The following is a 288,358-nucleotide window of genomic DNA, read 5'->3' as shown; positions in this document are numbered from 1 at the left end:
AAAGGGAATGACTACAGTGCTAATTTGAAAATATCCTTATATTTAAATAATTTACTCAACAAATCTCATTCTATTTGTATTATAAAAGACTAATAAAAATATTTTTATATTTTCCTATTGATTAGTACTAGATATTAATATAATAATTAATATTCAAAATAACCTATAAAAAATCAATGACAACATTCTTACATGAGGGTATTTGAAATTTCAAAATCGTGTACAATAACTCATCTAATAGATACTAATATATATATATATATATATATATTCTCTATACGCCCTTTAAGTATGGACATTACAAAGACCTTTAAATAATTGTTTATATCAATATTATTATATTAATATATAAATAAAAGACAAAATAATCTACATATACAGAAAGTACCACCAATTATTGTTAAAATACATTATTTATAACATTTTGTGCAAGAAATTGAATGAATACTTTCAAAGGTACGAAGGTAATACTTAGATACAAACACAAACGAAGGTAACACTAAAAAATATATATATATATATTTGTAACAGAATTTCACTAAAGATCACGTCGCTAACGTAATTTCATCATTAATTCTGTCTCTAATATCATTAGTAACGGAAAAAGTGAATTTAATGACGAAAAAATCTCGTTACAAAAATGATATTTTCTTATAGTGTATAAGAGTTAGATACAAAAATTTATGACGGATATAATTAATACATAATTAAAAATATATTTATAAAAATAATTATAATATAATATAATATAAATAATTATAAATTAATATTAAGATAATTAATTAATTTATATTTGATTAAAAATTATAGATTATAAAATTTAAAATATAAATAAAATATGTAATTATTTAAAAAAAAGTGATATTGTTAGTATTTTTAACATATAAATTAATATATATAATTAAAAAATTAAAAAATTAAGTGTTTAAATTCTTTGAATACTATATCTCAATAATATATATAGAGTGTTCCATAGTTTATGATTGACATAAATTAATTTTATAAAAAAATTAAAAATTTTAAATATAAATAATAATATTTATTTATTAAATAAAGAAATAAAAAAAATTGAGTGAGTCCTACATGTTAAAAACTATAAATTTAATCAAAAAATTAATGGGCAAATTATATAAACCCCCTTGTGTTTTAGTAAAATGCACAAAACACCTGTGTTTTATTTATTGCGTAAAACTCCCTTGTATTAATGTAAAGTTTGCATTAAACACTCTCTTTGTCCAAAATTGATGTTCTGTTATAGATAAGGATCTAAATTACGCAAATTTTATATAAATAAAAAATATAAAATATGTTAAATAATTTTTTGAATAAAATAAATAAATAAATAATTAATTAATTCTTCATTTTATACTTTTTGAGGACAAATTATTATCTGATTTTTATAAAAATTGTAAAAATAAATTATTGATCAATTATTTATTTATTTATTTTATTTAAAAAAATTATTTAAAATATTTTACATTTTTTATTTTTATAAAATTTGTATAATTTAGATCTTTATTTAGAACTGAACATCAATTTTGAACAATTGAAGTGTTTCATACAAATTTTACATGAAGTGTTATATAATTTACCCAAAATTAATTTATATTTATCAAATATATTTAAAATTAATAAATTTATATATATATATATATATATATATATATAAACGAAGTGCCCCGTTCTTAAAATACTTTTGGACATACGGCAAATAGCAAATGCTACGGTTCCAAAGGTGTGTCCGAAAAGCATGTCCAAAGGGAGACTACTCTTTTTAAAACTACAAAACAAAGTTAAATCAGTTGACACTAGGCGACGGCTACAGCATTGAATTTAAAATTCAACAGTGTGCGAAATAGCATATTGTGTCCTACCGAATAACACATGGTGTTACCATGAACAACATACCGTATACGTTAATAGAATATAGATACAACACATCATATAGTCTCACACAATATATGTTATACTTGATTCTAGCACAAAATATACTCTCATATGACACACGATGTAATTATGAACAAACAACACATGTCTTTATTACATACAATATGTGTTATTTGTAATAAAAACATTTGCTATTTTTGTACTTTATGTGTGCTAATTAGCACCGTAACCTTCCCCGCACACTAGCTACCAAGCCATTTTCTTTGCTTGTGACATTATTCGAACTAATTATAAATTTTCTTGTCTACATAAGTTTAATTTTCTTGTCTACATAAGTTTTCTTCACTAGTTTTGGTCTTCTCTTAAAATAATAATTTAATCTTTTATTTGTTCATATGACCTTTCATAGTATTCATTATATTTTTCTCTTAAAACAATATACAACATTAAATAGGTATATTTTATTCAAATTTTTATTATTTCCATTACAATCAAAAGGACATGAATCAACTTCTGATCCCATCAAGTCAAGTCAGCACGTTGCTGATTTGACCGGATCAGCATATGTTATAAGATTCACGAGCATATATAACATATTTCAACATATTTATAATATAATATATATTATATTATAAGTCACCATATATTATCCTATAGCGCAACATATGTAGAGATATGTATAAATATATGTTGGCCACTCATATGATATATGCTGATCCAGTAAAATCAGCACCATAGTGACCCAATAAAAATATCAAAATAGCGCACATTTATCAGGGCGCTTATAGCGCGTGGCCACCGTTAAAAAACGACGCCACGTCATCCATCATCGCCTTCGCCTTGGTCGTGTTCGGAGCCAATAAATTGAACACGTGCCCTTCCCCTTTCACGTCGACAACTCTCGCGTCCCCTTTCCACCCGCTCGCTCTCAATTTTTTCACATAATACAATCCTCGAGCCCTTAGAACATCTTTTTCCGCAACATATACCAACACTCTCTTGCAACCGAGCTTTGAAAGATTCGGATCCAAGCCCGGGTTCGAATCCGGGTTGTCGAACCCGTTTGGCGAATTCGGGTACGCAACTAACCATATTTTCTTCATTAATTCAACCCTAAACTCATCTCCTCTCTCCCCAATTGGCTTATTCCCCCAAAAATGGGGGCAGTTCAAGAACATCCCTGCTATGGAAACCCGGCCCGTTTTATCCAGCCCGGCCCGAATAGCCATGTTGTGTGCAATATTGCCGCCCGCGCTATCCCCGCCAATGTAAACTTTATTAAAATCCACATGATCTCGCAGCCACGGCTCGGCCCGGCCCCCTTTGCCGAAGGCCCATTCGAGGGCCCGCCACGAATCGTCATACCCGATCGGGAGCGGATTCTCGGGGGCTAATCGGTAATTTACCGAGACAACGACAATATTGGCTTCGCGGGCGACGGAGCTGAGGTAGTTGTGGTACGTCGGGGAAAATGCGGACTCAGTGACAAATGCGCCGCCGTGGAAGTAGACTAGAAGGGGCAGCTTCTTGCCGCCTGCCGCGGCGGTTTCCGGCAGGAACAGCCTGGCGGCGATGTTGCGGCGCGGATCGATACGAATGTCCTTCGATCGGACTCCGGCAGCAGCCGCCGGATTGGGCGACGGCGGGACGACGGCGGTGCCGAGTAATCTGCTAACTGTACCGTTTTTGTAGACGATTATGAAGGGAGAAACATCGTACAATATGTCCGAGAAGTTGATTTGAGCGGCTGAGATTACAGAAATGAGGTGAAGAAAAGCAAATTGAAGAAATTTGTGACGAAGCATTTTGGTTAATTTGTTTGAAGGTTTTTTTTTTTTATTTAGTAAAATGTCACAAAACATGATGTGTATGTGTATCTATATGTATATATATATATATATTGAATAATAGTCTATTATTATCTAGTGACCTATTCATATATTTTTGGGATTATGATGTGGATTATAAAGTATATTGTCTATATTATTAATATACTTTCCATGTTATTAATATACTTTCCATACAATAATGTATTTTTTGGATTTTGGAAGAAATTAAGAGATTGTATTTTAATGTGCTTTGATTACTATGCTCGTTTGATTCAAATAATACTTATTTATACAACGGGGATATAAAAAAATAATATATTTGTAACGAAAATTTTGTGTAAAGTTCACGTAGCTAACGTAGTTCATTTCTAATTATGTCTCCAAGGTTATTAGAAACAAAAAAAGTGAACTTAGCGTGAAAATAATTTGTTATAAAATAGTTATTTTCTTGTAGTGAAATATAATATATTATTATTTCAGCGCAATAAGTAAATTATACGGTACAGTATAATTATATAATTCACTTTCTTGTGGTGAAATATAAATTGTTTCAAGTTAGTGTGGTAACTTATCAACTCAGCACCCTAACAGGCGTTGTTTTATTGGTCGTTGGAAATATGTAAGATTATTTTTATTATATAGGAATGAGATACGAAAATAGTAAAATTAATATTTTTGGTTGGGCGGAGAAAATATATATAGCACAGTGAGTTCCTCCCAGTATCTATAATTTTTTTTTTTGTCAATTTTACTAATTTTTAGATAAAATAATTATATTAATTAATTAATATAATAATAATAATAATTATTATTATTATTATTATATAGCACATGATTGTGGTTTTGCCATATATATATTTTCTTGTTTTTTTAAAAAAAAATTTTAGTCAATATAATTAATTATGTTACATACTCATTCAAATTGAATTTTCAATTAATATAACATTAATCATCATAATTAATAATTGGTTATATTATTATTGTTACTATTATTATCAATAAAATTATATTGACAAGAATAGAAATATATATATATAGCACATCAATGTGGGTCCGTCGTGTATATATATATATATATATATTTTCTAAAGTTTTCTATTTTTTAGTCAATTACTCAAAGTGAATTACAATGAACCTTCCAATTAATATAATCCTAATTATTATAATGAATAATTGTATTATTATTATTATTATTATTATATAAAACAAATTGATATGGTTCCTACATCTAATATTTTTATCATTTTTTTAATTTTATATATAATTAAATTATTTCATATTAATTACATATTTGTAATAAAGTTATAGTTAACACAATATAAGAATATTTCAATATATTTTACTTTTTTTTTTTTTTTTTTTTTCAGGTTTATAGTTTTAGATTGTAAGAATTGGTGATGGTATTATAAAGAATGAATGTTTAATTTGTGTTTGTTGTATTTTGTTTATTTTCATTGTTATGAATATATGGTGTATATTATATATTATATTTATAGATAATATTTCTAAAAACATCATATTTTTAATAAACACTTACAAATATTTTTTTCAATTTCAAAATATATATTTTCAATGTCGCATATGGGTGTGTTTGGTGGCAATTTCAAACTAAAATAAATATTATTCATGCTATGCAATTTTTACTAAAAATTCATTATTTTATCTTATAAAATATTAAATTAAAATATTATTTAAATAAAAATTTAAATTTAACATCTGATTTCCAATTAATTTCAAACTACAATATGAATTATTTATTATTTATTTTTCACGTAAAAGTATTTATATGAAAACAAAAATTATTACAAGTTATGATTAGGAAGAACTATCAACAATAATATGTTTATTTGAATCATATAAATATAAAATTTCAAAAATGAAAATTTTATATACACATAACTATAATATACTACTTCCTCCTTCAAAAAATGAGGTCAAACTTTTAGCCATTGATTTTAATATAAGTTTATATTTTTGAATATTTTTTACTTTTTATAATAACAAGAATATAAATAAATAGTATGATTTTTTATTAAATAAAAAAATAAGAATATTTTTAAGAAACTGAACACATTTAAGAGACGTGAGAGTTTTAAAATTTATAATAGTACTTCATATAGTCTCAGCCTTTAGATCATGTCCAACCCACTGCATAAAGGGGAGGGCTTCAACCCACCCCCAAATTCCCCCCTCCTCTCATTTTTTTTTTTTTTTTGCAGAAATCCACAGTGTTGGTATTTTTCGGTGTATTGTGTAATTTTTATTTTTTAGTAGATGATATATAATTTTATATTTTAAAAAGTTATATGTAATTTTATTTTTTTTAAAAAATAATGTATTATTTTATTTTTTAAAAGTGATATAATTTTAGTTTTTGAAAAGTAATATATAATTTTATTTTTTAAATTGATGTATAATTTTACTGTTTGAAAAGTGATATAATTTTTATTTTTTAAAAAGTGATATGTAATTTTATTTTTTAAATTAATTTTTAATTTTACTTTGTAAAAAGTTATGTTTAATTTTTATTTGTAATAGTTATTAATTATAAATGTTAATTTTTATATATGTAATTTTTAAATAATTTATAAATTATATGTGTATGGATCTAATGTAAAAATAAGTTAAAGTTATGGTGTAATTTGTAAATATAAAAAGTTATATAAAATAATATAAAAGAGGAATATATAGGGAATATACTTTTTAGAGTAAAAATTAAAGTTTACGGTTGAAGTAAAATTACTGTAGATCAATTGCATTTTTACCGTAGCAACTGGGGTGGAGTATTAAAATATATCAACTCGTAATATATTATCTAATATTGTGCTACGTGTCATCATATATATGCAAATAATTAAGCAATGTACCAAATGCAATTATATATATATATATATGCTCGTATGCAAGTTGACATAATTAATTAAATGTAATTAATTAAAGAATTGTTTATATGTATAAACGTGCACACATGTACCACTACAATAAAATATCATTTTTGTAACGAAATTTTTTTCTTCCTAAATCCATTTTTTCCGTTACTAATAAAATTAGAGACGGAATTAAGGATAGAATTACGTTAGCTACGTGAATTTTAGCGATAGAATTCCGTTACAAATATACTATTTTTTTAGTAGTGTACACGTATTTAAAAAACTTCGACCATGATCCAGATCCATTTGCACGATGAGGGACAATATTGTTTAGTTGACTTTTATGATTGCTTAGTTTATTGTGGCTGTTACGTTAATCAAGAAAATTTAACATTCCAAAAAATAAAAAATCGGGAGGCTCGAATTTGATAATAGAATTTTCTAAACAAGTAAAACAAAAAATAAAATGACGAATAAATAAAAGAGAATCCAAGACATATTTTAAATTTTGTTTGATATAATCTATTGAAGATGCCTTAAATTGTGGTATCAGAACTTCAAAAAACTTGTTTTTTTGCAAGTTTGATTACTTAGAATCTTGTTTGTTTTTTTCGGAAAAAAATGTGTTCTTATTTTGTAGAAACGTTTCGGTTTTAGTGTAAATAAGCTATTGTTGTTATAAATCGAGTGAATCAGGCTCTGTTTAGGTTAAAGTTATGCGGATCGTAGAAAAAACCTTAAGTTTTGTGATTTTCTCTCTTAGATCTATTTGGTTCATTATTTTTCTTCCCTTACACACGCTTTTAATTCCGAAAATGCAAGGTTTGTCCATACACTTTCTCGAGTGAGCCGTAGCATTCACAATGGCGACTTTCGAACTAGCGAAAATCCAATTAGTTGTCCGAAATGGATTTTTCAAAGGACAACAAATTGTATGTCCAAACATTTGGACATATGTTTTAATGAGATAGCATAATAATTGGTAATATTTGTATTTTTAATTAAAAAAAAAAATAGAAAAAGTAATTTATTTTTGTTGCAAAAAAAAATAACAATAATTTTTTTATAACAATCAACAAAATTAGCAAGTAGGTCAGGCCCTAAGGTTGGACTAGAGGAGCGTTCGCCCAAGGTCTATTGTAAATAAGTTTCATATTAATATATATATATATATATATGACTAAATTGCACAAAATCCACCCATGGTTTCATGAAATTGCACCAAATCCCCCATATTTCTAAAACTGCATCAAAATCTCTCGTGGTTTCGTAAACTTTATGTCTAACCCCCTCAATGGTCCTTATTTAACGGTATTTGACCTAATTGCGCTCAAACTGCGAATAAATTTTAGAATCTCAATTTATAAACCCCTAAAATTACAAATATATTTATTTTTTTATATTTACCCTAAAAAAAAATAGTAAATATACTAAAAAATAGTTATTTTTCTTTTTAAAAGTTTATTTTTACTATTTTTTTAGGCTAAATATATAAAAAAATAAATATATTTGTAATTTAGGGGTTTAAAAATTGAGATTCTAAAATTTATTCGTAGTTTGAGCGCATTTAGGTCAAATACCGTTAAATAATGACTGCTGAGGGGATTAGACGCAAAGTTTATAAAACCACGAGGGAATTTGATGCAGAAGTACGGGGGATTTGGTGCAATTTCTAGGTGGATTTTGTGCAATTTAGCCTATATATATTAATATAAAATTTTTATAAATAAGATCCATTTTAAATTTTATAGAAGAAGTCAATATAATAACTTATGAAACACAATTTTCATTATTAACAATTAAAACTATAAAATTCCAACACTAATTATGATCAAGGAAGAGTAAAGAATAGAACACTTCTCTTTTTAATTTGTAATTTAATTTTTTACACTATTTTAAAAAGAAATCAATTTACTTTTTCTCTCGAATTCATTTTCGAATTTAATATTCTAATTTTGTCCCAATATTTATGGAATATGAATTGTATATATGAAAATAAGGGTGTCATATGATTACATCATACATAATTAATGCATCAAGATTTGTTACCTAAAGTCGGGTCCAATGAAGGGTTGACAGATAAAATACGAGTGAGAATATGATGAATGTCCTTGATAGTGAGAGTAACTGAGGCAATTGGTGCACGCTAGTAGCGGCACTTGTGGTAGTGAAGGAGCTGGATTTAGAAGACTTATTATTCCGCTTAGGACAGTTCTGAATCATGTGACCCCTATGAGGACAATAACGACACTCAATCATAGGACAATGAGTATAAAGATGATCGCCATCCGAGCAACGGCAACACTTGTCAAACTGAGGTAGCCGAGCATCCGTGCGAATATCTCTGTGAAGGTAGTTCTGTGAAAGAACAATTAGAGGCAAGGGCATCCTTGTGAGCATAAGTGGATGAGCAAATAACTAGAGCCAAATAAAAAGTAGGAGCCTTAAGCATCTTAAAACGAGTGTCTTCAATAGAATATCCTTCATGGCTGTCTCCAATGATGATAATGATGATAACCGGATAGACTCATATTCTGGACTAAGTTTTATTAACAGTACTTCCAATAATCCCAGGCTTTCATTGCAGTGTCCATGCAACGGAGTTGAATCTAAATAGATTTGGAGAAGGTATTTTGAATCCAATTTAAAATAACGTGTCTTTTTGTTGAATATTATCCCACATTGCTAAATGTGTGGGATCTCCTCTAGTATATAACGGTGAAGGGCCATTCCACCTATCACCAATTGGTTTTAGATTGGATGTCCGGATCCCTTCTTAACATGGTATCAGAGCCATGGTGCCCGTATTGGGTTTGGATCCTGTATGGATTTTCGAGATTATCATCTCGAGGGGGGAGTGTTGAATATTATCCCACATTGCTAAATGCGTGGGATCTCCTCTAGTATATAAGGGTGAAGGGCACTCCATCTATCACTGATATAATATTTTCAATATAAATTTGATTTTTATAATAATATATAAAAATTAAATTTTGAGGAATGGTAAATTTTTGTAAAGTTTATCAAAAGAACACACCTTAATTGTAATTCAATGCCGTTAGATACATACAAACTAACTTTTTGTTTTCATTCTTTATTTTATCTTTCCTTTCAAGTCTATTGCTGAATTTTTATTTGTATTATTATATGCAAGCAGAACGAAATGTCTAAACGCTAATATACACAGCTTATCATTATGTTTACCTACGGAAATTACTCTTATCCATTTTTACACACATTGTGTTTTGTTTTTGCTGTTGTCCAAAGCATACAACTGTCCTAACTATGGATGGCATCATTTGCTTATGCATTTCTATATATGATGTTGTATTTAATTTGAGTAAGATATATTAATAAGTATCATTTAATTGGTCTCACTTTATTGATTTTTATATAAATTTAATTTTAAAATAAGATAATAAAAAATTTGAGTAATAAATAAATTTGAATTTACATTACAAAAAAAATAATAATATATTTGTAACAGAATTCCGTCCCTAATGTTCACGTAGCTAACGTAATTTTATTCTTAATTCCATCTCTAATGTCATTAGTAACGGAAAAAGTAAATTTATAGACAAAAAAAAATTTGTTACAAAAATTATTTTTTCTTGTAGTGTTATAATTATTCAATTTAAGTACATATTAAAATTGGTTATAATTTTCTGACATTCAACAAAATCTACAAATTTCAAAATAAATATTAAGCAATAATAAATTGATCATAGCTTTCCACAACAAATATTCAAAATAATGTCTAATTATATATATTTCTTATTTTGTAAAAAATCATCCACCCATGCACACACACGAAAAACCAGTTATTATTTAACTGTAAAATTCATGGGCTTTAAAAAAATAATAAAATTTGAAATAAATCCAAAAACAAAAAAACACCTGGAGAACATTAGGTGTTAATACTACCCAATTTCATTTTTTGTTCAAGTTTTGGACAGAAATGGAAAAAAAGGTTGTTCTAGAGTGTCCTAGACCTTCTCCCTCCCGCTCTCTCCTCACACAAAAAAGCCTTTGAAGAATGGTAGTTCAAATCAACATTTTGTCAAAGGAAGATATGCTGCAAGTGTAGCAAGTGTAGAGAGGTATATGTATGCATATATATATATATATGTTTATGTGTATCTATCTAACTTTCAATGTGTCATGGATGAACTTTTTCGAGCTTCGTCACTTTTTTTTTTTTTTTTCCGAATCTGAATGATTCATCTTTGTTGTGTAGCTTAATATCTTGCCGTTATTTGGTAGCTTGTGTTCTTCATATTTGACCAATCTAAACAGGTACACAGATCTGTTCTTTTTTATTTTGTCTCTAGATTTCCACAAATTAAAACTAGCGTTTAAAAAGATGTAATCCTTATTTATTTGCTTATATATATATATATATATATGAAAAAAAACTTATTTTCCTTTACTTGATATTATTTTCTTTTTTTTTCCTAAGTTTTTCTTTTTTGTTTTTGTTTTTTCACTATGTGATATTTTGGCAAATTAGTTTTTACACTTCTTCCAACATAACTGAATTTACTTCTAAAACAATCATCAAACTCTTGGTCGCACTTGGTCAATTATTGTGAATTATTTAAATGCACGCTTTTAATTTTATTAAAGTTCCCATTGAATAGAATCTTTTATATTATATGCTACATACGATATCTTTGTCTACCAACGGGTAATCAAGTTTATTAGAGACTGGAGATTGAGGACATGATTCTCGGAGAGATGGTCTAGCATGCAAAGACAAAAGGTATATTTTAAAAGATCATCCACCAGCCGAAGAAAGCCGACTTGATCAAGTCCTTGGGCATCAAAGGTTGAGGATATTCCCGAAAGTATTAAGGTACGTCTTGAATGAATTGGAAATAACACATTGAATTGATTGATTCATTTTTGTTTGTGAGTTGTTTGGTTGATTTGCGAAAAGAAACATAATGTGAATGGTTGTATAGTTCCTAAAGAAGTTTGAAAATTTTCATATATATTTTTTTCCACGGAAAAAATAGAATAGGGTGGATTATAGTTCATTTAGATTTCTTATGAATATAGTTTTTAGTTTGAGATTGCAATATTGCATACATATACATAAAATTGTATAGGTGTATGATAAGTTCGGAAATTTTCATTTATTCCGACAATTGGTAATTCAACATTGCTCTAGGTTTACACTAATTAATGTGTGTAATTGGATAGATTATAGGTATATTAAAATTGTAAGGATATTCTCGTAGGATTTTAATAGTTATCATTTACATCTATGACTGAAGGTTTGCAAAACCAATTTTCATGGACTATAGGAAATTTCACAACTAATTAAATAATGTCCTGATGGATTTATATATTGTTGAATACAATGCATATAGTTTCGAGTTGTAAGTATGTATATGAGGATTGTGAAGGAACACACAATGTACTCAGGCCTACTTGATATTCAGTCAAAAAAAAAATCATAAAACGTTATCAAAGAAACAACAAAAAAAAAAAAAAAAAAAAAAAAACGAAATCATGAATAACCATAAAGAGAGGAAGTGCCGGGAATAATGACAAAATAACATGTGCTTATTCCGAAATCGAATCTTTGAAGCAATGATGTGAATTTATTTATAATCTCCAAACACTCCCCCGTTTCCTTCCAAATGGTTTTAGTAAGGGCTGTGATCACCATTTTTTGAGTAGATTTGCTCAAAAAAGAATAAATCAATCTCAATGATATTTTTTTATTATTATAAATAGAGGAAAAACTGATTGTAAAATCAACAAATTATTATTGTCTGCCAAGTTCCATAATAAATTTTTTACTACAATTATTTTGAATAGTTTTATGTTTTGGTAAAAATAATATTGGCCCATGCACAGACACCAAAAAAAAAAAAAAAAAAACAGTGTTTATTTAATTAAGATGGGCTTTTACCTATAATAAAATTATCAATAAAACCAAAAACCAAAAAATACCAGGAGAAGAATCGGTCATTTCTACGACCCAATTTCATGTTTGGTCAATTTTTGGACAATCATCGAAAAGACTGTTCTAGATTTCCTCCCTCTCACTCTCTCGGTCTCACACAGAAAACCCTTTCGGGAGGCGTTGTTCAACTCGACAGTTTGCCGAAGGAAGGTTTGCAGCAAGTGTCGACAGGTATGTACCTTATTCTGAAAGTAGAATAAATTTTTGTAGAAATACTGATTTATATGATTTTGACTAAATACATACGTCCACCCCAGTGGCCGAAAATATTTCATTAATCAAAGGGAAGTTCTAAATATAGTTTGTTCCCAACGAACTAACAAACGACGAAACAATTAAACAATCAAATTGTCATAAGTATGAAATATTACAACGAAATAGTAACAAAACGATAACAAATAATTGGGAACACTACAGAAAGAACAAATAAATCTAGCAACAATAAGATAGATGATGATTTGCATCGAGCAACAATTCACCAAAAAATATCTTTACAGCAACAACCAACATGCAACATCCCATAACTTTATTATTTGCGTGCTATCCTTAGGCTTTGTGTGCACAAACAAGACAGGACTGGTGCTGTCTTGGCTGCTCTCGTCATCCATCTTTATGAAATAACTATGCCTGTCCTTCCAAGAAAATATTCAGCGACAAAGGAGGAAGGGAATAGCTTTAGAAAACATTAGTGTTCACTTCTACTTAAGGATAAGAAACAGAGATACTGACAGACCGTTGGGTCGGAGCCGAGTCCGACGAGCTCGCTGGCCCTCAAGCAGCGGATCAAGCCTTCTAAATCTTCGTCTACTCTGAATCCCACCATAGGCTTCTTCGACTTGCATCTATAAATCACCGACCGCGCTTTACACAGTTTCTTCTCGATTTCCCCTAATTCACCCCTTTCGGAAGCGCACAGCGCCCTCTCCCCCAACACAGAGTATCCGCCAAGCACCGCCATGTCCTCGCACCGCCATGTCCTCGAGCGTCAGAGTAGCTTCTCCCCAGGGGAAAACGAAGGAGTTGGTAGTCTCGCACCATTTTTCAAGGAAACCGAAGAGAAGATCCTTGTTTCGGTGTATGGAGATTGTGGAGCTCATTATAGCGGAATGAGAAGCGGTTGCCAGCAAGTTTTCCTGCTTTATGGCAATGATCTTTACAGCAAGTTTTCCTGCTTTATGGCAATGATCTTTACAGCCGCAACACTTTCCTGGTAAATAGATTTAGCAATATCAAACCAGGCATCAATCGAAAAAACAAAATTTACAAATTCATAAGAAACCTCTATGAACTACAAATCACCATATTCCGTTTCTTCTGTGGAAAAAGAATGAAAAAAATTTGAAACTCTTTTCGGAAATAATATAATCCATCACAAAACACTACAAGAAAAAATCATTTTTGTAACAAAACTTTTTTGTCTCTAAATCTACTTTTTCCGTTACTAATGACATAAGAGACGGAATTAGTAATGGAATTACGTTAGCTACGTGAACTTTAGGGACGGAATTCCGTTACAAATATATTATTTTTTTGTAGTGAAATAATATGCAGTGAGAGCTAAAGAGAGTGAGAGAGGGAGCATGTATATTGAAAAACAAAAGTATTGTACTTGTACTTACTACATATTGAGTAGAGGAATCCAAGGTTTGTTAATGTTGAAGCATTGGGATACCATAATCAACCCAAATCAAATGATTGGAAAGCGAGACAAGCCACAAGAAACCAATATAGCTTTTACACAAATTTGTTATTGTTGGTCCCAAATTCGTTCAAAAATCAAGCCGCAACCAATTAAAAGCACAACGAAAAACGAAAAGCAAATAAATACAACACCAACATACTCCCAAATAGATTTTTCCAAAGACAGTTCATGAACAGATCAGACAACACACGCACACTCTGTGAACTAAAAAATAAAACACACGAAATTGTTAACCCAGTTCGGTCGTAAAAGACCTACATCTGGGGGGTTCCAACCCAGGCATGACTTCACTAAATCGAAAACAAGTTAAGCTTATACGGAGCTGTGTTCTACTCCCTCAAGAATTGCTATTTGCAAATCATTTCTATGCAACACCATTCAACAAGATTATGTAACCAACTAAATTCACTCATAATCTATCTTCTCAACAAATCACAATACAACACTAGGTTGTTACAACATATTGCCTTTTTTTCTCCATGGACGGGAACAGCCATATCTTTAATATGGGCCTGGAAAAATAAAAAATAAATCGCATTAGGGCCTTCTTGGATTTTGGACCTGCACTCTGGAATCCAATCAGCCCTTGCACTTTCTTAGTACACAAATCTAGAAATATCAAACCAGCCATCAATCGAAAAACAAAATTTTAAAATTCATAAGAAACCTATATGAACTACAATCCACATTTTATTTATGTCGTGGAAAAAGAATGAAAAAAATTAAAAATTCTTTCAGAAACAATATATCCCATTGCAGAAATAATATATAGTGTGAGAGAGTGAGAGAAAACATGTATGTAGAAAAATAGAAGTACTTTACTTACTACATATTGAGGAGAGTAGTCCTTGTTTTATTTATGTTGAAACATTGGGATATCATCCTTAGGCTTTGTATCAACAAACAAGACGGGACTGCTGCTTTCTTGGCTGCTCTCGTCCACCATCTTTATGAAATAACCATGCCTGTCGGACAGTCCATCCAATAAAATATTCAGTGACGGAGGAGGAAGGGAATAGCTTCAGCAAACATTAGTGTTCATTTCTACTTAACGACAAGAGCTAAACAGACACACCTTCGGTTGCCAGCAACTTTCCCTGCTTTATCGCAACTTTCCCTGCTTTATCGCAACGATCACTGTTTTTTCAGCTGCATCACTTTCCTGGTACACAGAGTTAGCAATATCAAACCAACCATCCATCGAAAAACAAAATTTTAAAACTCATAAGAAACCTATATGAACTACAATCCACCAATTTTATTTTTTTTTTCTGCCGTGGAAAAAAAATTAAAAAATTCAAAACTTCTTTCGAAAACAATATAACCCATTATAGTGCGAGAGAGAGTGAGAGAGGGAGCATGTATATTGAAAAACAGAAGTATTGTACTTGTACTTAGTACGTATTAAGGAGAGGAGTCCTTTGTTAATATACTTCGCCTTTGTGCCCACAAACAAGACGGGACTGGGTGCTGTCTTGGCTGCTCTTGCCCACAGTCTTCATGAAATAACTATGCCTGTACATCCAAGAAAATATTCAGCGACAGAGGAGGAAGGGGATAGCTTCAAGAAAACATTAGTGTTCACTTCTACTTACGGATAAAAAACAGAAAATCAGACCGACCATCAGGTGTCTGCAGTTAGCTCTAGATGACAGGCAGTTGCCAGCAAGTTTCTCTCCTTTATCACAAGGATCACTGTCCTTTCAGCCGCATCACTTTCCTGGTACACAGATTTAGCAATATCAAACCAACCATCCGTCGAAAAAGAAAATTTTAAAACTCATAAGAAACCTATATGATCTACAATCCACCATCTTTTGTTTCTGCCGTGGAAAAAATAATATATAGTGCGAGAGAGAGTGAGAGAGGGAGCATGTATAAAGAAAAACAGAAGTATTGTACTTGTACTTACTACATATTGAGGAGAGGAGTCCTTGTCATGTTAATTTTGAGATATTGGGATATCATCCTTAGGCTTGGTGTCCACAAACAAGATGGGACTGCTGCTGTCTTGGCTGCTCTCATTTCATGAAATAACTATGCCTGTCGGACAGTCCATCCAAGAAAAAATTCAGAGATGAGGAGGAAGAAAAATTAGTGTTTGCTTCGACTGAAGGATAAGAAACAGAGAAAGAGACAAACCATTGGGTGCCTGCAGTCAGTTCCCATCAGGATTCCCTACTTTATCACGATTCAGCTGCAGCATTCATAAGAAAAACAAAATTTTAAAATTCAAAAGAAAATAAACAAAAAATAAATTCCAAGCTTCTTTCACATTCTATTTCTTCCAGAAAATTACCAAACAATTCACAAACAAGAATGAATCAATCAACTCAATTTGTTTGTTCAAAAACAATTTCACTCAAGCCGTACCTTAATACTTTCGGGAGCATTCTCAACCTCTGAGGCCTAAGGATTGGATCAAGTCTGTGGTTTTTGGCTGGTGGATGATCTTTTCAAACATGTCTTTTGTCATTCCGTGCTTGACCATCGCCTCAAGAATCTTGTCCTCAATCTCCGACATCGGCTGCTTTGAGATATCTTTCTCATTTGAAGAAGAGCAAAACACTAATTCGGATAGCCACTCTTTCTCAGCTTGCCGGCAATATTTGTCCGCCTCAGTCGTGCCAGCAGTCATAAGATGGTAGGTATGGACAAATTTGTTTTGCCCAATCCTATAAGCTCGACAGATCGCCTGCTGCTGGACAGAAGGATTCCAGAGAGTCCAGCAGAATCACCCTGGAAGCCCCAACCAGACTAATGCCCTCAGAGCAGCACTTCGTCGACGCCAGCATGATCTTGGAATCATTTTCTGGATCGTTGAATGCGTTGATGACATTCTGGCGTTGCTTCTTCTCTAGCTTTCCTTCCAGCCTCAGAATTTCCTTCCCCGCATTCCACTGGAAGGTCGCGGTCAGATGCTCTTCAATCAGGTCCAAGGGCGGAAGGTACTGGCTGAAGATGAGCACTTTTTCCTTCAGCGTCATACTGAGGCGGACAAACTCGATGATGAATTTTGTTTTGACTCCTTCGTTGGGATTGAGCTTCGATGCCTCAGCTGCTTGCATATCAATTCCATCAGTTGGCACTTGCGACTTGCATCGTTGGATAAGGTAAGGATGAACAGAAACCAAAGAAAATCCAAAATCTGAACTCTTAATTGTTTTCCTTAGTCGTTCCTCTTCCAACCAGTCGATCAGATTCTTTTGCAATCCAGTCGATTTCAAGAGGACAACACAGTCTCTTAATCCGGGAAGACTCTTTTGCAGGATAGAACCTTTGTGCACATGCACAAACGGCGCCATTGAGACTTTAAGCCTCTCCACTGCACGGTTGATGGATTCCGGAAGCAAAACAGGCCTAGATCTCCTTCGTTTCCTATCTGAATGCAGAATCTCAGTGAATGTCGGGTCCTGCATAGCTGCTTCTGCCACTGTAGGCCTTACGATCTTCAGTGAGTTGAACAGCTCTCTAAAGTTGTTCTGGAAAAGAGTCCCAGACAATATAACACGCTTTTCAGTCTTGAGCTGAACCAGTGCAGTCCAAATTTTACTCCGGCGGTTGCGAGGAGTATGGCCTTCATCAAGAATCACAAGTCGAGGCATCTCAAGAAGTATCGACCCCAGAACTTCGAAGTTCTTTTCAACACCTGACCTCTGCCCCTCTTCGCCTGCATCTGCTTCCACGTTTTTCTGTGCCGTCAGTTTCTCAAACAGACTGTAGCTAATCCCCAAAAGGCTTCCCCCTCTCTTCCATGAATATATTTTGACCATCCGGATTGCCTCCATGTCCCTGCTTCTGATACTCGTTCCTTGAAATAGATGATCAGCAGCCGCCATCTCGTCACCGATAATTGTCAGATTGTTCAGGTTGTGGAAATTAAACCCGGAATTCCACTTCCTGAACTCCCCTTCCCAGTTCTGAAGCAATCCAGCCGGGGCGATGATCATCGGCAGACAGTTTGGATACATCTTTAGATATGTCTCGAGGAATATGATCATGAGACGTGTCTTTCCTGTCCCTGGGGCATGAGAAATGATGCATCCACCCACTCCAGCTAGATTTGAGCTCTTTAAATCGGCAATATCGGTACTGCCTGCCAAGTTCCTCCAGAGGAACTCAAATCCTTCTTGCTGGTGTTCGTACATACTTTCCCGCACACCAGCCTTGATGCTCCACACTGAGCCGCTAGTCCAGCTGCTTATATCCGCTGCATCAGCTTCTGGGAGATTAACGGCGCTAAGATCCAGACCCTTCCCTTTCTCCTGCTTCTTCTTTCCGGAAGCATTACGAGATTTGATCGCCTGCGAAAGAAAGAAGAAGAAGTGGTATAAATAAGGGTAGCTGCACAAATTTTAAATCAACTTAAAATTGCACTGACCTACATTCAGATAACAGATTAGTATAGAATTAGGGAGGGTGGATAAATTATAGGAACACTTTTGATGTTCTCAATAGTTGGATGATTTTCTGATTTCAATTATTTAAAGAAGAAATTGATATGTACTCAACCACGGAGGAATTACATCCTTCGGTTGAATCGCCACATGCTGACAGTAGATACAAAACCATCCTCGATCGTCTTCTAATATCAACTCATGCAGCCCTCGAGCACATCTACGCTCCTGAGTCTCTTCCTCCTCCTCATTGTCTACTCGAACAACCTGCCGGCCATTAATTGATCATTAATTATCATATCGCATTCTGAATAATTATAATAAAAGTTCCGATTTAGTTCTCAATCCATGTCAAATCAGTTCTTGTCTATTGTTTGGATATAGAATTATTCTACACAAGTGCTGGAAGTGATTTACTTACCTCACGGCTGGCAGTCGTTCCAATTTCCTCAACAGCACAGCTAAAGTTGAACTCTTCAAACAAGTCTTCCATCTCCTCCGCCCACTCAGCTTGTCTCTGTCCCTCTTCTGTGAGTGGCACGACATCGTCCTCAAACCGAAACTTCTTTGGAAGAGGAGGGTAGCCTTCAGCTGCATCTGCCGCCCCACTCCCTTCACCGGTATGCATTGATCTAGACGGTTGTCCGAGAATAGATTCCTTCAGGATTTTGGAGATGTCAAATCTTTTAGGCTTCAGGTTCTTCGCTTTAGCCCCCGTCATAAACTTTGTCATCTCCTTAAGCCAATACGGCATATCTTCTCCATCCCCGCCACTTTTGCAAATCCGTGTAGCTTTCGCGCTCTGGGCATTTGAGGCTGAGACTTGGTGCGCTCCTGCCTTCATTGTTCGGTCATCATCATCGCACCCACCCTCCTCTGCTTTCTCTTCCTCTGAGGAGTGTTCACTGCCATCTTTCTTTTCGGCGTTCCATTGCAGCGCTGCCCTGAAGCCTTCACTGGCGCGCTATCCTTTTCAGTTTCACTTCTTTTCTGATTCTGTCGTTTTTGCTTCCTCCTCAGAGTAAAGTCTTGGTCATCCTCCTCATCCATGAAGTTCCCAATTTCATCGCCAGACAAATAACTCAACTCATATGACTGGCATTTATTGGTCCTACTTAGAGATCGAATCCAACCTCCAATGCCAGAAGAACTGTCACCATGTACCGGAATGCCATCATCGGCATTTCCTCCGCAGACAGTATCCCACAAATCCTCATTCAAATCAGTCACTTCTTTCCCCTTCTCTATGGGAGCCATTGTTCTGGAGGGGGTGTCGGCAATGCCCCCATCGGAGTGGTCCTCTAGTTCAGGGACCGTCAATTTAGGCCCAAATAATGCAGCATAAATATCTGCTTGATTCCTCCGATGCTTCATACAGGACAGGTCTTGGTTCCTGTCAGTGCATCCTTCAGTTTGAGCTGTTTGAAGCTCTTCATCGACCTGCAGGCCATGAAAGTTCAATTTGAGTATCGAATAAAAGATTAGGAATGCATATTTAGTGAAGAAATTGTTCATAAAAGGCATTCAATATCTAATTGTGTGAATTAATTGAATCATTGAACTCATTTTCTAAACTTTGTTAATCTTTTAGCACCTTATGGTCAAAAGAAATGTGTCTTTCGTCACGTCTTTGGACTTTGTCAGTGCTCAATGAACCAGCCCTTCCGTCGTCCATATTGGTCATTGACGGAGATGGCAATTCCCTTCTCTTATCCATTGATTGATGATTATTCTACATAACAATGAGGTATAGATGGTTAAACATAGTAAAATGCTTCCAAAAAAAAAAAGAAAAAAAGACACCAGCCATATTACTACAAGTCATAAGATATCACAATAATTCATAGTTACTATAAAGTAGCAATAAATCCGCACTTCTCAGAAACCGTGAAAAAATTAAATGGACATTTGGATCTTTAATTTCCTTTAGACTGCATAGACTGCATTCAATATGTTAGAGTGCCTAATTTACCCCTTACTTATTGCTTCTAACAACATGATGATATACATAAAACTTATTCGAAAAACTTATAGGCTCCAATCCCAAAAAATTATACTACATAACGAAAGACAAACATCCAACTATAAGCGTGTCTATTATATAATATGTAAGAAAGATAAAGTCCTTCCAAAGCAAGATAACATTCCATAAGTGAAGAATATGTAAATATCTAATATGTGTATATATCACATAGAAGAGATAGAGTTTATCTGGGAAAAAAATCTAATTATATATTTATTATTGTATGACATTTATAAAAAAAAATATGTATAATAATAATAATAATAATAATAATACTTCAATTATAGAAAGCAAGATAAGTCAGAATATAAGGATACATGTTAGAACATTCACTTTGAAACCCTTAAAAAAACAAATGCTTCATTTACACTATTTTAAGAAACTGTAAATAAAAATAAATATAAAATACAAACAAGCCTAGTGTTCATCTATCAAATAATCAAGTAGTTTGTTATGTTTAACAAAATTTGTAACTATATAAAATTAATATGTAAATACCAATAGCCTATTCTCTTTCTATATAAGCAAGCTCCCTCCGGAAACATAGATGCAATGTTTGGAGACAATAGAGTATTAGTAAATTTCATACATAGCAATGGAAAAAACTTCAAAATCACTTATGACTTTCGATGAAAAAGCTTCAAGGATTTTTCCCTTATTCTTATTTTCAATATTTCATATTATGTTTGTTTTATCATATTCCTACACACGGGACATTTATGTGAAAATTTAAGATAATGAAGCATATCCCAGTTACTTACATATCCAAAACATGGTTGTGAAAAATTAATGAACACGTGTAATTGAACATTTACACTTTACTAAGAATCTAAGTTAACAAATGTTTATAGTACATCAAATAATAAAATACTATTAAACTATGTAATATTTAATCAAACATTTGTTAAAACATTGAGTAGGTGTGGAAAAAGAAAACAAAATATGAAAGTTAAGTCAGACGTAACTCCAACAACACAATAAAAATCTACTCAATGCATAGGATTAAGATCAAGGAGATACTTACGTGGCTAAAAGTTATTTTCTTTTAAAACTATATATTCCCAGAGTGAAAAAAAAGCGCAAAGAGGTCAACATACCACAATGTGCAAAAGTAAAATTTTCACTTGATGACATCAATAAAAACAAATAAATAAACTTGACGACCAACTACCAGACAAAAAGATCGTATACGTAGAATATACATGATTTTGATAGGAACTTTAATAAAAATAAATGAGTGCATTTGAATAACTAACAAGGCAAACCTACGTGAACCAAGTGCGACTAAGAAAGACGTCGGGGAATCAATCAATCAATAGCGTAAGTATCGTAATGGTAAAAATCAAATTTGATAATTGTTTTAGAAATAAATTTAGTTATGTTGATCGAAGAGTGAAACTAACTTCCAAAACATCACATATTGAAAAAAAATATAATAATATAATATTAACGAAAATAAAAAAAAACTTTGAAAAAAAAGAGAAAATAATATTAGGTAAAGGAAGATGAGTTTTTTATATATATAAAAAAATAAATGAATAAGCATTTCATTTTTTGAAATCCTAGTTTTAATTCTGAAAATCTAAGAAATTAAATAAAGAAGATCACATATGTATACCTGCTTAGATTATCCAAATCAAACAAGAAGAGCACGATTCCACCAAATATCTGCAAGAAATTGAGTTAGAAAACTACGATGAATAAATTAATCATTCATTCAGCTAAAGAAAAAAAGGAGACGAAGCTAGTAAAATTACATCCATGATCATGTTGAGAAATAAACTTGATCTAAAAAATAAAAGTGGGAGGATTATAGTAATTCATTGTCTAAAATAAATAAATAAATTACAAAAATGTAACCCCATGCAAGAAATTAGCCTATATCATGTCATTAGTTTGGAGTTGTCTAAGAGACATTCATGGCTAAACATTAGCTCTAGGAAAAAATCTTGTTTGCATTGGTTTAGGAGAAATTGTGTTAATTTACCTTTCTTAGCCTTTTCTTTTGTGTATAAATAGGCTTTGTAATTTCTTTTTTAATCATCAATCAAAATATCTTCTTCTCTTCTCTCCTACAAAGAGTTTTGTGTTCTTAGTTCTCTTTGTGTTCTTCCTCTTTTCTTCCAACAGACCACTTGAAAGGTAGATACATGTGAATATATATATACATATATACATACCTTTCAGCACCGGCTGCAATCTTTCTTTTGACAAATTGTTGATTTGAAGGAGGGCTCCTAAAAGGTTTTCCGGTGAGAATAAGAGAGTGGAAGGGAGAGGGGCTAAGATGAAGAAAGTGTTTCAATTTTGTCCAAAACATGACCAAAAACGAAATTGGGTCGTAATCAATGAATTTGGTGGTGGGTTTATTCTGGAGATCAAAGTTTTTGGGGGTGAAAAAGTGTTTGGAGAGGAAGGTAAGGGTTAAGAAATGTCTTGCTGGTTTCGCCTGCTTAGGAAGGATGCTCGGGTTCAGGTTCAGGTTCCTCTTCGATTTTACCTATGTTTGATGGCTCTTGTCGATGAAATTTGCGTTTTCTGTTTGGTTTTTCGATCGAGTGTGTCTTGATGTGCAGACAGTAGGAAGCCAAAGTCGAATGCAAGTAAAAGAGGTAACTGATATTGTAGCGGAATCTTCTCCAGGTGTTTCTCATTTTTGTTTTTGCTATTAGTATTTGTGGCAGTCTGCATAATATATTAGTATTTGTGGCAGTCATGCTTTGCTATTTCTTCTTTTAGTATTTGCTAATATATTCTTAATCATGTAACATTTATGTGAAGAATTAATGATCATGTGAAAATCGAATATTTACATTAGAGTACCTCAAATGGTTATAGAAACATTGAGCAGGTGTTGAAAAAAAAAATATAAAGGTTAAGTCTATCATAACTTCACACTATATGATCATTATATAAATGCAACATGTCAAAATTAAGTGCTCACTTGCTGAAATCAATAAGGCTAGCAGAGAAAGATCTTATGCAATATAATGAAAGCGTCTTTGTTGAGTCTATTTGATAAGAACTTCAATAACAATAAATGTGTCCATTTAAATAACTTACCAAAATGGTACCAGGTGCGACAAACGGAAGACAATCGAATCAGTCTAGGGGATCAATCAATAGCGTGAGGAATGTAAGAACAATCTCACTTGGTAGATAATTCAAGAAATCTGTCATTGTAATATTATATACATTGCAAAAGTAGTCAACATCAACATCTTGTAAGAAATATTGAAATGACTATTGGATAATCTGGAATAAAAATTCTGAGAATGTAGTAGCATGACAAACAAATAAAAGAGATACAAAACATTGATAAAAGGCTGCAATACAAACAATAATGTGGCCTAGTAAAGTGCCTATAGGCTATAAATTTTGTATATATCTAAACAATAGTAATTTTGATGGTGCTATATACCGTTTATTTTAATATTTGTGGCAGCCATGCTTTGCTATTTTTTTTTTCTAGTATTCTCTAATTATATTCTAAATCATGTAACATTCATGTGAAGAATTAGTGATCATGCGAAAATCGAATATTTACACTAGAGTACGTCAAATGGTTATAGAAACATTGAGTAGGTGTTGAAAAAAAAAAATGTAAAGTTTAAGTCCACCGTAACTTCACACTATATGATAATTACATATGTGCAACACGTCAAAACTAAGTGCTCACTTGCTGAAATCAATAAGGCTAGCAGACAAGAAGATCGTATGTAACATATAATGATCAATTGCCTTTGTTTTGTCTTTTTTATAAGAACTTCAATAACAATAAATGTGTGCATTTAAATAACTCACCAAAATGGTATCAGGTGCCACTAACGGAAGATATTCGAATCAGTCTAGGCGATCAATCAATAGCGAAAGGATTGTAAGAACGATCTCCGTTGGTAGGTAATTCAAAAAATCGGCCATTGTTATATTATATGCATTGAAAAAGTAGCCAAACGTCAACATCTTGTAAGAAAGATTGAAATGACTATTGGATAATATAATATGAAATAAAAATTCTGAGAATGTAGTAGCATGACATATAAAAAATAAAAATAAATATAAAAACCAATAAAAAACTTTGATAAAAGGCTGGGATACAGACAATAATGGAGCCTATAAGTGTAAATAGATGTTATTGAAATGAATGCCCAAATTTCATACCACAAGGGACTTGTTTGGAGAGAAAACCCTTGTTTTGTTCATGGAAATTATTGATCTTTATTATCTGTTGTACCCCTTAGTATATTACAGTCAAAATCAAAATTAAAGAACTTTGAAAAGAAAGAGAAAATAATATGAATTACAAGAGGAGAGTTTTCTTTCAAATAAAATAAAATAAGATTTCATCTAGTGAAACCCTAGTTATAATTTGTGGAAATCTAAAACTCAAAGAAATGGATACATATCTGTAATATTTGCTTAAATTAATCAAATCAAACAAGAAGAACTAGGGGCGACCAAGAATCTGCAAGAAATTAAGCTACAAAGCAAAGATTTTTTAATCATTCAGAAGAATGGAGATGTAACTCTGGCTCCAAAACAACTTGAAAGGTCAATGGATACACAAAAATACATACATACCTCTGAGTCTGTTCGTGAAATTCAGGTGGATTCGGGGAAATTTCGCTAGGGAGAGAAGGAGAGGGAGAGGGAGAAGAAGAGGGAGAGACTTCCGACAAGAAAATGCGAGTGTGTTTTTTTGGATTTGGAGAGGGAGAAAAGATGACGAAAAGAGAAAAGTCGGATTAATGGTATATTCTTCAGGTGTTTTCTGCTTTGGTTTTGTTTGTAATTTTTATTTTTATTTTTTATTTTTTTAAGCCAATTAATATTATTGTAATGAACAACCTTTTTTTACCATTCCAAATATGATGAATAGTGGAACCCTAAACTAACCCTTGGATATCTATAAGAAGTAAAGTATCGTGATGCATTTAATTTACCATAATTAATTACATTTAAATTCCTGATAACAGTCATAATCAATCCAAACCAAATAACTCCAAATGAAAGACAAACAGAAGAAATCAATAACTCTAAACCAATTTATGATGATCTTAGTTGCACAAATGACAAGCCAGAAGAAATAAAAAGCTCTAAACCAATTTATGATGATCTTAATTGTTCAAATACTATAAATCTGTCATCTAAAAGTAAGTTACAATATTATAACGACATTACTTAAAGGGTTTGACATAAAACAATACATTCACAGGTAGAAGTATTAAAAGTTCCACTAATCAAATGGGCATTCTAAATACAGTATGTTCCGATGAAATAAACCAACAAATAACCAAGTTGACCAACAATCCAATTGTCTTCAATGTGACATATGAACAAAAAGAAATGACCAACGCAATAGTGACAAAATAATAAAGAATACTACAACAAGAATAAACATATCTAGAAGGAGCCAGATAGAACATGATTTGTGACTAGCAACAAACCCATCAAACAACAGCAGACTATAATACAGCTACCGCATCTTTGCATCTTTACACCCTTTTGGATTTACACCCTTAACTGGGCTTAATTTGAAGCCAAATAACATAATTGTATTGTGAATATATATATATATATATAAAGCATCTCCAAGGTTGGAAGTGCATTAATAACCTTAATTCAATCAAACACAATAAGAAAACCAACCTCTGTGTGTCACATTGTCTGTGGTGCAAAAGGGTGAGTTGATTTCTTAAGACGGAACTTCATGTGACTTCTTTAAGATTAAGATTTTTCATACTTTCTATTGTGGAGATTATAAAAAAAAAATAAAACTTATGGTCTTTAGAAACCTTACTCAACAAATGAGATATTAGACTTCCAACCAAATGAGAGAAACTGAACCTAATGTCGCTTACACTCGACTAGATAGATACTTTACTTGTTGGGTATGATAGATAGTAGAAGAACTTGCAGAAGAAAATATTACGTGCTGTTTTTGGATAAGTTCTTTTTTCACTCACCATGAAGTAAGGATTACATCCATATGTATAACCAAGAGACTTTCTAGACAACTCCATAGGACTCTTGATCTTCGTGCCATTACTTCAGGGTATAATTATTGGCAATTACTAGAACTTAAAGTTCATATTAACTATCCTGAAAGTTACAAATTATTGTTTCAACACCGTCTCTTAATTTGTAATTTTCAAATGTTGTTTGTGCTTCTCCATCTTCTCCGCACCAAGGGGTTTGGTGAGAATATCAGCCGGTTGCTCACTTGAATTGATGAATTCAATGTTTGTTTCCCCTTTCGCCACAAGGGCTCGAATGAAGTGATGACGTAGTTCAATGTGTTTTGAGCGAGCATGAAACACGGGATTCTTTGTTAGTGAAATAGCCGACTTGTTGTCACAGAAGATTGTCGTTGCACCTTTTTGCTTAAATTGCAAATCTTCCAGCATTCTCCTAAGCCACACTCCTTCACAAGCCGCTTCAGTAATAGCAGAGTACTCGGCTTCGGTAGATGATAGTGCTACTGTTCTTTGCTTCCTTGAACGCCAAGATATTGGTGATTTCCCAAGACAAAATATATATCCTGTGGTACTCTTTCTATCATCAATCGAGCCAGCCCAATCGCTATCAACATAGCCAACCAAATTGCAATCGTTTTCTTTTCCATATAGAATTCCGAGCTTCCTGGTTCCTTGAAGATAACGCAGAATTCTTTTTGCTGCTGCAAAATGATTTTTTCTTGGATCATTCATGTACCTGGACACCACACTAACTGAAAAAGCAATGTCTGGCCTCGTGTGAGTTAAATAAATGAGAGATCCCACTAAACTTCGAAAGAGAGAAACATCCACTTTTTCCGAGTCATTTAACTGCTGGAGTTTTTCATTTGTTGCCATAGGCGTGGACATGGGTTTGCAAGTAGCCATGTGGAATCTCTTCAAAATATCATCAACGTATTTTTCTTGTGATAGAAAAATTTTTCCTTCGCTTTGCCTTACTTGCATTCCCAAAAAATACTTCATTGTCCCCAAATCCGTCATCTCAAATTCCATCTTCATCTTCTGCCTAAAACTCTCCAGCAATGATTCGTTAGTTCCGTAATAAATCAAATCATCAACATATAAACAAACGACAAGAAAATCACCCCCTTCTTTCTTGATGTATAGTGAGGGCTCATTTGGACTTTTCTGAAAACTGCAGCTTGCAAAGTAGCTGTCAATTTTGTTGTTCCAGGCTCGCGGAGCTTGCTTTAGCCCATATAAAGCCTTTCGAAGTCGGTAGACTTTCTCCTCGCTCTTTTTCACGACAAATCCTTCAGGCTGCTCTACATAAACCTCTTCCTCCAATTCTCCATTTAAGAAAGCGGACTTCACATCAAATTGATAGATTTTCAATCCATAATGGGCTGCAATTGCTATAACAGTGCGAATGGTCTCCATTCTCGCCACCGGAGCAAATGTTTCATTGAAGTCGACGCCGGGCTGTTGCGAGTACCCTTTTGCAACAAGACGTGCCTTATGTTTCTGCACTGAACCATCCTCATTAAACTTTGTTTTGTAGATCCACTTCAGCCCAACAACATCCTTCCCTTCCGGTAAATTGACAAGTTCCCACGTTCGGTTCTTTTTAATCATATCAATTTCTTCGTTCATTGCTTGTACCCAGAATTTTTCTTTTGCAGCTTCTTGAAAGTTCTGTGGTTCATGACAGAAAAATGCAAAATTGCATGAGGAGTATATGTCCTGCAAAGGTCGTACCTTCAGAATTGGATTTTCTGAATCCGGTTCTTCATCATTTGGATTTGGTTGAGCCGAAGTTGGACTGGCAGGAGCATTCTCGCACTGAGTTGTGCGCTCATTCTGTAATCGCAATGGTTCTGTAAACTGGCCAGGCTGATTTGATGGCTGTTCATAATCTGAATCATTCTTGATCTTCCAATCCCATGCTCCACTTTCATCGAATATGACATCTCTAGAAACAGTCAGCCGATTTTCCTTTGGATCGAAAAGTCTGTACCCCTTGCTTTCATCACTGTAACCAATGAAAATATATTTCTCACCCTTCTTGTCGAACTTCTCACGTTTCTGAGCTGGTACATGAGCAAAGGCTATGCTTCCAAATATCTTCAAATGATCGACCACCGGCTTTCTCTTATTCCACGCCTCGAACGGAGTCTTGTTTGGCTGTTGAAACAATAATTTGTAACTTTCAGGATAGTTAATATGAACTTTAAGTTCTAGTAATTGCCAATAATTATACCCTGAAGTAATGGCACGAAGATCAAGAGTCCTATGGAGTTGTCTAGAAAGTCTCTTGGTTATACATATGGATGTAATCCTTACTTCATGGTGAGTGAAAAAAGAACTTATCCAAAAACAGCACGTAATATTTTCTTCTGCAAGTTCTTCTACTATCTATCATACCCAACAAATTTTGTATCAGAGCTTGAAAACAATGTCCAGTTCTGTTCCTACCATGTTTAAATATTCCCCGAGTGAGGTTCCAATCTTTGAAGGCGATCATTACAATTATTGGAGTAGTGAAATGCAAGATTTCTTCATTTCACATGACCTTTGGGATATTGTTGCAGATGGATTTGAAGAACCACCTGTAGAAGGTGCATCTGCAGCCTGGACTAACGCTCAGCAAAAACAATACAAAGAAAATAAGAAAAAGGATTGCACTGCACTTCGCTACATCAAGCAAGGAGTGGGTAAGACAATTTATCCACGGATTTTCAATAAAAAGAAGGCAAAAGATGCATGGGACGTGTTGAAGGAGGAGTTTCATGGCAATGATAGAGTTATCTCTATTCGCCTTCAATCTCTATGGAGGGACTTCGACAACTTGGCGATGAAAGAGAGTGAACATGTGAGTAAATTTTTTACAAGAGCTGTTGACATTGTCAATCACATTGAAAGTCTTGGAGACACCATCCAAAGCAAGAAGGTAATCGAGAAGATTCTCAGAAGTTTACCTCCTAAATTCGACCATTGTGTTGCTGCCATAGAGGAATCCAAAGATTTGTCTGTGATGTCACTTCATGAGTTGATGAGCTCGCTTCGGGCTCACGAACAAAGGATTGAAAGAGCTCAAAATCAGTCCCTTGAGCAGGCCTTTCAATCGAAGACTTTTGTTTCAACATTACTGGTGTTAGTACTGCAGTATGAGGATCAACTTCCTATGCAATGTGTTACAAGAAAGGATGTAGAAGAGAGTAGTTGTAACTTTGTACTTGCTGATGTTTTAATCATTTAAACCTGGCAATAGTAAATCTGATGATAGGTTTTGTTGTTTATACTTTTTGGAATGGATTCCCCCGTATATAGGTTTGATACGGAACTTGGCCAACGAACTTTGTGTATTTTTTTGGTTTTTAATCGGCACTTGACCAGCCAAAGGTCTATACTATCTTAGACGCACTCACTCAGCATAACCATGGAACAATCGCTCAGTTCATAGTTGTGCAAATCCATTATGGGTTCATTTTTCCCCTTACATTAGACTAGGAGTTGGCCTCTTAATAATATTCCACAATTCTATTATTTTCCAACAATGTTCGTACTGCTGGTTTTGTATACATCTATCACTTTTACATGTTGCTGAACTTAAAGAAAAATAATCATTGAAGGAAGAAAATATATCCAATAGCTATCCCCGTCGCCCACCAAGAAGCTGCCGCCGTCGCCTGGAGCACCTCGGAATTTAGATTTGTGACGTAGATCTAGGCCTGCTTTGCTTCCGGAATCCATCAACTGTGCAGTGGAGAGGCTTAAAGTCTCAATGTCGTCCGTTTGTGCATGTGCACAAAGGTTCTATCCTGCAAAAGAGTCTTCCCAGATTTAGAGACTGTGTGGTCCTCTTGAAATCGACTGGATTGCAAAGGAAACTGATCGACAGGTTGGAAGGGGAACGATTAAGGAAAACAATTAAGAGTGCAGATTTTGGATTTTCTTTGGTATCTGTTCATCCGTACCTTTTCCAGCGATGCAAGTCGCAAATGCCAACTAATGGAATTGATATGCAAGCAGTCGAGGCATCGAAGCTCAATCCCCGCGAAGGAGTCAAAACAAAATTCATCATCGAGTTTGTCCGCCTCAGTATGACGCTGAACAAGAAAGTGCTCATCTTCAGCCAGTACCTTCCCCCCTTGGACCTGATCGAAGAGCATCTGACCGCGACCTTCCAGTGGAAAGCCGGAAAGGAAATTCTGAGGCTGGAAGGAAAGCTAGAGAAGAAGCAATGCCAGAATGTCATCAACGCATTCAACGATCCAGAAAATGATTCCAAGATCATGCTGGCATCGACAAAGTGCTGCTCTGAGGGCATTAGTCTGGTTGGGGCTTCCAGAGTCATTCTGCTGGACGTTCTCTGGAATCCTTCTGTCCAGCAGCAGGCAATCTGTCGAGCTTATAGGATCAGGCAAAACAAGTTTGTCCATACCTACTATCTAATGACTGCTGGCAAGACTGAGGTGGACATATATTGCCGGCAAGCTGAGAAAGAGCGGCTATCCGAATTAGTATTTTGCTCTTCTTCAAATGAGAAAGATATCTCAAAGCAGCCGATGGCGGACATTGAGGACAAGATTCTTGAGGCGATGGTCAAGCACGGAATGACAAAAGACATATTTGAGCTCGCAAGAGTGTGCGTGTGTTGTTTGATCTATTCATGAACTGTCTTTGGCAAAATCTATCTGGGAGTATGTTGGTGTAGTGTTTATTTGCTGTTCGTATTTGTTGTGCTTTTAATTGGTTGCGGCTTGATTTTTGAACGAATTTGGGGCCAACAATAACAAATTTATGATGGTTTGTTATGTTTTTCAATATACATGCTCCCTCTCTCACTCTCTTTAGGTCTCACTACATATTATTTTTGTGATGGATTATATTGTTTCCGAAAAAAGTTTCAAATTTTTTTCATTCTTTTTCCATAGAAGAAACAAAATATGGTGATTTGTAGTTCATAAAGGTTTCTTATGAATTTGTAAATTTTTTTTTTCAACTGATAGCTGGTTTGATATTGCTAAATCTGTATACCAGAAAAGTTTTGTGGCTGTAAAGATCATTGCGATAAAGCAGGAAAACTTGCTGGCAACCGCTTCTCATTCCGCTATAATGAGCTCCACAATTACCATACACCAAAACAAGGATCTCCTTTTTGGTTTCCTTGAAAAATGGTGCGAGACTACCAACTCCTTCGTTTTCCCCTGGGGAAAAACTACTCTGACGCTCGAGGACATGACGGTGCTCGGCGGATACTCTGTGTTGGGGGAGAGGGCGCTGCGCGCTTCTGAAAGGGGCGAATTAGGGGAAATTGAGAAGAAACTGCGCAAATCGCGGTCGGTGATTTCTAGATGCTGAATATTTTCTTGGATGGACAGGCATAGTCTTTTCACGAAGATGGAGGACGAGAGCAGCCAAGACAGCACCAGTCCTGTCTTGTTTGTGCACACAAAGCCTAAGGATAGCACGCAAATAATAAAGTTATGGGATGTTGCATGTTGGTTGTTGCTGTAAAGATATTTTTTGGTGAATTGTTGCTCGATGCAAATCATCATCTATCTTGTTGTTGCTAGATTTATTTGTTCTTTCTGTAGTGTTCCCAGTTATTTGTTATCGTTTTGTTATTATTTCGTTGTAATATTTCATACTTATGACAATTTGATTGTTTAATTGTTTCGTCGTTTGTTAGTTCGTTGGGAACAAACTATATTTAGAACTTCCCTTTGATTAATGAAATATTTTTGGCGACTGGGGTGGACGTATGTATTTAGTCAAAATCATATAAATCACATTTCTATAAAAAATTATTCTACTTTCATAATAAGGTTATATAGTATTTTCGGTCTTAAAATTCATAAAAAATTTGTATAAGAGCTATTGATTTCATCCAGCTTCTCTGGCATTCGGTTCATTTGATTTGGGTTGATTATGATTGTTACAATGAAGTTAAATAAAACAAGAATTTATTATTATTATTTTTATTTTTTTTTTGATAATGTGGAAACTCACAACTGCTACTCGAATGTGTACTCTTGGTAAACTTTCGGCCAAACTTAATAACCTGCAAACTAGGTTTGACAATGCAAGTCACACCAGGCGAACGATGTGTGACAAGCCCAACAAAAATGAGTTTTATTATGATGGATTAAGATGCATGCATGTTTCATTTGAATACCAATTAGGTAAGTTATACTAAATAAGTCATCAATTACAATATTACACTAACTTATAATAGCTTGCAGTACAATTGTAATAGCTTAAGATGCATTAATAACCACATTATAATTTTGTATCAAAGGATAGTGAGTGAGTTAGTCACATTTTGTAGTATGTATATATATATGTATATATATTTTTTTTTTATTGCTATTATGTCATTAGTTTGGTTCTTTAGCCTGTTTAGTTCCAATTATCTAGTCAATTTAATGCATCTAATAAGATTTTGATCATGAATATTCGTGGAGTTTGACTTCTTTTTTTTTTTTTTTTTTTTCACTTACAATTGGAGATGTTTATCTATTGATTTATCCCCTCTATGTTATCCGAGTTACTTATTGAGTCCATATAATTGGAGCTTCAAAAATAATAATTATTGTTTTTTAAGCTCCAATGCATATGGACTCAATAAGACACTTCATCATTTTAATGCTACATGTGCTCTTCCTATCATGTTGTTGGCAATCACGGTTTTTCTTTTTCTTTTTCCATTAATATCGTCAAGTAAACATTTGTTTTCAACATGTTTCATTTTTGTTGACCTCTTTGTGCTTATAAAGTCTCTGGATGAATATTTTTAAGAATCAAATAGTTTGGTAAAAAAAAATGAAATAAATTTCTCGTATCTATGGTCAATTATCACTCTTAACTTTTAATTTTTTTCTTTTAATTTTTACCCTGACAAAATATATCTCACAAGTATCACTTTTTCATGATTTTTGTCTCTAGCCGCATGTGAAGTTCACCACGGATACAATCTCACGTGCACGGAGTGGAATTGTTCTACAGTGGAGGACGAAAATCACGAAAATGCGAGACTTTCATGATGACAATTAAAAGAAAAGATTGATAATTGCTTGGCATTACACCCATTTTTAAACGCAAAATTACACGAGACTTGCACAATTAATATGAGATGACCAAACAAACCAACCAATAATATTTTATTGTCAATCAAAGATCATTTTGGGCCCAAAAATCCCTAGACGTTAAATAAATATAAATGAATTTTTAGACAAGAAATTGAATAAAATTCGCAAGATTCATCCGAAACAAGCATACAAGCCATTCAATGAAATTTTTTGTTAGTCCGAAGTTGTTTAGAGTCCAAAACTACCAGCTACCAGACAAAAAGATCGAATGAAGCATATAAATCATTCTATTTGATGGGAACTTTAATAAAATAAACATTTGCATTTTATAAATAACTCAAACTCAAAATTACGGAGGAAGTGCGACCAAGAGCAAACGTTGGGAATTATTGGGTATAGAGGATCAATCAATATTGTAATTAAATATCTTTAGAGAAGAACTCAAATTTAGCGATTGTTTAAGAAATAAATTTAGTTATATTGGTAGAAGTGTAAAAACTAATTTGTAAAAAGATCACATGCTAACCCTAGTTTTGATTTGTGGAAATCTACATATTAAAGAAATAAGAACCGACCTGTGTATCTGTTTAATCACCAAAACTGAACAAGAAGAACACAATTAGACTAAATATCTGCAAGAAATTGACCTACAAAACAATAGTACCATTCTTTTAGATTCAGAGAAAAAATAAGGCGTGGCTCGATAAAGTGCCTCCATAACTACTTGAAATGTAGTTAGATACACAAAAACATATATATACATACCTCTAAACTTGCTGCATGAGGAGAGCGAGAGGAGAGTGAAAGAGTTCCTTTTTGTTACGGAAAATTTTGTAACAAAAAGTTATTATCATGACAAAGGACAATAATATAGGTTTTTCTTGTAATGGATAATTTTGTTACAAAAATTGAATTAAATCGTTATAAATAAATTTAGCACATGCTTAATAGGCGTTGATTATCAATTTTTTTGTTACAGAGACTTTTTGTTACTCGATATTTTGTAGCAGTCAAAATTTGTTACAAAATCGATACAAAAGGCTTATTGTGTCGATAAATGAGCATTTGTATCGGATTTTCTACCGTTATAAATGGTCAAATATCGGGTTGTGAGTATGGCTCGGCAGCTGAATATATATAATTTTAGTAATTTTATGATTTAATAATATAAATTAGGGTAGATAGATACAGATGAACACACATATATATATATATATACATGTACATACCTGTCGACACTTGCTGCAAATCTTCCTTCGGCAAACTGTCGAGTTGAACAACGCCTCCCGAAAGGGTTTTCTGTGTGAGACCGAGAGAGTGAGAGGGAGAAAATCTAGAACAGTCTTTTCGATGATTGTCCAAAAATTGACCAAACAAGAAATTGGGTCGTAGAAATGCGGATTCTTCTACTGGTGTTTTTTGGTTTTCAGCTATTGACAATTTTATTATTAGTAAAAGCCCATCATGATGTTCATTTCATACAGTTAAATAAACACTGGGCTTTTTGTGGGTCTGTGCATAGGCCAATATTTTTTTTTACCAAAAATAAATTATTTAAAATAATTGTTGTAAAAAATTTATTATGGAACTTGGCAGAAAAGTAAATAATTTGTTGGTTTTACAATCAGTTTTTCCTCGTTTTATAATAATATATATATATATATCTTTGAGATTGATTTATTCTTTTTTTCAGCAAATCTACTCCAAAAAAAAATGATGATCACAACTCTTACTAAAACCATTTGGAAGGAAATGGGGAGTGTTTGGAGATTATAAATAAACTCACATCATTGCTTCAAAGATTCGAAATAGTTTTAAAAAAGGAAAAAATTATTTATTTTTATAAAATACTATTTAAACCAGAATTCGAAATAAAACCAAAATACTAAAGTTAGACAACTAACAACAACAACAATATTGATACGAACATAGCACATGAAATATTCATAAAATCCGGTTATAAACAAGACCTATATTTGAGGTACCAACTTAGATCATTCCATTATGAGAGCACCACATAAACTCCAAATCAAAATCACAAATTCAAGTCATTTCCTTCAAAGGAAGAAATCAAGGCATAATTAATAATTTTCGAATTAAAATATAAAAATAAAAAGAAAAAACCATTTTATACCCTCGTAACTTTCTTATCATTGTAGTCTTATGGAATAATCCCGTAATGATTTTTTTTTCACAATTGATCCTCCAGGATTGAAGATGGGCAATTAACACGCTGGAGCACACATATCCGTCAGATAAGTGTCATCTGAAATGATCAAAATTACAGAACTAAAAAAATATTTTTTTCAAAATAAAAAAATAATAAATTATCTGCACATAATACCCACACATACATATTAGTGCGCCACTAAAGGGTGGCAGCTTAGAGTACCGATCAAATCAGCACTCTAACCAATAAACAGAGAGCTAATCTTATGCTATATAGAAGTGCTATTTAAATATATCGGACTATGCTTTATAACAATATTTTTAATATATTGTGTTATATTGAATTATACCATATGCTATCAGAATCTACAGTGCTATATATTTGTATATACGCTCCCCCTCAACTCCCAACGGTATAACATTTCCGGATCCCGTAACGCGTCATTTTCAGCTACATTTACCAATACCCTTTCGCAACCCAAACCCGAAAGATTCGGATCCAAACCCGGATTCAAAGCCGGGTTGTCCAACCCACCGGCGCATTCGGGTATGCAACTAACCATATGTTCTCCATTAGGGAGCTATTTTCTTCCTGCCGATTTACCTCAATCCCACAAAAATGAGTACAGTTCAAAAACATCCCGGTTATCGAAGCCCGGCCTGATTTATCCAGCCCGGCCCGAATAGCCATGGTGTGTATCGCCGCCGATGTAAACCGAATTGAAATCGGCATAGTCTCGTAGCCACGGCTCGGTTCTGTTGCCAATGGTGGAGCCACATAGGGGCTCACGGGTCCCGAGCCATTGTCTCCGCCATTATATCGATTGTATTATTGATTATATAGATGTCTATTGGTTCAAATTTGATCAATTCTTATCAAGTTAATATTTTTATATTGATTAAATACGTCAAAATATATTTTTTTACCATAAAAATATCTATTTTTTTTTACCTCAACGAAACTTTTAGCCCCTTCAGCGAAATAACTCTAGCTCTGCCACTGCCCGTTGCTTCCGGTGGAGTGAGAGAAGACCCATTTGAGTGCACGCCACGAATCGTCGTACCCTGTCAAGAGAGGATTTTCGGGGGCTAAATGGTAATTAACCGAGACGGCGACGAAGTTGGCTATTTTGACGAGGGAGTCGAGGTAGTTCTTGTACGTCGACGAAAAGGCAGATTCGGTGACAAATGCGCCGCCGTGGAAGTAGACTAGAAGTGGGAGCTTCTTGCCGCCGGAAATATCGGTGTTTTCCGGAAGGAACAGCCTGGCGGAGATTTGATTGGAATGGATGTCCTTTTATCGAACTCCGGTCGGCGGATTGGGCGACGGCGGGACGACGTCGGTCCCGAGTAATCTGTCGACTGTACCGTTGTTGTAGATGATTATGTAGGGAGAAACATCGTATAGTATGTCTGAGAAGTTGCTGTGAGCTGCTAGAAATGAAATCACAGAATTAAGGTGAAAGAGTAGACGAAGAAGAAAATTGTAAGAAAGCATTGTGTAATAGTTTGTAGCTGATGAGGTTTTTGGTGTATTGATAGGTGACAAGGTATGAATGTATGAAGGGCTTACTAATTGTATATATATATATGAAGAGTATTACATGTTAATATATTCGATTTGACTTCTTAATAGCTCGATTCGATTCGTTTATAGAGATAAAGAAACTGAATTCGACGTTAAAATTTATTATTTCTATGAATGAGTCAGACTCGAACTTGGCTCGTGTATGGGCAGTCTGATTGTGCTCGTTAATGATGATATATTTTATTGTACTCCCTCCATCCCGGGTAAGATGACATATTTGGTTAGGGATACGATATTTTAAGTAGTATAAATTAGTAAGTTATTAATAAGAAATTATAATATTATCTTATTATTTTTATATTAGTAATATTTTTTGTATTTTAAAAATATAAATCAATATATATATGATTAGAATAGATTTAGAATATATATTTTAAATATTGTTAATATTATATTCCAATAAAATATATAATATAAATATCATCTTACAGATAATAAAATTTTATATAATACAAATAAATAAAAATATATATAGTTATTTATAATTAACTTAAAGTAGTTTTATAAAAAAAAAATAAATGAAGAGTTTTAAATATAGATAATAATACTTGTTTATTGAAGATAGAGATAAAAATAAAATGGTCTTAAATGGATCAAACATGTAAGAGATTATGAATTTAATGTGATGAACAAAAAAAAAAAAAGCGGGGAAGAGAGAGTATTATTGTATGAATTAATTTAATGTATATATATAATTATATGAAAATTTGTGTTTATTAATAAAATTTAAATTTTTTATTATAATACACTACAAATAAAATTAGATATATATAATATAAAATATATAATTCAAGTCAAACTGGAGTTTGAATCTTGCAAGCTGAAGTTGAGTTTAACGAGCAGAGTTCAAGCCTGTATTTTAACTTGAATATTAAACGAGCTAAATTGAATTTGTACCGATAATATGTTTAAGTCGAACTCAAATAAAAAAAAAACTTAAACCAACTCAGCTTGTTTACCGGCTCTAAATATACAGCTGAAATAAAAACAGTATGTATATATATGTACTTTATTATCATGTAATATTAGTTCATATTAGTATACATATGTGTCTCTGCTATATTTGTATGTTATATGTGCTTAAATGAATATGTGGATTATTACTACGAGTCTATATTAGATAAATATTAAATTTTACGTTAAAAATATATATTATAAGTACTATTATCATACTGATTAAGGCTAATCAGTCCAATAATATTATAACTAACTCTAATTAAACGGTTGTCTGTGTGTAGATATGTATTTATAGAACTTTGATCTTGATGGGATTCTATGATTTGTTAGCTTAGTTTAAGGGTGCCTTTTATTTTGTTTTAAATTTTACTTTGGTAATTTTCTAATGAAAATAGCGGAAAAATGTAATTCTATACTTTTGTTATATCGAAAATTAATTATTTGTTTCTGGTATAGAGTTCAATGAATAATATAAACTAAAAAGAAAAAGGAAAAAAACTACCGATTTGCAATAGAAACTAGCGAGGACAAAAGAAATGGTCATGTTTAATTTTTAGTTTGTGCAAGGAATGTTTGCGAGCACATAAATTCCACCCCTATTACGGACCAAATTTTTGACTAAATTTAAAATCCCTCACTATTTGCGGAGGAATTTTGTGAGAGTGAAACAATCCCTCGCTATCTTGGGAGCTATTTTTAATCCATTGCAAATTTCTAGATAAATCCCTCTTGGATGGTCGACCGGCCAGCGACTGATTCACCGGATAGACAGTTGGATTTTTGTAGATAATTAGGAGTGTTGATGTACCACCCTGACCTGCAAGCTATGCAGAATCGGACGTGTCGGGGTTTGACTGGTCCTACAGGTCAACACGAGTTCTTCTAAAACATTTTATCTTCACTTACGCGCACTTTTGGAGACTTTTCAGGATCATCTATTCTCCAATTATTCTAGGGAGAGCACATCCTCCTCGCGTGTCGGGATTAGATTGGCTCCACAGGTCAACAATGGTCCTTCCAGTGCGCTTTTTTCATCACTCACGCGTACTTTTAAAGACTTTTCATGGGATCACATATCCTAAAATTTCTAGAGTTCTTTCAAGCAAGGTCCCGAAAAACACTACAAAAAAATATTTAATTAGCTATAATATTTTTGTAGTTAAAATATATCATTAAGCAACAAAAAAATATCGCCGCTAAAAGAATTTTGTACTACAAAATTAATTTTATCACGTGATTCATTTTTGTTCAACATGCGTAAAAATAAATAAAATGCATAACTATTTTTTGTCACACAAGTACATCATCAGCAACGGCTTTGTATATGAAACCTAATTATATCCTAAAATTTAGAAATATGATTTGCTTGAATTGTTTAGAGTGTGAACCTAGGGTTTTATACTCTATAGATATGCAAATATTTTTCACTTTTAAGGTGTAAGTATCATGAGTTGTTTAACCATAGTCGACTATGGTATGCGACAATCATTTGTAGCAATGTAGATTTCTTCATTTGGACCTAATGCAATTTCATATTTGTACAATACAATACAATTACGAGCTGCATAACACATATTTCTATATAACACATTATATATTGTGTTATATAGAAGCATAGGTTGTCTACATTTATTTTATGTGTCGACAGATCAAATTAATACCAAACTAATTTGACTCGATCGAATCAACATAGTTAGTGATCCATTATTTCAAATTTATAATATTTTTGTTGTGATGGTATGTTGTAATAAAATATATCCAAATAGAGACATTGGTTTAATTTCTACGTTATCATCGATATCTACCAATCAAATAAAGAATGAACGGCTGTAATGATTGACTATTTATTATGAGAGGCAGGTTTACCTAATTCTACTCGAGAAATGCGTGCTTATTTAATAATTATTTTTATTTATTTTAATTAGTCAATTCTTGTGAGTCGAACCAAAAAAAGCAAACATGAAAACAAACACAGAAGTATAAGGTTCAGCCCCTGGCACACCCGATTGAGTAAAAGCAGTCATGAGGAAGGTGCCTCGACTCCGGCAAAGTCAAAAAAGACCACAAGAAGCCCTAAATTGAACTAAGGAATAAATCCTACCAATCCGACATGAAATCACACAGATCATCTAGAAATCTCTCAACAATCACTATATCGCACTCACCTATACAATAAATGGCGAACACTTGCCGGGAAACCTTAATCGAACACACACATTATCGAGAGAAAAAAAGAGCAGCATGAGAGAAGAATAAAATCGCAAACAGCTTTTGGAATCTTGAATCAATCTATCTCAGACGGTTCATAACACACTCCTAGATTAGACGAGTAAGATTTGTTCTATGTTTAATATGGGCTTCTCGGATCGGGTTTACAACCGGGCCAATAACACCATATTGGGCTGGAATACAAGGGTCTCTCATATACAAATCATTGATCAAACCTAACACCTATAATTTGATTAAATTTATTAATTATATTTAAAATTGATAAATATGATTATAAGTACATAATACGATATATATCATAATTGAATTATTTAATTATTTTAATTTTAATTTATAATTAATTACATTATATAATAATTATTTTTATTTATATTTTTTAATTATTCACTAATTATTTTTTTTTTTTTAATTTTTGTGTCTAAGCAATATGAATATTTTTACTGGAATGTAGGGAATAGTATAGAGATATTATATAATAATACTTTATTTTATCTTGCACGCTTCTCTATAAATTGAATAGATAATATGTAGTGTCGAAATAAATTATACTATTCTCGTTTTTGCTCTGAGGTTTTTTATTTACTTTTTTTTATGGGTTGATTTTTAAATATTAATTATTATATCAAAATGTAATACAAATTAAAAAAATTGCAAAAATACTTCTATTAATGTCTTATATACTAATATAATTACATTTGTATAAACAATTATACAAGTATAAGGATATTTTTAATGTTAAATATAATGACGCAGAAGATAAATGTGACCTTAGAGTCAGACGGATGGAATATTTTTTATGATGTATTTTATATGATTTTTTTTACATGAATATAATTTTTATAAAATAGATTCTTATATTTTATAATTATTTTATTTTAAAATTAACTATCAAAATAATAAAAATAAATATTTTAAAACAATTAATTTTTCTATATTTTTGTATTGAAAATTGGATATAGTATATACTTACAAACAATTTCTCATGGCTATTACCAAAAATATACTATAATATATATACATACGTTTAACACAATATATATTATTTTTTATATTACTATAACATAATTCTTCATAATTAATATTAAAAATAAATATATCCATCTAAAAACATAAAGTGAACACATATTTATTAAATTTGAATTTATTTAATTTTGGTTTGAATTAGAAAATTTTATTTTATATAGTATTTTTTTTTGTGATATTTTGTGAAATAAAATATTAATATATTTTTTATTGAAAATCATATAAAGAGATTGTTTCTTATTTTAATACAAACAAATTATGTGAAAATTGCACATTCGTCACAAACAAACAGACTAAGAGTTAAAAAACAATCATGGAACCCTCACAAACAAATAAAAAAAAAAAAAAAAAAAATTTGAACTAATTCAATATTATTACGATATTGTCTGCTTTAAACTGAATTCACACAAATTTATTTTTTAATTTATATATGAAACTTATAACGTGTGAGTTATCTTTTTTAACTTTTTTAATATGAAACTTGAGTTTGTATTACAGCATGCTATATCATATCATATGCGATGCCGAGTTATTATAATTTTATAGTAATATTTATCCACTTACATTTTTCATTATTAATAAATTTTGTAATATTTAAATAATTGAGTTAAGATTAACGTCTATTTGATCGTAAGTTGATATTATTTGGTATTATGCTTCTAAATTTTTTACAATGTGTTAGTTGTAATTTCAAATTAATTTTTACATTGTTCCGTCTTCATGATTTTTAATAAAATATATTGTTTTTTTCAATAAAACATCATATTAAAATACTATTTAAACCTAAATTCAAATTAAAATTCTAATTTCAAATCAAAACCAAACAAACCCTATTAAATTATTTTTAGATAGAATCCATTTATAATTCTATATTTTTCTCTTTTGTATAAACAAGTACATTAATGTTTTCTATTATTAATTTTTTTATGATTTTCAATAACAATACTCTTACATTATTTATTCTTATAATATATAATACTCCCTCCGTCCCACCTACCATGTCCATATTGTCGTTCTGTCCGTTCCATATTTCATGTCACTTTTTTTTTTGAAAAATGATTATACACTGTCTATATTGACCCAGACATCCAACGTGGGATAGAGATAGTATTAAAATATTATTTAAAAAAAGAAAAAATTCAAACTCAAATAAAAACCAAATTATTTCTATAAAATTAATTCGTGAAAATATTATATGGAATGATGCTGTGTATTTTTGTTGATTTTTTATTGTTATATGTATGTCGATTTTATTCTAATAATGACACTCGTTGAAGTGGCGGAGTCACATAGGATGCTAAAGGGGTCTCGAATCCCACTCGAGTTGTCGTCTCTATCATTATATTGATTGAATTTTTTTTTAAAAAAAAGTAATAACGTGAGAACCTGCAGCGGTTACTTCAAAATTAATAATTATATGAACCGTCTATTTGGCTGATTAGTTTGATCAATTCTCACCAAATTAATATTTTATATTAATTGAATACATTAAAATATACTCCCTCCGTCCATTTTCTAACGTCCTATTTGATATTTACACGTATTTTTAGGTAATTAGGGTTTTTGTTATAAAATGACAAATTTGCCCTTAATCTTGTGTATAGAAAAGAAAAGAGTGAATAAAGTATGGGTAAAAGAGTAAATTTTGTGTATAAAAAAGTAGAAAGAAGACAATAATTATTGGACATTCCTAATAAAAAAAGTAGGACGTTAGTTTGTGAACGGATGATATATATTTTTGTCATCGAATATCTAATTTTTTTACCTCAGACAAAACCTTTCAACCCTCGGCGGAGTAATAGAGACTCCACCACTGACTCATTGTTGTTTACTTGTAGTATCAAATATATGTTTTAAAATATATTTTATGATTAAAATATTAACCAACTATCAATCTCATGTCACCACTATAATCGACGAAAAGGACCCACGATTTAGAGAGTCTATTATTGCAGCAAGAGAAGTGTAGAAAAAGAAAAAGAAAAAAAAAAGTAAAGTTGCCTTGTGTTTCATGAAAATGAAAAAAAAATTGCAAAAATTATCTTTCACTTCACCTATATGAAATTACCATTTTTACCCTTTTATGTATTTCGCTAGCAAAATGATCATTTATGTCCTGTTTAAACAACAGTTGTTTCACGTGCGATCGAATGACAGAAATAGCGATTTTTCAAATGTATTGAATATATTTTGCTAATAAGATAAATAAAGAATAAAATAATAATTGAGTAAATGTAGAAGATATTTTTTATCATTTTTACCATGATACATTTATTAAAACACAAACCTTCAATTTATTTCCAACCCAAATTACCAAACCACACTCTCAATTATTGAATGGAAAAAGAGAGAAACCTCAGGAAACAAACACAAAGAAAGCAAACACAGCAATAGGAAGAAGCAACTTGAGTCTGAGTGTCCATTAACAAGACACTCGGACAACCATGACCACCACCACGACCACGGCCTAATCTAATTTTTCGCCATGGAGGAAGGCGACGACTTTCTTCATAATCTCCTTCGACTCCGGCAACGTGTGGTTGCTCACGTTGAACACGTGGTTGACGCCGGGCACGTCCGACAAGTACACTTGCCCCGGCCACCGGACCTTTTTCAAAGAATCGACAAACTCCAACCCCCTCTCCCGGAGAATGTCGTTCCCGGCGACATAGATATATATCCTCTTGCACCCGAGTTTGTGCAAATTCGGATTCTTCGTCGGATTCGACGCCGGATGGTCCCAACCGCCGGGACAATCCGGCCACGCCACTAGCCATATTAGCCCCATGTAGTCAGCGTACGCCTTATTGGCCGCCTCGAACGGCAATGGCTCGTTCCCCCAAAAATGCGGGCAATTCAAAATCACGCCGTCGAGCTTCACCTTGCTCGACGGCTCCTCCCCGGCGCGGACCGCCATGTTGTAGGCGATGTTGCCGCCGGCGCTGTCGCCGCTAATCGAGACTTTGTTGAAGTCAACGTAGTCGCGGAGCCACGGCTCGGTGCCGTTGCCGCCGGGGCCGTGGGAGAACACCCACTCGAGAGCGTGCCACGTGTCGTCGTAGGCGGCCGGGAGAATGGCCTCCGGGGCCAGCCGGTAGTCGATCGAAACCCCGACGGCGTTGGCCTCCTTCACGACGGAGTTGACGTAGCTGTGGTAGGTGTGGGAGAACGGCGACTCTGACACGAACGCGCCGCCGTGGGCATAGAAGAAGAGCGGGAGCTTGCTCCCGGGCTTCGCGTTCGGCGGCAAGAATATCCTCGCTGTGACTTTGTTCTCCGGGTGGATCACGACGTCCTTCGACTCGACTCCGGTCACCGGATCCGTCGACGGTGGGAGGAACACGACCTGGCTCGGCCGCTCGAAGCTTCCATCCTTGTACGTCACGATGAACGGCGCCACGTTGTGTAGTACTTCTTTCGCCGCTGAAAAATATATATATTAACCGGTAAGGGCTCTGGTTACTCAGCTTTTTTAGATGGATTGATTTTTTTATTTGTGATATTAAGAATTGTGTCAAAAATATAAAATATATTATTTTAAATTGAATATTTTTGTCTTGAGTATTTAAAGTTCTTTTTTAACTTTTAAATTTAAAAAAAAAAATTGTTATTTATTACTTTCTCCGTCTCAATAGAAATATTTGGGATGAGCACAGAAATAAAAGAATAATAGTATTATATTAACAGTGGTTGTAAAGTGTTTCTAAAAAACCAAAATACTCCTACTTCATGTAATTATTGTGAAAAAATTATAAAAATATGGGAAATTAGTTACCAAAAATTGAAATAAAACTTTTTTTTTTTTACGAACGAAAATGACAAAATGCGACTATTGTTATGAAAAAAAGAAAAAGTGAATATTATTTTTTAGAATCACAGTTGAAAAATAGTATTGAGAGGACAATTTGCGACTGAAATAGACAAATCCTTTTGGTCAAATGTACTTTTATTAATTACAGTGAGACATATTCTTCGTTAAATTTTAACGCCGACCTGCTTCCTGCGTCGTGATCGCGAAAGGCCGCATGACGGGGGAGCTGCGCCGGGAAAGCGGTGCAGCGGTCGCCGGAAACCGCCCCTTGATTGTTTTCGGCGGCAGGAACGTCGCCGCCATCGCCTTGACGTGATGGGATGAGCTGAGGGCGGCGGCGCCGGTGGCCGGCGGCGAGAGTGTCGACAGATTTGCAGCCATGGCGGAGATAGCTTAATTTGAGAGTAGGTATTGTAGATTGGTGTGTAGTAAGTTGTAGCCCCTCTTTATATAGAAATATTATTCGGGCAAGTGGTTTTCTTGTATTTCCAATTTTGCCCATATGATGATGTGGTTATGATTGATTTGGGTTTCAAATTCACATCGTTACTGGTTCTTCTTTATCGTTTTTAATAAAAATATATTTAATTCATCGACTTTATAAGGGTGTGTTCGTTTGATGGATTTGGATAAAATTCCACTATTCATTCAAAATTTTCCCCCCAAAAATATCAAATCAAACACTTATTTTTCATTTTTTATATTATACTAAAAATCAATTTTACATTCAAAACATCACATCATCACTTATTTATATCACATCATACAACTATTCAAATTCAAAATTTTTACTATTCAAATCTCAATTCAAAATCCAAACCTCCAAACAAACACACCCTAAATGTATTTTTATTTTATTTTTATGAGATTTAATAATACTTTTTTCGTTTGTCGTCTCATTTATCTTTTGTGTAATTGTAATTATATTAAAAATATTTTTATATTTATATAATATTTTGTGCAAATGTCTTTCTATTAATATTATAAAATACTAATTGAAGTATTTTTGTAATTCTTTATTAATTTGTATTATATTTTGATATAAATAGTATTCAAATATCAACAAGCAAAAAATAAATAAGACTTTTAGAGCCGGACGGATATAGGATTACTCTCTCCGCTCCAGTTACTTTGTTTCATTTAGCTTAGGTACGGAGTTTTAGGTATTGTATGATTAGTAAGTAATTAAGAAATGTATCAGTGAAAATAATTATGATTTAATCAAAGTAATTATAGATTAAAATTAATATTACTAAATAATTTAATTAAAATTAAAAATATATATTATGGATTTTAAAATGTTATTAAAGTGTATAATTATATTTTCAAAAAAATAAATGAAAAATTATGTGGGACGGACGAAAATAGAAATAGTAGACAAATTAAGTGGAATTGAGGGAATATATTTTAATGATAGTTGTTGGTAGTTTTGTATTTAAAAAGCTATTTTGTTGGTAGTCGGTAAAAAGTACGAATAAAAGACTTTTTTGCTCTTGTGAGTGTATTAGTGTAAAAAGTAGTGTAATTGTGTAATAAAAAAAAATAGGGGTAGTTTTATGGTGATATGGTTATTTATAGAAACAAGACTATTGTTTTGGGACGGACAAAAATGATAAACAAGACTATTGTATTGGGACGGAGAGAGTAGCTTTATTTGCACACGGAGACTAAAAAATAATAATATTTCGATATAAAAATGAGATACGTATAAATAAATATTTGATAAGAAAAATAGTGAAACGAATAGAAAAAATAATTGTAATAAATTACTTATTATTTGTTAAAATAAATATAATATTGTAAGTAAATAAAATTATTTATCAACAGAAAAAAAAAAATAGTAATATAATTTTAAAAAACCAGAAAAAAAATTAAAATTCAAAAATTAAACTAAAATCCAAACCAAATAATTTATAAGTTTACGTTGGAATTAGTTAGTATGTTGATTAGCACCGATCATCATATAAAATTAGACAGAAACACACCATGTTTGTTTGGAAGTTTGAATTTTGAGCTAAGATTTGAATAGTAAAAATTTTGAATTGAAATATTTGTATAATATAATATAAATATGTGTTGATCCGATGTTTTGAATATAAAATTGATTTTTAGTATAATATAGAAACTGAAAAATAGGTGTTTGATTTGATATTTTTGGAGAAAAATTTTTTAATGAATAGTGAAAATCCTAACATATTTTCCAAACAAACACACCATTAGTATTTACTAAATTCAATTGTAGTATACATTATATAAATTATTGTTATGTTTTATGAATTTACTAAATTATGATTTGAATAGATTTTTTTTATAAAATATTATAGCATCCAAATTAATATTAAAATAAATATAAATAATAAATAAATAAATAAAACCAATTTTCAAAAAATACAATAAATACCATCCGTCCATTTAAAAGTGCATCAAATCAAGGCATAGTAAAATATATTTTCATGAAATATAATATAAAAAAAAAAAAAAATTAACATTTTTTAAGAGTGATCTAGAAACAAGTCAACGTAGCCAAGATTGAAAGTGTTTGGTAAATAAACACTAAGCAAAAACATGTGCTCCTAAAAAAGAAATATTATTTTTTGAAAGTTTCATTTTACGTTTGAGTAATTATATTGTAAGTTGCGATATACTCTCTTTGTCCCAGATACCTAGTCTGCTACACAGTAGATACGGTATTTTAGAAATGGTGTAATTAGTAGATAATTAAAAATGTATTAGTGAAAATAATTATCCTATACTATAAATAATTATAAATTAAGATTAAAATAACTAATTAGTTTAATTAAAATTAAAAAAAAAAATAAAATTAAAAAATTTAAAATGAGATTAAAGTGTGTAATCATTTTCTAAAAAAGGAAAGTAATATAGTATGTGGAACTGACAGAAACGGCAACGTGGACATGGTATCTGGAACGGAGGAAATAATATAAAAGTAATATAAATTTGATTAAAATAACAAATAAATTTTCCTTGAAAAAAAAATAAAATTATACTCTAATAAAATATACTCCATAGATATTATTTAAAAAACATATGTATATACAATAATTCTAATAAATCAAAATATATATTTAGAATAAATATAAATTAATTTATAAAATAAAATAGGAAAAAATAAACTTGCAGGCCATTTGTTAATATATTTGGTTATTATTTTTTTTTATTGTCGATATAATTTTTTATACATAATAAAAAAAAACATATTCATTAAAAAAAAAAAAAAAAGAAAGAAGTAATAGGAACAAACCCAATATTTTATATGGTATTGAATAACGCTTATTGCATGACAAAGAGATCAAACATTATATATTTTTAAAATATATAATATTATTAATATTTTATATATATGTGTTACAGATAATTGTACCTTTAAAATTTTAATAGTATTTTATATGAAAGTTGACAATATCTTATAATAATATGTAAAATATATTTAAAAGTTAACTTTATAAATATAATTATTGAGAAACAAAATAATTAATTAATTTCTAAAGGATAAAAAGAATCAAATAAATAAATGATTTACACCGAAGGGAATATATTAATATATTTTATGAAAGTAAGTGATATGCTAATTATGGAAGAGCCACGTGATAATATTATTAATATTATTATTATTATAACATCTATGAAAGTTGAATTTTTTTTTCTCTCTATTTAAATACTAGTTGCCAATTAAAAATATATTCACTCGGAGTTTGTAAATGAATTTTTATTTTTATCTAAAGCATTTTTTTAATATATTTTATTCATTTCACCTATTATGTTCATTTTTTATTTTTATTTATCTCATTTATTTCGTCACTTTCATTTTCTCAAAATGAATTATACACTTTAATCTTATTTTAAAATTTTAATTTATATTAATTTTAATTTTAATTTTAATTAAATTAATTAGTTATCTTAATCTTAATCTAAATTATTTTTATATACGATAATTATTTCCACTAATACATCCTTACTTATTTACTAATTATACTCATTTTAAATTCTCATGTTTACAGTAGAAGAGACACCATAACCGGGACGAGGAGCAATATTTACATAGAAAAAAATTACTTTATCTAACATTCAAATTTATATTAAATTTTTATTATCATCAAAAAAAAAAATATTCATGTTTTCTTGTTTAAAAAAAAATAATATCGATTTTCTACTCTTCATTTACTATGAAAAAAAATTATTTCCATTTTATCTATTTTTTTTTAAAATTCATGTTTAGTCAAATAGACATATATTTTGATGACGAAAATAGTAATATGTTTATGTAGAAAGTTATAAAAATTATATAATAAAGACTTTGTAAAATATATATATATAAAAAAAGAAATTGTTGGACCCGAAATATGATTTTGGTGAAAATATTCAAATGAGTGCCTATATTCTAAGGAAGCTCACGCAACGAAAGAGAAAAAATTGCAGCCTTGCGAAAAATTAATAGTAAGAAGTAACGGTCGCGAAAGTTTTAACGGTCATCAAAGACAGTATAATTTGATCAACTTAGAGGTTAGTCGAGTGAAATTAATACATAGCAATTAAAATTTTGGAGTTATACATGATATTCAATGAGTTAGGGGGTTATGTTAGTTATAAGGGAGCTCGACGAGTGATTGATCATTGAAAGAGATCGAGGGTTACAATGTTTTAATGTAGGGAGTTATGCACAATTAATGAATTGGAGTTTCAATCCCAAGTGAGGCTATAAAAGAATAAAATCGAGGATGAAGAAGAGGTTCCCGACTTTTTTTTCCATATTTTATTTCAGTAAAAGAATAAGTTTCAGTATTATACGTTTTTCGCATATTTATCCACTTTCTTTGCTGATTTCCTTTCAATTCTGTTTGTATTTTTTTTTCCCAATTTTAATGATATTTTCTTTTTAAGTTTTTTTCTCGTTTTTTACTATTGACAAATTTTCTGCTAAATTTTATTTCCACATACACAAAATATCGTCTAGAGTACTTTATGGAACCCTTGGCTATTCTCTGACCGGTTTCATCATGTCATTGTAAGACTAAGAATATACGGATTTTTGTATATAATAAATTGGCACGTCCAGTGGGACTACGATCATTTTGTATTTTATTTTTCATGAATGCAACTGCGGAATCGACCATTGCCACTCATCATGCCGCCAAAAGTCAGTACTGTCGGAGTTAGAGGTCTGGATATCATGCCTCATGACACCGATTATGACACCTCGACCTGCAAGCCATGCAAAATCGAGTGTGTCGGGATCGTATACTCGCCCTCACAGGTCAACACGAGCTCTTCCATCAGCGCTTTTGCCCTCACTCACACGAACCTGGGGAGACTTCTTAGGGGTCATCCATCCTCAAATTACTCTAGAGCAAGTTCGCTTAACTTTAGAATTCTTTCAATAGAACTCCTGAAAAAGAATATGCACATTGTTGATGGTCTGACACCTGCTCATCCACGGGAGTTGGTCTAGCACTGCCCAACTCCATGGATATTACATACTCACCCACTCAAGAATGCAATGTCCTCGTTGCACCCCAAGGATCTCTGAGTTGCTAGGTATCTCAACAATCCGGTCAACGATTGCGGGCTATCGCAAGTCGGCTCTGATACCAATTGTCTGTAACATTCCGACCCAAAAGCTCCGCAAAGCCGCCGCAGGTCCGCTCTAATACCAAGTGACTGTGGCACTCCGGCCCACAAACCCCGCAAAATAAGGCATATTGGGATCGTAGACTAGCCCCAGAGGTTAACATAAGTCCTTTCAGCGTGCTTCTGTTTTTATTCACATGCACCATTGGAAACTTTTCAGTGGGTTACTCATCCTCAAATTATTTTAGAGCAAGGACACTTAACTCTAAAGTTCTTATATTAGGGCCCCCCTAAAAAAATATGCACATTGATGACATGAGTAGTCTATTCAATCCACTTAATTATTATTCACTCTAGAATGACCAGACACCGGCTAATCCATGGGAGTTGGCCTAACATTGGCCCAACTCCGGGGATACTACATCATCCCTGATTTAAAAATGCAACGTCCACATTGCACTCCAATGATCCATCAACTGCTAGGCCCTTCGACAGTCAGGTCAAAGACTATGGGTTGTAGCAAGTTGGCTCTGATACCAACTGTGACACCCCGACCGCAAGCCACAAAAATTTGAGTGTGTCGGGATCGTAGACTGACGCCTCAGGTCAATACGAGTCCTTCAAGCGCGCTTCTATCCTCACTCATGCGCACCCTAGGTCACTCATTCTCAAATTACTCTAGGCAAGCACGCTTAACTCTAGAGTTCTTTCGGTAAGGCTCCCTAAAAGAATATGTAAATTATTGATATGAGTAGTCTATTCAATCTATATAACTACTATTCAATCTCAGATGCCCTAACACCGCTCATCCACGGGAGTTGGTCTTGCACTGGCCCAACTCTACTAGTATTACATTAACCCCATCACGAGAGACATATCAGCTCTCAGCGGAAATAAGTGTCAGACACTGGCCTTATCTTTCTCCGTCAGCAGTATCCGAGAGCAAATCAGGAAGGAAGTACAATTATCTCCACATAATTCCGTTATGTTACTTTCTAAGTATTTAATGGACGTGATTCGGCTGATTATTCTAAATTAAATGACCTGTTTGAGAAATGAGCATGCCAAAATGCTAAAGCGCCATTGAACGAAATTGTTGATGCTGCCTCGTCTTATCAGTCACCACTGGTAACAAATTCATCTTCTCCTCAGTTTCAATATAGATATGTTTCTATCCTTCAACGGGATGGAACTTCACCAAGTACTTCGGCAAGTGTGTCACCTTTAAGATGAGTTTAATTTTTCATTGGCCTCACCTATCACTCTGACAACCCGCTTAGGGAGCAAGATGGTATGTTGAAAGAGCGGCAAATTATTATGGCTTAGGCGAAAATGTTCCACTGTCATTTCCATCGGGTTCATGGGGAAATTGGAATCCATGCAGTCAACCACCCTATATTTCCCCCTTCATACTATGGAACCCCTTGGGGTTCATATGCCCAGAATCTACCAATTTACTCATTGGCTAAGGGGCAAGCGATCATGGAGTGTGTGGCGACCATAGCGGTCTCATACACATCAGCACCACATGCTTCCGGGAGCATTCGCTCAAATTCGCACTAACGGATTTCTATCGAGAGGCCTATCCCTGTCAATCGGTCCACCAAAGCACCACAACTAAGACTGCAGTCAGAGGGCCCGTTCAGCAAAGTCTGCCACCTTTATTGTGTTTGCTAGGTAGCGTCTACCTGGTGGACACGTGTGCTCTGACGTACCACATGGGTGTCACATGCGCATCTCCAGCGCTAGAGACCAAATGTGCAAAAAATATTTCCTACCCGATTATTTTTATACAGGCTCTAAGTTACGGAACTAAATGATAAAAAAGATCAGTTACGCGACAGTAAAATTAATTTTCACTAAAAAATTAATACAAGCATCTCCGATGTAGCGCTTACCTGCCAGACACGTGTCCTCCGGCATGCTACACAAGCATCTCCGATGTAGAAGACCAAATGTGTAAAAAAAAATTACTTACGAGACTATTTCAATACAGACTCCAGTTACGAAACTAAAATAATAAAAAATGCAGTTACAGAACTAAAACAACAATTTATCCTGTTAATTAAGATTGTATGAATATGGAGTTGGCAGTGGCTATCCACATCTTCATTTATATTGTCATGTTTGATTTGGTTGAAATTTGAAATTAATTTGAAATAAAATGTTAGTTTAAATTATTATTTAAATAATATTTTTATATAATATTTTGTAAATGAATTTAAACAACTGCTATCAACATCTTTATTTATATTATCCTGTTTGATCGGTTGAGATTTGAAATTAATTTAAAATAAGATGTTAATTTAAATTATTATTTAAATAAAAAATTTATATAATATTTTGTGAGAAAAAATAATATATATATTTTTGCAAATATTAAAAAATATCTAAAAACTTAAAAGAAAAACAATATAGATATATGTTTTCAATACTTTGACTATATATATAATTTCTTTTCAACTTCTTAAAGGACACAAATAATATGATTCATTTATTTATCACGTGAAAATCCGCATTCGTACTTTTATTTATAGTTCGCATGGTCCATACTAAATTACTAATTTATCCTTTTTTATGTTTATTTAGCAAACTTTCACCATACATTTCATTTTTCATAAAAAAAAAAAAAAAAAAAAAAAAAACTATTCACTAATATAAATATTTTTAAATAACCTATAAAAATAAAAATTATTATTATTATAATAATGCACCACTCTAGATGAGACAGCAAGTATAATATAGATAAATGTTTAGTAAGATATTTCAAATATAAAATAAAATTATATCATTCTGGAAAGATATGCTCCATGTGTCTATATTAAATAAATAAATAAATATCTAATACAATAATATCTCTTAAAATAAAAAAATAATGTAGTAGATGAAGGGACATTGTATGCTAATTCACGTGCCCTAACGATTGGCTTCTCATGTGGGTCCATCGCTATTAATGCGAAATATTTTTAAAAAACAATTAAAAAATTAGATATTCAATTTAATATTTAATTAAAATGTAATATTTTTTCTATACGATCAATTATGTAAATTTGATTGAAACATATACGGAAAAAAATGATAATATTTTAATATTAAAATACAATAAGTAAAAAGTAAAATAAAATTATTATAAAAAATTTATTAAAAATTAATTTAAAAAAAAGTAATAAAATAGTTACAAACTGATTATTATTTGTTAAAATATGAATAATAAAATTATGAATGAATAAAAATATATAGGAATGGTAATGGGTCGGGTTCAATCGGATCCGAAACCCGACCCGAATACATATTATTAGACCCGAATTGGATTATGCTATGCCGGATCCAACATACCGCGAAAGTTTTTACAATTCTTAAATTTTAACTTAAAATTGAATACGATCCTGGTTTCAGCTCGACATAGATTAAATTTTGTAAATTTGATTTAAAAATATTATAATAAAATAATAAATAAATAAATAAAATATTTTTATATGATTTATATTACTAAAAATTATTTTGTATATATATAATTGATATATTATTAAACTATTACTCTGGTCCAGGTAGAGTCTACTCTTAGACCCGAGACCCGATCTAAATCTGATAAGGGTACACAATATTCGATCTATACCTAATTCGATACCCGAATAATTGATTCCGATCCCAAATAAATTGGTTCGATCCTGGTCGGATCTCGGATCTACCCGAATTCATTGTCATCCTTAAAGTTATTTAATATAAGTGGATTGTACGTAAGTTTAACAAACAAAAAAAATAAATAATGATATAATTTTGGCCTACAGTGAAATATTATATTAAAAAAATAGTAGGTTTGTTTGTTTAGTATTTTAGTTTGTAGTATTTTTTTAATATGAGGTATAAAAAATTGTGTTGTTAATATACAAAAGAATATTTGGTGTTAAATGTTGACTTTTTGAGAAGAATATAATATATATTATATATTGAGAATTGTATTGAAAAAAAAAATTATTAGGCAAAAAAATCCGGATAATATAAAAATTTAAGAAATATTTATATAAATAGAGTTGTGTGTTACTTGTGTAAGATTAATAATCCACACGTTTCTCCAAAAAATTAATATATTACACATATTTATTATTTTTATATTATTTATAAAATTTCTTATATCACAATTTCTTTCAAACCATTTTACAACCCAAAACACACCCATAAATTTTGCATTTTAAATTTAAAAATACTTTCTAGTGCTGATAGGACAGATTTAAGTTAAAATTATTTACAATAATTCTATCAAATTCATTTGTTTTATTTAACAAATGTAAAGTAGTAGTACTTCATATTCTTTAAATTTGATTAAAGATTTCAAATTTATCACACTTAATAATAGTTTAGATTCTTTCTGTAAAGAAATGATAAATTTTAATTATGAAATATTTAAATTTAAATTCATTTAAATTCATTTATATAATATAGCAGCCTTTGCATTGGACATGAGTGATAGGGGTGTCAAAATAAACTCGACCCGAAAAATCGAACCCGTTCGACCTGAAATTTTTCAGGTTTGGATTTGAAAAAAATCGGATCGATCCGAACCTGAAACGAAAAAAATTAGTGTCGTGTTCGGGTCGTGTTTCGGGTTGACCTGATAACCTGAAATATATAAATCAGGTTGGGTTTTAGATTTCGTGTTTCGGGTTGACCTGAAATTTACATTATTATTATTTTAATTTATAATATTTATATTATTTTAAATATAAAATAATATAAAAATAAAAATAAAAAAAATATTTTTTAGGTCAATTTAATATTTTTTAAGTTTTCGGATCTGTTTCGTATCGGGTTTGTTCCGATTTCAGGTGACCTAAAACTAATTCAGGTCAACCTGAACCCGACCTGAAAGAATTCGTATCGTGTTCGAATCTAGGATTTCAGACCAAATTTCAAATTCAGATCGAGTTCGAATTGACATTTTTTTTATTATCCTCGTGGCTCAACCCGACACAAACACAACTTAGAAACACGAATTGAGAAACCTAATGAGTGAGAGCCGAGAGGGCCTGCCTGACCGATCATTTCATAGGGCCCATTTGTATAATAAATTGTCATGATTATTCATAAAACAATTAATAAATAAACACAAATTTTATCTAGATAATTAATTAATTAATTAATATTATGTTATTTTTGAACGAGTTTATTTTTTTTTATATTAGATATAGATAATTATGTTAATAATATTTAAAATTTTATTGTTGATTTTTTGTGAATGAATTTGTTCATTTAATATTTTTTTTTATGTTACGATTTCTTATAAATATTATAAAGAATACAATATATACTCATATTAATCCAACATATAATATATATTTTATTACTTACAAAAAATCAGTAATTCAACATAAATATAATTATATTTTTATATTATCGATACGATTCTTCATATCTAATATAAAAAATAAATTTATCCAAAAATACTAAGTCAACAAACGTAATCCAAAAATACTAAGTCAACAATTGCAAGGTGTATATATACATCCATGTCCACAAACTATATGTTTTTTTTTCTTTCATTTTTTTTTCCATTTTTCATTTGTACATAAAAAAAAAATATGGACTTTATACTTATAACAAATAATTCTTATATATATTTTTATTTGTATTATTCAACATTCTTTATATATATATATATATATTTCACTTACATTTTCACACTCTATTTATTTAAATTTTTTCTTACTTTCATGCTTTAAAAGTATCTTTATTTTATTTCACAAATAATCAATATACTATCAGTTCATATGAGCATATTTTTTCTTTGTACTTTCCAAGTCAAATGCCATGTCATCTCCGTCATGTCCATATCAGTAATTTTCGTTAGTTTTTTAACAATGGGATCAAAATTAATTGAAATTGTTTATAATGAGACCAAATTGATTGAAATTGTTTATATTAGAACTAAAATTGATGAGTTTTTTATATTGAGACTAAAATTAATAAATTTTGGTTATATTATGACCAAAATTGATGAGTTTTTTATATTGGGACTAAAATGGATGTATATATAATAGTATATTTGTAATTTATGTAAAAATTAATGTATAATTACTTTTACTAAAAAAAAAAAAAAATTGAATGACACAGACCAAAAGTGTAAAAATTATATTTTGAACTACGACAGAGTTTGTGTTTTAAATAGTAAAAAAAAAATATTGAATTTTTCTATGTGATACAAATATATATATTGACATGATATTTTGAATATGAATTATATTTTAATCTAATTTTAAAGAAAAGTAAATAAATATAATATTTTTGGGTAAAAATACTTTTAGTTGCGAAAATTTTATTGAAATATTAACATTTTATATATTTTTATTTAAAATATGTATCATATTAGGAATGACTAATAATTGAAAGCAAGCATACCTTTATTTATTTATTTATTTATTTATTTTTATATAATTATAATAATGTTCTTATTTGGAGTTCACACAGCCTTTATCAGGGAATATATTTTGTCTTGAACCTGCTAGATTCGACCATGATCTAGAAATTTTTTTTTTTTTTTTATTACGTAGGATTCGCAGTCGTTATTTATTTTTTATTTTTTCTATAAAATGTGCAAAGTCATATCATAACATATAAATAATTTAAAATTCAAATATTATATCCTCCCTTCTATCTGGAAATTAGTCTGTTTCTTTATATTTTAGAAAAAAAAAAAAGAAAAGAGACTAAATTTGTCGAACACAAAGAATAACCAATAATTTTTCTAGTTTTAAAATATCGAATAATCAAACATAAATATATTATTTGAAAAAAAATGCAAATTAACACCTTCATTAGTAATACAGTATTTAAGGTAATAAAATATAGTAAATTGTTATATTATTTTATTATTTTTATGTTATAGGAGTTGTTGGTATTTTAAAATAAGAATTAATATATATGTAAATGAAATTTAAAGTATGTTTTTAAATATTTAAATATTCTCAATAAAATACATACAGTGTAGATATTATTTTAGATAATAAAATTTTATATAATATAAACAATAAAAAATAGTATATATTTAATTATGATTAGCACAAAATAATTTTACATATAATGAGAAGGTTTATATATAGATAAAAATATATTTATTTACTAATTATAGATTAAAAAAAATAGTTTTGAATGAACGAGTAAAATGTTATAAATTTAATTAAGTTGATTTATATTTGTTAATTATGTTTAAAATTGATAAATTTACTAAAAATAAAAATATATAAACTAGTATAAACTAAAATTAAAAACATGTCAACTGTTAATTATGTTATCATTTTATCAGTTTTAATATCATATTATTTGATAATGTATATTTATTATGCAATCTACAAATTCTCTAATAAAAACAAAAAAAAAAAAAAAACAAAAAAAGTTGCATTTAAGTTAGAAATGATCCTAATATAATAAATAATATTTGTATTCAATTATTGATTTTTTTTAATATATAAACTATATAATCTTTTTTCTTAATCAAAAGTAAATTTTTTTTACTATTTTTGTCTATTTAACTAAAAAGTACTACATCTGTCATCTTTCCTCTAAATTTATATTTACTATTTTTATTGCTCTCATCAAAGAATTATTCTACTGTACTATTTTTTTTTACTATAAAAAAGCAAAAAAGAAAATTTTTATTTTTACTTATTTTTTTTACCCGATCAAATAGACATAAGTTTCGAGGATGGAGGTAGTATCAATTTTCTTATTGCATAATCATATACTAATATAAAAATATTTTAAATTTTTACGTAAATTACAAATATACCATATATACAATAAAGATATTTTTGTTGGTTTATCTCAGTTTTGTATTACGTATGAATATTAAAAATTTAACATATAAAAAACAAATTAATACTTACTTAACGGACAAAAGTAGAGTATATATTACCCATTTATTAAGGATAATTACATCATTTTTATTTTTTTTTATTGTCCGATAAATTTATACATAATTCGTTTATAACAAATAATTTTATCTACTTATAATTTTGTTACTCTTATTTTAATAAAGTAATAACTAAATTTTCATGTATTTTTTTATTTATCTCACTATTTTATTATTAACTTTGTAATATATTTTTTATAATATTCTTAATTTACTTTTTTACCTCGTTTTTATATTATAATATTACTTCCTTTTTTCCAATACAATAGTTTTGTTTACTATTTTTGTCCGTCCCAAAACAAGTCTTATTTTCATAAATAATTATATCATTATAAAACTACCCTTACTTTTTTTATTATTATTACACAATTGTCACTAACTTTTACACCCTTACACTCATAAGGGCAAAAATGTCTTTTACCTGTACTTTTTACCCACTATCAATATAATATCAATATTTCTTAAATCTCGCACCCAACACAACTAAGACTATAGTTTCGGGACGGAGAAAGTATTATATTTTACTCTCTATGGCTATGCCCAAGTATAATAGCATAAGTAGCTCGAACGAAAAAATAATATATAATTTTTTAAATATTAATCAAAAACTAATTTATGAAAAAACACAGCCAAAATATCACATTACGACAAAATGTTTAAAATAATTTATATACTTTTGGTCATAGACAAATCTTCGAAGGTGGTATTCATTATCGGAAAGTTAAAAGAGAAATATATTCCCTCCGTCCTAAATAAGGTGCAATATTTACTTTTGGCACAGGTTTTTAGGTGGGTAGTATTAAATAGGATATTTAGAAATTATGTGATATGATAGAGAGAGAAATATATATTTTATTCTTTTATTTGGATGATAAGAGGAGATAAAGTGTGGGGTAGAGATTAAGTATAATTAATTATTTTCTATTTTGGAAATGTTACAGAGTGTTTGGAACATACCAAAAAAAAAAAATATTGCAGGGTGTTTGGGACGGAGGGAGTACTATTTATTTCCGTCATATATGATATTTTTTTCACTTTCTATATGTTTGTAAAAGATAATTTATTTTTTATTTTTAATAAATTTATTAATTTTAAATATATTTAATAAATATAAATCAGTTTAATTAAAGTTATAATCTTTTATGCGTAATTCATTTATTTTTATGTCTCTTCTCAATAAATAAATAATTTTATTTATATTTAAAACTTCATGTTATCTATAAATTAGTTTTAAGTTAATTATAAATAATTATATTTTTAATTTATTTATATTACTCTTTATGTCCCATAAGTAAATATTCATTTACTTTTTGCACGCTAGTTTTAGAAATATTAGTATTATATTAGGATATAGTAGGAATAAAGTAAAAATGACTAAAATAACCTTATTAGTATGTGTGATATAAAAGTAATGACACTTGTGTAATATATTGTAAGTTGTAAAGGTATTTGTAATGTTAGGTAGATAGTACAATTACTACAAAAGAAAATAGATATTTTATTATGGGACGAACTAAAATGAAAAAATGAATATTTTGTTATGAGATGGAAATAGTATATAAAATTTTATTATTTATAAAGTAATATTCATATTATATATTTTATTAAATATAATATTAAAAATATTTAAAATATCAGCATTATTTATATAAAAATAATAAAATAATATTATAAGATATTATTAATAACTTAGTAATGTTCCCGGTGTATATATATATAGATTGAGAGAATGAACCAATTATTGCTACGTAAGATCTTAGTTAATGGTCCAAAGCTTTCCACGATGTTACGACCAATATTTTAATGGGCAATTTTTATTTTTTTTAGTTTTACAGTAAATTCCTTTTATATATTTAAGACTATATTGTTCTGTAAATATTTTTCTGCAAAATTTGTCAAACAAAGCCGGATTCGACACACTAACAATGATGTGTTTTGGAATATTATTTATTTTATTGGTTGTTTTATCCGTTATTTACTCTATTTATAAATAGGTATTGATTTTATAATTTATGAATAATACAATTTTCTTAAATTTTAACACAGTATTAGAGCTCAATTTAAAAAATTTAAAACTCTAGCCGCCGCTGTTGTTTGCTGCCATCCGCCACGATCTGGTCAACACCACCATCATCGTTCAAACCACCACCTTGTCCTTGGAATTTCACTGCCAACGGCGGCGCATCCGGCCCACACGCGCCGCTGACGCAAATCGGGGTGTCGCGCCTTCATCCGCTGCCGCCATCTTTGAGCTACGTGTGGCGGCACATCTAGCTGTCTTCGGACATCATTTTTCGGCCGTTGCTTCCTGTCTTGATTACCTAAGTCGTTGTGTGGTTGATTTTGTTATTGAAGTTAATTTTATTTTGTGTTTATTACCAGCATGACTTTCCTAGTCCAGAATATCGTGACTCTCGTGCATCAAGTTTTTGCTTTCAGTTCCTCTTCTGTCATGGACACTTCATGGTATTTTGATTCCGATTGCTGCCACCATATGACACCTACACTTGGTCTCTTGACCGGTGCGTATCATGTGTCATATTCTCTGCTTATATACTGCATTCTTCAATTGACTTTAAATTTTGTATAAGTTGGCCAACTCTTTGAATAGGGACTTATTGTTACTTTTTTTTCTTTAGGTGTGAAGGTTGAGGATTCACGTACGGGTCAAATTCTTGGGACAAGTCGTAAAGTGGGTCAACAATTTGAAGTACAGTCATTGAAAATCCCTCCCCGTAATTTTTCTACTGCTACTACTCATACTCCTCTTACTTCTCTTCTTTCCCCTACTCTCCAGTAGCATATTTGTCTTGGTCATGCGTCTTTCTCTAAAATACAGTCTCTTGTTTGTAAGGGGTCATTTGGGTTCTACTAGTTTTGAGTCACTTGATTGTTTACAGTGTCATTTGGAAAAACAATCGGCCTTATATATTTCAGAAAATATGTTGGTTGCAAGTAAATCGTTTTTCTTGGTTCATTTTGATATTTAGGGTTATTCCCTTGTTCCTTCTATGTTGCCTATACCATAAATCGTATTTCATCCTTTTTCTGTCATAATAGTACTTCTTTTCAACGTCTATATGGTCAGCCACTCGATTATAATATCCTTCATCCCTTCGGTTGTGTCGGTTTCGTCTTTATCCCTCCGCATGAACGTTCCTAATCGGAACCTCGTGCGCATTTATGTTGTCTTCTTGGTTATGAGATAGAGCATAAATGTTATAGGTTTTGAGATCCGATTTCTAAAAGGTTACGTATATCTCGTCATGTTACCTTTTTGAGAGAGTGTCATGTTTTCCACCCTGTCTATATTTCATGTTTCATCCATTTCTGGTTCACCTTCATTTATGTCGTCATGTCGTCCTTTGTTTCCTGACCCTGATTCTACGACTTTATCTCCGCCTCTGGATCCTGTTCCGGTTGAGACTTCTGATCCACCTACAACCTCGTCTCCAGATATTGGTCCGTTTGCGGTGCCTGGACCTGTCATACCTCGTCGATTAGATCGAGTAAGTCATTCATCTGCTCATTTGCGTGATTATCATTGTTACTATGTCATTTTATCTCATCATAAGTCTAGGTCATTTCGTAAGACAAGTGTTGAGTCATTGTAGCAGCAAGCTATGACCGAGGAATTGCTGACTTTGGAAAAGACTTATACTTGGAATTTAATGATTTGGCAAGATACTTATTGGTGGTGGCTAAGGGTAGAGGGTTATTCTCAGTAATATTGAGTTGATTATGAAGAACACTTTGCCCCTGTTGCTCGTCTCACTATTATTCATTGTTTTATTGCCGTTGCTGTTGTTTGTGGTTTGTCTCTTCTTCAATTTGATTATTCGTCGTTGGATTTTTTTTTTTCATTTTTTATAATTTTTAATTTTTACAAAAAAGACCAAATAAGAAAATTTCAAAAAAAAAAAAAAAAAAATCCATGTGTCCCCGCCAGGTGTCACTAGCATGGAAGATATTTATCCTCTGGAGAGCCACGCGGGTGCCTCATAGGCAATTCTGGCGTTAGAGAACTAAAATTGCAAAAAAAATTCACTTACAGAATCGGTTTGCGATAGTCTCTAATTACGATATTAAAATGATAAAATGAGTCAAGTTACTGAACTAAGAAATCAATTTACCTCATATATATATATACATGCTAATTTAAATATACATATCCGCATCAAAGGCTATTATGGCTTTGTTTACTCAACACACTTTTATTTATTTGGCATTATTATTTTTAAAAAAATATTACATCAAATATTTTTTTCTCACAAAACATCAAATTTAATACTCCATCCGTCCCATAACAAAGTATCTATTTTTTCATTTTAGTCCATCCCATAACAAAGTATTCATTTTCTTTTTTAGTAACTGTACTATCTATCTAACATTACAAATACCCTTACAACTTACAATATATTACACAAATGTCATTACCTTTATATCGCACATACTAATAAGGTTATTTTAGTCATTTCTATTCTATTCCTATTATATCCCAATATAATACTAATATTTATAAAACTACATGCAAAAAGCAAATGGATATTTAGTTCGGGGACGGAGGGAGTACAAACATTTTATTTTTTTTCATACTTCCAAAATTTCAAAAACCTCAAAAAAAAAAATCTCTATCAAAACAAAGCATATACTCCCTTCGTCCTATATCTATATATCCATTTGTTTTTTGCACGGAATTTTATAAATATTATTATTATATTAGGATAAAATAGAAATAAAGGTAAAAAGACTAAATTAACCCTATTAGTATTGTATGATATAAAGATAATGACATTTATATAATATATTGTAAATTGAAAGAGTATTTGTAATATTATATAGATAGAATAATTACTAAAAAAAAATAAATACTTCATTATCGAACATACCAAAATAAAAAAATAATAATAAATTGGGGAGTATTTAATACGTTTGTCCTTTAGTCTTCAATTCATACCTTCCATTTAAACATTATCCATCTAATGATGTGGTACCCACTAGGGTAGTGGGGGGAAGCACATTTAATTCAATAATTTTATTCTATTTAAAAAAATTATAATTTAATAATTATGTTATTATTAATAAATTTTAGTGCCTTACTATTTAAAATACGATTGTTAGTCAATTAATTTTTTTAAAAAATTAGTACTTTATTTAAAATGCTTACTTAAAAGATTCAACTCAACAAAACTCTAATTTGTTATTTAAATATATATATATATGATTTTTAGTATTCTTTTTCACTATATAAATAAAATAATACTCCCTTCGCTCCGGTCAAAATGATTTTTTTACTTAGGAACACGATATTTTTAGTAATGATGATTAGTAAGTTATTAATAATAAATTATGATATTATTTTATTACTTTTTATATGAGTAGTGTTGTTGATATTTTAAATATTTTTAGCATTATAAAATATATACAATATAAATAGCATTTTGTAGATAATAAAATTTTATATAATACAAATAAATAAATAAAAATTAATTAATTAATTTATAATTAACTTAAAACTAATTTTATTAAAAATAAGAAGTTTTAAATATAGATAAAAATATAGAAATAAAGGGGTTTTGAAGGATCCTACATAAAAAATATTAAAAATTTATTTAATTATTTTATATTTGTTAAATATATATTTAAAATGAATAAATTTACTAAAAAATATAAAAGGGTCATCTTTAATGAGACGGAAAAAATAAATAAATACTTTTGTAGGTTTTCAAAATCCGTTGAAGTTTTTTATATTAGTAGAGATTTGCGCCGTACTCTTTTCATTCTACATATCGTGATACGATAAGAAGGGGTGTGACTAGTACTATAAATGTGTAATGAAGAGATATATTAACAAGAAAAAAGATAAAAAAATATATATATAATACAGTAAAAAAAAAAAAAAAAAAAAAAAAAAAAAACAACTTTTTCTCATATGGCATACAAACTTTGGAAGTTTTAACAAAAGATATCCAACTACACACATATATACAATATTACACCTAATATTACATCAACTAGAAATTTTACAGATTACCCCCAAATTTACACAATTTCTTCGCACCTAACAGGAAGGTAAAATCACATGTTTTACCACCAATTTGGGAATCTTATTTGAATTCTCTCTTAATTCCACTTTAAAATCAACGATAAATACCCTATTACTTAGACAAAATTTCTCATTCCAACATTAACGACAGCAACAACAAACTCTCACGTTAATTATAGAATAATAATATATTCAAAATATTTCTATCACAAATTCAGATAACTACAACAATCAAAATATGTATGTTCAAGAAATTGCTTACGCATTCGGAATTGAACCGGGTGGTTCAATTTATACTCATTTCCTACGATGAGAGTGGGGAGCCATCGAAAAGGAAAATAACATAAGTTGCCACACTATTCGGTTGCTCGGTCCGAACCGTTTTCAAGTATTGGAAAACTGCGATACAACAATTACAAAAAAGTGAAACAATTGGTATTAGTAAAAAAAAAAATAGTGTAAGAAAAGACAAAATAATGCCCAACATGAATGCAATATAAGCCTTATCATTTATGCGAAGGTCTTCGATCATAAATTTAACATATGGGGTTGGATTGATCGAAAACAATCATACACCGATGGATTAAAAAGAAATACTTTAGGTCTCACACCACTGTTGTTTGGCCAGAATTGACGGAGGGTAAAAAACTCCAAGTATTATGTTTTTCATTAGAAGCTCTTGATATTTATAGATGTATTGAATCGGCATTATTTTGAAGTATGCATAATGTGGTACACATTGATGAAAAATAATTTTATATAACAAAAGCTACTTTTGATTTTTCTTGATCCCTGTGAAAAATGATCCACACAAAGCATGTAAAAGCAAAAAGTTCATAATAAAAATTATGTCAATGTGTGTTGTATCCCAATCAATATGGGATCGGGATGCGACTCTTTTGTTTGATGAGAAAATAGGAATTTTTTCTTTTACATAACAGGTCCCTGCCAAAAAGTCAAACAAAAATCGGGCAGCTGGCACATTAGAAATTAAACCAATTTATTCTGTAACGAAGCAAGTTAAAATTGGCTGATTAACTAGGTAAATCATACTTTTCAACTTAATAGAAACAAAAATGTAAGAAACATACTGTGAAAGTTTTCATTTATCTTAATTACAATATAATAGAAGATCATAATTTTCTTGAATAACTGTGGTATTTCAATCATTTATGAGTGGTTAATTATATGCATATTATCCTGTCAATCAAAGAGAAGTGATCAACAAATTTTATCAAAAATATATGCATTCAGCAGGACAATGCTAAACCACGTATAAAAGGAGATGATCCGAACTTTGTACAAATAATAAACAACCACAGTTTCAGCATTAAGCTCATTCAACAACCACCAAATTCACCGGACATGTATATGAATGACCCGTGTTGGTTACGAGCAATACAAAGCTTAGACACTGAGAAATCATTTTAACACGGTGAATTATCTACTAGATGTTGTTATTTCAAGCTTCAACGAGTTGATACCCCAATATTTAGACAATGTATTTTTAAATTTGCAATGTCGCATAATTCAAGTGATAAAAACAAAAGGTAACAATTCATACAAGCTTTCACATGTGAAGAAAGATAGTTTATATAGAGAATGAAATCTACCAAATGACATAAACGTTCCAATGAAATTAATACATGAATGCATTCACTATGAAATTGAAAAATGCGAGGTAAATGGTATTGAACGAGTTATGACTGATCTAGGTTATTAGTATTATGAATTGATGTAAGAAAGTTTTTTTTGTCAGTGCTTATGCTTGTGTAAATATATGAGAATACTTAGCAACAAGAATATAATGTAAATATTTGGATGAAATGCATTTTACTGAATAAAATATTTATTTTTAAATTGTTAACTCAAATTTATAGATTAGAAGTTGAGTTGTTGAGTGAAAATAATTTTAATATGAGTATATGTAATTGTGAATGCCATTTTGAAGCCAACAATAACATATCGGCAAATTTTTAGATGAAACGAAATGGTTATAGGTTTTTATCTATATAATCAAATACTATATAATTTGGTTATAGAGTATTATTTGTAATCGATAATCATATATTTTTATTTATGTTTAAAACTTTTTATTTTTTATGACATTAGTTTATATAAATTATAAATAAATAAATATAATTTTTATTTATTTGTATTATATAAAAACTTATTCTTTATAAAATGATAACTACAAGAAATTATCAATTTTATAACAAAGTTTTTTCGTTTTTAAATTCATTTTTTCCGTTACTAATGATATTATAGACGAAATTAGAGATGAACTTACGTTAGCTACGTGAACTTTAAAAACAGAATTCCGTTACAAATATACTATTTTTTTTTAGTAGATATTCATATTATATATAATATTAAGATATAGTGTTAAAAATACTTAAACACATATTTTAAATTTATTTTAATCATATATAAAATAATACTAAAATCATATCAAACTTATTATTTATAATATACTAACCTACACTTAACTAAAATACAATATTCATAACAAAATGACTCATCTTACCCAATGGATGGAATATTATATTTTTTCCTCCTCGCTTCTAAGGTCACATTTATCTTTTGCGTCATTGTACTTAATATAAAAAATATCATTATATTTGTATAATTTTTTGTACAAATATTTTTCTATTAATACTATAAGACACTAAAAAAAATATTTTTATAATTTTTAAAATTTATATTAAATTTTGATATAATAATTAATATTTAAAAATTAATATGCAAAAAATAAATAAAATATTTAAAGCGGGATTGAAGTAATACTATATTTATTTTTTTATTTACTAGTATCATTATTGAAAAAATAAAAATAGAAAAGAAAACTTTGTTTGGTGTGGGCCCTACCCACACCAAATCATGCATGTGTGTATTATTACGATTGACGATTCGTATGACAGATCCACAGCTATTGCCATTTCTAGCCATTATTTCCCTCTTGTCGGAGTTCTATTAAAAATTGGTGCTTTTTTTTTTTTAAATATATTCCTTCCATTCCACATAATTTGTCCATATTTTTTATTTTTATTCGTCCCACATAACTTGTCATTTTTATTTTTGGAAATATAATTATGCACTTTAATTGCATTTTAAATTTTAAATTTTATAATTTTCTTAATTTTAATTAAACTATTTATTTATCTTAATCTATAATTATTTTTACTAAATAATTATTATTTTTACTAATACACTTCTTAATTACTTACTAATTATACTTTATCTAAATTTTCGTGTCTACAGTAATACACCCATATTACATGGGACGGAGAGATTAATAATAATAATTTTAATGTTTCTCTACAAATATAGTGTAACAATTATTTTTGCTACAAAAAATTTAAATAAATAGTACTATCTCATCTGGCTCTAAGGTTTCATTTATTTTTTGTGTGTTAAATTTTTAAATATTAATTATTATATGAAAATATAGTACAAATAAATGGATAATAACAAAAATATTTTTATTAGTATTTTATAATACTATTATAATAATATTTGTATAAAATATTATACAAATAAAAGAATATTTTAATATTAAATATAATGACGCAAAAAGTAAATGAGAGAAAAACAAAAATTTTGAGACAGAGGAAATAATATTTTATAATATATATATATGGGTTTGTTTGCTATTTTAGTGTATTGTTTTAGGGTGTGTTTGTTTGAATAATTTTGGTGGACTTCTACTATTCATTTCATTTTTTCTCCCAAAAATATCAAATTAAACATCTATTTTTTATTTTTTATATTATACTAAAAATCAACTTTATATTTAAAACATCACATCAAACCCTATTTATACTACATCATACAACTATTCAAATTCAAAATTTTTAATATTCAAATCTCAACTCAAAATCCAAACCCTCAAACAAACACACCCATATGATTTTGGTTCCGACTGCTTACTAATTTTTTTTAGAAAATATATTAAATCAAATATCTATTTTTTATCTTTTATATTATAAAGTTAAAAATTAATTTTATATTTAAAGCATTACATTAATACCTATTTATATCAAATATACAATTATTTCAATTTAAAATTTTAATATTCAAATTTCAAACTCAAAATCAAATCTCCAAAAGAAATACTCTATAATATTTTTAGGCGAAACAATTTTCCATTATTAAAAAACATACAACATAGACACATATTAATATAATATACTAGTATAATATATATTTTATTATTCATAAAAGTGTAAAACATCAATTTTTTATATTATAAACTCATTTTTTCATATTTAACCTAAAATATAAATTTATATATATAAAAAAAAAATACATAATTTTTTTCATAAAAAATTTGAATAATTAAATAATGAAAAAAATAAAAATAATTATTACTGAACACAAATTGTACTATTATGTGGAAAGCTGCGGTGCGATTGTTTTGTGTTTTAATTTGAAAAAATTTTATATAAAAAATAGAGAACTGTGTAAATAATATAAAAGCAACAACTATATGTAGTATATTAATATTTTGGAAAATGTGTTTGGATAATTTTTGAAATCTCTTACTAATATTTTTCATGATTAGCAATAATTGTTTACTATTTTTTTTTCTGTCCACTAAGTGTGTTTGTTTGGGGGTTCTTCCCAAATACATTATTTATATAATTTTCTTTTTTCAAAAATATCAAATCAAATACCTATTTTTTATATTTTATATTATACTAAAAATCAATTTTACATTCAAAACAACATATCAACATATATTTATATCACATCATACAATTATTCAAATTCAAAATTTTTATTATTCAAATACCAACTCAAAATCCAAACCCCAAACACACCCAAAAGTATGTTAATTTTTTTTATATATAAATTTTTAAAAAAAGAGACTTTTGGTAAACTGAAGGAAGGAGTACATGATTTTAATACTATTCATTTAGGGTGTGTTTGTTCGGGGATTTGGATTTTGAGTTGGGATTTGAACAGTAAAAATTTTGAATTTGAATAGTTGTATGATGTGATATAAATAGGTGTTGATATGATGTTTTGAATGTAAAATTAATTTTTAGTATAATATAAAAAATAAAAAATAGGTGTTTGATTTGATGTTTTTGGAGGAAAAAAATAGGATGAATAGTAGATTGGATATCCAATCCCCCAAACAAACACACCCTAAAGTACTATTTAAATATATCATATTAAGTAAATATTTTTTCATAAAATATATTACATCAATTAATTAAATATTATTATTATTTTTAAAAAATTTTAAAACTTGAAAATTTCTAAAATATATATCTCAAAATATCCATACTATATATTAAAACTTCACACGTTTTTCACGGCCCCTTGGTATTCATGTTTTCTTTTTATTTTATTTATATTTTTTGATTAAATTAATATTTTAAGTTTACGTTACATATCTTTATATATATATATATATATATTTGTATAATGGTTGATCTTCAACCACTATTGCGACTTTAGGCGTCTATTATTATTATTATTATTATTATAATACTTTTTCCTCAATCATTTTTGCAACTTTAGGCGTTTATTTTTTTAGTCTTTTTTATTTTAATTTTCTTTTCTAGAATAATCGTTTTGAATTGTAATAAAAGTAAAATAATTGTGTCATTAGCAATAACATTTGTTTTTCAAATAAAATATTATATCAAAATAATTATTAAAAAATTAAAACAATTATTAAAAATAATAATAAAATAATAAAGTATAGTGTTGACACTTTAGCTAAAGCATATATTCCTTCATTCCATATAAAATATCAATTTATTCAATTTAGTTGGTCTCAAATCATTTTTTTTTTAATTTTTTTGAAAAATAATTATACATTTAAATTACATTTTAAGTTTTATAATTTATAATTTTTTAATTTTAATTAAAATTATTTAATTATATTAATCTTAATATATAATAATTATTTGTATTAATACTCTTTTTAATTAGTCACTAATTATATGTTTACGGTAACATGAATATTTTTACCGGAAGAAAGGGAATAATAAACTATAAAATAGTTTTAAAAAAAGAAAAAGATATTTGGGTGTCGAATGTAATATATAAATCCTTAATTAATTATGAATGAGGTGATTTCATTGAATTTTTATGATTTGAAAATTCGCAGCAGCTCCACAGTCCAATAATTTTCTTGATTTTGTTCTATCTCACAAATATTTAAGTGACTACTTGACAAAAGAGTTAGGTAGGAACTTTATAAACATTTAAAAATATATATATATATATATATATGTGTGATTAAATTCCAATTAAAAAATATCAAAAATTCAATAATTAGATACCAAATCCTCTCATAACAAAGCACTAAAAAAACGACATCAATAGGAAAAGCCTATAATTGGAAACAGGAGTACATGTGCAATGTCCAAAGCATCTGTACGGATTTGCAATTGATAGCAAGGTTGAAAGTTTCCTTTTTAATAATTCCTCAGTCCCATATATTTTGGTAAATTATAATTAGTAAATTATTAAGAAGTATATTAGTAAAAAATAATTATTATTTAATAAAAATAATTATAAATTAAAATTAAGATAAGTAAATAATTTAATTAAGATAAGGTGATATGTATATTTAATATATGTATATAAATATTATTAATTATTTCTTATTTAGAAATATTGCAGTGAGTTTGGGACACACAAAAAAGGAAATATTGTCAGGGTGTTTGGGACGGAAGGAGTACAAATTAAGAAAAAATTGCAAAAATATTTTCATTAGTGTCTTATAATACTAATAGAAAGATATTTGTATAAAACAAATTATATAAATATAAGAATATTTTTAATATTAAATACAATGAAGTAAAAAATAAATGTGACCGTTAAAGACAAACGGATAAAATATTAATTTTATATTCATTCTTCTTTATAAAATTAATATGTTAATTGGATAAAATCAATACTATAATAATTTGATCTAATTAATACAGTAACCAAAGTGATTATTTAAATTTAATTTTTTTAATTATTATTTTGATAATATGAAAATTCACATGCAAATTAGGTTGACAAAACAAATTATACTGACCAACCATGTGGGACATATAAGACTCATAGGTAAGGATGGATTGGTACGATATACCTCGAGAATTTCACAATGCTCATATTGAACATTTTGGTCGGAAGTTCAGTATAAGTGTGTGTTTGTCTGGGGGATTGTATTGGATTTACACTATTCATCCAATTTTTTTTCAAAAATATCAAATCAAACACCTATTTTTCATTTTATATATTATATTAAAAATCAATTTTACATTCAAAACATCACATCAATACTTATTTATATCACACACTATAAAAAAATAGTATATTTGTAACGGAATTCCGTTTCTAAAGTTCACGTAACTAACGTAATTCCATCTCAAATTCCGTCTCTAATATCATTAGTAATGAAAAAAGTAGATTTAACAACGAAAAAATTTTGTTACAAAATTAATATTTTTTTGTAGTGACATCATACAACTATTCAAATTCAAAATTTTTAATATTCAAATCCCAACTTAAAATCCAAACCCCAAACAAACACACCCTTAATTTTTTTTTTTATGTTATTCCAATGCCATATTGAAAATTTTTTATATCAAAATTGTTTTGACATACTGAAAATTTTTTACAATAGTGTGACAACTTTCGGTATGCTGAAATTTTTTTATATATCGTACAATTAAATATACAAATATTTTATAATTGTGTACTCATATTGTACCTGAGATTTTGATACAGAAACTATACTGAATCGAAAATATTGATATATAATTTTATTTATTTTTTGATAAATTTGGTATTCTTTTTCAATATATATATATATATATATATATATAATACAGAAACTATACTGAATCAAAAATATTGATGTATAATTTCGTTTATCTTTTGATAAATTTGGTATTATTTTCAATATATAGATGTATATATACTACTCCCGTCTCATGTAATATAGACGCATTACTGTAGATACGAGAATTCAGGTAAAATGTAATTAGTAAGTAATTAAGAATGTAATAGTAGAAATAATTGTTTTATAGGAAAAAATAATTGTAGATTAAGATTAAAATAATTATAAAATAAAAAATTTAAAATTAAATTAAAATGTATAATTATATTTAAAAAATAAATTACGTAGGAGGAACAAAAATAGAAAATATGAACATATTATATGAGTCGGGGAGTATTATTACTCCCTCCGTCCCATGTAATATGGGTATAATACGGTAGACACGAGAATTTAGGTAAAGTATAATTAGTAAGTAATTAAAAAGTGTATTAGTAAAATAATTATAAGATTAAGATTAAGATAAGTAAATAGTTTAATTAAAATTAAAAACATTATAAAATTTAAAATTTAAAATGCGATTAAAGTACATAATTATATTTTCAAAAATAAAAAAGATAAATTATAGGGGACATACGAAAATAGAAAATATGGATCAATTATCTCGGACGGAGTGAGTATATTTTACCCCCTCCCTATTAATTTACACGCAATCCAATTGAATTATTATATCTGAATTATAGCTGTATGTGAGCCATGCATGTTGAAATTAATTACTACTTCATTCAATGCTATCTAATCTCTTATTTAAGCCACATATTTTTTTATTTTTATTTTTTTGTGGGGAGACTAATGGGCCAAATGGCATTTAATTACCATAGAAATAGAAAGAAACTACACATGTGTTAGGTTTGAATTTTGAATTGAAATTTAAATAGTAAAAATTTTAAATTAAAATAATTGTATGATATAATATAAATAGATATTATGTGATATTTTGAATATAAAATTAATTTTTAATATAATATAAAAAAATAGGAATTTGATTTATTTTTTTGAAGGGAAAAAATTGGATAAATAGTAAAGTCGGAGGAAATCCTCCAAACAAACACACACTACAAGAAAAAATTATTTTTGTAACGAGATTTTTTCGTCATTAAATTCACTTTTTCCGTTACTAATGATATTAGAGACGAAATTAACGATGGAATTACGTTAGCTACGTGATCTTTAGTGACGGAATTCCGTTACAAATATATTATTTTTTTTTTTTTGTAGTGACACCCTTAGGGGATTGGATTGGATTTACATTATTCATCCAATTTTTTTCTTCCAAAAATATCAAATTAAACACCTATTTTTTTATTTTTTATATTATATTAAAAATCAATTTTACATTCAAAATATCACATCAACACCTATTTATATCACATCATACAATTATTCACATTCAAAATTTTTACTATTCAAATCTCCACTCAAAATCCAAACCCCAGACAAACACACTTATATGTTTCTTCAATTAATGTGCACTGTAAAATGGGCGTCAAACTCCTGTTTTTGTTTTTTTTAAAAAAATTAAAATTTTATTTAATATTTATTATAATTAAATGAAAAAATATATATGTCATTTTGTAGAAAATAAAATTTTCTATAATATAAATAAATAAAAATTTAAATATATATTGGATATAATATAAATTTATAATCAAATTATACAATATAAATTTTATCAATTAAATTTAATACACATTTATATTATTTTATTCATTATCCATCAAGTCAATACATATCAAAACTCTCTAAACCCCAACCAAATCCAAACACAAAAAAAACAACAAAATCTAAACTCATCCCAAAATTCAAATAAAAACCAAACCCAAATTCAACTTTCCCCAAAACCACTAAAGAAACATATCCTTAGATATATTGAAAATATATTATTTTAATATAATATTTTATAATATTTATTTGAACATATTGAAGTCAAACTGATTAGTACACTGATTGAGGGTAGTCAGTATTGTATTGATTATTTTCAATCAATATACTCCCTCCCTCCGACATAATTTGTCCATATTTTCTATTTTTATTTGTTCCACATTACTTGTTATTTCTATTTTTAAAAATATAATTTTGTATTTTAATCGCATTTTAAATTTTATAATTTTCTTAATTTTAATTAAACTATTTACTTATCTTAATTTTAATCTATAATTATTTTTACTAAATAATAATTATTTTTACTAATATATTTTTTAATTACTTACTAATTATACTTTACCTAAATTCTCGTGTCTACAGTAATACACCTATATTACATAAGACGGAAGGAGTATAAAAATAGATAAATTACACATAATCTCAATTAACAAAGTACATCTTATATTAACTGAAATTATGTACTTCCTTTGTTCCAAAATTATAGTTTTAATTGGATGGGGCATGAGAATTAAAAAATATTAATATTATATTAATAGTTGATAAAAAGTATAGATAAAATTTTTTTTTACTCTTGTGAGTGTATTAGTGTAAAAAGTAGTAGCAATTATGTAATAAAAATAAAAAAGTAGGACTAGTTTTATGGTAATATGATTATTTATAGAAATAAAATTATTGTTTTGAGACGAACAAAAATAATAAATAAGACTATTATATTAGAACATACAAAATATTAATTAAATTCATAGTTAATAGAACGATCTGTATGAACATACTTTACATATTGTGTTCAATTATACTATATATGTTTTTAATTTATATGTTTTATTTATATTATATTAATATATTTTTTTTTACGGTCAATATTCTATATTAAAGTTGTGTTTTTTTTTTTTTTTTTTTTTTTTTGTGTTTTACAACATATTTTTACTATTCGATTTTTTTTTTTTAAAAAAAATATTACATCAAATAATTATTTTTTTATATATTATATTACAAATTTATTTTACATTTAAAATATGGCATCAAATATTTATTTATATTATATCAAACAACTATTTAAATTCAATTTTTTACTATTCAGAAATCTAAACCCAAAAACCCAAACTCACAGACAAACGCACCCTAAAGTTTTGAGAATCTGATTTGTTTATTGATATTTTGAAAACTAAAAAGAAGAATAAAAAAAGATTTAGAAATTATTATTATTATTATTATTATTATTGTTATAAGTTAGGGTGTGTTTGTTTGGAGGTTTGGATGTTGAATTGGAATTTGAATAGTAAAAATTTTGAATTTGAATAGTTGTATGATGTGATATAAATAGATGTTGATGTGATCTTTTGAATATAAAATTAATTTTTAATATAATATAAAAAATAAAAAATATGTGTTTGCTTTAATATTTTTGGAAAAAAAATAGAATGAATAGTGTATTTAAAATTCAATCCCTCAAACAAACACACTAGAAACTACTTTATTTATATGTCAAAATTATATCATTATTTATTTATTTGAGTCATCGTTCTATAATTTTATTATTTTTATTTTAATTAATAATAATAAATATTTCAATATTTTTCTTACTTATTCAACTACTGTATTTTTTCATCAATTCTTTAAAAAAAAAATTAAAATATCATACTTTACTTTTACTTATTTCACTTTAAATTAAAGTATCATGATTTTTTATTTTCATATAATTATTTAGAAATATTATAAAATAAGACAATATATATAATAAAAATTTAAACACATTTTTAGTTATGACAATAAGATTGTTTTAATAATATTATAAAAAATATTCTGTTTTTTTTAAATGGTTTTATTTATTATTTTCAGGCGATGCCAAAATAATATATATAATATGTATTTTTTGTTGTTCTATTTATTATTATTAGTTTTAAATATATCAATTTGAAAACTAAAATATTAAAATATATATTTTTAATCATGTTATTTTAAAAATTTTAAGAATTAGACCATTTGTATCGGACTCGAGTTCCTGTAATAACACAGTAATATATATACAATATAAAATAAAACTCATATCGCATAGTAATATTTTATATAATATGTATTATTCTTTATATAACAATATGATGTATTTGAATTATATTAATATATAGAATGATGTTTTGTATATTTATATCAAATTTTGTGTGTGTGTGTTTTTTTAAAAATTTTTTATTATGTTTATATATTGTATATTATATATTTTGGAGTAATATTTAATACTCTCTCGGTCATTCAAATCTATGTTCACTTTTTTTTTTGGATTGTCATCGAAAAAATATTTTATTATTTTTAAATAAAAAATTATTCCATTTTTGTACTATAAAAGAAAAAATTAATAATTATTATTCATTTTTTTAAAATCCGTGCCCAGTTAAATGAACATATATTTGTTATGCTTTTATTTATATATTTGTAATTTTCCTATGCTTTTATTTATATATTTGTTCATTTTCACATGTATAGTTTTAGAAGAGCAAAATAGTCCTCTTATTATTTAATTTCTTACATATTTTGTAGGGTTTTTTTTTTTTTTTTTTTTTTTTTTTTTTTTTAACTTAGCAATTTTCAAGTGAGTAATTGATCCACGCATCTAATGAAAATGTCAAAATCATACATTTTATTATTATTATTATTATTATATTTTATTTTTATTTTATTTCTTTTTATATATATATAGGAAGTCAAAATAAAATATTAATTGATAATGGAATGGGTCTACATGAATAATAAATGCATACTCCTCGAGTCTCGAAACAAGTGACGCGTTTTATTAGTGATATAATATTTATTTTAGTGATATAATATTTAAAGGAAAAATATTTAGAAAATTAATAATAAGACTCCCTCCATCATGTAATTTAGGGGCGTTTGGTACAGAATTACGGAGAGAAATGAGAGGAAATAATGAAATTAAAGAGAAATGAAATTGAGTAGAGAATGATAATTAATTTTTTTATTTGGTAAAATAGATAATTCAGTTGAGAAATATATATATATATATATAAAAATACAGATATATAAATGATCAAATAAGAATAAATGATTAACAGGATAAAAAGAGAGTTTTAACGAATGACAATTTATGAAAAATATTTTGGTAATTTTTTTTTAAAAAAAATTATAAATTATATACGATATTTTTTAAAATTATATTTTAGTACAATTTCTTAAAAGATCGTAAAAATTAAATACTTTATAAATAAATTAAGTTTGTTTTTTTGTAAAATTAAAATAATATAATTTTTAAAAAAAAAATATAAAAATTAAATAGTACAAAAAAATTAAAAATTAATAAAAAAACATATACTACAACATCATTTCTCTCCATTTATCTGCATATGGGAGAGAAATGAAAACAAAGAAATAGAAATGATTTATTTGTCTAAGTTTCATTTCTCTGATTCAAACAAACAAGAGAAATGATACAATTTGATTTACTTGGCCTAATTTCTTTGTACCAAACAATATGATTTTAAGAAAATTAAATTAAAAAAAAAATTCTTTTCATGGTAAAGAAAAATAGAAAAAAAATGGTATTTTTACTAAAAAAAAAAAAGAATAAGTTTGGATGAAAAAAAAAAAGTGAAAATAACTTTGGATAACAAGAAAGAATTTTATTACTCCCTCCGTCCTATAACAAAATATTCATTTGTCTTTTGCGTCATTGTACTTAACATTGAAAATATCATTATATTTGTATAATTTTTTTATACAAATGTCATTACATTTATATTATAAGACAATAATAGAAGTATTTGTTATTTTCTCTTTATTTGTAATACGATTTGATATAATAATTAATATTCAAAGATCAACACACAAAGAAAAAATAAAATAAAAAAGCAAATGAATACCTTGTTATAGTACATATGAAGTATATTATTTAATTATTTTTTATATGAGTAGTGTATTATTTTTTTAAATAAAATTCATATATATAATTAAAATTATTTTAAAATATATGTTTAAATATTTTAAATATTATTTTTTAGAAAATAAAATTTTATGTAATAGAAATAAATAAAAAAATTATCTATCTATTTGTTTATGATTAACATAAACTATTTTATGTAAAATATGAAGTATTGAATGTAGATAAAATATTTGTTTATTGAAAAACAATAAAAATAAAAGAGTTTCGAGTCAATTCTACATATAAGATGTTTAAATTTTAATTAAATTAATTTATGTTTACAAAATAAATTGCCGAAATATTACACTAATTTTGGTTCAAAAATATTTTTGGGATAAAAAATACTCCTAAAACACTACAAGAAAAAATTATTTTTGTAACAAAATATTTTTGTCTATAAATCTACTTTTTCCGTTACTAATGACATTAGAGACGGAATTATGAATGAAATTACGTTAGCTATGTGAACTTTATAGACAAAATTCCATTACAAATATATTATTTTTTTTTGTAGTGAAATATCGATCTCTCACCAATTTTATTAAATGATCCATACTTTGGGTAGAAGGTTAGTAGATGAAATCTAGGGTGTATTTGCACGTGGGATTGGAAGTTATGCTTGATATTCGATACGATATAAATATATATTTTCATTGTCAAATAAAATTAGAATTTTTTGGTCCGGCATATAAATTAAAATAAAAATCATAAATATTTTATTAGGAAATACATTTATATTCTCTTTATACGATAAAATTAAAATATTTAAGTCCGTCACATAAATTAAGAAAAAATAAATATTTTATTAAAAAATAATATGATTTTTTTTATATTAAAAAAAATAATACTACTGTTAACAAAATAATTAATAAGAGTGCACTCTTGCAGTGAATTGAACTTCAAAAGAATGCACATAAGCTTAAATTTGATTTTTTATAATTTGATATTCGACGAACTTTCTAAATTATACTCCCTCCGTCTCATGTAATATAGGTGTATTACTGTGGACACGGGAATTTAGATAAAATATAATTAGTAAGTAATTAAAAAGTGTATTAGTAAAAATAATTATAGATTAAGATTAAGATAAGTAAATGGTTTAATTAAAATTAAAAAAATTATAAAATTTAAAATTTAAAATGCGATTAAAATGCATAATTATATTTCCAAAAATAGAAATGACAAGTTACGTGGGACGGACGAAAATAGAAAATAGGGACAAATTATACGGGACGGAAGGAGTAGTAGATACAATACAAAGATAAATTACATAAAATTTATAGTGATTATCAGGAAATCATTCATCAAGAAATTGTGTATGAATGAATATGTTGAATTTGTCACCGTCCTCAGGAATTTATAGACACGCACTTAAACAGTGTTAAAATATGTTTAGAAAATATATATTATATTTATGGTAATTATATTATTTAAGAGATTTGTATGATTGTTACATTATTTAGATGATTTGTATGTGAAATATAGAATTTCAATTTCATATAACAAACAGTTAAAATCGATTCTTGTTTGTATCAATCGTTGGCAAAGCTCACATCGCCTATTGCCATCGTCTTCTCCACCGAAAAAAAACCACAAAACGCTGCCCATTCCAATTTCTAATTTTGGTATTGGCCACTTTCAGTGCGATCTTCGTCGTGTGTTTCTTCAACTTCATTTTTCCCGTCATGGTCATCAAACGAGTTTATTGATACTATATATGCTGTAAAAATTTTGATTAGACTACAAAAATTCTGTCTGCAAATTAGGATTTACACACGAATTTGATTTCTTCTTAATGTTTGATCGAAGTTTATGTAGAAATTGTGGTTTTAGGTCTTCCGATATGTAAGAACTAAAGTTATCGTACACTTTTTTTGTTGTACTTTTGTGATTGCTAGCATTTTGGCAATTTTGAAATTTGTATTATACTCGATGTATTGTATAATTTAGGATTTTATTAACCATTTATTTTCCGCATCTATGGCGGTAGTGATTTACACTCACTTATACGTGGATTTTCATCTTCTACTTTATACCATGACTTTTAAAAACAACTTGTTGAAATTTGATAACTATGTTCCCATTTTACAAGCCATCGTTTCAATAATAAATTATTATTCTATTGCTTTCGCATAAAAGTTCAATTTGGTTGTGTTGTAAGGTGAAGCTTCAATGTTTTATATAATGGACGAGTTGATCGGACTCGACATGTACTTTTAATTAATAATTTGGCTCAAACGATTAAACAAATCTTAAAAAGAATTTAATTCAAGACACTCCAATTTACAAACAATTAGCCAATTAGTCAATAAAAATATTGGTCGAGAAATCATGTCTTGCAACATACGTGAAAGTTAAATGAAGATTTTCAAATTTGCTCATAAAATATTTTTTGTTTAACAATATTTTCATTTGACAATTAAAGTAAGAATGAAAATTATTAAATTCTCTCAAATTTATTAAAATCTCATGTTATTTTCCCCAAAAAAAACCATTTGGACACTATGCTTATTTATTCAAGGTGTCATATTTAACCCCCAAAATCATAATATTTAAAGGTAATTACATTCCTTCTCCAAAAGTCAAAAACTAGGTTTGGGCTAATTTTTAACCCACTCCACTAATTTGCATATGAGTCTTAAAGAACATTTTTGTGTTTATTTCGTCGAACACGGATTTTAATAAAAATAAATAATAATTATTATATTTTTTATTTTATAGTAAAAGAAATACAAAAATTTATATTTTTTACTTAAAAAAATGAAAATATTTTTTAATCCAAAAAAAAGTAAACATAAATTTAAATGATAAAGAAATTACATTTTTCAATATTTTGAAAAGCAAGGACATAATAATATACTCCCTCCGTCCCAGATACTATATCCACGTTGCCGTTTCTGTCCGTCCCACACCATGTCACTTTCCTTTTTTGGAAAATGATTACACACTTTAATCTCATTTTAAATTTAAACTAATACAGTGTAGCATACATGGTATCTGGGACGACGGAGAGAGTATGTTGTTTATGAGAGGGTGTGGCCGTGTACCGTTGTTATAGTATTACTAGTTTTATTTGAGGTTATTACAATCTCCAAATCTTACAAACCTTAGGTGGTTGTTAATGTACTTAATTTTATATATATATATATATATATATATATACACTTACCATTAATGCTACCCAAAAAAATATATATATATATACACACTCATTCATATATATATATTAACTCAAAAAAAAATAATAATAATAATATCAGTCAATACAAAATATTATTTTTTATATATATATAAAATGTATTACCTATATGTTTTTTCATATCTAATATAAAACCACTTCAAATTAAGAACACTAAACAAATACATTTATTTTTTATTTTCTTTATTATACTAAAAAATTTATATTCACAAATCACATCTAACACTTATTTATATCTCATTCGTATACTTATTCCAATTCAAAATTTTTACTAACACTTATTTATATCTCACTCGTACACTTATTCCAATTCAAAATCTTTACTGTTCAAATCCGAAACCCCCAAACAAAATCAAAATCATATATGTACCGTGCTACACACTCTTAACGCACATATGTATGCATATACATATAACCACAATTAATGGAAATTGGCATTGTACCTCCTCATTTTATTAGTTTCAATTCAAAAGAAACTGTTAAACAATTTTACCTAAAAATTTAAGCTAATAGAAAAATAAATGTCCCATTTGATACCATTCATATTAAATAACTATCTCACATAAAACCTTATCGAATCGAAAAATGCATTTATTACACATTATATAGTCTTCCAACAGAAACCTAAAACATTGGAGCCCCTACCTAGCAAATGCTAAGAAAGTTTAGAATTAATACCTATTCCATCCACAACATTATACATAATCATCTGCGAATACACGTGCGTACCTGCAACCATATAAAGCTCCTTCGACAGCTTTGAGTTCCGGCGAGAGTGTGCTTAGAATGTACAATTTTATCTCGAACCCTTCAAATATTGAAAAAACAAACAAACAAAACTTTTCTATTGCAAGTCAAAATTCTTGCATATTTACATCGACTGTTGAGAGTAAAACATAACATGTATGACGCGTATTATTACATGTAGCACATTGGGCAGCAGATCCCTAAAACAAAGATTCGACAAATTTCACAGTTGATGCTCAGCAATAATCAGATATCTAAAAACCAAAATTTCCAACGCTAGAAGGCAACTAACTCCGCGGCTGAATTACCAAAGAACAAAAGAAAAGGTTAAAATCATCGAATGAGGAATAACCAACATGGATATTAACATCTCATTTATTCTCAAAAATATTTTACAAGCGTCGGTCAAACATGATCACAGAACATTCAAACCTGCAATATTATGATATCATAGAAGTTTTCAAGGTCCGATGTGTTATAGATCACACTGAAGGGAGAAAGTAATTCATATTATGGGTCGGGTGTACTATGTACATATGTAGTTACCTTCATGTGTGCTATACGCTCCATAAGCATTAACCTCTTTCTGGTTCAGGTAATACACATTCGATCCCCACCACAGCATATTGCAGGCGTCATAACTCATGGCAATAACTTAAGATTGAAGTTTCCCGAGATGCTTTTGGAGCCAAAATTCCAACTTAGTATATCCACATTTACTTCGTACGTACATTCTCCACTGAAGCTCTTACAACCTCGATCTATGTTTGATGCTTCGAATAACTGACCGTCTGCGGACTGAAGCATAGGGCTCTCCATTCAAAGAGCCGGAGAATTTAATATCCCAACCTTCAACGTTCTTTGGAACACAAACATCAAAAAGTATTTGGCCGAGGATGCTGTTTGTGTTCATACTTGGGCTTGAATGATGAGACAGCACATCTTTGCTCTCTTCTTGGGGTGACCCATAGTCGGGGGTCTTCTGATATTCTGATGAACTAGGCAGGAAGAAGTGGTCGCTGGGCCCAACTGCAACTCTACGGAAGCTTTGATTTGAGTGAACTGCAGCATTCTGGAGGTCGCATATCAGATCAGATATTTCGTCATGCATATAATCCGTGCGAGACTTTTTCCCAAGTTTCTGGACTTTTTCAGAGAAAATTGAAACTGCCCGGTCAAGCAACTCAGCCGTGGCTGCTGTATACTGCATCGGCTGTTGTTTGTATTGACCTGTTTCGAAACATACCATATGTCATATCCACATATTACTTAGGGAAAAAAATCAGGCTGCACAAGATGCCAGACAGCATAAACCCGTCGGAAAAATGATATGCTTTGCACATAAGAAAGATCTTATTTATTTTTCGGTTTCGTAATATAAATAAATTTAGCTTGAGTGAGAACAGAGGAGAAAATGGAAAAAATGTAGGGCCGATAGAAAATCCCCATCCAAACAAACTCCACAAAATATAACAATCAGCAAATGGAAAGACCTTCCCGTTGTCTCAATTTCATGCTCTATTTGGTCCAAATCTACAATCCCGAGAAGCTCAATATGGAACCAAGTTAAAATTATAATGTACTTATTACCTTATCTGACAAACAAATCACCATTATTACATAATCGGAAATTTTGAATTAACTTACAAAATTTATGGAATTACGGCAACACAAAAGAAGCAAATTGAAGAAGGATATTAACTATTTCCAATAACCTATATTCAGGGTAACAGTGAACATTATATGCACATTCAACTGATTCCTAACTAGCTCAGTAAGCATCATTGGCTTCTACATACTTAAATATATTATGAGGCATCATATTCGAACTAGAGAACTCGGCTTGTTTATAGAGATAAGCGACCCGAGCTTGGGCTCGAAAATTATTATTTAGACAAATAAAGCCCGAGCTCAGCTCGCAAATAGCTCATTTTGCTCGTTAGTGATTGCATATTTGTATCATTGTATATATTAATATAATACATATAAATAATCCTTTATATCAAAGTTTATATTTATTAATAAAAAAATTTATTATAATAAACTATGAACAAAACTAGATATATTTAATTTATATATTTAAAATTATATATAATATGTATAAAATTTGAGTCGAACTCGAGCTTAAATTCGAGCGTAACGAGCTGAGCTTGAGCTAATGTTTAAGCTCGAATCCTAAACGAGCCAAGTTGGGCATATACCGATAATATGTTCGAGTCGAGCTCAAACAACAGATATTCAAGCTCGCTCAGCTCGTTTAACAGCTCTAATTTAGACTAATAAATCCAGTTCCACATGCACGTTTTCATTAGCGAGGTGGAGCTAAACAAGTTCATAACAATCGTGAAAAATATAATACTAACCTTCATTGGCTGTACTAAACTTCACAACACTCACATTTCCCCCCAACTCTCGAATACGTTGAGCAAAGTTGCAAATTGTTGAAATTGGAATGGAATCATTGTTCTCTGAGCATAAAATGAGAAACGGCGCCCCTATGTCCTACATTAAGAGAGCAAATAAATATAACAGTTCGATACTAAAAAAAAAAAAGAAAAAGAAAAAGAAAAAAGAATGCAACACAACTTGTAGATAAAAGACAAGTGTGACATACAACTGAAGAATATAGCGTCTGCCAGTAATCTGTGCGTTGAGATCCAAATCTCGTGACGAATAAAGCATCCAAACTTGAGGTAACCCATTTTCCAAATAACGATACTAGCTTCGATGAACCAGGCATTTTCAGAATGGAGCTGTGTAGAGCCAATCTTGCACCCAAGTCGTTAGTGAAATCCACAGGATCAGAGTCATAGATCTGGCCCGAGATGCAGCTAGCAACCAATCCGCTATCCTCCTTATGCAACACAAAAAGGTGATTAACGTAAGGTTTACTCATTCACCATTCACAGCAGATTTTCGAAGTCAGGTAAACTTACGAGGCTGGGCTCAAGTTGCGAACATTCTTTAATAATCTGCACCAAACAATGGAACCAAAGACACGATTTTTAGGATGTAAAAAGGAAAAGTACCGGCACAATTAAATTCAGCTACACTTCATACATCAATCATGGCTATGCGAAAATGAACATAACCTGAAGAAACTTGTACATGCAAGCTTTGGAGCCACCACAAAACGATGCGAGGACTACAGGACACAGCCCACATCTAAGCTCCTACATCAACAACCACGTATTAATCGGCAAAAGAACAAAATAACTTGAAACCGAAATTGACAACCCTAATTACGCAGCATTAACCAAAACATATTAAAATGTCGAGTAAGTATTGTAATGCAACCGGAACAACTTAGAAAAGTCTATTTGAGTCTCGCACAATAAGGCAATCGAAGAGCTCAAGCTTCAAGAAAGGGGGGACTTAATTGCCTTTTTCGGTAATTCAAGAACACCCAAAACACTCGAACTCTCAACCATTCACTGCCAAATTTACAGATCTAATTTTTTTTTATTTTATTTTCTCAATGTAAAACAAAGCCTTGTCGGTGACTAACCTTAACGAGCTCCTCAAGGACAGAAAAGGCCAAAGATGTAGCTCTATCTGGGATAAATCTGCAGAAAAACAACCAACAGAATGGTCATACTAATTCAAGAAACAAATTGAGAGAAAACACAGATGCTATAAGCATTGTAAGCATGCTGATATCTCACCACAACACTGTTATTGAAGAACATGATCTCATATTAGTTTCATTACATCATTTCTGATGAAATTTCAAAAAAGTGAACAAGAACAAGCACTAGCAACTCAACAGAAAAAGGCAAAGTCAAAAACAACTTGAATTTTGCTGTTTAGATAGAATTATCCACTTTAATCATATGAATTCCTGAAATTCAACAACATTTATCATTCTCTAAAACTATTTCCCCCAATTCCCCGGAAGCCAACAGAAACTCCGTTTGCTCAACTTTGACCACTGTTTTCAAAAGGCACAAGAATTTCGATACCAAAAACTTCAACATCTATACCTCTATACAGAAACCTCTAACACATTCACAATTATCAAGAAAAAAGAAAAAAGGTAAAAGGAAAAGGAAAAGAACACCACTACGCACGAACAGCAGCAAATTACAACAGTAAAACGAGTAATTACGGATTGAGGTAACCGGAGCGGCAAACAAGAGGCTTCCATCCAAGAGAAGTGTAGAGACGAGCAAAATCCTTCAGCTGAGCATCGGTAATTGAAATCCACGCAAAAACGACGACTATACCCTTAACCTTGAACTCTTCCGCGTGACTCCTCACCCAATAGACTCTCCCCCCGCTGCTCATCCTCGGAAAGGGTCGGAACTCGACTGCTCGAATCTCCGACCAGTGGTAAAGGAAAATGAGGGTTTGGATTTGTGGAGAAATTAGGAAGGGAGAAGATGAGGACAGACGAGAGAGATGATTGTGTTCTTGGTGGTGGTTCGCCGAGTGGTATTGCTCATGTGCCAGCTCAGATAAAATGCGCACCCTTGGCGCATCCCAGGGATATTCCAACGGCTAACGTGCGCCGCATACGTAACGACGTCGTATTTCTCGAATTGGTTTGGGCCTGCTTGTGACTGGAGCCCAATAGGCCCGGCCCCATTTAGAGGTATTGTTAGAGTGTGTTTGTTTGAGGGATTTTATGGGATTTCTACTATTCTCATAAAATTTTTCTTCCAAAAACATCAAATCTAATATTTATTTTTCATTTTTTATATTATACTCAAAATCAATTTTACATTCAAAACATCACATCAATTCTTATTTATATCACATCGTACAACTATTCAAATTCAAAATTTTTACTATTCAAATACCAATCCAAAATCCAAACCCTCAAACAAACACACCTTTAGTGTTCAGTTTTTGTGATTTGTTTTTATTGGAGGTTCCGTTGTAAATTTTTCGTCTTTTTTCATCAATTTGAGTTTATTTTATTGTAGTATATGGTTTATTTTGGATTTTTGGCGTGATTCGGAATGGTAAGCATTTTTTTAAATAATTTTGGGCTTCCAAAATTAGGGTTTGTTTAGACACGGGTTTTTTTTTTAGAGGTTTTTGAAAATTTAAAAGTTTTGAAAAAAATAATTTGATATTTTATGAGAAAAAAAATATATTTGATGTGATATTTTTAAAAAATAAATAGTATCAAATAAGTGTAAATGTGTTGCTTAAACAAATCCTAAATGTTTGAGTTTTGGACTTGGTTATTGAGTTATGCTGTAAAATTTGGCCTCGGCGACATGGTCTGATTCCGACGGATGGCCGTGCTTGTGACTAGTATTTTAATTCTATATAATTGTTTAGAAATATTATAAAATAATATACAATACATATAATAAAAAAATATAAAGAAAGTTAATAAAATACATAAAATATACTACATCCGTCACAGATACCATGTCCATGTTGCCGTTTATGTCCATTCCACATACCATGTCATTTTTCTTTTTTGAAAAATGATTATACACTTTAATCTCATTTTAAATTTTTAAATTTTATTTTTTTTTAAATTTTAATTAAACTAATTAGTTATCTTAATTTTAATTTATAATTATTTATATTATAAGATAATTATTTTCACTAATACATTCTTAATTATGAACTAACTACACCCCTCCTAAAATACCGTGTCTACAGTGTAGCATACACGGTATCTGGGACGGAGAGAGTAGTATTTTTTTATATACATTTTTATACTTTACAATAAGAATACTTAAAAATAAAAGTGTTAAACAAACATACTTTTAATAGTGACAATAAGATAATTCTAATAATATATTTTTTTTAAAAAAATGGTACTCCCTCCGTCCCAAACATGGTGAAATATTTGGTTTTGGCACGGGTTTTTAGGTGGGTAGTATTAAGTAGGATAATTTAGAAATTAGGTGATGTGATGGAGAGAGAAATATATATTTTATTTTTTTATTTGGATGATGTGAGGGGATAAAGTGTGGGGTAGAGATTAAGTATAATTAATTATTTTCTATTTTGGAAATATTGCATAGTGTTTGGGACGTACCAAAAAGAAAATGTTGCAGGGTGTTTGGAACGGAGGAAGTACTATTTATGTCAGCCAAATTTATTTTGGCTTTCTTTTTTTAGTATGTCCCTTAAATTTATCTAATTGCAAAGTGAACAAATCAACGTTTAACTCTACTAAACATTTATTTACAATAAATATCACTAACTTTATTATATTTTCTTTATTTACTTTGATTTCTAACTAAATTTTTAAAAATACACTCAACTATCTATAACTTTTCTAATAAAATATTCATTTTTCTTAAACTTCGTGCCGTACCCAAGTATTTTAATTTTAATGGAAGGAGGGAGTATTATTTATTATTTTTAAACAATACAAAAATAAATAAATATATATATATATACAATGTGTTTTTAATTTTTTTATTTTGCTCTATTATCATTTTTTTTATAAAATGTATCAAATCGAAGAATATAACATTGAAATATAAATTTCTGATCATATTATTTTAAAAATTTTGAAAATTAGTCCTCTTTATTTAGATTTGTGGTTCCTCATCTCCTTTTACCCAAAGCTGGTAATAACTTTTAACTAACAATTTTAATTATATTTTATTCCAAATAATTGAGAAAATCTCAATTTATTTATACGTTGATCCAAAACATTTTTATTCACATAAAAATCAATTTCGAAAAGCTCTTGAATTTAGTTTTCTTATAATTAAATTCCTCGGCTATTTAAATCAATTTATTTAATATTTTACTCTTAAACCTATTTAATTTTAATAATATTATATGTTTAAAATTTGTCTATTTTATAAATTTGTTAGCCAATTATTCATGCTATACATGAAAATTTTACAAAATATTATTTTTGTTTGATTTTAAATTATCGTAATTAAATTTTAATTTAAATAATATTTTTATTTGTTAAGTTTAAACCAAAAAAAACTCGTTAAAAGCCAAAATATATTAAAAGTTTGTTCGTTTTATTTTTGTAGTTATATTTTATTAAATAATAATAATTTAATATAATATTTTATGAGATGAATAATATATTTTTATAAAAAATATACGAAGTTATATAGTAAAATTTTGAGAAAAAATATTCACTTTTTAGTTTTAAATTTATGTTCGTGTTTAATATTTTAAATTAAATAATAACTAAATTTGATATATTATATAAAAAAATAACATATTTTAATATGAATGGTGAGACTTAAAAAAATAAAAAGAATGAAAAATAGCCTAAAACATGTATGGTGTAATTTGGTGGCGATTTTATATTTTTATATGGTCATTTCTGCATTTACGACAACCTTAGGGGGTATAGTGTAATTTTATGTTCTGATTTTGTAGTTTTTTTTTTTTTTTTTGGTTTTTATTATTTTTCATCAGGCCTCCATTCGAAACGCCGTCGTTTCGGCGGGTGTGACATCGGAAAGCCCCCTTTTTTACTGGCGATAAAAGCCCTCTGATGATGGAAATTCTGAAAGTGGACGTCGTGAAAACGAGAGAAGAAGTTCCGATTTCTGGTCCTATGAGTGGAATGCTGGCTCTACTTCAACCGAGGTTGATCACCGCTTCATGTGTCAAACTGTTTTGCGTTTCGAAATTTAATGAATTAGTTGTTCTGCTGTAATTTTTTGAAACTGGTGTTTTTAGATTGTTTGCGTTGCACAAAAAACCACGAACAGAGACCATCGGAGTTTATTTTCTTGAGTTTTATTAATTATAGGTTTGAATTCTGAATTAATAGCTTGAGGTTCGTTTATATTCACCGTTTGATCACTTGATTTTATATTATTTACGAACTGTTTTGTTATTGCTTCGCTGTGGATGATATGGTGGATTCTTTTATTTGTTATGGTTTTATTGTTTTTGAAGCTTTAATTGGAAAGTAGGTTGATTTGCTTGATGTTCTGCTTCAGGTGGATAGGATGACTTGGTTTCACTTTCACTTCGTTCAATTTTGTATGTAATTTACAGATAAGTGGAGTGAGTTTAATTTGATGTCGAGTTAGAATCCATTGATTTGTGAATTTCTGTTGAAAGATTTAAATTATGTTTTGTATTCTTGAAAGTGTGTCTGCAATGCTCATGTAGAATGATGTTAGAAACATTTAAATCTCATGTACGTGTGATTCAATGCTATTCGATTGGGCAACATGAGTTTCCGGAATGTGATCGGCGCTTATTGAATTATTTGTAGTTTTCTATGCAAAGCTAATAATACTATGCAACGAAAGACTTACCCACTATTGGGTTGTGATATTTCGAACAATTGTTAAACATAAGGTGAATATGCTTCACATTTCTATGAAGTGTCGTGTTATTCTTAAATGCAAATTATAATTATGTCGTGTTACACTTGGCACTGTTTGATTTATGATATAGAAGGTTTACGACATGCCACGCCCTCTTGTTGTGATGAAATCCATTGGCTACGATCTTGTGGAACATGTACGACAAAGAGGGCGTACAAAGTACCATAAATGCGCTTTGTACACGGCTTTTTAACAGACTGAATTTGTTATATGTTGAGAATATCAACTGCTATAGTTTTGTTTCGAGATGTGCTTTTGTAATAGTTAGGTATGCAGTCTCGTTCTCTGTTCATACTAAATATTACTCCTTAAGTTCTGCACATAATATTCCTTAGGTAGATGATTCCGTTTTCTGCTTAACCTTAATCCTCCTTTCTTTGTTATGCCTTCTAAACAGTGGCCCTTCTTTGATGTATTGCTAACAAATTATTAGCATAGAAATAAGTCGTACAATAAGATGAGAAGTCATAAACAGGCTAGAATTGTGAATATTGACATTGAATGAGATGGGAAGTCCTAATTATGGGATAGGGCATACGATACTGTCGAATGATCATATGCTTATATGTATTGTTGCATTCCTGCTTAACAAATGTTTTACTATAACCATGTGTATTAATTTACAACGATTTTTATGTAATTTTACAGTGGTGAAACTAAAGCAAGCGCAATCGTTAAACCTCATAAGTGTGTCGACGTCAATGTCAATGTCATTACCTCGTCCATGGAGTTTAAACAAGGCATTCAATCGAATCTGTCAGAACAGTACCCTAGTTTTTTCAAACAATTGCTCAAATCCCATCTCTCTGGTAAATTTTATTTGGTGAGTTCAAGATCTCATCACTCTGTAAATTTAACCAAAATTTTCATTTGATGATGACATTGTGGAGACTTTTACTCTTTTTGTAACAGGGCTTACCGAAGAAATTTTGCGATGCTCATTTGCCAAGTCATGATGATGCTGTTATTCTTGTCAATGAATCCAACCAAGAATACACCGCAAAATACTCATTTCGGAAACACAGACTCTGCTGTGGTTGGAGATGCTTCTCTATCACGCACAAATTGATGGAGGGAGACGGTTTAATATTCAATCTGATCGAGTCTTGCAAATTTAGGGTAACTATTCGATCCTTGCTTAACATAATTTCTTACATGCATACTAGCCCGATTTCATTATGAAAACGTTAAGGGTGTGTTTGTTTGTGGGTTTTAATTTTTGGGTTTGGATTTTTTATTAGTAAAATGTTGAATTTGAATAGATGTTTGATGTGATATAAATAGAGGTTAACGTGATGTTTTGAATGTAAAATAAATTTGTAATATAATATAAAAAAAAAAAAAAAAAGTAATTGTTTGGTGTAATATTTTTGGAGGAAAAAATGAATTTGAATAGTAAAAATCTGCGGTAAAACTACAAAGAACACAACCTAAGAGTTTGATTTAAATTGAAGCCATCATTCATTGCTCTTGACATTTTGTATCCTACCGAACATGATATACACATTGTACATGCTGTTTCAATAATTATCGATTGTGACATGTGTTGTATGAAATGTTGTCATATGTAACATATACTGTGTGTTGTTCGAACAATCATTAATCTCTTCTTATCCGCCTCTTACAGTGATCTTTGACGGTTTTTACAGGTATGCATTATTCGATCCGGAAGATTATCCGAAAACAACGATGGATCATTGAATGTCCAAACATACGACATTCAAAATTGCATCCCGGTGGTCACCGCAGGTACGGCACCTCTATATTCTCGATTTCCATCCGACTTTAAAGTCCCAAATTAACCGTAAAGAACTTTACCAGTGAAAATCGAGAACCAAACCGAAGAAAAGACTCGTACAGGCGAAAATCCGGGACCACCGTACAAACATATCAACGGAGTAAACGGCCACCACCACGAGATGAACAAGGCAAGATTCGTAGCGCAATACGGGAACACTGTCGTCGACCATTTCACCCCGGATCTTCCCGAAGGCATCAGATATCCCGAGTCAACTTCCGTTCCCGGCTTCGAAGACCTTTCCAACTTCAAGATCCGCGTCGACGAACACATTCTCGATTCCGAGATACCAACGAACATCCGAATCAAGTACTACCAGCTCTGCTGCAGCCAGAAGACATTTCTTCACACCCATCTCATCAAAGGCCTCAGCTGCAAATTTTCCGGCGCGATGATCATCGAAACCGTCGAGATTTCCGACGCCATCCGATCCTCCGACCTGTCGACGCCCCTCCACCAGCTCGAATGTTGGGACAAAACTCTCAAAGCATTCGAGGATCTCGGAATGACGGTCGGGTTCCTACGCACCCGGCTCAGCAAGTTAATCAGCGTCTTGCGGGAATCGGGCCGTGTTTATGAGTCGAAGAGACAAAAAACCGCGCAAGCTTATAGGGAGATTGCGGCGACGCCTATTAATATCGAATCGTCGATGGGAAGTATAGCCGTCGCCGAAGTTAAGGTTCTCAAGTATCGAAACGAGAAGCTCGGCCTCGACTTCAAGGAGCTCGTCACCGCCCCGTGGTGAAAATTCCGGTCGGCTTTTTTTTTTTTTTTTTTTTCCGGTCACATTGGAAGAAGCCATTTCAGTACAAAGTGCCCCCATTGTTGAAGTAATATGGCTCTGGTTACATATTAACTTTAGAGATTGGCTATATTCAAATTTTAAAATTTTTTTTCCCAAAAGCTCTCATGTCTTGTCTAATTTTAGTACTATGATAAAATCTTATTTTATCTTCACAATAATTTTCAAAATTTATCCAAATGACAATTGAATTGTCTAAATTGGACTATGATAGTTGACTTTGACTTAATTTTGGCTATAGACCAACTAGGGTTGGCACAGTTCAAATAATTACAAATATATAGGTATTTGATATTCGAACCTAATCGAATAAATATCCGAAATTTCGAACCGTATCTGAACCAAAAATTTGGGTTAACCAAAAATATTTGCAAATAATTCGAATTGAACTGAAAATAAAAAATAATATATTAAAAAATAATTTAAATTCTAATTAAATAAAAATATTTGTAAATATTTCAAATATCCGAACAATAACCGAACCGAACAAATATCAAATATGCAATATTTGTATTCAAACCAAATTTACTAGATTAATCGAAAATTTGGTTCGATTCAACGGTTCAATTCGATTTTTTTGCCCATCCTAAGACCAACTATTGTGAAAAATATTTTACTATTTTTTTTTTTTATTGAAAATTATATTAAGAATGATAGAAATTTGAAAGCAAATACAAGCATAGGTTTTATTCTTTTATATCTTATATTTATATATGTCTACATGTTTCTTAATAAAACTACTCTCATAATATAGGTATAATATAAAAATAAAAACTACTTCACCCTAACAACATAATAATTCTCTAAAATACTTTAAAATTTTTAATAACTAAGGACAAAAATCTCACAAAAGTTAATACATTGAATGAACATAATCATACTTTTTATTTAATTTAATAAAATATTTTACATCATATTTTTATGCATTTCAGTTTGCAACTTCAATCTCAAAACTCATCTAAATAATGTCAATAATCTTCATTTCACACAAATTCTTATTAAAAAAAAAACAAAACTTATAAAATCGAAAACCCGTCTAAAAAATTAAAATATTTTTACAAAGTGTTTTGAAATTTTTGATTGATTTGAGATTAACAAACCCCCAACCGAATGTAATACCTGCAAACCAGGTTTGACAGGAAAGTCACACTAGACGAACCATGTGTGACAGGTGACGTGAAGCGTCGGGAGTTTAAACCTATGTCCAACCCCACCAGACCATCCCTTACAGGACCCTTGTTTATTTTTATTTTTGATTTAATTATATCTTATCTATAAACATTTTATATATATCAGCATGATGCTGAATTTTAACTGACGCCAATATTTATATGTTGTTATCTAGGTAGATAAGATCATCTAAATTTTCTAAATTAATCTAGTAAATAATGTTGAATGATTTTATTAGGAACTCGCAGTCCTTATTCTTTACTCGGGATAGACCACCGATCAAAAGTAAGATCTGAACTAACTCCACTTCCAGACCATCCTTACGAGACATCTATTTTAGTTATTTATTTTTGAACTCATGATCTCGTGATTTCAAATTCATCCCACACTACCGGACCACTATTCTTTATCAATAGCACCTTCGAAGATAGTTTAATAAAGGCATTCGTACACACTAATATTTATATACCCATTGGTAATATTCCTTATTCTACATACAATAAATCGATACATTTAGAACGAAGCTTAGATAAATAATACCAATTTATTTTTAGTAGTTACAAACAAGAGTACAAATTCAAGCCTTACCTTAACTCATCATCATCGTTGCCAACTTGTCTTATTTCTTCTTCTTCCTCTTGTCGTTACATAAAAAGTCAGAATTCTGCCGTTCCATCATCTTCATTTCATAACTTGGCAGATTGATGTCCGAACGATGGATCGATGCACACCACAACCTACATAAAATAAATAAATAAAAATCGAATCAAATTTCCTACAACTTATCATCGAATCGAATGAAATGTATATATATATACCTTGCCAACACTTTTACCAGAATGGAGATGATCGACTGCATCAGCAACCGAATGAACGCCCAAGAATGTTTTCGGGTCTAATGAAACCTATCGAATATAAATTAACAATGTAGCATCGTCGTAAATCCAAGAAAAGAACATATATATATATATATATATATACCTTGAGCTTCCCGGAGGTGTATAGATCGACTAGCTTATCTAGATGTTGTTGCCAGAATCGGGCATAATGTACTAAGAAAAATCCGGCCTGAAAACAGGGATAGATAAATATGCACCCGAACACAACCAAGTTCTATATATATATATATAGGTTTCAACGGCATAAATGTCGAAGAAAATAAAAATCAGTTGGCGCATTCGATGTATACGTATAGCTTACTTACCACAGTCTGGCTCTTGGCTAGAATCTTTTCGCATAGCCCGGGGTAGTTCCGCGGCTTCCAGCCATGTTCACCTTGATACTACGCAAGTAAGTATATATATATATATTATGTATGCTTGTTAAACTGATTATGAATGGATAGCCATCAATGGAATAATGTTGGGAGGAAATGGTAAAGTGTAAACCTGGGAGATCATCCCGATCACAACCAAGCGTCCGTAAGTTGCCAAGGCGTTCAAACAGAGGTCAAACATGTCGCCACCAACTGACTCGTAAACAATGTTGATGCCTTTGGGGAACTCATTCTTTAGAACCTGAGAAGAGAGAAATATGTCAGTGAAAAATAGTGACTCTTGGATTCCTTCCATTGTTCGATCACTCCAACAAACGATAGTAATCTTAATTGCGCATTGCTGCACTGCACTGTAATATTACCACGATTTTCAAGAATTTCATTTGCACCAGTTTTTCGATGCAATTCTACCACTTACAAGGCATTAACAATACTTTGTATCTCACATCAATCAAGGAAATAACAAACTGCAGTCGATCATTGCGCGCAATTAAAGTTCATTAAAATGCAGAGGCTATATCCTGAAATTTCAATGAAATCAAAACCATGCTGCACAAACTAAAGCAAATTACAATATCGAATGAGCCTAAATATCTTATTCAATGTTCTTAAATTCAAGTCTCCAGTTCTAATATTGTCTGCATACCAGAAATAAAAATTCAATTCCCAACTAAACAAAAGCCTATTAAAACTTCGATGAGCTTTTCCATCTCCAAGCCACATGAGATTATAAAACTTGAGAGATAAGAAAGGTTTCAAGAAACATACAGTCTTAATGTCTTCAACTTTATAGTCGATGACTCGATCCACTCCCAAGTCCTTCAAAAGCTGTGCCTTATCCTTACCTCCGCATGTTGCAATAACTTTATTTCCAGCCAATTTTGCTAGCTGCACTAAGATGATTCATTCACTATTTATTTACTTCACATAAATAGCCCGCTACTCGAAAAATGAACTAAAAGGGTAGCACATAAAAAATTTATATCTATATATAGAAATGAGCAAAGAAAGTATTGCTCGTCTCATCAGCCACCTCTCTAGGGTAGCGATAGTGATGTATTTTAAACAATTGTTTGATCCCAGCACAAATTTTTAGTCACTGTGATCAGGCTCCACCCAACTTACTCATATCTAAAATGGGGAGGCTTTTGTCCGGGTGAATCTATAAAGGAGATATGGGTTTCTTCCGCAATATAATGGATTGAGCAGCATTGTGAAATAAATGTCAACTATGAACATTTAAATACTCGGGATAAGCATACCTGGACGGCAAATTGCCCTGTTCCTCCTGCAGCAGCAGTGACAAGGACCGTCTTTCCTGAGTCCATTTGTGCTGCCTGCAGTAGCCAAATGATTCAACAAGATTAATGCAGTTAAAAACAAATGATCATTGAAACAAGGAATTGATCTACAACCAATTCCACTTTCTTTTAAGAATTGAATAACAAAATAAAATAACTAAGACGAACATTAATTGCATATCAAATCACAGCACAAAGAACACCATTTGTGCTGCCTGCAGTAGCCAAATGATTCGACAAGATTAATGCAGTTAAAAACAACCAATCATTGAAACAAGGAATTGATCTACATCCAATTCCACTTTCAAGTTTGTCTTCAGAATTGAATAACAAAATAAAATAACCAAGAGGAACATTAATTGCATATCAACCAGTAGTGCAAAGAACACCTTTTCTAAAGCGATGGAGGCGGTTAGGCCAGACGTCAGCAATGCAACAACTTCTGGATCTGGTCTTGCCACAGGAAGGATGTGTTTGGAATGTACCTAATTTAAAGAGAAATATGTGATCATAAGCAAGTGAAGAGGCTCTTCTGAAAGTGAAAGGAATGCTCATTTCAGAGTATAACAAACATTTACCTTTGTAAATTCAGCATAACTTCCAAATGTCATGATTGCAGCTGGAGTGCCAACTTTTAAGTGCTTAACTGAATCCCCTACAGCAGCAATTATGCCAACAGCCTGAAGAAAAATATCAAAACTGTGAATCAATCCTGGAGGTTTTAACAGAACTTTTTTGCAATTGCCAATATCATTCAACTGAATATGGAAGTGACTGATGCACAAACAATAAGGTTCACTTTAAAGTAATAGAAAATAGAATAAGTGTTGATATGATACACAGTAACACAAAATAGAAGCATTTGTAATGCTTTATACAACGACATCATAACCACATGTTCCTAAAAATCATTCATTTAACAGATTGATTTATCACATCAAATCCTCAATATAGCTGAGTTTTCTACAATAAATTTAAACATAACAATTTAAAAAATAATAATAATAATAATAATAACACAAAATAGAAGGATTTGTAATGCTTTATAAAACGACATCATAACCACATGTTCCTAAAAATCATTCATTAACAGATTGATTTATCACATCAAATCCTCAATATAGCTGAGTTTTCTGCAATAAATTTAAACATAACAATTTAAAAAAAAAAAATAATAATAATAATAATAATAACAAGAAGGCTTAGAATCTGTCTAACCTCAAAGCCAGCATCAAATGGAAGGCGGGAAGCAATCTCTTTACTCCCCCCGCTGAAATACCTTCCTGAGCTAAAATTTACCTGTATGAAATGTTCATTTATTAATGTGTGCGTGTGAGATAGAGAGAGTCATTAACACAATCAATCCCTTACTTTCAAGTGCAACTAAAATACCTTAGCTAGGCAAGACTGTAAATTAAGTTAACGTTCATAAACAAAGTGCCCAAAAGCTAAACTCTAGGCATATATTAGTTCTTTTTTTAAGGTAAGCAACAAAAGCATAAAGTAATGGTGATTATAAATGTGAGAGAAAACTTACATCACTAGCATTAACTCCAGCATATATAATTTTCAAGAGAACATCATTTGCTTCAAGTGGAAATCTCAATGATGTCCGGACCACACTTGTTGCACTACGGAAGTTCTGACTCAGAGTGTGAACAATTCTATAGACAAGATGGGGAGTGCAAATGTTAAAAATATATAAATCAAAATCAATATATTGGAATAGTGACCTGTCCAATAAATACAAGTCAAGAAGAATGGATGCATGTTCACTTATTAAAACTGGAATAAACATGACAAGAAAAGAAGGTGACCGTAATGACAAGTATATTAACAATATAAAAAATAGAACTACAAGGGCAACTTATTTAAAAATGTGGAATAATTGTTGGGTTTGCGGAATCCTTTCAAATATTTTCTATGCAGGTAAAGATTTCATCATTTGTTACAAGATTCAATATTCCTTGAGGAAATTCCATTTGTAGCACCCCAAACTTTTGTGGACAAGAGTGCTGGGAGGAATAAAACCAACCAAACAGAACTATAATCACAACTTGGCTGTTCATTTTATGTGATAATCCCGAAATTCAAATAATACCAATTTTTATTTATGCCAACAAAAATTTATCTTCATTTTCACAGGCAAAAGTAAACGGTTTTTTACTTTTGACTTACATCTTCTCAAAACTTTGGGGAATCTGGATATTCACTGGGGCCACATCAACATATTTTCTTCTTGTCGTCCTTGGGTGTACACGGAATTTTTCTTCTTCATCAGGACTTGGCCAATACTCCAAGCCCCTTCGGTTAGAGATCCACAAGCAAGCCCCAGCTTTAGTTTCATTGCTAATAAGTTCAAAGGCACCTGAATAAGATAGGAATTTAGAATCACTACAAAGCCCTGAACCACATCTAAAGCATTATTCGTTTTGTATGAGCTCCTATAGGGGGGGCGGGGGTGGATGCCCAATGGGAGTAGAACTCACGTACACATTTCCAAACTCCCCTCCTGGATATTTGTATTTCATTGGATATAAACCTTTATAGGCTTTGCAATGTGCAAGCATATAACATAATGCATGAGGAAATCAAAATATGTACACACACTAGGAAATGTGCAATTACTAAGCGACAAGAAATCACATTAGGAAATGAATTTTCTGACAACCAAAATATATGCAACACATTAAAGTTCCATAATCCAAAACTACAGTCAAGAATGGTAAAACAAGGATAGGACATCATGCTTTCTGGTCAAACCAACCAGAAAAGTAGTTAAGATTGTGCTTATGTTTCTGACTACAATGGCACTATGAACCAATCTTTACCTTCTGAAAAAATAAGACCAAAGCAATTCAAGACATCATGATGCAACAAAAGAAATTGATGTTTAGGCTATTACTGACAAATAACAGAAAGCAAAGTTCGCGGAGTGTAAAACTTACAAAAAATATAAAAAATAAAAAAATAAAAATCACTGTTTTCTTCTGTGAATAATTTTGACAAGACCAAACTAACTCATATTAGATCATTATTACTCATATCCATCTACATACACACTGATTGTAAAAATTGTGCAAAGATGACATAATATAAGTATATACTTCACTGTTAAAAGCTACAGTGTGAATTGTGTTCCTATTGTGTTTCACCAGTATAGAATTTCATATACAGAAAATATATGTGCTATGGTAACAGTAAAATTATCCCAAGCTATTAAAATTGGTATAAATTTCCAATAAATAGATGATGAAGGCAATCCTGCGCATACTGGATAACATATTATTTTGAGTAATATTTACCTTTCACAACCATTTCCATTGGCACATAGCCCCCGACCAATTTGATAAACTTAGGATCTACCTTAGCTGCCAACTCAGTCTGAACAAACTGCAGCAGATAAAACTAAAAGTAAATAAACAGTCTTTGCATTTGCCTGTAGTCAGTCTAGAGTTCAGGTAAGATGGCTATCATAAAGCAATTACATATTACCAAGTAGATGACGTTTCTGCAGTATTAGTAATATCTAATGCAAAATTTTAGAAAGCATGGTATAGTGAAAGGAGAACAGGTCAAGAAAATTTCAGCAACTCTATATCCAAGTTAACAAATTTTATAAATTGATTTCAAGTTAAAACAGTATAGATGCTTAAAAGTACACTTACAATCATAGCTTTAACCGAGACAATACATAATAACAACTCACGTTGCTTCCAAGGTCTTGTCAAAACAGATAGAAATTTTAAGAATTTAACAGTAATTGAAAATCTATGATAATGTAAATGACTGTGCTTCTAAATTTTCATTCAATGGTTGCTGTTTGATTGCTCATATGCTCTTTTTGTATCCAATTCTTTTCTAGCAGAAGAAGTGGATATAGGAATATATGGTTCCATGTACTAGAAGTTAGAAATGATCGTTCTTGAGTTAAGGATCTAAGTCACTTGGCAAAATTAAGAACTACACAGCTCCCTGACTCTGTGGTGTTCCATCACAGCAACAACATTTTTTTTCTCCTCTCTCTCTCCTACAAGTCATTAGCTATATTTAAGAATGCTAGACAAGAAGGTTAGTATCATCTTCAACGTAAAAATGGTTTAAGATGAATGCCAAACCTAGATTTGAATTTACATTTTGTAAAGAGTAGTAAGTAATAAAATAACCACGAGGTATGCTCACCTCAGGGCATAGTGCATTTACACGGATTCCTCGACGCTTGTAAAAACCGAGTGATCTTGAGAACATAACTACTCCTCCTGAGGAAACAATTATAACTGATCAGCACAAAAAGGTTACCTGGAACCAAAGAGAAAACAGGCATATATCAAGATTAACTATAATAATCACTGATGCAAAGCAAAAATAGTACAAGAATAAACATACAAAAAGAAAAGATCGATAAACCTTTAGAGCCTGAGTAGATTGGATCAGCATACATTGGATATAACCCTGAGGCAGAGCCGACATTAATAATGACCCCAGGTTTCTCAGATTCTTCCATTACCCTAATCTGAGCACCAAAAGTAATTAGCAATCAGAACCTCCAGAAATCAAATCAAAGATGCTAACAAAAACTATACATGGCAGAACGAAGTCAACAATCCTATTAAATCTGTTGTGATTAAAGCCAGTGGAAGAATCCAACAAAACAACTCCAGGAACAGTTTAAAGATTCAGAAATCCGTTAAAACATGAAATTATTCAAACAAGATTGATTGTTTAACATTATATATGATCCTTAGTTCTATTCCACTTCCAAAAACAATCTTCCACAACTTCACAAACCCCAACTCTAAAAGCCCAATTTGCAGAGCTCCAAGAACACTGACACAATAAAAATACTAAACTCAAGCTCATACCGCAAGTTGAGTGGTGCTAATAACGGCAAGAAAATTGACATCAACGGCGCGTCTCCACGATTTAGATCCATCAGTTTTATCCTTATGAAACATGATAGGAGTCACAATCCCCGCACAGGAAATGCAAACATCCAATCCTCCGTAAGTCTCAACATGCTTCTCGAAAGCCGCAGCCAATCCAGCTTCACATAAAACATAACAGTTCGCAGATTAATTCCACCAGAGCACACAATCAATCGGAAAAACTCTTCCGCACAAAAAATATTCTATCAACACATCTCTAACTAACCTGAATCGGTGACATCGCATTTGACGAAGATTACAGGCGGAAATTCCAATCCGGTTTTGTGGAACTTGGCAACTTCCTTCTCAGCAAGCGAGACCACTTCTCTCCCTCTCTCTCCAGAAAAATCCACAATCGTGATGAAAACTCCTCTCCGTGCTAGAGCCAGCACCAGCGCTTGGCCGATTCCGGCAGCGCCGCCGGTGACAAGTGCGGAATGGCCTGGCCGGAGCTCCATCAAGTCAAAATTTCGGCTGTTATTCCGACGAATAAAATATACAAGCAATTATCGCCAAACACTTTCCATATATATATATTTACACACATCCATATTTGAAGCTTTTTTCTTTTTTTCTTTTTTTTTTTTTTAAATATTAATTTATTTTTAATTATTAATAGTCTTTCGGTCCTAATTAATTGACCGTGGTCCGTGTTACTGAGATAATAATAGTAATTTAAGATATTACTTTATTTTTATTCATATAAATAGTGATATTAATATTTTTAAAATAAAAATTAATATATATGATTTAAAAAATTTAAATATGTATTTTAAATCATGTATCTTACTAAAATATACTATTTTTGTCCGGCTTTAATATCCATTTATTTTTTATCGTATTGATATTTGAATATTAATTATTATATCAAAACATAATATAATTTTTAAAAAAATTATAAAAATGATCTTACAATACTAATAGAAGAATTTTTATAAAAAAAAATTAATTATACAATATATTTTTAATATTAAGTAGAATGAGAAAAAAAGTAAATGTAACTACTGACGGATGAGGAAGTATTATTTTATAGAAAATAAGATTTTATATAATTCAATTAAATAATATTTTTTTATTAATAATTAATATAAATAAATTGTTTTTAAAAAAATAAAAAGAATTTGAATAATTTTTTTTTAAAAAAATAATAAAATTAAACAGTTAAAAGTTTTAATTAAATTAATTTATATTTATTAATTTAATATAAAAAATTATATCCATTAAAATATGACCCAGAAATTATTATAAATGTGTGTCCACTGGGCCGTTTTGTCATTCATTCATTACGGCGACGACCGTACATACTCATATACATACGTAAATACAACTCCGCCACTGGTAAATACCGTATATATTTATATTTGTTTTTTTCAAGGGTGTGTTTGTTTAGGGATTTGAATTTCAAAGTTAGGATTTGAATATAAAAAATTTTGAATTTGAGTAGTTGTATGATGTGATATAAATAGGTGTTGATGTGATATTTTGAATATAAAATTAATTTTTAGTATAATATAAAAAATAATAAATAGGTGTTTAATTTGATATTTTTGGAAAAAAAATAGGATGAATAGTGGATTTAAAATCCCAAACAAACACACCCAGATCTTACAAAATATACTTGTATTTTTTTCTATAAATTTTAATGTGAATGAATAATTACTCTTTCCTTCTATAATATTTTTTAAATAAAAAATATATACTATTATTATAGACATTTAAATTTATGAGTACTTATTTATATAAACAATTATTATATTAAATCAAAATACATGGATTTTATATAAATACTACTAACTACTGCTCACTCAGTTCTTACATTATATGGATCTATTATGGTATATACTGTAATTTAGATAAATAAATTAATTAATAAGTAATTAATAAATATATTAATAAAATAATTATTATATGGTAAAAAATATTATAAATTAAGAGTAAAATATATATATATGTAATTTAATATATAATTAAAATATATAATTATATTTATTAAAAAAGATAAATTATGTAGAATAGATAAAAAAAAATAAGAACAAATTATATGAGATCGAGGGAATACCATTTAAATAATGATCATGCATTCAATAAATTTATTTGGTTTTATGTACACAAAAGTTACAAAATAATGACATTTCAATATTAAAATAAAATGTGTAAAAAATATATATGAGTACTATAAAAAAAAAATTATTAAAGAATTATATAGAAAATAATAGAGGATGTAGACTTATAAATTATTATTTATTAAAACAAAAATAATAAATTACGGGTGAATGTGTTTGTTTAGTGTTTTAATATAATAAATAATACTTTTTCATCCCGAATGTAAATACATATTTAAACTTTTGTAGTAAGTTAAAACAAATATATTCCTTAAGTCCGCTCTAATGTATTCATTTTTTTTTTATAATAAATTAAAGAATAATACTCCTTCCGTTTCATATATTTTGTGCTATTACTGTAGATACGAGAATTTAGGTAAAGTATAATTAGTAAATAATTAATAGTGTATTAATAAAAATAATTACTATTATTTAATAAAAATTATTATAAATTAACATTAAGATAACTAAATAGTTTAATTAAGATTAAAAAAATTATAAAATTTAAATTTAAAGTGTATAATCATATTTCAAAAAAAAATGACAAATTATATAGGACGGACGACAATATAAGATATGGACAAATTATATGTGACGGAGAGAGTATTCCACATCATTCAAATTTATGTTCACTTTATTTTTTTTAGTTGTCAACTTGTCATAAAAAATATTACTAGTTTTTTATTTTTTATCAAAAAAATTAAGTTTTATACTTTTTACCATAAAAAGTATAAAAGAGATAATTATTACTTACTTTTATTAAAACTAGTCCACAAATATTTTAATACACAATTGGATGACGAATATAATAGTATTTTATTTGTTAGTGAAAGTACAAATGAAATAAATATTTTTATAAAAGTTATTGGTATTTTTTATATTTAAATATGATTAATTTTACTATAATATGAAATGAATATTTTTTAGTGGAATCGATGAAAATGGTAAATTTGGTACATTGAGTTGAGACGGAGGGGAATCGTTTTTTAGTGGAAGTGTGTAAAATGGTTTTAATACTTTTGTGTTTTGTACTTTATGTATATGTGTAACGGTAAATTTGAAATTTATTTAAAAATTAAAGTTATATTTATTATACTAGAAAACAAATAGTATTTTTTTTAGTGTGACCGATAAAAATTGTAAGAAAAATATTTTGATTTGGAACTGTTATATCCAAAAATTTGAATATTCTAATTTGGCTTAAGAAAATCGATCGAAAAATGAATATGAGATCCCTAGGGCACTTAAAAAAACCCTAGTAAAAATATTTCTTATCTAGAGAAAATAGATTTAGCTGAAAATAGGTCTGAAAAAACAAACTGAAAAAAAACTTTAAAAATAAAATTTTATTAAAACTTGAAAAAAAAAAAAAAAAAACAAACTGAAAAGTACATATAAAACCAAAGTATTGTTGGATATAAAGATGAAAAATAAAGTATTGTCCCATATAATTTCAATCTAATTATTTTTTTCCAAAACGATTCCTAATATATAATATTCTCTTCGTCCGGTTCTAAGATTTTATTTACTTTTTTGTCATTGTATTTAACATTAAAAATATTCTTATATTTGTATAATTTTATAAGATACTAATAGAAATATTTTTTTTTTCTTGTACTACTGTTGATGTAATTTTTCAACAAAAATAAAGTAAAATTCAAAGATATAGAAAATATCCTTAAACTTGATTAATTAGTGCCTGAGATTAGGAATCTCTAAACACTGTATGGTACAGAAAATAAACTGGAAAATAAAATACTGAAATTTAAAGTGGTGATCCCCAAATCTGACTTTGCTTTGTTGAAGTTGATTGAAGATGCCTTTTCAGAATAAATCTGAATCCTTAAATAACCTTTGAAGAAAACGGTTTGAACCGCCGTCTGGTCGGTTACAGCAACCGCTGTCAACCGACCACCAATTTCTCCTCTATTGACACGTATTACAACTTCCTTCAACCGTTCCCACCAGTCACAGAACTCAGACCTGCCTCTTACCCGACCTGCCTGTCCACTGCCAAATTTCTTTTGCCCGACTTCGTCCTTCGCCCGACCTGCTTCTTCGCCCGACCTCACTTGGCCGACCTCCGCATCAGCCGCCCTCCGTCTTTGACACTTGGCCGACCTCCGCATCAGCCGCCCTCCGTCTTTGACCGAAGACCTCCGCGTCTGTCCGTACCTCTTCCTTGCCCGACCTTCCTCTTGACAGACCTCCGCGTCTGCCCGACCTTCCTCTTGACAGACCTCCGCGTCTGCCCGACTTCGCCTTCCATCCGATCTACGGTTTACCCGACTTGGGTACACCTTTTTTTTTAGACTCCGCCCGACCTTTCTTCCTTTTCCCGACCTTTATTCTGCCCGACCTCCAGACCTTTTGGCTTTCATTCAGACCCTACCCAGAATCCTACTGCCACTTACTATTATTATTATTTTTTGTGCTTAACAACTACGTTTTCATATAATAATTAATATTCAAATATCAATACGCAAAAAGTGAATGGATCCTTTATAATCAAACGGAGGTAATATATTACTCCCTCTGTCCCGAAACTATAGTCTTGATTATGTTGGACACGAGATTTAAGGAGTATTGATATTACATTGACAGTGGATAAAAGGTGTAGGTAAAAGACATTTTTGCCCTTGTGAGTGTATTAATGTAAAAGGTAGTGGCAATTGTATAATAATAATGAAAAAGTAAGGATAACTATACAGTGATATGATTATTTATGAAAATAAGACTATTGTTTTGAAACAGACAAAAATAATAAACAAGACTATTGTATTAGGACGAAAGAAGTATATTTTATCATCTAAAAAAAATTAACATTAAATATAAAATATTATTTTTATATTAAAAAAATATATTTCAAACCAAAACACTAAACAAACAAATTAATTGAGAATTGTCTATTACTGAATAAGCAAAACCTAATTAAATTCGAAATGTGGGTCCAATTTCGTATTTATTTATTCATGTGTGTATATAATCACACGAATGTTATCCTTCTCAAACATTGGGTCGAAAATATTTTAATATTTTATGAAAAAAACTAATATACTCTTATAAAAAAATGATTAGGACTAAATAATATTGATTCTTGTTTGATCAAATATATTTTTTATTCTTCAATAAAAATACATTATTTATTTGAATAAAATATCTAAAAATAATAAATATAAATATTATAATACTTTCTTTGTCCCGGGTCAAATAATATAAATTGATAAATTATTAATAATAAATTATAATATTATTTTATTATTTTTTATATGAATAGTATTATTGATATTTTAAATATTTTTAATTTTATATCTCAATAAAATATATACAATATAAAAATTATGAATAAAATTTATATAATATAAATAGTTAAAAACATTTATTTTTTATTATCATAAATTAATTTTATAAAACAAAAAAAAAAAAAAAAAAAAAAAGAAGAAGAAGAAGATAGAAATAAATCTGTGCTAGTATTCTAACAGGCGACTTCTACTATATTTATATATAAAATTCAACAAAATAATGATAACACAAAATACAAAAACAAATATGGCAAGATGAAAATGCAAAAACACATGAAGTATGTTATAATAATACTAATATGAAATAATTTTATACGACATTGACAGTACCGCAGCCGTTACCTGAAAGTGCGCATTGGGTAAACCCCTAGCCGAACCTAATATCCTGCAAATCAGACCCGACGAGAAAGTCACACAAGACGAACCATATGTGGCAGGTGACCGAAAACTTAGGGAGTTTAAACTCATGACCTCACGGTCACAAATCTAACTCCTACAAAATGTGTTGTGTTGTTTCATATGTATCCATTAAGAAAATCAATACCAACAACACCACCTACATAGTATTGATTTTTCATTCAACATTATAAAAAATCCGTTTTAATAACTAGCATAAAAATTCTAAAAATTTCTAAATACTAAACAAACACAATAATACACTCTTCGGCCCAATTAAAGGTAACATATTTACAATTTCCGTCTATCCAATTCAGTAGTACTTCTTCCGTCCTCATTACCTTTTTATTTCCGTATGTCCCACTTATTCCGTCACTTTCCTTTTTTTAAAAATATTATACACTTATTTTATTTTGTTTAATTTTAATTATACTAATTAGTTATATTAATTTTAATTTAAAATTATTTTTATTAAATAATAATAATTTTCACTAATATATTCTTAATTATTCATTAATTATACTCCTTATAAATTCTCATGTCTACCGTAAATGGCACATCATATCCCGGACAGAGGAAGTATCAATTTACTATTATAGTAAAAATCATTGCATACTAATACCAAAACATTTTTTAACGTTTATATAAATTACAAATATATCACTGCACATATAATTAATTTATACATAAAGTACATAAGGCAAAAACATAAAAAATCATCTTATACATTTCTATAAATCAATAAAATATTACTCTCTCCGTTCCAAGTCAATATTTTTTTTATCATTTTTATCGATCTCACTTAAAAATATTTATTTCTTATGACATTAAAAATAATCATATATATATATATACACCAAAATATTCTTAATTTTTACATATATTAGAAACATACATTATGTATATCTATGCACAAATTTTCTGCTTGTATATTTTCTAGGGTTAATTCTCCTAAAATCTCAAATTCCTAAATCATTTTCGTTATAAGTTTCTATTTATATAATTTTTTCATTTAGCTCCATATTTATTCCACGTCACTCCCTGTTTGTAATTATTACATATTTTTACCCATTTTACCCTCTAAGTAACTTTTTATTCATATTTTTATCCACCAAATATAATCCAAAACCCTTAAATAAATAATATTTAATTATATTATTTGTTTATCTATAGAACAAATCTATTTATTTTATATAAATAAATTTTGTATATAAAATTTATTTACTTATAACTCAATAATTTTTACAAAATTTGTTATAATACATTAGTTTTTATTATATAAAAATATTTTTTTAAATAAAAATTCATTATTTTCAGCTTGTTTATTATATTACTCATACTTATATTTAATTGAATTCAATATTTTTCTTATAAATATTTTATATAATTATAATGTAAGAGTTATGAGTACTTTTGTATTATATATTTTATTATTATTATTATTATTATTATTATTATTATTATTATTATTATTTCTTGTCAATTATTATTATTTTTTTTTGTAATCTTTTATTTTATACTCCCTCCGTAAGCTAAAATTATACATTTAGAGTGTATAGGTAAAAGTAATGAAATGACATTTTTGCCCGTATTTTTTTTTTTTTATAAAAATAATAATGTAATGTAAAGCAAGAGTATTCGTGGAAAAGAACGGGGTATGTAATAAAATGGTTACTTTGTAATTGAACGTCCCAAAATAGAAATATGTATACTTTCTAGTTGGATGGAAGAAGTATTTAAATTAATAAAAAATATAAATAAATTATAAAAATTATAGTGTAGTTGAAAAAAAGAAAGAAGAATGATAAAGAAATTAAATAAGGGTACTATAGGATTTTTAAGTGAAAGAATAAATTTGTAAAAATAAAGAGTAAAGAAAATAAAATAAATGTATAGAGAATAAATAAGAATATGAATATAAAATTAGGGAGATACTCAAAAATTGTCCTATTTTCTATGTGCAAATTATGACAAACTAACACAGCAATGATTAACTCCAATCAGCCCAGTAATCAATCCAAATATGAGCGGTTGATTAAATAAAATTTATTGAACAAAATAAAACAATAAGAACTCATGCACTTATACTTCCAAAATCACCATAATTCCTTTCTATACGAATATGTAGTAACTAATTAACTATTGGCTATATAATGAAACAATGCTCATTTCATGTGTGGTTTTTTTTGTTGATGAGATGAGATTACTAAGCATCAAGATGATCAAAAACATGTGTATGGTCACACATTATTTGAAATCATCATCAGCATCATTTACGCAGGCAGTCGAGAGTCGACCAAAAGGAATTCGAAAGCAGTTAGACGAGAGCGTCGAAAGAGAGTTACCTTGTGAAGCTTTCGCGCGTTTCGACTGTGGGCTTGGAAGAGTTGGCTTTAGATTGAATGAGGCTCCCTTTTGGTGCCTGTTTGGCACTATTGCTTGTAAGGATGAAGCTTTCCGGGCATTCCATTGGTTTTTGTGATCGTCTACTTCGTCGGCAAGTGGTCTGATAGCTGATTCGATTGGGGCAAGCTTGCCCTCTACTTGGTTTGTGAACACAAATGAAACCTGTAAGCATGTAAGAACAATTAATGTGTTGTAGTAGTTTTGTGTGATAAAAAGCTCGATGGTGTGTTCGTGTTTATATTATTAGTAATGAAGCTAAGACATATAAATAAGCATAGATTCAAATAGTAACTTAATCTAAATAATAGAAATCTCATTTAAATCTTGAAGTAAATATTTAAAATATATTAGCATCCATTTCAAACTCAAATAGTGTTGCAAAAAATACTTGGGTTTATTAAGAGAGATCGAAGATGATAGTAGTCAAATTTGTCCACTGCGACGCTCTCAGCTGAGTTAGAATTGAAAATAGGATTTGCTCACAACGGAGTCAGAGTAAAAAACAAGACTAGACACAGTTAGAGTCGGAATCAAGACAAACAATCACAGGTCGAACATAAATTTTATTGAAACTGAAAAACAAATTTGACAAAAAATGAATTTGGTAGACTGGAATTTGCAGAAGACTTCCGAATACATTCCAAACTGAAGGTACCAAGAGAAACATAACTTTGATACCATGTTATATTTTGAAAAATTTTAAAATTGCGAAACAAAACCTATAAGTAAGCATGAATGCATGATACAAATTCAATTGAGTAAAATGATAATAATTTAATCTAATAGATATAACCAAACAATAATGACCTCATTTAAATACTAGAAATCTAATCTAAACTGTAATAACAGTGTTGGCTTACCTCATTTCCTGCTGAAGACTGAAATATGGAGTCGGGAACAGATGATGGAGAATGGTGATGTCCCCAGAGAGGTAAATCCTCTTCCTTTGGAGATCCAACCTGTCGAACAACCAGTTGTTATATGTTTCTGAGCAAACGGTCGTAATCTAAAGCGACAAATATGAATGTTATGAGGGCAATGGACCTGTTTTTCGTGGGGTTTTAAGTTGTCAAAGCACCCGGATATAGCTGCAAAGCCCCCTATATCAGTCTCTTCATTAGGCTGGACAGACTCACACTCGCTCGTGTCGTTGCTTCCTTGTTGATCGCAACGGTTGCAACACATTTTCTCATGAATTTCGGAGCTGCATTGTTCATTATCATGAGCCTAGCTTCATCAAGTTTATGACTAATGTTGAAGATTAGAAGAATTTAAAGAAATGGATAACCTTGCACTCTCACGAAATGTGAACAAGTCGCGAAGATCCTCTGTGGAAAGGAGATTTCCCTGTTGTAAGAATGAACTCCATGTCATGCAAACAGGATGAACTACAGATTCAACACAGATTATACGTGAAAAGAAACATGTACATGCGTACGCTACCTTTTCAGAATCAAAAGAAACATGTACGTGCGTACGCTACCTTTTCAGAATCTGTTTGCTCTTGCTGTATGACTTTCTGAAGTCCTTCTTTCGACATCTGGCGCTGGTATACCTGAAGAGAAATTGGAGCATCACATAATTGCTTGACGAGTGGCACATATTGAAATAGAGAAGTGAATCCATTTGGAATATACTGCATCGAACCTTTTCTTCAATTGTTCCAGCACTCAAAAACCTATAGATGTAGACTCTCTTCTTCTGTCCATCCCTCCAGACTCTTGCTGCAGCCTGCAGAGTTACTATTTAAATTGAGCATATGATGCCGATTTGAGACAAGCTAACAGTATGATGTTATTGAAGGACAACTTACCTGTTTATCATTGGCTGGATTCCAATCAGGATCGAAAAGAACCAGGCGATTGCCACCGATTAAATTAAGGCCACAGCCTCCGGCTTTGCTGCTCAGAAGAAATGCAAACTCATCCTGAAAAATTTATTGGTAGAGAACCGATTGATGGCCGAACTTGCACAGCATGAACAAGGCTTCTAATAGAAAACATTATGTACCTTAGATGGATCGTTGAAACGATTGACCAACTTCTGTCTCTTGCTGATTGATGTAGTTCCATCAAGTCTTAGATAAGGATATCTTCGTTCTCGACATATTTGAGCAAAAAGATCCAACGTCTACAAGGAAAAGGAAGATAAACAGAATAGGCAAACTTCAGCAAGACATGGTACATTGAATAGATATAAGCATGGTTTACCATTTGGACAGCTAGGAGTCAGTACCTGTGTATAATTTGAAACTAGAACAATTCTATCATCTGTTCTCCGACGGAGTTGAGCAAGCAATCGGGCCAACACATGCATTTTTCCAGAGAGTTCAACCCATGCCCCATCACCACCAGTCCACATTCCAGATCTGAAGAATTTTCATATGATATGAGGAGTCGGCCATTGTAATTCAGCCCGGAAAACAAGAACTCGGAGGTGAAGGACTTACCTTCCAGAGAACATTTCTTGTGGAAAGAAACGCAAGCAATCCTCAAACTCTGACATTCCTGGACTCTTACTTTTTATTGTATCATAAATTAGCTTCAAGTAAATGTATCAGGTGTTAGTTTCTGATCAAAACTGCAGATGGATCATAAAACTGCTACAATAAACATTTTCATAGCAGGATTGAGATCTATGAATATTATTAACCCTTTCCACAGGCTTTCAAGGAGATTAAGTTCAATGGGAGATAGAGACTACTAGAATTATTTTTAAGGCTAGATGCCTCATCCTAAGATGATTATCAATTATATTCACTGAAAATGAGACAATGAAAAGATCAAACACACAGACATGAATGTCAAGTCATATTCATCGCACTGTTTGTGAAAGAAAATATGTATAACTAACCAGGGAATGGATTGCAATGGCTTGTATCGGATCCTCGGGTTACTTGAGCTTTTTATAGCACCTATTGCATGAGCTTATGTGAACATCATTCTACATTTTTGCACTAACAGCAGAGCTTTGGGATGGACTAACCACTCTTTTAGTGACTGATCAAACTAGATTGCACATTTCATAACCTAAATGAATATATAGTGTGGAACTCCATTTCCAGAAGAAATCTTTAAATTAAACTATCTTCATTCTAGAATATTTGGTCTTCGTTGGTATAATGGGAAACTAATGCAGCAATAAACTATTAGTCAACAAAACTTCCGTGATTGATATGAAATCATGATAAGATCTGTTGACCTACAATATAATGGAATGAAACTAAACCTAAAGAGAATTGTATCTACACAGATTCATAATCCTACAATGAAAATGTACCTTGGGGTGATTGCAGAGCTTCTTAAGAGCAGTTATATATGCTAAAATCTTCGAGTGCTTGGCCTCTTCTGTAATCACTCTTTTAACCTGCGCTTGGAAACTTTGACAGTGAGAATTACTTCTCATATGGAGAATGAAACAGAAGGATAAGCTTATGCAAAGTTGCAGACTGCAAGAAAATCAGTCTTACATTTTTTGAATGTATAAAATGGTTGTACAGCACGGCTTGAAGAGGTGTCAACTTGCAGCACACAACTTCGACTAACTGTTGCAAAGGATTGACCGGAAATTAATATGTAAGGACAACAGGAAAATTGTTTTTAGATATCAATAAGGACTCATGGAATGTGACAATAACTCTTCCATAGCAGCAAAAATATCTCAGATTTCAGAATTTCAAGTTCCAGGTTTAGAAGTATGATGTTGGTCATTCAGTAAGAAAAGAACAATATGAAATATACAAAAAATGACGAGATAAGAGAATTTGAACTTTGATCATTAGCCAGATTTTACCAAAAAATGCAAAAAGTTTCAAATGTACCACTATCAACTTTGGTCCTTCATTTGATATTTGTGTATGACAGTAGTGTGCTATTTAAATTAAGAGTAAGTGTGCAAATACATCAAACAAATCAAGACATGCCCCCTTCTGTCTAATGGTAATGTAGAATGAAAAGAATTGTGAAAAAATTATATGTATAGATATCCAGGTAATCTTGGGAACTTTTAGCACCTTGCAGTCCCATTTGAAACAATGGATTCTTTGCCAGTATTAAAAAGTTGGACAATGAGTTCCTCGGACTCAGCAATATTTTTCAGAGAAAATCTAATCAAACCAAAATAACAGACAATTCACTAAACATGACAGCCATGCAACTCATGAGTAACAAGATGCTAAAAGGTATGCACTATACAAATCAGAGTACCTTCGGCGGTAAGTGGTTAGACAGTAGAGCATTAGTCCTCCGCAATATAAACTGCAAACATAAACAAATAAACGGTATGAAATCATGTGAAACTTCAGTGTTGTGGTTTATTTATTGCAATCCACATATGAACTCTGATAAACAAGACATTAGTGAATAATAAAGAAAGTTTGGTACCATAATGGAACTTAATCAACCTTTTGAGAACAGGTTCAAGAACATAGATTTGTGAATGTTACCTGATTTACTTTGGCACTCAGTTCTGCAGATCGCTCGGAACCAAGTTTCTTTTCCTCCTCAGTAGATGTTGGCTCTCGACCACAAATTATTGGCATCTTTAAGGTGAATGGAGAGAATCCATTAGAGCAAATATATAATATATTCTAGAGGAACAATGACTTGACACATAAAAATGCATGTCCTACTGCGCCAATGCTTTGATGTTGAACACAAAAGCACCTTGGATTGCCAAAATTGGGTTTTAAGAATGTATATATATAGAATTATATATAGATATAAAACGGAAGAACAGTGATATTCCTCAGTTTTGAATTCCATGAACATAGTATACCTCATAATAGCGCCGAAAATATGCAGCATCGCCCAATATTCCAGGATTGGTGAAGTTAACCATGGCGTAGAACTCCTCAAGATCATTCTAAGTTTGAGTAGAATACAAGAAAACAAAATTCTTGATAAGCAAATGGAAAAGTTATTACAAAAAGGAAGTAACTGTTAAAGAAGAAAAAAAAGGCTCACTTGCATGGGAGTTCCTGACAATAGAATACGACGCTGGCAGGATAAAGAAGCTAATGCCTGATCCATGAGTAAATTAATTTCATCTCATGTCCACATATTGACTTCAGTTGAGAAAATAAAATCAATATCGAAACATTAGAGTATCTTACTCGATTTGTCAATGTTTGGTCATTCTTTAGCCTGTGAGCCTCATCACATATAAGTAGGTCACAGGATTCACTTTGGCTGAATTTTGAAGAATGCATACGAAACGTCTCATATGAGACAATCAAAACCTGTAACACATCAACTAAGCCGTCAGTTATAACCATTAGCTAAAAATTCACACGGCACCAAGAAACAACCTGCAAAGGACTGCGTGGACTGGTGAAACTGTCAATGCCAGAAACAACATCCTCTCGAGTACTTTCACAAAGAGCAAGAAGCCGCACTCTTTCCCCAACCCATTTCTTGATCTCAGCTTCCCAATTACTAACTAGACTGGTGGGAGTCACAATTATAGCTTTCTTAACCATGGGTTTCCCATCAAATCCCTGGCATAGAAGAGTGTAGAGCAATGTGATTGATTGCAAGGTCTTGCCTAATCTGAACAAGAACAAATCAAAGAAACAGAATATATCAACAGCATGAGGCATAAATTGAAAAACCATTGTTTTAAAAATATAATGTTAATCAAATTAGTGAAATTTTTACCCCATATCATCAGCCAAAATGCACCCGTTGATGTTGGCAGCAGTAAGGATACCGGAAACACAGTCAAACATAAAATGCACCCCTTCTCTGCGAGTAAAATCGGGTGAAACTTCAAATGAATAACGTAAACAACATCACCACAGAAAATTCATCCTTGTTTGTATTTGTCTGGTTGACACTAAAAAAAGTGATAGGAAATCCTTTCATACTGATGCGGTGGGTGGCAGGCCAAGTACAATGGTAATTTTACTACTCTACTAGCATTAATGTCTAGAAAGCATAAATACAACTACCATTGTCCATTAATTCAAGATGCACTTCAATTCACTTAAGGGTTTGAAATTCTAAGACACTTTAAACAATATTTTTCTGTACCTTTGATGTGGCCGGAGAAATTTCACTAGCAATGGATCTACGACTATGGAAGTAAAGATACTGTCTTTCTCTTTGGAATCTTCTGGCAGCCATAATACCAGAGGTTCGATACCGGGAGGCAGTGACACACTCTCCTCTGGATAATCTTCCTCAATGGTAGATGGAGAATTAAACCTGTTTGTGATGTTAACTAACACAGGCCTCGTGGATCCCCACGGCACAAACCTCTTGCGAGCCGAAAGCCGCCGTGCCAGCTGCTCTTTATTCTCAGAATAACCACTTGATGAGGGAGGCTTAAAGGGCTTCCGTAAAGTGGCATCTGCATCAGTCACAGAATACACTCGCGGAAATAGCGATTGCCGCTTAACTTCTAGGTTTCCCCTGATTTAGATACATAATACCATCAGAAGGAAAACAATACATGTAAGGGGCAGCAAAATTAATGCCTGAAACAATAGAAAACTACTGCATTTCATAGTTGCCGATGCTAAAGTCGCTTGCAATGTCAGCTAAGCTTGATGAAGAAAGTTTTGCATAAAATCAAATCCGAAACAATTAAACCCTAGCTTTAGCAATCCAATAACGCGCATACAGCAAGTTTCACCAGATTCAGTGCCTCCGAGTTAGAATCAAACATTGAGGTAATGAGTGAAGCAGATAACGAAGAAAACAAACCTAAGAAGCGCGTCTACGTTTTGCGACTTCCGCCGGCTGTTCTGCGGCGGAGCTGACTTCTGCTCTTCATCGGTAACTGCGTCGGAGTCCTCGGATTCGGACACGGATTCAGCGGAAGTGCGACAGTCGGATTCGGACTCCATTGACTCGGTGGAGTGAGAGGAATATTGTTCATCGTGTTCCATGATTGCTTGCGTCGCCGTGTTTTTTGCACGGTCGGCAGCGGCGCTTCTATCTCTTGCTTTCAAACACAAATTTTGGCGGTGAAATTGATTCGGTACGAACATAATCTTTTCGTCGTATAAATGGATATAGAATTAGAAATACAGTATTAAAAATTTTGAATTAAAATAATCAAATAACACAATATAAACATATTTATATAATATTTTAAATATAAAATTATTTTTAAATATAATATAAAAAATAAAAATTAAATATCATCTTCTTCCATTATCGTTCTTTTGTAGCAAAATAAAGTATTCCTTTTTTTTTATATTTATTTATACGATATTTAAATATAGTATTAATATTTTTAAAATTAAATTAAAAAAATAAATGGATATATAAATATGAAATAGACGGACGAAGTATATGATTGAATTTTCTAATGAAAAAAAATTGATAAATAGTAAATATTTAAAAACAAAAAGTAAAAAATTAAATATTTAATTTGATATTTAGTGAGATTAAATATGCATTTATCTGATATTTTTTAAAAATAAATAATAATAAAAATTTGTGAAGTAAACAAATCCCAAACTTTTTTTTTGTTAAAAAAAAAAAACCAACAACGACGTCGACGAACAACTTAACTTCAACTCCAATCAAATAATACATCAATCTAAAGCTTTCATCCACATTCCTTACATGTTCACAACCACAACACACATGAATACATATACATACATACATTCATCCTAGTACATCGCCATTGTCCGAGTCATCATAGCCAAGAACTCGTCGGCGTCAACGACGCCGTCCCCGTTGGCGTCCACTGCCCTCACCATCCTCCGGCAATCTTGCAAGCTACAACGCTCCCCGAGCTTTTGCAACATCTCGTACACCTCGTCCACCGTAATTTTTCCGTCGTTGTCCTTGTCGAACATCTGGAACACGCGCATTAGGTCCGCCGTCTTGACCCACCCGCCCCTCCGTTGCACGTCGACGAACTCGTCGAAGTCGATGAACCCGTCGCGGTCCAAGTCGGCGACCTCGAATATCTTTTGCACCTCCTTCGTCAAGAACGCTCGATTCCCGATTGCCTTGAGTATCGCCTTGTACTCGTCGGGGGAGATTTTCCCGTCGCTGTTCGCGTCGAATTTGTCGAACACTTTCTTTAGCTCCTCGACGGTCGGCATGTAGCCCGTGCCCGCGCCCGCGCCCGTGCCTGAGTTTTGCTTCTCGAACATTCTAGAAGGTTTTCTCAAGAACTTACGTTTGGAGAGATTGTATTGGAGGTCGAGGAAGCTGAAGCTCGACATCTTCTTGTTTAAGGTTGTTCTAAAACAATAGGTTGAGTTTTTTTAGACAAAGAAATATGTGTATATATACATATATATATATATATATATATTTTTTAAGGTAAGGACGGAAATATATATTTTAGGGTCGGAACTCCATTAGGGTTTGGGGGTTAATTGACCCAAGCCAATTTTTTTATGATTTTTTAATATTAAAAATATTAATTTTTATGTATTTATATATAATTTGCTATCTCTAAACCATCTAAATTTATATATAAGAGTACTTGGAGAGCAAAGAAGTAAGATTCTTTGTAAAAGGAAAAGAGAAAAGGAAAGAATACATTCTTATTCTAATTTTGTGGTAACCCAAAAAGAATGTTGCTTTTTATTTATTTATTTATTTATTTTATGATGTTTTGGGCAAAAGAAAAATGTATTTTTTTTTTTTTTTATATATAGAGAAATGCAATTGTTGAATAATAATAATAATAATAATAATAATAATAATAATAATATACATAATACTATGTTTTTCGGAGTTTATTTTAGTTTTTTTATTATGTAATTTTGATGATTTTTTAAAAAATATATTATTTTTTCATACAAAATATTAAATTTAAATTACTATTCAAAGCAAATTTAAATTAAATTCAAAAATCAAAATCCAACAAATACACAAAAGAAATAGAGCCAAAAGTGAATTCGGACTATTCAATTACTTTTTAATTTTTTATTTTTTGAAAAAAACTACAATTGTTTTGGATGTGTTCGGTTGTAAAGTTTAGTTGAAAGTTGAGTTTATAGTTAAGTATGAGATATATTATTTGGTTATAATTTGCATTACTATATATTGTAATATTTAATAAAAATAAATTTATGTTTTAATAACTATTAATTTAATCTTCTATAATTTTTATTTTTTAATAATTTATATTTATAATAAAAATTTATTTACGATTGCACCGTTATTTTTTACTAAATTATTAAAAAAAAAAATTAAAGAGAAAAATATATGTTGATGGACATCCGAGTTTTAGATTTATGTGACTTTTTTTTGGTTCTTGATCTATAGTTGGATCCCGCCCCAACTTTCGTTCATCGGTGATATATATATATATATTTAAATAAATCTTTCTTACAATTTATTTACAATAATATATACTCTCTTTGTTTGCTCAAAAGGAAACCATTTTGTTATTTTCAATTGTTCAAATCATATGCAAAAATTTAAAAATAAATATGATTCAATTGCTCAAAAAAAAAATAAAAAAAATATATATATTAATAAGTATAGCTGATAAAAATAAATATGATTAAAAATTTCAAGTGGAACAAAGCACAAAAAAACCTAAATTGGGCCTTAAAAATTAAACCCAAAAGAATTTCAGACTGGGCCGGCCAAACCCAATTGAAAACCATACCAGGCTAGTGTTTGTGAAAATTGGGCTGATTTATGAAAAATAATAATAATAATAATAATAATAATAATAATAATAATAAATGAGTTTAAAAACATTTTAATAAATATATAATAGAATTAAAAATTATTTATATATTAAATATTTAAAGCCCTAAATTGCTCTTTCATACGAAATAGAAAAGGTTTTCTTCTTTAATTTATAATTTGTAAGTACGGTTTGGTGGTGTAGGGGTTGGACATGTAATGTGTTCAAACCCCCACGCCTCAGGTCATTTTTTTTATTATTTTTTTATTTTAGTAAAAGTAATTATATACTAATACAATTTTTTTTTAACTTTTAACTAAATTATAAATATATCATGACATATAAAATTAATTTATATAAATACAATTTTAGTAAAGGAATTTTATAATATATTTATAATTAATTTACAAATAAATGTTAGAAAGTAAAAGCGCCTGTAGCTCAGTGGATAGAGCGTTTGTTTCCTAAGCAGAAAGTCGTAGGTTCGATCCCTAATTTTCCACTTGCATATATATTAATATTTTTTGAATGTGATATAATTATTCATTGGAATATTTTTAAATATATGCGCAATTTTATATTTTATTTAAAAATATGTTTATTTAGAAAAAAATAAGAAGAAACACAAATTAACACATCATTAGTAATATATAAGTTACCGATCATGTGCCGATCCAACCAAGTCAACATGTGTTGTTTGATCAAATCAGCGTATGTTGGATAATTATTATATCGCGAGAATATCAAATAATTATCGAAAAATAAAATTTGATATCAAAATAATTTATTAAAATAAATTCGATAATCACAATAATTTATCTAAATAAATTCGATAATCACGTCGAGTTGAGGAAGAACCTATCTCCGTAAAAACGAATACGGACCCGGTATTGCCTCCAGTTCGTGGCGCAACGTTCCCAAAGATAAAACGATGTTTGGAGCCGGACTAAAATAAGAACTTCAAATAATCGGTTCCGGAATTATGAATTTAATTTAAAATTAAATTCCATCGATTAAATAATTAACCTATTTTCCAACAACAATGACTTGATAGAGCTTCAGATCGCGATAACATTGTCTATATACTTTATTTCGATCTTTTCATGTCTTGGGTATCACGAAATAAATACAAGGATAATAAGAAGTTGCACTCAATTATTACAGACGTTAACATTAGTATAAATGAATAGAAAAAAAAAAAGAATTATTCACTCGTATGGAAGAAAGAAACGGTAAATAACCAAGCGTTATGTATATACATGTTTCCGGAGTTTTCAAAAGTTTAACCAACATTTTGAATTTAAATCAAATAACTAACTCTCCAATTTATCCTATTCAAATATTAATAATTTTGAATTTGACAAACTTAATTAAATTAAAGTTTTGAATTTAATTTATATAAAATCCAGCAGCTTATTTATGTGTTTTTTTCCTATTTCTTGCTGTCAGGAAAACTTGTTCTAGCGCGTGCACTTGACACTTTCCAGCCCTGTGTCCCTATCATTCGCAAGTACATCGACATCAAAGTTCTTAAATGTCTTTTAAACTACAAAACCCCGTACTTGTATAGGTGATTCATTTAAATCTTGCTCATGCCATACAATTTTTTAAATAAATCATTGAGAGAAGAAATTCTCAACCTACTTTTCTTATAGAATTGAGTCGTTTACCTGGGGAGGTTTATTTACAAAAATGTTCCAATTAACTAAAGATAAGTTTTCCATATTAAATTCAACTTCTAACGTTGTATTACAAGGGAATCGTGTGTCTTATCTTTAGATGAATAAGGGTGTGTTTGTTTGCGGGATTGGATTTCCAATCCACTATTCATCCCATTTTTTTCCTCCAAAAATATAAAATCAAACACCTATTTTTTATTTTTTATATTATACTAAAAATTAATTTTACATTCAAAACATCACATCAACACCTATTTATATCACATCATACAACTATTCAAATTCAAAATTTTTACTATTCAAATCTCAACTCAAAATCCAAACCCCCAAACAAACACACCCTAAGGGATCATATCCTGAGATGACTTGTGCACAAGTTCTCTAGCTAATCTCTTTGTCAAGTGATCAACTAAATTCTATTGTGAATGAATATATTCTACCGAAATCACTCTATTATTAAGAAGTTCACGAATTATGCTATCTTTTACGCCTTTGCGTCGAAACTTACCGTTATAGATTTCACTATAAGCTTTTGTCATTGTTGCTGAACTATCACATGTATTGAAATGAGTGACACCGATTTCGGCCACAATGAAATCTCATGAACCAAGTTATGAAGTTATTCAGCTCCGCGACCAAATCAATAAATTTAGATTCCATTTTCGAACTAATTATACAGGTTTGCTTCATTGGTACCCAACAATAGCACTACCTCAAAGCAAAAAATACCTATCCAGTCGTAGATGCGTGATCCTCTATATGGTTTATCCAACTAACATTCGAGTATCCCTTAATAACCGAAGGAAACCTACTATATGACAAACTATAATTTATTGTTGATTTTAATATTTAAACACTCTTCTATGTGCTTGCGAATAGTGTGTACTTCACTTATTTGTAAATCAACTTAGCCTTTCAATGACATAAGCAATATTCGGTCTCGTGCTAATCATTGTGTACATCAAAGAACCTATGACTCTTGAGTACTCAAGTTGGCATACCAACTCTCCAATATTCGGCATAAGTTTTGCAGTCTGATCAAATAAACTATAACTATATTACAATTTTCTATTTATAATCTTTTAAGAATTTTCTCAACATAATGCGATTGAGCAATTACAATTTTGGAAGATTCTCACTTGATTTTAATCCCAAGAATCTCGCTTGCCTCCCCCACATCCTTCATTGCAAACTTGGATGACAATTTTCTTTTTTTTTTTTTTTTTTTATTTTCATCAACATAACTTTGATCAATTCCAAATACTTAATGAATTTAATATAAAATAAAATCATTTGACACAATTTCATCAAACTTTTGATATCATTGTTTGGGAGCCTATTTCAAACCATATAAAGACTTAATGAATTTAATACCTTATTTTCATTTTTCGGCTCGATAAATCCCTACGGCTACTTCGTGTAAACTTCTTCATATAAGTCTCCATTAAGAAATATCGTCTTTACATCCATTTGATGAACTAAAAGTTTTTCTATGACAACCAATGCAATTAACAACCTGATTGTAGCAATTATTGCAACCGGTGCATACGTATCAAAATAATCGATACCTTCTTTTTGTCTAAAAACTTGAACCACTAATCGAGCCTTAAATTTATCGATGGTGCCATCATATTTTAGTGTACTTTCAAAGAACTATCTATATAAAAAACGTTTACAATCCAGAGGAAAATCTGAAAACACCCAAGTATCGTTCTCCATGATAGAATCTATTTCATTTTCTATTGTCTTATTCCAAAAGACTGCATCCCTAGACTTCATAGCTTCGCTAAATGTTTTAGGATCTTCCTCAACATTATAACATAAATAATACAATGTATCGATTTTATTCCCTGCACTTTTAACTAAATAGAGCTGAAAATCAAGATCAAAAGACTTTGACTTCCTAGCCCTTTTATTTCTACAAGGTTCAATAATTTGTTCCCTCGTATCTTTGTCAAGATTGTTTCCCGAATTCAGCATATTATTTTCATCTAATGCAATATCCATTGGTTGAAGAATATCATCCTCATGCTCACCATACTTAATAGATTTTACATTACTTGATGATCCACGAATTGAGGTAAATCAATGTTCATCGAATATCACATTTCGAGACTCTATAACAGTGTGAACTGATATAAAGTCATTAGGTTCCATAGCATAGAACTTATATGGTTTAGAATGTTCAACATACCATATAAATATGCATTGATTCCCTTTTATTTATACTTTTTTATTTTAGATTTCGGAACTTTCACAATTGTCCTGCAGCCTCATACATGCAAATACGACAAATATGAACATTTTTTGAACCAGAGTTCAGAGGAGGTGAGTTTTTCAGTTCATTGGAAACCCAATTCAGGATATAACAAGTTCTCAACATAGTTTTTCCCAAAAACTCTTCACTTAATCCAGCGTAAGACATCATTGAGTTCACCATTTTCTTCAACGTACAAATTTTTTTCTTTCAGCAACACTGTTTTGTTGCGGCATATAAGGAGCTTTTGTCTCACGAATGATTTTTACCGACTGAAAGTAGAGTGGATAATAGAATTCTCCACCTTTATCCCCGTACGCAAAAATTTTAACCTTAACTTCAAGTTAAAGCTCAACTTTGGCTTTAAAAATTTTAAACTTGTCCAATGCCTCATTTTTTGAATGTAGCAGGTAAACATAACAAAATCTGGTGGCATCGTCAATAAATGTCATGACATACTTCTTATTTCCTAATGAGGGCGTATTTAGAAAATCACACAAGTCGCTATGAATGAGTTCAAGAACTTCCGATTTTCTAGTTACATATTTAAAATGTTTCATCGTTATTTTAGTTAACATGCAGGTTTTGCATTTATAATTATTCATGTCAAATGAAAGGACTAATTTTGATGTTGACATATTTCGCATTCGTTTGTAATGTGTATGACCTAAACATGCATGCGACAAAGAAGTGTCAATGTTTGATTTGGATACCACACAAATAAATTTGATAGGAACTAGAATATTTATTTAATTCAGCTTAAATATTCCATTATAATAATAACTAAGTCCTATAAATGATCCATGTTTCGATATGACATACTCGTCCGATTCGACTACCTGTTTGTTTCCAAACTTATTTAATACAGAACCTGACATAAGGTTCTTACGTAGACTAGGAACATATAATATATTACATAATGTGATACTCCTACTATAACTAAATTTCAGTGTCATTTCATTTTTACATGTCCTACAACTAGATCATAATGATAGTTCCTCCCTCATATATAACACCGATCTATCATCAACTGGTTGAAATTCTTTGAATCAATACCTATCTTTACATACTTGTGTAGTGATACCGAAATCTATCCACCACGCGTAAGCATCATCATGCACATAATGTGCATAAAAATTAAATAAATTTGTACCTTGGTTTTATGATTAGTATTTCGACTCTTTTCCCATTCCGCTAGTGCTATGCTTCTTTTTTCTTTCCCAACGCAAAAATTGCACTTGAAGTGACCTGATTTTCCACAAATCAAACAACTCTATTTAGGCTTTTTTGTTGAAGCCTTTGTTGATAGCATCATACTTGCGTTTCTCCTCGTCATTTAACTTTAAGATTTTTTTTTGTCTTTTCCACTACCACATTAATTGTGGATCTAGAAAAGTCATTTCCTTCTCATCTTCTTGCTAATGCAGCGACTCCTAGATGCACAAATGACTCCTAAATTTTACCACCGTCAACTTCTCCTTTTATGTTTACACGAATGTTTAAACTCTTTCTATGCATAAGGGAGTTTATCAATGACACTTGATACAACAATGATTTCATCCATTTTTAAATCGTGTTGCGTGAATTGGCTCTATTACTGGACGCATATCGATCATTTTATAATTATTATAGTTGCTTACCAAAAATTTCTTGTTGGATACATCTTATGACATATACTTGGTTTCGAGCACCTCCCAAAGTTCCTTTGAGGACTGGATATTTTGGTAAATATCGAAGAGACAAACAACCATATCATTGAGGATTTGACCACGAAAAATGTAGTTGTCATTCTCGTATTTCAATCTTGCCGAGATACGTTCCTGACGGTTCATCATCAGGATTCTCAAACAGCTCTGGACATAGCGTGCTCATCACATAGACAAGCTTGAGGGAGGTCAGGAGAAAATGCATCTTCTTTTGCCAGCATGAAGGTAACTCCTTCGAATATGCACAACTTTCCGAATTTGGTCCCTATGACGTTGATCGTTTCTCCAACCATTTTGCACATAAATTAAAGTTTACAATTGTTATTTAAATTATATGAACAACAGGGTAGACAATGACTTGATAAACTTCAAATCGCGACAACACTGTCCGTATATTTTATTTTGACTCTTTCATGCCTTAGGTATTAGAAAATAAGTACGAAGATAAGAAGAAATTGCACTCAGTTGTTACAAATGTTAATAATTAGTATTAATGTATAGAAGAAAAGACAATGATTCACTCTTATACATGTGAAAAAAGAAACTATAAATGGCCAAGCGTTGCGTATATACATAATTTGGGAGTTTTCAAAAGTTTAACTAACTCTCTAATTTATCCAAATTCAAGTATTAATAATTTTGAATTTGACAAAATTAATTAAATTAAAATTTTGGATTTAATTTGTATAAAATCCAACAGCTTATTCACGCACATCTTTTCCTGGTTCTTGATATCATAAAAGTTTGTCCAAGAGCCTACTCCACGTGATCTATCCCGGACTCATCTGAACCTCGAAATCCTTGGCCTAAAACTAATTCTTGACTATACCAAAATAACGAACATTAATCCGGCCTTGTACAAATTGAGGTTTGAGCCGAAAAATCATAATCGATAGAATAGTAGTGGTTTGAACCACCCGATTATCCTTCATATCATTCTTATTTGAGTCGCATTCTTTCATAAACCGATGTGGTTGTTAATGTTTAGAATTAACCGATAAAATTATTTATGTGATTATCCTTCATATTGTTCTTATTTGAGTCGCATTCTTTCATAAACTGATGCGGTTGTTAACGTTTAAAATTAAACGATACAATTATTGATGTTTAAAATGGAACGCGTCTTCTCAACTGACTGTGACACCCCGTTTGCAAGCTACGCGAAATCGAGCATGTCGGAATTGTAAACTGGCCCCACAGGTCAACACGAGTGTCCTTCTAGCACGTTTTTGCCCCCACTCACGCGCACTATGGGAGATTTCTCTCGGTGGATCACCCATCCTCAAATTACTCTAGAGTAAACACGATTAACTATAGAGTTCTTTCAGTAAGACTCCCGAAAATAAATGTGCACGTTGTTGATATAAATAATCTATTCAATCCATTTAACCTATAATCAACTTCAAATGGCCTAACATCGGCTCATCCACATACGGGAGTTGGCCAAACAACAGTCCAACTCCGAGGGTATAACAATACAATATAAAAAGGTAGTTGCTAACAACACTCATATCTATTGAATGTGTGTTCTTTTATCAAACTTCTCAAGATTTCTATTATTAACTAAATTTCTTTTCCAAAAAATATCAAATCAAATAACTATTTTTATTTTTTTAAATTATATTAAAAATTCATTTTATATTCAAAATATTATAAAACCTATTATATCATATCAAACAACTATTTCAATTTAAAATTTTTACTATTCAAATTTCAACTCAAAATTCAAACCTCCAAACAATTACACCATGAATTAATTAAGTGTATTCAGATTATCCATTTGTGTAACCTTAAACATAGGATCATAATACAATTTTCGGAAAATATGTCTGAACACCGTCTGAAACATGTTTCTAAGTTTTGTTCTCGCACAACTTTTGGGTGTGTTTCTTTTGACAAAGTTTGAAGAAGTTGAGTTTGAGTTTAGTTGAGTTTGAGTTTAGATTGAATTTGAATTTTGAAGTGAGTTTGATTTTTTGTGTTTCTTTAGGTATATAGGTTTGATTTGAGTTTGAAGAGTTTGATATATATTGATTTGATAGGTAATAATTGTGTTGGTTGAAAATGTGTAATGAATTTTTATTTTATTTTTTGGGCAAATTTTAAAAAGTATTTATTGATTAAAATTTTGAAATTTATTTAAAAAAAAAAAGAAGAATAAGAAGAAGAAGAAGAAGCGATTTTTAATATATTTTTTTTTGTTCCATTTCCTCAAATTTTATTATTTGGACTTTGTATTTTTCAAAAAATATATATTTTTTTATCACAAAATATCATATAAAATATCATTTTAATATCAAACTAAAACTAATTTTTTCCAAACTCAATAAAAAACAACACACAAATACATAAATTAAACAAAAAAAAAAATGAATGAAAGAAGTACACACCCTCACAAATTATATAAGTCTTTTACGAGAAAAAGGATAAATTTATTAGTATATATATAATATCTATAACAGTTTACAAAATACAATATTAAAATCTCTCAAGATTTAAGTAAAAAGTTCGAACTCTACTGGAACAAAATGATAACAGAATTCTATAAATTAAAAAAAATATATATTAATAATTTGTATACGATGAAAAATATTATATATAAATAAAGACATAAATGAATAAACTTCTATTTTAATATAAAATTATAAAATTTAAGAATCATTAGTTATGAAAGATTTTTTTATAAAGGTTTATATTAATTGTGTGCAAGAACCTTTTTTCTTTTTTTTTCTTTTCTTTATTATTAAATTTTAATTAAAACATTATTATTACAATACATTATCCTAAAACGATCAAATTTGATGAATTTAAAAATAACAAAAGGATCTTTAATCGATACATTAATAAAAACAAAAAAAATATTTTAAATATGATTATAATGGTACCCCACTTATGTTTTTTTGCCAAATTATGGAAATAGTCAATTAATAGTGACGAGTAGCAAAATTATTACAAAATTTCAACGATATATTCAAATATATATTATAATAATTTTGTTTCTTTATTATAAAGATAGTTAATTATTTATTTGGGACATTTTTAATGTGTTATAATACTGTAAAACGTGCTCCGCTATTTTATTTAATCTTAAAAAAAAAAACAAACAAACATTTTCTAGTGAGTAGAAAGATTGAAAGCTACTCAGAGGGAGAGAGAGAACAAAGCACTAGCCAATTGGTTTTTTAAATTTAATTTTAATAATTAATGCAGGGCTAAACTGTTTTTTAGTCCCATAAATGGACCCTTTATCATTTTAGTCTTGTAAGTGGAGCATGTCGCAAACTAGTCCCATAAGTGAAAAATTTTCGCTGTTTTAGTCCTCCGGCGCCGGAGATGCCCGCGTGGCTCGCCGGAGGTAACGTGTTCGCCAGGTGTCGCTGACCTGGCGGACACGTGGATTTATTTTTTATTTTTTTTTTTCATTTTAAATTTTTTTTTTTAAAACGCTATTTTTAATTTATTTTAAATTTGATTTGTATTTTTTTTATTTCATCCAATTAAAAAAATTAAAAATTAAAAAAATAAAATAAATCCACGTGTCCGCCATGTGTCGCTGACTTGGCAGGACACCTGGCGGACACGTCACCTCCGGCGAGCCACGCGGGCGTCTCCGGCGTCGAAGGACTAAAACAGCGAAAATTTTTCACTTATGAGACTAGTTTGCGACAAACTCCACTTATAGAACTAAAATGATAAAAGAGTACGGGACAAAAACAAAGTTTACCCTTAATGCAATTAAGTTGCAATTATTTAAATTGACGTATATAAAAAGCTTGAATAAAATACTTTTAAGATATTTATTTAAACTATTATATTAAGAATATATTTTCATTTAAATTGTGGTATCAAATTTATTTTTATAATTATTAATATTCTATTTTAAATTCAAATTTGATTATTTTTAAATTTAAAACCACATTTTGAACTTGAACTAATTTGGGTTAATTTGTCATTTTGTTTTAGCCATTTACTTTTTACAATTTATAGGATTTGTTTGGATTTGGTTTCAATTGAGATGAAAATTTTGATTATTTTTTTTTATTGAGATGAAAATTTTAAAAAATTTAAATTGAAATGTTTATTTATTTTTTAAATACTCTATATATTAAAATAAATATCTGAATATATATATTTTTTCACAAACAACAACAACATCAATATATTTTTCAATTAACACTTTAAATAAAAAATTCCTTTAAAATTTTCCTCAAATTTTTTTTCCTAAAATAATTTTATCAATATATCTTCATACTCGTATTTTATTATATCACATAAATATAATTTATTCACAAATACCATCACAAAAAATTGAGCAGTATCAACATAATCAACATTAACCTCAGACTACAATCAAAAGAAGTTGGAAAGAGAATCAGTCCAATTGTGACAAAATAATTTACAATACAAACAACAATAAATAAAGCAAAAACAAGAGGTAAGTAATAGTATAGTCGAGAAATCATACCTCCTACATCGATTCACTTCTAATTATTGTTGTTCTTCATTTTCGAATATTGTTGCTTGAGATCGAAATCAACCTGTTAATAAAAAAAAAAAAAAAAGAAAAATATTATAATATCAATTAAAAATGTTCTTGTGCAATTTCTACTATGACATTGTAATAATAAAACCCCAAGTCGTGCTATGATTTTCGAGGCAACAAATCGATATTTTGTATGTCTTTGATTTTTACTTTGTTTATGGAATGAAGTAAAAAGTAAGAAAGCAAACGTGATATGATATTCTTTGTTTAAAAAAAAAAAAAATATCTAGAGGGAAAAAAAAGAAAAAATAAAATAAAATCAAACTACCTAACCTTGGCTTGATTGAAAGTAATGTGAAGATGAATTCATGATTAGACCGGATACTAGTGTGATAAAGCCTCCTCCCACAACTCTCAATAGATAACAACCGCTTTCATTTGCTCTTGAATAAATTATTTGAGAAGTAAGAGATAAGGTACTGGAATTTAAAATAATGACGAGTACAATTCATATTGACGAGAAGTGACTTTACATTACTCGAAGTACAAAAAATATTCTATTTAGCACGAAAGTGATGTTCATGTGTACAGTTAGTCAGGTAATCTTTACTGTATGGTATTATTATATATATATATTTTGTTTCATGGGAATATAAGCATCTTTCCATTTATACATACACTTCCAGAGAAAGATCTAGGAAAAAAATAGGTCCGTTGACATTTTAGAGAGTAAAGTGATCGATTCTATTACTAAAAATATAGTTAAAGTTTGTCTAATCAATCAGGTTATAAAGCTAATCCGCCAAACAATATTTCTATCTTTAAATCTTACATTTACATTCTAAAACTTTACATTCGATATTTACTTATAATGCTTTAATAAATATTAAAGTGATTCTAGCAATAATAGAAAAGTGACTGTCTTGTTTACATAAAAAAAAAATTATATTAAAAAAGACAATATGAAACTAAACATTCACAACGATGATGTTGATTTTAGGGAAGCAACTAGTGATGATGGTTTCAGTATTCAATTGATTACATGACCTCAAAATTCACCGAATTTTAATGTTATTGATTTGGGATGGTTTCGTGCATTTCAAAGTATTCAAGTAGTGTCGGATTCTACACCGTGGATTAATTGATTACTATTCTACGCTTGTAATTTGAAGGATTAACAGTTCAAAAATATTAAAATATAATATTTTAAATAAAAATAAACAAAAATATTATTCCCTCCGTCCTACTTAATTTGTCAAATAATTCTATTTTTGTCTGCCACATAATTTGTCCTTTTTTTTGAAAATGTAATTATACACTTTAATCACACTTTAAAATTCATAATTTATAATTTTTTATTTTAATTAAACTATTTAGTCATCTTAATTTTAATTCATAATTATTTTTATTAAGTCATAATTATTTTTACTAATACACTTCTTAATTACTTACTAATTACACAATACTTAAAACTTCGTGCCTAAGCTAAATAGAACAATTTAATTAGAACGAAAGAGGTATATTACAAAGTATATACTATACAAGACCATCTTCATCAAATACCACACCAATTTTTGGCGTTACTACCGTGCAACCCTAATTTTGGTGTTGCACGGTAGCAATGCCAAAAATTGGCTTTCCTTTTATATATATATAAAAATAATGTAAATTATAAAAATAAAAAGTTATTTAAGATAATATCCTCTCGGTCCCAAGATAATTGACCTATTTCATTAGTATCACAATATTTAAGGAAATAATATTTAATTAATTAATAATATTGAATTATGGTATTATTTTATTATTTAATTAATAATATTGATAGTTTAAAAATAAATATAATATATATTGTTAAAAAAAATTAGAATATATATTTTACATCGCAGTAAAAATATATGCAATATGAATATCATTTTATGGAGAATAAAATTTTCTACAATAGTAAATAAAAAATACTTTTATTTATTTATAATTAACATAAACCAATTTTATAAAAGATATGAAATTTTAAATGTAGATAAAAATATATATATTTTTAAGAGATAGAAATAAATGAGTTTTGAGCAGATGTAACACATGATTTATGATGTTATATAGTATGTAGTTAATTAAGTTGATTTATATTTATTAAATATATTTTAATTCAATACGTTTTACCAAAAATAGAAATGTGTTAATTATTATGAAACAGACGAAAATGGAGAATGTGTTAATTGTTATGTAACAGGTATATCAAATATTCCCTCCGTCCCATTTAAAGGTTACCATCTTCCATTTCTGTTCGTCCCAAAACAAGGTTATTATTTCCTAATTTAGTAATTGTACAATCTACTTAACATAATAAATATCATTTCAACTTACAATATATTACACAAATGTCATTACTTTTATATTACACCGTACTAATATAGATATTTTTATTTTTTTTACTATAATCCAATATAATACTAATATTTAAAAATTTATATGCAAAAAGTAAATGCTACCTTTCCAATAGGACGAAGAGAATATAATATTTAAGGAATATTAGTGAAAATTTTAATTATAATTATAATTGAAATAAAAATATTGTACTCTCTCCGTCCCAGATACCGTGTCTGCTACATTGTAGATGTAATTAGTAGATAATTAAGAATGTATTAGTGAAAATAATTATCCTATAATATAAATAATTATAAATTAAGATTAAGATAACTAATTAGTTTAATTAAAATTAAAAAAAATAATAAAAAATTTAAAATGAGATTAAAGTGTATAATTATTTTCCAAAAAAAAGAAAGTGACATGGTACGTGGGACGAATAGAAACGACAACGTGGACATAATATTTGGGACGGAGAAAGTAATATATATATATATAACAATTGTATTTATAGAGTTAAAATTGCATAACTAAAATCTGACATTACCAAGAGTGTCACATTTGTTAATTGAAGATATAATATTTAGTGTAAATAACTTAGGAGACATACCTTATTATTTTATTTTTAATTTCTAAAACAATAATAGAACACTACCCCACTGGCCATTGTTAAAAGGCACACATTCGTATTTAAAATAATTAACCACTTTAATAAATAATGTATATAATTATAGCAATAATCATCATAATAAGCACGTGCTGAATATGCATCAATTCCCAATTGTCTCTAAGTGGAGGAATTAGAGCACGTGCTACCCAATCAGCTACTCTTTAGTGGATGCGACACTCCTTGAATTCGGTCACATGTCAATTATCCTACTGGAATCTTTCCAGCAAAGCTCAATCCACCGTCGATTTTAAGTGGGTCCAATACATCGACGGCTAATATAAGCTGGACCCCAGCGCCTGGGACCTTCAGGCGAATTTTTAAGGAATGCCGACGTTAGTACACTTTCAAGTGTTTGTCGTGTGCTCTTATTATCATATGGATTTGGTGCAGTGGACCCACCTATCAATTCCTAATAATATTCATTTTTTAAATATGTATTTTTGAATTGATATATATTTTTATTTATTGATTGATTGATTGATTATCTTTTGTATAATTTGAATTTTTTAAACCAATAAAAAATAAGTTGAAGTAAAGATCGAACTTGTTGGTTAAAACCATAGATATCTAAATTGAAGAAAATATGAAATATAATATATATATATATAATTTTTTTACCCAAAATAGAAAATTAGAAAAATTGAATTAATTTGTGAGTCCTATTTATTTTGAAAAGGTCCTATTTCTAAAAAATTATATACATATATATATATATATTTGATTTTGAGGCTGCAAGCACAAAATATGGAGTATTTATTTTTTTAGTAAGTGTGATTTATTTACATATTAAAAATACATTTAAATTTATACTTATTTATTTCAATATTATTATATGATCATGTTATATTTAAATATAAGGACAAAAAAAAATTTACAAAAAAAATACACAAAGATGCAACTACATTGGGTCTTGTAAAAAAGTTGAAAAATTATAAATATATGTGTTTAGTTGAGTTTTTGAATTTTCAGTTTGACTTTTAAAGTGTAAAAAGAATTAAATTTGAATAAATTTATAATACGATGTAAATAAGTATTGATTTAATATTTTAAATATAATATAAAAATAAATATTTAATTTGATATTTTTTTTAAAAAAATTAATAAATAATAATATCACGAGTAAAATCTTCAAACCAAACACACAACTACTCAGGCTACTTTATTTTTTATTTTTACTATGCAGTATTATTTCCCCTATCGGAACATACTCGTTTTTATACAAAAAAAAAAAATTAGAAGATATATGTAAGTCTACATTTTTTTCGGTTGAGTCTAAGAAAAAATTGGTTTAAGTTTGATATTAAAATAATATTTGATGAGATATTTAGTGAAATAAAAATATATACTCCCTTCGTCCCGCAAGAAGAACACCGTTTACTTTTTGCACGTACATTTTTTAATATTAGTACTATATTAGTTTGTAGTAAGAAAAACGAAAATGCCTCTATTAGTATAGTGTGTTATAAAAGTGATGACATTTATGTAATATATTTTAAGTTGTAAAGGTATTTATTATGTTAGTTAGCAGTACAATTACTAAATTATAAAATAGTATCCTTGTTTTTGGGACGGATAAAAATAGAAAATAACATCCTTTTTATGGGACGAAAGAAATATTAAAAATACAGAATCCAACTGGTAAAATTTTGGAAAAATTTGGCAAAAGAAATACGTGCTAAACAAACAGACCCTTGGGAAGTACAAGCTCAGACAATACTGAATAAAACAGAGCACGAGACTTGGTTAGAATTAAAAGCTTTCCAACCATCCTCTTCCTCTGTTCTACAAAAATACTCCTATTATATAATAATAATAATAATAATAATATTTAATTACAAAAAAAAAAAAAAAAAAAAACGACAAACACAGAGAAAGTATTATATGCTCTGAGCGTTCCCGCCATTAGCAGAATCCGAGGAATCTCCATTGTTGAAATCCATAGACATCATCCACTCATCGATTTCGTCTTCTCCGATAGTCAAATCCCATAATTCGGTCGGATTAGTAAAAGTCAAACTGCTCCGATTCGACGGTCCGATTTCCCCGATTTGCGGCGGCGCCGGATTCTGATTCCGCGGAATTGAATTGGCGGCGGAAGAGGCGGTGACGCCGGCGGAGGTGGCAGAGGTGTAATCTGAAAAGGGGAAATTGAGCTTTGCGCGGGGGCCGCGGAATTCGATTGCCGCCCGATCGTAGGCGCGTGCGGCGTCGACGGCGGTCTCGAAGGTTCCGAGCCACACACGCGCCGCCTTACGGGGGTCGCGAATCTCCGCCGCCCATTTCCCCCACGGCCGCTGCCGGACGCCTCTGTAATTCTTCTTCTTCCTCTTTGGCTTCCCGCCGTCCGCCGCCGCCGGAGAAGAATTGGATTTAATTTTGTTGTTCCTATTCTGCTGCTGTTTCTTCTTCTGGTCGCCGTCGAAGAAATTGCAGCCCAAACAGCCCCTAATTTTGCAGTACCGGCAAGTCTCCATATCTCCGGCGACCGGTAAAAATCCGGCGGTGCCGCCGCCAAATAGAAAATTATACTCATCGGTGGCGGCGCCGGAGACGACGTTTTTCAAGGCGGAGACCATGATCGAGAGTTCCTCCTCGGCGGAGAGGCGCGGCGGCGCCGCCTCGGTGGCGGTGGCGGTTGTATTGTCGCCGGGATTGAGTCTTTTGTTTGACCACTGCATGTCTGACTTTGAGTTTCGAAAGGTTTTGTCTGAAAATGAATTGGGTCTAAAATTTGCAAATAAATATTTATATATATATAAGATCAGAGTGCCAGCTGGCAGTCTGGGACGCAAAATTTACACGGAGTAGTTTTACGGTTGCTGTTAAAAAGCGGGGGTTTGTGGCACGTGCGGAATCTTGACGATGACGTGGCAATTCTGGATCGCATAAATTAGATGTGAGCTGGCATAGTGAGTAGTTTTCACACGGGACGGTGCCTGATTTTCCGAAGGTTCTGGGAGTCCTGCTCCTGTTGTTCAGTCGACAAGGGAATGCATCCATCCAGGATCTTTGATCCGGGATCTTTCGTCTGTTAATACAATTGTATTATGCAGAAAACATCCCACCGCATTCATCTTAAAATTTTCATTAATTAAATCTATGTTTATCATATTCTTTTATTGTAATAAAAAATAATATGTTCCTTTTTAAATAAAAAAATTTATATTTATATTTTTATTATATGAAATTATATAATATACTTTTAAAATGTGTGTTATATATTATATTATTATGTGATATCATTTTTATAAGAATTATGTTATTGATTTGAACCAATCTGTAATAATAATAATAATAATAATAATAATAATAATAATAATAATAATAATAATAATAATAATAATTGCGTGACATCAATAATTTGTAATTATATGGTGATCTTCTCAAGTAAAAACAAAATTGGCTTTCCCTGTTCATAATAAAAAATAGTAATAGTAAAATCCAAGTTTAGTTTGACCAATGAAATAGTCAAAGCAGTCTATCTAGATAATTAAATAAATATATATATATATATTATATACATTCCACCAAATTGAATTTTCATATAACTAATTAATAGCATATGTAGGCACGAATAAATTGCGTACCTTGTTTATTACCATGCACGTGTGTTTTGGGGTGTTAGGTTTTGATTTCACCTGTAAATAGTAAAATTTTAATATAAAAATAAATATTAAAATAATATTTTGAATTTAAAATTATTTTTTAAATAATATAAATAAAAAATAAATATTTAATTTTATATTTTTGAAAGAAAATTTAATAAATTATAAATTCCTAAAAAATAAATTGAATGGTAAAAAACACTTGTAATTTGTTGCTATGTTTTTGCACTACCCATCTGCCCGATCTAAACAACCCTGACCCGGTTGATTCCTAACCGATAAAATCAGATCTGTATTGAATATTTGACCAAAATCGTTCCAACCCATTCCTCTCCCTTTCTCTTCATCGATTCCGAAGTCGAGTGAGTTATTCTCCACTTTGGCTTTAATTCAAACTTGGTTATTCCTACTCCACCGCTTCCGCAACAGGTAGGTTTTAGCTTCCCCTAAACTAGAGTAGTCGGCGAACGGCGGCGCGTGAGAGTCACACGCGCCCGACGTGTTTTTCCGGCCGGACGCCTCGCCGGCGAAGACGATGGTGGTGGCGGTGACGGTCGGAAGTGATCGGAGATATGCTATCTGGAATTCGTGGGTTGTTTCGATTTAGTCGGGAAAAAGCATGGCTCTGATACCATGTTAGGATTTATGGAATAAACTTTATTTTCGTTAAAACACAATTAGGGTACAATATTATATTTATATAAGAGATATATTAGGTAGAATATATATATCAATATATATAAAATATATATACTATATATATATCAACGTTTATCCAATTCTTCACCTATATATATATATATAGGGTAAACTGTTTTTTTAGTCGTAACTGGACCCCTTATCATTTTAGTCCCGTAAATGGAGCATGTCGTAAACTAGTCACATAAGTGAAAAATTTTCGTTGTTTTAGTCCTCCGGCGCCGGAGACGCCCGCGTGGCTCGCCGGAGGTGACATGTCCGCCAGGTGATTTTTTATTTATTTTTTAAACTTATTTTTAATTTATTTTTAATTTTATTTGTATTTTTTAATTTTTTTTATTTGATCCAATTAAAAAAAATTTAAAAATGAAAAAAAATTTAAAAAAATGAAAAAAAAAAATCCACGTGTCCGCACCTGACGGACACGTCACCAGCGAAAAATTTTCACTTATGGGACTAGTTTACGACAGGCTCTATTTACGGAACTAAAATAATAAGGGGGTCTAGTTATGAGACTAAAAAAATAGTTTACCAATATATATATATATACACACACACACGGTTGTTTTGGTGTATTCTTTGGGGAAGAAATAGAGAGAAATTGAGATTGAGAGATGGGTCATTATGTAATATCTTGGTGATTGATTCTGTTTTGGGTTTCTTGTTACAATCCTTGTTCGGTTCAGTCCCTTTGTCCAGTTCTGTCCCGACGATCGACTTTGTGTATCAACAATCGACCTTGTGTGGAGCCATTGGGGTGGTGAAGAGAGTAGCTATGATCCGAGCCTACTGATTGATTCTCTATTTTTCTTCTTTATTTCTTTACTTCCTTACTTTTTTACTAATATATATATATTGTTATATGCTAATAGCTTTTCTGTGTGAGAACTTCCGGTGTTTATAGATTAGCCGAAGTTCAATTCGATCGAGAAACACAATAATGGGTTGAGATTGGACATGAGTACAACTAAGTAAAATCAAAATTGGTAACGAAAGACTATCTCTAAATGTTTGTGATTTATATGATAAATCTGTGTGATAATTCTTGATTTAAATCGTGGTGATTAAAACTTGATTTTCTTGTCCTATCTTATTTGATGTATGTAACACTACTATCATATAATTGACTGCTCCAAAAGCGAGTAAATAGCTGATCACTGATAGTTAGTAAATTCTTATTTATTACGTACCAAGCTGCTCCCAAATTGAGTAAGTAGTTGACCACTAATAGTCATTCTATGTGACCGTGTGAAATTTCTTTCAATATACCGTCTGTGTCATCTTTTAATATTGCAAACATTTGATGGAAAAATTGAATTTTTAGATTTGGCAATAAGAAAAAAATAAAAGGACTTTTAGTAAATCAAAAAGTTTCAAAAACAATTGATGGTGATTATAATCCGTTGCTAACTGATGAAAAAAAGATTGAAAAAGATGAATGTGCTTATTCTCTGATTATCTTAAATTTATTTGATTATATGATTAGAAAAATAGGGAAACTTGATTTACAAGAGAGTTGTGGAAAAGATTAGAAGAGTTGTATATGGAAAAATATTTGTCAAACAAATTGTTTTTACTCGAAAAGTTTTTTTCTGATTTAAACTTGATTTGAATCGAAACATTGATAAAAATTTAGATGTTTTCATAAAGTTGGTTCAAGATATAAAACATACAGATGATAAGAATATTGATGAATATACCCTATTATTCTTTTAAATGCGATTCCTGATTCTTATTCAAATGTTAATGCTATCAAATATGACAGAGATAATATTAATTTTGAAATTGTTATGAACGGATTAAAAACAAAGAACTTGACTTGCATGCAGATAAAAGTAATAAGCATGCTACCAATGAAGTGATATTTGCCGGGGATAGGTCACAAGTCAAGAAAAATAATACTAATATTATTTTTTAATTTAAATATATTTTTATCTTTTTATAATTGTAGCAAATGGTGCAAGCTAAATAAAAAATTGAATTGCATATATTATATACTCCCTCCGTCCTTTAACTAATTATTCATTTTTTATTATTATTATTTTGATCTGTTCTATAACAAAATATTCATTTTTTTTAGTAATTGCACAATTACCTAAGATTACACTTACTCTTCCAATTTACAATATATTACACAAATGTCATAACATTTATATTATACAATACTAATAAGATTAGTTTAGTCTTTTTATCTTTATGTTTACTACATTCTAATATAATAATAATATTTTTAAAAATCCATGTACAAAACAAACAGATAGATATGAGACAGAGAGACTATATATATTTATTATTATTATTATTATTATTATTATTATTATTATTATAGTTTTTGATTACAAATGCTTTTGTTAAAATTTTTGAGGAAAAATAATGAGATGATCATATTAATCATCAAAATAAGGAGCCTATATATAAGCAATACAAAAGAGACTCGATAGACTCAAATTTAAGTAATCTAATTTACGAATAAGATCAAATCTAGATATAAATCTACTAAATCTAAAATTGAATATCTAAAATATCTCAACATCCCCCTCAAACTCAAGTGGTATAATAGAAACCAACTTGAGTTTGATGAGAAATTTAAATATAAACGCAAAAAAAAAAAAAAATATAAATAAAATTAGTAGTTGACTCTCCACCCACCGAAACAAAAAACGAGATGACTCTCCACAAGAGCAAAAAACGAGATGACTCAACCGGAGCCGAAAACAATATGACTCCACCGGAGCCGAAAACGACATGACTCCACCGAAGCCAAACACGAGATGACTCTCCACCGGAGCCGAAAACCAGCCGAAAATGAGATGACTCCACCGGAGCCGAAAACGACATAACTCCACCGGAGCCGAAAACGACATAACTCCACCGGAGCCGAAAACGACATGACTCCACTGGAGCCGTCGAAAACGAGATGACTCCACCGGAGCCGAAAACGAGATGATTCTACTTGAGTCGAAAATCACATGACTCCACCGGAGCCAAAAAATCACAACTCCACCGGAGGCGAAAACGAGATGACTCCACCGGAGTCGAAAATAAGATGACTCCACCGGAGTCGAAAAACGAGATGACTCCACCGGAGCCTAAAACGACATGACTCCACTGAAGCCGAAAACGACATGACTCCACCGGAGCCAAAAACAGACAAATTGCAAACATCGGACAGATCAGATCGCACGCAGGCAACAGACAAACAACGGACAGATGGCATATCGCACGCACCAACAGATAGGCAACGACAGATGGCAGATCGCACGTAGCAACAGACAGACAATTGACATATGACAAATCGTTTCAGATCGCTCGCAGGCAACAGACAAGCAGCGAAGATTTCAGATTGCACACAGGAAACAGACAAGCAACGGACAGATGGCATATCGGAGACGAGACGAGACAGATTTGCAAAAAAGCAACTTGCAAAGGCATGATCTCAAAATCACAAGACCTCCGGGTACAATCCAGATTGAATGTACCTAGAGAAATACGGGTTGGTAGGCTATATCTACGGCATGAGGAAAATAGACTCTGATACCATGTTAGAAATTTTGAGGGAAAATAATGAGATAGTCATATTAATCATCAAAATAAGGAGCCTATATATAGACAATACAAAACAGACTCGATAGACTCAAATCTAAGTAATCTAATTTATGAATAGGATCAAATTTAGATATAAATATACTAAATCTAAAATTGAATATCTAAAATATCTCAACAGCTTCAATCATCCAACGACATACCCAATTCTTAATTAAGAGAGATTCAATTTTTTTTGTAACAACATCAAATCAAATAGCACTACTATATGTGACAAGCAAAACTCGAAAACATCGAAAATTTAAATCCATGACATCATGGTCATAAGTCCATACCATACAATTCCTTATGGAACGTTATTATTATTATTATTATTATTATTATTATTATTATTATTATTATTATGCAAAATATCATAAAATCCACCCGTAATTTATGAAAATTGTACGAAATTCTCTATTATCTCAAAATTGCGTGATACTTTCCTATGGTTTAAAAAATCATGCATTTAACTCCCATTCCACAATTAGTTGATGGTGATTGTGATAGACGAACCCTAACTTGAAGGCAATTAAAAAATTCAAGTCACTATTCACTAATAATGAAAATGAGGTTATATATAGAATTCTTGAAACCATAAAAGAGTCTGATGCAATTTTTCTTTAAAAACATAATATTCAATACATAGTTTTTTTATTTGTTTGTTTGTTTGTTTTTTTTTTTTTTTTTTTTTTTTTTTTTTTTTTTTATAACAATTTTAATTAAAAGTACATTAAGCCACCAAAAAATAATACCTAAAATAATTTTAATTTTTTATAGAATTGTTTTTATGGTTGCAATATACAGCTAAGTGCTACCTAGTCCGTTCAATTTATATACACAATTTATTGTATGCGCAATTTACCTCATTGTGTTTTTTCAATTATTTAATAATTTTTCTATAATACATTCATTTTATTTTTACCAATCTCACTTTAATACTATATAAAATATTATTTTTTAATTTTCATACTCAATCAAACCTACTAAATTTAACTTATGAAAATAGTATTATTTTTATTTAAAATATGTTGTAATATTATTATAGGATTAGCCAATAAAAATATTAATTACTTATATCGCTAACCACTATTTTATATTTTGTATTATATTATATATTGTATATAATATATATAAGTAAATATATATATATATATATATAGATGTGTGTGCACGGTAGTGTATTTATGTATGTATATTGTGTGTGTGAGTTGGTATATATATATAATATATAATACTAGATATTTATGGTGCTGTTAATGTAAGTAATTAATGCAAGAGAGAGGGCGAAGACATGCAGTGGTAGAGGGAGAAAGTAAATGGAAGTGAAGTATCGTATCATTCACTCAACTTTTATTTATAGTTGCAATATACAATAGGTAAAATTTTGATTGAATGTAAAAGCATCCACGATTTATCAACGTTAGGTAGATGTGTACTATACGTGTCAATTTCGTAACAAAATCTAATTTTTTATACGAAATTTCAAATTTAAATGTTCTTATTAGAGTCAAAATTGACATTATGCATTTATTTCTTTAATTTTTTAACTACAAAATTTAGTTATAAACTTATATTTTGTTTCTCTAATAAAAAAATATATTTAAAATATTATCCTATATAAATTGAATGCTAATTATATAAATATAGTATCTTTTTTATTATATAAAATTTTATTTTTTATAAAATAATTTTCACATTAATATATTTCATTAAAATATAATTTTTAAAAAATTAAAAAAATATTTTAATTAAATATATTATATTATAATTCAATTTATCATAATAAAAAAATCTCATTATTCAAATAATAAAATTGAACTTTCAATACACTTTGTAACTTCTAATCAAATGCACCCCCACCCTCCTCATATATACATACATATACATATATATATATATATCATGGATTACATGTTAGATCCGTCAAATTAACATATGTTAGTAAAAGATATACAATATTTACGACACATATCATAATATATTATTCTTTCAATTCACTTCATTTGTCAATTATTTCTATTTTCGTATGTCCCACAAAATTTGTCATATTCATCTTGAAAATATAATTACACTTTAATCACATTTTAAAATTTATATATTTTCTTTATTTTAAGTAAATTATTTAATCATCTTAATTTTAATTTATAATTATTTTTAATAGTACATTTTTTAATTACTTATTAATTATTCAATACTTAAAACATCTTGCTTAAATTAAAATGGACAATTTAAATGGGATGAGGGAATATAACATGATATCTTATAACACAACATATATTGTATTATGTAGAAATATATTATTATTTATTTTTATAATATATGTTGATCCAATTAAACCAGCATTATACCAATTCGGTATAGACACACACACATATATATATATATATATGACATTCTCCCTCCGCCCAACTCTAAAAGTCTCATTTACTTTTTGCGTAATTGTACTTAACATTGAAAATATCCTTATATTTGTATAAATATTTGCACAAATGTCATTATAATAGTATTACGATACACTTAAGGGTGTGTTTGTTTGGGGATTAGATTTTAAATATACCGTTCATCCCATTTTTCCCTAAAAAATATTAAATCAAATACCTATTTTTTTATTTTTTATATTACACTAAAAATCAATTTTACATTCAAAACATCACATCAACACTTATTTATATCGTATCATACAATTATTCAACTTAAAAATTTTTACTATTTAAATCTTAACTCAAAATTTAAACTCCAAACAAATAACTCTATTTTTACCATTTTCATTTAATTTGTACTACGCTTTCATATAATAATTAATATTCAAACGTAAACATATAAAAAAATAAATGAAATGGTTAGAGACGATCGAAGATATAATAATAATTATAATAATAATAATAATAATGGTAACGGTGGGGATATGTGGCGAAAGGAGGCGTGGAAAGCATTTAGAAGTATAAATAAATGAATAGAAAATGCAAGGACGATTAAAGGTACCCTTTGACTGCACAGAGCCAAGTCAATGCCTTATTATTTCCAATTCTTATATATATTAATTGCTAATTCCTTCCAGGTTTATTATAGGATTAATAAGCCACGGACACCACACGCCCACAGACCAATTCCAATTTCTCATTCTCTCTCTCTCTCTCTCTCTCTATATATATATATATATGTATATATATAATATTATAGCCACTTCAATCAACCAACCAAGGTCTACATCACATACCAGTATATCACTTACTAAGTCAAACAGGTCACCACCAAATTTATATGGGCTCCGTTGGGTCCATCAAATCTAAATTTATAGCTCCACATATTTTCATCAACACTTATATAACTCAAATTAACTTTTAAACTTCCACATATCACACACACCAAACATGTGCTCATGGGCCTTTTTCAAAAAATAAAATAATATTCATTTTTCATTCACAAACCTAAAATATTAAACCCATAACTAAATCTACTTTTCTAAAAAATATATATATATATTATTATCTTTTTATTTGAAATATAAAGTCGAACCAATATTTGAAAAAAAATTAAAATAAAAAGATAAAACCTCAAACAAACAAATACTATCTAAAAAAAGAAGATCTAAACCCACTTTAAAACATGAGCAAAAATGCTAAATTATATTACAACAACATATGTAGTAGATTGTTACAATATGTTTTCTGATATATCTTGTATTTATATTATATTAACATATACTTTAGTATTATCGATTTATTCTTCGTAATTATATCATCGTACTTGCAATATAACTTCAAATAAATAAACTAATAATAGGAACAAATGCACACAAGATTTTAGACTTGTCCAAACGGTTCAGACCATCGGTTACGGTTTGTCAAAATATCAAAGCGAAACCGAATCTTCCGAATGACGGTTTCGATTACGGTTTCATTTAAGAGGAATTTCTGTTTCTGACTAGTTGTCGTCTTCAGAATCTGTTTTGGGATCGAAAAATGTCGTCTTCAGAATCATTGGAAAATAGGAGAGTGAATAATGAAGAAAACAAAACTTACAGACCCTGACCTGATCGAATATCCTCTCCAACTCTGCCTCGACTTCTAAGCTGTTTTACAATCATTGCACATATAAGCTTCCACCAGTAAACGTGGAAGTGTCGCTAACATTGTACTGAAGGCGTAGTATATTACCATAAAATACGATCGAGGGTGTGGCTGGAGTAATAACTGAGGAAGAGCAAGAAAAAAAATGGGATATTGAAAAGTGATCACGATATAACTTTTTGTAGAAAAATGGTTGGAATAGCTAGATATGGAAACAAACCTCGAAGATCAAACGACCCAAAATGGATAGATGATGAGCCTAAGTATAAGCCACGACAGGGCGAAGAACCCAAAGCACAAGCTTGCTCCAAGCTCACTGCCGGAGTACTTAAAAACCTTTGCAGCTTCCATGAACACGTCGCTGGCATCATGCAGTGCAAGAATAAGAGCTCCAATCCGAAAGAACCTATGAGAAAGCACACCATTAGTCGTTTTTGTTAAAATAATCTAAGAAAACTGGAAAATTGCATTATATTGATCATCCAAATAAAAAAACCTATTTATAGGTAACTTAAAACACACTTGACCGACTCAAATGTAAATCTAAATCTACTCAATTTATAAAACTAAATATCTAAAATATCTCAACATCCCCTCAAACTAACTCAAGTGATACAATAGAAGCCAACTTGCGTTTGATAAGAAAGTTAATACCACAAAAGACGCAAATAAAAATAACGGAACGACCGGAACTCGATTCCGACATCGTCGGGCGAGCGCAGGGGATGTATTCAAACACAGCTCGGAACGACTCGGCGCTGCTGATGGCCGTCACGTTTGTGTTCACGTCGGGGAAGTACGACGGGAGCAGCGTCAGCATGCTCGGAAGAAACCGCGCGTCCGACCGCGTCCGGGAGATGCCGATTGTCGGCGGGAGCAGAGCGTTCGGGATGGCCCGGGGCTATGCACTGGCAAGCACGGCTTGGTTCGATCCCGAGACCGGGAACGCCTGCGTCGAGTACAATGTTAGTGTGGAACATTTCGACGTCTGAGTTCCAAGCCCGTGTTTCGTCGTTCCGTTTCTTGATGTTCCTCGATTTTCTTCGACCTGCTCAAATTTAAACAATAATTCCACTGCAACAACAAAATCAAATGCAACAATCAAGAGACACCAAATCGCGAAACTTACTGATCATTCAAATTCCAACGATATTTGGCACCGAACAAAACAATTACGCTACAACTAAAAGTCACTCGTATATATAAATATTTTCAATTTATAACTACGATTGCTTCGGTTGGAACCTCCAGAATATGCATAAGATTTTAAGTAAAACATAAATCTCGAGAAGCTTCAGCATAACCAAAACTTATTGAGTAGCTTTATCTGCAAGAGGCTTATCTGTCGACAAAGAAGACTTTGCAGACTTCTCCGGAAGTGCAGCAGAGCTCGTTGCATTTTCCTCTTCAATAAGTTGGTGCGGTCTTGCTTGAAGAGTTCGTACACTGTCTTCAGTTCTGCGGAGCTTTCTCCATCTATAGGTCAGCCACAACCCGAACCCTCCATATACTACGATGTAAGAACCCCACACGTAAGGATAAGTTTCGGCCTGTTCTTTGATTCTGCGATAATGCTCGTCTATTTTCCCTCCCCATCCAGCAGTTGCAGAGCTTCTTTCCTGAAGGTTTTCGGCAGTTTGCGGGCTGTCTTCTGCACTCACTTCTTGGTCTTCTATCCCGTCAGTAACTACAAACGCGCCAGATCAGTGCAATGGATGTATCTATTCATCTAAAAAACTAACAAAAATTAATATTTTTTTATATATTTCCATAATTTCTAATAACAAAATTTTAAATATATCTTTATTTTTTATTTTCTGTATAAACAATTAATACTAAACAACTAATTTATCGAATACTCTATTATAAATAATTAATATATTCAGTTAATCAAATCAATTAATCCATTCACTCATTGTTAAGTGTCAAACAGACCGTTAGTCTTAGTTTATTTATTTATTTATTTTTGTCTAATTTGTATTATTATTTATTTATTTATTTTTGTCTAATTTGTATTATTATTTATTTATTTATTTTTGTCTTATCCCCATTTTTGTATTTTATTTAAGATAAGTTACACTAGGCTAATTTATATAACTTAGATCATTAAGATTATTAAATGCAAAATTTAAATATATATATATATATATGAGATGTGTATTTAAAATATATTATATAAAATTTGTATTAAATTAAATAATAATTCTTTTAGTGTAAAAGAGATAAATTTAAGAACCCTCTTCAGAAAAATGAGGGCAAAAAAAATAAACTACCATCGTTCTTTGCTTTTATTTTTCTATTATACAAAGAGAAATGTAGAAAATTAAAATTTGATAATTTATTCATTTTTTTACTATTTAAATTTTATACAAATAAATTATTTTATTTTATAATAAGTTGCATTTAAATTACTATTAGAAAAATCAAAACAAAAATAAAAAATAAAATCGCTAATTAAATATAATAATATTTATTTGTTAAAACATCTCTTATCCGACGTTTTTTCCAATTATTTGGCCAATATACCATTCCTCATAATAGTATTTCTCTATATGAATTCTTTTCGTTTACAAATTCCAGATTCTTAAACTAAGCAGATAAAGAAGACTGTTTAAAAATAGTTTTGGAGGTAATCCGAAAACACAAAATCAAATAGATGCAAAATCAAATCCGAGTCTCGCGGCAATTTTCTTGAAGCGGATTCGGCCCTACACCAATCGCTCCCAGGAAGGATAGAACGAATTATCAGCTGAATACAGATCTCCGGCTCACCGAATAAGAAAATTTTTGGAAAGAAATTTCTTCTGGACATGTTCGGTTAATGTGGGACAAATAATTTAATCTTTAGTCTATTTAATTAAATAGACAACAAAAACAACTGTATCAGTTAGTAGATTCTTGCATTGTGGATGGTGTTTGTACTTTTCCCAACCAAAAAACAAAAAACAGAAATTCGAATCATACTTAGTTAAACAAACACCATTTTTCACAAGAAATAGTTATTTGGAAAACAAATAATAATAATAAAGAACTTACCCGTGGGCATTGATTCTTCCATCTCCAGTTCTCTACTCATCATCTTCCGAGTCTGCACAACCGTTACAATAAATTTGAGCTCATGCATCTAAATAAGCACAAACCTTCGAAAACTCGCAAAACAAAATACGGCCGGGGGATTACCTGATCGAACGTCTTCGCTAACTTTTCCCTGATTGTTCATCTGTTTTACGATCATCGCGCAGATGAGTTTCCACCAGTAAATATGGAAAACAAGAAGCGTCAACAACATCGTATTGAAGCCGTAGTACATCTTCTGATAAAATGGCTCGGCCATGTTTACGACCTTGATGGATTGATAGCTGATGACGAGGCACATAACAATTCAGAGATATTAAATAACCATCTCATCTAAAAGGTTAATCTTAAAGAGATACGTATCATTAATTATTATATTGTCAACTAACACGCCATTTCACCTGCAAAGTGGATTTAAAGAACATATGAATCTTGCATGTGGACAATAACAAATGAGTGTGATTAGACTCGAACATAAGACGTCCTGGATTAAGGTTAAAGAATATGCATCATTAATGGGAAAATTGCAAAAAAAATATCTTACGTGTATACCTCATTATCATTTTTGTCATATATTTATCTTGCTGTCAAAATATATTGTACATGTTTTCAAAAGTCGCAATTTATGTCATTTGGTCGTGCGTGACATGACGTTCACACCACGCGCGGTCACGCGCGGCCAAATGATAGAAATAACGACTTTTGCAAACATGTAAGATATATTTTACCAACGAGATAAATATAAGACAAAAGTGATAATGCGATATAAATGTGAATCTTTTTTGCAAATTTCTCCATCATTAATTATTATATAGTCAACCAACAAGAGTAGAGGTAAGATGAAGAAATCCAAACGATTTTTCCGAAACAAAATAGAAAACATATCTATTTCACATGATCGAAACACTTGTAGAAACAAAAGTAAAACATAGCATGAAATTGTGTGTGCGCTTACCCTGTCTGTCGTATGATCCAAAAGGGGAAATACACCAGCCGTAGTAGAAGCCACGAGAGTGCAAAGAATCCGAAGAACAAGCTTGCTTCAAATTCTCTCTCAGAATATTTGAAAACTTTGGCAGCTTCAAGGAATACATCACTAGCATCATGCAGTGCAAGCAGCATTGTTCCCACCCGGAAAATCCTTTATGCAAATAAAACCGAAATGGGTCGAAAATATTTTCTTGTGAGCTTATTTTAAATATACATAGAAATGAAATGATACGTATCGAATCAGCTATAATATTCGAGTGAAATGGATTTCCTAAATGATAATTAAACAACAAAAGCAGAGTACCTGAGCACATACGAGCCTGCGATAAGTATAAGAGTAATTACATGGTGGGAAATCGAAACAGAGAAGTCCTTCCGCCGTGTTTCCCATGTAATTAGGGCAATTATACTATAGATGTAGAATCCACATTGGCACATATAAATGAGTTTCAATGACAGCCTGAAATAATAGAACAATATAGATTTATATCTATCGAAGATTATGATACTATCTACCAAAAACTGTGCAGAGTTGATACATCGCAAGATGCCGATAGGGAAAGACATCAAATAGATGAAATGCTATATGCATATCTTGTTAGAACACACGACACAAAGAAATTTGTAAATATAAATATATATTGCTTACTTCAAGTTGTGATTAGGCCAATTCCTTGATAGCTCGTTCGTGTCTCTAAAAAACGGTTCGTTGTAAATACTTGCCAAAGTGACGACTTCGATGGTAGCAAAGTAAGTGAATTTCCACATGGATTCTGCACATTTTGTTGCTTTTGCTCTGGCTGCATCATCGATCTTGGCTAAGCTGGTTCCGCCACACAATAGCCATATGGACAGCCTCTGGTTAGATGAATAAATCTATAACATGATTCTGAGTTTATCACAGAAAAGAATTGCAGAATAACAGCAAAGAGGTATAGATACGATGCAGGGGAATAAGAGAATCGACATAAACATGATATGCTTTTTGTTTTTGTTTTTTTACCTATTTCAACTACAACTGCTTAATTGTGTCATCTATGGCTTTGATTTTGAAAACTGATTTCTATCTTTATTAAATGATATTCCCAATTTCAACTCCAAAAGTTCGACTGTTTTTCAATTTCTCAGTCCAAAGGTTTCTTACTTTCTCTGTTTTTCTACTTGCTGTTTTTTCAGCTCACAAACACAAATCCGCCATTAATGCTTCAACCGTTTGACTGTAAATTGATAACAATAATGCTCGTACTATACACATCATATTGATTCGTAGCAGCTAAAATAGAACTGATCGAAGAATCATATGCACACACAGCTTCAATAAAAACGCCTAAAAAAGCTCAATCATCGAATGAATTAACCTTCACGAAACTGAACAGCGCCAAATTAATTCAATTGAATACTCCAACAAAACGAACACATTAGTAAAAGCGTACGCGGAAAACGAAGCTGTCGAGGAAGAATCTGGCGGCGAAGATACCGAAGGCGAAGTAGAAAGCGACGACGAAATGGTCGACGCTGGGGAGATCGCTCTGCTCAAAGATTGAGCGCATTTTAGGCATGAACGAGTCGAGAAAGCCTCCGGCTCCAACAAAGATACCCTCTGAACCACCGCAGTGTAGCGCACGAACAGAAATTCAGGCGAGGCAGCAGAGATTCTGGCAGGCTGCAGAAATGGCGGAGATCCTGGCCTTCCGCCGACGCCATATTTCAATATTTTAATGGAAGAAGCGTGCGGTGTCGCCGTATTTTTGTTTTTTCAATAAATAAGTTAGGCATTCGATATAATCTTAAAATAATTTAATTATTTATTGTAAAAATAAATTATTTATATAATAGTTTCAATAAAAATAAATATTAAGTATATTAAATACTCCTTCCATCCTCAGTAGTATGTCGACATTACTGTAAATAAGTAGATGAGGTAAAATAGAATTAGTAAATAATTAAAAAATATATTAAAAAAATAATTATAAATAATTATATAATTTAATTAACATTAAAATAATTTATTAATTATATAATTTAAAATATAATTAAAATGTATAATTATATCTTAAAAAAATATGACGGAAATAGAAAATATATACATTTTATGTAGAACGAAAGAGAAGTAATAAATAATACTCTTTCATTATATACATAAAAATAAATACAATTTTCGTCATCTAAATTTATATTTATTTGATCTACGGGTTTTAAAAAAAAAATAATTTAAAATAATTTTTTTATATAAAATAATAATTAAAAAAAATATAATATTTTTTTACTAGAAAAAATACTAATATTTTTTTTTATTGAATATAACTTTGGATGATAGAGCTAGCAAGTATACTTATTTGGTTTTTATACAAACTTAATATGATATGTATTTTTGTTATAGTAAAATATTTTTAAAAATTAGAATATTTGAATTTATACTTAAATTTAAAAAATAAATATTTTATTAAAAATTGATAAAAGTAAAAAAATAAATAAATAAATAAATAAAAATAGTTTGAGATATTTTAAAAATTTTAATTAAAAATTAAGGAAAATAAAAATATATATATAATAAATATAGTAATATTTATAATAAATATTGAATAAAAAATAATATTTAATATTAGATTTTTTCATTTTGTGAAAATTAGCAACTAAAAAAGTGAATAAATTGAACCGATAAATGAAATAATTAAGAGAAGGATAATAAAATTAAAAAATAATTGAACAGAATCTCAATATTGGGGCTTGAAAATAAAATAAGATAATATATCCTTGGATAAATCATAAATGCTGTTCACGTGGCTTAGGGCTGTGTTTGTTTTTGGAGCTTTCTTTGTTTCAATGGATAGAATTTGAATTTTGTAATATATTAAAATAAAGTAGAAATAAAGGTGAAAAGATTAAATTAAGATAATGATATTTGTCTAATATATTGTAAATTAAAAAGATATTTGTAATGTTAAGTATATACAATTATTAAAAAATTTTAATCTATGAAATGGACCAGAATGAAAAAATAAATAGATTATTAAAGGGACGAGGGAGAATTTGAGGCATGCATATTAAGAAATAGGATTATATTATGTAGTTAATTATTTGATGAAGTGATATAGCATATTTTCAAATATCTTTATGTAATGAAATGATAAAATAAATGTTAAAATGATGTGTAATATAATAATATGAATACAACTTTTAACATGAACAGTTACAAAGTCAACAAAGTGACTAATGCAATGCATTTTAGAATAGAAAAAAATACAATGCATGAATTGCCCAAATAATTTAAAAGTAAAAGTGGTAAGGGAATAAACATTGGATAACATAAGAAACATTATATCGTAGTAGTTCTCAAAAATTGTATTACCTCGTTAGATTGGTGAGCTATCTCACTTGTGTCAATGTCGAGCAATTGGGATGAAAGTTCATCGTAAGCAACACATTTAACAGATGTTGTTGAGTATCGCAGTTCCACATAGAAGAGGTACTTGCAGAAAATACATATAGTGAGAAATGAACTTTTGAACACGATGTAATTAACACATACGAAAGAGCAGGTAACCTGATTTCGCAAACTTGTTGCACAACGGAAGCATTTGAACTTGTGTTTTTCATGTGTCATGGTGGAGGTGTGACATTTTGCGCATGCCCTATGTGACAGCTTTATTGCTGAACTGATGGTAATTTGGAAGGAAAAATTTAGAAATGAATAGCAATGCAAGTAATAGTAGTTATATTTTACAATGTGCTGATCCTTGTAGATGCAAGCATATGAGAATGGTTGTAGTTTTTCCAACTTCGACCAAACCCAAATGTAAAGACTTTTCATTAAAGTAATCATTTTCCACAACTAGAGCATCCAAGTAGGCCATGTTTTCAAGTTTCCTACAAAACAAAATAGATGACGGAAGTTAATATGGTGTTAGTTTGTAAATGGATGCAATAAACTTTACCATTTCAGCAGATCAGTGCATTCAGGATATGGAGGTTCTACAAAGAAGTTGGCCATTGTACTCACAGATAATGATATACCTATATATTTTTTAGGAATAAAAAGATTCAGCTGCTAAAACTGGTTGCATATATTAATATCGATAATGCGTAAAGGTATACATATATTTTGGGGATGAAGATTTGTAGTAATTACCATTGAAATGTCAGGGGCGAATCTTGAGTGCTGCAATTATTGGCCGGCTATTCATAACTGCGGTGAAAATTTTGCCTTTAATATTTACAACATCATTCCACAATGTTATTGTTATAGATGTTTTTCTGGAATTAAAAGAAAGAAAGAGTCAATCCACATTGTGAATAGGTTCTTTGCTCGTGTAAATTATTGGTTCTTTCCTCGTGTAAATAGGTGAAATATTAGCCAATGTTTTTGTTTCTCAATCATAATTTGCAATGAGCTAATGTCAATCCACATTGTGATTAATTGCTTCAATACAGAAAGATCGACAACGGGAGCTACATACCGACCACTTGGGAAGTCTCGTTTAAACTAAAAAATATAGCTACAAATGGAAGTTACACTCTCCGACTAGCATTGGCAGCTGCAACCGTTGCTCATATACAAGCATGCATTGCCTGTTTACAAAAGTATTTTTAGAACTTTTGATATTATTTCTCTACAATAATTTTTTCAAAAAAAAATATTATATCAAATATACATTTTTTTCTAAAAAAACATCATAACAAATTTCAATAGTTACTCTCAAGATTTTTCAAAACATCTTGATCCAAAATATACAAATTCTAAGTTCTAACCTTACAAGCAAGCAATATTTTTGTCATGTTTAGTACATTTAAGCTTCTAATCTTTTAACCTTAAAGCAACAATTATGTTCTTATTCTAGGTACGAATCAACAACCCGAATGTCGTCCGGCCCCATTTTTGGACAGGAAAAATAGGTACGGATAATGCGATATCAAGACATGTCATTCGTTGAGAATATTGGTTGTTCAATATTAATATATGCGGATGCCGGCTCATCAATGGAGAAAATAAATTATATCTATCGCAAGTGAAAACTGACTACAGCCCTTTCAATGAAATTCTCTATGACTATATTCGTTTCGAATGACCATCGGAAGGTTAACGATTAGGCATTGTCCAATTTGGTTTTTCATTTTTCACCATTCTTTTACATCAATTTACTTCAATGTTAGGCATTAGTTTTCATGTCATTATACTCTTTACATAGAAAACTTCTAAAACATATGAGTTGATGAATAACAATGTATTATACTAAAATGACATTCATGAGAAATAAAAATAGTTAGAAAATAGTGTTTAAGGCATTAGATTCGTGGACGGATATAGGTGGGGACTTGGGTCAACCAAGCCCCCCAAGTTTTCTTTTTTAGTTTAAAATAAATAAAATTTGTATAAATATATTATTTTGCCTTCCAAATAATTTAAACTTATTATTTTGTCTTTCTTTAAATTTAAATTTATTATATATTTTATTTATTTTCAATTTAATTTATATTAATATAATAATTTTAATTATATTTTATTTATATAAAAATATAATTTTTTTATGCTAAATATAATTACAGATATTTCATTGCATTATCTTTTAGCATCGAGAAAAATTGAAGAAAATAAAATTGAAGTGGTATATAAGACAACCTGGCCGACATGTTTTTATAAATTTTTAAAATTTTCATAAAAAAAATAAAAATTAAACTATTTATTTGAATAAAAAAGAATTGACAATTCACGGTTTGAAATACATTAAAATCAAATTTGAACCATAAAAATTCAATACTTACCGGACAACTCCGCCCCCCTAACTTCGAAAGCTAATTTCGTCCCTGATTAGATTCCATAATAGGTCTTACAACTCTAGCACAATACACCCTTAAAGCTATTCCTTTTCATGTAGTCGAAAAATGTTCTATTTTGAGCATAGAATGACAATAATTATGGTCTAACAATGTATGACAACAAAAAATAAATGAAGGTACTAGGGTCGAGGATAGTTAGAGTCTTGATTACGGCTAATCGGCATAACATGGCTTAAACTAATACTAGGCTAATCAGCATAACGTGGCTTAAATTAATACTACATATGTAGTATAAATTATTAGCATGTATTGCCTATGTTGAGATCAATTCTACTCCCTCCTCCGTCCCACATAATTTGTCTCTATTTTCTAATTTCGTCCGTCCCACGTAATTTATCCATTCTTTTTTTGGAAATATAATTATACACTTTAATCTCATTTTAAATTTTATAATTTTTTTAATTTTAATTAAACTATTTAGTTATGTTAATCTTAATTCATAATTATTTTTATTATAAGATAATTATTTTTACTAATACACTTCTTAATTACTTACTAATCATACTTTACCTAAATTCTCGTGTCTACACTAATAGGCCCATAATACCTGAGACAGGAAATAATATATACCCATAATACATGAGACGGAGGGAATAATATATATTGCATTTCCTATTATTATGCGATGTCACTCCACGTACTATATTTATACTATGTTAACATATATTTTATGTGACGTGAACATGCAATAACAAATTCTCGACCAAAATTTGTGTGTTATGTGGATTTTAACACATTTTATTATTATAATTTTTAAAAAAAAATATCAAGTCAAATAATTATCTTTTTTATTATTATTTATATTATACAACAAATCGAGACACAAACTCAAACCCCAAACAAACAAGCCAGGATCCAAATCCAACCAAAATATAAAACCCGCAAACTTAATTTTCAACCCAAAACTCTAAATTTGAGCACAATTTTTCGGATCAAATTGATTGCATTCCATGTTTACTAAATAACCAAACGAACACTACACGAGATCTTAATAAATGAAAACTAACACGAACTTTCGATAAACAATAGAAGAAACAAGAACGTCCACAAAAGTGCCGTCGCAAAAGTAAATGATGTTTATCCAAACTACATATTTGAATGCTTAGATTCACAGCAATGATAAAAAAATACCGTTACAAAAACTGTTGCAATTAAATTGAACACGATGATCCACTCTTTTCAGGCGCAAAGGCAAAATAGGGGGTTGTAATGTATTACAGGATCTGGGCAGCTGTGTTCAGCTTTTCGGCTACACTGAGTTGTGTCCTCGTAATGCTCGATAAATAAACTAACAAGAGTTGGTCCTGCAAGAACAAAAGTCGAAAGTGAGAAACATTCGAAGCGACTAAAACTTGCCCAAAATCATGACATGGGTATAACTAGCTAACACTGGAACTTTCATGTGTAGTTATATCAATATTATAGTTCAAGAATATCGTGTGATTCTATCCCATACTCCTATCTCGTGGCGGTCCAAGTGATATATATGAGAGAAATTAGGAGATGTTTATAGAAAGAATGGGACGGTCGATATGTTTAACCAAATTTTAATTAAAAAAAAACCCAACAGTATGCTTAATATAAGTTGAGTATAAGATGCTAAAGTTGAAATATGAGTACTCATGTCATAAGAAAATGAAAAACTGAGGTAAATTGGAAAATAACAAATAACTGGATAACAACAAAATGCAAGCACGGACAAGATAAAAGAAGGCAATGGGAGTAGCAACAAGACACTGAAGACAGTAGATGTTAACATATTTTGTTTTGGTTTCTTACCATTCAATCTCTATATTTCCAGTTAAAATATAGGTTTTCCCCAAAGAAATTACATTAAACCATTATTTAGACATAAACTCAAATCTACAACCCAGAAGAAGAAGAAGAAAAAACACACATGGTGGCTAAGAACCAAAGAAAAGCTCCTTAAAAAAAATGTTTCTTAAATTTTCCTCGATTAAAAAGGCCAAAAATGTTGAGAAGATACCCAAGGAGAAGGAACTCAGAAGGTATACACCTCTATATCTACTATAGTAAATACGGTGCCGAAAGTTCTAGTTTTACTTTTCACTCAATTAGCCTTCCACTTCTACTTCACTTCTCAAATGAAGTAAAAGTTTCACCATAATAGAATAACTCGGTGCAGTTGAATGAAGAACACATACCTGAAGGCTATCATTAACTAGCCTGTCAAAAGCATTTGGTGACAATTTCGGAAGGGAAGCTACAGTATCGGATAGTAACCTTCCAACTTTATTGTCAGGTTCCTTTCTCCCTTCCTAAAATGAATAAAGGAGAAATCAAAATGCAAATTATGTGCGATAGAAAACCATAGTACACAAGCGTGTTAGAAACTAACTCACCACAACATCATCAACATATTTGTACATATCATCTATCAAAGTAAGCAACCTTTCCATTGAGGACTCCATCCCCTCGAGATCATTTGGAAGCTTGTCAACATTTGTTGGCTTAAGAACATCAACTGAGCACACACAGAAAAACAAAACCAGTGAGATGTTTTTTCAGAAATCTAAGGAATTTTGTCGAGGAAGCAACAGAGCACATCTATGCAAACAGAGTAAGATTGAATCTAATGGAAGTCAGAACCTTAAAGATGCATAATGTACCAGAAATTAGATAATTCACATGTTATATTACAAGCGAGCAATATACCATGTCTACAAAAGGATCTATCAACTTTTCAAAATCAGATTTGTGAACAATCTTTCCTACACAACGTGTATCCAAGGAATGTTCAACATTCCTTGGAGAAAGCTGAACCATATACTAACATTTTGAATTCAACATTCCGATAAAAAAAAAAGGAATGTTAAAAATAATCAACATTTTGAAATTGAGTTTACTAAGCTGAACCAACGAAAACAACAGTTAGTATAATTCTTTAAGTAGAAAACATACTTGCAAAGCAGAATAGACAAGTAACACATACAAGCTGACACGTCATTTTGTCTCAAATAAGTAGTGCACCCCTACCTACATATTTTGACCCAACCATTATGCATAGTTATGGAGACGGATTCTCATAAACACGAGATAAACATAACGTGTGTACATTAATAAGAAATAAACTGGTGAATTAACAATAAACCATTTATAAGTTGCACATGTCTTGCTAATAACAAATTCAGAAAAAACATACATCCAATACGCTCTGCCTCAACCATACGTAGATCCAATGGAATCTCTTGAAACTGTGCAGCAAGCTGTATCTCCCCAAGGGACAGATTAGTTGAGACAAATGCCTTTATTGAGGCATTTCCTCTTCTAAATTCAGTGTCAACAGTCAAATGAATAGGGTTGGTAACTTCTCTAGCGTAAAATTCATGGATTAGAGCACTGCCACTGGTGATCCCACCAGTTGAAAACCTATCAACATAATACTCCATTATAATCTAATCAACAACACAGCAGAGAAAAGAAACTAATGGAATTACTTTAACAATGCAAATAACAATTATCATAAGTCAGTAAGTCATCAAGAAAGTCACCATGCAAAAATCACTATTAAATAAGTATACACACAAAGATGTAAATGGCCAAAACAATATATTTTCAGGAATCTGAAATGAATAAGTATTACGACTGGTAAAAGAACATAAAGCACGGGACTACTGAGCATTGTCAGTGAACTATATAGCATCTTCATCTTAAAGCCTGCAAATGATTTAAAATCATGATGCATGGATACCTATGAAAGCAGATGGAGAAGCTTGATATCTAAAATGAGTTTAAAACTTGTGAAGTAAACATTAACATAGGAATATTGTCTATTCACAACATCTTAATTTGAAGAGAGCAGATTTACACTTGAAAGGTTGATTTTAATGAATCAAGCCCAAACTAGAATGTTGATGCAAAGACCATAAATTCACCATCATGACTTGATACAAAGCAATAACAAACAACAAAACTATCAAACAATACTAATAATAATAATAATAATAATAATAATAATAATAATAATAATAATAATAAAATTACCATCCCACAATGACTTCCTTCGGGTTAACCTTCTGATGAGACGACAGCATATTGTGGTGATAATCAATATCCAACGCAACCTATATTCATATTAAATTTAAAAGGTGAATTCCCCACAAAAGATATGCAATTTTCACTCTTGAGAGAATTGCCGCATGAAATTCAATATACTTTTATAAAAACAAGTAAACTAAAAGAAAATTACAGACGCCCAATCCATACCATAAGGTAAGCACGTATCTTCAGCTACTGAAAATACTATTAATTTGAAATTTCATTGCAGGAATTTCATACAAGAACAAATGGCAGCAAACCAGCAATTAATACCGTAGTAAACATTTACATACAAATAGAAATCAAAAGGCCTTCCGTAACCTGATCCGAAGACTCGTTGTGGGGAACGGCATAAGAGTTCCGAATGTCAACAGTGCCATCAGGTAAAACCGATCCTAGAAGCGTGCCAATAACGCGCTCCGCTTGGTCCGGCCGCCTCACATAACAATCACAGATATTGAATATTACCAGTGGATGAACCCTCGCAGTTACGCTCGTCGGCAACGGAACGAACTGCAGCGTTTGCTCGCTGGAACCCATTTTCACTGACGTTCAGCGCGGAGGAGATCGGAGAGCAGATTTAGGTTTTCTTTGTACGAAGGTGAATTTCAACGACGAATTGGGGAAAGAACTTGGGTTATATATATATAGTAAATGGGCCTGTGGTTATGTACAGCCCAAATCATATTAGGCCCATTAGATTTTCCTCGGAATTCATTATTTATTAAATATTTTAAATATATATCAAATTAAATTTTAATTTTTTATTTTGTATATTATATTAAAATTAATTTATATTAAAACAATCACATCGATAATTATTCATATCAATTCTACAAATATTCAAATTCAGATTTTCTTTTATCATACTTTGCATATTTATTTTTTTATATATTGTTTAATTTTTTTTTTCAAACCGATGATAAAAGAAAAAATATGATAAGAAGATCGATATTTTTTTTCATTGACAGATATGGTTTATTTCAAAATTTATTGTAAATTTTTATTTAATAAGATTGTAAGTAATTATTTTAAATTTAACTGAGATTTGAATTTAAAATTGTATATACGCTTTTTATTTAATTCATAATTTACTTATTTGCTTATTTTTCTTTTTGATACTATATATATTATTAAGTATATTATTTGAATATTGTGTTCAACTGTAGGCTAAATATAATAATTTCTCTTATTTTTTATTGATAGGTACAAACTTTTTTAAAATTTATTTTTATTTTTAATTTAAAAATGATTATAAAGATTTTTTTTTTTTTATTTCTACTATGTTTGAGTATAAATTAAAATATATATTTATGAAATTTGATTCTCTTATTTAATATTTTTTATTTTGTTAAGTTACCGTATTTTTTATTTATAATTTATTTTTTATATAAATTAATTTATGCTATTTTCATACAAAGGCTAGTTATTATATATATATATGTGAACGTTAAGATAGACAAATATATACTCAATTAGAATATATAAATATATTATACTCCCTCCGTCCCATGTAATATGAGTGTATTACTGTAGACATGAGAATTTAGGTAAAGTATAATTAGTAAGTAATTAAGAAGTGTATTAGTAAAATAATTATTATTTAGTAAAAATAATTATAGATTAAGATAAAGATAAGTAAACAATTTAATTAAAATTATAAAATTTAAAATGCGATTAAAATGTATAATTATATTTTCAAAAATAGAAAAGACAAGTTATGTGGGACGGATGAAAATAGAAAATAGGGACAAATTATGTGAGACGGAGGGAGTAATATTTAAATATCCCTTGTTATAATTCATAAACTAAATACTTATAATTGTAATTTTATTTTCTATTTCATAATAAAAGAAACGTTCCAATCTCTATTTCTCTCTTTGAAATTTATTTTACCCAGTGATTCTTAACTATTATTTTCTACTTCTTTGCACTTATGGAAATAAATTTCTTGTTCTTTTATCTATAATATGGTAATTTTTTAATGTTATTGTTGTGCAGTGAAATTTGATCTTTTTCGTGTAAATTTTGGTTTTTTATAATATAAATATGTGCTAAATTAAGAATGTCCTATTTTTAATATAAGGTTAAACAGATTTTTTTGTCTCATATATGACACTTTTATCATTTTATGATTTTAAAAAATAAGTATATGTGCTCAAATATTGTTGCCTAATTAGCATGAATGGAGAGAGTAATATTTTCTATTAATTTTCAATACTCCCTTCGTCCCGGAACTAAGTATTCATTTGCTTTTTGCACATAGTTTTAGAAATATTAGTATTCATTTCCCTAATTGTAATATATTGTAAGTTGTAAGGGTATTTGTAGTGTTAGGTAGATAGTACAGTTACTATGGATACTTTGTTATGGAACTGACTAAAATAAAAAAAATGAATACTTTGTTATGGGACGGAGGGAGTATAACAAATACTTATGGTGTGTGTGTGTTTTTTTTTTTTTTTTGCAAAACTTTTTAAAATTTTACTATTTTGATTTGATTTTTCTAAAGAAATAATCTCTCTATCTCTAAACACTAGTCCGTTTGAAAAGAATAATGATACTATTTTGAATTAAAGTGAGTATAAAATAAATAGTAAAAAGACTAAAATATCTTTGTACGATGTATTTGTATAAAAAATAATAATATTTATATAATAAAAAAATATAAATAATTTTATAGTAATATGACTATTTTCTGAATAAAAATGAAAAAATAATATTATTATTTTGAACAAAGAGAATATATATTTTTCTGCTAATAAAATATTCAATAAAATATTATTTTAATATCAAATTTAAATTAATTTATTTTTTCAAATTTATTTAAAAGAAACATACCTAATCACTTCATTTGATTTTGCTCCAGGCCCAATAAATATCATGGGCCTCACGGTTGACCCTTTGTTTTAAGATTTTAGGCCTATATATATATATATATATGTATATATATACTCTATTTTCCCTAATCGTAGGAGTGTTTTGGGTACAGTATATTAAAAAGTAATAATATTTTATTAGTCGAAGTACGTAAGAATTTTTTATATTTTTTATATTTTATTTTATATATAAAGTAATTATATATGTAATAGTAAATTTGTAATTTAAGTAAAATTAAAATTATTTTAATATTAATATATGATTATTTTTTAAAAAAATAATACTTTGAAGTGATATATATTATTAATACTCCCTCCGTCCCATAACAAAGTATTAATTTTTCCATTTTAGTATGTCTGTAACAAAGTATTTATTTCCTTTTTTAGTAACTATACTATCTGCTTAACATTAAAAATATTCTTACAACTTACAATATATTACACAAATGTCATTACATTTATATCACACATACTAATAATGTTATTTTAGTTATTTTTACTTTATTTCTACTATATTCAAATATAATAAAAATATTCTTAAAACTACGTGTAAAAGGCAAATAAATATTTAATTATAAGACGGAGGAAGCATATATTTTATGTTAAAATAAATTCTTACATGTATGATTATTATTATTATTACTATTATTATATTGTGTGAACTTGGTATTGGCCCTCAATACTTCCGATGATTATAGTTAATCTGATGAATTTAAATCACTATAAGAGTGATCATTTACTTCCTCTGTATATTATTATTCGTCTCATCGGCTCTAAAAATCTCATTTACTTTTTGTATCATTATACTTAATATTAAAAATATATTTATATTTGTATAATTTTGTGCATAAATATCGTTATAATAGTATTATAAGAAGTTAATAAAAGTATTTTTTTTTCATTTTTCCTTGTTTTGTACTTTATTTTTATATAATAATTAATATTCAAATATCAACACGTATAAAATAAATAAAATCTTTAGAGTCGGAAGAAAGTAATATTTATTTAGCTCAGGGGGAACTAGACACAACAAACATAATAAATAATATATTTACATTAAATATTATTCTCATATAAATAATATATATATATATATAATATACAATGTGCATATCTTAATACTTGAACATAGAATAAGCCCTTGGAACCAATCAAAGTCACCAAGTCCTTTGTAGTAATTAATACTAATAATAATAATAACATAATTAATTAAATAAAATGGCAAAAAAAATTAATTATTGTCTTCGGGCTCTCTCCAAAATCGGGCCGGGAGCCCGTTCTGTGGAATTGGAAATGGGCTGTACTGTATCTCGTTTTGCGGGCCCACAACTTCCCACCTACACGCCACAAAAATAATTATTATTCATATTTTAAATTTATAATCAATAAATTTTTTAATTTTAATTAAATTAATTAATTATCTTAAATTATAATTATTTATTTATATATTTTTTAATTATATTTTAACTAAATTTTCGTAACTATAATAAACTAAACATAAAAAGTAAGACAAAATGAGCAGTAAATACTACTCTTTCCATCCCACGACACACTAACACTAGTGACATAAAAATTAAAAAATAACATAATTAATAAATAATTAAATATATTAATAAAAATAATTATAATTCAATATAAAATAATTATAAATTAAAATTAAATAATTAATTAATCTAATTAAAATTAAAAAAAATTATAAATTCAATTTATATAATTTATTAAAAATAGAAGTACATCGATTGTTGTAGAACAAACTAAAACAAAAATATATATAAACTATTATAGGACATTGGGGGAGTACTTAATATAATTGAAATAAAGTAATTTTATAGGATAATATAAATAAGTATTTTAGTTATTATTAGAGCATCCGTTATAGTTATTATTTTTATCCAATTATTATTATTTTTATCTCTTTTATCCAAGTCATATTCATTTCAACATTCAAATTATTTCATTATCACTAATTACAGTAAATCACTTCCAATACATTATTTTTACTATTTTATAAATTTACAATAATTTATTTATTTTGATATATTTTTATTTATTTATAAATATTTCTATATATTTTTACATCCTAATAATAATTTTATATAATATTATATTTTAATTTTTAAATATTAATTTATATAATTTTTAATGATTAACTATGAAAAGACGGAGAATTAGTAATGAAATTTAAATATATTATAGATAATTTACGTTAGATTCAAATTTTAAAATTTTAAAAAAATTTAGATTGTTTTAAATTTGTTTTTTTTTTTAATTGAAAGTAATATGTTCTTGATAAATGTAATTAATTTTAAGAACTATATTTCTTATTAAAGTGTAATAAGTTTTGTTAGTAAAAAATAAAAAGACAATGATAAAGGTGATGAAAAAGTGATAAGTAACAAATGCTTTTATTATTTTTATTATTTTTATTATTATTATTATTATTATTCCATCCCTCTGTCGTATAACGAAGTATTCATTTTTTCATTTTAGTCTGTCTCATAATAAAGTATCAATTTTTTTTTTTTAGTAATTGTGCTATCTACCTAACATTACAAATAGCCTTACAACTTACAATATATTATACAAATATCATTATTTTTATATCACACCATATTAATAAGATCATTTTAGTTATTTCTATTTTATTTATACTGTATTCTAATATAATACTAATATTTTTAAAATTTTTTATAAAAAATAAATAAATAATTAATTATGGACCGGAGGAGCGAGTATTATTATTAGAAAAGCATACCTCATTTTATTTAGTAGATGGTGGATGAAAATGAGAATCTCAAGTTTGGCAAGTTCATTGCCCGGACAAGAATGGGCCCCACTGCCAAATGGCATAAATGTATTGGCCCGAGGAGCTACCTGCACGCCACCGCCACACAATTTTAATCAAACCACCACCTCAAAATAATAATAAAAAAAAATCTAATTCATTTTCTAGAAAGATATAATAGAAAATATTATATATATAAAATAATAATAATAATAATAAAATATTGAAATAAAAAAAACAATTTTTTCCCACCTCAAATCTGTAAGGATTAAAGTTTTCAGGTTCACTGAAATATTCTGGATTGTGGTGAATATTTCTGAACAGTGGCATAACTTTCCACCCCTTTGGAATATGAAAACCTTAGGAAAAATAAATAAATAAATAATAATAAAAATTAGAATAATATTAATTTAAATTTAAATAAAATTGATTCAATTTAAAAAATAATTTATAAATTATTTACCATTATATTCAACATCCACAACAGCTTCTCTAAATGTAAATGACACAATGCTGGCCATTCTTAAGCTCTCTAAAATGACCTGCACCCATTTTAATAAAAATAATTTCATATTTAAATAATTTTTATTGAAATATTAAAGATGTAAAAAATAAAAAATAAATTAAAAATTATTATAAAAATGTACCTTATAAGTTAGTGGCATGTTTTTGGTCTGTGTCCATGTTAGATTCTTTCTTCCTCTGTCATTCCACAAATAGATTTCTTTCTGTTCTTCCTGTAATTATTAATAACAACAATACATTTTCTTCATTTATATATAGTTAATTTTAATTAATTATTTATTTATTTATTTTGGTCAGTTTTGTGATTCATAATAAAATTATATTTATTTTTTTTATATAAAATATAATATTCAACCACTATTTTATTTAAGAATTAAATACAAAAGCAAAAAAAGAACGCTCCAATATTATACTATGTTTGAAATATACTCCATCCGTCCCACATATCATGTCCACGTTGCCGTTTCTATTCGTCCCACATTCTATGTCACTTTCCTTTTTTTTTTTCGGAAAATGATTATACACTTTAATCTCATTTTAAACTTTTTAATTTATTTTTTTTAATTTTAATTAAACTAATTAGTTATCTTAATCTTAATTTATAATTATTTATATTATAAGATAATTATTTTCACTGATACATTCTTAATTATCTACTAATTAAACCCTTCATAAAATACAGTATCTACAGTGTAGCATGTGGGACGGAGGGAGTAATATTTATGATGATAAAAGATGAAAACTTATTTGTAATTAAAGAAAAGTCCCAAAAAAATTTTATATCCTAAAAATTGTAAATTAAAAATACTAAAAACATTCCAAAATACCAATACACAAAAATGCATCTTGGAAATTTCTAGAAGAATTATTATTTTAATTTGCTAAAAAAATGTTACTTTATTAGATGTCCGTTTCAAATTATTGCTATAATAAATTATTATTATTATTATTATTATTATTATTATTATTATTATTATTATTGAGTTTTTAAAAATGAACCGATTTATATATATGATTATATATATCTTAGATAATATGAGTAGAAAATGGTAAATAATAATTCATATGTCTCAAATCATTTGCTATATTTATTTTTGACACAGTTTGTTAGATAATGACATAATTTCAATAAAACATTTGGCCATTTGGTCCTTATTTTTTTATATTGAAATTATTTTTATAAATTATATTTAAAATGATAAAAGTAAAAAAAAAAAAAAACTAAAAAATGTAAAAATTTCAAAACATCGAAGATTAAAAATAATAGCAAAGATAAAAAATAAAAATTGAAAGAGTAATAGTAATAATGAAAATAAAAATTATTTACTTTGACAGCTTCGAGAAGCTTGGGATGATCGTGAAGATATTTGAGGATCCAAGTTATCGCAGCCGCGGTTGTGTCTTGAGCCGCAAACAACACTCCGATGATGTTGTCCGAAATTTGGTCATCGGATAGTGTCACTCCTCGGACATCTTTAAACTCAATAAGTTGCCCTAATAGAAGATTCTTCTCTTCTAACATTTTCTTCCTTTCGCAAATAATTTCTCGAAGAATCTCATTTAACCGCTTTCTTGCCTTCAATTAAAGACATATCATTAGTTAGATCGAATATTACATGAAAAACAAGAAATGTATGTTAAAAAATGTATCGAAAAAGATTGTCTTTATTTCTTACTTGCAAGGCTTTGTAATAAGGGGTTCCAATTAGATTTGTAGGGAAGGAATTGTAACCCTTATCGACAATGACATAATTTTTGTGCAACTCGTCTTTTCTTTCCTTCTCCAATTGTCCGAAAATAGCTAAAATCCCCACCTCAAAGGACAACTACTCACGTACAATAAAATCTCGTGAGAAAAAAATATTAATAATAAAATAGATAAAATTATTTATAATCCACATATGGTTTGGAAAGTCGGCATCATACTTCTCTGTGATTCAGAAATTGCACAAGATTTTTTTATATTTTAAAAAATATTGCACAAAATCTCTTAGAAATGATATGAAACTCTCTTTTATTTATTAGTAAAATATTGCACAGAATTTCCTAAAAAGAAGATTTTGTGCAATGCTTCGAAAGCGCAAGAGAGTTTTATATAATTTTAATTGAATCATAAGGTCGGATAGTGCAAACTTTTTAAACCACAAATATGCAATAAGTTATTTTGTCAATAAAATGAGAAGCTCTTTACAAGACTAGTTCTGAGCTAGTTTTTGAACCGTAAAAAAATGAATTAAACAATTGATGTTGGATATAATATCTTGAATAAAAAGTAAGTTTTTTTTTTTTTTTTTTTTTTTTTTTTTGTAAAAGATTAAAAAAAATTGTTGATGAATAATGCGAAATCAAATTTGGAAATATAAGTAAACAGATGGATTTCATACCCTTTTCATCTCCCGGAATGTGTTGATAACTTGCCCATCTACCCAAGAATCCAAGATCGAGATACATATGGACTCGATTTTAGGAATCAATTTCTTAATCATCTTTGGAGAAAACGAGGTTTGTACGAGTTTTTTCAAGTTGCTATGGTATTCGCCTTGGTGGAAGAATAGAGCCATTGGGCCGATCATCTTTTCTTTGCTTTTGGGATACGTAGGCTTGAAAAGATCGGCATTTGTTGCTAAGATGAACTTCGATGCTTCGGGACTAGCGAGCATCACACAAGGGCATCCTAGAATGTTTGTCTTAAATATATCTCCATATCTACATTAATAAATTTAAAAAAAACATATTATAGCAAAATAATGTATTTATATGACTATTACTTACTCTTTTTCATTAATTTATAAAAATAATATATATAGAAAAATAACAAAATAAAATTGTATATAGATAAAAAAAAAAAAAAAAACTCATATTTGACAATTTAAAATCATTATCACCTCAATAAAGATCGATAATTTGAAATTCATTATATAATATACATATAGAGTGAAATATAATTTTTCTTTTTTTTTTTTTTAAAAAAAAAAGGAGATATTGATAGAAATTTATGCGTTTATAAGAATAGAACTAACTCACCTCTTTTGCTTGTCGGAGAAGAAGGTGTCGGGATCCTTGGAGTACAATTGAAGTGTCTCGCCGACATATGGCCAACCCATTGTGCCCGGGGGCAAGTTTGGCGTATGTTTGCGATTCTTGATTCGTTTTTTCGATACGTGATAGAAGACAAGAGTGGAGAGACATAATAGGATGTAGAGAATGGTTGTTGAGAAGATCTTGTCCATCAACAGATTAAAATTGGAGGAAATGTTTTGGTTTGGTTAAGGTTGTAAGAAAGAAAAGTTTGTGTTTGTGTTTGTAAAATAGCTAATGTTGGAAAAAAGAATGGAGAGGATTGGTTTGCTTTTATAGAAGAAAAAATGAGATAGAAAGAGAATCTCTCTCACTATTCCTCTCTCTCTAAATTGTGGATGTGAAAGGAGTATGGAGAGTAGCGTAGAAATGAAAATTTGTGACAAATTCGATCCAAAAATAATCGTCAAAACTAGAAATCACTATATCATATCAATTCGACCAATAAAAAGTGTGTTTGTTTGTAAGATTTTGTTAAAATTCTACTATTCATCCAAAAAATTTCTCACTAAAAACATCAAATCAAACACCTATTTTTTATTTTTTATATTATACTAAAAATCAATTTTACATTCAAAACATCGCATCAACACCTATTTATATCACATCATACAACTATTCAAATTCAAAATTTTTACTATTCAAATCCCAACTCAAAATCCAAATCCCCAAACACACACACCAAACCCTAATTTTAGAGTTTGTTCTTCCAATTTTTTTTTTCTCATTTTTCCAAAAAAATTAATACAATACACACATTCATTGTTATTATTATATTCCATACACAGTTTCTATCCCTTACATAAAAAACTTTTATTTCCTAACATTCTCACAAAACAAATAGGGTTTGTTAGGTTTGTAATTTGTGTTAACATAATTTTAGTTTATATATTTTATGGAATAACATAATATAGTTCATCACATCTTAATTGACATAAATTTTTTTTTGTCCCATTGATACTTTTTTTTATTTTTTTTGATAAAATTTACTAAATCAAATCATAGTTAACAAATATAATTTTTTTAATTAACTATATATAATATCATAAATTATATAGGACTCACTCAAAATCTCTCTTATTTATATCTATCTCTTAAAAAAATAAATATTTTTATCTACATTTAAAACTCAGGTTAATTATAAATAAATAAACATATTTTTTTATTACTTGTATTATAGAAAATTTTATTCTACAAAATGATATTTATATTGCATATAATGTTTTATTGCGATATAATTTTTTAAATATTTAAATACATATTCTAACTTTTTTAATCATATATATTAAATTTATTTTAAAAATCTTAATATAATTAATTAAATAAAAAATATTATCATAAAAAATACTATTATTAACTAATTAAACATTATTATCTTAAATACATTATCATTAATAAAATTGATCAATTATCTTGAAACATAAATAGTATTTTTCTTGATTAAAAGTATGAAAAATGTATAATAATGAAACATAAAATAATGCTAAAAAAAAAGGGTAAACAGATTTTTTTAATCCAGTAATTGGGTCTCTTTATCATTTTAGTCTCGTAAGTGGAACCTGTCGCAAACTAGTCCTATAAGTGAAAATTTTTCGCTATTTTAGTCATCCAGCGCCGGAGACGCCCGCGTAGCTCGCCGGAGGTGACGTGTCCTCCAGGTGTCCTGCCAGGTCAGCGACACCAGCGGACACGTGAATTTATTATTATTATTATTATTTTTAATTGGACCAAATAAAAAAAATAAAAAAATACAAATAAAATTAAAAAAATAAATTAAAAATAAGTTTTAAAAAAAAAAATAAAAAATTAAAAAAATAAATAAAAATCCACGTGTCCGCCAGGTCAGCGACACCTGGTGGACACGTTACCTCCGCCGAGCCACGCGGGCGTCTCCGGCGCCGGAGGACTAAAACAGCATAAATTTTTCACTTATGGGACTAGTTTGCGACAGGCTCCATTTACGGGACTAAAATGATAAGGGGATTCAGTTACGGGACAAAAAAAAAAAAAAGAGTTTACCAAAAAAAAAATTTAAAGTAAACAAGCCTTTGGGATATGCTCTTTTATGATTTTACTGTGTTTGTTTTGTGTTTTTTGTTTGAAGAAATTTTTATGATGTGAAGTATAGAAAATTGTGTAAATAATATAAAAATAATTTGCATGTATAATATATTGAGTAATGTTTTTGAAAAAATGTGTTAAAAATTATAATAAAAAAATTCAAATACAAACACAAACCAAACCAAATAAATACTAATAAAGATTTATTCTTTTATCTTTTACACCATTATCAATAAAAAAAAAAACTATATTCACATTTTTTATTAAAAATATTATTTCTGTTACAAAATATTTTTAAAATAATTAAAATTATTTTACCTAAACAACATTATAATTTTCCAGAATAACTTTTATAGTAATTTCTAATAACTAACTAAAACACAAAGAACATTTCCTAAACAAATTATGTATTTAAGTGAGATTTGAATAACGTATTTTTATTTTTTATCTACTTTTTTTTTAATAATTCCAAACCAACTTAAAATATTAAGGGTTTGTTTATTTTCATTTGAAATAAAATAATTCAATTTACATTATTTCTAATAAAAATATACCATTATTTATTTTCACATAATAAAAAATTAAAATATTATTTTAAAATAAAAATATAAATAAAAACTTCAATTTTAAAATAAAAAATTAAACTGTCTAAAATACTGCTACTTTAGTCATTGAAATTAATATTCACTTGATCGGACACGAATTTTTAGAAAAATAGATAAAATAGAATTTTTTTTATAATTACAAAAAGCAAAAGAAGAAAAGATAGATTTTACTAAAATGAAACAAAAATATTTTTGAACTACAATAGTAAACATAAATTCAGATGATAGAAGAATAATATTAAAAGAAGAAATTAATAAATATATATACGATGGTGTATATTGTTTTTTTTTTATCATTTAAATTTATTATTACTTACTCCTCTGTCTCATATAATATGAGTATATTATTGTAGACGCCAGAATTTAGATAAAATGTAATTAGTAAGTAATTAAGATAACTAATAATTTAATTAAAATTTAAAAAATTATAAAATTTAAAATTTAAAATGTGATTAAAATGTATAATTATATTTCTAAAAAAAAAAATAAATTATATGAGACGAATGAAAATAAAAAATATGGATAAATTATGTAAGAAGGTGGGAGTATTTTTTACTTCGTCCCCCCAAAGATAGAGCCATTTGTTATGGACACAGTATTTTAGATAGGGTAGGTTATTAAGTTATTAATAATAAATTAAAATAATATTTTATTATTTTTATATATGTATAGTATTATTGATATTTTAAATATTATTATAATTATATCTCAATAAAAAATTAATTAAATTAATTTATATTTATTAACTATGCTTAAAATTGTTAATTTTTTTTTAATAAAAATAGGATCATCGTAGGGAGTATCATTTTTTTTTTCACAAATCGTTTTATTTAAATTTTTTATTCAATCAAATAAGCATAATAATGAGATAGGAAAATAAAAACAGAACAGTCCGTTGCAGCTGAGGCGGAGGATGAGTCACATTCTGCGAGTTTCTAGATCCAACGGCAGATAGCGTCACGTCACGTTACGTTACGTCAGCGTATCAGAGTGGGCCCCGCCCAAATACTGTACGGATGTGAAAGCGTGAACATGGATCATGCCCGTCGGCGTCGGATCTGATGGTTGTCAATTAGCCACGTGTCTCTGTCCATAAGATGGGAGCATGTCGGCGCCGGACATAAATTAAAAATAAAATAGATGCCCGGCTCTACTGGGAAATTCCAACGTCACAGCCCGGGCAATCATTTCATTGGCTAATTCTGCCATGCATCCATTTCTATCCAATAATCTCTAGAAAGAGTTTTTTGGTCGGTTTATTTTACACTATATTATGGGATTTACAATATTTGATATTATTTTTGTTCGGCTTCTGAGAGTCTTATTTATTTTTTTATATTAATTTTTAAATATTAACTATTATATTAAAATATAAAAGATTAAAAAAAAGTTACAAAAATAATTTCATTGGTATCTTAGAAGAACATTTTTACAAATATATATACACAAATTTTAAAGATATTTTTAATATTAACTGGAATGACGCAAAAGGTATGCGACTCTTAGAGGCGGACGAAGATAATTTTTTTCATCCAAATTAATTATATCATAATATCCGGCCATCAAAATTAAAAAAATAAGAATATTTTAATATAAGAGTGTCGTATGATAAAAAAATAAAAAATAAGAGTATTATTTAGAAATTTATCCAACATACTGAAATACTAATTTATCGTGCCAAAAATACCTAAAATTACGGTATGAATTTTTAAAAAATTCAATATTTTAGTGTAATACTGTATTGATATTATTTTTAATAAATAATTTAACTATTAATATAAAATAATAATAATAATATTAAAAAAAAATTGTAGACTACTATCCTAAATCTCTAAATTTAATACCCTATCCACATCACAATACACAACCGGCTGCCAACACAATTTTAAATTTAATTTTCGACCAAGCCAGTCCTCCCTTGAATCGTCCTGCCCCGGTTATGTTAGTCACCCTCCCCTACTAGACTTCGCAAATTTAGGTAACTTCTAATCCTCCTCCTACTGTTTTTTTTTTCTTTTAATTGTCGGCGACGCGCCGGCGGCCCCGTGGCCAACCGCCGGTGGTTGCAGTCTGTTGGTCGGGGGAGGGCGTGAGCATGAGCGTGGCCCTCCCCCTTTAAATGTAATAAACTTATTTTGTGAACTGAAGATTTTGTTTTTTATTTTATATATTTTTGTGGTGGAGAATAGTGATATTTATTATTTTGGTTTTAATGTTTTTGAAATTTAAAATTATATTTTTGATATATCGAATTTCGGTATACCGAAACATTCGGTACGGTACCGACATGTATTTTTGTCAAACCGAAAAGTTCGTTACGATATCGATATTGATTGGTATTTTCGATAAGATACAGTATGCTATCTATAGTTAAAACAAAATTGTTTTGTAATTTACTGTAGTTCCCAGAATTTAGAAATTGCATGAATATTTGTATTTTTAAAAGATATTGCACATGATCCTCTAAAAATTAAATAAAATTCTCTTATATTTTTTAAAATATTGCACAAAATCCCGTAAAAAAAGTCTCATACAATTTTTAAATCATAAAAAAAATGATGCCGACTTTTCAAGCCACAAGTGGGTTATAAGTAATTTTGTCAAGAGTTAATAATAAAATAGTAAGATAAATAAAAAAACCATTGGTTAATTTTTTAGTATTTGTTAAACTAAGAATAATGAAATTATGGATAGATAAAATTATTTACTACTTCATTCGTCCGGACAAATTATGCTATAGTATTCGGACATAAAAACTAAAAAATAATAATATTTTAATGTAAAAGTATGATATTTAATAGGTAGAGTTGAAGTATTATAGAAAATTTATTGAAGAGTTGATAATAAAGTAGTAGCAAATTTGTTATTATTTCAAAAAGAAAAGATAATAAAATTGTAAGTAAGATAAAGTTATTTACTGCTCCCTACGTCCCGGCTAGTGTGTCTGTTTTAATATAGACACGAGAATTTATGAGGGGTATAATTAATAAATAATTAAGAATGTATTAATAAAAATAATTATCGTATAATAAAAATAATTATAGATTTGGATTAAGATTATGATATCTAATTAATCTAACTAAAATTTTTAAAAAATTATAAATTTAAAATTTAAAAGGAAATTAAAGTGTATAATTATTTTCAAAAAAAGAGAGTGACAGAATAAGTGGGATAAACGAAAATAGAAATGCGGACAAAGCAGGTGGAATGGAGGGAGTATAATAGATTATGTATACATTTAGGGTGTGTTTGTTTGGGTGTTTGGATTTTGGATTAAGATTTGAATAGTAAAAAATTTTAATTGAAATGGTGGTATGCTGTGATATAAATAAGTATCGATGTGATGTTTAGTGGAAAAGCAAAAAAAAAAAATGTGGCATAATTATTCCGGACGGATAAAGTATAAAGAGTAAATTATATAACACTTTTTAGTAAAAATGCACAAAACATCTTATATTTTATTTATTGCGTGAAACCTTCTTGTGGTAATGTTAAGTATGCATAAAACACCCTCTTTCTTCCAAAACTAATGTTTTGTTCTAAATAAAGACCTAAATTATGCAAGTTTTATATAAATAAAAAACGTAAACTATCTTAAATAATTTTTTTGAATAAAATAAATAATCAATGATTATTTATTTATTTTTATAGTTTTTTTTAAAAATCATATACCAATTTATCTTCAAAATATTATAAATTGAAGGATTAATCAATTATTTATTTATTTATTATATTCAAAAAATTATTTAAGATATTTTACCTTTTTTATTTGTATAAAACTTGCATAATTTAGATTTTTATCTGGAACCAAACATCAGTTTTGGACAATGAGGATGTTTCGTGCAAATTTTATATTAATACGAGAGGGTTTCACGCAATAAATATCACATGGTGTTTTGTTCAATTTTACTGAAAGGATATTATATAATTTATCAAAGTATAAATTATACATACGTTTAGCAGACAATAAAAAAAGGAACCGTGACATATCCACATATTAAAGCATCTTTTACGATCACCTCTCTTGTTACTTTTGTAATTACCTTTTTAGTTTTTACTATATTAACTAGTTACCTGTCTCATTACCTTTTAGAAGAGATACAATTATTTATTATTTATTACAAGAACCGGTCACCTTCAATAATTTTTTTTTTTAAAAAATTAAATATTATTCAAAAATATAATAGAGATTATCTAATATTTCAAATAATTTCAAATTTTAAAATAGTAAATTATATGTTTCAATATATTAAAATTTATATAGGTTAAAATTTAAAAATTTACTATAATATTATATAAAAATATTATTAGACAACAAAAATATATAAGAATATATATTAATAAATAATTTATATATATAATGTAATAAAATATATAAAAATAAATAAATTAGTGTGGATCTTATAAAATAGTAAAAGTAATGTGTTGAATGTGATTACTATAACCAATGATAAATAAAGTAATTTAAATGTTGAATTGGATATGATGTGGACGAGAGAGAAGAGAGATAACGAAGTAGATATAATGTCGGTATCGGATGCTCTTATTGTTGTGAACAATACAATACAAATTTATTGTTGTTCTTTAAAAGCTTATTGATAAGCTACTTTATTGTAAAAAAAAGTTCGTAGTTATCGGAAATTCAATGTGATTGATCAATAGATCCTTTTTGTTCTTAGTCCTTGTTCATTTCCATGCCTATGAAATCATATGAAAAGTCGAATTTAAGCAAGTTTTATATTAAGGTATAAAATCATCAAATATTGTGTTCGAAATATTTTGTACACAATTCGACATATTACGCATCTACTTTAATTTATAAATATTCAATAAATTTATTTCATGATTCAACTATTTGCTTATATAATTCAAAAGTTTCACATCATGTTTCAATATTTTTTATAGGGTGATGCAATAAATTTACAAAATATTTCAATAATTATGTAGTGTAATTTAATAGATTTGTACTACATTTGAAATATATATATATATATATACATATAGTCGATCATTATAAAATAAATATATATACATATAGTCGATCATTATAAAATAAATGGTAAATTATTTTTTTAGTCCCGTAACTGGACCCCTTTATCATTTTAGTCCCGTAAGTGAAGCATGTCGCAAACTAGTTCCATAAGTAAAAATTTTTCGTTGTTTTAGTCCTCCAGCGCCGGAGACGCCCGCGTGGCTCGCCAGAGGTGACGTGTCCGCCAGGTCAGCGACACCTGGCGGACACGTGGATTTTTATTTTATTTATTTAAAAACTTATTTTTAATTTATTTTTAATTTTATTTGCATTTTTTTTTATTTTTTTATTCAGTCTAATTTTAAAAAAATTTGAAAAAATTATAAAAAAATGAAAAATAAAAATAAATCCACGTATCCGCTAGGTGTCGCTGCCCTAGCTGGACACCTGGCGGACACGTCACCTCCGGCGAGCAACACGGACATCTCCGGCGTCGGAGCATTAAAACAACAAAAATTTTGCACTTATGGGACTAATTTGCGATAGGCTCTACTTACGGAACTAAAATGATAAGGGGTCCGATTACGGGACTTAAAAAAAACAGTTTATCCTAAAATAAATGCAAGATATGATTTAAGAAAGTGGGCCAAAAAGTGCATGGCAACTTATGTACGGCACGCCTCTTATTTTGATGGAATCCAATATTTTGCTTTAAAATTAATATATAATTATTGTGGCTATTTGTTCGTAAAATTTAAATTTTGGGTTTAGATTTTGCTGAAGTTTAGGTGGAATTTGGAGAAAATATGATGTGTAGTTAATGTAATGTTAATTTGATGATAATTGTTAATGTTAATTTGATGATAATTTTTGTATGTGCACAACTATTTTATCATATGATATGATGTGTAGTTATTGTAATGATATTGATGTAAAAATAAAATAGATATGTTGTGTTTGGACAACGAAAAAATGACAAAAATCTTACCAAGTAGACGAGGACAATAATCTTCTGAATTTTTACGGTAGATTAAAAAAATAATAGTATTTTATCGGTTAGTAAAAATATGCAAGATAATTTAACATTTTTGCACTATGTACTTTATGTATATAGATAGCCGATGTGTATCACTATTCAACACATATCTACACACCCCTAGAGTTCATGGTAGAAAATATAGACCTCTAGTCTATATCTATCTTGTGCGTGATATCTAAATTTGTGCATCTTAAGAATTAATTACCTAAAGGGAATCTAAATACTACACTCCTCAAGTGATCAATCGAGATCTCGTTTAGAAATGGCATAATCCTAAAGTATTGGTAAACCTATTTAGTGATCAATCCAATCAGTGAACCTAAATCTACAAAAATAAATGACTAGATAAGAAATGTTAAATATTCCCGAATATAACTCATGAACGACCTTACAATACAAAACAATTGGTCGTCCTACTAACTACCACTATTGTGAAGTGTCTGTGATACATTAAATTCACATATAGCAGTTATTTTACATTATATAGGATGCATTTGTTACACAACCCCAACTTCGGAGGGTTGAAAGTCAGTATACTTTTACTGATTTGACACTGTTTTTTTGATTCTTTTGTAATAGTAGCAACAAATGAAAAGAAAAAAAAAAAAAGATAAAGATAAAGCCATAACAAAGTGATAACTTTAGTATTTTGAAACGAATTAAAACAAGTATATTAAAAAAATATTTTTACGTTACGCCATGCAGCATTATATGAGAATTACATATTCCATCCGTCTCAAATCTTTTGCTATTATGACTAATTTTGGATGTCTCGAAGATTTTTGCATATTTTCTTTATATTCATACAAATTTTCCTTTTTACTATTCTAAATAAAATTTCTAATATCATTTTTAAAATAAAAAGTAATAACAAAGTGGTCAAAATACTATCAAAATTATACTATCTAAATGCCTTGCAAAAAGTAAAACTAGTATTTAAGAAAGCGACTTGATTTGAATATATTGTTGTCTTGTTTAAGTGTAAAAATTTTCATTAACTCATTGGTTTATTAAAATTTATATCGCAGAATATTATATTAGGATCCTAAGAAAAAAATGTACAATTATAATATCGATTCGAATATATTGTTGTCTTGTTTAAGTGTAAAAATTTTCATTAACTCGTTGGTTTATGAAAAGTTATATAGCAGAATATTATATTATGATCGTAAGAAAAAAAAAAAGTACAATTATAATTTCAAGTTTAAAATAAAGTATTTAAAGTTATGAACAAGTAATTACATATTGCGAAAAATCTTCCATTGCTAATCAAATTCATATATTGATACGAAATTTACTTAGATGAACTTAAAGTTATGATGAGTCTAATAGCTAAAAAATTACGTCATTCAATTACGAATTTTTAAAGAATTATTGCAAAGGATCATATTTATATCAAAAATAACTTATATCGTACTCCCTCCGTCCCATAATAAAGATATTTATTTTTTCATTTTAGTCTGTCCCATAACAAAGTATCCATTTTTTCATTTTAGTCTGTCCCATAACAAAGTATCTATTTCTTATCTACCTAACATTACAAATACCCTTACAACTTACAATATATTACACAAATGTCATTACCTTTATATCACACATACGAATAAGGTTATTTTAGTCATTTCTACTTTATTCCTACTATATCCCAATATAATACTAATATTTTTAAAACTACGTGCAAAAAATAAATGGATACTTAGTTCCGGGAGGGAAGGAGTATTAAGGTAATAACTTACAACTATATATAACGAAGCTTTCTAAGGAAAAATATAATATATACCAAGAGGTTCTAGTTAATAGTGTAATTAAACTCAATTCACAACTAAGACCAAACTATTGAAATTGACATTCAAAATAACATGGCCATTTTTATTTTATTTTTATTCTCCCTCTTTCTTTCTTCTGTTTTTCTTTCGTTTTTTCTTCTTTCTTCTCCCCAAAATTTCTTCCACTGTATTTGTTGCCTTCCTTCGTTTATTATTGCTTTGTCTGAATAATGATTTGGATGTAATGTTTTACGAGAAAAAAAAAAAAATAGTATATTTTTCCATGAATCATAATATCTAAAACTAAATTCCAAAAAGAACAGAGCTATAGTTCTTACCCGTATGAAAAGATGAAGTCTATCATCGGAGGACCAATACGAAATGTCTCACTCACAACAAAAATCTTGTTTTGATCTTGTTCTCTATCACCAAAAGGGAAAAGCAGAGCAAAAATTTTAAATCAAAATCATTTCAAAGAAACATCATCCATAAGTAAGATAAGTGTATATCAAATACCTTCTATCATACATAGGAATGACATGAGGAGGAAAAGTGAACGGCGACGTGAGGCTACATTGTCCATCTTGATACAATAATACCACAGTCCCAACAATTACTACCTATAAAAATAAAATAAATGCGACGCCATGAACACAACATACCGATGGAGAAAAATGGATAAGCTTGTGTAAAAATAATATTTACTTGAAGAGTTTTAGTTTATATACGTACAGCCATTACTCGGGAATCCATCTTTACTGCTGGCAATTTAAAGTTTTGATGCATCTTTAGTAGCTGCTACCAAAGTCAATTTTGTGGGGTATCGCTTTGAAGTGCTTTCAGTTTCTACATCTAGAACCAAACCATGTAACCTAAAGAATGCACAATGAAAATTGGGTAAACTGTTTTTTTATAGTTCCGTATCTGATTCATTTTATCATTTTAGGAATTTAAATGACTTTGTTTGAAAATAGTCCCGTAAGTAAAAAATTTTCGCTAAAATAGTCCTCCAGTGCTGGACTCACTACGCTAGTCCGCTGTTGCTGACGTGGCATGATGTGACCGACATGTCATTGCCATGTCAACAACACATGGAAAATTGTTTAATTTTTTAATTTTACAAAATGTCTGGTGAATTATTTTCTTAGACCCGTACTTGGTCTCAGTTTAGAACTTTAAATGGACCCTTTTGAATATAATCCCACAAGTAAAATTTTTTTGTTAAAATGTTCCTCTGACTTGTCACTGACGTAGCGATGACATGTCAGCCAAGTCAGCATTACGTTAGCAACCACGTGCCAGCGTGGCGAGTCCGGTATCGGAGGATCATTTTAGCGAAAAAATTTTACTTATTAGATTATTTTAGGCAGGATCATTTAAAGTTGTAAAATGATAAAAGGATCAGATCCGGAACTAAAGATCTCGAAGGTTCTCATGCATGTTTAACAAAATTATAAAGTAACATGGAGCAAATGCATTAAACAGTAAACTAACCTGTAAATCGACAGCTTCATATAATTGCCCAGATTCAATTGTCGATTTGGGAGCTGACCGCTTTCATCATAAGAAAAACCAGTGTAAATTAATTATATACACGCCCTCAGTCATGTAATTGGTAGATCTTTAATAATGTCGACAGAATCTTGCATTTGGGGGAGGAGTTTCTCATTCAGCAACGAATAAATCTCCTTCGATTCGGGATGAGATTTGTCTCGTGCCAAAAATGCATATCTTTTCCCATAAACTTGAATTTCACTAAAACCAGGGGTCTTTTTAACATCCCTTTCTTTCATCTTCCTCCTCAAATCCGAAAATTTCTCCCAATTCCCTGATGCAGCAAACACGTTTGCTAACATCACGTACCCTCCCGAGCTACCTGGTTCAAGATCTATCAGCTTATCGCCTATTAGATTAGCTAGCCCATCTTCTCCATGCAACTTGCAAGCCCCGATCAATGTCCCCAGCACTACAGAATCGTGTTTGTCAGGAGGCATCTTACGTACAACTTTCAGAGCCTCATTCACCAGCCCAGCTCGTCCGAGGATGTCAACAAGGCATGAGTAGTGCTCTGGGGAATGATCTAAACCATACGTCCTCATAGAATCGAAAAGCATTTGGCCTTTCTTGACAAGGCCGGTATGACTACATGCCGACAAAACTCCAATAAAAGTAATCTCATCGGGAATGCATCCTGATCTTACCATCCGAGCAAATGTCTGCAATGCTTGCATACCAAAACCATGGTTAGAATACGCTAAGATCATTGCGGTCCAAGAGACAACATCCTTCGACTCAAGATTGCCAAAAATAATCCAGGCTGAGGCGACATCTCCACTTCGATAGTACATAGTAATCAAAGTATTAGCAAGTGAGGTTTCTGCTTCAAATCCGAGATGGACGACGAGTCCATGAGCTTGTGAAACCTCAAGAATGCCATGACACGAAGTCAGTAAACATGTAAAACTAATCTCATTAGGTCTTACACCGCTACTGCTAAGCATCAATTTAAAGTGTCTAAAGACTTCATCCTCCTGCTGCTCTTTGGCATACCCATTCAGCATTGCATTCCAAGTCACAATATTTCTACTCGGCATCGACTTAAATAGTGCACTCGCTTCACTCATAAGACCTTCATCAGTATAAGCTGTGATCATTGCATTCCACGCTGAAATATCCCTGCTCGGCATTTCATCAAAGTATCTCCTCGAAAACTCAATCATCCCATTTTGTGCAAAACCTGTTATCATGGTAGTCCAAGAAACCACATTTCTCCGAGGCATGGAATCAAACAGATTCTTGGCTTCAAAAACTCGGCTGTCGTTCAAAAGCCCATAAATCATAATATTCCAAGAGTACAAATTAAGATTGGGCATTGTATGGAATACTTTAAACGCCTCGTCGATCTGGCCATCTTCGATATAAACCTTGATCATTGAGGTACAAGAAACAACATTCTTTACAGGCATCCGATCGAAAGCAGCCCGAGCTTCGCCGACAAATCCATTTCTTCCTAAACCCACAATCACATTAGTCCAGGTGACCTCATTCCTTTCTCTTTCCGGCATTCTCCCAAATAGCTCAAGAGCATTATCCACTTGACCGTTTTTAAAATACCCTGAAATTAAACTTGTCCAAGAAAAAGCATTCCTCTCAGGCATTTCATCGAACAACTGCTTAGCTTTATCCATTCTTCCCGCGTCAGCATAAGCGTGCACCATGGCCGAATCCACCACAACGCTCCTCATGCTGGCTGGAATTCTCTCGAAAAGCTTCTCAGCCCTTTGGAACTCGCGGTGCTTTAGATAGATACTAACCATTGAAGCATACGACACCTTGTCCCGTTCAGGCATTTCGTCGAACAGCTTACGAGCAGCAAGGAGGTTGCCTTGGAGGCCCAATTCACGCATCCGTACATTCCAATCGTAAGATGAACTGAAGCCAACATACAGAGATGATTCGCCTCTGCTTTGCAATGCCAAGGAGAAATTGCTTCGATTTAAATTCAAATTTGCAGCAGTGGCGGTTGTGTGAGGGATTTGTTGTTCTTCAAACCGTAAGAAAGAAATGTACGTCCGAAAGCGCAACCTTTTTGGTGTGGAGGCGATGAGTTTCCTTGAAGCAGCGCCGCCGCTCATCATCTGCAGGGCGCCGGCAATGCTATGATGAACTATGGAGTCTGCTCGCAACCAGAAAATGCGCACAAGGAAAAGCATATAATAATAATAATAATATTATTATTATATTTATAATAAATTTTTTTATAAAAATAAAAATAATATAAATATTAAATAAAATAAATAATTATTAATGATATAAAAAAATAATTATATAATATTATGTTATATATTTATATTTTTAATTTTGTAATTTTTTATTACTATATAATTATATTTAATTTAAACTACTATTTTATTATTTAATTGGTCAATATTTTTTAATATTTTTTAATTTTATATTTAAAATTTTAATTTAATAATTTATTAAATTTATTTTTTTAATTATTTTTATATGTAATAATTTAATTAAATATACGCTCTATTTTTTTTAATATTATTTTTGAATTACAATTTCCAAAAACAATTCAGTAATCTATAAAATATTTTATAAAAAATAGAAAAGTCAGAAAAAAAACTAAATGCTTATTATTTAAAAATTCAAATAATTATTATATTCAATTTAAAATAATATTATTTTATATTTTTAATTCAATTCTCTCTATCATATACTAAAAAATTATTTCATTTAAAAAATATTAAGTAAATAGAACCAATTATTTATATGATTTTTACATAATAAACAAATAAATAATGAATCTTTAAATAAAATCAAAATTAGGATTATTTTTTTAAAATAAATTTTTAATTAAAAAAAAAATGAGTATATATAAAGGGACAATCCAAACCATAATTAGTTTAGATACGATATTTTATAAAATTGAAATAATATAATTATAAAAATTACATAATACAAAAAAATGGAAAAATATAAATATACATCATCATATTCATTTATCACTCTATATATATAAATAAAAACATAAAAATAAAAATAATTAATTTGTCAAATTTGATTTCTCACTCAAAAAGAAGAAAAAAAAAAATGAAATTTTTTCTAATTTTCTTCTTTCAATTTTCGGACCAAAACATATCTTAAATTTCTTATTTTAAAAGCCATACAACTATTCTTACCTATCCAATATATTTTTATTTAAAAACATATAATTTGAAGACAATAAAAACATTAAAGAAAAAACCCATAAATTTAATTTAATAAATCTCGATTTTCTTCTTGAGCGACGTCGATGCCCTCCTTCAGCACAGCGCCAAATTTGTTAACCAACATATCGACAACCAAAGGGACTAAGTCATCACAAGGCACGCCCTTCTTATAAACCTCTCCCAAGTGACTCTCGTTTCCGACTCTACCTCCGACGAACACGTCCGCGCCTTCGACGACCTTCCCGTCCGCGTTCCGAGTCATGCATCCCATGAACCCGATATCCGCGACTTGCACCTGCCCGCACGTGTTCGGGCAACCCGTCCAATGCATCCTCACGGGGGTCGTAAGCGAGACGAGCCTTTGAACTTCCTCCGTCACTCTAAGGGCGCGCGCTTTCGTCTCGATTATCGCTTGCCCGCAAAATTGGTTGCCCGTGCACGCGACCAACCCTTGCATGAGGAGCGGCGGTCGGGGCGAGAATCGATCGTTGAGGAGGGGTTCGTCGAGTAGTGTATTCAATTTTGTGTTTTCGACATTCGGGATGATGATGTTTTGTTCGACGGTAAGACGGAGCTCTCCCGAGCCGTAAGTGTCCGCCAAACGGGCAAGCTCGTCCATTTCATCCGCTTGGAGTCGCCCGACGGGAATGTGGATCCCGACGAAGCTATAGCCTTCTTGTTTTTGAGGATGAACTCCGAAGTACTGTCGACGCTCCCATTGGGTCCGGATTAGGTCTTCCGAAGACGATCTCTCCAAATCTTGTCGAGGCATTCTTTTTACGACTTCTTCTCTAAATCCTTCGATGCCCTGTATCAGAAACATCAACAACGTAATTTCTGGTATCAGCTTAATCTAGTATTAACTTGAACTTTTAGGTGAAATAATCATAATTTCTTATATCAACTTAAATTTTTATATGAAATAAGCATAATTTCTAGAATTAGCTTAAACTTTCAAGTGAAATAGTCACAATTTCTGATATCAACTTAAACTTTTAGGTGAAATAGTTATAAAGATAAAAGAAATAGGCGTTGCTCACGAGTTCGTCGATCAACCACATCATTCTTGTTTTTTGTCTATTCCCTCGAGACCCTAAATCCCGATAAGTTTCAAGTATCGCTTTGCAAATTGGAATGATGTCGTCGCCGGGAACCCATGCATCCAAAGGAATCGCTTCGGCGCATCTTTTGGGACTAAAGAATCCGCCAACAAGAATATTGAATCCGAACCGTCCATTCTTCGTCGCCGGCATGTATGCAAGATCGTTTATATGTGGATGCTCGTAGAGATCGTGCGACCCTATCACACACACGTTCCACTTCCTCGGCCTACAGAAAAAGTACCGTCAACAATCCTAACCTCATAACAAAATACATATATTATACGCGTCCTAAATCATTATATTCTCCCAGATCCAAAATTTACAAGCAAATCGAGCCCATTTCATTAAATGAGCATTTCAACTAAACATTTAAGCTATATAGTCTTCTAACACAGTTAAATTACGATAAAACTGATAATTCGCTTAATTGAAACTTACAAGTTAGTAATGGCGGGATTGCCGAGAGAATTTCCGGTAATGTAGTGCGAAAGCAAATTCGTATAGGGCCTCGTATCGACGATTTCATGGGGATCGATTCCGGCGAGAGGGTTCCCGACGGGATTCCTCACATTGTCCATTCCACTTTGCAAGCTCGTCAACCCGACTTTATCGAGCCCTTTTAGAATGTCGGGCACATCGGGCAATACGACGCCCCGGATTTGCCAATTTTGACGAGTTGTGACATCGGCGCATCCGTCGGGGCCGTATTTCCGAATGACACTCGCCAAATACCGAGTTTGGGCACTCGTCGTAACCCCGTTCGGGAGCTTCAACCTCATCATAAATCGACCATCTAAAGAAATAAGAAGCCATGAACATAGATGGATAGATAGCTTCGATCAATTTACTACACAACGGTTGTAATAAAAATAGTCAAATGAGATTCAATACACAATGGTATGTGCGATGATTTATTTATTTTGTTTCTCTAAAATATACGTATACAAAAGATTCAAAATATTAGATTAAATGCCTATTAAAACACAACCAAACACTACTATATGTATATTTTTTATTTAAAATTATATATGTTATAGTTTTAAAATAAATTTAATATATATAATTGAAAAGATAAAATATATTTTTAAATATTTTAAAATTATATTGCAATAAAAATTAATATTATCTCCGTCCGGCTCTAAGAGTCTCATTTATTTTTTGTATATTTATATTTAAATATTAATTATTATATCAAAATATAGTATAAATTAAAAAAATATTACAAAAATATTTTCATTAGTGATTTATAATACTTATAGAAGGATATTTGTACAAAAAATTATACAAATATAAGCATATTTTTAACGTTAATACAATAACGCAAAATCTAAATGTGACCTTTAGAGGCAGACGGAAGGAATATCATTTTGTAGAAATAAAATTTTCTATAATATAAGTAAATAAAAAATATTAGTATTTATTATAATTAATATAAATTAATTTTTATAAAATAGGTGAAATTTTAAATGTACATATATTTTTTTTTTTGTGAAAAAAAAGATAAATAAAAGAATTTTAAGTGGATAGATGCATAATATTACTGTATTATGCAATTAATTAAGTTAATTTATGTTTATTAAATATATTTTAATTTAGTAAATTTTATTCAAAATATAAAATATCCATTATTATAAGAAAGACAAAACGAAAATGATGTTAATAGTGGTCGGAAGAAAAGAGTACAAAGACTCCATTCATCTAATAATTTTAGATGAAATAATTTTTTGTGTCGTAATAAAATAAATTATGTCAAAAATATAAAATACAGTACAATATTATTTAAATTGAATAATTGACTTTTTGTAATGAATATTTAAAATTTTTGTTTGATTTTTTTACTTTTGTTTAAACTATTTTATATTATTATTATTATTTTTTAAAATCGCAATCTAAAAATATTATTCAATAACAAAGTCAAAATATCACAAAAAAATATTATTTAAATAAAAAAAATTGAATTAAATCAAAATCAAACTCAATTTCCAAACAAAATACACTGTCTATCCCAACATAATTGAACACTTTCATTAACGAAATCGTATTTAAAAAAATAATAATTAATTAATTAATAATAATAAATTATAATATTATTTTATTATTATTTTTATAATTAATGTTAATAATTTTAAATAAAATTTAATATATATGATTAAAAAATTAAATATGTATTTAAATATTAAAAAAATATTTTTATTTATTTATAATCGACTTAAATTAATATCATTAAAAAGATAAAATTTTAAATATAAATAAAAATATTTAACATTTTTAAAAGAAAAATAAAAATAAAATTTTTTAATAAATTATATATTATTTATAATATTAATTAAATTAATTTATATTAGTTAAGTACTTTATCCATCCACTTCTAAGATTATATTTAGCTTTTACGTCTTAATTTGTACTATAGATCAATATTTTTTATACAAATATTCTTTTATTATTATTATTGTTATTATAAGACATTAATAAAAATATTTTTTAATTTTTTTAATTTATATAATAATAATATTTAAAAATAAAAAATTAAATGAAATAAAAAAATATTTATTATTATACAAGACACAAAAAAAAAAATAAAATTTTAACAGAGTAGTAATTGACGATCCGATTCCAAAACACACGATTCAATCCAGTTAAAAGCATTTTATGCAACAATCAAACACTGTTCATCATCAATCATCAGATCAGATCAGAATCAGATCGAATAAATTAACCAAACTTACAGTGATGCTTCCGCCGGTGGAACAGTCCCAGCCATTTGAGCCGGACATCGACGTCGTCCTTACTCACCTTCGACTTCTCCATCTCTTCCAGAGGTATTCTCGACAGCTCCTCGATCCCCTTTTCCATGAATAATTTCATAGGTTCCTTCTCGATTTTGATTTTCTCCGTAGGGTTTATCCCCTGTCGGAATTTCTCCTTCACCACGAAATATCCGTCCTTCTCTTCCGTCCGGGGATCCAGCCTCGCCGAATCGGTTTTTTCCGGCGCCGGCGCCGCCGTCTGCGGCGGCGTGGCCTGGAGTTTGGGGGTGCTGAGTCTATGATTGGGGTTTGGGAAGGATGGAGCTATTAGTTTTGCTGAGAGTGATGACATGGTCGGGAGAGTTGAAGAAATTTGAGATGATTTATTTTTCCGGCGGCGGCGGCGGAGGCGGTGGTGGGAAATTTGGAGGCGGCGGGGATGGGTATTTAAAGGCGTTTTTGAGTGGTGGGAGGAGGCAACTCTTGGACGTTGCTAAAGGTCATTTTCGATAGTTGATGTGGTTTTACGAAAATACCCTCCTCCAGCCCGCTGATTCGATTCCTTACAGCTTAGTATTACGGGTTAGTCGGTCAATTTGTATACCTTTTATTATTTTAAAAATAATAAACTTTAAACTAGATAATCCACCTGTTTTTCTGTCGACAAATTCTGGTCAATAATAAACTAAATTGTCATATTCAGATTTTTAATTTAGCTTAATCATGCACTTTTAATGTTTAGATAATTAATAAATAATTAAAAAATATATTAATAAAAATAATTATGAATAAATAATTTAATTAAAATAAAAAATTTTAAATTTTAAATTTTAAAATATGATTAAAGCGTATAATTATATTTTAAAAAAAAAATAATACAGACACATAAGAATAAAAAAAAATAATAGAAATTACGGGGGACAGATGAAATATTTGTTCGTTTTAATTCAAAATATTTTATTATTATTATTTTTATTTATTCAATTTAAAAGTATTTTTTATTTAAGTAAAAATAATTTATATTAATATCAAAATACTCTAAATTTTGATAAATTACAAATATATTATTACATATACGATTATGTATAGTTACACAGTATGCTTCCGTTGATAAATAAAATATTATTATTTTTTAATCTATTATAAAAATCTCGAATAGTACAAATATATTCAAATTAGAAGGAAATAATAAATCTGTTCACTCAACATTTTTAGATAAATTAATTTTTTGTGTAAAGTATAAAACTGGGTTGATAATATAAAAATAATATTTTATATTGAATAATTAATTTTTTTTATGAGTAAATAATAGTACATGTAGTATTATGTTAATATATGTATATTTGTATTTTTTTAATAATATTTATATAAAAATATTTCATTGAAAAATATTATGTGAATAAATTGAATAAAATTAAGTGTTTCTATTATTAAGTTATAAAAATATGTTATGATATTTTTTTTATTTAATGTTATTATTACTAGTATTCTTGAAATAAGAATATAATATTATATGATTACTTTTTTTTTAATTAAATTAAAAGAAATAAAAATAAAAAAATATTGAATAATTTTACTTAAAAATTTAAAGAAAAAAAATAAAAATTTTAAAATATTAAAATTTTTTAATTAAATTAAATTATATTTATAAAATATATTTAATATTGAACTTTTATTAAAAATAAAAATATATCGAACTGTTTTACACAAATTAATATAAAAAGTATGTCTCATTATGAAAAAAAAAAGCACGTATCAGCTGTTATTTAATAATAAAAAAATAAATATCATATTTAATAATTATTTTATATAAAAATTAAAATTAAAAAACACTAAAAAAGCATACCCCACCAGACCTACCTAATATATATATATATACATATATTTTTTTTTGTATTATACAATCACTTAAAAAAATAAGTTATCTTAACATTTAAACAATTCTAAATAATGATTTTTATTCATATTAAAAAAAAAAAAAAAAACATAAAAAACTATACTAAGTTATTCAAAAATATATACACCTATGAAATTGTCCTCGCATACACGTTATTCAACATTTCCAATGCTGAAGTCTTCTCTATAATAAAATACTCGCTCCGTTCAGTTAGAAAATATACATATTTTTATTTTGAAACGTCCAATTACAAAGTAAATATTTCATTAAATACCTCACTTATTTCCATAAATACTTTTATTTTACATCACATCATTACTTTTACATCAGAAAGCAAGGACAAAAATATCATTACACTACTTTTTAACTATCTATTATAATTAAAATACTATTATTTCTTAAATACGACGCTAATAATAAATGTATACTTTGTATGTAGACAGGAGTATGAACAAACTAATCAATGCTCCAAAGTCTACTTAGAAATTGGTATATGTTAGCTTAGGCGGAGAATTTAGCCCGTGTGCGTATTCAGATAGCCACTATGAGTTTCATGTTACAAAAAAAAAGTATATATTGTATAATTTAATTTTAAATTATTCAATTACAAGATAATTATTTTTTTAAGTAACAACAAATCTCATTATTTTCTTATAAATATAATAAAAATAAATTATTTTTATACTACTTTTATCGGTCTATTACAATTAAAATACTACTCCCTCTGTCCAGCTAAAAAAAATATACATATTTCTATTTTGGGATGTCAAATTACAAAATAAATATTTGATTAAATACCTCACTTTTATTCTACAAATACCCTTGTTTTACCTCACATAATTACTTTTACACCAAAAAGAAAGGACAAAAATATTATTACACTATTTTTAACTGCGCATTATAATTAAAATACTATTATTTCTTAAATACAGCGTAAAAAATAAATATTTACTTTCTACGTGGACAGAGAGAGTATTATATATATATTTTTTATATACTTTTAAAATGAACCAAGAGAATACCAATTAATACTCTATCAATCTCAATTCAATATATATATATATTTTTTCATTTCGGTCCACCTACTATAAAATATTAATTTTTTATTACAGTAAAAATAATTTATATACAAATACTAAAATTCCTCTAATTCTTGCAAAAATAAAAAAAGTAAATTTGCTTTGTATTACAAGAACAACAATACCAAGATCATATTATACTCGTCTATTATTTCTTATTCCAAAAAAAAAAAAAATGTAAAATAGCCATCAGCTGAATTTCAAACTTGAGACAAGGCTGCCTTTCTAAATCTCATAAGCCCATTTGATGTTACATTTACGAACAATTATTTTCTTCTAAACCAAGTAGCTCGTGTTTGATAGGATAACATGTAGATCATTGTTGAATATATCTCTCGTAATACATTTTTAACTACACCAAAACATTGGTCGTTTCATCTCAAAACAAAACTACACCAAAAAATTGTATATACATTTTTAACTAGGCAATCAAAAAATCCCAAACTCCAAACTTCACCGTGCAAAGAAACCGATATATATATACACGCTCATATGCGTAAATCACTAGCCTCTTGTCCGCGACGCTAAACACACACACATAGATATGCATATATATATATATATATATCTTACATCTATATCTATATCTCAACAGTAGATGTAACAATTTACCTTGTGCTAGCATAAGATCTTTTGCACCAAAAAAATCACCTGGATTGGGCTTTCTGCTCGTGCTTTAGTGACAGAGAGTGAAAAATCCGAGATAGTTCCTGTGTTGAAGTAGGATTTCAGGATAAGGGATAGACAGACCTCTCAGTTTTATTCGAGATAGATTTTTGATGCATCAATGACCCGGGATTGGGCTGTTGATGATTGAATATTCTTCTGCTGAGACATTTTCTGGAGGGCATGATCTGAAATAACAGATAACTGAATCAAGAAGCGTAAGCATGTACATAAAAAGAATTGATTTAAGAAAAAATAGCTCGGGAAATTACTTGATTCTGAGATGAAGTGTCGACCAAAGCTAAAGCCGGCTTCAGCCTTTTTGTCGAGGGGTCGGAATCTGGCTCACTTTGGCTGTTGTCTTCATCTGAAAAATTTTGACCCATCCCCTCTGCAGAAAATGAAGAAATATGGATTACTTTTTATAATACAACAAAAAAAAGGACTATGCAATAATTGCACTTCCGCAAACAATGCAAATATTTAGCATATGCAAAAAAGTGGCACAAATTGATCTCATTCGGGAATAAGAAAGACATGGGGTCTTCGGATTTTACGTTCATTTATTAATGTCAAATATTATAAGCCACCCCAAAAGTAGGCACAAGCAAAATGTTCCTGCGTGTCAAACCCTAATCCTTATTATTTTCTTACTATCGGAGAAGCTCAATAGTATGAAATGCAGATTATCCATTACATAGAGGCTTTTCGACTTTTTGAAATAATAAAAAGTTGAGTATTTGGTGTCATATTTCGTGAAAAATAACAGATATTTGCTATGATGTTTTTTTTAGAAATATTAATGTTGATAAATAGTATAAAAAGTTTCAAAATTGTGTATATTGACTAATTTTTATCACATAAGATTAATCAATCTTTTACAATAACAAGCATCAGCCTATTTTTATATCCTAATAATGCGTATTCACGGAATCAATAAAACAGCACATTCTTTCATCACTTTCAACTATCAAGTTCCATATCCTATTTTATTCACCTTGTCAGGTATATAAATGTCAAAAAGCGGCATCAACTTACGTAAACATGTCAAGAAAAGCATAATCGAATTATCAAGATGATATGGTAATGCAAACATAAGTTTCTTCAGTCAACTGCATAGATTAACTCGTAATTCTTTCAAGACAGACAGCGATTACAATCAAACAGCTTCAAGGCCTAAATAGCATTGAGACAAAAATTGCTGACCACACTAACTTCTCATAAATATTGATGGAAAATACTAAAGTAAGAAAAGAAGAGACCTTTCAGGACATGAAAGTTGGCGAAGGTTTATCTGTTCTGAACCACATGCTGTCATGAAAGTCAAACGGCAAAAAATGACAAGGATGAAACTTGAAGACATGTTGGGTGGTTACACATAAAAACTGAAGCATGAGATGGATGAGTTTTATCTTTGCATGCTCAAGTGGAATAATGAAAAGGCAGATAACGCCTCGCATTAACATGCATTCAACTACGAACTTTGCTATCCTTGGTGTAGTATCAAATTTGTCAATGAATCCAAAACCATCAAATAAAAGCATACGCACAAGAAAATATCATATCGGAAACAGTGAAAACTAGATGAGCAACCATGTGATCTACAAGGAGGAGTTAAGTCACCTCGTGTTAAGTGAAATAAATCCTGATGGGCTGGTTTTCTAGAAGAACACTTTTGCGTCAATGATGCTAACCCATGGGAATATCTCCTCCTTATTCCAAGTTTCACACTATCACCAAGCTTTTGACCAGATAATGGAGCAAACTGCTTGCCATTATGCTGGTATTTGCACACCCGACCCCTCTTTTGCGAGTTTACATTCCTAGCAATTTGAAACTGGTAAAGGCAAAGGAAATAGGTATAAATTTCTACTTTCTGAAGCATGTAATTGAAATAAAGATTTTACAAATCACACAATAAAAGGGCTTCAAATGCATTTCTTGACCTGCTCAGAAGAATGGCTAGTATTGATGTGTTGTTCAGCAATATTTAGATCTCTCCAACTCATATACGAGAAGTGTTGAAGCAAATACTTTGAGTGGTTCAACTGCTTAATAAACGACATTTCCAGCTGATGAATATACAAACTGTGCTTCTCATCTGTCCATGCTGTGCAGTCACCCTACAGGAAGAAGGAACCTTAGAATAATCTTTTTAGCCTTATGGATTCACTGAAATAAACTTACCAATAACCTCATATCACCATCAATTTTTTTTTTCTTGAATTCACTTTTAGAGGTCATCTAAGACAGGATAACTGATACAGTAAATATTGCTGCTTTTAAATCTATTTGCATACAGTAAAGAGGTATATAATTGCCCAGCAATTCCACAGCTCATTAATACGATCTGTTTAAAAATTAGAATAATAAGCGTTGACAAATGATGAACCACAATATATAGTGCAACCTTCTCAAACGAAGAAAACAATGCAAATTCCCACCTCTTTATAAGTATTGATTTCTGCCATGTCTTATTTAAGATTTTCGAGAAGCGATACAACTTCACCTCAAATCCAATAAAATCTCTGCATCTCCACCTAGTAATGTTAGATTCTCTAGGTTCATCTTATCATTACCAGTAACTTACTCCTTGAAGACTCCTGGATAAAGTAGCTTCCATATCGAGAGAGGTTTCAAAAGGTCTACCAATGGTGTTTGACATCCACGTCAATACATTAATTCTCTACCGGAAGTAAGAATAATCAGAAAGAAATTTAACTCCCTCTAAAGCCACACACAGCGGAATCTAAGAACAGTTGATTTCAAATACTTGAAATTTGACCAGAGCAAACAACAGTGTCCACTTGATCTCAATGTGGATCTCAAATCCTAAGTTAATCCTTCAAACATAAGGATCCAAAAAGAGCAGCGATGTTCAAGTAATGAGCTAAATTAGCACTTACCTAAATGAACTTTGTATCCAAAGGACCGAACAACGCATCAGTATCACACGCAATTTAATTACACACAACTACTGCATCACACACTAAAGAGTATTTAAAATTAGCAAAAAAAAAAAAAACACTCCTAAGGAATCGGAGAGGCTCCAACGAAGAACAGAAGAATAAAAGTTACCGGCAATTCAATGGCAGATCGGTGCGAAATATCTTGGCAATTCAGTACGGTCAAAACCGACGAATCCGAATTAGACAGAGTCAACTCGTCGCTGCAGGCCGGTGCTGCCGGCGGCCGCTGACGGCGAGGCGGAGACATCGGAGAGCAATTCCGTTGGGTGCAAAGCGAATCCAATCCAATCCAAATGCTGATTATATGTAGATGGAAGCGGACAAACTGAAAGAAAATATCACAGAAATGGAAAGGAAACCCTCGGCGATAAAAATGGAGAGAGAGAGAGAGAGAAAGAGTAAAAGAGGAAGGGAGGCTCCACTTGGAAGCGCTTTTACACGTGTCAGCATCAGTGGTTAGGCGCCACGTCAGACGAAGTTGATAATATCTTCAACAGATTTCAGCCAGATATTTTTATTTTTTTATTTTATTTTTCCGTGAATGTACTGTACGTTGTATTCGCTTACGCCCACAATTATTATTCATAAGATATTTCTCATTGCTTAAGTTCATAATTTTTATAGAACAAATAATCTCCTGGTGGTTTAGGGGTTGGACTTGGTGGTGTAGGGATTTGAACCCATAACTTCATGGTGGTTATGAGTTCAACCTCCGACGCCTTAACCTGCCATACATGGTTCGCCTAGTGTGACTGGTTTGCAGTGTATTAGGTTCGACCGAGGTAATAGATATAGATTTATGATTGTGTTTTATGAGTTGAGAATGAAGTTTGGAATAATTAAAAATAATCATTTATCTTCCTTCAATCTATTCCCTCCGTCCCAACTCAAAATATATATATTTTTTTATTTTAGTAAAAAATAATTATGCATCAATGCCAAAATACTATTAACTTTTACCTGAATTACAAATATACCATTATACATACAATTAGTTTTTAAATACTTCCACTAACTAATAAAATATTAATATTTTTTCATCTATTACAAAATCCCAAAACGCCCATTTAGACCGAGACAGAGGAAGTACTTTTTATTTATTTATGCAAAGGGCTTGCTCAATAAGTACAACAACCTTGTTCTCATTCATTCGTTGCTCGTGGGGTCGAAAATAACTTGATAGTTGTTTTACAGTCATTTGTAAGGTGTTATTTCCTCCTTCGATTGCTGCTACAACATATTCGTATATAGAGGATAAGGTTCATAGAATTTTTTCGACCTTGTCCGTCTCTCAATGAACTTCATTATGCTCCTTTTCATCGTGGACAAAACTTGACCAATATAAGCCTCAACTGTTTCTGAAGGCTCCATCTTAAGAAGTTCATATTGTCACTTTAATGTTTGGAGTCTTAATCATCTTTCAATTTTTTATGACAAAAAAGTATATTTGTTATTAAATCTTCTTTATCAAAGAATCGCGTGTTCTCCGTAAATATCTCTAAAGGTGACTATAAGTGTCTCAGTATTACTTTCAATAATGTGTCGTATATTTGGCAATTTTGCATTGGTCACTTAAATTTTGTATTGTGCCATTGGAAAAAACCACAGATCTTCATTTCCCGGTGAGTTGTGGCGTGCAAAGTATCCTTTGGAGCTCATCTATATAATTTATAGAACATTCAAATAAAAAGGAACATAAATATATTTGAGTGTTCTTAATTCTTAATAAACCGTCCATCCATTTAACCTTGCTTTTCTTCTACATCCTCTTCGCCTCTATCATATTCATCAGTTCCCGGAATTTGGAGAGGTCCGGCCGAGAAATTAATTGGCAGTGGAAGTGGCGCCGTATAAGGGAATTGGCTCGAACTACAGCTAGTAGAAGAGCGGTACCTGTCGAGATAGAGTGACAGGGGGCCAATGTAGTTGGTAAAGTTCAGCGATGATAAGCCATCACTCACATCTTCCGCAGTTATTATTCTTCGGCAATCTTGATGACATTTTGCATTAGCTTCTACAGTCATGTAGCTAATCAGTTCAGAGATGCATTCTTGTATAGCCTCTTTTGCGTTGTAGGCAATTTTGCTGTGGGGCGGGAGGATACTATTCATAATTTTAACCACTTTTGTGATCGGAACGTACAGACTGGGGTCACGCACGACCAAGTCTTTTTTTGTTGTTGTTCGAGAATTTCAGTATCTGAAATGATTTTTATATCTTATACATAAATACTTATTACCATTAACTAAAACATAAAAATAAAATAAAATATTTCAAAATCGATCGAATCATTTTTTTAATGGGTAAACTGTTTTTTTTAGTCCTGTAATTGGACCCCTTACATATGATTTTATTTTTTTCAAATATCTACAATATATATATATATACACATTTAAGCCATCTCCGACCCATCAACTCTACTTATGCTATTTTAATTCTAAATACGCAGTTGCTACAGTAATTTTACTTTGACTATAACTTTATTTTTCACTATTATTCTTCAAGTATTCAATTTTTTATATTATTTTAAACAATTTTTTATTTTTATAATTAAAATAATTTTTTTTTAATTTAGAAAAATAAAAAAATAATATTTAAAAATTAAAAATTAAAATTTTAAAAATAGAAAAAAGAAAAGAAAAGGAAGCAACGCCATTACTGGCGCTGAATTTGAGGCTAGTTGAAGACAACCAACGCCAAATTATTAATGGCGCTGGGTTGGAGATGCCCTTATATATACAATATACTGGATATATCTAAACCAGATTGCTATTGGATATATTGCACATATAAATGAATTCAAAGAATACTTGCTTGTGACTCAGTAAGAAGTGGTCGAGTTGGTGTAGCGGACAAATTGGTTTCAAATTTCATCACGTCTTTTCAATCAAGCCTTTTATACAGAAGTTTTTCAACTGCGAATTCCCACTTCATAAATTAAAAAAAAAAGGTCTTCACAAATGAAAACCCCCTTAATAGCTTTGCTTGAATACATATATATAAGAAGAACCAGACAAATGAACCAAATAGAGGATCCAAATAGATATAGTGTCTTTGAAGAATCAAACATAGTATTTATATATCCAACAAAAAAAAGCCGTTAATTAAGAATGGAGATGATACGCGTTCGATCACTAAAAAAATAGTATATTTGTAACGGAATTCCGTCCCTAAAGATCACGTAGATAATGTAATTCCATCATTAATTCCGTCTCTAATATCATTAGTAACGGAAAAAGTAAATTTAAAGACTGTTACGATTTATGGAATAAACTCTATTTTCATTAAACACAATTAGGGTACAATATTATATTTATACAAGAGATATATTAGGTAGAATATATATATCAATATATAAAATATATATATACTATATATATATCAACATCCCCCCTCAAACTCAAGGTGGAACGGTGGAGCCCAACTTGAGTTTGTTCAAAAATGACTGAAAACGGCCGGGAAGGTGAGGTTTGGTGAATCCGTCGGCCGTCTGATCAGCAGAGGAAATAGGAGACAAGGAGATGCTTCCATGAGCAACGTGATGACGTACAAGGTGACAGTCGATCTCAATATGCTTCGTACGCTCGTGGAAGACATCATTTGTCGAAATCTTCATGGCGCTCTGACTGTCGCAATGGATAATAGTGGCAGAGGGCTGAGGCACTCCAAGATCAGCCAAAAGCCAGCGAAGCCATAGAAGCTCAGCAGCGGTATCGGCAAGGGCTCTATATTCAGACTCTGCACTGGACCGGGAGACAACCGTCTGTTTCTTGCTGCGCCATGAAATAAGCGAGTCGCCAAGGAAGAAGCAAAATCCGGTGGTCGAGCGGCGATCAGAGGGATCTCCCGCCCAATCAGCGTCAGAATACCCGGTCAAAACTAAGGAGGATCGAGCGGAATAATGAAGTCCATGAAGCAGGGTACCTTTGACGTACCGGAGAATCCGTAGGACAACAGAATGATGAGTCGTCCGAGGAGCAGACATAAACTGACTGACGATATGGACGGCATAAGCAATATCCGGTCGAGTGACAGTCAGGTAGATGAGACTTCCCACTAGCTGACGATACAAAGTCGGATCATCAAGGGGAACGCCGTCCATCGGAGTAAGACGACAGTCAGAATCAAGAGGTGTAGGAGCAGTCTTGGAGTCAGTGAGACCGGCAATAGATAGGAGGTCGGAGGCATACTTGGCTTGAGAGAGATAATATCCGTCGGAGGTGTCGGAGATCTCAAGTCCTAGGAAGTACCGAAGAGGCCCTAAACTCTTCATCTCGAAGTGGCGGTTTAGATGAGCTTGCAACTCGGAGATACCTGAAGCATCATCTCCCGTAATAATCATGTCATCCACATAAAGCAATAAAATAGTAATTCCAGCTGACCCACGTCGAAGGAAGAGAGCCGAATCATGATCACTAGAAGTAAAGCCAAGCTGGAGTAGAGCAGAGCTAAATTTCGAAAACCAAGCTCGAGGTGCCTGTTTCAAACCATATAGGGCACGGCGAAGTTTGCATACCTTGGAAGAGGTAGGAAAACCAGGAGGAGGAGACATGTAGATATCCTCGGATAAATCACCATGCAAGAACGCATTCTTGACATCAAGCTGATGTAGGGGCCACCGACGAGCGGCAGCGATGGCGATAAGACAGCGGACAGAGGTGAGACGAGCAACCGGGGCAAATGTCTCCTCATAGTCGATACCATACTGCTGGGTGTAGCCTTTGGCTACCAAACGTGCCTTGTAGCGCTCGATAGATCCATCAGAGTTAGTTTTGATTCTGAATACCCACTTGCAGCCAATAGGTTTCTTGCCAGGGGGAAGATCAACCATATCCCACGTATGTGTTTTCTCCAAAGCCTGCAACTCCTCAGACATAGCCTGCCGCCACAACGGATCCGCATACGCCTCACGAAAGGTCCTGGGCTCATGATGGGACAAGGTGGCAGAGAAGCAGTGATAATCAAGTAAGTGAGTAGGAAGGTGACTAACCCGAGTGGAGCGACGAGGGCCAGGATCAGGGGCTGAGATCGAAGTCGTGTCAGGCTCTAGTGGTGGTGATGTATCGGAGTCGAGAGCAAGAGTAGGCTCGGGGATCAGCTGCGGTTCAGGAGGCGCAACCGAGACAGCGTTAGGAGCGGGAGATGGAGACGGAGCCGTGTCACTGGAAGGGAATAGGGGTGGAGAGGACAAGGTAAAGAACGGAGACGAACGATCAAAGGGGACTCGGAAGTGAGACAAGGAAGAGAATTTGGTATCCTCCCAAAATGTGACATGACGAGAAATACGTAGCCTATTGGAAATAGGATCCCAACAACGATAACCCTTATGTTCTAACCCATAGCCCAGGAAGCAACACAGACGAGCGCGAGGTTCTAACTTAGTGCGCTCATGAGGAGGGAGGAGGACAAAACTGACACAACCGAAAGGGCGGAGAAGACTATAATCAGGGGTACGATTAAATAGTCTTTCAAAAGGACTGACATTACCTAGGACAGAGGAAGGGACACGATTTATAGTGTGGACAGCGGTGAGTGCGGCTTCTCCCCAAAAGCGATCTGGACAAGAGGCTGATAAGAGAAGGGTGCGGACTGTATCAAGGATATGACGGTGTTTGCGTTCGGCGCGACCATTTTGTGGAGAGGTGTATGGGCAGGAGCGTTGGACAACAGTACCTTGATCAGATAAGAAACTAAGAAATGATGTATCAGTATACTCAAGAGCATTATCTGTGCGGAGAGTTTTTATAGTAGAGGAAAATTGGGTATGTATTATTTTAGCAAAGGTCATATAAATAGATGGAAGTTCAGAGCGATGCCGCAGAAAGTAAATCCATGTAAAACGAGAATAGTCATCAATAAAAATCACAAAATAACGAGAACCATTCATAGACACAGTGGGCGAAGGTCCCCAAATATCCGAGTGAACTAAAGAGAATGGAGTATCCGCAATGGAAGTACTATGAGGAAACGACAGAGCAGGTTGTTTTCCCAACGAACAATCTACACAATTAAAAGACTCAAACTTAACAGAACCCAAACTACCCTGACTAATCAAGGACCTGACTTTATTGGAAGACGCATGACTGAGACGACGATGCCACTGAAGGCAGGATGGTGTAGAGGTGGTGGCAGCTGAGATAGAGGGACGAGGGACCTGGAGTGACGTAAGTTCAAATAAGCGGCCCGTCTTCCGGCCCTTCCCAAGAGTCCGCCCGGTTTGCGCGTCCTGAACCTGCACACCAGTAGAAGAAAATAACACGGTGAGACCTTGATCAACTAATTGACCAACGGAAATCAGATTTAAGGTTAATTGAGGGATACAATATGTGTCAGGGAGGGATAAGGATGAGGTGGATGTATGTCCGGTATGGGTAATGCGCATATGGGTACCATCGGCAGTAAGGATAGGGGGTAAGGATGGTGCGGTGGATGTGGAGGTCATAAGGCGTATATCAGAGGTCATATGATTACTGCAAGCAGAATCAAAATACCAAGGAGAGTTACCTGATGTGGTAGACATGGCGGTATTGGAAGATAGAACCTGTTTAAGAAGAGCTTCCAGGTCCTGAATCGTAGGAGGCGCAGGCGCAGGCGCAGCAGAGGCTGTGACAGAGGAGGTACCAAACTGAGGTCCACGAGAATTCCGAGGCTTGTAGTTACTACTTCCAGAGCGAGGTGGTCTAGTGGGGCAATACTGTATAGTATGGCCTAAAACATGACAGTAGTGACACTCCACCTTTGGGCAATGACCGAAGTCATGATCAGAGGACTGACATCTTTTGCAACGATGAGAACGACTCTGAGTAGGAGTTCGGGCAGTGACCGCAAGAGCAGAGTCAAGCTGAGGAGCCTTAGCTAGGTGGAGACGAGTTTCCTCAAACAGAATCTCCTGAATAGCTGCATCCAAGGTAGGAAGTGGATGCCGATGTAACAAAGAGGCACGAACTGCCTCATACTCTGGACGCAAAGCCATTAAGACCTGAATGAGGCGAAGATGATCAGGACTGATCTCTGCTTGATCCAACCGATGCCAAAGGGGTTGCACTTGGGCAAGGAAGTCGTTGATAGATTGTCCTGGTTCCTGTTTTAGATCGTGGAGAGTGCTCCATAACTGATAATAATGTGCCAAACCAGTAGCACGGAAGCGGACTGCCAAGAAATCCCACGCTGCCTTGGCAGTGTCAAATTGGGCAAGCTGAACATGGATCGCCGGAGTGGAAGTATTGCGCAACCAAGTGAGAATTTGATGGTTTTTACTATCCCAATCTTCCAATTTTTCAATATAAGATTCAACAACTGTGGCGGTAGGCGTAACTTCTCCTATAGAGACTGGAGCAATGGGGGCAACTATATCTCCCGTAACAATTCGCCACAATTTCCGACCTATCAAAAAACTTTTCATCGATTGTGCCCACAAACTGTAATTATCTCCAGACAAAACAACATTGATCGGAATATGTACATCCATCTTTTCCATAGAAACTCAAGAGAAAACAGAATCTCAAACCTCAAGCCGAAAGCCGAAACGAAAGAAACCGAATCAAAACCCGAAACACAAAAAGTCAACCGGATACAAAAAACTGCTCAAACCGAGGAAGTGAAGATACCATCGCGGAGGAAATCAAATTCCGAACACGACGGTGCAAAGATCGCCGCCAACGGCCGCCGCACGCGCCCCCACGCGCCGGCGAGGCGTCCGGCCGGAAAAACACGTCGGGCGCGTGTGACTCTCACGCGCCGCCGTTCGCCGAACTGTTCCGGCGTCCGGCCGGTCTCGTGACGGCGAAGACGACGGTGGTGGCGGTGACGGTCGGAAGTGATCGGAAATATGCTATCTGGAATTCGTGGGTTGTTTCGATTTAGTCGGGAAAAAGGATGGCTCTGATACCATGTTACGATTTATGAAATAAACTCTATTTTCATTAAACACAATTAGGGTACAATATTATATTTATACAAGAGATATATTAGGTAGAATATATATATCAATATATAAAATATATATATACTATATATATATCAACAAAGACGAAAAAATTTGTTACAAAAATGATAATCATCTCTTATCAATCTTACTACTTCTTTATTTATTTATTTTAATCTAGGGTGTGTTTGTTGGGGGATTGGATTTTAAATACACTGTCATTCCATTTTTTTTTTCCCAAAAAATATCAAATCAAATACCTATTTTTCATTTTTTATATTATACTAAAAATCAAATTTTCATTCAAAAATCACATCAACACCTATTTATATCACATCATACAACTATTCAAATTCAAAATTTTTATTATTCAAATTCTAACTCAAAATCCAAACCACCCCAAACAAACACACCCTAAATATAATTATACATTTAAAAATAAAACAGATAATCTAATTAATTTGGTACTGAAAGGTGATTTCAACTCTCAAATACAAAAACAAAAGTTATATCAATTGCTTCTATCAAATCTTTACTATATGGAATTTGATGGTAATTGTACCTAATAATTACTAAAATGATATCTTTACTCTAAAAGTGAAAATTCATGACTCCAAAAATAGAACTTTGTTAAGACATAAATCTTTAATGTTTTGAAAAAGATAAAAAATAGAATATTTAATATAATATTTTATAAAAGAACATATATTTGATCTAAAACATATATATATATTTAATTACTTTTAATAAAATGTACCGGGGGGACATACACAGGTTTGTCCCGCAAAATAAAAAATAGTGGTTGTTATAATGTTGCTGACAACACTACAAAAAATAGTATATTTGTAACGAAATTTCGTTCCTAAAGTTCATGTAGCTAATCTTTAATTTCGTCTCTAATATCATTAGTAACGAAAAAAATGAATTTAACAACGAAAAAATTTTGTTACAAAATTGATATTTTTTTGTAGTGCAATACATCCAATATATACGACAACACATGAATCATAAGTTAGTACATGATTTATATTAATATATTAGAAAAAGCAGTAAACCGAACTAATAATATATGATAATATTACACAACATATACTACTACTAATATCGAATATATGAAATATATTCCTACATCAATTGTCAGCACATATACTTTCAACTCACATAACATGTGTTGAAAACATGTACTTTAAGTTTTTCTTCTATATGTTGATTAAGGCTAATCTGTTGGATTAAAAATTCAATTGTAGGTTAAATGTAACTATTTGGCTTATCGGTCAGATTAAATTTATATTAAGTGATATATTAATTTATTAGGCTTAAATGCATTTCGTAAGTGCGGGCCTCCTATGTGCAGAAACTCGGTAACTTATTAATTGGGTGATGTGACCAATTAATAATAAGAGATATATTTAGTCCGGATTGATGATCTCTGTTTGACTATTTATTATCGTGGTTTGAAATAAATTATTACATTGTACGTAGATTGTTATATCGCGTGTTGTCAATTTATATAATACACATGTTTCATGTTAATATATGTCTTGTGTTGAAATCAATTGTAATATGTATTGTACGGACTATTATTATATGTTGTCAATTTATATATTACATTTGTGCTATATTAATATTATATTGATCAGATCAATAATATAGAGATAGAGACAAAGGCAAAAAAAAAAAAAAAAATTCTTTCATTAATAAGAGAACTACTCAAAATTCATGGATGAAGATTGAGTCATTACAATAATATCTGATAATACAAAGTGGAGCAAGCTATTTTAAATATCGATACAATATATATTCGTGAATAGTATGCGATTGCTCGATAGTAATTAAAATTCGATCTTGTAGTACTCTACCACCGATTTAATTCCATTGATTGGCGAGAATCCTTGTAGTTATACTCTACCACCGATTTCATCCCATTGAATGGCGAGAGTAGTTATACTCTACCACCGATTTCATCCCATACGATCACAGGAGCAAGGCATTGGTGAATCATGCATGGTCGCTCGATAGTAGATACATTCTAGAAAGAGATTGTCTATTACAAACTTTGAGAATACTCTACCACCGATTTCTAACATTGGGTGGTTAGAATATTCATCGTAGTTTACCACAGATTCCATGCACGAATAGAGATAGGAGTAAGAGTGGTGAATCGTGCATGGTCGCGAAATAGTGGTTAAAAATACTCGTAGTACTCTACCACCGATTTCCAATATTGGCTGGTCTGAGTACTCGACGTATTTTACCACAAATTTTATGCACGAATAGAGATAGGAGTAAAAGTGATGAAATGTGCGTAGTTGCAGAATCGTGGTTAAAAATACTCGTAGTACTCTACCACCGATTTCCAATATTGGTTGGTTAGAGTATTCAACATATTTTACCACATATTTCATGCACGAACAAAGACACGACGGGGGGTAATTTGCATAAGAAATCATGCCAATGTCGATTATGTAGAGAGTGACGGCTTCACTTGCTTTTAAACAAATGTAATTTCGACAAACTTAAACATGGATATTTTGGTATAAGTTTTGAGTATTATTGCATACTCTAAACTTATTGGATAGAAATATTTTGAAGAGGAAATATGTTGGAAAGGAATTGTATAATTGTTTGGTTGATGATTTGGATTGAATTTTCACCCCAATTTATAGGAAAATGAAAAAAAGATAATGGCTATAAAAAGTATATGTTTTTCTGCAATGTAAGTAAATAAGTAAGGAAACTGTAATTGATATTGACAAAATATTGCAATTATTAATGACATATTGCAATATATTGTTGTAGGAAATCTTATAATAACATTGTTTAAATTAAAATAATTATCTATATCTAACTCTTCTTTTCTCGCTTATCATTTTTACTTATAATATTGATTCATATTAATGAAATATTGCAATAATTATTTTACAAAATCTTAGAATGAATTTTCTAAACTTAAAAAAATTACTAATATATTAAAAATTATCTTCTTATTTAGTAAGCCAGATTGATAAAATTAAAACAAATACACTGATTTATTTTTAGGGTGTGTTTGTTTGGGGATTGAATTTTAAATCCACTATTCATCCCATTATTTTCCCCAAAAAAATCAAATCAAACACTTATTTTTTTTTTTTTTTATATTATACTAAAAATCAATTTTACATTCAAAATATCAGCACTTATTTATATCACATCATACAACTATTCAAATTAAAAAATTTTACTATTCAAATCCCAACTCAAAATTTTAGTTAATTAAAATAAATAGAATAGAGTATCGTAGATAGCCTCACCAAGAAATAAAAAAAAAAAAAAAAAAAACTGAACTTTAAAATAAAATATATTTGTAATAAAACTTAGGGTTTGTTTGGTTTTGGCTTAAAAAAAGTTAACAATGTTTAATACAATTTCTAATAAAAATATACTATTATTTTTTTTTCATATATCATATCAAAATAATTATTGTATAATAAAAATAATTTTAAATTAAAATTAATATAACTAATTAGTCTAATTAAAGTAAAATGAAGTTATAAATTAAAAAAATTAAAATAAAATTAAAACGTATAATTTTATTTTTATTTTTTAAAAAAAGTGACAGAATAAATGAAATAAACGGTAATAGAAAGGTGAACACAGTAAATTGGACGGAAATAGTATTATTTAAACTAAATTTCATATAAAAATTTTAAATAAAAACTAAACAAACCCTTCGTTAAAAAAATAATAATAATAAAAAACAATAGTAGTACTAATTAACTTAATCAAGATGATTGAGAATAACAGCGTAGTCTAGTGTAGTCTAATGGCGAAATCTTCGACCCCTTGACCTTTTTATGTATTGTCTATCCATGCAGTATACATTGATTAGGACTGATGGCCAATCTAATAAGCTTACAATTTACAATTTCAAATATATATAAAATTAAATATATTGAAAAATGAAACTTTAAATTTAAATTATTATATTATATTGACAATATATACTCCACAATTTATAAAGATATATACTTCTTCCTCCTCCTCACACCCTATTAACATAATTTTGTATTTTTAATCATATATAATAATAATGAATCATAATAAAATAATATATGTATTGGACAAATCAATTTATAATGATGATTTAATATATCACATCGAACTTTAGAATAGATCAAAATATCATAAATGATAAAGAAACAATAGAAAATTTAAAAATTGACAAATATTATTAAAACTCACCAATGATAATTGAGTCACACCGTTGCAATTCTCTAATACAAAACTCAAAAAATATTTTGATACTCAATAAATCAAAAAAAAGAATACAATTAATCTCTATCGATAGGTTGGTAAATGAAACTCTGTTTTAATTGTAGTACAAGACAATAATCGACCGGAGGGTGCCCTTTTTATAGTCGATGAGTTTCGTATATTTTGTAAGTAATCAATATTATTATTTTTATTATCCAAAAAAGCGATGTCCACTTATTACGTATGATCCCGATATAAAAGTGTAATATTATTATAATATACTACGACATATATCATAAATATCGAATCATATTATAGATTGTAAGTAAATGGTATCGGAATTTTTATAAATAATTATAATCTTAAAAAAAGGAAATCTACTTGTTACAAAATATTATAGATGTATAAAATATGTAATATTGTTTTATCATATACTATAGCATAATTTCTTATTATTGTAACACCCGAAAGGTCGCCCGTTGTGCACACAAACTTACACATCCTAAAATTTTTTTAATAAAATTTCACTCACATATAGTAATTAAAAGCTGAAGCTTCAAGGAAATCTAGAATGTGTTTCTTTGATAAAGTTTTTTAAAACTTTACTATTTGGATTTTGTATGTTTTGAAATATATATATTTACAAAATATCTTATCAACTATTATTTAAATATCAAATCTAAATTAAATATATCCAAACCAATCCATATAACCAGACTCTGGAAGTTTGATGTTATGTTTGATATTACTATTCATCAATAGTAAATTTTTTAAAAAACTATTACATAAAAATATATATTTTTGTCATAAATATTAAATCAAATATTAATATATGTTAAGGTTGTGATATCAGGTCTAGACGCAATAACTATTACTTTTCATATCTAATCGTGAGAGTAACAACAGAAACCCCAACGGTTTTCTCAAGAGGGATTGCGCCGTAGGTTTGAAGAACACAAAACCCTCTATCAATTTGCACACCCAAATCCTACAATGCTAATAAATCTAACCTGATTTCATTAGTTAAATAATCATAATTTTTATTTGCTGAATTGTATGGCTTCACATCATGAATTTACTATTGAACATATTCATATAGCTTCCATAATTGCGGATCCGCTTAATTACTAAAGAATTTTCGCGTAAGTTCTATAATGAGCATGTTGCTCGTTTGAGAGTGGAACCATATTTCGATATTTCGATTTAGTGGGAGCTGATTAGAAATGTTCATATACAATTAAAGTTACTTTATTTTATACTGCAATATTCAATTTTAATTCAATATTCATATGTTCTGAATTGAAGTTAAGGTCGATCAGTTGAAAATAGATATGTTAAGATCACATTAATGAAACTTTCATGTTGTGCATCTACACTTGATCGAAACTTAGGTTATATTGATGTTGTGAGCATTGATCGGTTCCATTGCGATAAATACATTGATGGTCTCTTTGATCCGCTTTGATGTAATTTATAAATAGGATTAGTAATATACATTAAAAGACCTTATAGCAAAATTTTCATGAGTTAGGTTATTCAGTGTACATTTATCCAAGTGGGAGATTGTTGGATTAAAAATTCAATTGTGGGTTAAATGCAATATTTGTGCTATCGGTCAGGTTAAACCTATATTAAGTGATCTATTAATTTGTTAGGTTTAAATGTATTTAGTAAGTACGGACCTCCTATGTGCAGAAACTCGATAACATATTAATTGAGTGATGAAACCAATTAATAATAAGGGATATATATTAGATTGTGATCTCCGGTCTAGATGCAACAACTATTACTTTTCATATCTAGTAAGGGCATAAACCCCAACGGTTTTCTCAGGAGATGTTGCGCCGTAGACTTGAAGAACACAAAACCCTTTATGAATTTGCAGATTCGAATTCGACAATGCTAATGAAATCAGGTTAGATTTATTAGTTTTATTTTTATATCAATTATTTCAACATGATATATCTGAGCTTAGGTTTAATTTCTAATAAGTGGTAACATAATCAGTATAGTGCATTATTAGTCATTATTAGCAACCTAAGAAAACCACTTTCATATTTTTTTTTCTCAAAATTATTATAAAAAATAATTGTCCCAAATCACATAATGTAGTATAATAATAAAATTATCTTATTACAATTGAATATGTTGAATTGATTTTAATAATTGAAATAAAAAAAAGAAACTAGAAAACCCCTTGATTCGCCTATGTTAGGGTGTTGATTAGAGGTTGACGAGGATTAATAGTACTTGTTTGAATATTTGAGGAAAAAAAAAATGTATTTTAACCTAAAATAAAAATTGTTTTGAATATGCTAACAGTATTGATTAATCCAATTATTACATAAAATATTATAGAAAATATATATTATAATAGTGTTAGTATGTACTATCGGTTTTATTTTATATATATGTTATATAAATAACTTTGTAAGTCGAGATCTATAGTAATATATGGACTAATGTCATGTATTGTACTTCCTCCGTCCACGGATAAAGTATACATTTACTTTTGGTGCGGTGTTTAAGAAATAATAGTATTTTAATTATAGTAGGCAGTTAAAAGTAGTGTAATGACATTTTTGCCTTTACTTTTTTGTATAAAAGTAATGATGTGATGTAAAGTAAGGGTATTTGTGAAAAAAAAATGAGATGTTTAATGAAATGTTACTTTGTAATTGGACGTTCCAAAATAAAAATATATATATTTTCTAGCCTGGACGGAAGGAGTATTATATTTATATTATATAAATATATATGTGGTACGATCGATTTACACATAATGTGCTATCAATATCTATTAATTGTAATGTTAACATTGTTTTAATTGTATTATATTTAATCGATACAATAAACAACCCCTCAATTATTTCACCTTTTGTAGATTACAATTTACTGTTTAAATAAAAATAGAGGGTATGAAATTGAATAATATAAATTGTAATATTCAACTTTTAAAAAATATTATATAAATATTAATTTAGAATAACAAACATAACTAAATATAAATTTTAATATATATAAATTTATTAAGAGGGATAAGTTCTCCGGTAATGATGATATCATCATGACATTATGCTTTCAATGTTGCATTGTGAAAAATTTACTTTTTTTTTTTTTTTGGACCTTTACCTATATGTCAATAAAATTATCTATACTTCAATATAATCTTAGTTTGATACCTATCTAAATTTACAATTAACCCGTCTAATAAACAAAAAAATATTACATCCATAAATTTTGAAATTATACTGACCAGGGTCACTCATCCCGAAATTACTTTAAAATAAACACCTTTAATTTTAGAGTTTTTTCAAGTGAGCTTTCGAAAGGGAATGTGTTATGAGTAGTTTATTCAAGCCACTTATCTTTATTAAATCTTGAATGACCAGCACCAACTCATTTATACACGGAAGGAAGTTGACTTAACACTGACCCAACTCCAGGATACATTAAAAAAAAAAAATCATTTTTGTAACAAAATATTTTTGTCTCTAAATCTACTTTTTCCGTTACTAATGACATTAGAGACGGAATTAGGAATGAAATTACGTTAGCTATGTGAACTTTAGGGACGAAATTCCGTTACAAATATATTACTTCTTCCGTCCATTTTCTAATGTCCTATTTGATATTTACACGTATTTTTAGGCAATTAGGGTTTTTGTTATAAAATGACAAATTCACCCTTAATCTTGTGTATAGAAAATGAAAGAGTAAATAAAATAAGGGTAAAAGAGTAAATTTTGTGTATAAAAATAGAAAGAGGACAATAATTGTTGGACATTCCAAATAGGAAAGTAGGGACGGAGGGAGTATTTTTTTTTGTAGTGATATTACAATTAATGCAAAGTAATTGAAAAAGTACTATATTGTCTTTTCATGGAAACACGAATAATAAACTGGATGCTGGGAAAAAAACATGAATGGTTAGAACAATCCTGAGAAATGTAAAAAAGTAAAACAGAAAAAAAATTTCTTTTTACTCATGGATGAATGATACAAAATTGTTGGGTGTTAAATCAAAATTTTGTACTGTCAAACCTTAACAATACATTGTATGTTTATAGAAAAAATTAAATACAAGATCCCCAACTCAGGACTTTGTTTCTAAGGAGACAAATTGAATTGTTGACCTTGTAATTAGCAGTTCTATGTAGAACTAATATGATAAAAAACAAAGATGTTTCCAAAGTAACTTGGTAACCAATCAATCCCAAGTTTCAATAATTAAAAGAAGTTATTGATATATCTGTAGATCCGAGCACTTGAGAGTCGTGTCATCTAAGTTTTCCTTTGCTGATGCTCACCTCTCGTTTCTGTTTAGGAAGATGACAACCTTTGAGATCTTACTTGATTTTTTTTCTTTCTTGCTCATATTGGATCACACTTGGTCCAAAAACTTTTCATCTTCAATGATATAGTGCCCAAGATCATCCTTGGTAGCTAGAAATTAATCTCTTCTGGCCCTTAATTACTCGAGCTTGGCCTCTATGCGTTCCAAAGCTTGCGGTGTGCTTTCGGCATTAAAAGATACATTCCAGGTTCAGCCTTGTTATTGGATGAGAGAGGCGTCCGCCCAAGGTTCAATAATAAATAGGGGATCCGTTATATATTTATATTATATACGTATCGTTTTTATATATTAAACTTATTCGATATATATATATATAGTTTATATATAAAACATATTTGATATATATAACATAAAATTATATTGTTTGGTGGTGTGTGGTTGAATTTCTAGGGGTGAAATCAAAGGCTCAATAATTCCTAGTATTTTTATTTTTGTTTTATCCGGGCCCTTCGAAAGTCAAGATTGGTCGTGATACATTCTTATGGAATTCAAAGTGCTAAGCCCATAAGGAAGATTCTAGCTCTAGGTTCAAGGCTTGTTTGATGGAATATATCTTTATCACTTCGAAGAGTGCATTGGATAGTAGATTAAATCAAACATTATACATTTCTTCTAATGAATTGGTAGCCAGGTCCTCTAGTATTTACTAGCTTGATCGGGGATGGGATTTTAATGGGTGATGCGGGTGCAATGTATATATTTGGTGGTTAGATCTACAATATTATTCTTATCCTAATTAGTCATTGATAATGAAAAAAAAGTTTACATCAATAGGAGTGGCCAAGGGGAAGTCGAAAGAACATCCCCAATCATGACTTAGACTTCTTGAAGTACCTGAGTATTGGACACCCGATTTAGACATTCGTTGATTCGAGAGGAGCAAGATCTACTTGGTGATACTTACCAGCTGGTCATCTTTAGGTAGAATGGCATCGAAAGATTGGCTGATGGGATTGGATCGCTGGAGGAGGTGAGGTCACTTTCGGCATAAGATCCAAATGGAAACCACTTGGGGATATGATGGATGTTGTAGTGGGTTGAATTACTTTCTTGAAAATTTTTCTCCCAATTTGGGAGATACTACAAATTCATTGAAGGTAGGTTCATTAGATCGGTACCTTATGAGGTAATGAGTAATTTGGTAATCTAAGGAACAAAAAAAAAAAACTCCTTAAAGAAATGCATCTTTGTAGACTTGGATTTGGAGTGGAACGGCTTAATGAGACATATCAAAAGAAACCCATCTGAATGTGCTTTCATTTGATCATCTAATGGGATCGTCAGCCCCTCCTTTGCCTAGCCCCTTCACGTTCGTCACACCAAAGTGATATAAATTTTGAAACTTGACTTAGATTTTTTGACATACTAATTAAGTGATGTCAATGTTGTAGTCTACTCATACAATGAGTTTCTAGGTTGAACTCCGACGATTTTAAATAACAAAATACTCCTAAGAATTATGTCTTCGAATCTAGCGAAAATGGGAACTAGAAATGATTTATAATCTATGGTAGAATGTGAATTAATTCTAAGTTAATGTTTTGAAAGTGAAGTAAATTTGGATCTAAGCGAGGCAAGTGCTACGTGATTTAGCGATGTGAAGTAGCAATGTATGAGATAAGTGAAGTAGAAGATGTGTAACTCTATGAACGAGGTAACTATGGAACGTGACAAGTGAAAAGGTACATATATAGCGAAGTGAAACTAGACGACTCTTTGGTTAGAAGTGTACACTTATCTCATAGTAGACACGGGAGACTATATCGGCTTAAAAATGGTGCGGTTATGAGCAATTTGAAGATATGTGCTAGTGAGAATTTACAACTATAAAAATATAATAGATGTAGGAGCGAAGGCGCTAAATATTAGTTATTTAAGTTAGACTATTGGTTCTATTGGTACTTGATCTTATGGCTTAAAAAAACATCGCTCATATTCACAAATTAGAACATTATTGGCTAGTGAAACTGTTGTCATTGGATAATGCTATTATCGGGTGGACATTGTCTACGTCAAATGAACTATTATTTAGTTGTTTCACTCACTAAAGACCATCGGGACACTACTTGTGGCGCGTGAAATAGACATGGATAGTCGACTTATATTCGCTCTTCCACAACTTAGTCAACAATTGAACTTAAACATCCTAGAAGTAAAAATGACAAAAGATATAGCTAGGTCAAATGGACAATAAAATGATATCTCAATACTACTAAAAATTAATACAAGTTACAACTACGATTAGGGGAATAAATTCTACATAGAGTGCTCATGACCGCCGCACAAATTTACCAGAAAGACCTCCTTATTGTTTGAGCTTTAAACTTTACATCTACAAATGAGAGGATGAAAGTGAGAATAAGATAAAGAATAATACAAATCAGACTGATTTTTTTATAGGCGTCGGGATGGAAATTATGAGATTACAACTTCCATAACCATCGTAGAAATCACAACCATCTCAAGGGATACATAGTTATCATCCTTTATACAATAAATCAAATATTGTGATAGTTTTTTGAACCAAGATACAAATAATAAACATTTTTTCAATGCATGAGTTATCATGGTAAATATGTGTTATCATCCTCCCGCATCCCTATAATGTGATCCTTAAGCCATCAATTAGTGATGGATTGGACAAATCGATTTTTTCATAAAATTGTTCCTTCGAGCTAGGATTAGATCATCTATTGGGTCCTCGGGCTTGGTCTACATCAACAAAAGAAGGTTAACTATTACCTAACATGAAAATGGCGATGCATCAAGGTTAAGATTACCTCTAAAGGAACCTATTTGGTATTTTCTCATCTTTGGATGATCAGATTTGGCTGCAACTTTCTTTTCTTTCTTTCTTCTTAACTTTTATTTTTTTCAGCATATACAAGCGATTGTAACATCAAGTTTATTTTCCTTTTTTTTCTTCTATAAGTAATAAGAGTAGTTCCTAATGAGAAGTTATATGCAATTATTTTGGTCAACATCACTAGCGATGTCAACTGAATTTTTGAGGTGCAACTTAATGTGAAACTTTCCATTTTAATCTTCTTCAGGCCGACATCTTTATTCTTTGTGTTAAAATATATTTAGAAGCAATATATTATATTTATGGTAGTTATCTTATTTAAGAGATTCGTGAGATTTTTATCTTATTTAGACGATTTATATATCACTATAAATATTTATGTATTCTTATTATTGAAATAGAGAATGTCAGTTTCATATTCTAACATGGTATTAGAGCCAAATTCTCTCCGGGTACCTTCATAACCCGTTATATTCCATATATATTTTTATATTTTATTAATATATTTGCTTCTATCCATAATCATGCTGTTATTTTCATGTCGTCTCCGTCTCTACTACTCCACTGACAGAGTCTACTTTCCACTCTAACTCCGTTGAGAGTCCTGTCTTCGACTCTAACTCTACTGAGAGCGAGGGAGTCCTGTTCCGACTCTAACTCTATTGTGACCGAGCAAGTCCTGTTTCCGACTCTAGCTCTATAGAGTGAGCGAGTCCTGTTTTCGGCTCTAGTTCCATTGTGAGCGAGCGAGTCTTGTTTCCAACTCTAACGATGTTGAGAGTTCTGTTTCTGACTCTGATCCAGTGGACGACTACACCACTTTCAGTCAATCTTGGTGAATTCAAATTTGTACGTGGAAGATTTCGGCTATATCTTTTTCGGTCACTTCTGACAAACTCAAGTTTGTTCCATCATATATTGAGTTTGAGGATGGGTGTTAAAATATATTTAGAAGCAATATATTATATTTATGGTAGTTATCTTATTTAAGAGATTCCTGAGATTCTTATCTTATTTAGACGATTTATATATCACTATAAATATGTATGTATTCTTATTATTGAAATAGAGAATTTCAATTTCATATTCTAACACTTTGCCATTTTTTTTTTTACTTCATTGATGGTCCCGTGGTTAGAGTCGGCTTAAAAAATATTGGCTCAAGAATGGTCTCAAGCCTCCCTAAAAACTTGATGAACACACTACAAAAAAATATTAATTAGCTACAATATTTCTAATTACGAAATATTTTTATAGTTAAAACGTGTCATTTAGCAACTAAAATTAATTTCATCACTAAAAATAAATTATATACTATAAAATGAATTCCGTTACTAAAATTATTTTGCTAGAAAATTCTATCTTCATAACAAAAAAGTTTTAGCTACAAAATTATTTTTCATAGCTAGTATCATTTGACTAAAAAAATCATACATATTTTATTGCTAGAACTCTTTTAATATGACTTTTAATTTTATAACAAAAGAGCTTTAACTACGAAAGCTATATCTCTTTTCTTAATTTTCATTACTGAAAATTTATTTTTTATTACGAAAGTCATATTTTTCGTTAAAGACTTTTACTAACCTGATATAGGCAACAACATGAGATATTTCGTCGCAAAAATATATTTTCTATGAATTATTACCTTTTGCTATAAAATATTTTTATAGAAAAATTTCAACTTTCTTGTTGTGACATAATACTTACATATTAATCGACATTGTGTCCAAGAGAATCCCAAAGATATGTTCACTAGTTGGGAAAATAAGGAATAGAACAAGGCTCCTGGTGAAAAGGAATATAAGATTCTTTGGTCAAATAGATATACATTTGAGCATAATACATTCATTCATTGAGTTAAAATTAGAGCTGCAAAATAAACAAACAGTTCACGAACTAAGTTCTCTTGAGCTCGTTCGTTAAAGTAAACAAGCTGAACACAAAAATAAAATTTGGCTCATTATGTTCACAAAAATAAATAATAGTAATTTGACCCCTGCATCTACCATTATGCCTACAATGATTGGACATAAAATTGTTATTCATACAACTTTCAGTAGAACAAAAACATGTTGTAGGACATTCCAAGAAATATAACAAAAATGAGAACAAAAGTCTTCTAATTTGATCAGAAGAAAGGCGCCCTCCGAGGTACTCCTTTCCTACGATGCTTCGTGCTCACCAATTGCTCCATGTTGTGCCTTTTCTGTGGAGTATGACCCGATGAATTTGCTTCCTCGTTCGAAACCTGCTGTATTTAAAATATTTGCAAAATAAAAAAGAGAATAAAAGAGAGAATATCCAATAAAATACGGCATGATGGACTACGACAATCTTCTATAAATATTAATCACAATATATATGCATAAATCTAAATCTAAGATGTCAGTCAATATATATAATACACGTGTTACACCATATTTCGATACCAAATTAAAAACTGGCTAAAAGTATATATACAATACATGTTTTAACATATATAGATAAAACATATTAAATTTTTTTTCTTAATTTACGATGGCGTTAGCAAAATGTATTCCCATAAATCCAAACATGTTAGGATTTTGTGTTAAAATAAGGAATCTGTACACATTTAGTTTACTCACAAAATATTAAGTGTACTAAATCTTTCATGCATTTTAATTAATATAAATATTATAAAGGTAATCCTTCGTAAATATTAGATGTGTATATCATAAAGGAAAATGTAATATGACCTTGCATGTAAGGGAGCAAAACTGATATGGATAATTGAGCTTCCTTTTGCAAGTGTGACAAGCTTCATCTTTGTCGTTGAGTGCACCAGAGCCGTTATGTGGTAGCGGAGTTAGGGATACAACTAATTTCTTGTTACATCTGTAATTCTACAATGACATGGCATAAAAAACAATAATACCCGGGTGTTAATTTATTAAAATAGGACAAGAAAATTAAATACAATCAAAACTACTTACACGAGCTAGTCGTCGTAAACAAAATGATAGCAATAAGCAAAAAAAATATTAAATACTATTTTTACTAAGATTAATAGAATGCACATTAATGTAGATAAAATGATTGTAATCTAAACTTTCATAAGGTACAAAAATTATGATATTTTAAGTGGCTTTCAAGTTATACAAAATGAAATGCAAATGCAAAATAAATAAAATAAGATTAAGAGCGAAAATTATTATTTGATTCAATTATCTAGCATTGTTATATATAGAAGACTATTTTATAGAAAGATTACTAAAAAAATAATTATACCTGAATTGTTGTACAATCAATAAGAGCCTCCAACTCCTTCAGGGGAACGACATTTTGGTATCCGTGTCTATACATTGTAAATATCGTATGACCGTTATGACAGTCATTTATGATACAATTCTTGCATAACGGTTTGTCGCATACTACACAATATTTATTCAAGTAAATCCCATGAAGTGAACATTCTTGAAAAAATATTTTTTCTAGTAAGCATTCAACCCATTCTGGATCTTTGCCCCGATGAATTTCATGATCATCCTACAACATAAAAGCAATAAATTTTAAAACTCAAAAAGTTATTATATAATCAAAACAAATTTAGAATATTCGTCGTATAAATAGCAACAATATGTATTACTTTTGCACATAAAATATGACAAATACATACAAAAAATAAATGATATAAAAGAACAATGTATCTTACTTTTCCGATATTATTAATCGATGAAGAACTCATCTTTTATGCACAAATGTAAAAATTTGACTAGCTTATATATATATGTGTGTGTGTTTTATTTATTTTTATGAATGGACTTATAAGAATGATGTATGTATATATAGTCTCTATGTAAAATAATGATACATTAATCAAAAGTTTTATTGTAATACGGCTTATTTAGGAAAGAAAGTACTCATAGAAAGCTATAAATCGATTTTTATTAGGATAATTACTAATCTTATATAAAAATGAGTAAGCAAATTAAATATTGTTGTTGCATTTTAATACATACATTATTGCACTTACTATATGTTCTCTAAATGAGTAATCTTAAACAATTTTTCAAATTTTGAAATTTTAAAACAAATATGATTTTTTTTTTTTTTTTTTCAGTATTGGAAAATTTTCTTATTTTTAAGTATTTAATTTAAATTTCGTTGAGCATTAATTATATTGGCCGTTCATAAGTATTTGGTAATTGCAATAAATCATTTTACCTTTTATGACCGAATTATGATGCCATCCATGTTTAGCATATGGACTGCATTTTTTTTTTACAAATAAATTATTTATTACCAATCCAATGTAATTATTGCATCATTTTGTATTATTATTTTATATTATCGATAGGATTTTTCATACAACATCCATCCAAAAGCACAAATTAAGTATATTATTATTATTATTATTATTATTATTATTAGGTAAACTGTTTTTTTTAGTCAGTAACTTGACTCCTTTATCATTTTAGTCCTGTACGTGGAGTATGTCGCAAACTAGTCCCATAAGTGAAAAATTTTCGTTGTTTTCGCCGGAGACGCCCGTGTGGCTTGCCGGAGGTGACGTGTCCGCCAGGTCAGCGACACCTGGCGGACACGTGGATTTATTTTTTTTCATTTTTTTAAATTTTTTTTAATTGAACCAAATAAAAAATTAAAAAAAATACAAATAAATTAAAAATAAGTTTTTAAAAAAAATTAAAAAAATGAAAAAAAAAAAAAAAAAATCCACGTATCCGCCAGGTCAGCGAGACCTGGCGGACACGTCACTTCCGGCGAGCCACGTGGGCATCTCCGGCGCCGGAGGACTAAAACAACGAAAATTTTTCACTTATGGGACTAGTTTGCGACAGACTCCACTTACAGGACTTAGGGGGTCCAGTTATGGGAAAAAAACAGCTTACCCTTATTATTATTATTATTTTATGAGAACAAGAATAACTCAGCAAATTAAAAACTTGGTACAATGAGTTTGTTTGGTTTTGGTTTACCTTTTTAACAAATAAAAAATGTTAACGATTTGACTAACTCAACACTAATATAATAGTATATAGTTATTTTTGAATTTTTTTCAATGAATTTTATACTAATAGAATTCATGTAAAATTTATAAAATGAATGTTTTTTTCTAATTTTTTTAATATGGGATTCTGCTGTGCCCCTCCAACAAGAAAAATATTAAATAATAAGGATAAAAGACTATTAATAAAAAGTAACATAGCAAAGATGAAGGCAAACCACACGCATGCACCAAAAACTTAAGCCTCTTACTTCATAGATCACCAAACAAAAGCACTTTTTCACTCTTTCGAGATCTCACTTGGAAAAGAAAATGTTCCATACTAACAGATTTGGGTTCATAACCATGGGTTCCAATGTAAGAGATCTTGTAGCACTTACCAATGAGACCCTATCCATTAGTATAACGGTGTGTTTCTTTGGATTTTGTTTCTCAAATTTTATCTGTTTGAACTTTGTTTTTTTTTTTTTTTGAAAATATAATTTAAAGACAAAATCAAAAATAAAATTTTCAGTTGAACCGAAAAAAACTAAAAAAAAATAAATCAATAACATACCCTCGATTACACTTATAGGTGGCAAAACAAAAGGAATATAAGTCAAACACATGTATAGTCTTTGGTCGGGCACTAAGGGGTGACCTAGTGGTGTGGGGGTTGGACGTGTGACCGTGAGGTCATGCAGGCCAACAAAAATACATATATGCAAGTTAATATGCATAAATAGACCGTGATATATTAAAATTTTAATAATTAGCTCCCCTTACATCGGATTTTGGTTCCGTCGTTGCATCTACCATTATGCCTACAATGATTGAACATAGAATCGCTATTCATACAACTTTATTAGAACAACGACATGTGTAGGACCTTTCAAGGAATATCATAAAAATGAGAATAATGACCTTCTATATCGATCAGAAGAAAGGCGCCCTCCGAGGCAATGCTTGGTGCTTTTCATTCTCTCCAATTGCTCCACATTTTGTTGTTTCTGTGGAGTATGACAAGATGAATTTTCTCCCCATTCGAAATTTGCTGCATTTAAAAGTTTTACAAAAAAAAAAAAAAAAAAAATTCAAAATCAAAAGAATATCCAATAAAAATACAACATGGACTATGACAATCTTCGATAAATATTAATCACAATATATATGCATAAATATAAATCTAACATGTCATAATACACATGTTAGACTATATTTTTTCGATACTAAGAAATTGCTATAAGTATATATACACTACATGTTTTTACATAGATAGATAAGCCGTATTAAATTTATTTACTAATAAATCCAAACATGTTAGGATTTTGTGTTAAAATGAAGAATCTCTGCACATTTAGTTTACTAATAAAATATTAATTATACGGATATTGCATCCTAATTAAAATATAAATATTATATAGGTAATTTGTCATAAATATTAGTTGTGTCTATATCATAAAGAAAAATGTAATATGACCTTGCATGTAAGGGAATAGAAATGATATGGATAATCGAGCTTTCTTTTGCAAATATGGCTAAGTTTTATTCTTCTCGTTGAGTATGCTAGAGCCGTCATGTGGTAGTAGAGTTAAAGATATGACCAATATTGTGTTGTATATGTAATTCTACAATGATGTGGCGCAAAATAAAAGTAATACTTGAGTTAATTTATTAAATCAGGATAAGAAAAAAAAAATACAATCATAACCAGTAACACGAGCTAGTCCTCGTAAGCAAAACGATAACAAAAAAAAAAATTATTAAATACTACTTTTACTAGATAAATAGATTGCACATTAATGTCGATAAAATAATTGTAATCTAAGCTTTCATAATGTATAAAAGTTACAATATTTTAAGTTGGCTTTCAAGTAATACAAAAATCATGAAATACAAACAAAAAATAAATAAAATAAATGTAAAAGTAAAAAAATATTATTTAATTCAAATATCTGTCATTGTTACGTATAAAGACCATTTAGATAGAAAGATAACTTAAGAATTTATTCTACCTGAATTGTTGTACACTCAAGAAGAGCCTCAAATTCACTTAGGAGAACGATATTTTGATACGCATACCTATATATCGTGAGTATTGTATGATCATTTATCATACAATCCTTGCATAATGGTTTGTCACATGCTACACAATATCTATTCAGGTAAATCTCATGAAGTGGACATAGTTGAAAAAATATTTTTTCTAGAAAGTATGCAACCCATTCCGGATCTTTGCCCCGATGAATTTCATGATCATCCTACCACATAAAATAAACAACTTTTAAAACTCAAAAAAAAAAAATGTTACATTATTAAAACAAATATACTATATTCTTCGTACAAATACCAACAATATGCATTACTTTCTTTCATACATAAAATATGGCAAATACATACCAAAAAGATAAGATTAAAACAACAATGTATCTTACTTTTCCTATATTATTAATCGATAAAGAACTCATTCTTTATGCACAAAAGTAAAAATGTGACTAGTGTGTATATATGTGTGTGTTATTTATTTTTATGAATGAACTTATAACAATATTGATGTATGTATATAGTAGCTATTTATTAGAATAAATGAAAGAAGAAATAATAATGATATATATTAATCAAAGGTTTTATGATAATACAGACTTATTTAGGAAAGAAAGTAATCTCATAGAAAGATATAAATCGACTTTTATTAGGAATAATTATTAATATTATATAAAAATGAGTAAGCAAATTAAATATTATTGTTGCATTTTAATACATACACTATTGCACTTACTATATAATGTTCTATTTAAATCCTACTCTGTCCCGGATATTTTGTCCGCGTTACTGTAGACACGGGAATTTAGGAGGAGTATAATTAGTAAATAATTAAAAATATATTAGTGAAAATAATTATCGTATAATAAAAATAATTATAGATTAAGATTAAGATAATTGATTTGTATAATTATAAATTAAAAAAAAAAGTATAAATTAAATTTTTAAAAATAAGATTAAAGCGTATAATTATTTTTTAAAAAAGAAAAGTGACAAAATAAGTCGGACAGACGGAAATGAAAAGGTGAATATGAGAAGTGGGACGGATGGAGTATTTAGTAGGTTCACTACAAAAAAATAATAGTATATTAGTAACGGAATTCCGTTCCTAAAGTGTGTGTAGTTAACGCAATTCCCTCTCTAATTCCGTCTCTAATGTCTTTAGTAACAAAAAAAAAAATGGGATTTAAAGACCAAAAAAAAAAAAAAAAAAAAAAAAGAAAAAAAACTTTGTTACAAAATTAATATTTTTTTTTGTAGTGGTTCTGCAATTAGCGTTCTTTCCTTTTAAAATACATGGAAACTGTTTTTCAAATTTTGAAATTTTAAAACAAATATGATTATTTTTAGTATTTGAAAATTTTCTTATTTTTAGTATTTAATTTAAATTTTGTTGAGCATTAATTATATTGTCCGTTTATAATATTTGGTAATTGCAATAAATTATTTTACCTTCACGAAAGAATTGTGATGCCATCCATGCTTAGCATATGGAATATATTTTTCATTTTTTTTTAAATTTTTCAAATAAATTATTTAATACCAATCCAATGCAATTATTGCATCATTCTTCTGTTCATGAATGTTATTCATATTTGCAATTATGGGAAAAATATTTATGTTCTACAACTACAAAACTATTATTTATACATATGTTAAAATTCTAATATCATATCATTTTAGGCAAACAAAATACAGATTATATACACAATTTATTATGAAATATATAGTTCCTATTGCTATACTTTGTTATTTATCACTATTTTAAAATATAACAAACTTAAAAAATAGAATTATCTAAAAAAAAAAAAAATAGATAAGATTTTCAAAAATTAGATCTTCTTACATTGGATTTTGGTTCGGTCCCTGCACCTACCATTATACCTACAATGATCGGACATAGAGTCGCTATTCATACAACTTTAGTAGAACAAAAACATGTGGACCTTTCAAAAAAATTTAATAAAAATGAGAATAACGATCTTCCATATCAATCAGAAGAAGGGCGCCCTCCGAGGCACTCCTTTTCTACGATGATCGGTTCTTTTCTTGCTCTCCAATTGCTCCACATTTTTTCTTTTCTGAGGAGTATTACAAGATGAATTCACTCCATCCGACGCAACCTGCTGCGCTTAAAAGTTTAGAGAAAAAAAAAAAAAAAAAAAAAAAAAAAAAGGAAAGATGGATCATCAGATGAATATCTAATAAGATACGACATGATGGACTATGACAATCTCCGATAAATATTAATCACAATATATATATATGCATAGCTCCATATCGAAGATGTCACTCAACATATGATAGGCCGTGTAGACTATAATTTTTTGATACTAAAAATGGACTAAAGTATATATATAATACATGTTTTAACATAAATAGATAAAACACATTAAATTTATTTCATAATTTATGATGGTGTTAGAAAAACATGTTCCCATAAAGGTAACTTTTAATAAATATTAGATGTGCCTACATCATAAAATAAAGAAAAATTTCATATGACCTTGCATGTAAGAGAGCAAAAAGTATATGGATGATTAAGCTTCCTTTGGCAAGTATGACAAGTTTCGTTCTTCTCGTCGAGTGCGGCAGAGCCATTATGTGGTAGCGGAGTTAGCGATATAACCAATTTTTTGTTGCATCTGTAGGTCTACAATTAAGCGGCACAAACGACAATAATAATTGAGTTAATTTATTAAAATACGACAAGGAAAGTAAATACCATCGTAACTACTTATGCGAGCTAGTCGTCGTAAGCAAAATAATAACAAAAAGTAAAGTAAAATAAAATAAAATAAAATACTGTTTGACTAGATAAATTAAATAGATTGCACATTAATGTCGATAAAGTGATTGTAATATAAGTTTTCAGAGTGGCTTTCAAGTAAAAGAAAATATAATCCAAAACATTATTCGATTCGAATATCTATTATCATTAGAAGTCTATATATTTAGATAGAAACATAACTTAAATATTTATTGTACCTGAATTGTTGTACAACCAATAAGAGCCTTCAATTCACTCAGAGGAACAACATTTTGATACGCGTGTCTATATATCGTGAGTATCGTATGACTGTTGTGACAGTCATTTATGATACAATTCTTGCATAACGATTTGCCGCATTCTACACAATATCTATTTAAGTAAATCTCATGAAGTGGACATAGTTGAAAAAATATTTTTTCTAGAAAGCATGTAACCCATTCCGGATCTTTGCTCCGATGAATTTCATGATCATCCTGCAATATAAAATCAACAAACATTAAAACTCAGAAAAATTATTATATTGTTAAAACAAATATAAGATATTCTTCACATATATATTATGACAAATAAATATACAATATATATATATATATATATCAGAACAATGTATCTTACTTTTTCTATATTATTAATCGATGAAGAGCTCATTTTTTATGCAAAAAAGTAAAAATTTGACTCGAGTCGATATGTGTGTGTGTGTTTTCTTTATTTTTATGAATGAACTTATAAGAATGATGTTTTTGTATAATAATGATACATTAATCAAAGGTTTTATGATAATAGGACTTATTTAGGAAAGAAAGTAAACTCATAGGAATATAATAAATCGATTTTTATTAGGGATAACTATTAATCTTATATAAAATGAGTAAGCAAATTAAATTATTATTTGCATTTGAATACATACATTATTGCACTTACTATATATTCTCTAAATAAGAATAAATATAATGTTTTATTTAAATGTTTAGTAGGTTCTAGAATTATATTTCTTTCCTTTTTAAAAAATAGGCAAACAATATTTCAAAATTTGAAATTTTAAAATAAATCTGAATTTTTTTATTTTATTTTATTTTATTTTTTTTTGTATTTGAAAATTGTCTTATTTTTAATATTTAAATTTCAATTGACAGTTAATGTGTTGGCCGTTTATAATATTTGGTAATTGCAAAAATCATTTTACCTTCATCAAAGAATTATGATGCCATAAATGTTTAGCATATGAAATGCATTTCTTATTTTATTTTATTTTCAAATAAATTATTTAATACCAATCCAATGCAATTATTGCATCATTTTGTTCATGAATGTTATTTAGATTTGCAATTATCTGAAAATTATTTATTTTCTTCATTTACGATACAATTTTATTGAATAGTATTATTATTATTATTATTATTATTATTATTAGATGTCATTCTTTTAAAAAAATTAACAATTTTATTGTAAATAATTTGCAATATTTGAAAATTAAAAGCAAAGCCTTGTAGTAATTGTCGACGGATGATAACCATTTAACATAACTAAGAAGAGATCATGTTAACAAAATATGACATTAGATTTTGTTTAATTGCAATAATCAACATGAATAAAATTAAAGTTAATTACTTCGAAAGTTAAAAAAAAAAATGTTCCTTTAGTTGTAGTTTTTATGTAGATTAGAAATATGAACCGATCAAATAATTTAAATTTTAATTTCGATATAATATTTGTGTTTGTGTTTTCTAATTTTATTTTAGCTAATATATTAGTTAGTAATTACAGATAAAAAAATAAAATAAAAAAAAAAGATGAACATTTATTAGTTAAATTTGAAATTAAAATTAATAAATTCAGATTATTTTTGTTAGTCATTTTATAAACTATTACTTCATTGCAATAACATTAAAAAAAAATAAAATATATATATATATATATATATATATACAGCAATACTAAAAGAAACTACCTGTTGAAAATTTTTTAGGAAAAATGTTATAATATGATATATAGCCTGGTTGATATAGTATTTAATTTAGTGTATATATGTAAAAGTAAATAATGCTGTGGTAATAACTTCATTGAAAATCACAAAAAAAAAAAAGATTTCTTCAAATAATAAACGATTCAAAATTTTAAATTAAACTTATTATTTCAATATTTATTATTATTATTATTATTTTGACAAATTAGTTTAGAGTTTGTTCAATACCCAATCAAGAAGTCAACAATATTACAGATACACTTTCTTATATATGGACATCACATGCTTTTTGTTACAAACAAAACATGTGTGTGCTGTATAAAATAAAGATGTTTGATGTTATTTATACTTAGAACATATGTTCTACAGGAGTATATCATATGCTAAAATCAATTATTGTGTGTTGTGTAAAACTATTTTATAACGGTTATTTTATGTGATGTATTTGTAGTATATTAATATATATAATATAATGTATGTATTAATATTGTGTATCGTCGTTAGCAACGAAAAATGCTGAATTTTGAAACTTTGCACCGTAACCGCGGCCCCTAACATAACAAACACCTTAAAATTGAAAACACAATTCAAAATATACATAAAATCAATATTTATTTATTGTGTGCTGAATTAGGTGAGTCCGACAACAATATAATTTTTAAAAAAAAAATTTATATCCATTGTTTTTTCTATATCATTTTAATTTAAAATATTTTTTTTGCATGAGGGAAAATTGCGGCGGCGTACAAGTTATAATACACACGCAACCATTCAAGATCAAACTTGAAACCTAGCCTCCAAACATAGGATGTATTGCCACTTGATCTACAAAGAGAACATGTTACTTGACTTCCTTTTGTAAACATTGTATTTTGTATCTTGTTTTCGAAATATGTGTAATTACTTCCAAAGTACTAATGCAAGTATGTATATTATATATATATATGTGTGTGTGTGCATATGTATACCACTTAATATAATTGAAGTTTTGAGAATTAAGGTTGTTTGCTTTTGTTTTTGTTTTTGCTATTGTTAGGTAGTATATCAAATATTTATCAATCAAAATGATGAGTCAATGGATATATTTTCATCCGAATACCATCTGTCAGCTAATTTTTGGAATATTTTGTGTTGGATAATGAAACACTGTTATATGTATATTAAACATGTATTTATTTATTTCATTTTTAAAAAATATTTTTCTAGCTCTCCAGAAATTATTCTTTAAGCTTCAATATTGTGAGAGCAGTGCTGCAACAAATGAGCTTATAAAATCCTTGAGTTGTCGGTAATGTTAATATTAAGCATGTTCACCTAATTAGTTTTGCCAAGACATCTTGCGATTTTGAATGATTTTTGTGCTTGTATTTGTCAATATACCTAGGAATTATGTTTCATTGATCCTTTGTTATAATTTATATGTCTGGATATTTTTGAGAATTTTCATTAACGATTTGGACCAAAAAAAGCTGCATTTCGGAAGCTAAATAGAAAAGAAAAAATTTGTTTCGCAGGTATTGAAGAATTCGTAAAGTCAGGTGCTCGCGAGTTACAAAGTCGACTAAGAGTCAACTACCGGCATGCTAAAATCAAATAAATACCGGCTTGATTTACTCTTCAAAGGCTACAAAAGGCAATTTGGCGTGGGAGCAAATAAATATTTTTAGTTGTGAGTTTTGGATTGGACGTCTGCGATCTACTTGCCAGCTGGATACCAACTATCATAACCATCAACCTTTTAGAAGCTCTGTTAATTAGACCTATAAATAGGAGGTCGATGACTATTCATCTATACCATTCCGACCCATCATGCATCATTCCATCACACTACTCATTAGTTTGGGAACTCTAATTCCGTTCCAAACAATATTGACTATAGGTGGCTAGTATCACTCGTGACAGAAGTCACGTGCCCAGTTCCCCACCCTTTTACAATTTATTCTTGGATAGATTTTTTGTTTTATTAGTGTAATAGTGAATTTATTTTCTTAATAATTAATGAAATACCGTTATTTTTTATCTAGTAACTACTCATGGATAACATTTACATAAGATAGCTACTTTATGGAGCGATTCACAAGAACTTCAAAGGAGCAAATATAAGTTTACGCTTAAAATTTGATGAACAATATGCACCATTGTAATATTAAAATGAAACACAAATAACGTCAAACATATCAATTTATCTATTGTCGCTCAAAATTTATCATTGGAGACCTACATGTAGCTGTCCCGGCCGAATGGATATGTGATGGATTCCCAGCTAATTGAAGAAAGGTTCGGGTGATGTCCCACGCGTTATATTTGAGATGATTGACGATTACGATAAATAAGAAAACTTGACAAGGTTTAGGGTAGATCAAAGATAAAACTTTGAAGATGAAAAAAAAGTAAAATGCTTGAAAATAATCCCTCAATTCTACCTTGATTCCTCTATTTAATTCTTCCAAAAGCATAATCCACTTCCTCATTTACTATTGGTATAATTCCCTTCAAATTAATTTATCTCACATTAACATGTTCTTCCTTTAATGTCTCATCAATTGAACTCAAAATTTTGTGGAAGGAGATTGTACCTCTATAAAGAATAGGGACATTGTTGAGTTTGGTCCAAAAATAAGTTGGCATTCGACGAATTTGAAAGATCCATGCTTGCATGTCTTCTAAAGAAGCAAGTTCAGACAGCTACTATATGAGCCTCCGCTCCCTTCGGATTTTCAATTTGTGTTGCAAGTCATTTTTTGCCAGCTCTACTTGTTCGTCGCTCACGCCAAGAGGTTACTAATAATGTTAGGCTGCCTATTCCAACCTCATATCTCAATATGGATGTTGTCTACAAAGTCTTTGAGCAATTTCGGGCCTAATTCACTCTTCAATTTCTATTCTTGGATGTTGGGATAGGTTGTGGCATGATGATTGTCCGATCTACTAATGGTATGTCTTAACGGCGAACTGCTAATTTTCAGATACGAGATATTCATCCTAGTCACTATGGTCGTATTTGTCCAATTGACACATCTGAGGGAACCAATGTTGGACTTATTGGATCCTATTATCACATCAACAATAGTAAAGCTAACCTTAACAACAGTAATTTCTAGCAATAAACAATCCCAAACAGGTGTCCTTCTCAAAAGACTTCTATTCTTGCCAAGTATCGCAAATACTTCCTCCAAGGGTTTATTCTTTCGAATATTTTATACCCTAGTCGGAAAAGACATTCGAGATTTTTCCAGGCACATTCCAGCAATGTTCTTAGAAGTTGAGAATAGATCTATGTTGTTTTTCATCTCTATGTTGTTGACGAGGTTGAGGTGCAGTTCTACTCCCCCAACATGTCCCGGAGGTCCTTACTGCTTAAGATCTTAATGGTTTATGAGCCTTGTGAGGTCCATAAGGCCGAGGTCTTTCTAGCTAGAGTACCTACAGTCGAAAATAATGGCTGTGTTCTTAGATCAAACTTGGTGTTTGCTGCCTTGCCCCCTGCCATGTGCTATACGAAAGAAGATGAAGGACATATCCCCTTTGCCATATAAGATTAGAGGCAACAAAAATAGATACGGCTTGAAAATTCGATCTGAACACGGCACTAAAAAGTCGTGCTTAGACCTTAAAAAATAGACCTGAAAATTTTTGGGTCGTACCTGACCCTGCATGCCCGGGCCCATGAAATTTGGATTGTATCCGGCTCAGTCCGAATTATTATAATAGATATTTAAAATTTAATATATGTATATGTATATTTACTAACAAAATAATAATATAAATCAAATCATACCTTGATGATAAACCTCCTATTTCACCCAAATTTGTTTGGTCGTGGGTTCTGTATACAATTCTAAAAAAAAATCTCAGACAAGTTTCGATTAGCTTAAAAACTAAGGAGAAGGCCGGTTTCGATTAGCTTAAAAAATAAGGAGAAGTCAAAAACATATCCTTTTAAATCCTTAAAATTACTTAAAAAAATATATACTGTTAATATGATAGTACTTTAACACTTTTATAATTTATTTTAAATTTTATAAATTATATTTAAAGATTTTAAATTAAAGTATAAAAAATATACTTTTAAAATTTGATTATTTATATTTTAAAATTTTAATTTAAAGTTAATATATCAATTAAAAATAAAATTACAATATAATATTAAATTATTTGTATTTTATAATTTATTTTAAAATTTTATTAATTGTATTTAGTAATTTAAGTAAAATTAACAAATTTATATACTCCTATTTGAATTTGGTCTTTCAATTTTAAATTTTAATCCAAATATAATACATAAATTAAAAATAATTATTATATATTTAATTTTTATTAAAATATAATATATAAATTATTTATTTTTATATTATACTCCCTCTGTCCCATAAGTAAGTATCCATTTGTATTTTTGCACGTAATTTTAGAAATATTAGTATTATAGTGAGATATAGTAGGAATAAAGTAGAAATGACTAAAATAACCTTAGTACGTGTGATATAAAGGTAATGATATTTATGTAATATATTGTAAGTTGTAAGGGTATTTGTAATAGTAGGTAGATAGTACAGTTACTAAAAAGAAAATGTATACTTTCTTATGGGACAAATTAAAATGGAAAGATAGATATTTTGTTATGAGACGGGGGAAGTATTATATTATTGTATTTATTATTATTATTGTTGAGCACAAAAAAAAATGATGGGATCTTAAAAAGAGAGTACGAAACACTGTTAAGGAAAAGGCTTCCTCGGGAGAAAGCAGAGATCGGGTGTAATAAGGTCGGGTACAGAGATCGGGCGTGATAAGGTCGGGTACAGAGATCAGACGTGATAAGGTCGGGCGTTAAGATCGGACAGGACAAGGTCGGGCACGGAGATCGGACATGATAAGGTCGGGCAAAGCAGAAGTATCGGCAGACGCGGAGGTCTGTCAAGACGAAGATAGGGCAAAGAAGAAGTATCGGCAGACGCGGAGGTCTGTCAAGAGAATAGTCTGTTGAACCAATTGTCCATCTAAGGAGATAAGGCAAACAGAGCCGGTCGGTTGGTTCGCAGTCGGTTGGGCCAGTCGGATGGTCCGTAGTCGGTTGGCCTGCGGTCGGACCAACTGAGGTCGGACGGGGGACGGCTGATACGGAGGTCGGTCGAAAGAGGAAGTCAGGCGAAGAAGGACGGCTGATACGGCGGTCGGTCGAAAGAGGAAGTCGGGCGAAGAAGGACGGCTGATACGGCGGTCGGTCGAAAGAGGAAGTCGGGCGAAGAAGGACGGCTGATACGGCGGTCGGTCGAAAGAGGAAGTCGGGCGAAGGAGGACGGTTATTACGCAGGTCAGACCAAGTGAGGTCGGGCGAAGAAGAATGAGACGGACGATACGAGGTCGGACAAGAGACCAGATGGTGGTCGCTTGGTGGGGCGACCAAGGAATCGGTTGGCCTGCAGTCCGTCTAAGGAGTCAGGGGTTATTTTGGGCGGCTGAGTAGCCGGTCGGACCAGCCGCTCATTTAAGGCAGGTGAGATTTTCAGAGGCGGTCGGCCGAGTCAGTTGAGTGTTGTAACTGGCGAGAGCGGTTGGTGAGTCGGTTAACACACGTGTCAACAGAGGAGAACCTGGTGGGCGGTTGACAGCGGTTGCTGTAACCGACTAGACGGCGGTTCAAACTGTTTCTTTAAGAGGTTATTTAAGGATTCGGATCTGTTCTGACAAATCATCTTCAATCGACATCAAATTCAGCTACGCCGACGTAACTTTCTAAATAAGACGTGGAATTAGACCAAGGGTCGATGGTCTTGAGTAGGAACTAGTCTCAACAATTTCGCACATAAGAGATCGAGACACAGCCCCAGGGCTATGGGGAGTAGATCGATGAGAATTGTTTTTTGGGATCACCACTTTATTTTTCCAGTCTGTAGTTTTATTTTCCTATTTTATTTATGTATGCTACAGTGTTTAAAGATTCCTAATCTCAGGCACTAATTATATCAAATTCGAAGATAATTTCTTATTTTCGGATTTTACTTTTTATTGTTGAAAAATCGCATCAAGAATTATTATTATTATTATTATAGATAAAAAAAATTAACTTAAAAGTGTTTCTACTTCTTTCAAAAGCTACAATGTGCTTTTGAAAAAAATATTTTTCACCTTCAAAAATTGCTTCACAAAAGTCAACCGCAAATAGGTGCAAACTATTTTTTTAAGAAGCAAAAGTCAAAAACTCCTGCCAAAAGTCAATCCACACAAATTTATTCAAAATCCATAACTTCTTCTATTTAAAACCAATACTTCAATTTATTTTTGGGCTAATCCTAGCATTATCATTCCCATGCTACTTAGCAATTTTTGGTCTTAATTTTTCGTAAAAACTCTTAGCTTTATTTATATTTATTATTTTAAATCTATGTTTATTAGAAATTTTATCTTCTCCCAGCATTATTTTAATTGTGACGCTGTGGAAAATATAGTCGAAAGTTGATTTTATTATTAAATAATAAAATATTATTTAATTGTAGATTGAACTCTAATTTAATATAAATATAACTAAAAATAAATATAAGATTTTTTTAAACAAATATTCTTCTATAATAATGTACATATAATAAGAATATCAACATGGTGCTATTGAGCTAAGCCAAAAACATATCAAATCAAGTCCCGTAAGGGATGACCCGGTGGCATAAGGGTTGGACTTGTGACCGTGAGGTCATGGGTTAAACCCCCGACACTTCAGGTCACCTGCAATTTCTTTTCAAAATTCAAACATCAAACAATTACACTGATTATAATTCAATGCTGATTCAATGAAGCTATAGTTTCAACATGATGCTATTGAACCAACCAAAAAAACTATTGAACTTATAAACTTGCTAATAAAAATAAAATTAAATAAATCATTATCACCCAAAAAAAGAAAAATTCACAAATAATTACTCTCTTTATATAACTTTAATTTATTTTTTTCTTCAAATTTCTTTACCATATAATCCTCAAAATTCTCAGTCCCAAATATAGTATAGAATGAGATCTTTTCTATCCGCAAAAACTGCTGCAGCAGTATAATCTAATTGAATCAGCAAACAGCTCGACACCATTCTAAGCTAATTAATTTCGACTAAATCATACTTGTCGATCGACGGTAAAAAAAAAAAAAAAAAAAAAAAACAAACAAACAAACAAACAAACAAACAGGTAAGCATCAGAAACAACGTGAATGTAGTAAACTAAACGACGAGACAGCTGTAAAAAAGCTAAGGTATATTACCTGGGGTACTCGAAAACAAGACCTTCAGCAACACTTCTTGCTCGTGCTACCCCGAAAAGCTTTCCTACAATCGCGAGCGCAAAATGTATAGCAGAACTAAGTCCCCGACTAGTGATCAATTTATCGTCAATCACTACTTGAGTTCCAATCACTGCACCATCCCCGAGCGCGGACATAACCGAGGGATGTGCTGTAAATCGCTTCTCCTGTTTCAAAACAATGTCAATACTTGATGCTAAGAATATGCCTAAGTACCAATTTCCACGGCTTCTACCTTTAACGATCCGTGTCTCAGTAGAATTGCAGAGGAAAATCCAATAGCGCCAAAAAGTCCCCCGGCTGATTCGTGTTCTTTTAGTAATTTCTTCAAAATCTTTGACTTTTTTAGGCGCTCAGCTCCTAATTCTCCTCCCTGAGTTTTGCAAGAAAATAGCAGTTCGTCGTGAGTAAAATTACGCAAACCCGAGCGACGTAAAAGGGTAAGAAGTTTACAGGCAGGATGATCAGATCATGGATTGATTCGGCAGCAGCAGCAATTGTCGTGTCTGCAATGAATTTCGATCCACCGGCAGCTATGATCTGCAAAGATTTTTCGACAGAAGCGACGACGACGTCTGCTTTTGCGCGTCGAAGGATATCAACTATCGTCACCACTTCAATTTCTTCGGAACCATTAGCTACTGGAATGATCACCTGTGAACTTTTCAAAAACTTAAATTTCAAAGATTCTTCAAAATAAGCGAAAAAACCATTCAGCTGGGAATAAAGTTTGAAAATTGTAGATACGGAAAGCGACTGTTACCTGAGGGCTGTGATTAAGCGACCATGAAACCTCATGGAATTCTTCTTTTCTAGAATTCTCATCGCCCGCCGTTAGCAGCTATACACACGAAACAAACACAACCTTTTCAGATTCAACAAAAAATCTTAATTACGAACATTTTCAGACTTCCGTACCATAGAATCACATATTTGCATTGCTACAGACTCGCCAAAGAGCTGTCCCACCAACGATACAGCAAATTCAAAAGAAGTCCCCGGGCCTCGACTAGTCGTCAGCTCTCCAGAGACTTTCAGGTTCGACTTGACAGCAAAGAAAGTGGGAAGCTTATCCATAAAAGCCGGATGACAAGTTGTCTACCAGAACAAGCAGTATACTAATTAGTCGACAATTACAGAAAACAAGCAAAAATATTGAGATGATTACCTGTTTTCTCCTGATTAGACCCCACGGCAAAAGTGTCACTGCCGGAGCAGCACATATGGCGCCGTACAATCGCTTTGCCTCTGCCTGCTTGCTCGTCATCTTCTGCAGAATTTTGCTGTCTGCTAATCTTGCCGAACCCGGCATTCCACCCTGAATATTTTCGACACAAATCAATCCCATTGTCCAACAAACTATACAAAAACACATGCTACATAACACATTTAGTCTCCCAATCATTACTATTTCAAAATCTTATTTAATACTCCCTCCCTCCGTACGATATATATTGTCTCATTTTACTATTTTGGGTCATCCCAAATCAACTATTCCATTACCACATCACAACAGAACTGTCGGTCACTTCTTATTATCACTACATAAATGACACTACTTGTAAACATTTATACCGATTATCAATAAAATATCGATATTCTTTAAACTCAGTGCCGAACAAGTATGTCCTAATACATTTGGGATGGAGGTAGTATCAAACTGCTCAATGTTAATCTCACTAGAATTTTCGCAGTCGAAAATCACATTACTTTTCTATTAAGCATACAAAGCTATAATCAAATTACCATTTTACAAAACTAACTACTCGATATTCAAAAGTTCACAAATTGCGTAGCATCTTGATGAAAACGTGCAGAGCTTAATAAGTACAGAATAGGAATGCCATATTATCATCCTTCTATATACTCTGCTCCAAGAAAATTAAAGCCCTTAAATTGCAGTATTCCTTCTAAATTATCACGAAATTTTAGCCAAAGAAAATCGAATGAGCAAGTGGAATCATCTGCAAATTTACAGTGGATAACTGACCGGTAATGCAATGAGATCAAAAAGTTCATCGGAACAAGCAGAGATAAGCGCGTCAGCCACGAGCCTAACTCCGCCGGAAGCCTCAACCTCCAGCTGCTCCTCCACGGACGCCACCGTCACCGCTGCACCGGCACACCGCAAAACGTTGGTAATTATCACCGCCTCCATCTCCTCTGTTCCGAAACCAATTGGAACCAAAACCTACCGCCATACAAATAACACGAATCTTCAAAAATCAAAATGAAGGAAATAAAATACAATCAAATAAACACTCTACTCTGTACAAAATCGTGCCCTACCTTTTTCGGGGAAATCGAGGAAGGCGAGGGTGAAGCAGGAGCGATGGTTGGAGTTGGGGGAATAGTTTTGGTTGGTTTCGAAGAGCGTCGTTTAGGAGCAGGCTTCGCTTGCGTTTTGGGGATCGGAGTTTGTGCAGTAATCGAGAAAGCTGAGAAGTTGAATGTCCCGGCGGCAATGGCTACCGGAGCCTTCGAAATTGGGATTGAGGCCATATGCGAAACAGACCGCATCCTTTCTCCTTCACCTCTTCTTCTTCTTCTTTCCTCCGTTCCTGAATATTTGTGACGAAAAAACTGCTAGGGCTTATGAACCTGCAGCAGCAGCAGAAGTATCCATAGCCGGATTACAGCAACAACAAAGATTGATTTTGAGGGAAGATTGAATAAGCAGCTCAGCTCCACTTTAAGTCAGAAGATTTAGGCGTGTCTGGATATCGCTCTTCAGCGTCACATCTCTATTCTCAAATTTTCAGCTCCCTTTTTCTATGTCATACCATTATTAATTTTGATCTTATTAAAAAAATATATATATTAATTTTTATTTAATTCAAAATAAAATTATTAATGGTGATGTACAAAGACTCAAGGTTGTGAGAATTCGAATTTTCGATTTGAATTCGAACCGACTCTCGAAAATTCAAAATTTTTGAAAAGAAGGTAATCCAAATTGAACTGAATTAACTGAAATGTGAAATTCGAAATTCAAAATTTGAATTAAAAAATCCGAACTAATTTGAAAAATTAGAAAAAAATCTAAATTTCAAAATACGGATGAAAAAATTCGAACCAAACTGAAAATTTCGAAAAAAAAAAAAAAAAAAAAAAAAAAAAAAACTCTTTTTTTAAAAAAATAATATTTTAAAAAAAAACAAACTCAGATTTTTATACATAATATTTTGAAATAATATTTTAATAAAGATACATAATAAAAAAATAGGAAAGCTTTTTGGGGTAGCACGAGCAAGAAGTGTTGTTGAAGGTGTTGTTTTCGACGATAGCTTTTTTTAAGGCGTCTCATCGTTTAGTTTACTACATTCACATTGTTTCTGTTGCTTACCTGTTTTTTTTTTTTTTTTTTTTGATCGTCGATCGACAAGTATGATTTAATCGAAATTAATTAGCTTAGAATGGTGTCGAGCTGTTTGCTGATTCAATTAGATTATACTGCTGCAGCAGTTTTTGCAAATAAAAAAGATCTCATTCTATACTATATTTGGGACTGAGAATTTTGAGGATTATATGGTAAAGAAATTTGAAAAAAAAAATAAATATAAGAACTAAATCTTACTTGTCGATCGACGGTAAAAAAAAAAAAAAAAAAACCAAACAAACACGTAAGCAACAGAAACAACGTGAATGTAGTAAACTAAACGACAAGACGGCTGTAAAAAAGCTATCGTATATTACCTGGGGTACTCGAAAACAAGACCTTCAGCAACACTTCTTGCTTGTGCTACCCGGAAAAGCTTTCTTACAATCGCAAGCGCAAAATAAATTGACAAATTTATATTTAATAATATGGTAGAGATTAAAAGTAGTAAATGAATAAAAGATAAAAAAAAATCAAATTTGTTGGACATTCCAAATAAAAAAATATGATACTTATTTATAAAAACGGAGGAAGTACATATATTATATTCATCAAACAAAATGTATAATTCAACACAAAATATTATTTTTAATATTATATATACAAATTCTCATATTTTATATAAAAGAACACATGAACACACCCAACATTTCGAACAATATATTATTATATGTTGTCTCAAAAATTAGGCCTATATTGGCTATTGCAAAGAAATTGGTCAAAAAATATATATATATAGTAAAAATTAGTCACGTTTTTATTATTAGTGGAGAGAAATACAAGTGGTTATAAGTTTTATTTTTATCTTTTTAAGTTATTATAATTAACTTTAAAATATTTTTATATTTATATAATTTTTTATCCAAATATCCTTCTATTAGTATTATAAGACACTAATAAAAGTATTTTTGCAATTTTTTAATTTGTATTACGTTTTGATATAATAACTAATATTCAAATATCAACACTAAAAAAATAAATAAGATCCTTGAAGTCTGACAGATGTAGTATTAAATTATTAAAAATAATGTTATTAACTATATATTTTTAGTTGTAATTTTATTTTAATTAATATTTTTATATAATATTTTTTAAAAATATTGTTAACGTATGAAATTTAGAGTTAGGTTAAAAAGCACAAAGTAAAAAAAAAAACAAAAAAAAATGGGCCTAGCAATCGAGTTGATCGAACTGGCTGAGGGGCACTATGGGAAACTTAGGTAAAATAGATATATTTCTAAGGAAATAGCGGGTCGGAAGGTCCGCAGGTCGAAAGGTCCTCAGATCGGGAGATCCGCAGGTCGGAAAGTCCTCGGGACGGAAAGTCCGCAGGTCGGGAAGTCCGCAGGTCGAAAGGTCCTCAGGTCGGGGGGGTTCGCAGGTCAGAAGGTCCTCAAGTCGGGAGGTCCGCAGGTCGGAAAGTCCTCAGGACGGAAAGTCCGCAGGTCGGAAGATGCTCAGGTCGGGAGGTCCGCAAGTCGGATGGTCCTTAAGTCGGGAGGTCTGCGGCTGGACCAATAAGTCGGATGGTCTTTAAGTCGGGAGGTCTGCGGCTAGACTAACAAGTCAGATGGTCTGTAGGTCGGGACGTTTGTGACTAGACCAAATAAGTCAGTGGTCTGCAAGTCGGGAAGTTTGCAGTCGGATCAATAAGGCGGAAGATTTGCGGTCAGGCCAAAGAGGCGGAAGATCTACGATCAGTCCAGGGAGTCAGACACTTTTGAGAGTAAGTGAGAATGATACTGTGGTCGGTTGAGGGCACGTGTCAGCAGGAGAAGGGTTAACAGACGGTTGAAATGGAGACGTTGTAACCGTTCGGGCGACGGTTTCCGGTACCGTTTCTCAAGGAGTATTTAAGGATTTGGATGTTTCTGTATAAGGTATCTTCAATCAACTTCAACAAAGCAAGGGATCACCATTTTAATTTCCAATTAATTTTTTTTTTATATACTTACAGTGTTTAGAGATTCCTAATCTCATGCGCTAATTAATCAAATTTAAGGATATTTTCCATATCTTTGAATTTTACTTTTTGTTTGTTGAAAAAATACATCAACAAATATAATAAAATATTAAAAATGTAGGTTATAGTTCGAATCAAAACAACAAACTTTCTATTTTCATTTTGGAATTTTCCAATAATTGTCCCGTTCAACAAAATTATTTTATCAAATTATAACTTAAAATATTCATTGTATAAAGAATGTTGTACAAATCGATGCTTTTCTACTTGATCTTGTCTTTGCGTTTCTTCCCAACATTGCTCATATCATCGGCCAAATATAAAGAATGAGATTGAAGCTTCGTTTGTTTCTTCTACTACAATTTCAAAGACTAAGACATTTTTGTTGGAAGATGAAGACCGAGATGATATCCCCAACTAAGAAGAATCACCATATGCGATCAGGAGAAAATCACACAAGTAATAGATACCGATTACGGTATCAAAAGATCGAATCGAACTCGAATATCTTGAATCATGGTTTTGATTTGATAGGTTCCATTACGATTTCATAATTGATGATTTCGATTTAAAAATCATTGATTTCGATTTTAACGGCCGGTTTATATTTATTTATTTTTAGTATTTATTTATTTATTTATTTTTAATTTTATTAAAAAAAATTGTTAATATTTATTTTAATCTTATTGAGATATATATTATTATTTATATATTGCAAAAAAAATTATATAAGTAATACTCTCTCCATTCCAAATCAAAGGACTAGTGGAAATGTGTAAAATTTTTTGTCTTTGAATTTATTTATATATAAGTAATTATATGTGTTATGATATTTTTTTAATTTAAATAAAAATTAATAGTATTTTGATATTAGTGCATAATTACTAAGAAAGAATACTTTTTAACATGGGACAAACAAAAATAGTAAAAATAGTATACTAAATCTTAAATTAAAATAAATTATAAAAATATTGATGTATTAAATAATAATATAAATTTAAATTAAATATAATTATAATTATATGATAGAAATTATAAAATATAAATATACAAAAATAAAATTATTTATTTTTTATCAATATTGATATTCAGTTTGCTCACATAACATTTTTTAAGAATAATTCTTCATAAATATTATTAAAAAATACAAATATACACATTAATATAATATATATTATTGTTGTCGTAAAAAAAATCGACACCAACGAATTGAAAAAGCCTGTTATGAATTAATTTAATTGTAAGATTCCCGAGCTTCTAGAAAAAAAAATTCAATTGTATATATTACTACCTACTTAACATATAGTAAATACCTTTTTCAATTTACAAAATATTATACAAATGCCATTGCTTTTATATTACACCATACTAATAGGAGTATTTTTATCTTTTTTACTACAATATAATATAATACTAATATTAAGAAATTTACGTGCAAAAAACAAACGCGACCCTTTCAACATGACGAAAAAAATATTAATAAAAAATCAATCATTCAATACAAAATATTAATACCTTTTATATTATAATACAGTTCCTAGTACCTTTCATACAACCAAAAAAAAAATAAAATCTAACTCTATTTTAGTAAACAAACTGATTATATTTATTTTTATACAAAAATATTATAATATATAAATCTATAATTATAAATATAGAGTTTGTTTATTTAGTAAAATAATTTTTAAAAAATATAATATTTTTTATATGAAATATAAAAAATTATTTAAATAATATAAAAATAATAATATATATAACATATTATTTTTTTAAAAAAAATATATTTTTTATTTTTTTGGCCCAATTCAAAACATTACATCCACCCACAGCCGCGCCTCCTGCACTGCTGATTCTGCTGCTGCTGCTACTCGGCCCGGTTCCGACCGTAGAAATCGAGACCGAACCGTGTAAGTTCGATGGCGGTTCCGGTTCAAATCGGAGCAGCCGGTTCGAAACCGATTTAACGAGTCTACAAGTAAACACGGCCCTTTTTATTTTCCCAGTTTGTTCGTCGTCTTCGTCTCCAAGCTTCGCTTCTTAGTTCCAAGTTCCGAAACCCTCCTCTTCTTTCTTCTCTCGCTTTGTCGTCGTCCTCTAAGATCGGGTAACTTTGTCCTCTTCTTCTACGGTTTTATTGGAAGTTGAATCGTTGCATTAATTTCCCTTTTTTTTTTTTTATGCTTTTAATTTCTATGCTGGCTGCTATGGGTTTTTAGGGTTTAACTGTTTGATGTAAATCAGTTGTGCTGATATTAGATAGATTTTAAGGGCTGGAATCTATTTAATATTTAATGCGACTATAATCAGTTTAATTTGTACTGATTCTGTGCATTCTGTTATTGTGAGTTCACCTCCTGTTTCTTTGGTTGGAATTTGTTCTTCTTCTTTTTATTTTCGATTCTTTGTATATTTGCCATGGTTTCAAATTTTTGTCTGCAATTTCTTATATATATATATATATACATATATATATTTCAATCATTTATTGAATTAAAAGCATTTACTGGATTAGTTCCTATACATTGATGATTGAAGTTACATCAAATCAAAATATATTTTTTATGTTGGTAAGAGGTTCTGTAATACCTCATAACCATTTTCCACATTTTGGTTACCTTGTTACCCCTGTATGAATGTTGTTGAGACCTTTATGCTGGAATTCTAATGGTAGATTTGCAAAGTTTCCCGTGAAGATTTTTATTATGGTTTAAGTTTTACATGTAGTTCTATCACTAGTAATTACTGAATTCTTATTTGTTTTAGGTCTAAATTAAATCGAAGAAATGTATATTACTAATAGTATTCTAGTAGCTTGTTACCTTATGTTTGGTAGTTTGCCATGCTTTTCATACATAGGAGAGAATCTGATGTTTTAGTTTATTTGCAGTTTGATCTACAGTGCCACATTTTAATATCAAGAAATGGACATTGACCCGGAAGTCCCAGAAAATATTGAATCGATGGCCCATGTGGATACTGAAGTAAACGCCTAGAACTCTGTAGAGTTCATTTTACTTTCTTTTTATTATCTTTTTGAGGTAAACATAAATGATCGTGATTTGTTTATTTTTCTGATTTTCAGAGTAAAGAGGCTGACGTCATATCCAAAACAATGGAACAATTGGATATCGGAGAGCCATCTTCTAGCTTCAAGAGAAAGCCGGTCATAATTTTAGTTGTGGGAATGGCCGGTATGTTTAGAAAACAAGGAATGCCTATGCTACTGCTATTATAAAGTATCGATTTCCATTGTTATATTCTGATTGATTCATGTACGAATTTGCCCAGGAAGCGGAAAGACTACATTTCTTCATCGCCTTGTTTCTCACACTGCTGCATCAAATATTCGTGGCTACGTCGTAAATCTTGACCCTGCTGTTATGACTCTTCCATTTGGTGCAAATATTGATATTAGGGATACTATTCGATACAAGGAGGTTATGAAGCAGTTCAACCTTGGACCAAATGGAGGAATTTTGACTTCTCTTAACTTGTTCACGACAAAATTTGATGAGGTAAATTGTTTGTTAAGGACTTGTAACTTTATAATAATAAGCAACCTGTTCATGAGACCACATTATTTAGCTGTTTTGGATATGTATATATCATAAATATGTTCGACAAGATGGAGGGGTGTTTTGGTCTAGCCAAGTCTGCCTTAAATGCAATCTTATTTAGGAAAATGAACGTAATCTTCCTTGTAGAGAAGTCACTCTCATTTGTGGTTTGGATTTCACTTTCTTTGAATTTGTGTAGAATTAAAGTTTTCTTTTGTCAGAAAGTTGTTTTGCAAACTGATTGTTCTAGATTCTTTTGTTTTATTTTTTCTTTGCATATTTTTTGTTAGATTTCGGATGTTTAGTGGCTTTATATCTGATATCAAATCTGTAATCTGTTAATATGATGATTGCTGTGATTTTTAAACCAAAAATTTAGACACCAGCAAATATTTGAATGGCTGATGTATTGTGGAAATAAATAATGTGTTGTCACAACAAATTTTTGCTGTAGGTTTTTATCGAAATCCTTAATGAAATACAAGTTCTTTTTGTTTGCAAAATTTTCTGTTTTTTTGTTCAGTCTTGTTTAACTTTTCAAGTAATCAAGGGAAGAGACTAATTTTTACATTCATGAGTGCAGGTGATATCAATGATTGAAAGACGAGCACCCCAGCTTGACTATGTTCTAGTTGATACACCGGGACAAATTGAAATCTTCACTTGGTCCGCTTCGGGTGCCATTATCACCGAAGCTTTTGCATCAACTTTTCCAACAGTAATTGCTTATGTTGTCGATACGCCACGTTCATCAAGCCCATCCACCTTCATGAGCAATATGCTGTATGCTTGCAGCATTCTCTACAAGACCCGGTTGCCGTTAATATTGGCTTTCAATAAGACTGATGTGGCCCAACACGAGTTCGCATTGGAGGTATATCGAATTACCCATTAATTTTTGCACTTTTAAGTTCCGAGTCGAAAATGTTTATTTAGCTGTGTTATCTTCTTTCTTGCCAACGACTTCACTAATGATTGTTCGGTTGTCAATTATTCTCTCCGTCTATTAAAATTAGCCCGCCTGGTTCTGGCACGGAGTTTAAAAAAATGAATATTTTATTGAAAAAGTGATAGGTAGTTGAGGATATTTTTGTAATTTCAGTTAGAAATTAGAGTAAATGAAGAGAGAATACTAGAAAATGGTATTTGTTGTAAATAAGTGTTGAATGAAAGACTAATAATTAAATTTGTTGATTTTGTCAAAATTAGTAATGAGATAAATTTAGTGGACTGACTAAAAAAGAAAGTGAGAATAAATTTGGCTGACGGAGGGAGTATTTGTTTACTGCATAACGTTTTCTCCCATTAATGCAGTGGATGAAAGATTTCGAGGTATTTCACGCAGCGTTAGATTCCGATCACTCGTACACATCAACGCTGACTCGAAGCCTCTCCCTTGCACTGGAAGAATTCTATAAAAATCTTCGATCTGTTGGAGTTTCTGCAGTCACTGGCGCGGGAATGGACGCCTTCTTCAAGGCCATCGTAGCGAGTGCAGAAGAATACATGGAAACTTACAAGTATGTTACACATCATTCACCTATTTAGACATTGAAATTTTGCTGCATCAATAAATTAAAATAAGAATCATTTCATTACCTAATGGCTTTTTCCGAAGGGCTGATCTCGACAAGAGGCGCGCAGAGAAGGAACGACTGGAGGAAGATCGCAGAAAGGAAAATATGAATAAGCTGAGAATGGATATGGAGAAGTCGAGAGGTGAAACTGTCGTATTGAGCACTGGTTTGAAGGATAAGGTGAACACGAGCATGGAGTGCGATGGAGAGGCAACGGATGAGGATGACGAAATAGTCGAAGATTCTGAGAGGTACAGTGAAGATGACGACGAGGAAGACGATGAAGATGAAGAGATTGCCAGTTTTTCATTAAAATGAATCTCAGGTATTTTTATATATACATAAAAACTCTGTTTGCTCTGAAGTTTGAAATAGGAGTGAGGCTTTAGTAGTTTCTATTACTTTGATTTGAGAAAGCTTGGGGTGTTTTTTTGATGGATTTGATTTAATTTTTAGTTAAAATTGATTTTACATTTAAAATTTTATTATTCAAAATTAAAATTTAAATTCAAAACCCACAAATAAACATATAATTTTTTGGGTTTGCTGGCTCCGCAGTTCTCTAGTATTTGATTTGATGTTTTGTGAGAGAAAGTGTATTTGATATAACGATTTTTTAAAAATGAATTGAGCTAAATGAGCGAAATATTGTATGTGAACAAAGCCTAAAACTCCCCGATCCATTATGGTTCTCATTGTTTCTTATTTCCTTTTATTTTTCGCCCGTCAATTTAGTGTAACCCGAGGCATTGTTTTCATTGGATATTTCTTTCCTCCCCTTTTGAAGTTGACCACAATATCTAGTTCTTTTAAATAACGTGAAAATTCGCAACTATTACCATTTTGTGCTATTTGGTTAAACTTCTGGTCGAGCACTGCAAATTAGAGTCGAAAGATAAGTCACAGTGGGCCAACTTGAAGAGAATCAATTAGTTTTGAGCTCGACATATTTGTCTTAGATTTATTGATGAACAAAATAAATGAGGCGAAGCCACGTTTAGAATTTGAAGAACAAGTTTAACATAGTCGTATAATCACTATAACTATCGACTCCCATATTCCAATAAAAATATAGCTCTTGAATTGTTTTATTCCTAAAATATTGAACCATTGAAAATTTTATCTCCATCCTCATTCTCATAATCATCATAGGGTGTCTGTTTGTTGCGGAATATGGTTCAGGAAGAAAAAATGTATGATTATAGATTATAAATATAACTAATGCAGAAACACAAACAAACAGACTCTTAACATTCTAGTAACACTCTTGCATTACCATATGCAATGTAATGTAACATATAGTTGCATTTCTGTCCAGGTAATATAAATCACACTCCCAATTTATGAGCTATATATTAATTGGAACAAACTTACCTACCAATAGCAGCAAGTGTTACCGTTGTATCGAAAACAGCTACAGGTCAGATTTCCTCGGATTTATTTAAAGATGTTTCGATCGCCAATCCACTTTGAAACTCACATCATCTCCTTCATCATCACTCGACGAAGATTCTTCATTTCCATGATTGGATTCTTCGATTTTCTTAACCACAGTTTCTGCTGCAGACTTGGAAGCTCTAAGCTCCAGCTTCTTCCGTCTTAATGTTTCCACTCTCTCTTTGTAAGCCCTGAGATTTCAAGAACCAAAAGTCGCACTTTTTTAGGTTAGTCTCAATTATACTCGACAAAAAAAATATTTGTGCTGCAATGGAAGATCACCTTTGCTCCACTGTCTCCTCCTCTTCAATCATTTCAGCAGCATCAAACTGCAGTATCGGCAGAAACAAAATGTAAGGCGTTAAAAGTTGAGTACGGGTTTCTTAGTTTATTAATGCAAAGATGATGGAGAATCTCAAACCTCTTCTTCCTCCAATCGGTTATCCACCTCCTTTAAATCTTCTTGAATTAACTTCTCAAACTCCTTGTATTCGTCCCTGCTCGAATAGGAGATAAACAAAATATGTTAACGACGTGACTGGAGATTTAAATATTGATGGGAAATAATATCAGTGCATGCGGAGCTTCTAGAAAATTCTGTCTACAGCGGAATTAAACTAGAGTAGGTTCAGAAATCCTTTCAAAAGTCTGGTATTTTTAATGCAGGAAGAACATATCAACTCAAATACTTGGGGCTTGTTTGGTTTTGGTTTCAAATCAAAATCACTACTGTTTAGCCGGCACTATTTTCAATAAAAATAAATTATTTTTTTTACGTGCATAATATTAAATAAAAATAATGTTTAAATCAAAACTCAAGTAAATAACTCAAATTCAAACAAAAAACAAACAAATCCTTGGGGCTTGGTATCACATGAATTCTATTAAAGACAGAGTACCTATCACCACAGCTAATCTATAACTGCCGTCATAGAGATTATCAACATTCCAATGCTCTACTTAAATATTCGGGTAATATAACTAACGAGTTTCAGCATATGGATCTTGGTGAAACCAATTTCTGGCCTAGATTCTTAAAGCTAATGGTTGTTACATACGTTTCCCTTTAAGTATCTACATTACCAGTGCTATTCCACAACACAAATCTAGAGGTGTAAAATTGTTCTACGCTTGTTCTTGTAAAACTCCATTTTAGCCATAATTTAAAATTTTAAAAACAGAGTTAGATCATCAGCCTATCTAGCATGTATAACATCCCGAGATATATTTGAAAGTTTCTACACGTGCATCTATAGTTACAGAGGTACTATGGGTTCATGATTAAATTCAAAGGCAACTCACTTGTGCTCACCAATTATATATAGAGTTTGAATCTGACAGTTTCTATTTATGTATACACTTTTAAAACTTTTGACATTATTCATCTATGATAATTTTATAAATAATATCACATCAAATATAGTTCTTTCACAAAACATCACATATAATACCGACTTTTTACTATTCCCAAATTTCTTCAAACCTCCACAAGTCTGTCTAAACGGAGAGTATATCAATCATGTGAGACCGGTAAGGAATATGGTAGCGCATCAAAACACAAGCTAAACAAAATGAAATAGAAAAGAAAGCTCACTTTACATCAGGCTTTACAGGCGTAATGCCCCGTGCACGTAAATCAGCATCTTTATCATCAAAAAAGCCTTCAGGAAGTGCTCCTTTGGCTTGTTTAGCTTCAGAACCAGTGGTAGATTTAGAAACCGGTTCATCGGATTCCTGAAATTCACGACTTCTCGAAGGCATGGTTGTGGCTGTGGATGATCTGTCAGTCTCAATCCCTGATACAAATGCCGCCTCAGCTTGAGTTCTTGCAGGAACAAAATCAGACTTGGGTCCAGAATCAGTTCCTAGAAAAGAAAAGCAAACTCATTCACAGTTCACACCCAATTAAAACTAATGAAGATAAGTGTTGCCTGAATCTAAATTAAAGCATGAAAAAAGAGCATGATCAAGGTAATTTAAATTAGTGGGATTGGTTCATAATGCATAACAAAATTACTAAGGATTACTGACATTTGAGAAAACACATGACAAGCATCCAGAAAATGAAGCGCTAAGATTAAAATGACAAAAATTACTAGTTGTTAAATCATTACATGTGCCTGTGCGACACAAAAGCATAATCCAATACTACAAGCCAAACCAAATTCTTACCAGCTTTCTGCCTCTTTGTGTCATGATTATCAAAAAAATCTGGAGGAAGATTAGAAGAATGATGTGAAGGCAACACGGATGAAGGTGCAGAATTGTCATTCAACTCTTCAGATGACTTAGATTTAGGCTTTGGCAACTCTTTAGCTGCCTCAGGTTTGGACTTTTGCACCGCCTTAGCAGACACAGCATTATTTGGCCGGTTTGCAGCAGCAGCAATGGCTTTAAACTTTTCAATAGCCTGAACAAACATAAGCATAAATGTAGAATAAGTGACCTACAAATAATCACTCGTGACCCATCAAGTTATCAAGTATCAACAATAAAGAGCTGCATAAATTATGCTTCTAGGAGATGAAAGCAAGTTAATCAAGGATCATGCGTTAGCAACAAGAAAACTAAATCCACATTTGGGAATTGGAAACAGAAAAACATCTTGTGTCAGTCTCTGTGTGTGGGTGTGTTTTTTTTACTGTGTGCATTTTTGGTTTTATTCTATTTATTTATTTTCTATTATTATTTTTTTTTTTTTTTTTTTTTGAGGTGACTAGTGGCTGGATACGGTGTTTTGAATGAAAAAAGAAGTGTTGGAAATCAAGAATTACATCACCAACTTTACTAATAGAATAAGGAAATCAAGAATTTCACAACCAATTTTACAGAGGTAGAGGGAGAAGAACAAAAGGTCTAGAGGAAAAAATAAAATTAACATGTATTTACTACATTAACTTCAACAAACTATTGATGTCCTAAAGAACACAAAAACTGAAAGACTATGGTAAATGGCACAGCACAAAAACTCACAAATAGCACAATATGCAGTTCCATGATGGAGAACTTTAAATTATACGTGATAAATGACTCCTAACTAAAATACACACACACAAATGTAATCACAAGACAAATATGAATGCATGAGAACCCATTTCCACCTTTTATCGATTATGCCAAAATGACTACACAAAGGCTCTATGTTCAAGTATTGCATATCTTGCTGCATTAGAATGCCAAGCCTGTCTACTTATCATGCCCATTAATTATTGATTTCATTAAGAAGACTATACTCCTAAACCAAAACATAAAATTAGTAAATAAAAAAGATGAAAAAAAAAAAAAAAAAACAACCACCACCACCACCAAAACCAAACAAGCCTTCACGTACTATATAGGTAGCGGAAAAATTTTAAACTGTTATCATCCACTACAAAATTCTCTTCATAGATTTCTCATAATATTATGTTAGTAATTAGAAGCTTACCTCGTGGTGCTTACGAGAAGCTTGGTGAGCCGGCCAAAGTGATTCAGATTTGATGACAACATCACAAACTTTACATACAGGTTGGTCATGCTCATACCTGCATTTACAATTTACAAAGAGATTTATTTAATCCTCTATGGAAACAACTACAAATTACAAAAATTTATATCAACAGAAAAACCAACACTTTTTAGGCTAACTCAATTGATCTTTCTATGGATGAACCAGAGGCGTAATTTCAAGTGTATCATTCTAAAATCATGCTGCATATTAACAATAATAAATTCCTATTTTTAATCAGATAGTTCAACAGGATCACTTCAAATTCCATGCTCACACCATCACATAGAGTCAGATATCACATCACATGCAATATTATGAACATACATAACACATGTAAAGCCAAACATATATAAATGAATTGTGCATCGGGGTTTCACTAGGGCATGACAGTTAATAAGAAACTTTAATTCTACATAAATTCAAAGCATTCAGAACAATCACACTGTCATTCTAGAAACTTTAAACTCAAATTTGTAAGCAGTTTCTAGGACTTGATATCAGAAAATAGTTTCTCTTACTAAGGTGTCCAAAATTAAGAATAAATTGGCATTCAGAACAATCACACTGTCATGGAAATAGAATGATCATAAAAAATCACCTAATAAAAGGAGAATCAATTCGCTGCTTTTCCTGCTTTTGTGCATTCAATTTTGCTCGAAACAATGCTTTTGATTTCGCTTTTGCGTCCATTTTCTAAATGTATTACCTGAAAAATAATCAAACAATAATCTTAAACTTTCACTCTACAACTTAATCCTTTCCTCCTAATTACATATATGTCCTAATTTTCAACTTGAAAGAAACATAAGTAAAACATCACCATTGAAACATGTATAAGCTAGGGTAATGGTCAATGGCTCACGGCAATAATTTTACATTAAAATTTTTAATTTTTCGCTGGTTAAAGAGCATACTTAGACTCTACATCATGATATATGCTAATAATTTCTTTGGATGAGAAATCCTAACTACTCGTAACATTTAACTATAACAGATGTATACAAATACGAGCAGAACATGATGAGAAGGGAAAAAAACTCAACTCAAGAGTAACTGCAAACACAAAACAAATATTTCAAATCTACATCCAAATCGTACGCATAATAATAACAGTAATAATGATAATTAAACCAAACGCATATAGGGTTAGAGTCCATTCGTCGATTAACATAAACAAATAAAGAATTTCAAGAACAAGACCTACAGCTTACCGAATAATTTAGGGTTTGAAGAACGCAGGCTGTGGCGGCGGCGGCGGCGGCGAAAGCAATGGAAGCAGCGATAATGATGAAAGAAGAAGAAATTTAGGAAGAAGACGGAGGAAGATTCGAAAGAAGGGGAATGAGGAGGGATACTATTTGGAGGATCCGAGTCGGTCCAGTATCCTTTTAACCCGGTCCCGGCCGGGTCAGACCTGGCCCGGTTTTGGGTTTTAATACAGGTACTAACGTGAATCCCATGCTACACACGCTAAAATTCTAACATATAAAAAAAATAAAAAATAAAAAATAATAATAATAATTAAAATATTAAAATTAATATCCAAATATAATTTTAATTATATATCTATATGTGCATAGATTATAATTTCATTTTAATATAATAAATATTTTTAATAAAAATATTTCAATATATTAAATATATGTCTATTTCAAATAGAAAATTTAAAACCATAAATAAATTTTTACATATAAGTTGTATTTTAATATTACATAATTTTTTTTTTATAAATTATTCTATAATAATGATTTGATAATTTTATTTGAAAGAGTTAATTTTATATTCATTATTGATAATATTCAAATTTATATATTTAATTCATTTGAATATTAGAAGAATATATTTCTTATGTCTATTATTTTTTTATTATAGTAAAAATAATTATACAATAAAATAAAAATATCTTTAGTTTTTGTATAAAGTGCTAACATATTACACATATATAAAGTATAAAATGCAAAAAAAAATCTAAAATTATTTTACAATTTTACTAATTAATAAAGTAATAATACTTTCATTCCACCTTCTTCCTCAAATATTTTTATTTTTGTTTATGTCTGTCTCATCTTATTTGTCATTTAATTTTTAGAAAAAATAATTAAATTTAATCATATTTTAAAATTTATAATCAATTTTTTAATATTAATTAAATTAATTAATTATCTTAATTTTAATATTTAATTATTTATATGATATAAAAATTATTTGTACTAATATACTTTTTAATTATTTACTAATTATATTTTACCTAAATTCATGTAATTACAAAAAAAAAATTGACAAAAAGTACGAGACAGAGGAAGTATTTATTAATGTACTATAAAAATTCAAAATGGTGCATTCGATTAAAACGGAAGTTGTATTACAATATATATATAGAGTAAAAACACCTCTTTTATAATAAAAATAAAAAAATTATACAATTTTATCTATTTTATTATTTTTAAAATACGTACACAATCAAGTCTTGATTATCGATTGAATACTTTTGTTTTTTTCTAAAAGTAATAATAAATATATATCCATACTAAAAATTTTTTAATATAAATTTAAATGAAATATAAAATATACATGAACAAAAGATAAATTAAACACTTATATTTTATTATCATATTATCTTAAACAACATAATTTTATATTTTAAATATCACTTAAAAATATATTTAAATAACATAAAACAAAATTTCAACTTATGATTCTTAAAGCAAACCCTAACACAACACTAAACAAACAATTTAACTAATAAACATTTGATATAAAACATTTTATCTACTTTTATTCTTTTAAAAATACTAATTATCTGAAATGACTCTTCATTTTCTTCACAACATTTATTATTATTATTATTATCATTATTATTATTATTATTATTAAAAATAATTTTATTAATCAGAATTGATTATTTAAAAAATTAAATCTTCATTCTCTCACAATGGTAATGATTGAATTATATATATACATATAAAAGATAAATTAGTACACTACATACTCTATTTTTAAAAATAGATTTAAAAAATTATAAACAAATAACTAATAAGATATCTAAAAAATTAAATTAATATATCAACATAATCCTTCAATTATTATTTATAGTAAAATGAAATATAAATTATACGTACAAAATTATATACAATTTATTATTAGATATAGTATTATCTAATATAAATTTAAACTAATTAGAATTATATTTACTATTATATTTATTTTTTTAGATATAATAATACATATGAATATTAAAATTATATAATCAATAAATAATAAAATTAATTTTGCAAATATCTAAATATATTAATAAAATTATTATATAAAAAAGTCTATGGAAATAATTATGATAAACTAAATATTTCTATTTAAATGATATGATATTTAATATATATACACATAATAAAAATTGTTATGAGTAACCATTGATTAAATATATATTAAATAAATAAAAATATATATTGGCTCATAATATTTTAACCAATCAAAAATTAAAGAAAAAAATTCAAAATGGTTATAAATTCATGCTTTACATTGTGGTAGGAGACATAATGAGTTCAAATATATTTATATGTATATATATACACGCGGGTAGGCTTGCGCTGTTGCCCATTAAGTTGCCGATTACAAATCGCAATTGAAACCGTTATTCCGGTTCGATTTTGGTTTGTAATTTCTCAAACTATAAACCGTCGATTTACGGTTTGAATATAAGGTTTGGTTGGTTCGGTTGCCGCGTCTGTGGATTTGTAATTGTGTAAATGTATAGATTATGATAAAATTGTATATTTTATAATAATAATAATAATAATAATAATAATAATAATATATTTATAATTAAATTTTGGATAAATTATATAACACCTTATAGTATTATAGTAAAAATGCACAAAATATCTTGTATTTTATTTATTGCGTGAAACTCTCTTGTGCTAATGTAAAGTTTGCACGAAACACTCTATTTGTTTAAAACTGATATCTGATTCTAAATAAAGACTTAAATTACACAAGTTCTATACAAATAAAAAACGTAAAATATTTTAAATAATTTTTTGAATAAAATAAATAATTGATCAATCATTTATATTTATAATTTTTATAAAAATTTGATATCAATTTGTCTCAAAAAAATAAAAAAAATAAAGGATTAATCAATTATTTATTTGTTTATTTTATTCAAAAAAATTATTTAAGATATTTTGTATTTTTTGTTTATATAAAACTTGCGTAATTTAGGTCTTTATTTAGAATCAGATACCGGTGTTTGACAAAGAGGGTATTTCGTGCAAATTTTTCATTAACACAGGGGAGTTTTAAGCAATAAATAAAATATAAGGTGTTTTGTGCATTTTTACTGGAAACACAAGGGGTATTATATAATTTACCCTTAAATTTTTTATAAAGATAAAAATAATATTCTATCCGTCCCTTAATAATCTGTCCATTTTTCTATTTTAGTTCGTCACGTAACAAAGTATTCATTTATTTTTTTAGTAACGGTACTTTTTACTAATATTAAAAATACTCTTACAACTTATAATATATTACACAAATGTTATTACTTTTATATCACGCAATACTGATAAGGTTATTTTTGTCTCTTATACTTTATTCATATCACATCCCAATATAATACTAATATTCTTAAAATCTTGTGTAAAAAGAAAACAGATAGATCGATAAGTGACAAATGGAGTATAAATATAAATAATTATTAATGATATTGAAAATAATACTCCCTCCGTCTCAAAAAAGATGTCTTATTGGGAGTAGACACGAGAATTAAGGAATAATAATATTTAATTGAAACTAGTATAAAGTATAAGGTAAAAGACTAAAATACCCTTGCTTTTTAAATGATTTCAAAAAGTAGGCTAGAGTAATAATTATGGGTAGTAATAATTATGGGTAGTTTGGAAAAGTATGAATAAATTTGTTATAAAGTGGAAACTATAACTAAATAAGGAAACAAGACAATTGTTTTGGGATGGACATAAATGAAAAAATAAGACAACTCTTCCGGGGCGAAGGAAGTAATTCTATATAATACGAATAATTATCTTTTTATTTATATTTTAAATTTTTTAGTTTTTTATTATATAATTATATTTAATTCAAACTATTTTATTATCTAATAAATCAAAATTTCTATATTTATTTTTATTTATTTTTAATTTAATTAATTACTAAATTTATTATTTTAATTATTTTTATATTGTAACGTCTAATTAATTATTATATACTACCTCCATCCCATAAAATCGGTAACATTTGCTTTTTGTACGTAGATTTTTGAATATTAGTATTATATTGGTTAATAATAATGACAAAAATATCCTTATTGATTGTGTGATACAAAAGTAATGACATTTGTGTAATATATTGGAAGTTGTAAGGGTATTAATTATATTAAGTAGGTAGTATAGTTACTAGGAAATAATATCCTTTTTTGGAGCGGACAAAATTAGAAAATGGTATCCTTCTTACGAGATGGAGGCAGTATATGATTTTTACATAAAAAAAACTAAATAATAAATATATATAAATAAAATTAAAATTGAATTAATTTTTTTAAAAACAAAATTCAAATTTTAAAAAATAAAAAAACAAAAAAATATATTAAAAATAAATATATGTAAATGATTCACTAAAAAAATGTGAACAAAAAAAATATACTACATTAAAGAAAATCTATATATTTAAATTTAGGATATATGAATTATTTATTATAATTATAAATAAATAAGAATATACTATTATAAAATTAAATAACTACTAATATATTTAAATTTAATATTTTATTTTCACTAAAAGGCAATGTGGAGTATTTCCCACCCTAAAATAAGAGTATGTTTATATTACACATCGGATACTATTTATTTTTTAAAAAAATATCTCATTAAATATATTTTTTATCTTATAAAATATCATATTAAATATTTTTTTTTTAAATTTTAAAATTTTAAAAATCTCCAAAAATTCCTACCTAAACATATTTGATCATTTATAATTATATTTGTTAAAATATCTATATGAATTATGTATATATCTTTTTAAAGGCTGCCTTGATAAAATAATTTTTTTTGTATATTTTATATATTATAAAGGTAAATTATACCATAAAGTATTTAAATAATAATAATAATAATACTCCCTCCATCCCAGATACCGTGTCTGCTATACTGTAGACACAGTATTTTAGGGGGATTGTAACTAGTAGATAATTAAGAATGTATTAGTGAAAATAATTATTTTATAATATAAATAATTATTAATTAAGATTAATATAACTAATTAGTTTAATTAAAATTTTAAAAAAAATTAAAAAATTTTAAATGAGATTAAAGTGTATAATCATGTTTCAAAAAAGAAAAGTAACATAGTATGTGAAGTGGACATAAACGGAAATGCCAACATGGTATTTGGGACGGAAGGATTAATAATTTAGAAGGTACGCAATTATTTGCTTGCAAGCAAGAATTATTGCATGCCAGCGGTGATCTTCTGAGCCTTCCATTTATTTTGCATTTTGAGTTGAGGCACACAAAAAGCAGAAAGGAAGGCGGTTTACTCTTCTTTGTTCCTTTATTTTACTCCCTTCGTGCAAAAGTATATTCTTATTGTCCTGGATACCATATTTAAAAAATATTGATATTATATTAATTATTGGTAAAAAATAAGAATAAATGATTTTTTTGCTCTTGTGAGTATATTAATGTAAAAAATAATGTCAATTATGTAATAATAATAAAGAAGTAGAGATAAGTTTACGGTGATATGATTATTTATGTAAATAAGACTATTATTTTGAAAGGGACAAAAATTGTAAAGAAGACTGTTATATTGAAACGAATAGAGTATTATTTATTTTAAGCATAATAATAATAATAATAATAATAATAATAATAATAATAATAATAATATCAACTCATCCACAATCCAACCATTCCATGAGTTTCCTTTAATTCACTAAGGCTAACAAGTAACAAACAAAATCGGTGCGTTGGGTTTAAGTCTGTCAATTGGTATATTTTTCTCGATTCGGAACATCATATGAATATCGAGTCTGTATCCGTATTTGGGTCCGAATCCGTTTTATATAATCTCGAACATAGTATTTCTAGTTCCAATTTCGTGGTTTTGTAAAATACATAACTTTTTAAATTATAAAAATATTACAAAATTAAAATATAATAACATGTTGAAAATAAATTACAAAAATAATATATATATATATATACATTTATAATATTATATATATATATGTCATTCGTCCCAATTAAAATGGGATAACATGAGGAAAAAATCTCAAACATTTCCGTAGAGATGTTTGAGGGATGACATGTCACGTGACCTATTGTAACATGTATCCTATTTAATTATTATTTTTACTCTATTTAATACATAAAATTTATCATTTATTTAAAAATAATATTTAATAACATCTTTTTAAAAGTTAAATGTATGTTTAAAATAGTAAACATAAGAATAAATTATTTTTTAAATATCGTACATAAATCATTAATAATTTAAGAAGTGTAACTAGATTTTATATTGGATTAGTGCCCCAACTAAAACAATTTGACAGAAATAGTCATCTAGCGCCGAAGTTATTGATATAGCAGCGTCGCGACACGTAAAAAATTGTGTAAATGACACGTAGGCAACGTTTGAAGATCATTTCTGCCAAATTTTTTTAGTTATGAGACAAATTCAGTACAAGAGTCTAATTATGTTACAGAAATTTCTAGGAAATCAAGATGAAATAACAAAGACAAAAGAATACAAGAATTTGATAACCCATTTCGATCACAATGATCTAAGTCTGGGGGCGTTGCCAAGCCAAGAATTTTACTATAAAGTACGCAGACAGGCGTTAAAGTGAGAATACATGGATATTTATCGGCTAAGCCTACGTAAATAATATCCAAACCATATCTCTAAAATCTAGAATATAATATCTAAATCATATCCAAATTATATCCCTAGATTTTAGGATATAATCAGGCTTCATATCTCAACAATCTCTCACTTGAAGACTGATTGTATCTTCCACTTCAACATTTTACTCATTCGCAATGACAGCGCCAAGCTTCATTCTTCACTCATCGAGGCCCATTGAGGTTAAACATAACCTCAATTCATCTAAGGTCACCACCTAGATTGTCTTTCAGGATTGCTCATAAATCGACTTACTACTCCCACTGCACGTGCTTTCCACCTCCTAAAGGTATCAAAAGCATCGTAATTACACTTAAGGAAATATACCTATACCTCCCTTGTAACATCGTCAATGACCACGGGGTAGTACTGTGAGCCTCCAAGGATCGATACAAAAGTTGGTTCCCACAGGTCCGTATGAACCAACTCCAACTTTTCCTTTTCTAGGTCTCTCCCACCCTTTGAGAACGCCACCTTTCGTTGCTTCCCAAAGATACAGTCCTCGCATACTCCAATCTCGACAGACTTGAAACCTAACAATCTTCCCTTTGACATGAGCTTCTCTATCCCCTTCTCGCTCATGTGTCCGAGACGAGAATGCCATAAATTTGTGTCATTATTTATGGCCACGGAACTGATTCCGTCTTGCATGGTTTTTGTCACGTAGAGTGTTTTATCTCTTCTCCCTTGGGCCACCACAATGGATCCTTGAGTTACCTTCACGACTTAGTTTAAAAAACTGTCGAGTAACCTACCTCAGCCAATTGTCCCACGGAAATCAGATTCCGTTTTAGACCCATGACATGTCTCACGTCATTCTATTTCCACTCCTCACCATTCGGTGTTCCGATTCGAACCATCCCTTTACCTACAAATTGTAGTGTCTCATCACCTTCAAGATAAACAACACCAAAATTACCTGCGGTATATGATTTCATGATTCCCGAATCACTGCATGAGTGGAATGACGTTGCTAAGACCAAAATCCATGACTCCATTGGACTGCTGACGCTCAGAATTAGCGCATTGGATATATCCTCCGCTGCGATTGCCGAACCCTGATCCTTCTCTGGCGCCTCGCACTCTCGTTTCAAGTGCCCCTTGCAGTTCCAATATACCACATGACTTGCATCTTCCTTGTCTGTGTTCTCCGGCTTCAACTTTGACCATTCTTGATTTTCACCATTTCCCTTTGCCTCAGATCTAAATTCAGTCGAGACATTCTCCCAAAGGGTTAGTCGAACCGCACTCATCGTCTTCCTGTCGATCTTCTTTTACTCGACTTCATCCATCTTGACTCCCACAAACAAACCTAAGGTTTACTTGATATGAGAGCACATCGGATATCTCACCTCAGATCTAAATTCAGTCAAGACATTCTCCCAAAGGGTTAGTCGAACCGCACTCATCGTCTTCCTGTCGATCTTCTTTTACTCGACTTCATCCATCTTGACTCCCACAAACAAATCTAAGGTTTACTTGATATGAGAGCACATCGGATATCTCGCTTCAGATTTAAATTTAGTCGAGACATTCTCCCAAAGGCAAAGTCAATAAATCAATATTTAATTAGTACTCTTCATTCAACACTTTTACAACAAATACCAATAATGTTATTATGTTCTCTATCTTTGTTTACTTTACTTTTTAACTAAATTTTCAAAAATATCTCAACTACTTATCACATTTTTAATAAAATATTCATTTTTTTGAATTACCGTGCAGAACCCAAATAAACTAATTTTAATGGACCGCAGGTATATTTGGCAATATGTTCATTTTGATTATGAGAGCAAAAGTGTTATATCTAGATAAATTCATGAGATGTAAAAAACAAAAAAAAATACAACTTTTTATTATTTCTAAAATTTTATAACACTTTATAATTATCAATTGTTTTAAAATCTAAATAAAATTATTTAATTCAAAATATTAACTAAAAATAATAATAACGTGATATGATATTTATTTTGAAAAAAAAAATCATATTAACGTCATCAAAAGTAATTTAAAAATCTATATATAAACAAATTGCATATACTTAAAAGGAAAATAATAAATTATAAAACACACCCCAATTTTAGATTGGTTTACACCGCACGCCTGTATAAATTCAATAGTTAGGCATATTGAACGTGGGATTAAGCAAAGCAGTTTTTGAGTTTGTTTATTGAAGCATATTATAAATCTGTAGTTCCTCTGTAATTTGTAGGCTCTTCCTCTCCGTTTAACAGAAATCGCAACTCTTCTGCAATCGGTTTGAGAAATAGAGAGCGAGAGAGACTCTCTGTTGCTTATCTGAATGACTTCAGTTAGGTATGGAAATGGAATTCATGCCTCAATCTCAATTCTGCAAAAGACGTACTCATGATGATGATGCACATGTGATAACTTATATATATATATATTTATGTATGTATATTTCTGTTGCGTGCATATTCTGGAGTGTGAACTGAAGGTTCCTTGGCGCAGGTGCCGATTCAGGATGAATTTCTATCCTTCGGTGCTGTTCTTCTCGATTTTTCTCATTGGTTGTTCCTCTGCTCTCGAGGTAAATTGAATGTTTGTTTTGCTGTTTTTTATGGTCAATCAAAAGCAAACCAGAGGCCGCTTGTGTTGCCGTGTATAGAATTTGTATGAGTGTTTGCTCAGATAATCAGTTTCTGTATTGTTTGGTGAACGGTTGCAGCAAGGAGAAACTTGCGTCGCGAACAAAAACTGTGACTCGGGGCTGCATTGCGAGACTTGCCTTGCGAACGGCAATGTCCGGCCGCGGTGCACTCGTCTTCATCCTGTCAATCCATTTTCAAAGGTTTGTTGGTCAATCGCTGTATTGATTTTCCACATTTTCTAAGAATCGGTTTATCACCATATCCGCTTTAATTTTAGGATTGCTCTGTTTTTATTTGTTAGAAAATGAAATTGTGTCGAACTTTTGAATTACTTGTTATTCCTGCTTGAATTTGAAAGGAATTTCGATTGTACAAAACTTCATACTGTTAAATGACTTAATGGAGAAGAGCTAATAATTCACGTTTTGAATACCTTCTCTTGATTAATTCTGACGCAATCAAAGTTTAGGTGAAAGGATTGCCGTTTGATCGGTACTCGTGGCTAACAACTCACAACTCCTTCGCCAGATTTGGAGCCAAATCAGCTACGGGAAGCGTAATATTATCTCCACAGAATCAGCAGGACTCCATAACTAGTCAGCTCAGTGTAAACCATTCTCACTTTTCCTATTTCCATTCTCTACTTTGCATAAATTAATTTTCCCTTTTCCATAGTTTGTTTTACATGTCATTATGATGCTCACGTGATCTTGCGCTGTCGCCAGAAAGTAGTTTTTGGGGTTGTTAGGGAGTGTGTTATGCGTTTTGCCATCCAATTTGCTGTTTTTTTAAGTGAGGGCTAGACATTCCATTAAAAATTTCTTGGGTTTTTTTTTTTTTTTTAAAAAAAGTATATTATTATTATAATATAATTTTATTTTATTTTATTTTGTTGTTAAGGAAAGGTTTTTTGGGTTGACCATTGGCCTAATAGGGAACTAACTACTCCTAATTAACCATTTCAAAGGTGTAGCAAAACGACTTTGTAGCCCAATTAGTTTAAAAAATTACTAGTTGGAAAATGGATCTTTTATAATTAAATTTGGAACTAGCATAGATGTGTCTTGGGTTTGTGTTTATATTTTATATTTCGATTATAGTAAGAATAGTAATTTTTTAATATGAAAATTTAATAATAAAGAAGTATAATAATAAAAAAAATTGTTAAAAAATAGGGCTTATTGAAGTCACAAAGACAATAGACAATAAAAAAAGAAGGTATTTTCTGGAGTTTGGATCGAGAAGATTTTATTTAAATTTTGTATTTGAAAAAGAATGTTATTTTAATATTAAATAAAGTAGATATAAAGTAAAAAATAAATATTATAGAAAATATAAATTGGTTATTGTTCGTTAAAATAAGAGTAATAAAATTACGAATTTATAGAATTATTTATTATAAATAAATTGTGTATAAATTTAACAGTCTATCAACAACAAAAAAAAAAAAAAAATAATTACATAATTGTGACGTATGGATAAAATATAATATTTTGATACTAGTAAAATTTGATAAACTAAATCCAAAGAAACTATAACTTGTCTTGTGAAGCCTGGAAAGATTCTATTTAGGTTGCAATTCTGGCAGCTTTAATGAGATACAGCTGTGGAAATTATTTAAAGTTAGGCAAACGCAACGCTATTGTCGCAGAGTTAGAAAGGCTGGTTAAATATTCATTTATTTGACTACTCTTATTTATAGGCAATTATCTTACCCCTTGTTGCTATCTGAATCTAAGTTTAAATTTGAATTTATGAAATGGTAGTATCAAGTATGAGGCTAAAGCAAAAGAAAATAATATTTTTCTTTCTATAGGTTTTGTTCTTACCTGACTGACTTAAAAATTGTGTTAAAAGGTAATTATCAAGAATAACTAAAATTTAAAACAAACACAACCTAACAATCTTGCCGAAAGATTTAATAATTTAATTAGTGTTACATTTTGATTTTTATAATCATCTTTCATTTAAACTGATACAGCCAATTTTATTATAATAATTATACATCTAAAACACTTTATTATAGTTAAAAGTTAAGCAGGTGATTGACTATTGCTATGAACATGTTTTGCTTAACTATTTTAAGTAGAAATATGTATTTAATATAAATTTAAATGAAAATAATTTATCTCAATCCAGCAAAAGTATATTTGTTTGGCCGGGCATATATAAAAATAAATTAATCAATTGTATTTAATACTGAAATAGAATTTATATAGAAATATTTTGAAATATATATTAGAATACGCATTTAATTGATGATATATTTGTGATGTAAAGATGGTGATAAAATTATCATATGTGTTTAAATTAATTATAATTTTTAAGTCAGTAGAAATATAGTTGCTATCTATTGTGCGTGTATATACTTAATTGACAAATTTAATGAAAAGTAAACATACCTTGTTTTAAATTTGAAATATTTTGTATATAATATTTTTAGTGAGAGATATGAGTTAGAATGCAAATATTTTTTAAGAAAAATATATAATAATGTAAAATAAATTGTGTGAAATAACGGAATATTAAAATTGCAAGTACCTGATATTGTGTTTACTAGGAAGATTATAACCATATTATTTTAGGTTTTTATTTTTAATTTTATATGAATATCATTCTTTTATCTTAGATTATCTTTGAAGGAAAAAATTAAATAATAAAAGTTACTGAAATAATATAATAACAAACCCTTAATTTACATATTAATTCATCACTAAAGGGTGTGTATGCTTTGTAGGATAAAATGAAAATTATTTTTATTTTCAAGTGTATTGTATAAATGTTTTTTTATTTTTTTCTTTTGAGGTGTATTATTATTATTATTATTATTATTATTATTATTATTATTATTATTATTATGTGTTATCAATTTATACTTTACATTTCTATTATATTAAAATAAAATTTATACTGTTAATGTATAATTATTTTTGTCCTTATATATTCGCATGTTGCATTGAATAATACCATTTGAAACTGTAACTACAAATAGTTTGTATAAAATAGTACTATCTTTCATCTTTAGTAGTTGAAAAGGATTTGGTATAGATATTTTTGTCGGTATATATTTCACATGTTGTAATCAATAACATCATTTGACACTATAACTATAACGAAAGTGTGCATTGGGCAAATCCCAACCGCACTTAATATTTTGCAAACTAGGTCTGACAGATACGTCACGCTAGGCGATCCATATGTAGCAGGTTACCTGAGGCGTCGGGTGTTTGAACGCATGACCTCACGGTCACAAGTCCAACCCCCACGCCACCATGCCATCCTTTCGAGACAATAATCTTTGATCTTTAGTAGTTGAAAAGATTATATGGTACCGAAATATAATTGAATATGTTGAAATAGTACATCTGAAATTGACATGAATTGTCAATAATATAACAATTTCTAACATCAAACATCAAATTTGGACCTGAATTCTAATTTATAAATGAATATGCAAATATATATGATTTAATAAATATATAAAATGAATTTTACATCAATATTTAGTGCTAAAAATTGTTACTTAGCTAGTCCATGTCAATATGTGTTTTCAGTAATGACTATTGAAAACAGATCTGATGCTATTTCCTCGTAGTCACGCATTATCTTAGCGCTGCTTAATATGTACATATTGTTGCAGAACGGGGTGAGAGGATTGATGCTAGATATGTATGACTTCAACAATGATATCTGGCTATGCCATTCCTTTGGAGGAAAGTGCTACAACTACACGGCTTTTGTAAGTATGTCCAGCCTGTGTGTCAATGTGTTCAATACCATCATCAATGAAGCCATTAATTTACTCATGTTTATGATTCTAATAAAACTTAATATTACTGCTCACCAGCAACCTGCTCTAAATGTCTTGAAAGAGGTCCAGCTGTTTCTCAAATCGAATCCTTCCGAGATAGTCACTATCATCATCGAAGACTATGTTACATCTCCTCAAGGCCTGACTAAGGTTTTCAATGCTGCTGGATTGAGAAAATTCTGGTTTCCGGTGTCGCGAATGCCCAAGAACGGCGGAGAGTGGCCGTCAGTCGATAGCATGGTAAAACAGAACCAACGATTAGTTGTCTTCACTTCTAAATCTTCAAAGGAAGCATCGGAAGGCATTGCGTACCAATGGAAGTACATCGTGGAAAATCAATGTGAGCCTACTAATAAACTCCGGGACTTTTTTTACATCCTATGTATTGAAACAGGTCGTTTTGTTATTACTTTCTTGTGTTATGAAATCACAGATGGAAATGGCGGTATGACAGCTGGATCATGTCCTAATCGAGCAGAATCATCTCCAATGAATGAGACATTGAGGTCCCTTGTTCTAATGAACTATTTTCCAGACAATCCTGATCTCGCCACTGCCTGCAAACACAATTCAGAGCCTTTGATCACAATGATGAACACATGCCATCGAGTAGATGGTAGACGATGGCCTAATTATATCGCAGTTGATTTTTACAAGGTATGATATGTGCATGTTGTGTGTATCTTTTCATTCAACGAAACCTGAAACATTTCAATAATGAAACCTTGCAGCGAAGCGATGGAGGGGGTGCACCCGAAGCAGTAGATGAAGCAAATGGGCAGCTAATTTGTGGCTGCAAATCTATATCTTCTTGCAAGGTTAACATTTATTGTCATGATTGTCGCCTTATTCTCTGTTTTCAAGAAACGAATGTGGAATATCATAACCATGCATACACATGGCGCAGGAAAATATGACATTTGGAGTATGCGAAAAACCCGAGGCAAGTATTGCTCCAGCTGCAGCAGCCAACAACGAAACCAGCTATGGAGTGTTCGACAGTCGGCCCGAGCAACTGCAATGGCTGCTCGGCATACTTCTCGCGACAATCCTATCCCTGTGAGTTCTTGCCATGCTTGTAACAATGTGAATTCATAATTCTTTGATTTCCTGGTAAAGCAAAGTTAGTGTAGTATAGTATACTTGCTGCCTTAACATGTTAAAAAGAAAAGAAAAAAAATAATTGGATAGCATAAAACAGAGTAATTGGAGAGGTAGATGATCATATGTAGTTTCTTCTGCCATTACAAGCTTCAAGTTGGCAGATAACAGCAGCTATGAATCTTGGCTGGTGGTGAAATTCATGACAGAAGAAAATTTAAAATGGCGTTACTGTTAATTAGCTAGCTGCAAGCTGTTCTTGTTGTTTACTTGTGTTAGAGAGTCTTGAGTCTTGAGTTAGATGGATGTATTGTATGTATTGCTGCTGCTTACTTGCTTTCGGATTCTTTCTATTGATATTACCATAATCGAAAAATGATCTGTAGGAAGTTATAAATGCCTGAACCTTGCTTGATTCATTTTTTTTTATAGTTAATAGCACTTCGGTTACATCAGTTACAGTGTTGATCGGATCAAATCATCAGCGCTAATTCAGTACATGTATATAGTATAGATAACATATATATATATATGACTGCATATGATAATATGATATAAAATACATACTTGAAGAGTACATAATATAATTTTATGTTGAACAATATATTATTCATTTCAGCATAGTTAATATATTCATACAGTGTAATAATTTGCACAACACATACTTAGAATATTGCTGTGATATATTAAAAAAATGCACTGTTTGCTTTCTGTGTATATTCTTGTTGATTTGATTGACTCAATCGGTATGATAATCACAGCCTAATTAACAGATATCTATAGGTTTGAAATGGCAAACTAAATAAACAAATTATGTATGTTTTTGGCTCTATTTGGTTTCTTCAAACTATGCAAGTCATTCAAAACTCTAAGGGTAAAACTATGAAAAGATTGAGAATATATATATATATATATTTATATATAAACATTTGAAACTCGTAAGGAATGGCCTGATGGTGTGAATGAACTTGTGATTGTGAGATCATAAGTTCAAATTCTAATGCTTTCAAATTCATATGTCATACATGTTTCGTCTAGTGTGACTTGTCTTGTCAGGTCTAGTTGACTAGTCGTTCTTAGCCGAACTAGGAATGTGTATGGACGTACTTGGGACATGATATTTGCGATTTTGGATATATTCAAAGTGAAAATGAGTTTGAAAGTGAATTTGTGCTCTGATGTGTTTTTGGAAGTGTGACGAGTAATACAAAGTGAAAGTGAATTTGCCGGTCGATGTGTATTGGAAGTGTGACAATTAATGGAGTTTGTTTAGATATCTTTTTTAAAAGTAAATTGAAGTTTTTGAATTATTTTTAAAAGTAATGGTCGTGAATAGTCTTGAATTTAAAATATGTTTAAATACATTTGAAATTATAATAACTGTAATGTTAATTGATAATGTGAAATAATTTTTTAAATTGTATGTATAAGGTAAACAATATCATATATACTTGTGTTATAGTAATTTTTTTTAATCTAAATTTAAAATTTCACATCTTTTATAAAATTAATTTATATTAATTATAAATAAATATTGCACATATTTTTTATATTATATAATTTTAAAATATTTAAATACATATTCTAAAATTTTTAATTACATGTTAAATTTATTTTAAAATTATCAATCTTAATTATATAAAAAATAATAAAATAATATTATAATTTATTAATTTTAACTAATTAAACATTGTTATGTTAAATATGATATCAATAACAAAAGATCCATTTAAAAAATTTTATTAAAATTTTATTTCATTTATATTAACGCTTTTACTGCTATAGATATAATATATAAAATAATTAAAAGTAAGAGTAAAATGGTCAAATAAAATATTCCCTTCGTCCCGGATATTTTGTCCGTTTTACTAACTATAGATACAGGAATTTAGAAGGAGTATAATTAGTAAATAATTAAAAATATATTACTGAAAATAGTTATCGTATAATAAAAATAATTATATATTATGATTAAGATAACTTATTAATATAATTAAAATTTAAAAAATTATAAATTATATTTTTTAAAATAAGATTAAAGTGTATAATTTTTTTAAAAAAATGAAAGTGACAAAATAAGTGGGACGGCCGGAAATAGAAAGATGGACATGAGAAGTGGAGCAAAGAGAGTATTAAACTTATATTCTTTCTATTTATTCAAAACATATACATTTAGGTGTATATTTATTTATCAGCGAGTTTAACGGGTAATCATATTTCAAATTTATCCTTATTTACATCAATATTGTTAAATCAAATTAAAATTGAAAAGAAAAAAAAAGTACCAATAAAAAATATTCGATATTATTATTTAAATCTAATATTTCTTACTCTTCGTTTAGACAAAAAAATATTTTGGAGTTATATGATATTAAAAAATTTTAAAAAGTAAAAAATTACCGAAATATTTAATTTATATTTTAGGAAAGAAAAACATATTTTGGGTTATTTTTTTTAGTTTTTTAAAGCTTTGTTTATCTAACAACAATTTTCAATTTTAATACTATTTACTTTTCAAAAATACCATATCAAATATATTTCTCTTCCAAATTTTTTGTTTAACAAAATAATACACTAAAATTTCAAATAAATTGTGCAAATAAAACATTTAGAGTGTGTTTGATTCTAAGAAATCAATATTATTTATTGATTTTTTAACAAAAATATATTTATTTTGTCAATCACATTTATGTTTACTTCTTTTCTTAAATTTTTATGAAAGAATGTTGTTTTTTTAGCAAAAAAATATATTATTATTTTTTATTTCTTATTATAAAGACAAAAATTAATAATTATTATTCACTTTTATTAAAATTTATATTCAAATATTTGAGCATACAAGTGAATGACAAAAAAAATACTCCTTCCGTCCCAAAATTAAATATCAATTTGCTTTTTGCACGTAGTTTTAGAAATATTAGTATTATATTGGGATATAGTAGGAATGAAGTAAAAATGACTAAAATAACTTTATTAGTATGTGTGATATAAAATAATGACATTTGTGTAATATATTGTAAGTTGTAAGGGTATTTGTAATGTTAGGTAGATAGTACAGTTACTAAAAAAGGAAATGGATACTTTGTTATGGGACGGACTAAAATGAAAAAATGGATACTTTATTATGGGACGGAAGAGTACTATTTTCTTTTATAAAATGTTAAATCAAAATAATATTTAAATAAAAATTTAAAATCATTATTATACTTCAAATTCATTTCAAGACATACCAAATAAAGCCTAAAATTTTTAGTAAAAATAAATGGTATATTATAAACACTTCCTTGTATTTTAGTAAAAATGTAGAAAACACCCTATATTTTATTTATTGCTTGAAACCTTATAGTGTTAGTGTAAAGTTTATATGAAACACCATCATTGTCCAAAATTGATGTTTGATTTTAAATAAAGACCTAAATTAGGTAAGTTTTATACAAATAGAAAACGTAAAATATCTTAAATAATTTTTTTATAAAATAAATATTAAATAATTGATCAATCATTTATTTTTATAATTTTTATAAAAATCAGATAATAATTTGTCTCCAAACACTATAAAATGAATGATTAATCAATTATTTATTCGTTTATTTTATTCAAAAAATTATTTAAGATATTTTATGTTTTTTATTTGTATAATACTTACATAAATTATATTTTTAATTAGAACCAAATATCATTTTTGGATAAGAAGAATATTTCGTGCAAATTTTACATTAATATAAAAGAGTTTCACGCAATAAATAAAACATAAGCTATTTTGTGTAGTTTTACTAAAATATAAAACAATGTTATACTTCATCTGTCCCAGAAATATAGTTTTAACTGGGTTGGACACGAAATTTAAAGAATATTGATATTATATTGATAGTTAGTAAAAAGTATGGATAAAAGACGTTTTTGCCCTTGTGAGTGTATTAGTGTAAAAAGTAGTGGCAATTGTGTAATAAAAATAAAAAAGTATGGATAGTTTTACGGTGATATAGTTATTTATGAAAATAAAATTATTGTTTTGAAATTGACAAAAATAATAAACAAAATTATTGTATTTGACGGAGAGGGGATAATTTACCAAAAAATAAATACTACTCCCTCCGTCCCAGATACCGTGTCTACGTTGCCGGTTCTGTCCGTCCCATATACCATGTCACTTTTCTTTTTTGGAAAATGATTGTATACTTTAATCTTATTTTAAATTTTTAAATTTTATTTTTTTAATTTTAATTAAACTAATTAATTATTTTAATCTTAATTTATAATTATTTATATTATAGGATAACTGGAGATAGTATTAAAATATGTATAGAAAGTGAGGAGAATAATTGTTTGTAATGTATTTGTATGGGAGTAAATATTAAAAGTAAGTACGGTACAAATGTGGTGTTGGGCGAGCACAGGACAGGACAGGACACAACTAACTGTACATGTAATAAAAATAAAAAATAAAAAATAAAAATAAAAGTAGGCTAGCCTGGGACAAGTTGTCCACTGTTCCCCGCACATTCCTCTTTTTCTTTGACCATTGACCAAACCATTTCTTTACGAATAAATAAAATAAAAATAAATAAATAAAACACTCTTCTTCGATATTAGCCATTTAGAACTTTTATGTCACACTTTTGTATCCGACCGTCCCGTCACGGTGTCCCTTTATTATACACCTAAAAATTTAAAAAAATAATAATTAGGAAATAATTAAAAATATATTAAGTGAAAATAATTATTATATAATAAAAATAATTTTATATTAAAATTAAAATAATAAATTAATATGATTAAAATAAAAATAAAATAAAATTATAAAATTTAAAATGAAATTAAAGTATATAATTTTTTTTGCAGAAAAATAAAATAACAGAATAAGTAGGACAGATGAAAATGAAAAGGTGAATATCACATTAAGGAATTAATAATAAAATATAATTAGTAAGTAATTAATAAAATATTAATAAAAATGATTATTATATAATAAAAAATTAATATAAGTAATAATTTAATTAAAATTAAAAAATTATCAATTAAAAAATTTAAAATGTTATTAAAAGGTATAATTATATTTCTTAAAAATAAAAGAAGAACTAAAATGAAATAGACGGAAATAAAAATAGAGGACGAAAAAAGTGGAACTGAGGGAGTATCTTTGCATTATTGTAAGATATACTTGTGCCATTTTAATTGACATATTTTTTATTTTTATTTTTATCTGTTTCATAATAATTGATATTTTTCTATTTTGGATAAAATTTATTAAATCAAAATATATTTTAGCAAATGTAAATCAATTTAATTAATTATATAATATATAAACTCATACATTATATATGATCAACTCAAAATCTCTTTATTTATTTATTTCCTAAAAAAATATATTTTTTTTTTTTATCTAGGTTAAAACTTCACATATTTTATAAAATTAGTTTATGTTAATTATAAATGCATATATTTATTTTTTTAATTTTTATAATATAGAAAATTTTATTCTCTACAAAATAATACTCTATCCGTCCCTTAACAAACTATTAATTTTTTTTTTAAATTTTGGCTCGTTCTTTAACAAAGTATCCATTTTTTTTTAGTAATTGTACTATCTACTTAACATTACAAATACCGTTACAACTTACAATATGTTACACATATGTCAATACTTTTATATCACACAATACTAATAAAATTATTTTAATCATTTTTACTTTATTCATACTACATATCAATATAATATTAATATACTTTAAATTTCGTATAAAAAAAAACAAATATTTACTTAAATGATAGAGATAGTATCTATATTGCATAGATTTTTTATTACAAATATATGTCATCGAATATATCACAACTTCCTCAAATTTTTTGATCTTTTCACCCTCGTCAAATACTAAGTAAGAAAATAAAGTTAAATATAAACAACCAAATATAAAAAAATATAAATACTGCTCCCCGACAACGGTGCCAAAATTGCTCGTGTGTCGCACAATTGCAAAATAAAATATTAATTCTTACGCCATTGAAAATGCAGAATGCAACATATATATATATATATATATGGTTAGTAGGGTCGTCTCTGCATGAAAGTAATAAAAATTTGACAACTTGATAATTTATAATTAAATATATATATATATATAAATAACGGGGATTTGAGATTTGATTTACTACGCTAAATAAAAAAAAAAAAGAATAATTCAAATTAGAAAGAAAATAAATTAAGCTAAAATATAACCAAATATCAAAATTAACTAAACTCTAGCCTAGGTATGAATTTTCGTTCGGGATATGAAAATTTGTTCATCGACCATAATCAACTTTATTGGTTTATTGGATAAATTGACTATAGTTGATCTACACGCGTTCACAACCAATATTTCCTTTTTCGATAGCTAAGGTGCGACCGTTACCTATTTCGCTAATCGAGTGAGAATCCTAGGTACGACCGTAGCATTGCAAACTCGACAACATTAAGAACTAGAAAGTCCAAATTCAATTTAACCAAATTCCTACGAGAATTTATTCGAAATTGATTTTAATTCCTCCATATAGTATTCTTCCTCTAGATTACATAATTACGGGTGTCAATCCTCAATATTGCTATGAAATCTCAAACTAATACGTGACCACAAATATCAATTTAAGATTTCTAATATCGTCAAGCAGAGAAATTAAAAATATCCAATACTAATAAACGTCAAATTAAAATCAAACCAAGTCTCACAAATTCATATCCCGAACTTCAATTTATAGCTAATCTAGAAAATAAATTACTCACAATCCATAGAAATCGAAAATGCAAAACAAATAAAGAAGTTCATCATGACTTCAATATTTGAAAATCAACAACCAACCAATTTTAAGAATGAAAAAAGAATCTCCTCAAAGTTTGTCTGCTCTGCTTCCGGAAGTTCTCTGCACCGCACTTCGTTCTTTTTTTCATCTCTTCTCCCTCAAAGGATTGATGTCGTGATGAAGAATGTGGTAGTCCATTGGTCTCTTAATTATCTATCTCATGATCTCCTTTTAATTAGATCATATTTGCAATTTAATCATCACATAATATTTATATTGTCAATTCACCTCGGAGGGTTTTTTTTTTTTGTTGTAAATTTTTATATTTTCTATGTTGTGTACTTGCGTGATCATGCCTAAAGCCATTTTCTCCTAAATACGCCTAAAAAATTGTCAATTCCATAAAATCTATTACATAATAAAAAAACACACCATAAGGAGTATATATACAAAATTTCGCATACAAAAATTGCTCAAAATATAAAAAAATACTATCATATATAGCACGTATCAAATATCTATTTATTATAGGCATATAAGTTTAGAAGAAATGTAATTAATAAATAATTAAAACATATATTAGTATAATACAAATAATTAATGTAATTTAAAAAATATAAATTATACAATTAAAATATAATTATCATATATAGTTGTTTTTTTTAAAAAAATAAAAATTTGTGAATATGTATATATAAAAAATAACTTTCCATAAGATAGGAGTCCAACAAAAAAAGCTAAAAATTATTTTATAAAATTCACTATTAAACAAACCCAACGGCTTCACCCACCCTTATCAACTCACACACGGATACGCCTCTTCAGTATTGAGGCCATGTTTGTTTGAGTTCTACTCCTTCAGCCTCACCTATTTTGGCTCATTTAAGTTTTAGTTATTATTTAATTAGTAAATAATTAAAAAATATATTAGTGAAAATTATTATAATTTAATAAAAATAATTAAGATGATTAAATAATTTCATTAAAATAAAAAAAATTATAAATTATGAATTTTAAAATATAATTAAAATATATAATTATATTAAAAAATAAGACAAATTATGTGGAACGAACGAAAATAAAAATAATGGACAAATTAAGTGAGACGTAAAAACACTATTTATTCATTGTCAGTTATTCATTTTAAAAATTTAAAACTCTATCCGTCCCAAAATAAGGTTATAATTTTCAATTTTCGTTCGTCCCAAAACAAGGTTACAATTTTTTAATTTAGTAACTGTACTACCTAACTAATATAATAAATACCATTTCAACTTACAATATATTACACAAATACCATTACTTTTATATTATACCATACTAATAGTGATATTTTTGTCTTTTTTACTACAATTCAATATAATATTAATATTAAAAAATCTACGTACATATCTTTATTATTTATGCTATTTACATTTTTTATTTAAAATATATTTTATAAAATATTTTAAACAATAATAAACAATAAAATATACTCCTACTTTTTATTAAAAAAATAGGTCAATACAATTTTAAATACTCATTAAAAAAGTTAAAATATTAAATACTTAATTTAAAATAATATATATTTATATTTTTAATACAATTCTTTACACATAAAAAATTTATACACAATTTATTCATAGTAAAGTAGTTTATCAACGTATAATTTTATTATTAATACTTTAACAAATTACAATAATTTTGCCACTATTTTCTATATTTGCCTCTATCATTTTTTAATAAAATTTTCATAATATTCTCATTTACATTTTAACTAATTAATTTTAATACTTCAACATTCATCTGCTTTTGCATATAGTTTTAAAAATATTAGTATTATATTTGGATGCAGTAGGAATAAAGTAGAAATGATTAAAATAACCTTATTAGTATTAGTATACGTGATATAAATATAATGACATTTGTGTAATATATTGTAAATTGTAAAAAAAATTTATAATGTTAGGTAGATAATATAATTAAAAAAAAATAAAAAAATTGAATAATTTGTTATTAAAATAAAAAAAATGAATACTTTCTAACGTGACGGATGAAGTATCAAACGACGAACATCCAACCAAAACATACCCTAATTGATTTAAACAAGTGGAAGCCTAACACTACTATTTGAGGTTATCAATGTTCATATAGTAAAAGCGTACATTACATTCTAACCTAACTTCATATTAATTTGAATGTGAATATGATATGACGTATTTATTTGCTTTTGGGAGTGTGGTGCGGTGGACCAATCCCCACGCAAATTCTCTTTGACTTTGACCGTCAACTTAACCCCACCCACCACCCCTGACCTAACCTAACCTAACCTAACCCAACCAGAGTTAAGTTAGGTAACCCACATGCTTCCCAAAGGCAATGACAATGGACCACACGACACGAGACGAGTAGCAATGGCGGATGGATGATGCCATCGCCAGTACAAATTCGTCAGACACACCACATAACGTATCATATCATATCATATGCATAGTAGCCACCAAGAGAAATTAATCAAATGTATATTCGCATCTGTTTCTGCTCCTAAATTGTAGTATTTGTATCTAATCCTCAGAAAATTAGCAGCAGAAGAAGTAGAAGAAGAAGAAGAAGGGTGCAAGTTTAAGAAGAACATGCCTGCAAGTTTGGAGCCGTTGGATACGGCGGTGCAGATCCCTTGCCATTTTCGGTGTCCGATTTCTCTGGAACTGATGGTGGATCCGGTGACCGTTTGTACCGGTCTAACGTACGATCGTTGCAGCATAGAATCATGGATCGCCACCGGGAATACCACGTGTCCGGTTACTCGGACGCTCCTCACGGATTTCACGCTGATTCCGAACCACACTCTGAGGCGGCTGATTCAGAGCTGGTGCGTTGCGAATCACTCGTTCGGAGTTGAGCGGATTCCGACTCCGAAGCAACCTGCCGAGCCTAGTTTGGTTCGGAGTTTGTTGAGTCAAGCTTCTTCTGAATCGACCTCGTCTGGATTGAGAGTTTCGGCTTTGAGGAGGATGAGGGGACTTGCGCGTGATTCGGAGAAGAATCGCTCTGTTATTGCTGTTAGTAATGCGACCAAGGTTTTGCTGCCGATGGTGTTCGCCGATGTTCGGTCGGACTCGGAATCGTCTGATTTGAATCTCGAGAGTCTCGCGATTTTGTCGATGTTGTCGCTTTCTGAATCGGATTGCATGTTTGTTGCTGGTGATGTCGATCGCGTCGGATATCTGGTGAGTTTACTGTTCCATTCGTCGATTGATGTTCGGGTGAACGCGGCGGCGGTGATTGAGGCGATTGTGGCGGGGATACGCTCGCCGGAGCTCCGATCGCAGATCGGCAGCGTTTCCAGAGTATTCGAAGGTGTAGTCGGAATTTTGAATTACCCGTTGTTCTACGCGAGGGCGGTGAAGGTAGGGATCAAAGCGCTGTTCGCGCTGTGTTTGGTGAAGCAGAACCGGCAGAAGGCGGTGGTCGCCGGAGCGGTGGAGGCGTTGGTCGACAGACTCGCCGATCTGGAGAAGTGCGACGCGGAGAGAGCGCTGGCGACGGTGGAGCTTCTCTGCCGGATTCCGTCGGGATGCGCGGCGTTTGCATCGCACGCTCTGGCGGTTCCCCTGCTGGTTAAGATCATCCTAAAGGTATCGGACCGCGCGACGGAGTACGCCGCCGGGGGATTGCTGTCTCTCTGCTCGGCGTCGGAGCAGTCCCGGCGGGAGGCGGTGGCCGCCGGCGTGTTAACGCAATTACTATTACTCGTTCAAAGCGATTGTACGGAACGAGCGAAGCGTAAAGCGCAAATGCTGCTGAAACTATTGCGGGACTCGTGGCCGCACGATTCACTCGCTAGTTCCGATTATTTTGCCAGAAACGACGTCGTTCCGGCGTTGTGACGTGTCATTTTTTTCTTTTTTTTATTATTAATTTTATTTTAATGTTCAGCTACAGTTGCATTTTTTTTATGGAAGGGGGAACACAACAATAGGTTAAAAGCGATAAGGTACATTCAGCTCGTGCACTTAACTTTAATGATGATATATACTTCTCAGTTCGTTTTTGCGAAAATGTTTAAATACTGATATTAAGTGGTAATAATATTTTTAATAAAAATTAAATAAGTAAAAAGTAAGTGAAATATTATAAAAAATTAATAAAAAATAATTATGATAAAATGATTATTATATTTTAAAATAGAAGTAATAAAATTGTAATTAGATAATTTTATTTTTTTTTTACTTTAAATAGATTATATAAAATTTCAGTAAACAAATAAAAAAATATGACTTAATTATCCTAACAAGAAGGTATATATATATTTCTACCCTGCTACGAGATTTCATAAAAAACTGTTCTTACGACTAGTCATTATTATTATTTTTTTAATAATTAATTTGGATCATTTCTGCAATAATCAGAACTCACAACTTATGAGTTTTTTTTTTTTTTTTCATTTGAATTAAGTTTGAAGATTTAGTAGAAAGAAAAAAAAAATATTTACAGTTTTAGGAAATATGACTTTGTTCATCAAACAATAATTTTCAGCTACGCGCGGCCAAATGATAGAAATAACGACTTTTGCAAATATGTGAAATATATTTTAATATTGGACAAAAATGATAATGGAATATACATGAGAATATTTTTTTTTATTATTAGTTTTATATATTACCAACATAATTTTTCATACTTACTATAAAAAATAAATCTCCAAAAAAATAAAATGAACACACTCAGTACCGCGAGTGATTCCTGAAAAAATATAGAACAATTAATCACCAGGTACCATCTCAAAGTTTTCCAAACCAAAGAGAATCACTAAGAAATGATCTAATCCCACAATTACACCTTGTTGGCAATCTTGGTGAGATATTGATCTTGATAGATCGTTGATCGGGTAAGAAACTGTTGATTGAAAATGACCGGGCACAAGTAAAATGGCTATATCTTTTCTTTTAAAACTTTAGTAGTTGATTGTCACCACTTACGTTGAAATTTTTTATCTATGATTGTTCTTAGTGAATTTGTTGGTTTGATTGCAGTTAATATGAATTAGTTACTATGTTTGCTAGGGCAAAATATGATGCCAATAAGCAAATATATATAGTTAAACAAGTAAATAAATTTATCCAACAAAAATTGATTACAATACTAAAACATATGATTGTTTATAAGTGTTAACTCAAAAAAGAAAAAAAAAAAAAACAGAAAAAGATATATGAAGTTGAAGATAGAATCGCTAAGTTTGAATCGAAATATAAATACAAAAAATAAAAAATAAAAAATAAAAAAATTGTAGAAAAGTAAATGGTTGATTCTCAAGACAAATTCCTTTGAATTTTGATATGATTAATTAAAGATGCCTACGATCATATAAATTTGGGCTTTGAAAGGAGAAAATTCGAATGATTAAGAAACTTCGTATAAAATCTCTCAAAATTAATGGAAAACTATATCCGACTTCTTCTCCAATTTTTTTCTTTTCTAGTTGGCAAAATGTATTGGCCCTTTATCTGCGAGACCGAGAATATCATGCTCAATAATTGTCCACTCGAGTAAGAGATTGTACGAAATTTTTTTTGGTTATTCTGGATTAAAGTACCTATCCAGTTTTAGATACATATAATTTTGTGTATTAAGAATTGGCTCCCTTCGTACTTCATGACTGCAACTTAATGGTGGCATCGATTAGAGTCTTTAAGAATTTTTCATCATAAATCTCATATTCTTTCTGTGAACTTGTGAGATTCCAATAATGAGAAATACCTCGAGCAAACATAACTCATTCTTTTTTCTCTAGGATTGGAAATAGCCGACCAAAAGAGGTCAAGGTGAAAATGGCTATGACCCACCACAATTTTAATGGAAGCTTACTACCAAACCTCGTCTTTGTACACATGAATTTAAAAGTTTTCTATTTAATCGACTTCTAACTTGATTACTTGAATATGAATTGATTAATTCTCAATCCTGATGTCGTAAAGACAAACAAAGATGATGAAGATGACATGCCTCTTTCAAAGTTGAAAAGGACTAAAATTGTTAAGAATATACTTGAAGATGTACAAAGAGCTGGTTCTTTAATTTTTTCATGCAATGCTTTGTCCTTGATTATGATACACCCGAAGTTGAATAGATATGACTAGAGTTTGAATAGATTGATGATTAGAATACTTATGTCAGCAATGTGCACATCTCTTTTCAAAAGCCCACTTGAAAGAATTTATAATTAAACATATTTGGTTTAGAGTAATTTCAGGATGGGTGATCCTGTGAGAAGTTTCTCATGGTACGCATGAGTGATGACAAAGTGCGCTAAAAGGAATTGTAGTGACCATTGTCATCAATTTACGATCCTAACACACCCAATTTGCTTGGCTTGCAAAGTGGGGTATTACAGTTGGTATCAGAGTTGACCTGTGACAACTCATAGTCGTTGGCCGAATTGTTGAGGGGCCTAGTAGTTGATATGAGAGTCGACCTACGTGAACATTGCATTTTTAAGTGGGGGAGGATATGATGTCCTTGAAGTTGAATAGAGATGAATAGACTTTAAGTAGAATGATTAGACTATTCACGTCAATGATGTGCACTGGAAGGACTTGTGTTGACTTGTGTGACCAGTCTATAATCCCAACATTTTTAGTTTGCCTAACTTGTGGGCCAGTGTGTTACATTGATTTTTTTTTTTCTTTCTTTCTGTAGACTGCCATGCCAAAATTATCCACTAAGATAGGAAATAGATTTTTATCCTTGAGCGGGCCAAAATATCTGAAAAATTTATTTCTCCAGTATGAGAATTGATAGTGCTAGTCTTTTTGGATGTCTTGAATCAACATCTTGGAGAGTCATTGTTTGAAACATTATGTTCAATTAGAGGCATTGAGACTACGTTGGCCATTTTTGGTGTTTTGAAGCTTCACACAAAGTTAAAATCATAGACTTTAAAGTTAAATCTAGTAGAAAAAAATTTATTTACTTTGTACTAACTTTGGTTCATTATTGATGAAATAACTACATGAATTGATATTTCAATCACTAACCCATATGAGACTAGCCAGACACTTGGAGTTTACGAGAGCATTTATCTAAACATGGAACATAAATCCTAATCATTGATCTATATGAAAAATAAGATCAAATTATTGAGGATCTTATGTGATGAGATATTCACTGCAAATGATGAGTTGGCCAAGGAGATTATTAAGGATGAACATATACTAGACGAGGTGAGGGGTTGGTTAAGGGGTCATTATGCCACTATGATGGACATTGATAAACAACTAGCGGACAAGTTTTGATCCATCCATGATAAGGAAAATTTGCAAGCAAAACTCAGTTTGACATGGCCAAATGTCAATTGGCCCAACGGAAGAAGAAGAAGATAGTTTCTTTAGGTGTTTACTGAAGATAAGCCGATTGGACCAATGGAGAATGAATGAGACTTCAAATATTTTCACAACCTATGTGGTACATAATAGGAACGACCATTTGTTTCACATGCAAGAAACCCTTGAAACAAACTTTTCAAAGAAGTGAACACAAAAATTATCATCGTTTGGGTGAAATAAATTTTTACTTTTGTTATAGGTTGTATTTTTTTTGTGAGTTTTAACACTAATTTATAAGAAAATTATCATCATTTGGAACGACCATTTATAAAAAAGTTTTATTGGGAAACAAGAAAACTAAATGATAGGTTGTGTTTTTCTGTGAGTTTTAACACTGATTTTTACTATTCAGATTCTTTTCTCTTTCGAAAATATTAAATCAAATAATTTTTTTTTATATTATACTACAAATTTATCTTACATTTAAAACATCACATCAATATCTATTTATATTACTTTAGGGCAAGCACACTTAACTCTAGAGTTCTTTCAGTAGAGCTCCTGAAAATGAAAATGAATGTGCACATTGTTGACATGACTAGTCTATTCAATTAATTTAAACTCTAATCACTCTTGGATGGCCTAACACTGGCTCATCCACGGGCATTGGCCTAACTCCGGTGCAACTTCGGGGGTATTATAGAATTCGCCACCATATATATATATGTATATAAACATATATTGTTTTGCATATTACGATTGAAAAACCTCAAAGTATAATAAACATACATGCATGCCATTGGATCCTATCTTTAAAATATAGACTGACACAAATAATATTGGAGATGGTTGTAAATAGGTTATATATGTTTTCATAATGTAGTTAATCGAACTCATTTATTGAGACTAATTAAGTTTTAATTTGTTAAATTTGTAGTATTCATTAATTTTGATATTCCACCTATAGTGGTTGGTTTGTGATTTCCCCAAGTCACAAGAATAGTTGATTCTTAACCCTTTGGCTAGTTAGTTTGTGCAAGAAGAACGTATAAATGATATTTGATTTGTATTTTGAATAAAAAATAGTTTTAGTATAAAATTTTAAGTAATGAATAAATATTTGATGTAATAATATTGAGAAGAAAAGTATGATAAATAGGGAAATATTGAATTAGACGACAAAAAACCACATTCTCATTAAGAGCACGTGGTTTATGATTTTCTCGAGATCAGAACGGATTGTGTCAACTCAATAAAGTTGATATCTCTCCCGTATTTCGACATAAAAGAAAGAAAGTTGGTAGCAAATTTTACTATGGAACATATTACGACAAAGCATAATTAACTCATACCTACGTGCAATTGATTGTGATTATTGGTGAAATCTAATAAAGGCTTACTTTGCGCCATTCAACGACATTCTTTTTGCTTACAACAATCCCTCGACCAATGAGTTCAAATTCAAGGGTAGTTTCTTTAACGGTATTGATGATTACGAGGCCGTGGATAGATTTTCATCTATTCAATTAGACTCATCGATTGAGACTAATTTACCTTAAATTTGTTAGTTAATAATAGTTAACAATACATAATATCCGCATGAACTTTCTAAAAAAAACATACAACGACTATAGACTTAATTTCAAAGTTCTTTCAAATAGACTTTCGAAAAAAAAGATACACCTTAATTATAAATATGAATGGTCCGATCAAATCGTTTAAATATCATTCAAACATGAGATACCCTAATAGCGATAGATGAAAATAATGATAGAATTATATAATTAAATAAAAAACTTAAGAATTCATCCATAGCATAATCTCAGCTGCTGCTTGCTTGTATATTGCTTCCACTGGAAATGCATGCAAGAATCTGTCTGAAGCTACATTTGCCTGTGCTCACAGAGACACACAAACACACATATGATATCAGATATATATACACATAAAATGATCACTTCAATATAATGAACCTATGTATTACATATGCATAAAACAATCAATTCAATAAAGCTATTTATTTGTTTGTGTTTTTAAAAATATTTTTTGTATATTCATAGTAATTTATACGCTAAATTTAATTTATATTTAAAATGCCGTGATCAACAACATTTTTTTTTTTAATTTGAAAATTATATCAAAAATAATTTTTGTTTAAAATATTGTGTTCAAACTTATTTTTGATCATTCAAAAGTTTCAAGTTAAATACTACAAAACTCAAAATTTATAAACAACCATCCTAAGAACTCAATGCAATTATATTCGTGACTTATATAAATCAAATTTCATATATAAATGAAGCAAACCCTAAATTCTAGGGCAAGAACTATATATATTCTTTTGTTGTATGTAAATCTAATTGTTTTGTTGTTAGAAAATGTTTCCAACTCCATATAATATCAAGTATTCAAATTCAAATCCAAATTATATATTAATGACTTCAATTTATTGAAAAAAACAAAAGTTTAATTCCAAAATAATTTTATAACAAAAAAACAATAATAATAAGTTAATGCAAAATTAAAACAGTAATTATTTGAATTAAGAAATAGTATAGAGAGAGGTGAAGATCGACTTACACTTAGTCGGGCATGGATCATGTACAAGATCCGATTCCGATTGGACGACGCGTGCACAGAGACGACGTCGAGTTTGTGCTTCTCGACGACGAAGCAGACGGCGGTGAGGAGGCCGGGCTTCCGTACACTGCAGAGGCTGAAATGGGCGTCGTCTCCGCAAACGCTCAGCGTCACATTCGGAGCTGTCCACGTCTTGAAAACGGGGGGGAAGTCGGCGCCGCCGCCGGCGAATGGAGCCGGCGCCGGCGAGGAGCACTGGTCCGCCAGAAAAGCCTCCCTGGATTGGATTGTGAGTCCCGTCCCCGGGAGGTCCTGGAGCTTCTGCTTCTGGAGGTCCTCTAGGGTTTGCTCCAGCTTCTTTATCTGCCTTATGGCTTCGTCGACGATGCTCGTCTTATCCGACTGCAAATCACAATCACAATCACAATCAGAATCACAATTAAATTAAATTAATTAAAATAATAAATTAATTAATTGATTTACCTTAGGAGGGAGATGAGGGAGGAGAGAGTGGAGAGTAGAGAACATATTGCGCATCTTCTTCCTCCTTTCTCTCTCAGTCCAAATATGGAGTTCATGTTCATCAACCTGCTGTTTCCCCAACAGTTCTTCCGAGCATTCACCACGACCATCATTCTTCTTGCTCTTCTTCTTCGTCTTCTGGTTATTGCTCATGATTCCGGTGCATTTCTCTTCATCGTCATCTTCATCAATTTCGCCTTCGAATCCCCATAGCAAACTGTCGTGCTCAGCTTCAAGCTCATTGATTAATTGGAGTTCTCCTCCTCCTCTTCCCATGGCCATGGCTGCAGGCTATATATACCTTTTTCACCGCTTCTCTCTTTCGATCTCTTTCTGTTGTGTGTGTATGTATGTATAGATATAGATATATATATATAGAGAGAGAGAGAGAGGAGAGAGAGACGATAGTGATGAGAAAAAAAGAGAGAAGAGGAGGCGGGAGGGAGGTGGTAGAGAGAGGAATAGCTAAAAAAGAGAAGAAAACAAAATAGAATGATTAGGGAAACGCGGTTGCACCATTCTTCTTCACTGCAAATAACCGTACAGCACATCACCAGAACAGCACACCACATAACACACTACTGTATAAATATAAATAAATAAATAAATAAAAATATTGTTATCTATGGGACCCGCACATTTTATACACATTAGGAGAGAGAGACAGCATAAAGAGCTTAAACAGGCTTTGTTTAGGGATTGAAGAGTTTAGTGTAAATTTATTTTTATTTTTAATTTAAATAATATTTTAATATTCTATTCTTCTCATAATTTTAGCTCACTTTTTTATTTTATTTTATTTTATAAATTTATAAATTAATAAAAAATTATACTTGACGGATGAAGAGAGGGTGTATATTATTGAAAATTATATAAGAATAATAGTGATAATAATGATTTGAAATTAAAGTCAAATACATTCTTGGTTTTATTTATTATTAAAATTTATTTTAAATAATAATTATATTTAATGATTTTTAAAAATAATGTTTCTTTTGTCCATCATCGTAAATAATTTTATTCATTTACAATTTGATTAACTCACAATTTTATTACACAGTTTAACAAATAATAATTAAATTGTTACTATTTTTTCCACTACCTATTTATCAATTATTTAATAACAATTTTTTCATAATACTTTCGTTTTATTTTTTACCTATATTTAATTTTAACATTAAGGTTTTGTTTGATTGTAGTTTAAAATTGATTTAAAATGAAATGTTGATTATTTGAATTTTATTAAAACAATATTTTGATATAATGTTTGAGAGATAAAATATTTTATTTTATTGAAACTTGTATTAAGTTAATAGCTTTGATTTTGATTTCAAATGTTAAATAATATTATTTTTTCGTTTGCGTGCCCAAGCAAATCTACATAATTTTACTGGACCGGGGAGAGTATATCTTAATAAAGAAATAAAATATTAAGGAAAATACATAATTTTCTTTTGTTTTAATATTTTGTATATTGATATTTTTAAAATAAAATAATTCGAAATATCAAATTGAGTCACCGGTGACTTACTACGATACTACGAATGGCGAACTATTCTAATAAGTTAAATACATGAATAAAATGTGAATTCACATAATCATAAGTTGTAAATATATATATATGTGAATAATACCTAAGGATTCATTCTATTATTTGTTTTCTATTTAGAGTTCATTTACTTTATTTTATTTTTAACTAAATTAGTTATAGATTCCAATTTTTAGATTTTGTCCATTTATTTTATAAACTTATTTTTTATTATCTAATTGTGTGCTCAACTGTGATAAGTAATCAGACGACGAGTAAAGAAGAACTGTTATAAATATCTAGATACTTTAATACAAATTATGTATGCAAGTAATTATTTTTAAATTTACCTCATGTAATTGTGAATAGTTAAAATTATTTAAAATCACTGTTAGTTGTATCATTCTTTAGGCCATCTCCCTGTACTAAAAATGTAGTTGATCTACAGTAATAATTTTACTCCAACCATAAACTTCAATTTTTACTTTTTTAAGTATATTCCCTATATATTCTTCTTTTATATTATTCTATATAACTTTTAATATTTATAAATTATACCCCAATTTTAATTTATTTTTACATTAGATCCATACACATATAATTTATATTTTATTTAAAAATTACAAAAAAAATAATTTTAAATAAATATTTAAATGCTATCAAGACAAATATGATATAATAATTAAACAAAGATAACGTAATATTATATATTAATTTTAAAAATAAAATTATATATTACTTTCCAAAAACTAAAATTATACATTATTTTAAAAAAAAATAAAATTACATACAATTTTTTAAAATATAAAATTATATATCATCTATTAAAAAATTAAAATTACACAATACACCTAAAAAATACCAAAAATATAAAAAACACCACAAAAACTCCACTCCAAAAATTACTCCATACCATTTTTGGAGTAACACTGTGTATAGCTGCAAAAATGGGGGTGGGGGGGGGGAGGGGATTTGGAGGTCGGTTGGAGCCCCCATTTTTTATAAATGCAGTGGGTTGGAGATGATCTTAGAAGGATAAATTGCAAAAACTAATTATACTTAGGCTTGTAGCAATGAACTAGCTTTCTCTCATTTACTCAGACATTGATATTTGTGTTATGATACTTAAATAATCAATGTTGACATATTAAATTTAGAAATTTGATTAAAATTAGAAGAAGAAGAAGAAGAATATAATTGATTGATAATAGACTTGTTGCATGTAACAATGGACTAGTTTTCTGTCATTCTATTTGGGATTGGCATTATTTATTGATTTTTTTTATTATTGTTGTTATTATTATAATTATTATGATTGATAATCTTCCATTGTCACTCAGCCTATATTTATCAGACATATATTTTATTGAAATTTTACAAAATACTTTTTGAAATCTTTTTGTATTTAGGGGTTTTTCTTTTTTATTATTTTTTAACTTAATGAAAAAAAAAATAAAATTGAATGTACAGTTTCAAATGAAAACATATACTCCCTCCCGTCCCATAATTAAATAATTATTTACTTTTTTTACGTAGTTTTAAAAATATTAGTATTATATTTAGACTTAGTAGGAATAAAATTGAAATGACTAAAATAACCTTATTGGTATGTGTGATATAAAAGTAACGATATTTGCGTAATATATTGTAATTTGTAAGGGTATTAGTAATGTTAGGTATATAGTATAATTACTAAAAAAGAAAATTGATACTTTGTTATGAAACGGACTAAAATGGAAAAATAGATACTTTGTTATAAGACGGAGAAAATACTTAGTTTGGTATTGATTCAAAAGGGTTTGCTGCACGTGGAGATTCGATCCCAGAATGTCGAATAGTGAGGTATTTAATGAGGTAATTATGCCTTAATCGTGTAATTATCTTATTATAATATATATAAAAATAATTTCAAGTTCAAAAAATTATAATAATAATATCATGATTAGGAATGTCCGTAAAACCTGTGTTCTTTTTTTATTTTGCTTTTATTTAGTGTTTTTGTTATTGAAATTCTTTGGGCCATAAGAATAAATTCATGTGATATTTTACGAGATAAAAAGAGTGTTCAGTGAAATTTTTTTAGGAAAATTTAAAGAATAAAAATAAAATTAAAAAAAACTAAAACAAGACAACCTAAATCTCTTTAACTTATATGTAATGATTTGGATTTTGTTTCTTAAGTGTACAGTATTTTTAAGCTGATAAAAAGTGTGAATACTTCTTTTAAGAGTGAAAAAATCTCATACTTAGCTTATATTATATGCTATACTAATGTTTTTGCAACAGACAGCCTTATATTCAACGTGAGTAGGCCATTTATGCTGCCTAACATTTGCCTAAAATGTTGCTTTAGTTACCAATCTTGTGGTAAAATAAACAATCTATTTGTAATCTTCATTTCATTCGACTTATTTAAAATCTAATACTCCCTGCGTCTCATATAAAGTATCTAAGTTTTTTTTTTTTTTTTGAATATTATTATACACTTTAGTCACATTTTAAATTTTATAATTTATATATTTTTTCAATTTTAATTAAACTATATAGTTATCTTAATATTAGTTTATAATTATTTTTATTATACAATAATTATTTTTACTAATACACTTCTTAATTAATTACTAGTTATACTTTACTTAAACTATCGTGTCTACAGTGTCGTAAACACTTTGCCTGGGATGGAGGGAGTACTCTTTTTGGTATGCCAAATGTATATATACGATCGAGATATAAAGTTTAGCTCACTATACTTACAAAATAGTTTGAAATTTACTCGTAATTATTTATTAGTTAGTATTAGTTAAGCTTCTTCTTCTTTTTTTTTTTTTACGAGATTAATTCATGAATAACTTAATTATATATATATATATATATGTGTATATATATATTTCACATTATTAGACATGGTTCTCAGATTTTTCAAAATTAGGGTCCATTTGGATTGCCTTAAAAAATAAGCAGAAGCCGAAAATAAAAACAAGAACGGTTAAATTTAATTTTGTATTTCTATGAATTATTATAAAAACAGCTTTTGATAAAAAAAAATAAAAATAAAAATTATTTGGATGTAACAGAGTTTGAAGTGCTTAAACTGTTAAAATTATTCAAAAAGACACATTAATATAATTGTATTTTTCTATAAAACTTATATAATTTATTTTTAAATTTTATCAATTATATTTAGATATTTTAAAGTAAAGGATAAAAAATATATTTTTAAAATTTAATTATTTATATTTGAAATTTTAATTTATAAATAATACTATAAATTAAAGATAAATTGCAATATAATATTAAATTATTCGTACTTTACAATTTATTTTATAATTTTATAAATTACAATTTATTTTGGACAGAAGCCAATGCAGACAGGTGCAAAATATTTTTTTCAATTCAAAGGGGTTCTAAGTTTATGAAATATTAGTTAGTGAGTGGAACCGAATTTAAGTTTGAACTTTCTTTTCACTAGCCTATACAAATTATTTTGGTGCGGGAGGCATAGTGTTAAGTTTGTGTTAATTTTAGCATATTGACATAAATTTTGGTGCCAAATAAAGTTGTGACAAAAAAAGCAATAATGGTATACTAAAATTGACTCAAACTTGACACAATGCCTTCTACGTCGAAAAGAACAATTATAACATAGTATTTTATTTTATTTTTTTAATCTCAACAAACTGAGCCAAACAAACTCAAACAAAGAAACTGCTTAATGAGCTAATTAAGCTCGAATAATCTCACAACTCATGTTTCTTATTAAATGATAACGATTCGAGCTCGAGTTGTTGAAAAGTTGATATCAAACATGTTATTCTTACGGTGTAAGTAATGAATACACACTTGCACTCGTTACACATGCATATTATAAGACACCATAGTATGTATCACTTTTTTTGTCCCAAGGATTATGTCGGCCAACCCCCAAATATTCCATGTCGATTTTTTTTTCCAATATTTATTTTGGCCATAGAACAACTCGTTGATCACTACCTGTGATCAACACATTATCTATGCAGGGAAAAACTACCACAACATTGCTAAGTCATCTTTGTAGTAAACAAATTTATCGCACTAGTTGTACTAAAAATTATTTGAAAACATCGGTTAGTCAAATTTCAAGTGCCATTATTAGGCACTTGTTTGAGACCATACAAGAACTTGACGAGTTTGCATACTTTCTGCTCTTGGACAAGTACTAAGAATCCTTATGAGTGTAGCAAATATGTTAGAATATGAAATTGAAATTCTCTGTTTCAATCATAAGAATACGTACATATTTATAATGATATACAAATCGTCTGAATAAGACAAAAATCCTATAAATCTCTTAAATAAGATAACTATCATAAATATAATATATTGCTTCTAAATATATTTTAACACCCCTCCTCAAACTCAAGATATGATCGAACAAACTTGAGTTTGTGACTGAAAAAGATATAGCCGAGATATTCCACGTACGAATTTAAATTCGCCAAGATTGACTGAAAGTGGTGTAGCCGTCCACTGGACCAGAGTCAGAAGCAGAACTCTCAATACCGTTAAGAGTTGGAAATGTGACTCGCTCACTCACAACGGAAATAGAGTCGAAAATAGGATTCGCTCACTCTATAGAGCTAGAGTCGGAAATAAGATTCGCTCGCTCATAACGGAACTAGAGTCGAAAACAAGACTCGCTCACTCTATAGAGCTAGAGTCGAAAATAAGACTCTTAACGGCGTTAGAGTCGAAAGTAGAACTCTGTCAATGGAGATCGAAGTAGCAAAGACGGACGGCATGAAAATGATAGCATGACTGTGGATAAAAAAGATACATCAATAAAATATAAAAATATATACGGGATATAACGGGTCATGGATGTACCCAGAGAGAATTTGGCTCTGATACCATATTAGAATATGAAATTGAAATTCTCTATTTCAATCATAAAAATACGTACATATTTATAATGATATACAACTCGTCTAAATAAGACAAAAATCCTATAAATCTCTTAAATAAGATAACTATCATAAATATAATATATTACTTCTAAATATATTTTAACAGAATATATTTCATTTTCTAAGTCACACCATCAAGAACACGGTCTTGACATTTATTTGATGAATCTTCAAATTGTGCATGATAGAAATCTTGAGAAGCACCGTAATTGAGGTAATCTCATACACAGGAAAATATGTTATCTCCCTGATTTTATTTAAAACCCTTGACAACCAAATAAGTCTTAAAATTTTTGACCGAACTAATGGCTTGATATTTTCTTTTAGGATCCACTTATATTATAGGGACTTACAATGCTTTGGGTGATAAGTCAAGATTAAAATACAATTTTTGATAATCGAATCATATTTGTTATTTATCTCTTCTTGCTAGAATTTAACATCTAGTTTAAAAAATGATTCTTTTAGTGCATTCCGCTCTAATTTCTACACTCTACAACTACAACAATGGGTGAATGAGAGAATGAAGCACGAGGTATAGAATAATACAAATAAAACTGATATTCATAGTCGATAGGATGACAATTAATTGGTTACAACTTTCGTACCCGTCGTGGAAATTACATTTTTCTATCCCTAATTATTTCTTTAAGGTTGTTTTCAGCATTGATTTTTCTCTTGGGTTTCACTTCAAGAGTAAAACTGCACTAAGAGGTGAAATCTTTGTCATGAGTTTGAGTAGAATTACATAACCATGAAAATGTTTGCTCAGTAGGCTCGATCATTAATAACTCCACTCCAATTGTTGAATTTCATTTACCAAAATTGTCTTCTTCATTAACGAACTGTTTAGGGAAGAGGTTTGGTAGACATCAAATTGCGTGCTTATGGATGTGCTTATTCCAATCTCATTTTATAGTGAAACTTCATACTCCGTACGCCCCGGGTGAATGTATTTTTTTGGGATTCTGTAATAGATTAAGAAATAATAATATTTTATTAGTTAGTGAAAGTGTATAAGAGGTTTTGACAATTTTATCCTTTCACTTATGTATAAAGTAATTGTATGTATAATGTTATATCTATCATTTAAGTAAAAGTTATAGATATTTTGGTATTAGTGTATGCTTATTTTTACTAAAATAAGAAATAGATACGTTTGAGTGAGACAGACAAAAATGATAAAATTTATACTTTGAATTAGGACAAATAGAATACTTTTTTTTTAGTTTTTGCATACAAATTTCATTTTTGGTCTCTATAATCATATCAAGTGATATATAATGATAATATATACTATAAATGAGATATTGTGATAATTTAAGCATATTCTAAAATTAAAGTCTATATTCTTTTACACCTTGAAGATACACCCTAGACATCTTTAGATTTAAGGGATATTTGATAATTAAGTATTATCTATTAGATGTTAGATTATTTGATCAAGTGTCAACTTTTTATATTGTTTGTCATAGTGGATCATTACAAAA

General features: G+C 29.9%; 25 protein-coding genes, 2 long non-coding RNA genes and 1 pseudogene across 43 annotated transcripts; 5 read left to right on the top strand and 23 right to left on the bottom strand.

Annotated features, from left to right (window-relative positions):
• Positions 1-2,373: 2,373 nt before the first annotated feature.
• On the bottom strand, positions 2,374-3,706 carry LOC127255208 (probable carboxylesterase 12). Its single transcript, XM_051280644.1, has one exon. It carries the CDS (start codon positions 3,690-3,692, stop codon positions 2,670-2,672), a length of 1,023 nt encoding a protein of 340 aa, XP_051136601.1. The 5' UTR covers positions 3,693-3,706; the 3' UTR covers positions 2,374-2,669.
• Positions 3,707-13,073: 9,367 nt separating this feature from the next.
• Positions 13,074-19,204, bottom strand: LOC127255110 (SNF2 domain-containing protein CLASSY 3-like). The gene is given in 12 exon segments (XM_051280495.1): positions 13,074-13,190; positions 13,297-13,770; positions 15,092-15,230; positions 15,341-15,427; positions 15,654-15,780; positions 15,861-15,985; positions 16,178-16,308; positions 16,408-16,462; positions 16,639-16,988; positions 16,990-18,569; positions 18,778-18,929; positions 19,084-19,204. Coding segments are annotated over 3 exon segments (1,968 nt in total). The 5' UTR covers positions 18,838-18,929; positions 19,084-19,204; the 3' UTR covers positions 13,074-13,190; positions 13,297-13,770; positions 15,092-15,230; positions 15,341-15,427; positions 15,654-15,780; positions 15,861-15,985; positions 16,178-16,308; positions 16,408-16,462; positions 16,639-16,660.
• A 1,097-nt stretch (positions 19,205-20,301) lies between these two features.
• On the bottom strand, positions 20,302-24,600 carry LOC127255104 (uncharacterized). Its single transcript, XR_007839572.1, has 4 exons — positions 24,490-24,600; positions 23,749-23,858; positions 22,304-22,353; positions 20,302-20,394 (listed from the first exon to the last, which is right to left on the bottom strand). It is a non-coding gene; the product is annotated as an uncharacterized LOC127255104 (long non-coding RNA).
• Positions 24,601-34,694: 10,094 nt separating this feature from the next.
• LOC127255498 (probable carboxylesterase 13) lies at positions 34,695-37,442 on the bottom strand (annotated as a pseudogene).
• A 6,484-nt stretch (positions 37,443-43,926) lies between these two features.
• On the bottom strand, positions 43,927-45,950 carry LOC127254608 (probable carboxylesterase 5). The gene is made up of 2 exons (XM_051279818.1): positions 45,696-45,950; positions 43,927-45,125 (listed from the first exon to the last, which is right to left on the bottom strand). Exons 1-2 carry the CDS (start codon positions 45,892-45,894, stop codon positions 44,170-44,172), a joined length of 1,155 nt encoding a protein of 384 aa, XP_051135775.1. The 5' UTR covers positions 45,895-45,950; the 3' UTR covers positions 43,927-44,169.
• Positions 45,951-61,927: 15,977 nt separating this feature from the next.
• On the bottom strand, positions 61,928-65,674 carry LOC127255956 (uncharacterized). The gene is made up of 4 exons (XR_007839747.1): positions 65,534-65,674; positions 65,311-65,447; positions 62,276-62,485; positions 61,928-62,192 (listed from the first exon to the last, which is right to left on the bottom strand). It is a non-coding gene; the product is annotated as an uncharacterized LOC127255956 (long non-coding RNA).
• Positions 65,675-82,728: 17,054 nt separating this feature from the next.
• On the bottom strand, positions 82,729-87,152 carry LOC127254876 (uncharacterized). The gene is made up of 7 exons (XM_051280208.1): positions 86,767-87,152; positions 86,167-86,224; positions 85,751-85,831; positions 85,595-85,630; positions 85,273-85,512; positions 85,022-85,160; positions 82,729-83,888 (listed from the first exon to the last, which is right to left on the bottom strand). Exons 1-7 carry the CDS (start codon positions 86,943-86,945, stop codon positions 83,407-83,409), a joined length of 1,215 nt encoding a protein of 404 aa, XP_051136165.1. The 5' UTR covers positions 86,946-87,152; the 3' UTR covers positions 82,729-83,406.
• Positions 87,153-90,059: 2,907 nt separating this feature from the next.
• Positions 90,060-93,784, top strand: LOC127252019 (B3 domain-containing protein Os01g0234100-like). 2 transcript variants are annotated; one of them, XM_051276022.1, is made up of 6 exons: positions 90,158-90,200; positions 90,560-90,602; positions 91,604-91,778; positions 91,868-92,074; positions 92,605-92,704; positions 92,777-93,784. In XM_051276022.1, exons 3-6 carry the CDS (start codon positions 91,680-91,682, stop codon positions 93,496-93,498), a joined length of 1,128 nt encoding a protein of 375 aa, XP_051131979.1. In that variant the 5' UTR covers positions 90,158-90,200; positions 90,560-90,602; positions 91,604-91,679; the 3' UTR covers positions 93,499-93,784. The 2 variants fall into 2 exon arrangements, with proteins under 2 accessions (XP_051131976.1, XP_051131979.1); XM_051276019.1 differs by lacking the exon at positions 90,560-90,602 and having other exon boundaries at positions 90,060-90,200.
• A 1,389-nt stretch (positions 93,785-95,173) lies between these two features.
• LOC127255355 (uncharacterized) lies at positions 95,174-102,744 on the bottom strand. Its single transcript, XM_051280860.1, has 17 exons — positions 102,454-102,744; positions 102,165-102,346; positions 101,710-101,815; positions 101,485-101,561; positions 100,608-100,695; positions 99,481-99,670; positions 98,840-98,966; positions 98,521-98,601; positions 97,881-97,982; positions 97,692-97,787; positions 97,264-97,338; positions 96,770-96,889; positions 96,114-96,242; positions 95,930-96,007; positions 95,707-95,793; positions 95,544-95,630; positions 95,174-95,462 (listed from the first exon to the last, which is right to left on the bottom strand). The coding sequence occupies exons 1-17, from the start codon at positions 102,683-102,685 to the stop codon at positions 95,412-95,414; spliced, it is 1,908 nt and encodes a 635-aa protein (XP_051136817.1). The 5' UTR covers positions 102,686-102,744; the 3' UTR covers positions 95,174-95,411.
• Positions 102,745-107,884: 5,140 nt separating this feature from the next.
• On the bottom strand, positions 107,885-117,390 carry LOC127254583 (protein CHROMATIN REMODELING 25). 2 transcript variants are annotated; one of them, XM_051279779.1, is made up of 22 exons: positions 117,141-117,390; positions 116,466-116,846; positions 116,091-116,177; positions 115,742-115,982; positions 115,547-115,672; positions 115,398-115,454; positions 115,210-115,296; positions 114,878-114,973; positions 114,639-114,689; positions 113,903-113,977; positions 113,713-113,799; positions 112,883-112,974; positions 112,669-112,801; positions 112,444-112,563; positions 112,247-112,360; positions 112,081-112,164; positions 111,917-111,988; positions 111,722-111,780; positions 111,478-111,637; positions 111,294-111,392; positions 110,373-110,595; positions 107,885-108,016 (listed from the first exon to the last, which is right to left on the bottom strand). In XM_051279779.1, the coding sequence occupies exons 1-22, from the start codon at positions 117,323-117,325 to the stop codon at positions 108,009-108,011; spliced, it is 2,637 nt and encodes an 878-aa protein (XP_051135736.1). In that variant the 5' UTR covers positions 117,326-117,390; the 3' UTR covers positions 107,885-108,008. The 2 variants fall into 2 exon arrangements, with proteins under 2 accessions (XP_051135736.1, XP_051135726.1); XM_051279769.1 differs by lacking the exon at positions 107,885-108,016 and having other exon boundaries at positions 110,066-110,595.
• Positions 117,391-117,946: 556 nt separating this feature from the next.
• LOC127254891 (calmodulin-like protein 30) lies at positions 117,947-118,787 on the bottom strand. The gene has a single exon (XM_051280230.1). It carries the CDS (start codon positions 118,622-118,624, stop codon positions 118,061-118,063), a length of 564 nt encoding a protein of 187 aa, XP_051136187.1. The 5' UTR covers positions 118,625-118,787; the 3' UTR covers positions 117,947-118,060.
• Positions 118,788-134,786: 15,999 nt separating this feature from the next.
• LOC127254790 (ethylene-responsive transcription factor ERF109-like) lies at positions 134,787-135,946 on the bottom strand. The gene has a single exon (XM_051280073.1). It carries the CDS (start codon positions 135,883-135,885, stop codon positions 135,085-135,087), a length of 801 nt encoding a protein of 266 aa, XP_051136030.1. The 5' UTR covers positions 135,886-135,946; the 3' UTR covers positions 134,787-135,084.
• Positions 135,947-145,744: 9,798 nt separating this feature from the next.
• Positions 145,745-146,158, top strand: LOC127252908 (dirigent protein 22-like; the record flags this gene model as incomplete). Its single annotated transcript, XM_051277300.1, has 1 exon — positions 145,745-146,158. A coding segment is annotated over one exon (414 nt), but the record flags the coding sequence as incomplete, so codon positions are not given.
• Positions 145,829-150,957, bottom strand: LOC127251878 (ceramide synthase LOH2-like). Of its 5 annotated transcripts, none has more exons than XM_051275811.1 (7): positions 150,665-150,957; positions 149,881-150,107; positions 149,536-149,691; positions 149,197-149,382; positions 148,347-148,525; positions 148,203-148,254; positions 145,829-146,853 (listed from the first exon to the last, which is right to left on the bottom strand). In XM_051275811.1, the coding sequence occupies exons 1-6, from the start codon at positions 150,788-150,790 to the stop codon at positions 148,235-148,237; spliced, it is 894 nt and encodes a 297-aa protein (XP_051131768.1). In that variant the 5' UTR covers positions 150,791-150,957; the 3' UTR covers positions 145,829-146,853; positions 148,203-148,234. The 5 variants fall into 5 exon arrangements, with proteins under 5 accessions (XP_051131768.1, XP_051131778.1, XP_051131787.1 ...); XM_051275821.1 differs by lacking the exon at positions 145,829-146,853 and adding an exon at positions 147,679-147,874; XM_051275830.1 differs by lacking the exon at positions 145,829-146,853 and adding an exon at positions 147,952-147,970.
• On the bottom strand, positions 146,477-148,224 carry LOC127252901 (uncharacterized). Its single transcript, XM_051277287.1, has 2 exons — positions 148,203-148,224; positions 146,477-146,853 (listed from the first exon to the last, which is right to left on the bottom strand). Exons 1-2 carry the CDS (start codon positions 148,222-148,224, stop codon positions 146,477-146,479), a joined length of 399 nt encoding a protein of 132 aa, XP_051133244.1.
• A 5,105-nt stretch (positions 150,958-156,062) lies between the features above and the next one.
• LOC127255767 (eukaryotic translation initiation factor 3 subunit F) lies at positions 156,063-159,732 on the bottom strand. Its single transcript, XM_051281492.1, has 6 exons — positions 159,447-159,732; positions 159,072-159,151; positions 158,230-158,456; positions 157,430-157,551; positions 157,232-157,345; positions 156,063-156,370 (listed from the first exon to the last, which is right to left on the bottom strand). The coding sequence occupies exons 1-6, from the start codon at positions 159,663-159,665 to the stop codon at positions 156,281-156,283; spliced, it is 852 nt and encodes a 283-aa protein (XP_051137449.1). The 5' UTR covers positions 159,666-159,732; the 3' UTR covers positions 156,063-156,280.
• A 3,264-nt stretch (positions 159,733-162,996) lies between these two features.
• On the bottom strand, positions 162,997-168,643 carry LOC127251989 (abscisic acid 8'-hydroxylase 4-like). 2 transcript variants are annotated; one of them, XM_051275988.1, is made up of 9 exons: positions 168,339-168,580; positions 167,699-168,020; positions 166,991-167,140; positions 166,642-166,890; positions 165,437-165,526; positions 165,253-165,331; positions 165,042-165,148; positions 164,760-164,878; positions 162,999-163,341 (listed from the first exon to the last, which is right to left on the bottom strand). In XM_051275988.1, the coding sequence occupies exons 1-9, from the start codon at positions 168,542-168,544 to the stop codon at positions 163,236-163,238; spliced, it is 1,428 nt and encodes a 475-aa protein (XP_051131945.1). In that variant the 5' UTR covers positions 168,545-168,580; the 3' UTR covers positions 162,999-163,235. The 2 variants fall into 2 exon arrangements, with proteins under 2 accessions (XP_051131936.1, XP_051131945.1); XM_051275979.1 differs by lacking the exons at positions 165,042-165,148; positions 165,253-165,331; positions 165,437-165,526 and having other exon boundaries at positions 162,997-163,341; positions 168,339-168,643.
• A 10,145-nt stretch (positions 168,644-178,788) lies between these two features.
• On the bottom strand, positions 178,789-182,528 carry LOC127252079 (pentatricopeptide repeat-containing protein At4g02750-like). Of its 2 annotated transcripts, XM_051276095.1 has the most exons (5): positions 180,330-182,528; positions 179,568-179,707; positions 179,352-179,455; positions 179,174-179,257; positions 178,789-179,058 (listed from the first exon to the last, which is right to left on the bottom strand). In XM_051276095.1, exon 1 carries the CDS (start codon positions 182,471-182,473, stop codon positions 180,440-180,442), a length of 2,034 nt encoding a protein of 677 aa, XP_051132052.1. In that variant the 5' UTR covers positions 182,474-182,528; the 3' UTR covers positions 178,789-179,058; positions 179,174-179,257; positions 179,352-179,455; positions 179,568-179,707; positions 180,330-180,439. The 2 variants fall into 2 exon arrangements, with proteins under 2 accessions (XP_051132052.1, XP_051132060.1); XM_051276103.1 differs by lacking the exon at positions 179,568-179,707.
• An 894-nt stretch (positions 182,529-183,422) lies between these two features.
• Positions 183,423-187,855, bottom strand: LOC127254571 (ferredoxin--nitrite reductase, chloroplastic-like). The gene is made up of 4 exons (XM_051279743.1): positions 187,383-187,855; positions 185,095-185,449; positions 184,594-184,882; positions 183,423-184,361 (listed from the first exon to the last, which is right to left on the bottom strand). Exons 1-4 carry the CDS (start codon positions 187,753-187,755, stop codon positions 183,597-183,599), a joined length of 1,782 nt encoding a protein of 593 aa, XP_051135700.1. The 5' UTR covers positions 187,756-187,855; the 3' UTR covers positions 183,423-183,596.
• A 2,896-nt stretch (positions 187,856-190,751) lies between these two features.
• LOC127251860 (cold-regulated protein 28-like) lies at positions 190,752-194,411 on the bottom strand. Of its 3 annotated transcripts, none has more exons than XM_051275782.1 (5): positions 194,124-194,410; positions 192,992-193,168; positions 192,669-192,882; positions 191,318-191,436; positions 190,752-191,249 (listed from the first exon to the last, which is right to left on the bottom strand). In XM_051275782.1, the coding sequence occupies exons 1-5, from the start codon at positions 194,259-194,261 to the stop codon at positions 191,139-191,141; spliced, it is 759 nt and encodes a 252-aa protein (XP_051131739.1). In that variant the 5' UTR covers positions 194,262-194,410; the 3' UTR covers positions 190,752-191,138. The 3 variants fall into 3 exon arrangements, with proteins under 3 accessions (XP_051131739.1, XP_051131730.1, XP_051131746.1); XM_051275773.1 differs by having other exon boundaries at positions 190,752-191,233; positions 194,124-194,409; XM_051275789.1 differs by lacking the exon at positions 190,752-191,249 and adding an exon at positions 192,308-192,356 and having other exon boundaries at positions 191,379-191,436; positions 194,124-194,411.
• A 1,345-nt stretch (positions 194,412-195,756) lies between these two features.
• Positions 195,757-196,125, bottom strand: LOC127252895 (nuclear transcription factor Y subunit B-6-like). Its single transcript, XM_051277274.1, has one exon. The coding sequence runs from the start codon at positions 196,123-196,125 to the stop codon at positions 195,757-195,759; it is 369 nt and encodes a 122-aa protein (XP_051133231.1).
• A 15,212-nt stretch (positions 196,126-211,337) lies between these two features.
• On the bottom strand, positions 211,338-216,661 carry LOC127252881 (uncharacterized). Its single transcript, XM_051277250.1, has 5 exons — positions 216,587-216,661; positions 216,055-216,201; positions 215,520-215,585; positions 211,433-211,608; positions 211,338-211,362 (listed from the first exon to the last, which is right to left on the bottom strand). The coding sequence occupies exons 1-5, from the start codon at positions 216,659-216,661 to the stop codon at positions 211,338-211,340; spliced, it is 489 nt and encodes a 162-aa protein (XP_051133207.1).
• A 6,861-nt stretch (positions 216,662-223,522) lies between these two features.
• On the bottom strand, positions 223,523-235,119 carry LOC127256635 (protein DJ-1 homolog C). 5 transcript variants are annotated; one of them, XM_051282747.1, is made up of 9 exons: positions 234,654-235,119; positions 234,355-234,555; positions 233,533-233,682; positions 233,283-233,462; positions 233,128-233,205; positions 232,818-233,018; positions 232,600-232,737; positions 232,326-232,531; positions 223,523-223,592 (listed from the first exon to the last, which is right to left on the bottom strand). In XM_051282747.1, the coding sequence occupies exons 1-9, from the start codon at positions 234,882-234,884 to the stop codon at positions 223,538-223,540; spliced, it is 1,440 nt and encodes a 479-aa protein (XP_051138704.1). In that variant the 5' UTR covers positions 234,885-235,119; the 3' UTR covers positions 223,523-223,537. The 5 variants fall into 5 exon arrangements, with proteins under 5 accessions (XP_051138704.1, XP_051138712.1, XP_051138737.1 ...); XM_051282755.1 differs by lacking the exon at positions 223,523-223,592 and adding an exon at positions 231,690-231,808 and having other exon boundaries at positions 234,654-235,118; XM_051282780.1 differs by lacking the exon at positions 223,523-223,592 and adding an exon at positions 231,781-231,799 and having other exon boundaries at positions 234,654-235,118.
• A 4,558-nt stretch (positions 235,120-239,677) lies between these two features.
• LOC127254409 (GPN-loop GTPase QQT2) lies at positions 239,678-243,325 on the top strand. The gene is made up of 7 exons (XM_051279504.1): positions 239,678-239,810; positions 240,594-240,687; positions 240,789-240,897; positions 240,995-241,221; positions 241,847-242,137; positions 242,578-242,783; positions 242,882-243,325. Exons 2-7 carry the CDS (start codon positions 240,628-240,630, stop codon positions 243,156-243,158), a joined length of 1,170 nt encoding a protein of 389 aa, XP_051135461.1. The 5' UTR covers positions 239,678-239,810; positions 240,594-240,627; the 3' UTR covers positions 243,159-243,325.
• Positions 243,326-244,093: 768 nt separating this feature from the next.
• LOC127254419 (protein ABA AND ROS SENSITIVE 1) lies at positions 244,094-249,135 on the bottom strand. Its single transcript, XM_051279514.1, has 8 exons — positions 248,979-249,135; positions 248,366-248,473; positions 247,705-247,801; positions 246,450-246,687; positions 245,872-246,142; positions 244,699-244,774; positions 244,560-244,606; positions 244,094-244,468 (listed from the first exon to the last, which is right to left on the bottom strand). Exons 2-8 carry the CDS (start codon positions 248,455-248,457, stop codon positions 244,282-244,284), a joined length of 1,008 nt encoding a protein of 335 aa, XP_051135471.1. The 5' UTR covers positions 248,458-248,473; positions 248,979-249,135; the 3' UTR covers positions 244,094-244,281.
• Positions 249,136-257,841: 8,706 nt separating this feature from the next.
• Positions 257,842-263,673, top strand: LOC127254745 (PI-PLC X domain-containing protein At5g67130-like). 3 transcript variants are annotated; one of them, XM_051280018.1, is made up of 9 exons: positions 257,842-258,006; positions 258,163-258,241; positions 258,380-258,502; positions 258,772-258,909; positions 261,943-262,041; positions 262,150-262,453; positions 262,547-262,770; positions 262,845-262,931; positions 263,021-263,670. In XM_051280018.1, the coding sequence occupies exons 1-9, from the start codon at positions 257,993-257,995 to the stop codon at positions 263,174-263,176; spliced, it is 1,224 nt and encodes a 407-aa protein (XP_051135975.1). In that variant the 5' UTR covers positions 257,842-257,992; the 3' UTR covers positions 263,177-263,670. The 3 variants fall into 3 exon arrangements, with proteins under 3 accessions (XP_051135975.1, XP_051135967.1, XP_051135977.1); XM_051280010.1 differs by having other exon boundaries at positions 262,150-262,770; positions 263,021-263,673; XM_051280020.1 differs by lacking the exon at positions 257,842-258,006 and having other exon boundaries at positions 258,831-258,909; positions 263,021-263,673.
• Positions 263,674-272,379: 8,706 nt separating this feature from the next.
• LOC127251832 (U-box domain-containing protein 26-like) lies at positions 272,380-274,020 on the top strand. Its single transcript, XM_051275739.1, has one exon. It carries the CDS (start codon positions 272,604-272,606, stop codon positions 273,858-273,860), a length of 1,257 nt encoding a protein of 418 aa, XP_051131696.1. The 5' UTR covers positions 272,380-272,603; the 3' UTR covers positions 273,861-274,020.
• A 4,919-nt stretch (positions 274,021-278,939) lies between these two features.
• Positions 278,940-280,754, bottom strand: LOC127255084 (transcription factor bHLH95-like). Its single transcript, XM_051280463.1, has 3 exons — positions 280,359-280,754; positions 279,876-280,277; positions 278,940-279,188 (listed from the first exon to the last, which is right to left on the bottom strand). The coding sequence occupies exons 1-3, from the start codon at positions 280,677-280,679 to the stop codon at positions 279,093-279,095; spliced, it is 819 nt and encodes a 272-aa protein (XP_051136420.1). The 5' UTR covers positions 280,680-280,754; the 3' UTR covers positions 278,940-279,092.
• Between the last annotated feature and the right edge of the window lie 7,604 nt (positions 280,755-288,358).

Source organism: Andrographis paniculata, unplaced genomic scaffold (assembly GCF_009805555.1).
Source record: "Andrographis paniculata isolate CXL003 unplaced genomic scaffold, ASM980555v1 Contig12END, whole genome shotgun sequence".
Taxonomy (NCBI): domain Eukaryota; kingdom Viridiplantae; phylum Streptophyta; class Magnoliopsida; order Lamiales; family Acanthaceae; genus Andrographis; species Andrographis paniculata.
Note: the sequence above shows the minus strand (reverse complement) of the source record. Positions and strands in the feature narration are given on the sequence as shown.

Excerpts from the sequence above, each read along its gene's own strand:
- LOC127255208 (XM_051280644.1), bottom strand. The coding sequence starts at position 3,692 with ATGCTTCGTCACAAATTTCTTCAATTTGCTTTTCTTCACCTCATTTCT.
- LOC127254608 (XM_051279818.1), bottom strand. The coding sequence starts at position 45,894 with ATGGCTGCAAATCTGTCGACACTCTCGCCGCCGGCCACCGGCGCCGCC. Across the intron at positions 45,126-45,695 it reads GATCACGACGCAGGAAGCAG|CGGCGAAAGAAGTACTACAC; the intron begins GTCGGCGTTAAA and ends TATATTTTTCAG.
- LOC127254876 (XM_051280208.1), bottom strand. The coding sequence starts at position 86,945 with ATGAGCAGCGGGGGGAGAGTCTATTGGGTGAGGAGTCACGCGGAAGAG. Across the intron at positions 85,832-86,166 it reads TCCTTGAGGAGCTCGTTAAG|GAGCTTAGATGTGGGCTGTG; the intron begins GTTAGTCACCGA and ends TTGTTGATGTAG. Across the intron at positions 83,889-85,021 it reads GTTTAGTACAGCCAATGAAG|GTCAATACAAACAACAGCCG; the intron begins GTTAGTATTATA and ends GTTTCGAAACAG.
- LOC127252019 (XM_051276019.1), top strand. The coding sequence starts at position 90,106 with ATGATGGAAATTCTGAAAGTGGACGTCGTGAAAACGAGAGAAGAAGTT. Across the intron at positions 90,201-91,603 it reads CTGGCTCTACTTCAACCGAG|TGGTGAAACTAAAGCAAGCG; the intron begins GTTGATCACCGC and ends GTAATTTTACAG. Across the intron at positions 92,075-92,604 it reads TCGAGTCTTGCAAATTTAGG|GTATGCATTATTCGATCCGG; the intron begins GTAACTATTCGA and ends CGGTTTTTACAG.
- LOC127255355 (XM_051280860.1), bottom strand. The coding sequence starts at position 102,685 with ATGGAGCTCCGGCCAGGCCATTCCGCACTTGTCACCGGCGGCGCTGCC. Across the intron at positions 98,967-99,480 it reads CCCCAAAGTTTTGAGAAGAT|AATTGTTCACACTCTGAGTC; the intron begins GTAAGTCAAAAG and ends TCTTGTCTATAG. Across the intron at positions 97,788-97,880 it reads GTTATGCTGAATTTACAAAG|GTACATTCCAAACACATCCT; the intron begins GTAAATGTTTGT and ends TCTTTAAATTAG.
- LOC127254583 (XM_051279769.1), bottom strand. The coding sequence starts at position 117,325 with ATGGAACACGATGAACAATATTCCTCTCACTCCACCGAGTCAATGGAG. Across the intron at positions 115,297-115,397 it reads TGTCAGGAACTCCCATGCAA|AATGATCTTGAGGAGTTCTA; the intron begins GTGAGCCTTTTT and ends ACTCAAACTTAG. Across the intron at positions 112,165-112,246 it reads ATCCAGCCAATGATAAACAG|GCTGCAGCAAGAGTCTGGAG; the intron begins GTAAGTTGTCCT and ends GTAACTCTGCAG.
- LOC127254891 (XM_051280230.1), bottom strand. The coding sequence starts at position 118,624 with ATGTCGAGCTTCAGCTTCCTCGACCTCCAATACAATCTCTCCAAACGT.
- LOC127254790 (XM_051280073.1), bottom strand. The coding sequence starts at position 135,885 with ATGCAGTGGTCAAACAAAAGACTCAATCCCGGCGACAATACAACCGCC.
- LOC127252901 (XM_051277287.1), bottom strand. The coding sequence starts at position 148,224 with ATGGAAGAATCAATGCCCACGG. Across the intron at positions 146,854-148,202 it reads GGAAGAATCAATGCCCACGG|TTACTGACGGGATAGAAGAC; the intron begins GTAAGTTCTTTA and ends GCGCGTTTGTAG.
- LOC127251878 (XM_051275811.1), bottom strand. The coding sequence starts at position 150,790 with ATGCCTAAAATGCGCTCAATCTTTGAGCAGAGCGATCTCCCCAGCGTC. Across the intron at positions 149,692-149,880 it reads TGGCCTAATCACAACTTGAA|GCTGTCATTGAAACTCATTT; the intron begins GTAAGCAATATA and ends CTATTATTTCAG. Across the intron at positions 148,526-149,196 it reads TGGATCATACGACAGACAGG|CTATCAATCCATCAAGGTCG; the intron begins GTAAGCGCACAC and ends CCTCGTCATCAG.
- LOC127255767 (XM_051281492.1), bottom strand. The coding sequence starts at position 159,665 with ATGGGTTCCAGCGAGCAAACGCTGCAGTTCGTTCCGTTGCCGACGAGC. Across the intron at positions 159,152-159,446 it reads ACAACGAGTCTTCGGATCAG|GTTGCGTTGGATATTGATTA; the intron begins GTTACGGAAGGC and ends ATATGAATATAG. Across the intron at positions 157,552-158,229 it reads TGAGGCAGAGCGTATTGGAT|TTGATGTTCTTAAGCCAACA; the intron begins GTATGTTTTTTC and ends GTGTGTGCTCAG.
- LOC127251989 (XM_051275988.1), bottom strand. The coding sequence starts at position 168,544 with ATGGACAAGATCTTCTCAACAACCATTCTCTACATCCTATTATGTCTC. Across the intron at positions 168,021-168,338 it reads TTCTCCGACAAGCAAAAGAG|ATATGGAGATATATTTAAGA; the intron begins GTGAGTTAGTTC and ends TTATTAATGTAG. Across the intron at positions 165,149-165,252 it reads TGTGGATGTTGAATATAATG|GTTTTCATATTCCAAAGGGG; the intron begins GTAAATAATTTA and ends ATTTTTCCTAAG.
- LOC127252079 (XM_051276095.1), bottom strand. The coding sequence starts at position 182,473 with ATGATGAGCGGCGGCGCTGCTTCAAGGAAACTCATCGCCTCCACACCA.
- LOC127254571 (XM_051279743.1), bottom strand. The coding sequence starts at position 187,755 with ATGTCATCACTCTCAGCAAAACTAATAGCTCCATCCTTCCCAAACCCC. Across the intron at positions 185,450-187,382 it reads CCACCGGCGGAAGCATCACT|ATGGTCGATTTATGATGAGG; the intron begins GTAAGTTTGGTT and ends TTATTTCTTTAG. Across the intron at positions 184,883-185,094 it reads AATCCCGCCATTACTAACTT|GCCGAGGAAGTGGAACGTGT; the intron begins GTAAGTTTCAAT and ends CTTTTTCTGTAG.
- LOC127251860 (XM_051275773.1), bottom strand. The coding sequence starts at position 194,261 with ATGTCTCCGCCTCGCCGTCAGCGGCCGCCGGCAGCACCGGCCTGCAGC. Across the intron at positions 191,437-192,668 it reads TTTATTTCACTTAACACGAG|AGGGGATGGGTCAAAATTTT; the intron begins GTGACTTAACTC and ends CATTTTCTGCAG. Across the intron at positions 191,234-191,317 it reads ACACTTCATCTCAGAATCAA|ATCATGCCCTCCAGAAAATG; the intron begins GTAATTTCCCGA and ends CTGTTATTTCAG.
- LOC127252895 (XM_051277274.1), bottom strand. The coding sequence starts at position 196,125 with ATGAATAGTATCCTCCCGCCCCACAGCAAAATTGCCTACAACGCAAAA.
- LOC127252881 (XM_051277250.1), bottom strand. The coding sequence starts at position 216,661 with ATGTATAGACACGGATACCAAAATGTCGTTCCCCTGAAGGAGTTGGAG. Across the intron at positions 216,202-216,586 it reads TTGATTGTACAACAATTCAG|AATTACAGATGTAACAAGAA; the intron begins GTATAATTATTT and ends ATGTCATTGTAG. Across the intron at positions 211,609-215,519 it reads GGCACAACATGGAGCAATTG|TATCTCCCAAATTGGGAGAA; the intron begins GTGAGCACGAAG and ends ATGAATTTGTAG.
- LOC127256635 (XM_051282747.1), bottom strand. The coding sequence starts at position 234,884 with ATGCGGTCTGTTTCGCATATGGCCTCAATCCCAATTTCGAAGGCTCCG. Across the intron at positions 232,738-232,817 it reads ATGATCTGATCATCCTGCCT|GGAGGAGAATTAGGAGCTGA; the intron begins GTAAACTTCTTA and ends TGCAAAACTCAG. Across the intron at positions 223,593-232,325 it reads CTTGTTTTCGAGTACCCCAG|GATGATCATGAAATTCATCG; the intron begins GTAATATACCTT and ends TTTATATTGCAG.
- LOC127254409 (XM_051279504.1), top strand. The coding sequence starts at position 240,628 with ATGGACATTGACCCGGAAGTCCCAGAAAATATTGAATCGATGGCCCAT. Across the intron at positions 241,222-241,846 it reads TCACGACAAAATTTGATGAG|GTGATATCAATGATTGAAAG; the intron begins GTAAATTGTTTG and ends TCATGAGTGCAG. Across the intron at positions 242,138-242,577 it reads AACACGAGTTCGCATTGGAG|TGGATGAAAGATTTCGAGGT; the intron begins GTATATCGAATT and ends CCATTAATGCAG.
- LOC127254419 (XM_051279514.1), bottom strand. The coding sequence starts at position 248,457 with ATGGACGCAAAAGCGAAATCAAAAGCATTGTTTCGAGCAAAATTGAAT. Across the intron at positions 247,802-248,365 it reads ATTGATTCTCCTTTTATTAG|GTATGAGCATGACCAACCTG; the intron begins GTGATTTTTTAT and ends TTGTAAATGCAG. Across the intron at positions 244,775-245,871 it reads CCTGTAAAGCCTGATGTAAA|GGACGAATACAAGGAGTTTG; the intron begins GTGAGCTTTCTT and ends CTATTCGAGCAG.
- LOC127254745 (XM_051280010.1), top strand. Across the intron at positions 258,503-258,771 it reads CTGTCAATCCATTTTCAAAG|GTGAAAGGATTGCCGTTTGA; the intron begins GTTTGTTGGTCA and ends ATCAAAGTTTAG. Across the intron at positions 262,771-262,844 it reads TCGCAGTTGATTTTTACAAG|CGAAGCGATGGAGGGGGTGC; the intron begins GTATGATATGTG and ends GAAACCTTGCAG.
- LOC127251832 (XM_051275739.1), top strand. The coding sequence starts at position 272,604 with ATGCCTGCAAGTTTGGAGCCGTTGGATACGGCGGTGCAGATCCCTTGC.
- LOC127255084 (XM_051280463.1), bottom strand. The coding sequence starts at position 280,679 with ATGGCCATGGGAAGAGGAGGAGGAGAACTCCAATTAATCAATGAGCTT. Across the intron at positions 280,278-280,358 it reads TCCCTCATCTCCCTCCTAAG|TCGGATAAGACGAGCATCGT; the intron begins GTAAATCAATTA and ends TGTGATTTGCAG. Across the intron at positions 279,189-279,875 it reads TGATCCATGCCCGACTAAGT|GCAAATGTAGCTTCAGACAG; the intron begins GTAAGTCGATCT and ends CTGTGAGCACAG.